General features: G+C 37.6%; 3 protein-coding genes and 1 non-coding gene across 4 annotated transcripts; 3 read left to right on the top strand and 1 right to left on the bottom strand.

Annotated features, from left to right (window-relative positions):
• The first annotated feature begins 5,453 nt into the window (after positions 1 to 5,453).
• On the top strand, positions 5,454 to 7,367 carry LOC110675671. The gene is made up of 5 exons (XM_021841296.1): positions 5,454 to 5,575; positions 5,639 to 5,905; positions 6,009 to 6,277; positions 6,651 to 6,766; positions 6,840 to 7,367. Exons 1-5 carry the CDS (start codon positions 5,573 to 5,575, stop codon positions 7,244 to 7,246), a joined length of 1,062 nt encoding a protein of 353 aa, XP_021696988.1. The 5' UTR covers positions 5,454 to 5,572; the 3' UTR covers positions 7,247 to 7,367.
• A 16,756-nt stretch (positions 7,368 to 24,123) lies between these two features.
• Positions 24,124 to 26,114, bottom strand: LOC110675670. Its single transcript, XM_021841295.1, has 4 exons — positions 26,013 to 26,114; positions 25,702 to 25,947; positions 24,529 to 24,904; positions 24,124 to 24,370 (listed from the first exon to the last, which is right to left on the bottom strand). The coding sequence occupies exons 1-4, from the start codon at positions 26,016 to 26,018 to the stop codon at positions 24,270 to 24,272; spliced, it is 729 nt and encodes a 242-aa protein (XP_021696987.1). The 5' UTR covers positions 26,019 to 26,114; the 3' UTR covers positions 24,124 to 24,269.
• A 61,972-nt stretch (positions 26,115 to 88,086) lies between these two features.
• On the top strand, positions 88,087 to 275,848 carry LOC5572657 (vesicular glutamate transporter 1). Its single transcript, XM_001654107.2, has 8 exons — positions 88,087 to 88,740; positions 100,288 to 100,542; positions 246,380 to 246,686; positions 262,895 to 263,128; positions 263,183 to 263,647; positions 263,713 to 263,898; positions 264,243 to 264,428; positions 274,851 to 275,848. Exons 2-8 carry the CDS (start codon positions 100,493 to 100,495, stop codon positions 275,241 to 275,243), a joined length of 1,821 nt encoding a protein of 606 aa, XP_001654157.2. The 5' UTR covers positions 88,087 to 88,740; positions 100,288 to 100,492; the 3' UTR covers positions 275,244 to 275,848.
• Positions 272,939 to 273,010, top strand: Trnaa-agc. The gene has a single exon. It is a non-coding gene; the product is annotated as a tRNA-Ala (tRNA).
• Positions 275,849 to 288,358: the final 12,510 nt, after the last annotated feature.

The raw sequence follows: 288,358 nt of genomic DNA, 5'->3' as shown, positions 1-288,358 counted from the left end.
CTTCCAATTTGGCATCGAAAAACACGTTATCAAAGGCACCCTTGAAGGCACCCTCTATATCTAAGAAAACGCCCAAGCAGGATTGGTTCTGAGCAAATGCCTTCTCGATATCGTATACAGTCGGGTCTCCTATTAAACGCATTCCTATAACGTGCACTCCTATTACGCTCACTCCTATAAGACACACCAGGACGTTATAGGAGACCCAGGGCTTATGGGATTTCATCAGTTTGGGGGTGTTGTTGAATATCTCATATGCCAAAAGAGATAGCACAGTACTGTCTTCGGCGAAGTTTCAGTGCTAAGTACGATCTACCTAAAGGAGTTGAGGATCATCCTTCTAATTGAGAACTTGGCCGGTAGGGGCGCTTTTTCTGATTTGCACTATGTGAACCATGAGGGATAAGAATGCAACATTTTGTAACACATATGTTATCTCTAGATCCTGATGTTTTGGAAGGTTGGTGTCTTTGGAAGAGTTGTTCAGTAGCTCAAGGGCTGACATGCGGTGGTCATGCTGATGCAGAATTACGTCACCAGGCGGCGCTAGTAGGCATGGAATTTTTGTTTTGCGCATAGCTCAGTTGCCTGACCACTTAGAAAGATGGCTTCTTCATCAAAGTTGCTCAGTATCACAAGGGCTAACATTATTTGAGCCGAAAGTTTCGAAATTTTGCCACTAGGTGGCGCTAGAGAGTATGGAATTTTTGTTTTGCGCATAGCTCAGTTGCCTGACCACTTAGAAATATGGCTTCTTCAGCAAAGTTGCACAGTATCACAAGGGCTAAGGCCGAAAGTTTCGAAATTTTGCCACTAGGCGGCGCTAGTGAGCAAAGAATTTGTGTTTCGCGGATAGCTCAATAGCCTAACTATTTAGAAAGATGGCATCTTCGGCAAAGTTGCTCAGTATCACAAAGGCTAACATTATTTGAGCTGAAAGTTTCGAAATTTTGCCACTAGGCCGGCGCTAGTGAGCAAATAATTTTTGTTTGCGCATAGCTCAGTAGCCTGACTACTTATAAAGATGGCGTCTTCGGCAAAAATTGCTCAATATCCACAATGGCCAACATTATATGAGCTAATGTTTCGAAATTTTGCCACTAGGCGGCAAAGATGGCGTCTTCGGTAAAGTTTGAACAAGGGCTAACATTATTAGAGCCGATAGTTTCTAGATTTTATATATACGTAGAAATCCTGAGAAAAAAGTTTTTTTATAGGATTGAATTATCGTTATGAAAAAGAAGGTTTATACAGTAAGGACCCGATTTTGTCAGCCCCTCGATGAAGTTTAGGCTGACCAAATCGGGTCCATTTTATTTTGTTTCCTGTTTTTCAAATTTTGATGTGTTACATGGTTACAATGGACTTTTAAGAGGGCGATGGACATGGGCGAAGCCAGTTTTTTTATCAGGGGTTCACCCCTTCCCTTATATTGGTAATATCGTTATTTGACACTTAATAAAAGGCATTACCATTGCTCCCTCTGGCTACGCCCATGAGTGCATGAAACATCATCAATTAAACGGTAACATGCATGCAAATGCAACAAATCATTTAATGTAAACGTGGTAAAACATGACGATAATAATTTTTTGACAAATTTAAAATAGGCTGACAAAATCGGGTCAAAAGCTGACAAAATCGGGGGTAGACAAAATTGGGGGCAGACAAAATCGAGTCAGTACTGTATTTTTAAAAATATTCAAACAAAAGTGTCGTGTAACTAAAGAGATAAGGCCAGTCCTAGTTATCTCATTAAGATTGTTAGCGAATGAATTTCCCAATTTATTAGTTATGACTGACATTTCAATTTTACTTCATTTCTATCCAATCCATATCTTGGAAAATGTGGAGTTCATGCAATGACGGAATAAAAATAAACATACATATTTTTTCCTATGGTTCTTATAAATAACTAACGATCACACAGTAGCGCAACCAGGATTTGGCTCTAGGGGGGGTTTTGTAAACTTGAAGATAATCTGTTTGTGGGAAAGTAAAACGAGTGCAGAAAAATTCGAAAAAAAAAATTCAAAAACATTGCTAGGTTCCAAAGAACAACATTTCATTCTCTTCAAGCAATATCTTAGATTCTAATTTACATGAATGGCTACATGGGAATACAATATTCTGACATCGTTTAAATCTACATTTTTTGTAGTTTGTCCAAAAGTTCATCCAAGCTACATTTAGATGCACACACATATATTAACGTGATAGCTTTCACACACCTCGTCTGTTCTGTTCGTTGCACACGTTTTCAATTCTTTCAATGAAATTTCTGTGCAATTTAAATTAAGAAGCATTGCGACTATAATTAACAGTTTGTCGAAGGCAAATCAGCATTACAGATATAGAAGCATTATCAGATTGGATACGAAAGTTTGTGATTTTTTATCTAAGCAATAGAACCACGATCTCCCTTAACCTTTTCTAAGATTTTATTTGTGAAGAACTAAAGAATTACATCTCCGAAAATTCACGAGCTCTCCGGATTAAAAAAAATGAATTTTGCATTTATCAGCTTTTAAAACAGTTTCGATATGCATACATATCTGCATGTTTGTTTGATAGACTTCTCTTCAAAAACCTGTAGCTCATTTAGCAGAAAAGCGAGGAAATTAAGTTTTTTAAATACCTTGAAGGTTTTCAAATAAAAAAGCCGAGTCTTAGAACAACATAACTGTTAATGTAACTTACTGCTTCGGTGTCTGTGGGTTTAAGTGTTTAATTTCAAACGTATATTTGATAATTATTTTCAAAAAATGGTGCCCTGGGGGGGAGGGGGGTTGCTAACCCCCAAACCCCTTCCTTGGTTGCACCACTGGATCACACATTTGAGTAGTAACCGGATCCTCACTTTTTCTCATATAAAAAAAATTATCGAAAATTCTCCCAATTCGTCGAAAATACTAGGATACTAGCCACACTTTTATCCGATTGTAAAATATAATGCATGTATTTTTATCTAAGCACTTTTACTAAAACGTGACAATGCGAGGAAAACCGATAGCCCTTGTCATACTGCACAACTTTGGTCAGCCAACTGAGCTATCTGCAAAACAAAATTTCTTTGCTTTGCGCCGCCTAGTGGCAAAATTTCGAAACTTTCGGCTCAAATAATGTTGGCCTTTGTGATACAGAGCAACTTTGCCGAAGATGCCATCTTTCTAAGTAGTCAGGCAACTGAGCTATGCGCAAAACAAAAATTCCATGCCCACTAGCACCGCCTGGTGGCGTAATTCAGTATCAGCATGTCCACCGCATGTCAGCCCTTGAACTACTGAACAACTCTTCCGAGACACCAACCTTCCAAAACATCAGGATCTAGAGATATCATATGTTACAAAATTTTGCATTCTTATCCCTATAGTGCAAATCAGAAAAAGCGCCCCTACCGGCCAAGTTCTCAACTAAAGGGTGATCCTCAACTCCTTTAGGTAGATCGTACTTAGCACTGAAACTTCGCCGAAGACAGTACTGTGCTTTTTCTTTAGGCATACGAGATATTCATGTGTCTAATAGGAGACCTGACTGTACAACTTTGCGTAAAAGAGTAACAGTGGATTTTCCAGATTGGTAAGCATATTGATTCACCTGAAAAGGCATGTAAGCCAAATAAACATCACGGATGTGATGATCGATTATGCTTTCTAGATATTTCAGAAGAAAAGAGGTGAGGCTGATTGGTCTAAAACTCTTCGCTTCTTAATACGACACACATCCTTCTTTCGCGACAAACACTTCACAGTAATGTCGCGCCAGGATCTAGGAGTATTCCCGGTAGCAAAACTACTGACAAGTAGCTTTTTCAAAATATGAGCATGAGCATGAGCATGAACATAGATGACCGTACAATTCGTAGTTGCTACTCCGTGATTGACCAGAACAATCGAAGTTACACAGGGAATTAATTAATGGGGCTTGAGATTAGCTTACCATTCTTCAATGTGCACAAATCGAGAGCTCAATTTTTAAAAGTCAATAACGGCGCCGGCCACGTCCTAACGGTCATCGGGGAAGGAAAGGAGACCGAGTATACCTCTGCATCTCCACATTTGTCATGGAAAGGATATTGGGTTAGTGGGATAAGGTAGAAATCTGGGAGTCACCAATGTTTGGTGATGCGATCCATGGTATAATCACGCCATATCGGATTCGCGATATAATTCGATAATCGCATTGTACGCCGAACAAGTGTTCGTCTCTCGCCCACGCAAGAGTAAGCGACGCGATCAATAGATCAAACACTACTAACGATCTGCGGCGCTTTTTCACTACGCGAACAACGCGCAACATGTTTGATCCTGCCCTCATCATCCGTCCCCGCAAGAGCAAGCGTTAAGGTCGAAGGATCAAACACAAATCAGTAGGTTTTTCAAAATATGTTTGATTAACTCAAATCCCTTCTGGAGCAGAATAGGATAAATCCCATTGGCCTCTGGGGATCGGTAAGGAGCAATGCAATAAAGTGCACATTTAATCAAATTTGTGATTACGATCCTGCGAGCCGAAGCCAGGGACTCGTAACTACTTGAAATTACATTTGGTTCATTCGAAGATGCTGTTGACCATTAATCCGGGGAAGTGCATATTGAATAAACATTCTAAAAATTCTTCAGCAGAAGAAGTAAAGGTAAGCGAATGTATTTCACTTGGAAATCCTTAGAATTTGCAAGGATTTTGTTCAGCCGACTGACTTCACTCAAACTGGAAAAAAATGTTCAAAGGGTTTTCCAGCCGGATCGTTCAGGTAGATCGAAGAGCCTTCTTGTAAGCCTGAAGGGCGTCGGTTCCAACTCTTTTTACATTGTGTCCTGAGTCTAGTCAGATCCACTATAGGATTCTTCCACAGATCGCAGAGATCGAGCTTCTTCATAAGCTTCCATAATGTAGGACAAGGGTCAGATAGTCGTAGCGGCTATTAACTATGATCGTGGGTTCGAATTCCACCAGTCGAGAATCTTTCCGGATTGGACAATTTTAAGAAAATTCTCAATGTATAACTGTGCAAGTGCTTATAAGAACACTAACCTGAGAAGCAAGTTCTGTTCCAGTGAAAACAGTGAATTCAGAAAGAAGAATAAGAAGAATAATGTGGGACATTTCAGTATCAACGGCATCAAACATCAAGAAACATTAAGATTCAGAGACGAACCAGCTCAGGGCTGAAAGTCTCTATAATAAAGCAAAAAAAAAAATGAAACATTAAGGTGAAGATGCATCGAAGCCAAACTTCAAATTTTCGAGACCACAAATTTAGAGAACCAGACAGCGTTCTAAGCTGAAAATTAGATCGATTGGTCACCACCAGCGAGAGACCAAACGATCAAGATTTCGTAAACGGTTGTTATCAAGATTAGCGTTTAGCGGTTGTTTTGTTCTCAAGTTTTGTGCTCTTGAAAGTTTAAGCTTTGATTCATCTTAAAGATATTTTTTTGTATCCAAGCAAGGCATCGAAGTATGCCAAAATGTACCTAAGTACTGTCAAACTTTATCTCGTTTTCAAATTCTTGTTAGGGGTTGTCTTTCTTTTTAGTGTAACATTGAGTTAGTCTAAATTGTAAAAGTGATGGTAAGATTTGCATATAATTCAATCAGATCTGATTTAGTTATCAACATTTTTGCCAATTCCAAGGATCAAATTAGCCTCACAGATTTGAGGCGCCAGTTTTTCGGACCCACACTAGACGAAAGTGTCCTCCATGGGGTCGACTGCTTGAGGGATTTATTTTGCGGAGAGCGCGATGATTTTCCACGATCCAGTAGAGAGCGTAGACATTCGAACCGGGTGGTTAGTGACTTGCATCTCTATCAATCTTGTAGGGATGTAAGCATTCGAAGTGGAGAGGATGCATCTGCTGACACCGTTCTTCCGAAGAAAGAACATGAATATGGGAGTAAGGTTAGTGTGTTGTAATAGATGTTCACTAAGCTTAAGCTCTCACTTATCTCCTTTATATACATTCATAAATACTTCATACCTTCGATCATAATACTTCTTCTAGGAGCTGACGCGAATCAAGAAACCTTCTCTGTTGAAATCTGATTCTTCGAAAAACAGTTCCAGATCCTTGGATTTGGAAACACGAAAGAGGAAATCATCCAAAGATTCTGATCAAGATCATATATTTGCCTTTAGCGGAAAATTGAAAGAAGAAAAGCAGAGCTCACAGATATGTTATGGAAACGTTCAAGAGAACGTGTCCAAAACATCAACGGAAGAGAAATTCTCAAAAGAGTCATCCAAGGAAGATGTGTTTTCTGGAAAGAAACGGTTAGTTGGTTCAATTATCTATTGTCAACTTGTTTAATATTTCTGGCAGTAGAGGTTGTAGTCTTAAAAGCAAAAGGACTAAAAAGTCATTAGTAGTTATTTTGATCTACAACCTTACTATCGATTAAATTGTAGAATTTGTTGATAATTAATTTCAAAATCTAACAAGTCAAAAAAACGTTTGATTTTGGAACGGTGTTAACCGTGCCACACTTGCTATGGAATGACCCACATTTATTATCTAATTAACTTATAAGCGGTTTCTTCACCACCGCTTAGGTCTTAAACCAGGTTTAATCGTATGGGTAAACGTGGTTTACGGCTTAAGCGAAGGTGAAGAAATCGGCCCTTATTATATTAATTTATTTCACAGCTCAATTGGATCATCATCAGTCTCGAAAGAGTACTTCAAACCTTCTCGCACCGGCAAACTTTCTTCATCATCCGAACAGAGCAGCAAAACCAAATCTTCCAGCGGAAGTAGCAAAAGTATCCCGATACACATCCGATTCGCATTCGTTGTGTACACTTCACCAAAAACTTTCCCTTTTGCACTCCGCAGATCTCGAGAAGCTAAAGAAAGATTTGGCCAACAGTTTCATATTCGAGACGAAAACCAGTCCTCCATCGCCAGCGACACGTGAACGCCACACCCCCAGAACTTCTCGTCACTCCACTCTGCGGTCCCTGTCCTCGCCACCGCCAAAAGCCTCGACGAATGCCCGGAGACCCAAGCAGATACGAACCAGATGGGCCTTCGTCAAAGTGAACGAGTTCGATGATGGTGCAAAAACGTATGAAGTTCTCCAGACGGACCTGCAAGTGGTGGACGTTGAGCGGTTGAAGGATTCTCTGGCTGGAACAATCTCCGCAACGGACCTGCCCCCAGAAGCGCCCACGGAGATCGTTTTTGCCGCCCTGCCTGACGGATCGTCACTCTGCTATCGGGGAAAGGATATCAAACGTTGACTCCATTTGAATATCTATATGCTAGGTTTCCATAATGCACCGAATAGCAGAAAAGAAGTCGTCATCCGCAACAGACGCGTCATCATCGACCGATTAAATAAACTGGTGGTCTGTTTTGACATGTTTGATTTATTGCTGCAATGGTAATCATTCTCTTGTCTATCTCGTGAAGCGCTGGCGGCGTGGCGTTGCCTCAATGCGTCAAGGCGATGAGTGGTTCTGATGTGGGAAACATATGATGAGTATCAAAGGCGCGACCACACTAAAAACCGTGGATAGGACAAACTGCAACAAAATAGTCATAGTTTTACCAAAGAGCCTAATATTAATTCTATATCAATCGGTTTGGTTACCTTACTAAGTACGACACAATGAGTAAGGCAGCAGCCGTTTATTACGTAACGCTAAAAATGAAAATTATTACTCCCTCCCTCTCCGTAACTCTTTGTATGTAACGTTTGAGCTTACTCCATCCTTCTTCCTTCGAGCGTTACGAAATATGTAGATGGCGCCCAACACCGCACAAAGGTCCAATTCTACATAATGCTGGCAAAAACATTCATGTACGTTGTACAATATCAGATACAGCCGACTCTCCACATCTCGATGTTCTACATCTCGATATCTCTCCCTATGTCGATGATTGCTTCGGTCCCTTCGTTCTGTGTATATTTTCACTCACCATATCTCGATATCCTCCTTATCTTGATATCTCTGTATCTCGATGTGATTTTCGTTCCCGATTAACCCTCCGTATGTCGATATGCCCGTTATCAAAGGTAACTAGACTGGATTTCAGGGACTCAAAACAATTAGCGAAGACAAAATGACGTCTGTTTGTATTTGATTTTCCTGATAACGGAGTGATTTACAATCTAGTATTCTATAAAAATGTGTTCTATGTCCCGATCTCGATGGTCCCTTCGATATCGATAGGTATGTGGAGAGGCGACTGTAGTTAAATAGTTGCATGAGCATGATTGACCGCCCGCAGTTGCTACTCCGTTATTGCAAGAACAGCTTTACTTACACAGGGAACCAACAGATGCTACTCCGGATCGGTAGTATCTTCAATGTGTAAGTACCAGTGCTGGGAATGGTAATAGTAGTAGGCTTGAATTTTCGCGAAAATCACGTGGTCCTCCCAGTACAGTAGTTTCAAAAACGTGAATCTCATCAAGTAGCCTCTGTTGGGTGCACGAATTTTCTAAATCATTAGTGTCATTGAAGGCTCTTAATGTGGGAAATGCAGCGGGAAATAGAACATTTTTCTACAGTAATTTTGGGTTGCCCTTAGCAACGGGTGTTTTGCCATTTTCAAGGCATTTTGCCTACGTGAGTTTCACTGGCTTCGCTGACTGTGATTGACTTTGTTTGGTTACTGTAGAGTGAATTTCAGATTTTTCCCAAACCTGGTAAGTACTGGTGCTCTCATTATTATATCAAACAATACCGGCGCCGGCTGCGTCCGAATGTAGCTCAATTTGGGGATGGGAGGGAAATGTTGACGTGTTACTTGCTTTACGGAAGCTGAGGAGTCCTCTGCACTTCCACAAGAAAACACTGGGGGTTTGGAAAGGATTCGTTTTGGTGAACTATAAAGATAAAGTTTGAAACGAATACGTGAGCGTATACACGGGTGACCGATACCGATAGTGCGCTTATTACGCGAACCGAACATTGATTCGGATTCCGTCGCTAGCCCATAAAGGAGCAAGCAACAGATTCAACGGGCCAAACACTATTCAGTTAAAAAGCTGCATTTGCCCACAAAAACCTCGACTTTTGCGAAAAAAATCGACTAATCTTTTTTCACCGAAACGCGTGAAAATCAAAGTTTCAGTTTATTTTTTCACGTCTTTAACTTATTTTTATATAGATTAAACACCCCCGGATGCAAATTAATATTTAAGTGTCGTTTACCTTATTAAATGATCACTAATGTTTGTAGATACTACAAATAATTAAGAAAAGTGGCACTTTCACCATACAAATCACTCATCGCGGTGATATCTCGCTAAAATGCGATAGTTTTTTGAAATCGTTGAGAGCCAAAACATTATAAATTACGACTATTTTATTTAAATTCTGTTCTATGAATTGATGGACCCCTCGTACGCAAGCTAGCTGAACAATTTGCTGAAAAGCCATTTATCTATCTTCTATCTATCTCTCTATCTTCTATCTATCTATCTATATATCAATCTATCTATCTATTTATCTATCTATCTTCTATATATCTATCTTCTATATATCTATCTATCTATGTATCTATCTATATATCTTTATACATAAAAATGGAGTGGTGTTTGTATGTCACGAAATGGCTTGAGAACGGGACAACCGATTTGACCAATTCTTTCACTATTGTTTTCTTGAAGAGTTCCGACGTGTTCGTGTGACGAAAAAGTTTAGGCAAGTTTTCGAAAAATTTGGTAAAACGGGAGAGTACTAATAAGTCATTTTGTATGGGAGGTTTTATGACATGATTCATCAGCCTACTTGATGGCAAGACGAAATTTGCCGGGACCACTAGTATATAAACAAAAATGGAGTGGTGTTTGTATAACATGAAATGGCTCACGAACGGGTCAACGTATTTGAATGATAATTGCTCCGTTTTGTTCCTCAAGGGTTCCGACGTGTTTGCATGTATAAAAATCCCAGGATATTCACCGGAAAAGTAGGGAAAACGAGAGTGCAGGGAACTGTCATTTTGTTTGGGACGATCCGAAGCGTTTTTCAACAGCCTACTTGATGGCAAGATGAAGTTTGTGGGTGTAGTGACCGGCCATTTCTTTCCACAAAACTCACAACACACGGATTATAATAAAACACGTTTTAATCCTTCAAACCAAACCAACGAACTGAGTCTCGAAATTTGAAATTTTCTTAACAGCCTACTTCGTTTCAAAAGCCCTTTACTTCGCCTGCCGCTCATTCAAATCTATTCTATGTGTCTATCTTTTTCTATTATATTTCCCTTTGCCCTTCTCATAATCCCTACAGTGGGGAAGCCACAAAATTCAACATGATGAATACTTTCAAAATCAAAAACTAAATTAAGGACTCAAAAACCAAGATAGTAACCAGATTTTTTTTTCACTCCAAATAATTATTTCACTCGACTGGTGAATGGAACCAGCGATTGAAAACTTGTTGCTTTGTTGTACAAAGATGTTACTAGCATTGATTGCCCTCGCTACATTCGTGAAAATCGTAGAATTCAAAACGAGCGATGCATAAAAGGTCAAAAATGAGTTTTCTGACAAAATTTTAAATCGCGACTGAATGCAAAACGGCCGCCATTTTGTAGTTCCAAATTAAAGCTACTTATTCTTCTATATGATGTCACTAAGTTTCTTATGTGTTCTGTGTGAAATATGAGGCATATCTCGTGAAGAAATGCCCAAGATTTATCGAAAACTCAATAGGCTCTTTCGCAAACTGTTTAGCTAGCTGGCGTATGAGAAGCTTATCAATTAGAGCAAACCGAAAGGACCGACTCAATTGGAATTATAACGATATGTGCCGTTTCAGCGTTTCAGATACTTTTATGCATTAAGTTAAAAGCATATGTCGGTATCAATTAATCATTACTGTGTTATGATAGTTTGTTTTCGTTTCGCTTTCATTTGAAAATTTTGTAAATGGTATAATTTTATATAATTATACAGTCATCTTTCCCTTACTCGATATTGAAGGGACCATCGAGTTGCAGAACACAAAAGCAGTGCGATTGCGTTCCAAGGGACTATCGAGTTAGCCATGAAAACCAACTTTTACTATGGTTCTCTAACTCGATATTGAGATAGGGAGAGTTAACTGCATTATATAACATTTTCAATTCGATTTCATGGGAACATTTTCATGCTCTCAGTTTTGATATTTTATCCGTTCAAACGACCGAAAGGACAACTAACTGAGTTATCAAAATCTTTGACTTCACATCATTAAAACGTTTTCAGCTAGATCTCAAGCTTTGCTCAGGTAGTATTTTTGAGAGAAAATGTAGTACTTTTTTAATTATGGTTCATAGTTTACGGCTAATCAGCTGAGTGGAAGTTTTAAAAACTACCGAAACTACTTGCGAAAAAGTTACACGTCTCCTCGGTGAGAATAGAACTGTCGACTTCCTGTTCACTAGATAGGGCGCGTTACCCCTACACCAAGGATGCAGAAGTTAACCTGAATTCAATTTCAACTCAATAATCACGTGGCCGCATTCGCATTTGGAAGAATTAGATGGTCATCCAAACAAAACGCTTTATATTTTATATGAAATGCCTAGCCGAGAGCAATGTGGTATTAAGGAGATGAGGACAAAGTCGATGTGTGCTTAAAATCAATATAAACATTGAGGGAAGATTGGTGACGTCACACCGTTTCAATGAGAGAATCAAATCTGCAACTAACACCTAGACGTTAGGGACCTTCCTTAGCCGAGCGATTTGAGTCCACGGCTACAAAGCAAAGCCATGCTGAAGGTGTCTGGGTTCGATTCCCGGTCGGTCCAAGATCTTTTCGTAAAGGAAATTTCCTTGCCTTCCCTGGGCATAGAGTATCAAGTCCGTCCCACTCGGGCTCAGTACCCAATACCACTTCTAGTACTGTATTTGGTCCCTCGGTAGTGCAAAAGGTACCCAAGTTTGACAGATCGCAGTACACTTTGCACGGCATTCTAGAATCTAGATTATCTTATGAGCCATAAAATTTTGGGCATCTGCAAGGGACATGGAGGTCTTTAATGTGTCTTTGGTATAATCGTACACGAAATACGAATGCGAAAATGACAAGTTTGACAAAGAAAACTCTCAGTTAATAACTCTGGAAGTGCTCATAGGAACACTACGCTGAGTAGCCGGCTCTTTCCCAGAAGGGACGTTAATGCCAAGAAGAAGAAACTAAACGATAAATTCGTTTAAGTAGATTCCAGGAATAATGTTTCTTGGGAATTAATTCAAAGGTTTAAGTAGGGTGACGGTGGTATATCAGGCCCTCTAAGGAAATGGTTTTGGGTTTTTATACCAATTATTAATTTACTCAGCGTAACCAAGAAAATGAACATGCCAAGAAGTAGAAAAAGCTTCCTCTGTGAAATAATATGCTCACATGGTCATATATAGTTATTATACATATTACGAAGCACTGTTGTTTTATACTATTTCGAACACGCTTTTACATTTTGGACCCCCGGCGTTTTCATTTTAATGGAAACTAAGTCAAAGAAACTCTTGGTATAATATGCTCGTACATAGTCTAATCAGTCGATTAACCTTCCAGTCGTCGCGCGGTTTGCCACCGTCAGAACCACCACGCTGCAGTTGTGAACGAAAAGCGAGGTTTTTTCAACAGTGTTGTACAAAATACAACAGCGTGACGACTGAAGTGTTAACAATGGGAAACGGAGAGAATTTTTGCTTTAGAGTCCAGAAATCTAAAAATTGTTACAAGTTTTTAATTATGAATCGTGGTTTACGGCTAACCAGCCGAGTGGAAGTTTAACAACTACCGAAAAGCTAAACATTACATATAATTGCGCATTGTTTTTTAGGTATAGGAATAGCACACTACACTAGCCAGCAACTGCGCTCTCGGGCTAGGCATTGGATATATATAGAAAGCGTTGTGTTTGGATGGGCATCTAATTCTTCCGAAAGAGGTGCACTTTGCGAAAAAGGACCACGTGATTATTGAGCTGAAATCGAATTCAGGTTAACTTCTGCGTTCATGAGTCCTCTCATGGCGTAGTGGTAACGCGCCCCAACTAGAGATCGGGGAGTCGTGAGTTCGATTCTCACTGAGAAGACGTGTAACTTTTTCGCAAATCTTCACATCAATTTGTCCATCTAATCCAATTGCAAATTATATGTAATGTTTAGCTTTTCGGTAGTTGTTAAAAATTGTTTTTTTTTGCAATTTCTCATCGTAATAGGCTGTTTTTCATCACGCCAATCTGTCATGAAACGGCCTACTTTCCTGCACTGAAGTATGCAGTGCGGGAATAGTCATTACGTAACTGAAACCAGTGCTGTAATGATTCATTACGCATCTGTCTTGAGTTGCGTAATGAATCATAACACAACCATTTTTCATAAATTGTAAAATAATGTTGAATGCATTCCGATATAATTTCTGATAACCTCAAATGGTCTTCTACAAAATTGCGAAAAAAGTTGTACGTAACACGTTGAAGAACTCGATTTTAACAGCACCCGTTATAATCATCCTACTCGGCAAGCCTTGTAGGATAAATTTACGACTCGTACTTTACAAATCATCATTCTGCAACTTATTCCGTAAACTACTATTGTTTACATTTGATAAATTTATGCGTGAATAGTGTTGTAACGATTAATTAATTAATTTTAGTCAAAATAAAGATTTGTTTCTATAATCTTTTTCTACTTCTTGGCTTTACGTCATCACTGGGACAGAGCCTGCTTTTCAGCTTAGTGTTCAATGAACACTTCCACAGTTTTTAACTGAGAGATCTCTTTGCCAAAGTTTTCCATTTTTACATTCGTATATCGTGTGGCAGGTACGATGATACTAAGGGTATGCGAAATACCGAATGATTCCGTCAAATACGCTTCGAAACGAAATTCCGCGAAATTTCACGAAACTCGCACAGGCGAAATTTGTATTTTGCTATTTCGTTTCGTTTCGCCAAATTGTTAAAATATTTCAACGGAAAATTAAAAACAAACGGAATAAAACGGAATTTCGCGAAATTCAAGTTTAATTTCGAACAAATAAAAGCAAAGCGTTCGCTTCTACTCCTAGCAGCTACAGTCAAAAATGGATCCGTATCATGAATCAAATCGACTCATATCATGGATCAGAACACTATAACAGCAAATTATCTGCGAGGCTAACGAATAGTATGCTAGTGAAAGCATACGTTTTGGCGTTTCTTTAGGAATCGACTTATCTTAGATTCATAACTGTGGTATGGGTTCTCGATTGGTTACTCGATGGCCAATCGATCAAGTGTTCAGCTTAAACCGCTGTCGGGTTCGTTAGATTTGTGCTCTTGAAATTCTGAGGTATGCCTTCGATTTATATCCACCTTAAACAAGGAAGATGCATACATTATTTTATATCAAAAAATGAATCTAGGTTTATTTACGCTGTACCACACCACCAACTCCTCTCTCCTCTTATCTAGTTTCGCCATCGTTCGATCGATTTAGATTATTTGTTTTAATAAAAATCACAAATTAGTTATAAATTTGATTCATGCATTGCATGCACCATTAAAATTGGTTCCGGATTTAGATTCAAGTTTGGTGGGGTACCTAGGGTATTTCACAATAGAAAAGCGCAATTTTTTTTATTTTTTCGATTTTCGCACATCTAAATCTCGAGAGAAAAAAAAAAGCCAAACATTAAATTTAGCTCATTGAAATACGGATTGTCTGAACGAACATGGGCGAACTTGTCAATCTTATTTGCGGTTCCTCTATGCTACATGTGTATGTAGTCCAGGTTCAAAACTTTTTTTTTCGAAATTTTCAAATATTTTTTAAAATACTCTCGAGGCTCAAAATTTAGTGAAAATGTGATTTTGTAGTCAGTTTTAAACAAAGAATATAAAAATAAGATAATATCAACAATTCTTAATTCTTCTAGAAATCGTAAAGAAATTTCTTCACAGATTTTGGAATAGGATCATTTCTACAGTATTTGCTCTACAAAATAATAGAAATACCTTCAGTATTTTCTACAAGGTTTACTTTAAAAGTTTGCATTCATCCAGATTTGATCCCTCCAAGAATTAATTCACAGTTTATGCAAGACTTTTCCAGAAAATTTATTAGGAACTTCTAAATTAACCCCAACAGGCAATCCTGGTTAAGTTGCTGTCGCAATATCTAATTTAGAGTTTATTACTTTTGCAGTTCTTTTAAATTTATCTTGATTGATTTTTTAGGTATGTGTTGATGGATTTTTTTTAAATTTAACTTAATTCAATACTCCAGTAAATACTGAATCAAATATTCCAGTGATTCCTCTGTTCTACTTATTTTTCTTCTTCTTTCTGGCGTTATGTTCCATCTGGGACAAAGTCTGCTTCTCAGTTTAGTGTTTTCATGATCACTTATCGACTTGTGTCCCCAATCACATTCATTCAAGCTACAAAGCATAAAGTACAGCAAAAAAAATGAATATCATTATTCCATGTTTTATGGTATATATTAGCATAACATCACATCCACATGATTAAAAAAATTGTAAGGCATTTCTAAAAATCAAAATAAATTTGGCCTCCTCTCAATATTTATGAGATTGTTTCAAATATTTGTAGCTGCTTTTCGACCCACTTTTTAGTTGTAACATTTAAATTAAACCCACTCATTGCCTTGTGTGGGTGTCAGATATGTTGAAATGATCCCTTATAATGTTATTAAGAAGATTTCAAACAAACAGAAAAGGGTCTTACCAAAACATGTAAGGATTCCGCTGAGCAACGCTAAGGTTTCCATATGGTAAAGGATTTAAAAAGACGTTTGTTATGCCTATTGTCAAATTTCCAGCTTTTGACAAGAAAAAAAAAACAACTTAAACGTGTATTCCGCGACACAAATTAAAAAATTTCGTTTCGTTTCGAAAAATTCCGTGAGATATTTGATTTCGTATCGAGTTACACGAAACATTTTTAAATTTCGTTTCGTTTCGTCATTATAAGCGCAAGATATTCCGCGTATCGTTTCGTTTCGTATCGACATGGAAAAAATCCATATCGCATACCCTTAGATGATACTCTATGCCCATGGAAGTAAAGGAAATTTCTATTACGAAAAGATCCTGGGTCGAACGGAACCTGACACCTTCAGCGTGGCATTGCTTTTTAGCCGTGTACTCTAACCACTCGGCTAAGGAAGCTCCCACTTTTTTTATGTACAAAAGGTTGATGCAAGTGTGAAACTGCCCTAATTTTCCAATTTACTTGCGAATTGAGTGGATATTTTGATTTGTGCGGGAAAATTTGATGGAAAATGTCCCAGGGGGTCTAAAATATATAGAGATCCAAAATTAATTTGAAATCCTATGAAAAATACGCATCGATTCATCTTGTCGTCTCCAACACATTTGTTCCTTACTACATAGTAGGGGAAGAGCACTAATTTTCGACTCACAAGAATTAAGTGTCAATTTTAGGAATTTTATACAGAGTAGGCCGAAATCGTATGGATAGGTCGAAAATTGGTGGTTTTACCCTATGCTTAGAACTGCCATGATAAAATCTGAAATTTTTGAAAAAAATAATAAAACATTTCAATTTTTTGCCATAATTCTCAGAAATTAGTATCAGCTGCACACAACTTGCTTCAGAACCATGGAGTTCTTATTCATGTTTGTGTAACATTGCCACCAGTAGTGTTTTCGTAGCCGCTACTGGCAGCAACAAACTTTTCTTCTTATATCCACAAGGTCGTCTTACCAGCATGTGATTGATTTAGACGAGATTCGCGCCCTCAGGACCGGCTAGTCATCATCAGACTGGCTCCAGACTGCTTCTTTCTTCGAACACAGTAAAGGATCTGAGACAAACAAGCAACAACAACATCAGTGACTGACTGACTGTAGGAGAGACTGGGGAAACATGATACACTTTTATAAATGCGGCTGTAGTACTGATGGTTAATCATAATTTGACAAGCTTTTTGTACAGGCTCTCAAGTAAATATGTTGTGCGAGATCGTGTTTAAGGTACGAAAAATTTAATTTTCCCATCCCAACTAGTGGAACAAAATACGGCAATCCCAATGTGCTATACTCAGCACTTGAAGGCTATCCATATTATATGGAAGGAGCGAAATTAAAAAACGAAATTCCTGGGAGACTGATTTGGAAGAAGTGAGAACTATTATAGAAAAATTCAAAAATATGAAAGTTGATGGAATTTTCAACATCACCATCAAGAAATTGAACAAATGTTTTCATTCAAGAAAATATTGACAAATGGAAAAATGCTAAGGTTGTACCATTTTTAAAATCGGACAAAACTCCTGCAGAAGCTTCCAAGGTCATTTTGAACAGAATGATGGTCCACATCAATGAACAGTTCGGGTTCCGCCATGGACATTCGACCACCTATCAATTTTTACGTGTAACAAATTTGATTCGTTCTAACAAATCTGAAGGCTATTTTACAGGTCTTGTTTTTCTAGACATAAAAAAGCATTCGACTGTGTTTGGCACGAAGGCTTTATTGCAAAACTAAAAACAAAAAATATTAGAATGATCCAAAGTTATTTGTCAAATCGTACAATTCTGAAAGACTTCCTGTAGAAGCTGATGTTCCTCTAGGCAGCATTTTGGGGTCAAAATTATGCAATATTTTCACATCTGACTTACCTTAGTTACTTAAGAGATGTCAAAAATCTTTGTTTGCAGATGACACAGGTTTCTCCGCCATAGGACGAAGCCTGCGTGTCATCTATAGTAGACTGCAAAAAAAAAATGAATATTTTTTTTCCATACCTGCAAAAATGGAAGATTTCTCATATTTTTTCCAAAACCTGATATAAAATATTCCCACATAAACCAAAAGCACTTTATTTGAAACCTTCAAATAGACATGTCACGATGAGACGGGTTCCAGTTAATTGGTCAGATGAAGTTAAGTACACAGGGCTCATGGCTGTTTTAAAATCCAAGAAAACAGAGTGGGACCAAGTCTACCCAGTCTCCCCTACTGGGATAGTCGCCTTTCTCATGTTGTTACGGAGCAGTCCCAACGATAAGTGAAGTATAAAGCGATGTAGTTTTTTTTTGGTTCTATTTTGCAAGGCGGGTAATATTTTTGTGCTGATGTTGAACGACTACTATTAGTACCATCCTCACTATGGTAGTTTACCGCACATCATCAGCCCTTGTATGAGGGGTCCCAGACGACATACGGTCTTCAACCAGACAGTCGGAACAAACAGGCTTGTTTGTTTAACAAATCTTCAATCAGCTGCTATGAATGCTGTCTAATCAATAATGAAGGAGGGTTAGAAAAAGCCATAAATCGAAAGCACTGAAGATGAATCGTTTGTTTGAGGCAACACATAAGAACATTTCAGATAAAAGCACAGAAATGGCTGTGTTTGAGCATGAATTTGTTTTGATGGATTTTCTAACAGTATTGAAATTATATTATTTTTTAGACTTTAGGTATTTCATTTACGTTTCTTGAAAATCAATAAGTGTCTATAATTGATGGACTGAAGGTTGAAAATTCAAATGATTCCCGAAAAAAATAATTACTTAAAACCAGGCATTCCTGAATTCGATCTCAATTGATTTCATAGCATGATCAAAGCAAGCGAAGAAAAACATCACATCTGTATCTGTCCATGATCGGCAAAGTTTTGCAAGTCGTTATAAGTTTGATAAACATCAGCAGCGAACGAAGGTCCTAAAAAGAGAGCGATAATAAAACCATTTTTTTCGCTCATTTACCATTGGGGATAGGTGTACTGACACGATGAACAACCCCTGAAAATCTGATAGCAATAGTGTCCCCCAGGTTTGTAGCTTGTTTATATGGGCTCTTGTATAAGCTCTATCATGCACTGTTATCCCCTTCGATATAATCAGAGCAGACTTTCATTAGGTGTTGTGGAAAATGATTGCTACAGAGTGTGGGAAGTGAGGAATGCTCTCAATTCTCTCAGAATTCAAACCCTGAACAAGTACCTATATGGTTCTATTTCGTAAATCGAGCAGATTCATGTGACTCGGCTGTAGTTACTAATGATCAAAGCATGCATGCATATCTCAGATATCACCCGTCGACTCCCATAGTAATCCATACAGAAAAAAAATATTTAAACTTCAATGTGATTTGAACTGAAGTCTTCTCTGCCCATAACTGCATATTTGTAACATTCGACAAAAGTAGGCATTGAGTAAATGGAATACCAAGTGTACATTTCATGGTAGTATGGGAGGAAACTAAAATATCTAAAAATTACCAGGAACTCAAAAGTGCTTATTTTAAGCTGATTGTTTGTACAACTCATATCGCATATAAGGTGAATAGTCAGAAAATAATTCTGATAGAAATTTCATTGCTGTTACATTACGAGGCTAATTTATAATCTCAATGATACTGTTATGCGATTATAATTACCAATGTGACAAAAAAACTTGTTTTTTTTTCTAATTTTCTAGATCAATCCCACAGATTTCAGTTAGTTGATCGAAAGTATTTATCATTTGATGACTTTCCATGGTATTAACTCCAATTTGTCAAAAATGTCCAATGGGCCCAAATAGCCGTAGCGGTAAACGCGCAGCTATTCAGCAAGACCAAGCTGAGGGTCGTGGGTTCGAATCCCACCGGTCGAGGATCTTTTCGGGTTGGAAATTTTCTCGACTTCCCAGGGCATAGAGTATCTTCGTACCTGCCACACGATATACGCATGCAAAAATGGTCATTGGCATAGTAAGCTCTCAGTTAATAACTGTGGAAGTGCTCATAAGAACACTAAGCTGAGAAGCAGGCTCTGTCCCAGTGGGGACGTAACGCCAGAAAAGAAGAAGAAGTCCAATGGGACTGTTATGCAGTTATGGGCAGTACTGTACAAATAAATGCTGTTACAGCATCATGTAAACTTAAATTTATATACATTCAATTTTCAACTGAAAATGCTTGAATATTAACTGATCGTGTAAATTTTAAGTGAATTCAATTGAAAAACAATGGATTAATCGTTGAAATTTAGGTTTATTTTGATGCTCCAAATATGTGCATGAAAATAAATTTAAATTTACAAAATTTGTTTAGCTGTGCAGTCACATGGAGTGACAACTGTCGATAAACTGTTGATTTTCTAGTATAATCAAATCTATCTGCAGATCTGCATAATATTATAATGATATTTGCATAACATGATTTTCTTAAATTTCAATAAACGACCTTTTTTTTAAATGATGTACTGGTAAGGTATTCATAACAGCAAACAACATAAGTGTATTACATGCTACTGCCCCAGTTTTCTCTACACTAAAATAAATTTGACTGACTTTTTGAGTTTCGAAACATATTAACTTGATTAATTAAATATGTTATTTTTGAAATTGTAAAAACAAATTTTAGAAATTTTGTGAAATATATGTTTGACATTGATAAATCAAAAAAACACCTTTCCATTGCCTTGCTATATTGCACTGCATTTTTTTTTATTAAAAAAAAAAAAAAAGAACGCAACGTTTTTCATTAAACAAAAGACCTTTTTTCTTGAAACCTGTAGGTTATTGTCCGATAATTGTTCAAATCCTTTATTAGTTGCAAGATTAACATAGAGTGACAACTGTCGAAAAACTCGAGTGTCAAAGCCGAGTCGAGCGAAAGTGACTTCAGTCGTGTCATTTTGCTCGACTCGACTTATAAAATAGGACCCTAAAAGAGAAAATGGCTGAAGGTTGGTAAAGTATATTTGATGTGATAAGAACACCAAATGTTTACTTTGAATATGAAAAATCGGCACGTTGAGTTTGCTATGAAATCAAACTTATGAAATACTAAGGGCCCTATTTTATAAGTTGAGTCGATCAAAAACGACTAGACTGGAGTCACTGTCGACCAAAAATTTCGCTCGACTTGGCTCTGTCACTCGAGTTCATCGACAGTTGTCACTCTATGTGACTGGATTACTATGGACCGATGCACGAGTTCACTCATTTGACGTTTGAGCGGTGCCGAATTCACTTGTTTCCATGGTCACAAAAATAACACGGCACCGCTCAAACGTCAAATAATGAACTCGTGCATTGATCCATGGGAGTCGACGGATGACATCTGAAATATGCATGCTTACTTTGATCTACAATGACTTCAGATGAGTCACGTGAATTCGCTCGAATTACAAAATAGACCCCTAACACGTAATTTTGATCATCGATTCAAAAAAAGTTTCTCCGAGTTCCACCCTAAATCACCCACAGACATGTTTCTTAGAGTGTCCTCTAAGAAGTGTGAAAGATACAGCTGCAACTCCCTGCAACTCTTAGAGAATCTTGACTATTTTTAAGTACACCCCAACCTCTTTTTACGACCGTTATCGGGGGGTCGTAAAAAAAAATCGGTCGTAAAAAAAATCAGGGTTATAATTATGTTATTGAAAAATGCAACGTCTAGATGCGGAAATACTGATTCGAGATCTTCGGCAAAGTTGAAGCATGGGTTGAGAACTTTCCAAAATGGCCGTTCAAGTTTTCATATTTTGGTAAAAGATGGCAACACTGCTCGATTGTTATCAAAAGAGCCAATTTTATGGGGGTGTGATTTGTAAATACCAAAAAAAATTAAAGATAACGATACCGAATGTTCACCAAAGTCGAAGGAAGTGTTGCGTGCCATACAATCGGCCGAATCACAAATGTTCATGTTGCTGGCAACACTGTTTAAGAAGAATAAAGTAAAGATCGAAACCATCAAACTTGAGCGGAACAGAAAAATATAATGCTTAGCAACATAGCAATACTCTTCAACTGTAATTCAATTTTTCATGAAGGGTTCAAATTTTTTTTCGTAGCTGGCAAAACTGCTTTAGTAAAATTGCGCCACCTGGCAGTACAAGTGTGCATGCAACTATTGTTTTGCGGATATCTCAGAATCCTGACCACTTAGAAAGATGGCGTCTTCGGCAAAGTTGTTCAGTAGCTCAAGGACTATCATTATAAACGCTATGAGGTTCAACATTTTGCCACCAGGCGGCGCTAGTGAGCATGAAACTTTTGTTTTGCGAATATCTCAGGATCCTGGCCATTTAGAAAGATGGCGCCTTCGGCAAAGTTGTTTAGTAGCTCAAGCTCTATCATAATTCTAACCAAGAGATTCGAGATTTTGCCACCAGGCGGCGCTAGTGAGCATAGAATTTTGTTTTCCGGATAGCTCAGGATCCTGACCACTTAGAAAGATGGCGTCTTCGGCAAAGTTGTTCAGTAACTCAAGGACTATAATCATGAACGCTATGAGGTTCAAAATTTTGCCACCAGGCGGTGCTAATGAGCATGATTTTTTTTTGTTTTGCGCATATCTCAGGATCCAGGCCATTTAGAAAGATGGCGTCTTCGGCAAAGTTGTTCAGTAGCTCAAGGACTATCGTTATAAACGCTATGAGGTTCAAAATTTCGCCACCAGGTGGCGCTAGTGAGCATGAATTTTTTACTTGTTTTTTATTATGAATCGAGGTACGGCTAACCAGTCGAGTGGAAGTTTAACAACTACCGAAAGCTAAACATGACATATATTTTGCAATTGGATTAAATGGACAAATTGATGTGAAGTTTTGTGAAAAAGTTACACGTCTTCTCAGTGAGAATCGAACTCACGACTCCCTGATCTCTAGTTGGGGCGCGTTACCACTACGCCATAAGAGGACCCATGAACGCAGTTAACCTGAATTCGATTTCAGCTCAATAATCACGTGGTCCTCTTTCGCAAAGTGCACCTCTTTCAGAAGAATTAGATGCCTATCCAAACACAACGCTTTTTATATATATCCAATGCCTAGCCCGAGAGCGCATTGTTTTTTATGTATGGAAATAGCACACTACACTAGCCAGCAACTGCGCTGGCTGAGGTTTCTATTGTGTGGGCTTCCAATGCGTCGCGACGTTCTCAAAAGACCGGTTACGGAACATGAGTCCATTGCTCGATAAATACTTGTTTTTATTTATTAAATCACAATGAAATGCAGTGTAGGTCAAGCGCTATCATTATAAAAGCCATGAGATTGAAAATGTTGCCACCAGGTGGCGCTAGTGAGTATGAAACTTTCGTTTTGCGGATATCTCAGGATCCTGGCCACTAAGAAAGATGGAGTCTTCGGTAAACTTGTTGAGTAGCTCAACTTTGTCCAAGACGCCATGTCTATGTAGTCAGGATCGTAAAATATCCGCAAAACAAAAATTCTATGCTCACTAGCGCCGCCTGGTGGCAAAATTTTGAATCTCATAACTTTTATAATGATAGCGCTTGAGCTACTGAACAACTTTGCCGAAGACGCCATCTTTTTAAATGGCCAGGATCCTGAGATATCCGCAAAACAAAAGTTCTATGCTCACTAGCGCCACCTGGGGGCGAAATTTTGAACCTCATAGCGTTTATAATGATAGTCCTTGAGCTACTGAACAACTTTGCCGAAGACGCCATCTTTCTAAGTGGCCAGGATCCTGAGATATCCGCAAAACAAAAGTTCTATGCTCACTAGCGCCGCCTAGTGGCGGAATTCCGCAATTCAATGACCACCATATGTTAGCCCTTGAACTACTGAAAAATTTTGCTGAACATCATGATCCTCTATTTTGAATACTTTTTAAGATAATGATCATCTATAAAAACGGTCGTTAATCTGAATTTCGGTCGTAAAAAAGTGGTCGGAAAGAGAACCGTCGGTAAAAAAACGGTTGTAAAAAGAGGTTGGAGTGTATACTCCTTAAACAGCACAATTATATCCAAAATACATTCATACTATGAAATTAGGATTATGTATGATCATTCTTTCGTGATCCAAAGTATGTTTTCATATTACAAAAAAATACTAAATTGGCTCAAAATTAAGGCAATACGTCATTTTTTTTTAAAGATTTTCAGACTATTTTACTTTCTTTAAAAAGGCATGCATATTTCGAGGATGTGTTATTCTACGCAAACATTAGTCTCCATAATAGCTTTCTTTTCTACTAGTACACCATCTTGAATGGATCATGATTTCTCAATTTTTCGACTTTGTCCGGTATTGGGTGCTGTCCGGTACTGGTAACTTTGAAACATACAATTTGTATCAACAGTTTTTAGGACAAGCTTCACGTCGCTAGTGTGAGCTACAGTTTTCGACTTGATTCGAAATTTGTATGAATTAAATGGAAAATTTAAAAGATAGAGAAACAAGTCTTTCGATATTCAATATACGAGATACACAGTAGAAGATGATTGGTGCATAAGTTGAACATGCATTTTAGATGATCTACCATGTCGTTTGGCTCATTGGGCTCAAATATGTTTCGGTTGTGAGATTCAACTTCTGTTTTCCAAGTTTTCGTTACATGGGACAAATTTTTCGGTTTCTCCAAAGCTCTCTACGACCTCATCAACTATGTTCATTCGACTTGAAAGACCTGAAATTCAAAAAGGCATGCTTGTAGTTCTATTCTTGGAACAGACACAATTTGTTATGCGATAAGTTATACGAATGTCTAATAGATTGTATAGATTTCACGATCATGTTGTTTCGTTGATTAAAATTAAAAAAACTAGTCAATTTTATTTAACTTACTTGACATCCTTCTACTCTTAACAGATTCTTCTGATCTGTTATTTCGATTTGATTTGGTAGATGCGTATTCTGATATTGATGCCTCTGTCAATTTATTATCTTTGGATTTGGTACTGCTAGCAGAACTTTCAATTGATACCCTCTTCTCCTCTTTCGGCAGCATTTGGTTTTCAGTTTGTTCACTACTTTTTGTTGATACATCAGATGATGCTCTTGTCTTTAAATCTGAATCCATAGATTTTCTTTGTGTACTGTTTTTCGAACCTTTACTTCCCGAAGAGCTTATTGAGGGTTTTCGATGATTATCCTCCAATATGGTAGAGTTTTGCTTCCTTGATTCAGAATCCATTTGATCTTTCGACTGATTTTGGTTAAGCTGTAGAATTATAGATACATACATTTATATATAGGCTTTTGGAGCAGTTTATTGTCCCAACCGCAATCCCAATTCGATTGCAATCGAATCCAAAATCGATAAAAATTACAGGAAGGCCCCAAAAAACTTTGGTTTTGAGTATGATGTTATAAAATTCTAGGTTAGAAACATATTCCATTCAGTTCAGTTAGAAAAAAGGAGGGAGAGAGAAATGTACGATATCAAGCTACAGTAGTTTAAATCTGAGACGAGACGCGCAAAGTCGGTCTTCTTTTTCTACGGTTGCTAAGATTTTCTTCTTCGATTCTGTGTTTACACAAATTTGTGAGCAAGATGTTCAAGCTTTTACATGAACTCAATGGCAAAGATGAATTGCGATTGCATCGTTCCAAGTTCAGAAAACCTTTTCAAGTTAAATTTCATATCCGCAAACGCAGTAAACATTGCAATAACAAATGTTTTGCTTGTTTCGATTTAGTTTCGTCAGCGCAAATCAAATAGAATATTTCGCTGAATCAATTTTTTTATGAATGATTCCAATACTCTCCACATATTCGCCCACAAAATCAACTGGCTGCATCTGACAGCGAAATCTGGGCTGCATATGACGTTGCTTTTTTTCCTCTTCGCGAGTCTCGTCTCAGGTTTAAATAAATGCTGCTCCGTAAACTAGCGTAGTGTTTCCTACAAAAAGAAAATCATCTATTGAAAGCATTAATGTGTTCATGTCTTAGAAAAAATGTTGTCTGTATGGATAGACCATCTAACATCGCCTCAGAAAGCAACGCATTACTAACATCGCTCCGTTTTTCTCTGCTTCCGACAGAATCCAGAGTATCAGCGGAAGTCACATCTTGCCGAAGGTCATCCAATCCGTTTGAATATTCCCTTCCATTTTTTGTTTGTTGATCTTCCCGCCCGGATCCGCCATCACGGTTCGATACTCCGATATGCTCCACCACAGCATCCACCCCATAAAGAACGCTTTCATCCAGCGTTGGACCAAAAAACTGTCTTCTCAGATCCGTGAGACTTAGCTTTTCCTATGGAATTGGAGATGAAGCTGAATAGTTTCAATACACGTTGGTTAGTGCAGCCTGTCACTTACCATCATTAAATTTAGATTTAATTCCTAGAATTGGAATTTGTTTCATCCGAAAACAACAAAAATTTACTAAAGTTGGATTGCACAGATTACTGGGATCAAACATTTAGGAAAACTCGATTGCATTGGAAGCTTATGGTTTAAAATATGGCAATGAATACCACGGTGCTCCTCAGGCCGGTATATTAAGAAAAAATCGGTGTCTACCAGTCGTTTTCTCGTCTCTGACTCTGGATTTATTCCATCTTGCGTCCGTATCAATTCGAATGAACAATTTGCAAAATTGCCCAAAAGCGTGGAATAAGGTTATGCGGTTAGTAACTAACTGTTATGCCTTCTACGGTAGTAAAGCCGTTAATATTTGGAATGAAAAACGAAATATTAAAATAGACATCGCGAGCATCAGGTATCAGAATGCCAGCTCCAGAGGCACGTTCCCCGCTATTTGAGAGATTTGTGACATCGCCATATTTGAGCCTATTTATCATCTACCCGATGGGAGAGGAAAGGGAAGGGAAAGATGGGAGGAAATAGGGGAGGGGGTCCCTTGAAGAGGGGATATCGCATAAGCGAAGTAGGAGCATGTAGCTCCATACCACAATGGGTTAGAAAAAAGAACAGAATGTCCTGAAAAATCCAGGTTTCTTAAATCAGTTTCACTTCATAAGTGTTTAGCAAGTAATTGGAATCGCAATTATACGAAAACTTGACAGTAACATATCAGGTTAAGAAGTTCCATAATCTGAATCGCAACTATCACACACAAATATATCAGCATGCTGAATATTTGCCATGTGATAGTTGAGTCGGCAGTGCTTAGTGAAGATTATGACCAAAAGACTGCAATTCTGCTTTGACAGATTTGTTGAACAATTTGTCACCTTTTGGGATGGTTCAGTAATGTACAATTTTGTTTGACGACATGACTCCAAATTATTCCAATATTGCTTGCGCTTAGTTGCCACTCAAGAATTTCTGAAGCTTCACACAGCACAATTGGAATAACTGGTTTAGGGCCATTAAAGTTATTCGATGCTCCATCACGAGATAGCTCATCAGCCAATTCATTTCCAGTGATGCAAGAATTGCCAGGTACCCATACAAGGTTACAGAGTTGACTGAATTTAGTTCCTCAATTTGAGTTTGACATGCGATAACAAGCTTAGACCTTGAGTTGGCCGAAGCAAGAGCTTTCATAGCAACCTGACTATCTGACATACTACTTTGCAAACAGCCAGACATCAAATCTTACCATGAAGGCAGTTATGTGGAAAATTTCCTATAAGGAAAGTGACAAGCAATTGTGAGATCACTCAGAGCAAGGACAATTGTGTCCCAATTCACCAGAAGTGGAAACAACTTCATCACTAGGATTTCCAATGGACGGAGAGAATCTATGAAATTTGGTCGCAACCAATTCCCAGTTTGTGGAATATAAAAAATGCAAAGTCTGCGAATTTACATTCAAATGTTCAAAGAAGATGTAGCGATGGTAAGATAATGATTAATTGTCTGAAACATACCAATTCGTCAACTAGTGACTGATTCTGTTCGAGCAGAACATTATGTCTAGTAATCCAAGATTTGTACTACTTAAGTATTCGATCAGACTAGAGCTTCTCAAATTGATATCTGAGCTGCTCCAGATGACAACCGATAAAAAATGAAATATTAAAATGGATATTGAGAGCAGCACTTGAAAGAGGAATATGTCTTCAGAATAAATTCGAAACATTTTCTAAATATTTAATATTTAGCTCTTTGGTAAAATTTTAAACAGATGGCTACCGTTTGTCCTTCCACGGATTCGAATGTGGTCGAGTCTCTTATTATTTTATGGTGAAAATTGACTAAATAAACGGTTCGTATTACATTTTCGACCACATGTGGCGCAGTAGTCGATGAATTTCTTTCATTATTGATTTGAAGATACTGCAATAAAAGGAGAAAAAGCTGCAACAAACGTGAAGTATTTTCGTTTAGAAACACAAAATAAATACTTTGGGAAAACGTTATTCAATTTTCCCTTGGGTAAGGGATTTGCACCGGATTTTGTTAAGACTTGACGACGATTGACATTTAAGACTCTAATCTTACGTAAAAGAGAAGAGTTATCAGAATAGCACTTAAATGACAAATTATTCAAATTTCGACTAGACGGTATTAGTAATGACACTAATACACTACTATTTCAAACAAATTCTGATGGAGCTCGGCCGTGGTAAGATGGTCTGAAAATGCTGGATTCGATATTGCGGCGGAGAAATGTGCTAGGATTCACATATGTGGCTCGAGTCATCGCCCTCCGGGGAAAATCTTCATAAGCGGAACACCGATGCCCACCAAGGACCAGATTAGAATTCTCGGTGTAACTTTTGATCGCAAACATTCTTTCCATGCCCACTTCAAAAGTGTGAGAGAGGCTTGCAAAAATCGAGTCAATATGATCAAAAGCATCTCTGGAAAACGCGTCGTAGTGATAGAAACTAGAGATGGTCGGGTCTCGGGTTTTCAAACCCGACGGGTTCGGGTCGGGTTCGGGTCTGAAAATATAAAATTTTTCGGGTTCGGGCTCGGGTCGGGTTTAAAGGCTACAAAATTATCGGGTACGGGTCGGGTTCGGACTTGAAAAATGTCGGGTTTGTGTCGGGTTTGGAGAGAATTGTGAACAGAGTGACAAACTAAAACCTTCCCTATGCATCAGAAACGATGAATTTATCATCTTTTAGAACTCGGATTTTATTCGGGTTTTTCCTTTGAAAACTTTTTCGGGTTTTGGGTTGGGTTCGGGTTTGAACAGCTAAAATTTTTCGGGTTCGGGTACGGATTTGTTGTTCAATTATTGTCTCAGGTTCGGGTCGGGTCCGGGGTTGAAGAAATAAAAAGTCGGGTACGGGTCGGGTTCGGGTTTGAAAAATGTGAAACCCGACCATCTCTAATGGTGGTAAGCTCCATCGAAGTTAATACGCCAATCGCGTATTAACTTCGATGGAGCTTACCACCATAATAGAAACATCCTGAAGCGCGTAACAGATGCCGTGGTTTGCAGTCGCCTACTGTATGGTATTGAAATCACCTGTAGAGCCCTAAACGAGCTTATAAAAAATCTCGCGCTTATCTACAACAACCGCACTATCGGCTTGCGCGGAATCCGGAGTTCTTCCGTTCCGTTACAAGGCGGTCCTAGCGCTATGCAAACGAACAATTAGTTATCTCGAGCAGATCGAAGATCAAGGGTCGATTTGCCTCCTGGAAGAGCAAGCAAACTTGGCCCTCGAAACCGTGGCCAGAATCCAGCTTCCACCGGTGGCCGAACACCACCGAATTATACCGCGAAGCTGGATGGCTACTCTCCCATGTATCGATGCGTCCATTAAAGTTCAATTCAAGAGGAAAGCCTCTCCGGAACTCGTCAGACCACACTTTTATGAAAGAATAGCCAATGAGTATAACAATCACGAGATCAGATACACAGACGGCTCGAAACTAGGGGATAAAGTTGGCTTAGGCGTGATCGGCTATCAAGATGAGAAGTGTTTCAGCCTGCCGGATGTTTGCTCCGTCTTCTTGGCAGAAGCGGCGGCCATTCTTCAAGCCATCATCACACCGAGTTAAAGGCCCATTCTGACGGTGACAGATTCAGCCAGTGTTCTGGCAGTTATAGTGTCCTTTAACGGAGGGCGCAACAACATATACAATTTTTCGCTTAGGCATGCTTTCTTGTATTGTATCACACCTCTAGTTAAAGAAAGTCTACTGTAGCTGGTATAATTTTCCAAAATACGCCTGTGGTGAATGAAAGAAGCTTCGTTATTACAAGATATTTTATTCGTTATAAAAATTAGCATAGATTTTACTTTTTAGACATGAATGTTTAAAAAAAGTTCATATGAAATTTAAACACTCTGATAATGATTTAAATCTTCTTTGCTTGAAAGTCCAAAACTGTACCTTCACTTAAGTTTTATTTGGATGCACATTCATTTGAGTGACAGCGTTAAATCACTCTTCGCCTATTTCATTCCTTATAAACGTTTTCAAGTTTTCCGAAGATGAGTCTTTGAATTCCCAGCTAGTGAACGAACATATCGACATTGATTTTTCATTACAACTTACCTGCATTCAGCGATTTCTCTTCATCCTTGCTCTCTTTGCATTATTTCCAAAAATCGATTCACTTTTCATAGCACGTTTTCGTGCTGTAAGATAAGGAATTGCTAAATTGTACTGCATGGACAAGAAATTTTGCATTTATTTTTTAGTTTTGTGGAGGTATAATCGAAAGACTGGATTGATGAAGAGAAATCGCAAATGTCAGTTAAGCCCTTAGGAAGTAACAGTATTGATTTGTGATTTTTAAGCTTCCGAACCGAATCGCCATCGCCTTTAGGCTTTTCTAGATCTAGGATTTTTTTCGTAATAAGTGAACACAAAAGAAATGCTTCTACAACAATTCACGTTCTGTGAAGGTCGTAAAATTTATCTAAATGCTGCATCAACTATAAGATTGTTGAAGCTTCGGAATCAAGTGTTGAGAATTCCAATATATCTATTAGTATGTTTGAAAAACATTTCGTCAAAAGCCTGCATTATATTTATCAGCAAGAGTGAGAAAATACGGTTTTTATGAAACTCTTTGGGGTCTTTTAACCTTCTTATACTCAACCCCGCCTTTAGACGGGGTACACTTGGGAATTTTGTGTATATTTTCTTAGCTCGGAAATCAATTTTTGGCTTATAGCTTGGGCCATAACACGCATATTAGGAAAGTTTTATACGACTTTCAAAACATTTTTGTATTTTTGAAAAATGTTTTAAAAATTGTGTTATTTTATAACTTACAAATGCCTGGGTCTAACTTAACGTGTAATACAAAAATTTGTACATCTTATATTTTTATACAAACAACATATCACAGAAGAAGAGCCTGGTGAAAATGAAATAATCTCAAATCGATTTTTCCGTTAGTAACATGGAAAATAAATATGTGCTTGAAAAAAAAAATAAGAAATTTTATATTCTCAAAAATGCTACAAAACTCAAACTTTTATTATTGTCAAAAATTGGTACTCAGAAGAGGCTCCAACAAAAATGAAAAAGGATAGGGATGCTCAAAAATAAAAATAAGAAAATCAAAAACGAAAATTGATACATTTGCGAATACAAATAAATCATTGTCCAAAACGGGTTTAGGTCGATTTTAGATAGCGAAAAATGATACTTAGATCGAAAAAGAAAATTGGGGTATTGGAGAGTTAATAATAAAGTCACAACTCAGAAAAATATAACCGTTAATACAACCTACTGTTGCAGTGCTTGTAGGTTGCACTATGGTCAGTCATATAAATATTTCTGCTCTGGGGGGGATTTGATCCCAAACACCCCCCACACCCCCCCCCCTTGGTTGCGCCAGTGTATAATATGCTTGCCAAGAGTCTAATCAACCGATTTACAATGGAAAACTGAAAAAATATACGCTATGTGTCCAGAAATTTGAAATTTCTGTGTGTAACGTGTTGCATTGGTTTCATGGATTAATCGATTGAATTAAATTAATTTCAGATGAAATAAATACATCTTTTTGTGCACAAATGGTTGATGCAAGCGTGGATTAGTCCTTTCTTTTCAAATAACTTGCGAATTTAGTTGGTCTTTTGATGTGAACGGTAGGAAAGTGGCTCAGAGGGTCTAATATAGATTGGTTACCCTATTTGTAACATTTGACAAAAGTAGGCGTTGAGCTAATGGAAGTGTGCTTTTTATGGCAGTATGTGAAGAAACTAAAATTTCTAAAAAATTACCAATAACTCAAAAGTGCTTACCATTTTGATTCGAAGTGTCCGGAGCACCAACATTTTTTTTCGACTATTTGGATGCATGGATAATGTCGAAGACATCTTAATTACGGATTCTAAGCGAAACAATATCGGAATTTGGTCCAAAAACACCGTGAAAATGACCAGTACTCGGCTTTCGAAGAGTCCGGCAATGCGATGCAGCACGGTATTTGAGGTTCAAATTTTGTACAGCTAATACTGCATATTGATTAAATAGTCAAAAAATAAATTGTGATAGAAATTTTATTGCTTCTACATTATGAGGCTCATGTATAATTGTTATGTGTCTGTTATGCGGTTACAATTACCAATGTGCCAGAATGTTTTTTTTTTTCAAAATTCCTGGAACAATTTCACAGATTTCAGTAATTATTTAAATATCATTCGATTAATGTCCACGGTATTATTACGGTTATTAAGAAAATTTTCCGGTTTGCGGTAGTCGCCGAGTTCTACCGCAGCTGTCAAAGTTCTACCGCAGGCTTCGAAATCATTCTATCATTGAAGCAAACAATTCAATCATAGTATGCTTGAAAGAGAAAACGGTGTGGAAAATAGCCACAAACAACAATCATCAAGACGGTATCCAAGGTATCATTGAAGCCTACTGATGATTTATCAGTACAAATCAGTGATGTGACATCTGCGGTAGCTTTTCGTTGGACTGCAAAACGGAAAGTTTTCTCTGAAATTGCAATAACTCAAAATTGTGAAAAACGTCGAATGTGACAAATATGCAGTTATGGGCAGTGCAGTTCAGCCATACAAAACAAGTAGTGTATACCTCAGATGTGTTTACAGAAAATATGAAGATATTTTTTGTGATAGTCATGGTCTAAGTAACACTGCGAACATAGCATTCAGGGGTGGAATGTATAAATAAAGCAAAGTTCAAATCGCTTGGAACAAATTCCGACGACGACAACGACATCGATGGCGTTGCACTTGAAAACTCCGAGATATGCAGGCAACATAAAACCATCCGGAAGCAAAAAACTTTTTGGCAAACAACATCATGGCAGCGGGAACTAGTCAGCCAAGATGGTTCTGGTTTGACGCTTTTGCAAATGGGGGGACAGGGATGCAAACATGAAACTTGAATGGCATTCCCTATGCGAGGCTGTGACCGCAGTTTTCAAGGACTATCACCGGATGCGGGTTATGAAGTATAGATTTCAATATTGAACGATTAGGTTTGATTGCGTGCCAAGCTCAATAAGTTTCAATTACATCTTCGTAGACGATGGACTCGAACACACTGGAATCTGGAGATTGGGGAAGGGCAGTAGAAAGAATTGTTATTTCAGAGGTTACTTCTATCATCCGAGATTTGAACGTGTGTTTGTATACTGATTCAAAGTTATCCAGCTTTTTTACGCTAGCTATAAATCAACAAGGGGTGATTCAATTTTGACATTTCTTGTCTTCAGATTTTATAGTTAAGTCATAGGCTAGCAGAAGTGGATGAACAAGGATGAATCTGTCATTCAAATACTTGTCAAATTTCATACAAAATCTACTTTTTCTCAGCGATAAGTTCATCCCTCATTCATGCTAGGTGAACCACTTCTCCTAGCCTATGGACCGATGCACGAGTTCACTGCTTGACGTTTGAGCGGTGCCGCGTTATTTACGTGACCATGGCAACTAGTGAATACGGCACCGCTCAAACGTCAAATTAGTGAATTCGTGCATCGGTCCATGGACCAGTGCACGAGTTCACTCCTTGACGTTTGAGCGGTGCCGTGTTATTCAAGTGACTATGGCAACGAGTGAATACGGCACCGCTCAAACGTCAAATTAGTGAACTCATGCATAGGTCCATGGACCGATGCACGAGTTCACTAACTTGACGTTTGAGCGGTGCCGAATTCACTCGTTGCCATGGTCACGTAAATAACACGGCACCGCTCAAACGTCAAATAGTGAACCCGTGCATAGGTCCATAGCAGGCACTGATTTTATGTTGTTGATTGAACTGTCATTAGTTTTCACTCGATGTGTTTTGCAGTTGCAATATCTTCATATGCAACTATTTATATTGGCATTAACCATTTTCTTATAATTTCAACTATTTTGTATGATTTTAGGCAATCAACAAGAAGGATACATTAGAAGTTTCCTGATGTGAACGAGTTATCATACAATTTTCGGATAGTCGGACTTTTAGGTGTGGATTGTGTAAACTTACGAATGTGCCAATTGAGCGCTTTTCTACAAAAGCAAGGCAAATTAATCAATTGGCTATCGAGAAATTAAAGTTCAAAATTTATGCTTGGCCCGCTACAAACTGGAAGCTTTGCAAGGAAACCAACAGGTTTCAATTTCTGAACAATGAAATTATTTGAATTTTTATGGTTCCTGGCAAGCAGCCGTGCGCTTATTCTCGCAATCTTAATCAACTTTAACGGGCGACTAAAACCCTCAGTGCCATCTCACTCGTATCTGTGATAGAATTGGCGAAGAAGTCTAATGTTACTTTTATTCCCACAAACCTCTATGAAGAATATTGAATTATAATATTATAAGTAACGATGATGGATCCACCAGTTCCCACACGAAGTTACAAAGAACAAATAACCTGCCTTTCGTTACTATTTTCATTATCAGTATCGACTGCTAATTAATGAAAAATTTAATCTGTTTTCTTGATAATTGATGAAAATTATCGGCCTACAACCAGGCTCAGTTGATCTTTTATGTTAATGAAGCAAAGTATTATGCACTCCGTCAATCATTGGTGACTCTATAAATCTTGCTGATATCGTTTATTGTTTCTGCAACAAATCCATAAGTCAGTTTTTCAATTTGAAAACTAGTAATCCTCTTCAATGCACCTAAAATAACAATAATTTGAGCAAAAAAAGAATGTATAAGATATGAAATTTCTTGAAACACACGGTTATTTTGGTCTCCTGGAAACACGGTCGTCAACATCAAAAGTTTTCTCCACCACAAAGGTCGCTGTGATCCAACTATAAAATAATTATAGTGTACGCAAGAAATGTCAGAAATGGGTGATTCAAATATTATGGCATGTTAGCAGGTCCGTCCCACTCGGGCTCAGATTGGGTACCACTTCTAGTACTGCATTTGGTCCCTCGGTAGTGCAAAAGGTACCCAAGTTTGACAGATCGCAGTACACTTTTCACGGCATTCTAGATCACCTTATGAGCCATAAAATTTTGGGCAACTGCAAGGAACATGGAGGTCTTTAATTTGTCCTTGTTCCAACGATTGAAATTTTTTCAAAATCTTAAATTTTGTAGGATGAATGAGCCAAAGATTTAGATTTTTTATTTGCTTTTTAGGCAGATTCAAATATTAAGTTTCTTTTATGGGTGTTTAGGGCACAAATTTTTGTTTCTTTTTCCTTTTAAACAGTTGCAAAAAATATTGGTATCAGCAATATCTCAAAATCAATCCTTTAAAGATAGTTATCTTCATCGTTTCTGCTATAAAGTATACCAATCATTTCATTAAATTGTTTTAGGAAGTACAGTTAACTCTCCCTTACTCGATATTCCGTATCTCGATATCGAGTTAGAGAACTGCTTTATGCGAAACGTCCATTATGCCAGACATCCGTATGTGAAACGTCTTTATGCAAAATGGGTCTCCCCCGAAATAATTATTTTTGAACTTTACAAATTGGGTAAAACTGAACGTCCCATCTTCCAATCCAAAAAACATCTGAAGAATGAAAACATTGACAAGAATAAATTATCCTATATAGACACTAGTACCGTAATCCGGGGTATCATTGATCAGCGGGGTAACATTGATCGAAATGAATCATCTCGTAAAAGGTTCGTATCATCATTTATTGATGAAACATTTCCAATTCACGAACGGTGCTTCTCTTTCTTATATTCATAAACTAATGTAAGTGAGGGTTTTTTGCGAAAATTGCGTTTATATTATGCGTAAATTTGACAACTTTTCGAAACAATGATTTCAATGGGTAAGGATGTTACTACCGAAGATTCATGTCTCACATAAGTTCTGCAAACGATATGAGCAAGGAAAATGCGGTTCTTACTAAAAATGGCATCGCCGAAATCGATTCCGTTGTCAAAACTTTCATAAGTATGCTCAATTAGGCAAAATTAACGAATTACTGTAAATAATATAGAATTCCCTTAGAAAATTGCCTACCTTTAGGCGTATTCCGTGGTTCGAGGTGTTTTTAATTTTAAAATAACTCAAAAAGTAAATGACTTGTAAGCGTTTGGCTTTCATATTCGGGTTCGGGGGCCATGATTTAAGTAAGTTACGATATTTTCAATATTACCAAACATTGTTTACACAGGTGATCAATGTTACCCCATATCAGCTGAATCAAAAAATCATTTAAAACATTTTTTTAAACATGCTTAAATCTTTCAAAAAACAAAATGCAGAATATAGTCACGAGCTATGGGTGGCAGTACTTGTTTTAAAAATATAAAATTTGCAACATTTGCATTTTCAAACGAAATATTGAAGAAATATTCAAAAAAAAATGATCAATGTTACCCCGGATTACGGTAAATATACTAATCACGATGTAAAGTGTAGGTAGATTCGTTATTGACCTCTGATAAAAACATTGGTTGCCCAAAATAACTTACGTGCATCGTTCTGGGAAAATTCTAGATTGGTTTTATATCTGTTGAACCAAACGATTTTTGAACCAACCATTACAAAATACTCTTTCGATTAAATGTCCTAAAGCCATTCGGCCAAATGTCGCTTCGACCAAATATTGTTCGACAAAATATTATTCGACCGAAAGTCATTGGACCAAATGTCATTCGACCCAAAGTCATTCGACCAAATATCCTAATGCCATTTGTGGGGCCCCAAAATCTACCTCCGCAAAGGGCGCCCAAAGCTCTAGCTACGCCACTTTTCGGATTTTACGAGGTCATGACCAAATCACATTTTTTGTCGCTTGTATTTTTGTGTGGTGTGAAAATTTATGGATGTTAATATTGTTTAATGAAACTAGAACTTATTGGAAAGTAAATGCCGGTGGACGCAACAAAATGTGTTAGAAATCTTCTGAAATATGACAAATTCCGTAAAACTGGTTCCGAAAAATATGGTCAGTCACGTTTATATTCAATTAATTAGTACTATTTTTTATATATTTGTTTACTTTGGTCCCTATTTTGTATTTTTTTTTTTTTTGTTATAGTAACTTTACTAACGATACATGTGTTATAAGAATTGGTGGCACAAAACAGCATATAAAGGAACCCATTCTGTTACAATCTTGGGTCTAATCTAATGTATGATCGATACTTTTCAAAAATAGAAGATGTATGCGACTGTTTTTTAATTGATTATCAGCAATAAATTCTAATTTTTTGGATTCCACCCTATATTTTGAACGAAACCAATAATTTTGTATGACAACTAACTAAAGATCGTCAAAAAGCATCTGAAATATGTACGCTTTCATAAGCTTTTGCCACAGTTGATTTGCTATAAAAGCGATGAATGTGTTGTGCGCTCACGCTCTCTGTGCTTTTGACAAAAAAGCTCGAAAGGTTCGATATGCTGGCGTTTGCGCAGTGTGAAATGAAAAGATGAAAAAGTACGGGTAGATATGTTGTCCCTAATTTTTCATTTTTGTTCTGGAATGTTACAAATTCAACATTGCAAAAGAATAGTTTTGATTCTAACATGAAAAACTTGGGATATCTTACCCTCAAACTGAGAGTCTGATGTACATACATACGCATTCTATTTGGAATCGATAATATCCCATTATTTTTGAGTTAAATAAATGAGTTTTCAAATATTTGACGTGGAGCTCACAACCTAATTCAATACATTTTCATTGTTTTCTATTGCATATAATATCTATAAAATAAAACATAATTTTTAACAACTACCGAAAAGCTAAACATTACATATAATTTGCAATTGGATTAGATGGACAAATTGATGTGAAGGTTTGCGAAAAAGTTACACGTCTTCTCAGTGAGAATCGAACTCACGACTCCCCGATCTCTAGTTGGGGCGCGTTAACCACTACGCCATGAGAGGACTCATGAACGCAGAAGTTAACCTGAATTCGATTTCAGCTCAATAATCACGTGGTCCTCTTTCGCAAAGTGCACCTCTTTCGGAAGAATTAGATGCCCATCCAAACACAACGCTTTCTATATATATCCAATGCCTAGCCCGAGAGCGCATTGTTTTTTAGATATAGGAATAGCACACTACACTAGCCAGCAACTGCGCTGGCTGAGGTTTCTATTGTGTGGGCTTCCAATGGGTCGCGACGTTCTCAAACGACCGGTTACGGAACATGAGTCCGTTGCTCGATAAATACTTGTTTTAATTATGAATCGTGGTTTACGGCCAACCAGCCGAGTGGAAGTTTAACAACTACCGAAAAGCTAAACATTACATATAACTAGAGATCGGGGAGTCGTGAGTTCGATTCTCACTGAGAAGACGTGTAACTTTTTCGCAAATCTTCACATCAATTTGTCCATCTAATCCAATTGCAAATTATATGTAATGTTTAGCTTTTCGGTAGTTGTTAAACTTCCACTCGGCTGGTTGGCCGTAAACCACGATTCATAATTAAAACAAGCATAATTTTTAAATATTTTACATAACACATTCGTACAATTATTGATATTACAGTTAACTCTCCCGTAATTAATTCCGTATCTCGATATCGAGTTAGAGAACCATAGTAAAAGTTGGTTTTCATTGCTAACTCGATGGTCCCTTGGATCGCAGTTGCATTGGTTTTGTGTTCTGTAACTCGATACCTCCCTAACTCGATGGTCCCTTCTATATCGAGTAAGGGAGAGTTGACTGTATAATAATTGTTCAATGTTAAAATATAAACTTTTATACACTAGGGTACTGAAAGAATTCATGACATTCAAATTTTCACTCACAAAGTGTTTTTTGTAGGTTCTATCGTATCTGTGTATTGAAAATCATTAGATATTGCAGTTTTGGGAAAAAAATCGTTCTACGGTTTAACGAAAAGCTACCGCAATGATACCGTCTTGATGGTTGTTGTTTGTTGCTATTTTTCATAGCACTTTCTTTTTGAAGCATACTATGATTGAATTGCTACCATAACCCGGGAAATTTTCTTAACAGCCTCAATATTTGATATCAATCTTCGTTTTTTTTTATAATGTGGGGAACTGAAAATGCGAGTAGCCTTTTTTCAATTTCCCATCGCACAATTTATCACGTCTATCTTTCATGAAACGGCCTGTTTTCTTGCACTTAACTATGAAGTGTCGTAAGAGGTATTACGCAACTGATTTCAATTGCGTAATGACTAATTACACAACACTTTTCGATTACTTTCGTAGCTTTCATGTTGTGCAATGAATCCTTGATCAACAATTTTAAGAAATTGCAAAATGATGGTGAACGCATCTCGATAAGGTTGTGTTGTACCCTGTAGTGACTTTTAACGAAAATACGAAAAAATGTTCGCATTTGGCGATTTACACCCGATTTTGTTTTTGCATGGAGTTTTTTTCCGTTTTTGACCGTTCAAAAAAAGTTTCCATACATTTTTTCCGCCAAATCATTTGCATGAAACGGTGTTACTTTTTTGCACGGAACGTATCTCCCGTGCAAAAACAGAATCAGGTGTATTGCCAAAATCGAATTTTTACAGCACTTCTTCTTCTTGGCATAACGCCCTCATTGGGACAGAGCTTGCTTCTAAGCTAAGTGTTTTTATGTACACTTCCACAGTTATTAACTTTCATTACGAAAAGATCCTGGACTGACTGGAAATCGAACCCCGACACCTTCAGCATGGCTAGCTACGGACTCTAGCCACTCGGGTAAGGAAGGCCCGTAACTTCACAACACTTGTTGTAATTATTCAATCCTCTTTGGAACAATGTACGACTTGTGCTGTAATGTTCATCATTCTGCAATTTGTTTCGTTTCGTGCTTTTATTATATTATTCAACATCCTCCAACCAGTAAAGCGAAACGAATACTGAAGTTAATATAAGTAGTATTACAACAGTTTGTTGACCGGGTGTTCCCAAAACGCAAAGTCTGCGAAGTTTTATTTGAATGTTCCAAGAAGATGTAGCGAATCGATATACTACTAGCGATGATCAGATAATGATTCCTCATCTGATACATGCTAATTTGTCCACTCGTGACTGATTATACTCGAGCAGAGTATTGTGTTCAACACTTTTTTTTTTCTAGTAGATACCATGAAGGATGGGTGATTTTCTCTAAAGTAATCCGTTTGATGCTTATCTTGACAGATAGGCCCATTTTGTCTGCGATTTACAGACTTCTTCAGTGCCGATTGGTCGACTAGTGATTTTTAGTATTTTATATTTTCTTTTGCGAAAAGTGAAGTGAAGTGTTAGGTTTTATTAAGACCCTCCTAACCTATCCTATCCTATCCTAATTCAAGGGCATATTTTCAATGTGACACGTCTGAAGTCACTTTCGACCTTGAATTTTACTAGAAACGATTGTATTAGTTATCGACTGTTATCACTCATTGTGACTAGATTTTGATGCAAAATGTATGCTCTACTCTGTTCGACAGTCTTATAAAGTAGAGTTGTTTTATCGACTTGACTCGACTTCCAAATAATATGAATCGAAAAATAAGCTAATGATAAACAAATAGGCATTGTTTAAAAAGAGGGAAAATCTTCGGTGAAAATGTTAGCGGTAATGATGCCAAAAGAAGAAAAAATCTTAGATGAAAATGAGAACAGTATAAGGCTAAGTAGCCCGTCATTAGTTTTGGCAACAATGATGACTTTTCAGCTTGCATTTTAAAGTGATAAAATATTGTATTGGTAATTTATATTGAATTTAAAAAAGTATCACTGTACGCGCTGACATGGATAAGGTATGCTGATACTTTTTTGCAATTTCTCATCGTAATAGGCTGTTTTTCATCATGCCAGTCTGTCATGAAACGGCCTACTTTCCTGCACTGAAGTATGGAGTGCGGGAATAGTCATTACCTAACTGAAACCAGTGCTGTAATGATTCATTACGCAACGCTTTCTCATTACGCAACTGTTTTGAGTTGCGTAATGAATCATTACACAACAATTTTTCAGAAATTGTAAAATAATGGTGAATGCATTCTGATATAATTTCTGATACTCTCAAGTGGTCTTCTACGAAATTGCAAAAAATGTTGTACGTTACTCGTTGCAGAACTCGGTTTTTACAGCACTCGTCGTAATTATCCGTAATTTACGACTCGTGCTGTAAAAATCATCATTCTGCAACTTGTTCCGTAAACTACTATTTCAGCTGTGTCAGTGCAAAACCAACTGATTTCTTTGATTCGAAATCGTGAGATGAATTAGCAACAATCATCAACGAAGCGTACAAATTTCAATGACGGCCTACTTTGCTTTATTCTCCCGTTCAGAGTTGACTTCTTAAGGTGAAGATGAATCGAAGCCAAATCTCAAATTTTCAAGAGCAAAAATCTGGACAAATATCCGTTTAAGCTGAAAACTTAATCGATTGGTCTCTAGCTGGCGGTGACCAATCGATTAAGTTTTCAGCTTAAACGGATGTTTGATTCTCCAGATATGTTCTCTTGAAAATTTAAGATTTGGCTTCGATTCATCTTCACCTTAATAATAATTGAATAAATGAAAACCGAAACAGAAGGTATTTGTCAAGTCCTGTTATTTCTGCTATTGTACCTACTTCCCGGAACAAGCGACGAGCCATGTTAACATTTGAGTTCCCACCTCCTGGAAGTGGTTCGTTCAGTCTCAGTCCCAACATTTCTTTGAGAGCTTTTCATTTGGAAACCTGGCGATCCTGTAGAATGCTGTTACTTTTACTGACACGCCACGTAGGCTACCTTTGCACGGAAGTCATGTTGTCCTTCGTGCCGCATTACCTTTAGCGAAGAAGTACAAGAAACGCGGAATAAATCCGTTAAAAGATTACGGGTAAATTATGCCAGCGAATTCAATGGGACTGTAAATTATGAAGGTATTTTTTATTTAAAAGGCTTATGTTGAATTCCGACCCGGTGATCTCGCCTACGAATAGACGAAGTTCTTTTTCTTCCTATATAAATACACCTGTGTGTAACATTCTTGATTGTTTCTGAACCAATCTTAATACTTGGCGCACCAATCGCTTCAAAATGTCATCTTCCATCTCCATGTGCAGTAAAATTTTTAAATTTTTACTGATTTCTTTGTTAAAAACACGTCAATATTTTACTGCATAAGACAAGCTTCCGGAAATCCGGATTATCACCGGTATCCGGTGGTTATAGATCATCTCCGTGGAACTAAGATCGGTCAATGTTTGACAAAGTTACAGCATTTAGAAGTTGGCCCAATTTTTGTCTGTCCCAATATGTGCTTTGCATTGTTCGACAGTCTAATAAAGTCGAGATGTTTTATCAACTTGACTTGTTTGATAGGCCTCCCAAATAATATAAATCGAAGAATAAGCTATAATACTCAATGATGATCGAATTGCCATTGATTAAAAAAAAGAGAAAATCTTCGGTGAAAATGTTAGAGTAACGATGCTAATAGAAGAAAAAATCTTCCAAGGTGCGAAAACATGATGTAGTAAATCAAAAAATGCATCACTGACTTTCTCGGAAGCGTGACAGTCGGAGAACTATTTTTTGGGAAAGTGTTAAATGATTTTTTTTGGTTTACTGACAAGGGTCCGTTAGTCCGTTCCATAGTGTGCTTCAACTTCTAATATATAAACACAGTTAAAAATAATGAAGATTACACGTCATGTAAACTGCATTTATGCGATGTAAACATGACGTCATGTAAATTTCAGTTTGAAATCATGTAAAAATGTGTTATATGTCATGTAATCACTCAGGATCCTGCTAGATTACATGACATATAATTGAAGTTTACATGACATATCATGTAAATATCTATGATATTCCACGCTCCAATTATGTGCATTGTATATCTCAGAAATTTTCACGTTTCGTTCGAACTGTGAACGGAGCTTCATCATTTGTGATTTATCTCTGGAACTACAACTGAAAGATGTCACTAAATCTATTTACGCCAAGGGTTCTTCTTCTTCTTGGCATTATGTTTTCACTGGGACAGAACCTGCTTCTCAGCTTGGTGTTCAATGAGCACTTCCTCAGTTATTAGCTGATAGCTTTCTTTGCCAAACTTGCCATTTTCGCATTCGTATATCGTATGGCAGGTACGATTATACTTCTTTGCCCAGGAAAGTCAAGGAAATTTATTTATTTTTGTAGTCCTGATTCGAAAACAAAACATCACAATCCAATATTTTTGGGTAGGTTTCGTTTCCTCTTTCGTCATATTTGGACAATGTTAGAATTGTGCTTTCCATGTGAGATTACTAGCTCCAAATGGTCGGCGTTAAGTCAGTGTGGACTAAGTACAAAACTTGGGAAAATTGGATTATATTTCCATTAGATGCGAAATTACCATTCCTTCAGTTCACTTTGATCAGATTTGATGAATGCTGTAAAGTGCGAGAGATATGTAACAAATTTACTTTGGGTGATCAATAAAAATCGATAAAAATATGCAGTAAGAGTGGACCAAGTGCTTACTACCATAACAGCGAAAATTATTAGAGCGCTAAGAAATGCGGCAAAATAAAATATATTTCAAATGATTTGTGAGATTTATGGACATTGAATGATTCTTTTCCTCTTCCATTAGCATTAGCATTAAGTATTTCGCACAAATTCATAGGTGGTACAGTCCTAGACCATTGTATGAGGGTTGCCTTCTTCCCGTCCGTTACCAAAGTCAGAAATTTGGGACCTCTCATAGGTGTTACGGGATGTTGTGGAATGTTGATGGAAAGGGTAGTGCCATAGGATACGTTCGGTAAATGTTCTGGCCGACAAATGGTTGATATTTTTGTATCGTGATCATGCGCTGCTGATCAGAACAAACTCACCAAATTCTTTTTCGAAACTGCAATCCGTCACTCCTCTAATAATGAACAATAACGTGAACCGTAAACTTTTGCTATCAAAATGCACGCAACGCACGAAAAATCGACAAAGAACTGTAGTTTATAATCAATTCAATTTTTATATCAACACGTTTAACACACACATGCATTCTTATGCATTCGGCTTTTCAATATCATGTGAGTTTTAAGAATGGTCCGTATTTGAGATTTTCACAAGGTCGGTCGGAGTGATAAGTCACAGATAACAATTAAAACACACAACATAATTTGGATGTACAAAACGGTGGTAGGTCATTTGGCATAAAGTCGTTTGGCATAAAGCCGTTTGGCATAAAGTCGTTTGGCATAATGGTCATTTAGCATAAAGTCACTTGGCATAATGGTCGTTTGGCATAATAGTCGTTTGGCATAAAGTCGTTTGGCATAATGGTCATTTGGCATAAAGTCACTTGGCATAATGGTCGTTTGGCATAATAGTCGTTTGGCATAAAGTCGTTTGGCATAATGGTCATTTGGCATAAAGTCACTTGGCATAAAGTCACTTGGCATAATGGTCGTTTGGCATAATAGTCGTTTGGCATAATGAGTCTGAAACCAAGATTTTTCTTAAAATGATGACATCAGGCTTGTTTTGGAGTCAATTGACACAAAATGACATTTTATTCAACAATCATATGCTCTTGAATAAACAAAAGCATATTAGGAAAGTTATTGCCATATATATATTTTATTATTTATCCAGAAATTACCCTTCTTTCAAATATTAATCCTTCTATTGAATTTCACTATTGGAACAAAATTTTGCACTGAAGATTTTGATATATTTAGCACAAATTTATCCTTCTTTCAAACGTTCTTTGTTTTTTTTTTCTAAATATGATGTAATCATAATTATAGGTATAAAACTGTGGATTTAAAATTTAAATTAATTTCACCTTCTTTTATACATAGGCTGTTCTTTGCAGCTATATTTTTTAAATATTTCATTCATTTCATTTCATTTCTAACTGACAAAAGGGCGGATTTGATCTGCTCTAGTTATCAGCGAAATGAGAAATCGATTACATCAGTTACTTCGATGGGTTCTGATACTTTACCCCGAATGTAGTTTCCCCGAACGTCAGTACCCCGAATGCCGGTTCCCCTAATATCCCGTTACACCAATTAGCCCATTTCTCCGAAAAGTTTTTAGCACTCATTCTTGTCGTAACTTTATACATTTCAGGGTGGTGAACGAACTGGCCATCTAATATGCACCCTTCTCTATTTAATTGGCGGTTCTTTCGAGTTTTGCCGTCTTCAGCATTTTTTCCAACATGTGTATAGCCGAGAATGACAGAATACCTCCTTCTTTTGATTGCTTATCGTTCTTTCTCGTTCACTATCCACCCACTGAAGACTACCCAGTCAACATTTTGGTTGGTATAACTTTTGTTATACATCATTCTATATGAATTAATTCAATCGTAAAGAATGCACGAAAAGGCTATATACCTACCAAAGTGGAGGCTATATGCGTACTTGGCACGACTTTTTCGGACTTTCTGCGATCAGATATACGATGCCACAAAATTTGGATGAAAATAGAAAAAAAAGTTTCCAACGAGTCTCGAACGCGGGACTTCTGGATCAGGAATCAGGCACTTAACCACTGTACCACCAAGGGTTGCATATCCGACGGGTGATTATTTGCCAATATTAATACATCAGCAGATCCATCGTCAGCAGATGCCAAATTTGGATGGCAATTTTTGCTAAGTTATTGCGATTTCATACGATGCTTTCTGGATTGATATATGATCTGCCAGTTTATATAACATAACGCGATTCTATGTTGCACTATTTACGACATGTTTTGTTGTCAACACAGATTGTCGTGTATGAATCGTATTGGGGATTTATATACAACTTGTATTGACATTGATAACGCTTAATATGGCATCTTGTGTGATTCTGATTTTGGACGCATGAATATGTGATTTTGGATGCACATTCTTATACGATACGTGGTTCACTGGGTATTATAGCACCTTTTTAAACTGCACCACTTTTCGGGGAAACCGATTATTTGGGGGAAATGGCATGTTCAGGCCAGCAGCAAGCCACCGGGGTACTTCATCCTGTACGGCACCAGTGGACGCAGCATTCCTCATGCTGCCGGCCACAAACACTACAAATCCACCATACTGGCAGCACTTTACTCACCTTCGATCATTCCTCAGTAGCATACCTGAAATACTATCAAAACATTCAAATTAATTGAATAAGATTGAAACCATCTTAACTTCTTACCATTATGATCATTCTCGATCGACATAACATTGTTATTGTTTATTTACATTTTCATTCTCTCTATTGTCTGACAGTTCCAGAATATTCAGTCCGTCAATAGTATAACAGTTTAGACACAGCACATTATTGTAGACAACAATGCACACCGAGAATATTCTATGCAAGTACAATAGGGTAGAGGACTATAAATACAACACCATGTAATGTTCCAAATCAGTCTGAAATAAACCGTGAATTCGAACGTATCTCTCTTCGTATTAATTATTCCCTACCGGATCGTATCCGCGGGAACATGGCATTCGGGGAAAAGTCATTGGAACCGACACTGGCATTCGGGGAACCGACATACGGAGAAACTACATTCAGGGAAAAGTAGCACAATCATTTCGATGATTCTGAACACAATTGTTGATGTCTTTTCGTTTTATTATGCCGTAATATTTTTTTGATTTTCATTATAAATTTTGTCTTCTTTTAAGAATAGGCGGTTCTTTATATTTATACTGTTTTAAATTTTTGTAAAGCTAAATGTTAAACATTTTTCTTTTTGTTGTTTTATCATTTCATGCAAGACGTGCTGTCATAATGATAAATTACTCTAGAACCTGCCAATGTCCAACATATGTTTTTTTTTTGCAAACGCATGATCTCCTTTCGAGATAAGCTGGAAAACATATTATCTCAATCACAACTTTTCCCATCTTTCGATAATTGACGGTGATTCTGATTATAAATTTCAAAATTAAAATTTATATTGAATCGTAGAAATGTTTTGCCACAAATATTTTATTTAAAAAATAAGTTGTTCATTTAAGTTATGCTGTGAGAAGATTTTTTTATGCGTTAGAGCCTCAAACATTTTAAACGAAAAATAATCTGCTCACGTATATAGGCTATTTTTGCATTATGCTGCAGTAATAGATCTTTGGATTAAAACTTTTAATATTTTGCAAATAATTTTTCCCTTCTTTTATCAAGTAATTTTCATCAATAGTTACGTCCTAACTGGGACTGAGCTTGATCTGCAGCGAAATATTCTATGAGCGTTCCGTTTATTAATAACTGCGACCTTTCTTTGCCAATTTATTATTTACAAATATGTAAATCGCACCAAGCTCAGAGATTCTCTATGTTCTGGGATGTAGTGAAATTTATTTTTCCGAAAAGATCTTCCACCAGACCTGTCACGAGTTTTATTTAGATATGTTCTCTAATGTCACAACAATTTTTGATATTCATAGCTTGGGAAATCTCTGAACGCTTGTTGCGAACCTACCAAAAAAGTTAGCTATAGGCTCGTTGGTGTTGATCTCGGTAAGAGCTTCAAAAATGCCGGTATTCATTCTGAGTAAATCATTATGCCAAACGACCATTATGCCAAATGACTTTATGCCAAACGGCTTTATGCCAAACGGCTTTATGCCAAACAACCTTATGCCAAACGACTTTATGCCAAACGGGGTACAATCGTACAAAACATATATCTGAGAATTTTTAGAAATGTTTGAAACTTAGGCGCACTGTTTTATATAAGGAACTTTTTTTTTGTATGAAAACTTTAAGGTTAGGAAGCTAATATTTCTTTAATTGGCATTCAGATTTTTTACGAAAACAAAAATCTACAGTACCTATTTGAAGTCTTAGTTGCACTTATTTTTATCATTTCTTACGGTACAAATCATATAAGAAACAAATTTAGAAAAACTTCACAGAAAAAAACAACGGATACCAACGATGAAACCGTTTGATGACGAAAAACACTCTATTTATAAACAGATTTGAAGAAATATTTGTTTTGGAGTGCATCCCCCCAACTTCGTCACAAGTTGGCGCCTACATTGAAATAGTTGAAACTGGTCCGAACTTGTATCAAAAACTGATTCATCAGCCTGTAATGCACGCAAGAAATAGTTCAAATTGCTATTATAAGTAACAGTCCTAGAGACAAATGCCCCTTCTGGGTAAAGTCTCTCTAAAAAAAAAAGTGACAGTCCAGTAAACCATTCTTAATTTTTGTGGGTTATCGATATTCAAGAAAATATTTTGAACGTAAACATATTAGTTATTGTATTATTATTATACGGATATGCGATTCGAATACATTTTTGGCGTACAGCGCTTAAATAAAATGTTTGAATCACATATCAGGGGGGCGATTCTAGATAAATATTGGCCTCAAGGGGGCGAAAGCTAAAAAAGTTTGAGAAGCACTAATATAGATTATTGAAAAAAAAAAAACGATTCTGATTTCGAAGGGTCTAGATAATCTGTTTACCTTAGAGATATGTACACAGCAAAAAATATTTAAATTTAAACTGTATGTAAATTGCCAAAGAGGTAAAGTTACAATACTTGAAAACGAAAATTGACTTAAAAATGGATTCAAATTGATGCACATGTTTGGAGCATGACAAAACACACAATTTTGCAGTTATGTTCACATGATTTTACTGCACCTTGAATGTTCAATGCTGAACTTAAAAATAAATTGATTTCAATGCGTTTTCCCATGGATAAACGTTTAATTTTCAATCGACGTGTAAAACTAAAGGATCACACATTAGCAGAAAATAAATATGGCCGGTTTGTTGTTGATTGCTATTTCGGTAATCGGATTTTTCACAATTATTTGACTAGTTTAGGAGTTCAATTAGTGATAAATGAAAACGTAACGTAAGTAAATTAGTTCTGAGGATCATGTGTAGTGCAGGTAAGATGAATCCGTGGAAGATCAGTCATTGTGGACTTATCGACATTATTTTTCAGAAAGCCATGGCAGTGAAAGTAGTGCACCACCGAATCACCAGCAATCAGCAAATTGGAATTAAGACAGATGGGCCTCAAACAAACATTGAACCGGATACCCACTTCGATTTGTATGTGTTCGAATTACGGCTCAAATATTTTGTGTATCAAAAAGTGAACATAACGATCAAAAATAAAAAACTTTCAGAATAATTCATCGCCAAAATGTTTTGTGTTTACTTTCTGCCCCAGAATCTGATAGCCGGAGAAGTGGGAACAAATGGAAAGGGAACAACAGACGATACACTGCTGTCCAGCAAAAAATCAATGACGTGTAAATTTACACGTATACCGCCTTCTTTTCAAGCCGTGTAAATTTAAAGCATGACATAATAAAATAACATTATTATTTTAACTGTGTAGTATTTTGTTCAATTAGAAGTACACATAGTTCATCAACAAAATCGTTCTATCAGAGGTTTGGATTATGGTTTTTCATGATTATCACTTCGCATTATCTATTATCTACTCTAAAAGTAACACAAAGATGTGTAGAAATATTGAACCAAAATTTTAACGAGCTTAAAAATTACAATACGTTATACTTCATGCCCATTTGTCTCAAAATATGACAAATGTTACTTGGTCCTCTCTGATTTAACGCCGACCAAGTAAGACATGGATTTTTGACTTAAGGGGATTTTTTTTTATTTCCGCACGGGTTAGGGCCGAAAGGTCTCACATTTTCATGAAACTTTTTCCACAGGCAGGGCTCATCAATATATGAATAAAAAAATGGAGAAAAATTCAGGGTCGCCTATTTACCCGGAAAACTCAGTTGGAAATTTTTTGTTTTGTTACTTTGAAAAATCATAACTCAAGAGAAACAAAGTTTTTTTTTATGAAAATGAAAGCAAATTTTTTCAGGAATAAAAAAAAAATAAATGGAAACAGTTTTCGACAAAATTTTCCGCCGTTGAGAAAATTTGTAGAGAAAAGCCAGAAAAACTATGTTCCAATAAGTGGAAAACTTTCAAAGATATATTTTTGAGAAGGTAATTTCATAAGCTTTAATCGCTGAAATTTTTGAAATGTACTTTATTTTTCGTTTTTGAGTTATGGCCAATTTTGTGGAAAATGACCATATAAGCCGTTTCTTTTAAAACCCATATTTCAATCGAAGCATCGGAAAAACAAAGATTTTTTATTAAAGCAATTGCAAATTTTCTAAAACATCTGAAAAAAAAAGATATGGGATTGGATTTAATGAAGTATAAGTCGGAATGGATGATATTTTTCATGAAAAATTACACCGCTAAGAAAAACTGAAAAAAAACTGTTTCTGCCTCAATTTTTCATTACACTGAAAAGGGATTCTTTCTTTTCTATGGAACAAATAAGATTATTATTATTTTTTTAATTTTGTTTATTCAATTATTCAGTATATAACTTACATTTTCATCTTAACACTATCTTAACCAAGAAAATACAGCATGCTTTGTTCTTAATAATACAAAAAAACGAAAATCTTTTGGTGTTAGCAGTCAAAGACAATCTTCCCGGTTGAAAAAATAGTTTCATAAAAATAGTTGTTTATACGATGCTTCTTTCTTGAGTTATGATTTTTCAGAGAAAAGGCTCAAAATGGCACATTTGTTCATTTTTTACAAAATTGGCCATAACTCAAAAACTTAAAAAAAAGTACATTTCAAAAATTTCAGCGATTAAATTTTCCACGAGTTGGAGCATAGTTTTCCGGCGTTTCTTTACGAATTTTCTCAACGGTGGAAAATTTTGTGGAAAACTTTTTCCAATTAATATTTTTTTTATTCTTGGTTTTTTAAAGTAAATAGTGTCAGAGGAAAACAAAAAAATTCCAACTGAGTTTTCCGGGAAAATAAGCGACCTTGAATTTTTCTGAATTTTTTTTATTCATATTTTGATGAGCCCTGCCTGTGGAAAAAGTTTCATGAAAATCTGAGACCCTTCGGCCCACTTTGTACGAAAATAAAAAAATCCCCTTAAGTATACCTTACAATTTAGATGCTTTGTAAATAGAGTTTCTAACCTTCAAAAATTTGATGCCATTTTAGAAGATTGCTGTTCTGCAATAATCTACTTTCTTAGTTTTTTTAACGATCATTTGGCATGTGTACCAATTTTCGTCCAGTTTACGTGGTTTGTCCTTGTAACATTGTGTTTTAATGAAGTAGATTTGTTTTTAAGAGAATATACAGAGTAAAGTTAAATCTAAAGCGGTTAGTGCACTATTGAGTTTTTGAATGTAATGCATATACAGATATCGCAAAAAAAGGCAAAAAGCTTTTTTCATTGTCCTATAATTGCGGTACTGTAAAACGTGGTAACTTTGATAGTTTTTTGGAAGAAGATCTGGAAATATATGCATCCAGTTTGAAAGATTTTTATTCTATATTTCTAAAACAATTTCTGGTATCTCAGTTATTGATTGCAGTAGACAGATTGCATAATGATTCATTTGTAATGGACAGATATTTTTCAAATAATTGAAAGCTCTATTTTCGGTTTTAGGGTTACTTCGATATCGAACACACATGAAAATCGACAACCAAACTACTGTTTAGCATCGTTGCAGTTGGAACTTAATAGGGAATTATGAAAAGAGATCGTGGATTCGATTTTGTTCACAAAATAACAGAATTTATTGAAAAGTTCACCAACAAAAGTGTATTAAGTTCAAATTTGCAACACTAGTCCATATGAGTTGCTATAAAAAATATTTCTGAAAATATTTCGACTGATGTTAACTTTTCGACATTGATTTGAGCAATTTCTGGGATCCATTACAAAAATGGCCCAATTTGTGAAAATGATTTTCACCAAGAGATTTGAGACCGGATTCATATTCTTCTATAACTGAGGTGTAAGGGATGAGCGACAAACTCTTTAAAATTTTATCAAATAATGATCGTATATTTTCCTCGATTCCAACGAAAATAGTTGTAACATGAAGTGTCATACAAATACTCTTTACGTTTACATTCGCTTTGCTTAACTGATTAACAGAAATAACGTTATTTCGTTCTGTATGTTGTGAATCCTCCACTATCAAAGTTACCCAAGATACAATATCACTTTAAACTAACCTTATTTCTTTGGGGTATATTGAAAGTACTATCAGTTGCGGATGCATAATGAATATTTATTTTACCGGTAATAAATAAATACAGGAATCCTAGGAAGGCGTGTATTTGCTATCATTTTCATGAAACTAAAAATATGTTATTGTCACCAACATAGCCATAACACGATTGCCCATGATGAAAATATCGATTTCTCGCTGCGTAACATCATTTCGTGCTCAAAATATTCAGTCTGTTGGCCAAATGAGGTTTTCAAAAATAGAATTCCTACGTCCGTAATGGAGGAAAAAGCCTTCCACGAGTGTTATGTAATCGCAAATGGCTACCAAATAGAGACACCATGCCGTCTGAGCAATGCAGCAAACGAAATGAAAAATCAATAAATGTCTTACTTATTGCTGTTGGGTGAACCAATCTTTTTTTCGGAAGCTTTCGTCCATGGCGTATACATTTTTATGTTAGATAGCAGGGCGGAACTAAGGGGATGTTTTGTTGCCTCGTTTTATATGTGTGATATCAACCATACTACAGCCAGGTTTCCTATTAGAAGCACTTTTTTTACACCCAGTGCAACTTCTTAGTTGTCGTTTAATCTTTTCTAGAGTATTTATGTAGGTAATTATTTCATATTATGACTTAGTTCCTTTGGGAAAGTCAATTTTAAAACTGTTATAATTTAAAATGGGTATGACACAAGTTTATTCATCAAAATTGCAGGCAATATTGTGAAAGTGTTCTATACTTGAGTAACTGTCACTGTCCTGGATAGGATGTGACTACGTAACGCCAGAAAGAAGAGAAATATCTCCAGAACTTTGTATTGCATATAAATCTATGCATTTAATACATTTTTTTATGCTGCCAATGTCAGTTTGTTGATCCGACCCTGTTTATAGGAAAACTTTTTGTCTGCTCCACCAAGGATCCAATGGATGCTCCCCAGTAGTAATAAAGCTCCCATGTCCGCTTCGAAACATGGTCCACACCATGCGAACACAGCAGAACTGAATACAGTGGCCTGTGTAAATATAGCTCTACAACACACTAAACCAGAGTTGCCACTGTTGCTGCGAGCGTGGGTGTCTGGGCGGGGCCACAAAAATGGTTTTCCCCGTCTGAGGACTGAGTTGGTGGGTGGATGGGTGGTACATAACCCAGGCGAAACGAGTTTCTTTCTACCGTGCTTCGTAGTCCTGGGTGGGAGTATAAATTGTGTCTGCGCGCCGTTAATTGCTACTGCGATATCACAGGATTTACGCTAATTTGAGCTTTATAAACGTTTGTGTTCGTAGGCTTGCGAAAAGGAATGCCTTTGATTTTGAACGAGTATACTTTGGAATATCGATCCGAGAGTTTAAAGTTTGAGGAGCACTCCCGTGTTCGTGCAAGAAAATGAATAATGAGAGAGTGGTAATGAATTTTATGGGTACAATTTGACTTTTTAGCGAGAATACTATTGGAAAATAGTGCTGATTTATTGTATCGTAAGGATATCATTGGTCAACGGAATAAAGTAGATCGGTTTGACCTTTCTCAAGTGAAATTGAAACACACTTCTGTTAACTAAAGTTGGATCCCTGAAGACGATTTCATTATTAAAAATTTGATATGCTTGTTCAATTTAGAGAAGTTTACGAGTACCTGTACAAATTGTCCGGATCTTATTAAAATCGTGCCTCGATTGTTAAGTCCGGCTCTTCGCATAACACCTTCAATATTGAACAGCAGGCACAAAAGAAAATCACCTTGTCGTAGTCTTTAGCGGGATTCGAACGAACTGTGGTGTTCGCCCGAGATATTCACGTAGTTTTGCACACGTTGCTCTAATCAACATTGTAAGCTTTCTGGGAAAGCTGTTCTCATCACACGGTCAATACTATCGTACGCAGCTTTGAAATCGATGAACAGATGGCGCGTAGGGACGTGGTACTCACGGCATTTCTGTGGGATTTGCCGTATAGAAAAGATCTGGTCCTTTATCGAGTGGCCGTCGATGAAACCTGCTTGATAATTTCCTACGAACTCGTTTGCTATAGGTGATAGACGACGGAAGTTAATCTGGGATAGCACTTTGTAGGCGGCGTTTGTGATAGTGATTGTATGATAGTTTCCACACTCCTGTTTGTCATCCTTTTTGTAGATGGTGCTTATAATTCCACTCCTCCGGTAGCTGTTCCTTCTCCCAGTTTCTGACGATCAGCCGATATAGACAAGCGGCCAACCTCTCCGGGCGCATCTTGATGGATTCGACTCCGATACCATACCTGCCAGCGACTTTGTTATTCTTGAGCTGTTGAATGGTTTCCTTAACTTCCCCTTTAGTGGGAGCTGGTTGGCTTCCACTGTCCGCTGTGCTGACGTAGCCATCACCCTCGCTGTCCTGACCTCATATGCCTGTGTACTCTGCGCCATTCAGGTGTTCATCGTAGTGCTGCTTCCACCTTTCGATCACCTCGCGTCCGTCCGTCAAGATGCTTCCATCTTTATCCCTGCACATATTGGATCGCGGCATGAAGCCTTTGCGGGATGCGTTGAGCTTCTGATAGAACTTCCGCGTTTCTTGAGAACGGTAAGGCAACTCCATCTCTTGGCATTCCACCTCTTCGAGGCGATGCTTTTTGTCACGGAATAGGCGGATTTGCTGTTTCCGCTTCAGTCTGTATCGTTCCACGTACCGTAAACTTGATCGATTTATGATTTTGTCTGCTGAGGTGATCTCCAGGTGTACCGATACGGGTGGCTGTTCTGGAAATAGGTGATATGAATGGCCATATTTTTGGAGGCGGCGAAATCTATCAGTCGTAGGCCATTCTTGTTCGTTAGCCAGTGGGCGCTAAACTTTTCAGTCGTCGGTCTAAATTCCTCCACTTGGCCAACCTGAGCGTTCAAATCTTTATTTTCAGTTATACTGTTAAAATTATTATTGGCGCTTAGCTGTTGATATTCAAATCATATTTTTTCATATTTAGCTTTTGTTTCCAGTAACATAGCATTATTTGGTTAAGACACCTTATTTGGTCAAGCATCCATTTAACCAAACGCACATTTAGCATTATGAAAATTGCTTTTTATCCAATTTTGTTAGAAGCCCGCCACCAAAAAGTTCTGATTTAAGCATAGTGGACATCTAAGGTTGTAATAATTACTTTTAAATTTTGTTTTCTAACACAAAACACCTAGATATAAGAAATGAATGTACTGTTTGGAACGATACAAATGAAAGTATAAAAAACCTTTGAGATTGGTCTGTGAACGAAAGTGATGAATAATACAAGATTTCTTTTTAACCTTATGGACCGCGAGGCAGGCACGCGTAGATGGACAGGTGTTGAGTCGACTATAATTCACAGTATCGCTTTTTTTTCAAAACTAGTTGGCCGCCATAAGCCAATTTGATGTGAAAGATTGCTAGTATATGCTGAAACTAGAGGGTGGTCATTTCAGTTTACTTAGATTGTTGGACCCCTCGTAAGCTACCCGAGCAAAGTCCAACATCAAAAAGTATGTAAGTTGAAAACATATCTTGTTCTTCAGCATCAAGTTGAAATCATCAATTTGTCATTGAAATATTCGATATCTTATTTTGTTTTCGTTCTGCAATCATTATAAATATTTGCGAATGTTTTAATTTTATATAATTATAAATTTATTCGTGCTACATGTACAAACACTATGAGAGTATACATATAAAGCATTTATTTTGTTGCAAACTTGTTTCAATATCATTCGAGAATATGCATATCTCAATGAGTTCTCAATTTGCTCTCCATGATAGCAGAAACAGTTTTCAATTTGATGTAATTGATAGTAAACAAGTTTTCAATTTGATTCCATGGGAGCATTCTCCTGCTCTCAGCTTTGATATTTTAACCGTTGAAACGATCAAATGACAACAAACTGAGTTGTCAAATTTCGCGACATCACAACATCAAAAATTAGTTTTCAATATGATCTCAAACTTTGCTCGGGTAGCTTAACAGTTATGGAAAAAAGCCCAATTTTTATATATCCTTGGTATTTCGTCACAAACTAATGCTGACCATTTTGAAATTGTACGCCATCTTGAATTTCGTCAGAAAAACCGTTTTTTTATCATAACGGCACCACTTGTTTCAAATTCTGACATCATCGTTAGAAAGCTGAAAAAACATGAGTAAGATAGGCTACAAAAACTAGGTGAACAATGGTATTCACCCAATGAAATGAGCGATTTTCTAAATCGTGTTCTACGATTTTGACGAATATGGTGAGTACAATCAATGCAAACATATTTTTTGTGAACAACTTTTTGGGGTCGAAGCTGGTGTAATGGTTAGAATACATGCCTCTCTCGCCGAGGACCTGGGATCGAATACCATTCCTGAGATAGATATTTATGATCTTAACGTTATATTGATGACTTCATTCGGAAGGGATCTAAAGCTGTTGGTCCCGAGATAAACTAGCCTAGGGTTAAAAATTTCGTTAATGAAGATAAAAAATAAACTCGTTTTCAATCGTTCTTCGTGTCAAATAAAAAATAATAGTATTATTATGAGTGTTGAGTGAAAAAATCGTGCGCCATCATCTTGGATTTTGACGCCATCTTGGTTTTCAGTAGTAGAATGAGATTTTCACCTTCTCCTCAACATGTTGAATTTTGAGGCTATCGCTGAAATCTGGTTACGCTTATTATTCTTCTTCTCTTTCCTGACGTTACGTCTTTACTGGAACAGAGCCTGCATTTCAGCTTAGTTTTAAAAGTACGTTATTAAATAGAAATTTTCTTGTTTTGCTTATGTGGTACCAGAATGATTCTTCGGTTATCTTAGAGTTCAGAAATAGCATTTATTATTTAAAAATAAAAAGAAAACCACCTTAATCGTCGATTTAAAGAAATAAACAAGAACGCTAGTTTCAGAATTGCTCAGATGCAGGTTTCACCAAATGGAATTATCATTTTCAATTTCCAAGAAGTAGCTTGGTATTACTCGTTTTGTAAAATTTTTGAAAAAAGTTTATCTGAACAGGATGATGGTTCACACAAAATGGAATTCAATTTTTGTCCTATGATCATTTTGAATTCCTACATAGAAAATCTGGCACTCACCACTTTTACACATTTATTGATCTAGTAAAAGCTGCATGTTTTGAAGTAAAAAATTAGATAATCATTAGAGTAAAAAGTATTTGAAAATTTACTTAGGGTTACATAGGCAACTAAGCATCACGACTTTTCAACAAAGTTGCATTGATGAGACCAGTTGGTAAACTATCAGTGGCTCTGAATTCCCGTCATAAACATGAGCTTGCCTCAAAAAGTATTGATAATTTAAATATCCTGGCTTAAAACACTTGGATACATAACCGGACAGCCTCTTCACGGAGATGTTTTCACTGTTTCGAACACGTGTTTACTCCATATTTATGTAATGCTGCATCACTCAACTAAGTAACCACTTCGTGCACAATTATGTTAGAATCGCTAGATGAGGTTTCTTCAACTAGCAAATAAATTTAGCTTTTGAACTCATTTAAGTGAATGTGATTAGTGGTGTAAAAGGAAAATGTGTGACATTGTGCCTTCCGTGCTGTAATCAAAGATGAGTTTCGGCCGTTGGGATAAGGACGACGAGAAGATTGCGGATGTTGCAGGCAATTTGGTGAGTTTGTTCCATTTTACCATGGCAAAAGTTCCGCGGGCGGTTTTTTCGCGTTTTTTTTTTATTACGGAATGCATTTGCATGGTCGGAATTCATTTTTATTCAGTGTTTCGGCCGGACGGTTGGAAAAAAAATCTGCTGAGAGTCATTCGATTGTGTTGCTTGCTGCTACGGGAGGGCAAGAGCTGGAATCGTGATCAATCGTGTTCGTTTTTTTTGCGTTGTACGGATACGGAAAAGTATCGCGAGGTGTAGTGTTTGTCATTCGATTGTGTTGCTTGCTCCTACGGGGGCGAGAAACGTAATCAATGATGAATCAGTCGCTTGTCCCATGTGTAGTAACTTTTTTTTTTGACAGCTGCTCGTTTCTTGTGATTTAGATACAATTTTTTTTGCATGCTTCCGATGACCCTGGAGGGATCGGTTCTGCTTTTTACCGAGCAGAATGTCGCAACTGTCGAGCGCGATCATTCCTTTTTTTTCACGGGAAAGAAAATTGTTCATCCTGTAAATAAAGAATTGTTTCTCTCTTTTGATTGCCGGCATTCAAAAGATTAAATTTAAAACAATTAAACATCAAATACTCTGTGTCTATCGCCAGCTTTTCAGGCGAATCCTGACCAAATACCTTTCCCAATCCCCAACTCCGTAGCACTTATGAGGGTGTCGCTGAGTCGGTGGCCTCTCATTAAGTAAGTGCTACATCAACATTTCCTCCCCCTATCCCAAGTTACGGTAAAGATGGGCGTGGCCGGGAATAGCAGTATTCATGGTTTTGGTATTCTTGTTTAAGATTAGATCAAGGAATACTCCCCATCCTTGTTCTTGAAAGCAGTCTGAATGAGATTATCAAAAAAATATGAATGCTACTAGTATCCAATCTACGAAGTATACCGTAACTACGCTAACGCTAACGCTAACGCTAACGCTAACGCTAACGCTAACGCTAATTATGTTAGAATCGCTAGATGAAAACTAAAATTTCAAAACCAAATGTTGTGAGTGCGTTCATCGACGCTATCAACAAAATCACTTGCGCCGCAAAGAAGTGTTGATCGATTGGAAATTATAACTAGATTATAAATTAATCTAAAGCTATAAAATAAACTTGCTAAAATATTAGTTTTGTCTTCAATTATTATAGACTTCATCAGTGTTTGGGGCCTTCCTTAGCCGAGTGGTTAGAGTCCGCGGCTACAGAGCAAAGCCTTGCTGAAGGTTTCAGGGATGGATTACCGATCGATCCGAGTTCTTTTCGTAATGGAAATTTCTTTGACTTCCATGGGCATAGAGTATTATCGTACCTGCCACACGATAAATGAATGCGAAAATGGCAACTAAGACAAATAAGGTCTCAGTTCATAACTGTTGAAGTGCTCATAAGAACACTAAGCTGAGCAACATGCTCTGTTCCAGTGGGGACGTAATGCCAAGAAGAAGAAGACATCATCAGTATTGGTTCAGTATTGATTCACCAAGATAGTTTATCAACTACCGATTTGTCTCAAATTCTGAACAGACTCATATTCCGAACACTCGGTTTTTGTATGGCGATTTGGCTGAAATATTTCGCTGAAATATGCCATTGAATTACCAGGAAATGGCAGTCAATTGCAATGCAATTTTAACGTCTTTAAATCTATTTTATGCCTCGGGAGTAGTGATGATTATCTAGTTCGAGACCAGTAGCACAGGCTCAGATAATTTCATTTGCGAAATTATTTATTTGAATATGATTTATTCATGCTGTTCGGAATTTGAATCAAGGTGTTCGGAATATGAGACAGAATAAACCCAGTGCTCGGCATTTGAATCAAAATGTTGTTCCAAACTTTTACGTAAAAACAATACTTAACAAGTTTAAATTAACAGTTTTATCAGCAAACCCAACAGCTAACAGTTAGGCTTTGTAAAGCAATTAAAATTTTCACCAAAATTAGTTAATTTATGCCTATCAGATGCATTTGAAGTCACTGTTGGACTTAAGTGTTCGGAATATGAATCAAAACGGTAATATTAAACTTTTAAATTCATGTTCAAACATCAAAAAGTAATTGCAACACAGGCTGCAGTAGTCTGATATTGGCGATGACAAAGTACAAATAGTTAATAGATGAAAATAATCGTTACCTGTAAAAATGGCATTGTAACACTTAACAATAATTATATCTTAAGTTTGATGAATTGGCCAACCAATTGATAAATAAATAAATAATAGAGTAAAGTGGGGCAAAAGTTCGAGTGGGGTAAGAGTTTCTTTTTAAGATTTCTAGCTCAATTAAAAACAAATCTTATAAATGTCATAGTGGTTCAAATGCTATTCAAGTAAGAGACTTTCAATCCAAAAATCATAAAAATCGATTGAGATTTGGAAAAGTTATGGCTCTTTGTTGTTTTTCGACGTGAATATTGTAATTTTTGGTCAAACATTCGTTACATTGAACCAATTGAAGATAAAATCTTTTTCAATATTTTATGTAAGGGCGTTTCTTGGCCTATCATAAGGTTGCTTTGAGGTGTATTAGTTTTGGCATAAATGCTTGAAAACAATTTTTGGCCCATAGTGGGGCAAAAGTTTGAATCAGCGGGGCAAAAGTTCGACCCATGTACGAAATCACGGAAAAATTTGCAAATTGCCTAAAATCTACATATTATCTTCAAATTTAGTTAAATTTGTCTGATCGTGTGAAAATTGTCACCAAAATTTTACATTTTCACTTAGTTTTGCGAAAAACTGCTATTTTTGAGTATATTACAATTAACCCGGTTTTGTGCAATTTTTTGATGAAAATTTAGTGTGTATTTTTTGACAAACTTAAGTTTACGGCTGGTGTAAAGTATGCCTGTCATAAAAGGATCGATATTTTGTGTTTTAGCCAGCGAACTTTTGCCCCACACTAGATTCGAACTCTTGCCCCACCGGTGGGGCAAAAGTTCGAATAAGACAATCAATTTTGAAACTGTTATAACTAAAAATGAGTAAATATTTTGACACAAGTTTGTTCAGCAAAATTATAGCCAATGTGTTGAAGGTTCACTGTATGGTATTTGTTTTGTTTTAACTGCTATTGTTTTCCTGGAAACTTTGATTATACCACTAAGGTCGAACTTTTGCCCCACCTTACTCTATGGGAATATCGCAATAGCGCCCTTGTACAAAATATATCCTCATAGTGTAAAAATGTTTTAATTGGTTTCCAAAATATACAACACGCAGGTAACCACAAATTGTGATTGTAGAAGCCAACAAGGTGTTTTTTTTTCCAGAAACTCAATGAATAGTAATATACCAACCTTTCCCCACAACTTTGATCGACTTTTTCTTTACGAGCAGTGTTTTGCAATAAATAATTATTGTTCACCAACAGTTTTTTTTTTTCTGTTCGGAACATAAACCACTGCGACCAATATTTGATCTATTGTAGTATATCCCGTGTCCTTTGTGTAGTGCATGTCGTTTTACTTTGTCACTATCGAGAAGTGATAAAGCATTCGGTTTTATTACAGTTGTAATTCCTAACTTGATCACAGGAAAGGATTCTAACTGAAAGGTTCCTACCCTTCGAAGAGTGTGGAGCATGCACTCTCCACAGGCGCGCCCCTTTATCAGGCAAAATCGGATCCCTCGATAAAGACAAGAAATTACACCGATATTGTCCATGCATCAGAATCCTAGTCCTTACTTCTTCAAACTAGAGAACGAAATAAATAAAAGATTAGAAAACAAATTGTTGAATTCGACTCATTTTTTTCCTTGTCTCAAGATCATTCTCGGCAACTGGAAAAACCGAGACTTGTCACTTTCAACAAGGTTTAAAATGTAACAAGGACTGAAAGTGTTCCTTTGATTACTATAACATCCTGTTCTCTTCGTTTGAAGCAGTCAGGACTAGGGTTCACTGGTAGATCTTTACCCCATAACGCACCACGAAAAGGTGATTTACCCGCGTTATGGGTCAACACCAACAGTTTAACTATTGTAACAGTTAGTTGACTATTGGATTAATCTTACGAGTATTAAGTCCTATTATAGTAACCATCGTATGTCATTCAACTGATTAGGTTTGTCTCAAGTTCGTCGGAAACTAATGGAGCTCATGGAAAACAGCAGGCTGAACAAAGTAGTACAATTTCTCCTAGCATTCTAAGTTGTCCCATTTCGTACTGTGTTTTACCCTATTCTACATTTGACAGTTCCACAGCCGCCTAAATTTGTTGGAAAAATTGGTCGATTGTTGCACCGACGCTTACGGAAGATTGATACAGGGATGAACCGAATATCACCCGATTTAATAAGGTTGGCCGACGCAATCCTACTAAATAGCTTAGCTTGCTTAGCTTAGACTGACTACACATATCAATGGTTGCTATTCCGTGATTGACCGAAGTCAGTAAAAATGCACAAAAAACCAACTAGAAGTTCGGCTGGGATTGACCATATTCTTCTTCAGTGTACATAATTCAGTGCCTCTATTTATACATGGTCAATAACGGCGCCGGCCACGTCCTTGCAGTCAGGTGGGATTGGGGGAAGGAATGTTAGTGTGTAACCTTTGCTATTTGGAGACCGTGTTTGCCTCTGTATCTCCACAAAGGTTACTGGGAGGGATGTTTGTTAATGGGGAGGATCGTTGGGTCACAGGATTCACTTTGATAAGCGATTAGACCATGATAAATAATTTGATGCGAGCAAAGGATCAAACACTACTCTGGCCGACGCAATCCTACTAAATAGGTGAATAAATCGGAATTTTAAGTAAAATCCAAGCAAGTCAACCTACTAAACATAAGATTTCCTTGGTCACCCGATTTAATCCTACGATTAGTCAGTCAATCGCTGTGGTAAACTTCCATAAGCGTCGGTGCAACAATCGGCCGATTTTTCAACCAATTTAGTCGGCTGTTGAACTGTCAAAATGTTTAATGGGGTAGTTCTTACGGGGTAAAGCGTTCATCTATTCTTGTTCCACGGAGGCGCGGGGCCCAGATGGCCGTAGCGGTAAACGCGCAGCTATTCAGCATGACCATGCTGAGGGTCGTGGGTTCGAATCCCGCTGGTCGAGGATCTTTTCGTAAAGGAAATTTTCTCGATTCCCAGGGCATAGAGTAGCTTCGTACCTGCCACACGATATACACATGCAAAAATGGTCAATCGGCAAAGAAAGCTCTCAGTTAATAACTGTGGAAGTGCTCATAAGAACACTAATCTGAGAAGCAGGCTTTGTCCCAGTTGGGACGTAACGCCAGAAAGAAGAAGAAGAAGAAGGCGCGGTTCCACCCAACTTTGGGTTAATTCAACGCAATTCCGTAGTTGAGCCCAATTACCCAATTTTGACTAAATTTCTAAGGCCTCCATTTGGTAGTTTGCCTTTGATTACATTAGAAAAGTATAATTAATTCAAGCGTGTGCTTGTATAAGGGCGTAAGTCGCAAGATTGATTTCTCTTCATCGATCCTCTCTTCTGTGAATAAAGGTGACAAGAAGCGGGTTTGTAATCATATTTTCACTTCAGGACTGTAGGCAGCGATGTAATCTTGCGTCCTGAGGTGGAAAAATACTGACAAATCAGCTTCTTGTCACCTTAATTCAGAGAAGAGAAGATCGATGAAGAGAAATCGATCATGCAACTTACGCCCTTATTGTAGCACACGCTTGAATTTTTGGTTGAGTCCTTCGAACCCAACCATAAGAAAAGTTACATTTACCCAAATTTGACTTATTGAGCCAAAGTACTCCCCTTGGGGAGATGCAGTTCAATCTATGTTTGGCAAAATTCGTGAGGAAGAAAGAGACTACCGAGAGATTTTGGGTTGAAAGAACAATCGATATACTTATTCTGGGTGTAGTTAACTCAAAATTTAGGTATAAACTTTTCTTCGTGTATTTCATTAACATGTCCAAAATACATGATTTCCTCTATGTGGTAATTAGTAAAACTGTACCGAAATTTTGATTAATGAATTTCGTTACTTTGTTAAAACGAAGCCATTGAATTTTGTCTGTGCCAAGATTACCGAGATTTGGTACATCACTGTGGCGCGGGAAGTGGATAGGACAGGTAGGACATGTACTAAGCACGCAAATACCTGGGTAGGACAGCCAAAGGATTGTCCTACCCACGATTCAACAAAACAAAAACACTAGATCAGCAGAATCTCGATCAACGTCGTACTTTTTCTTAGAATGGAAGGCATGATAAGGGTTTTCATTGTTTTTTTCATGCCTAGTAAAGTATGACATGGTTTGTATATGACATCAAAAGTTCTGTCTCGTGAAAAGAACGGTTGAGAATATCAGTAATGAAAATCCTGGGAACTTACTGTAATAATTGCTACAATAAACTTCTTTAACCATTAGAAAAACAAATAGAGTAATCTTCTATGGCATTTCTAAATTATTCGATAGATGGTTTCTTAAATATATCTACGGCCAACCCTGTATATGTTCTGGGACAAATTGTCGTGCGCATTCCTGGAAGTAATTCTTGAGAAGTTTCTGGAACATCCATAGAAAATTATCAGAGGCTTATTGAAGAATCGTTGTATGAAGCAATAGGTTAATCTAATACCAGTCGCATCGTATTATAAGCAGAACGGGTATGATGGTGCTAGCGATTTATGAACGTACGAACACTCTTGATATAATCTATCAAAGCATTGCCGAATCTCTTGACGATTTTCAGAGCAATTTCTATAGAACTCCAACAGCACACTGTCTAGAAATACTTGGTTGATTCAGAACTGCCGTAGAAATTTCTGGAAGTAATTTCTTGTTAATTCCTTAAACATTATTTGATCGAACTCCTACTGATATTTTGTGACACAATTCATAAAAATATTTAGAGCAGATTATGACAATTTTTCGAAAAAAATTTTTGGCAGAATTGTTCAAGAAATTTCAGCGAAATATTGGATGGAGTATCTCTGTACGATGAAACTTTTTTCGAGCATCTTTAGTTTTTCCTGAAAATTTTTACGATTAGCCGGGTAACTTCGGAGCAAAGAAAAAAAAACTACACAGATTCACAGAATTTTTGCTGTTCATCCATTTATTGTCTAGATATAAATGCGAGAATTAAAACAACCTCATCGGTAGTAAAGGCAAGACGTTTGGTCTATTTGTTCAAATTTGTTTGATACAATTGGTTTAAAAAGGATACAAATACAAAGGATACAAATATATTCAATTTTTTAATATGAATGCTAGCAGAAGTGGATCCAATAAACGATCCTAAAGACAACTAATTTTAGATTCTTTTTGGACACTTGGTCTCTAGTTTTATGCATTCTTCAAAAAGTCTACTTTCAATGAAAAGTCTTTAGAGTAACCACAAAGTCTATCCTTTTCCTTATTCAGCTTGCATTCAATCCTGATGCAAAATTATACATGCTCCAAAGAAAGTTTCCCGAAGAAAAACTTTAAGCATTATTATAGTGTTTTTATTTAGAATTCTTTCAGAGTCTTCCAAAGAGTTCTCTTCGGAAATTCTTTTAGAGATTTATCTACCATTTTCCCAGAAATTCTTTCAGCAATTTTTCAAAGGATGTTTAGTAGAATTCGCTCCAGGCAATCCATGAGAACTTCAAAGGTACTAGCTTATTTCCTTAGTTATTACTTTGATTTTTTTTTCTCACAACTATCCTAGAACTTTCTCCAGATATTTTTTACTAATCCTTCAACCGAATTATTCACTTGTTACTCTTCAAGAAACCCTGCAAAAATGTCTCTACCTGTTTATGTGAGTTTCTTCAAACATTCATACACGTTTCTTTTCTAAAATTCAAAATTCCTTGAGGGGTTCGTCGAACAAATCTTTTTTTTACCCAAGTATTACTCTTGCAGTTTTACCAAACCATTTCTCAGAAAATTTCTCAAAAAATCCCATGCAATCTGAAAAGGTGTATTAAAGTTTTCACACCACTTTCTATTACAGAATTTCAACAATAATGCCTCCGATTACTCCGCAAATTTCTATAGAGTTACTCTGCCGTGAATCGCAAGTCAGTCCCATCTGCTTTTTCGTCAAAATTGAGTTGAGTTCAGTTTTCAACATCTCTTCCAATGCTCTATCAGTAGCACTAATGAAATGATATGATTTGTTCAGAAAAAATAAGAAAAAAACAGCAAGTCAAATTGTCCCAATTTTCATCAGAGATTTCCACAGTTTTTTTTTGAAATACTTCATAGATTTATTTTTCAGAGAAATTTCCTTCGCATTTCTCGGCATAATATATTGGAGAAGTTATGACTTTCTTGAAAACTTTGTCGAAGAAATTTTCGGGAAATTCAAATGATTTCTGAAATATTTTTAGAGTAATTACATCTGTTCTAAAAGTGTGGGACGGGATTGGTGGTGTAATGACTACCGCTTCTGCTTCATAAGCAGAAGGTCATGGGTTCAATCCCAGGCCCGTCCCTTTCCTCGTACTTTGTTGTTGTATCTCTCACTTGCTTTTATATTCTATTCTTAAAAACTATCACACTCAAACTGTTTGTTCATAGCAAACGCTAAAATTAGAAATGGATAAGAAACCGTTTCTCTAACGCTTCCATTTTTATACTATTATAACCAGTTTAGCCAGTTTAGTGCAAAATCAATTCTGTATTCTGACGTGTCAGTGACAAAAACCTAGTTTTGTGGTAATCTACCCGGAACTTTGTTCAGCAATTGTTCATTTCATGCTGAATTATATTGGAATCAAAAAACAAACCAGTATTCCAAGATTTATGTTATTTTTTATTTGAGCAGAAAAAATCACCTAAAAATATTGTTCTAACGAAAAAAAAAACAAAAAAAATAGAATTTCCTCAACTCAACTCAAAATTACCAAAATGGCACTTACACCGCTTTGTGTTTGAGCCCCTTACATATAGTAACTTTCAATTTTCAGCCCAGGGTTAGTTATTTTTTCTTAGATTTTTTCTTAGATTCACTGTGCACAAAAAACAATAGGGTCCTAAAATGTAGAATGAAATCTTATTTTTATTTGATAACACGAAAGAGCATGTTACTGTAACTACTTCAGCAATTTTTCCCGCTCAAATAACGGCTGTATCATATTTTACCTTTAATTTAAAAATTGGGTCCATAAATGAACCTTGACACTTTTGATCATGTTTGACGTTCGCTTAGTCGACAAAACACCACAGGGGTTATAGTTTTATCACTGGGGTTGTTCCTATCTGACATTTCGGAAGGGACACGGAAAACAAAATACACCCAAAATTTGAGTTTCAGCCAAGGGGTGTAACAAAATCTAAAAAAAACTTAAAAATATTTTTTGGAGTTAAACAAACGGAAAACATGTATTTTTGGCCTAAACTTAAGTGTTTGGCACTCAAATTGGGACAGGCCTTTAGGACCCTGTCCTACCCATGGTATTCAACGAGGACGCGCCTCTGACATCAACCCTAACAAATACGGGTGGAATTTTTGACCCCACTACATTCTTTTGCTTGGCATATGAAACAAATTGTTGAAGTGCATATTTGCGTACATTCTTGCTCATAAGAAGCATGTAATGTATCAACACACATCAAGCAAATGTAATCATTCACACGCGTATAAATTACAAACTGTACAAAATTTACTATGGTATGGTAAAAATAAGCATTCTGTGGACTAGGTGTGTTTCCGTAAACAAAAACAATAAGCCGTCGGAGTCACGTAAAATAGGTCTTCGATCACTGTTCCTAGAAGTTATTAAAGCCTCCAAAAACAAAGCACGTGGTTTAGTCTAGATTCATTCCGGTTTGTACGATGAAAGGCGTCATAAGTCCACCATCACTTACAGCTATCATATTTTTTTTTCTGGCGTCGGATCTTCACGTGCTCTGCAATGATGCTTTCGAATCGGATTCGTTTTTCCAATTTGATGACGAACCTCGAACCATACTTTACACTGCCAAACCCGAGGAAGTGACCACTACCCTACCGGAAACAACAACATCTGTTACGGAAGCGGTTTTGGAACCAGGAAGCTTGGATAACCGGCCACTCGCACCAAAAACTGAGCCGGAACCAACCACGGTGTGCACTCCTCTACAAGTGCTTTGCCAGCGAATCCAGGAAACGCTGGAAACCATCTCCAACGAAATTAAGCAGTTCCAGACCAAAGCCATGCTGGAGATTGTCGAAAGCGAAAGAGGGCAGTCGACGAAAAGCTGCGGATTAGTTCAGTTGATGCAAACGATCGAACAATTGCAACGACAGCAGGACGTTGCTAAAACTCAGCAAGACGCGAGTTAAACCAGAGTATGTGAAACCTTGTGGAAGTGTCTGGAGAGGGAACTGTGGGGTACAACTCTTTTAACGTTATGAAACGCATGAACTGTGAATAAATTGTAATATTACGCAATGTTGGCATAGTGGCAAATGGAAGCAAATATAATAATCAGACTGCTGCAGAATGGAAATGGTGCTCTCGGTTCAGCAGTGTGAAAAGAGAGCAAACGTGTCTATCAATGTGGAATGAAATAAGCTCGGCTGGCATTTATCAGGATTTTTTTTCTGGTTGAGGGTGAGGAGGTGCAAATAGTATAAATGTTTTACGAGCAATGCGTGATTTGAGGGATCTATGTGAGACTAGTAGGGTAAGGTGAGGCAAAAGTTCAACATTAGTGGAATAATCAATATTTCCAGAAAAAAATATAACAGTCGAATAGAAATAAATACAACACAGTGAACCTTCAACATATTACCTTCCTTCTTTGCACAAAAAAAGGTGTATCAAAAATTACTCTTTCTAAGTTATAACGGTTTTGAAATTGGTTGTCCTAAATGTATGGGACAAAAGTTCGCTTGTTGAAATACAGTATATCGGTACTTTTATGACAGGAAAGCTTTAAGCAAGCCATAGGCTTATGTTTGCAGAAAAATGCACACTATTTTTCTACAAAAAAAAACGAATATAGCAGTTGTTTTTAAATCTTAGTAGAAAACGTTAAATTTTGGTCAGTATTTTGTACGACCAGGCATATTTTGCTGAATATTAAAATAATATATTCATTAGCGCGGTTCAATATAAAAAAGTTTGAAAACCCAATCTCCCATACATATTCTTACCATCCTTACCATAAAAATAGTGTTATGTGAAATTTTCAGATTTTATGTGATATTTTCAGCTTTTTCATAAAGGTGGCCCAATGACGATGTAAGTTTATATGGAAATTACCATCGAAAAAAATTGAAAAATGTTCCAATCACGTTTGTACTGGAATGTAAGAACAAACGTTTGGTAGTTTGTTCTTACATTGCAGTACAAACGTGATTGGAACATTTTTCAATTTTTTTCGATAATAATTTCATCCCATCATCCCATAATAAAAACTCATGCTTCTAGCTACAATAAAGAAATTTGCTGAAAAGAGAATTTAGTCTGACGGATAGCAGAAGAGATATTCATGAGTTTGTTTGATTTTATTTGGCATAATATGGGATTATAGCCCTGAAAACATCTACAAAAAACCCAAACAAAATTAGCTCGGATGGGATTTGTTTCTTCAGCAACATTCTTCATAAGGGTTTGAATAAAGAGTTTTCACTATGGGATGATAAGTTTGTACTTGCCTTACAATACTAGCGTTTTTGGAATATTTATTAAACTTTCTCCACAGTAATTTCCATATAAACCTACATTGTCTTTGAGCTACCTTTAAATAACTACAGAAAAAGTTCAAAATTTCACAGAACTCTATGGTTAAATGGTATGGGAATTAGATTTTCAAACAATTTTTTAATTTTGAATTGCCCTAATGTGCATTTAACCCAATTGAACACAAGACTGGTCGTATTGTGTAATGAGTACACGAGCTTTGGAAAAAGCTCACTTTTAATACACAGCCACTCTTGAGTTTTCCACGATATAATATATGGGTTGAATTTTTGCCAAAAATGGTCTCCATAAATTTATGCGAAAACGGTGCAAACCATCCTTACGATATGCCTAGAAACGCCCTCATATAAAAAATCGAATAGAATTTTAATTTCATTTTGTTCCATGCAATGAAACTACAACCGAAAATTACAATTTTCACGTCTAAAACCAACAGATAGCAATAATTTTTCCAAATCTTTATCGATTTCTATGACATCTGGAGTGAAAGGTTTTGACCTGAACAGAATTCGAACCACCATGGCATTCGTATTATTTGTTTTGAATTTAGCTAGAAATCTTAAAAGGAATCACTTGCTTCGCTCGAAATTTTGATTCAATTCACTCTATTGTGCTCGACATGCTTCCAGATAAATTTAAGACGGTAGATCTCTCCATGCTGCTGTTTATTACTCGAAGCAGAGATATTAATTATCACTGTGATTACAAATGACTAAAGCCTTAAGAATTTAACTGATAAAAGTAATACTTAAAAGCTCGAGACGAACCTTGAATTTTGAATGAACTCTAACCACTAAGGAAGGTCCTTGAAGACCAGTAGATTCATCACTTAAAATAAATTATGAAGTAAATGCGGTTAGTTGGTCTTACAATTCTTAGGTGAGACATCTCCCCTGAACCCTCTCGCTTTTCTAAGTAACGGAAAAAGCGTGGACACGAGGGCTTTAAAATTGACCTCATACACGGATAAAAATCTGATCCCCACACCAACTGTGTCCTGGAAAAAATCCGGGACGCTTGTCAGATCTCATCTCCAATGAAACGCTGCCTATATTTGATGTGCAATATACATTCAAATTGAATCGTAGACATGTTCTATATACTAGGTTAATTGAAATATAAATTATTGACACTGTACTGTCAAGTTAAAAATTGTTCTGTCCCGGATAATCCGGGACGTCTGGTCACTTTATTTATAAGTCATGAAATTCATAAATTGGTTAGCTCGTGATATCAGGACGACAAATCATGGTTTCTGGAGTCATAATAATGATTCTTCATAAACGTAACATCCAGAGCGACAACACAAAGCGGTGCACTTTGCTTCAAGTCATTCGCATCGATCATCCATTATTCATCACGATAGTAAAGTACGTGGCTCTCAATCTGAAGGTTCTTGGTTCGAATCTTGCTCGGATACTAGAAATACACAGTACATAGATTCAATTTGCGCTTCCCTTTCATAGAAAAGCAGTACAGGTAGAAAGGAAAGAGCAAAGCGCACGGTAGCTTGCTCACCTTGCCTATCGCTGCTCTGGGCCTTTTGCTACACGAGTAACATTCAATTGAATGGCAATAGGCTGATACTGGGTAGAGCGCTACTGCGCTGCTATGGGAGAAGCCTTTGAGAAGAAGTTTGACTGTGCACACGCCATTTGAAATTTGTATGGAGATTACTATGGAAAACGCCAACCTTTTGTGTTCAGCCCTCTATCTCTTCACCTTAATATTTTAAGGGAAAGTGAACGAACTCTGCTCATGTGAAATCTTCCCAGCTACAACTTTGCCGAAGACCACATTTTGATTGGACGTAAGGAAAAATTGCTATTCATAATTATAAAGTGGGTTCGCATTTTGCATGCTTTACCAACTGCTCGGCAGGCAACAATGGAGCTCCTGGCGGGAAGAATGGATCAAAGTAATCCAGGCTACTATGTTCGATAGCAAAAAGCAGTGTTGCTCAGAAAGTAATTGAATGATCATCTCAGCATGATCTACTCTTTGGAATCAATAATAACAAATTATCCTTACGTCCCATCAAATGAGGTCTTCGGCAATGTTGTAGCTGGAAACATTTCGCATAAGCAGAGTTTGTTCACTTTTCTATAGATTATTACGACGAGGACTGAAAACAAAAGGTTTGTCTTTTCCATAGTAATCCCCATATATACTTCAAATGGCGTGTGCACAACCGGCTTTAGGACATTTCGTCGAATGACATTTGGTTGAATGACGTTTGGTTGAATGACATTTGGTCGAAAGGACATTTGGTCGAATGGACATTTGGTCGAATGGACATTTGGTCGAATTGCTTTGGTACATTTATATTGTTGGAATGACGTTTAGTTGAACAGAAATTTGGTTGAAAGCTTTTTTCCAAACACAAGAACATTTGGTAAATTTTTTTTTCTACGTTTTGAAAAGTTGGCAAGATAACGTATTCTTTTGAATAATCTGAATCATCAACTGTTGTTGAATAAAAAACGAGACGTACTCCTAATTTATAATTTCATACAACCTTTTATTTGTAATCTGAAGTTATGCCAAAATCTAGGATTTCAAGGGTTATTCAAATGAACTTTTTAGATGTAGTTTTTTTGAACATCGACTGAAATATTTAGCTCTAGTGAATTTATTATTCTTGCAAAATAACATCATTCTTTGAAAAACTGCTCGACAAGTTATTTTGCTACTCAACGATGTGAACATAATGTTTTTAAAATTTATTATTCTTTTGAAATGTCATCGTTCTTCGTAATAAACTGCTGATCTTCATCTGATGGAAGCATGCTCGGGATCTTTCTTTGAATTCCAGGTCTTACAGCTTACGGACGTTGGCAAGATTTTTGAATGCGGAAATCAGAATTAAAACGGCAGGAAACAAATACTTGAAGGAAAACATTTATGGTGAAGTGAATGCTAGGTAACGGTAACTTAAGGCCAATTGTCTTATTGTGACTTCTATGTACCGTTTTGATTCGAATCCCGGACAGCTTCAAATTCCGGACACTCTACTTTGTATGGGAAAGATTTCACTCGAAATGTTTCAAAATGTGCCGCCAAAAAGTTCCCAATTTGAATGATGATTTTTATAAGCATTTTACATAGCAATCCATGAAAATTTACAGTGTTCGACTAGTTTTGACGTTTTTCTAACGGCATAGTGTGTTTAATTGATGATTCGAATAATCTTATTATGTTTTTCAAAAGCTGTCCGGAATTCAAATCAAAGTGTCCGGAATATGAAGCAAAAGTGTGGTTGTGTCCGGAATAAAAATCTTGTAGAGTCCGAACATTTTTATTGATTAAAGTGAATTGAAGATGTGGAATCTGAATCTTCACCAAACATTCGAAATTTAAGTGTTTGCAAGGCCTGATTACGCTAAAGTTTTGTTCAGAACGATCCAATTTATATGTGTAGTGATTAGTTGTACTTCACTGAAGCCTTAAGTGTCCGTAATATGAATCAAAACGGTATGTAAGGGAAGACTGAGGCAACAGAAGTTGGATTGCTTCCATGTATGACCAGCTTATCTCAAATCGCAGAAAATGCTTGAATGAAAAGTAGCATGAAACGTCAAAATTGCAAGATTTTTATCAATATGTTGGGAGAGGGTCCATCAAATTGAAAAACAAAATTTTGCTAATAGCATAATAGATTGTTGGTAAAAAAGCTGATTTTTTTGAACAATTCTTTGACTGTTGTGTTAGAGATACAATACTATTGTCGAAGGTGTACCCTATGTTTTTGGCCGTGTATTAGGATTAGCGACCGGTATCCAGGTATTTGTGGATGCAGGTGCAACTAATTCCCTGCAAAAAACTGTTCAAGTTTGAGTCACAAGAAATAAGCAAAAGAGTGCAAAAAAGTCGTCCACGCCTTTTAAGAGTCAAATATTGTTTTTCACATATTGAAAATCCTCATTTTTGTGAACAAATGGTATGTTGGTATACTTTCTATTCTACTAAGCTAGAGCTTCAAAACCACCGATGATATTCCACCAATCTCTGTCTCTAGGGCACTGTAGTAATTTATCCATTTATGACCGAATTTGCTAAAATACCATCATTTAACTCCCAGTAAAAGTAAAATAAAGTAAATAGCGTGTTCAAAATTGGTTCAGTTTACTAGTGCCTTTTGTAAAATAGAGAGAAAAATCGTGAGCTTTCTCCGCATTCTAAGGTATTAAGTTTGAAAACTCTCATACTTTTTAAAACATGTACCGTACTCCGGGGTAACATTGATCGGAATGACCCTCCTCGTAAAAAATGCGAATCAACATTTTTCGAAGGCACATTTACAATGCAGGTGGTTGTTTGTCTTATATTCATGAGCTTATGAGAAGTAAGGTTTTTGTAAAAAAAATTGTTTTGTTTATGCGCAAATTTATGAACTTTTCGAAACAATGATTTCTATGATTATGTATGACGCTACTGAAGATTCATGCCTCACATGAGTACTGCAAATTATATAAGCAACGAAAATGTTTTCATTACTAAAAATAATATCGCTGAAAACGAATTCATTGCCAAATTTTTTATAAGTTTGTTCAATTTAGCAAAATGAACGATTTACTCTAAAGAACCCTAAACCATCATAGGAATATGTCTACATTTAGGCGTATTCAGCGGTCCAGATTGTTTTCAATTTTAAAATATCTTAAGAAGTACATGATTTGTAAGAGTTTGATTATCATATTCGGTTTCAGGGGCTATGAATTTAGTAAGTACAGACATTTTCAACATTACCGAACATTGTTTGCATGGGTGATTAATGCTACCCCATATCAGCCAAATCAGAAAATCGTTTTAAGCATTTTTTGAAACATGCTTAACACTTTAAGAAAATAAAAAGCAGTATACAGACACAAGCCATGGGTACCGTAAAATGGGGTGTCAAGGACTCGTGGGGTTTTTAGGGATTGAACTTCTCCATCAAGTTTGACAAGTCACAAAAACGTCGAAAGTTGATATATCAGTCATCTGAAATGTTTGATTTGTTCGGAAGATTGTGAGCTGCATTATGTGACAGGGGATGTCTATTAAAATAAAGTATTGTGGAGTCTAGACATTGAAAACGATTCAAAACAGTTTTGCTCGAATTTTATAGGCAAAATACATTTAACAACAAAACTATGAAACAATATTAAGAAAAATATGTGACTAACTTAGAACATAAGTATATTTAATTAAGATCACAACGCAGACAAAAACTTTTGAAAATTTTATCTAGATTCCGATTTTTAATATTTCTTAGGGGTCATGCACAAATTACGTCACGCTCCGAGGGGGGGGGAGGTGGTCAAGCCAAGCGTGACAAGCCTTACAAAAATTAAGGAGGACTCATACAAAAAATGTGACAAAGGGGGGGGGGGGGGAGGGGGTAAAAAAAGTCGAAATTTAGCGTGACATAATTTGTGTACCATCCCTATGGAAAAAAACGCTTTTTTGAAAATAAGTGGGGTGTTAGGGGATTATCTTTTTTACTTATTCCAAGTTACAAAACTCATTCGATTTATGCCGTAATATATTCCAATATACTTTTGTTGATACTATTTCCAAAACTTGTTCGATCACACTAGTAAAATGTTTGAAAAGTTTGAATGATTCTTTTAATTGGAAATGGTTTTGAAGCCATTGATTCTTTTAGTGGTAATCCTATAAAGTGGTAAACAATAATAATATTTTGTCATTACACCGAGTCTATAAATAAAGAATTGCGAAAAGACTGACACCAAATCTACCTTTCGAACTGTTAAACCGCCTACCTATCCAGCAGACCAGCAAAACAAACAGGGGCTATTTTCGAAGACAAAGGAGAACAATCATTCAAAGAAGCCTCTTCGCGCCACTCTCTGTATATAGACTCTGTCATTTCTGAGCTCTTTTTAAGAAACTTCGCTGCCTCTTCGGGCACTTAACGCATTGTGTTATAGAGTGAGAATTATATTTCCGCTCCATACTGGAACATTTTTTTTTTATTCAGTATTTTTTCGACCATGCTACTTGCATTTAAATACTCTGTTTAGTGTAGTGTTTTACTTACAGGGCAAATTGGCCATTTACCCTATTAAAACTAAAAGCTTGTTGAAATCATCCTTATAATATAGATTATTTATACAGTTGCTCTGCGTAGCTTATAGGATTCGTAAACTGTACATATATAGTAGACTGGCCCTTAAACAAAAAAGTTGTAAAACTCAACGGGGCACCCCCTAGATATGAGCCTTAGGGTAAGAAAAACGCTCTCTCAAAATTTCAACTCAATTGGTTGCTCCACCAGCTGGCGCATTCGATTTGAAGTTTGTATGGGCTATTCGTCTCAAATATATTGAAAATTGATCCTATGTCACTGTTTCGTTCCGTATACGAATTGTTCGCGTTCAAATAAGCCCAGAGTGACTAATACACTAGTTGATACCCTAATGAACATAATTGCAGAAGGTTGTATCTGGATTTAATCTTATTTTCATTACTCTTTCAGTTGTTGAAAGTTAGGCTTAGATCAGCATCTCGTACAGTCACTTATATGCATGCGACATGTGCCTCAGCTCGCCTAGCGTCATAGGTGGCTATGATGCGCTTAGTGGCTACCTCCAAGCTATGTTGAAGAAATACAAGCAGTATTGCATGATATACTTCAGATGGTTAAAACACCAACTATATTAATTTTGATCATGGTACAATCTTCTACAATATTCTTCGCCATTATATCAAGTAGTGTTTTTGACATTCTGGGTCCAATTGAACGCGATCATCAATTTTCCTGAACCAAACAGTAGATGATGTGCGTTTGCTCATATGTTTGAGCTGAAAATCGCATATTAACTTCAATTCAAATGCGCCAGCTCATGGAACGACCAAATGAACTGAATTTTTCAGAAAGGCTTCCTCTAACCCCAAGAAATAATCCTGGAGGGTGCCCCGTGGAATCATACAACTTTATTTTTCTCCCATACTGAGTTGGGCCAGTCTAATATATAGGTTGTGATCTTGTTGCATTTAAATATCAACATCATTTCAAGACAATTTTACGATGTATTGATAGTTTCCAAATAGCATTAATAACTATGAAATATTTAGCCGTTAAAATAAAAAGGGTTGCCTTTACATGAGTTCCAAGTTCGATAATATTGATGTATTATCTGATTTAGATTGAACATAACTTATGAAATTGAATGAAAGTATCAAAGTTATTGACCAAAAAGATAATGTTTGCTGTTGGCTAAATATGGTTTTATTTACTAATCTCAAGTTCCTTAACACCCCATTTTGCATTTCTGTCAAAAAACACACATTTTCATGATTATCTCAGAAATCTGTCATAGGATCCTCTTAATTGTATTTGGCTTTTGATATACACGACGAGAGAATGGTAAAGCTGTCCTTTGTTCAATTATTGACATACTGGAAGTTGCTTGAAATTCGAGCCGAAATTTATTATCATCCCTTAACACCCCATTTTACGGTACCAGTACTTTTATAAAACATATAAAATTAGCAACATTTGCATTTTCAAACGAAACTTCAACGAAACTTACGCATATTTACCTATCCGTTGTTTACGTTTTTCTCCAAATAATTCAATCTATAATCTCAGATTATAAAGAAAATAATGCATGGAAAATAAATTCGGGTTTAAAGGGTGTCCCGTAAAGTATGGGCACGATTTTACCATAATGCCATTTCAAGACTAGTGCAGATAAAAATCTGAATTTTACACTTTTCATTCTTACACTTATCATGAGCAGAATTTTGCAATCTATTTGTTAATAATGTGATATTTCTAGACCTCTGCATCAATCTCCCATTACCCTGAATGTACCATTACCATGAATTCCATCACCCCGAATGCTATTTCCCCAAATTTACAATTATCTTGACATGATGACATTCCCCTATATTGGAATTCGGGGTAATGTCATGCGGAGTTATGGGTTGTTCAGGGATATGGAATTCGGAGTAACGGCATTCAGGTTTATCACATTCGTGGTAATGGCATTGGGGTAGAGTCTGTTATATCTGAGCAACACTACATCAACGTACAATAAAACTCTTTAGAAATTCATATTTTTCATTGTCAATACGATAAATGACCAGACTATCACTTAGTTTAATAGAAGTTGAGATTATTAAATTTGAATTAAATAAAAAAAAATATGTTAAAATATTATATTCGTTACGCGGTTGAAGCAATGCGCTGATGCTGTGTACGAAAAGCAAAGTTTTCCACACGTGTTTTATAAAAACAACAGCGTGGCTATTTGGAGTGTTCATGATTTTTTTTCCATTGGTAAAAATCTCGGTTGAAAATTTCGGAAATATCCGCAGAGCACTAGGCCGAGAAGCTTAGGTCGGTGGCTGTGAAGACGTGAATTCAAGTAGAAGTTAACTCGTTCTGATTTCTATCGCACAATTTCCATCACTTTGGCATGTACAAGTCATTATGGTACCCATCTTGGCATTGTAGTATCGTTCGTGGATATAACGCAAAGTAAAATATGCTGAATATGTCCGGATTTGAGCAAGACCCAAAAACTTTTCAGATTAAACATTTTTTTACTTCCCTTAGCATAAAATGATTGAGCTTTCCAGACTATAAACGAATGCAAAATTGACAACTCTTTTGCAAAACTGTCGAATAATCACTTATTAATTGTGGAATTGCTCTCAGAACACTAAGCTGAGTAGCCGACTAGTTGGAACTGACACTAAAGACGATATTGTACTGCCGTGAATCGCAAGTCAGTCCCATATGCATTTTTATCAAAATTCAATTGAGTTCAGTTTTCAAGATATCTTCCGATGCTATTTCAGCTGCACAGATGAGATAATATGATTTGTTTAAGTAAAACAGGAAAAAATAGCAATTCAAAATCAACCGCATATTAGTCCCATTACAGATTTCTGCACCGTGTAACCGTGTTTTGATCATTTCTATAATTTTCTCGGAAAGACATCGTAGTGAAAAGCAAAATGTGAAAGTTGCATTAGGATTTGATCATGTTTCAATATGCTTATGGAAAACGGGATTGAAAACTTCACTACCCATTTTACCAATGCCAAAAAATCTGTAGTGTTTATTTTTCATCCACAGTTCTAAATTCAATAGAAAATTCTTGGATTGAAAATGTGTTTACGAACAAAGCAAATTGTTTTTTCAGCGTTGCGTAAAAAAACTGCTTAAAAGTAAAACGTGTTCTTAATAGTTTGATGTGAATAGAATAGAAACCACATCAAAAACCGGTCGCAAATATTTGAAATAATTATTAACAGCAGCAGCTTTGTGTTCAAACTAATATAGACACATAAACGTTGTACTTGCACACAGAGTATTACATTTATGTGACATTTAAAAGTTTCCGGATGCGTAGTAAAGTAAAACGTAAAAAATATACACTTTCCCGTTTCGCTACGTCGTCACATGTGATCCGAAAATTCCAGACAAAAAATGGAAATGAACACATCCGTCGTCGTCGCTTATGGTAATCTATCACATTCCCCAGTCCATGGCCAATATTACTCAGCCACTGGCAGCCACACTGGATACAGTATGAAACACATTTCTCACCTGCATTCACTCACTTTGGTAGACACAGCCCCATCCTTCGCGACGAGCTGTGCACCACCAGTGGTTTGGGTTACATAAGGCTGCCTTGGATACCCGGGCTTCGGGAGCTCCACCTTCACGGGCTACCGATTGGGCGACAGCACTGTAAATATGTAGGGCAAATTTATAAACAGTAATACTTGTGTTGCGACCCGATCGGCAACACTCTCACATGCTGAGATTTCGGAATGAATCCCCTCGGAAGCCGTCCATCGGGCGCAGTTGGGGAAATTGTATAATACAGTCATACTAGCTGTTGGAACAAACGAAGCGGAGCAGTAGAAATTCTGTGGGATCCTGAATGCGCATGTCCTTTTGGGCACCAATACACCTGAAGTGTTGGGATTGCGCCACGTGAGAGAGGCGAGAGAAAAATAATGAAATTCCGATACTTGTTTGATGGAAGTGCATCCCGAGCAAATAGCTTTATCAACAATTTTGGTGTTATCGGGACAGAGTATATTTATGAATTTAAAGAAATGTTACTTGCCTCTACCATTTGAATCAATGGCGATGGAATTTAATTAATTTGAAGTGTATAGCAAGTTGTGGGCTTTTAGATAAACTTTCTAAAAACCTAATCATAGTGCTTCATATACCTTTATTATAGGAAAAAGTCATCAAACTTTTATCACCAGTTGGCTATTGATGGCGTAAACAATAAACTCGTTCATTTTTGATCCATCAACGCTGTATTTCAATACCCAAAATTGCATATAAATGTTCTCAATTACATACTAAAATTAAATGTCGTAAGGGCTTACTATAATTTTTGCCAATTTGTGTAGGATCAAGTGCTATGAGATATTACGGAGCCACTTGAAGTGTGTATCCCGGATTATTCCGGAACGAAAAAATTGAAATATTTTTGAGTTTCTCATTTTCCGGGACAACATGTGTAAAATATGCGTATATCACAACCTCTTTTGTACTAATTTCTATTGAGTTAATTCATTAGAGTAAAAAAGTCATATGTGATGTGTAATATATATAATTTTCCGTATAAATACTTTATATAAATTACACTTCTTGTCTTGAAACTTAACCTTCTTTTTGACTACTATTCTAATAGATTGTATATAATTTTTATCGTGAATAAATCAGAATTACCTAAAAATGGACACTCTAGAGGCTAAATTTAAATGTGTTATTATATATTTATTAGCTCTCCTGTGAGCTTCCCGGTTTAAGAAAGATGGGAAAAACTGATATCTGGAAGCATAGTTAATGTTAATTTGAAGTGCAGAAATTTTTGTCTCTTTTGATAATCAAATCCAAGGTTCCAAGTATGATATCGTTCTGATTGAAATTCAGGACAGCTTCAAATTCCGGACACTCAACTTTGTAAGAGAAAGGGTTCAATTGAAATGTTTCAGAATTTGCCGTTGGATAGGAAAGTTAATTTATCTGTTTTAGCTTTGCTCTTCGTGAGCTGTCCGGAATTCGAAACAAAGTGTCCGTAATATTAAAGAAAAGTGCGGTTGCGTCCAAAATAGAAATCAAGAAAAGATTATTAGTTCTATTAATTTTAATTCATTGCATATTACAAAGACTTGCTATCCTATGCAAAAGTTACTCTCTATAATAGAATCCTTTTCGTCTTATACACCTTTTTTATTGAATTATGCATTCTCCGTTTTTGGATGAAATCCGGTATATGAGGGATTAACCTCTACCATGGAAAAGACATATGGGGTTTGTTTTTCAAAGGTTCTTCTTCTTATTGGCATTACCTTCTTTAGGGACAGAGCCTGCTTCTCAGCTTTATGAGCAATTCCACAGCTATTACCTGAGAGCTTTCTTTGCCAAAGTTGCCATTTTCCTATTCGTGTGGCAGGTACGATGATACTCTATGCCCAGGGAAATCAAGGAAATTTACATTACGAAAAGATCCTGGACCGATCGGAAATCGAACCCAGATACCTTCAGCATGGCTTTGCTTTGTAGCCGCGGATTCTAACCACTCGGCTAAGGAAGGCCCCTTTTTTTCTTTCTTAACAATGAGCTAAATAAAATTCCAAAAAAGGCCTTTACGACGCGTACTCTTTTCCATTAATTCTTGATTACTTAGAGTGAGGTATAGGGCTGTCCATTAATTACGTAAGGGTATATGGGGGGAGGGGGGGTCTAAGAATTCTTACGCGCCATACAATTTATTTTTGATTTTCATACAAAAAATCTTACCATGGGGGGAGGGGGGTTGAAAAACCCCGAAATTTGTCTTACGTAATTAATGGATCGCCCCTATATCCAAGGGGACTACTGGAGTAACCTCCATTTCCATGAAGATTGCAACTTCTAGATCGCATCTAAAATCCCACTTCTGACGCATCAAACTACATGATTCTGCTAAATATGTACATTGAACTCTAACCTAACTTGTGACACTTTTTGACTTTTTGACCATATTGGCCGTTACTATGGAAATTCTGGGAACCGTCGGGAAAATGGGCTTTCGCAAAAAGAAGACATTTTTGGAGATTTTTGCCACATTGCTCACGGCCGTTCAAGTTTTGGTTTTGATACTTTTTCACTAGAATTTCTGAAAGAATTTTTGAAGGAATTCCTGTAGGATTCCTGAAAGAACTTTTGGAGGTGTTACTGAAGTAACTCCTGGATGAATTCCTGGGGATACTCCGGGAGGAACTCCTGAAAAAACTCCTGGAAGAAGTCCTGAAGGAACTCCTGGAATAAGTCCTGAAGCAACTCCTGGAGGAATTCCTGAACAAACTTCTGGAAGAATTCCTGAAGATACTACTGGAGGAATTCATGAAGAAACACCCAATGGAGTTCCTAAGGGAACTTCTGAAGGAATTCTTAAAGGAATTCTAGGAGGGAGTTCTGAAGGTATTCCAGAAGGAACTACTGTAGATACTCCTGGTGGAAGTCCTGAAGGTACTCCGAGAGGAATTCCTAAAGGAACTCGTGGAGCAATTTCTGGGATAATTCCTGAAAGAACTTCTTCTTTCTAGCGTTACGTCCGCACAGGGACAGAGCCTGCTTCTCAGCTTTGTGTTCTTATGAGCACTTCCACAGTTATTAACTGAACTGGGCCCAATTCCTGAAGGAACTCCTGGAGGAATTGCTAATGAAAGTCTTCTGGAGGAATTCCTGAACTAACTTCTGGAGGAATTCTTGAAGATACTCCTGGAGGAATTCCTAAAGAAACTTCTAATGGAGTTCATAAAGAAACTTCTGAAGGAGTTCCTAAAGGAATTCTTGGAGGAATTCCTGGAGGTATTCCAGAAGGAACTCCTGGAGATACTTCTGGTGGAAGTCCTGAAGGAACTGCTGGAGGAAATCCTAAAGAAACTCGTGGCGTAACTCCTGGAGGAATTCCCAATAGAAATCTCCTGGAGAAATACCTGGAGGACATCCTGAAGGAACTCCTGGAGGAAGTCCTGAAGGAACTCCTGGAGGAATTCTTGAACAAACTTCTGGAGGAATTCCTGAAGATACACCTGGAGGATTTCCTGAAGATACATCTAATGGAGTTCCTAAAGAAATTTCTGAAGGAGTTCTTAAAGGAATTCTTGGGGTAAATCCTGGAGGTATTCCAGAAGGAACTCCTGGAGATACTTCTGGTAGAAGTCCTGAAGGAACTCATGGAGGGTGTTCCTCAAGGAGCTCTTGAAAGAATTCCTGAATGAACTCTTGAAAGAATTCCTAAAGTAATTCCTGGAGCAACTCCTGGAGAATATCCTGGAGCAACTTTTGGAGAATTTCCTGAAGGAACTCCAGGAAGAATTTCTGAAGGTTTTCTGAAGCAATTCTTGAAGGTACTCCTGGAGGAATATTTGGAGGAATTTCTGGAGAAAATTCTGAAGAAATTCCTGGAGTAATCCCAGGAGGATACTCCTAGAGAATTTACCTGAAGGAACTCCTGAAGGAATTCTTGGACGAAATTCTGGGGTAATTCCTCTCCCGAAAGAATTCCTGAAGGATTTTCTGTAGAAGTCTGTGGAGGAACTTCTGAAAGAGTTCCTGAAAGAATTTTTGGAGGTATGCCAGAAGGCACTCCCGAATATACTCCTGGTGGAAGTTCTGAAAGAACTCCTGAAGGGTATTCCTGAAGGAACTCTTGGAAGAATTCCTGAAGGGGCTCTTAGAAAATGAATGAGCTCCTGGTGTGATTTCTAAAGGAACTCCGGAGCGATATTTGGAGGAATTCCTGAAGACATACCTGTAGAAACTCATGGTGTAATCTCAGGAGATTCTCTTAGAGAAATTCGTGGTGAAACTCCTGGAGGTATTACTGAAAGAACTCCTGGAAAAAATCCTCAACTCCTGGAAGAATTCCTAGAGGAACTTCTGAAGGAATTCCTCAAGGAACTCCTGGAGGTATTACTGAAGGAGCATCTGGAGGAATTTCTGAAGGAACTTCTGGTGGAATTCCTTAAGGAACCCCTGTAGCAATTCCTGAAAGAACTCCCGGAGAAATCCCTTAGAAAATCCTGGAGGAATTTTTAAAGGAACGCCTGAGCCAATTTCTGAAGGAATTCCTGATGGAACTCCTGTAGAAATTTCTGAAGAAATTCCTGGAGAAAACCCGGAAGCACAGACAGACAGACACAAAACTGCCGAAGTTTTCATCGACCGCTCATTTAACGATCATTCCAAATTCGCTATTTTACAAATCTCATAACATGAGGCACGTGCATGGTTTTTCTTCGCGTTTGACGATTCCAACTACCGCCCCCTACCAGTCTTGTTCCACGAAACACCTTTTCGTGCAACATGCTCTCCAGACGATGATGGTGTAAACTGGGCGATGGATTTTGAAGAAATTTGTTCCAAGTGTTACGTCTGTGCCTGAAGTAACCCCTGAAGGAACTCCTGAAGGAATCCGTAGAAGAATTCCAGAAGTAAATCGTCGAAGATTTTCTGAAAGATTTTGTAGAGTAATTCCTGAAGGATCTTCTGGAAGAATTCATGGAAAAATTCCCTGGAGGATTTCTTGAAAGATTTCTTAGAAGAATTTGTGAAGGAAATCTTGGAGGAATTCCTGAAGATATTTCTAGAGAATCTTCCTGAAGGAACTTATGGAGGAATTCATGAAGAAATTTCTGGAAGAATTTCTGAAAGAGCTCCTGGAGGAATTCCTGGAAAAAACTCCTTGAGGAATCCCTGAACGAACTTCTTGTTTCGAACTCCTGGAGGAATTTCAGAAGGATTTCCTAGAGAAACTCCTAGAGAAATTCTTAAAGGAACTTCTGGAAATTAGCATATTTTTTGGAAATTTTCCATATGGTGACATAAGCGACACACATTTTAGAGCAGTGGCAGTAGAAGTTTTATGAAAACTTTCAAAAGATTTAATCATGAAACAGTTGATATCATTGGCAGTCACGCTCAAATGAAGAATTCTTCCGAGATCGTCTGGTGTTCACTAAACCGACTAAGAATATTTACCATTTATGTCATGTTACTTTATCAGCAAGAAGTTTCAAATTCACTAAAAATAAGCTAGTTGAGAAGATTTCTCAGCAAACACAGTCATCATAATTTTATGAAAAGAGAGTACGATGAAGATTTCTTCACGAACCACCCCAAATGATTCTCACGGATATTAAAACACAATTTATGTACAATTAAAAGTTCCACCAGGATCCGCGAAGTTCTCACCAAGAAATTTTCCTTAGATACGTAAGGAATCTACCAAGCTTTCCCGCTGCAAGCTGCTTTTATTATTTCAAGACACTTTCTAATAGGATTCTAAAGAGCTTGTAACCAGAGGTTGGAATAGTTTTGCAAGGAACTCCCAACAATTTTTTTCAAAGATCGCGTATAAATTCAAATTTCTTCAATCCCGTCAATAGTTCTTCGAATATATTTTTCTTAAATCTTATCTGTAAACTAGATAAATCAACCAAAGATTAAGTCTAAAATATTCCAGAAATTTGCTATTGTTATAAAATCACCAGGAAAATACTTTCAAAAATTCTGTAACAATGCTGGCACTACTTTACATGGAAAAGGATAAATATATGGTAGGAGTCAAGGAGGTATCGTAGACAAAATTACAAAAAAGTGTAGACGATTACTTGAACTTTTTTTTCAGAAATCCCTGAAGAAATGTTTGTTAGTATCCGTAAAGAAACTTCTGGAAGAATCTTTTGCGAAATTTCCTAAGATTCCTATAAATTCTTTGCATAAATTCAAGTATCAAACATTAAAGTAAACATTGAATAAATATTTCGATAAATTGTTAAAAGGGAATTTTTTTCACATAATCACCGACGAAATCTCTGAAAGAATCTCAAGTTGAATTCTCGGAATGATATCTAGATGAACTTCTAGAGGCATTTATAGAATAATACCTGGAGCAATTCTCGGAGTGGTTCTTGGTAAATTGCATACAAGAAATGCTAAAGATATTTCTGAAGAAATCCCTGGTGAGTTTATGGAAAAAAACGTATGCATGTTTTTTTTTTCTTTTTTAGGGCTGCATGAGTATATTCCTGGAATAATTTTTGGACTGTTTCGTTTGAAACTGTCGTTATAATTCACGATATTCCATGGATGAAGATTCCAAAAAATAAACATGCATTGATACTGGTAAAAAAACTGAAGCAATACTACAAGAAATTCCTTGAACAATTCTCAGTGAAATACTTAAAAATCCTTGAATTTCTGGAAAAACGCTCTGAGGAATTCTTCAAAATATTTTTGAAGCGATTCACGAAGAAACTCTTGAAGGAATCAACACAAAACATATCGGAACAAGGATTTTTTGGGAAAAGTTCCTTGGAGCAATTAATAGAAAAAAGTCTGGTATAGTTTCTGCAGAAATTCCTTTACAAATACTTGTACTTTTTCCGAACTCAAGGAATTCTTAGATGAACCGCCGGAAAAAGAACTTTACGAAATTTTCAGAGGAATCTTAGAAGAACTAAATCTTTGGCAAAAAATCTTGGTGGAATTCCTGGAATCATTTCCAAATAAATCCACATGTAAAGAATAATAATTCCTAAAGAAACTCCAGAAAGTATCCTTATAAGAATCTTTGAAATGATTATCGATGAAATCCCTTGGCGCATTTATGTATAATTTTCCGTTAAAATGCCTAATTATTTCCTAGGGCAATTCTAAAATATTTTTAATTATTTTTAGCTGGAATATTTATCGGCGGAGAAAATACAAAATCGGTGGCGTAACGTTGATCGGCGAATGGCGCGCCGCCGATGCCTCAATCGGCGACGGCGTGACGTAAAAAGAGCCAGCGGCGGCGGCGTGGCGCGACGGCACACAGGTCTAACGATACTCGCAGCAGGTTTTGTTCTTGTAGGGTCGTTAAGTGAAGAAAAAAGTTATTGCAAAGTAGCAAAACTCTTTTCGGATGCGTTTAATCTTTTTCACGAACTATGATAAATTACATAAATAAAATCAAATCTATCACCTCTCTCCATATTGGTAATGCACAGCGAACTCACAACTACACACACATGACAAAACATATGCTGACAGCCGTGCATCCACCGGAGAGTACCAAATATCGTTGTCGATGATATTTTCTGACAGCCCGGTTATACCTCGGGCCCGGTACGGTACACTCACATATAAAACACATGAAATTTATTCAAAACATAACCCGATCGGATCCCGGACGAGTCCCGGCCCGGCCCGGCACGGTGCAATCAGAATGGCCCTTTATATGGATAATTGGGTCCTAAAATTTGTAATGAAATCTTGTTTTTATATAATAACACGAAAAAGCATGTTACTGTAATTACTTTAGCAATTTTTCTCGCTCAAATAATGGCTATATCATGTTTACACTTTAATTTCAAAATTTGGTCCATTAATGAACCTTGACACTTTTGATCATGTTTGACGTTCGCTTAGTCGACAAAAAAACCACAGGGCTTTGTTGTTCGACCACTGGGGTTGTTCCTATCTGACATTTCGTAAGGGACACGGAAAACAAAATACACCCAAAATTTGAGTTTAAGCCAAAGGATGTGACAAAATCTAATAAAAATTTGTTTGGGCTTATACCAACGGAAAACATTAGAAAATTGAGTAAACATGTGTTTTTGGCCTAAACTTAAGCGTTTGGCACTAAAATTGGGACAGGGCTTTAGGACCCAATTGGGATGAATGAGCCATTTTACGAAGCTGGGGAAATGACAGGAGACCTGGGATTAAAATTTACCTTTTCGATCATCGTCATCAGTTTTTGCGAAAATGATGGGATGAATATGCGCATTTCTAGCGTAACTTTTCACACTGGCGAAAACTTAAATGGAAAATAATTGTTGAAATATTTCTGATCATAAAAGTGCCTTTTTATTTGTAATATGGGTAACAAACGGGTAGCTGATACAATATTTAGGTGTAATGTTGAAATAACGAACATTTTATGATCTCTTTTTTGTCATTTTCTCCATGACCCCGTTTGGTAAGATGAGGCGTTGTTGAAAATCACACTGAATTTTATCAAAACAAAATCCCAGGTCTCCTGTCAATTGACGTCGAAGCGACGATGAACTGTTCCGAAACGTCTCGTAAAATTGCTATGAAATTATGAAATTCGTTCCATCGATGGACCCTCTATTTAAAATTTAAAATAAAGACTCTTCTTGATGCACCATTTAAACCTGTTCGATGAGCAATAAAAACTGTCCAATTATTACAGTATTTTTTGTGGTTCAGCATGGTAATATTGTATGATTTCGTCATTATCATTCATATCTAAAATTAATATAATTTTCTAATCTTTTTTTTTAATTACACCACGACGACCCACTCCAGCCCAGTACGTAAGCAATTCTCGCAGAATAGCTCAAGTGGTATATATAATGCACAGTAATTATCCATGGCCATCTTACGGTATTTCGTCGGGGAGGGGCCAGTGCATATAGCACTTAACACATGTAGCAGAAGTAGCCTATGGAAACTGCTTCTCCTAGCCGAAACAAGGGAATTTATTCTTATACCACAATAATGGACAAATAAATCTATAGTAAGTACTAACTTTTTTTTTACTGACAATTAACATCTCATCTCTGTACAGAGGATGGTCCATAGTAACTTGATTTTTTTCATAGTCATAATACGAAACACTGAAAATCCAAGGAACTTAGATCACATTGTTAACGGGTTATGCTCCTAAACACCTATCTTCAAATTCCCAAACCAACATAACATATCATAATTTTGTTGTCTTCCTACACACGGGATAATGCCATCCTTACCATCGTAACATAGAATCCATAGCACAAGCAAGAACGACGGCAACGACGAGAGAGAATGCGCGCCCATGTGCCACTGGCAAGGACTGAATCTGACTGGAGCCCAGCACGCTGTCAGCAGACGAAAGTCGACCGTCGTCCTGCTCGGTGTAGCGACCGCGCGAAATTATTTGCAGCTTCCGCAGCAGTGTGGGCAGCAAAATCGGTATCCAGAGAAAGCTTTTGGGGCAGTGAAAGAAAACTTGTTCCGTGAGCTCAAAAGGGCAAAAACACTTACGTCAGTGCTGGGCTGATGAAGGGCTGCTAACAGTGCTGGGACCTCTTTGCGATTGAAGCGAGGCTGCTACATCGATCGAGTGGTCATGTGGGGTGGGTGTGATTTCTGGGTTCATGGTTCCATGGCAGTGTCAGCTCAGAATTAATCGGATTGCAGTGAATGGTTATTGGAAAAGTTATATTGAGGAAAATTGTTTGAAGTGCTTTGGTGAATTGTGCTGAAAGAAACCTACAATTTGTATGATGGAGCAGGGGGAAATTTTTTGACGACAAGGAAATGGGTCATAGAATATTCACAGTGAATTTGTGGTTATCCGATTATAGTGGAAATTCAGAGTGACCTGAGTGTTGACAAAGTGGAAAGTGTGCACAAATTTTGAAGATAAGGCTGGAAAATACTCAACATTCTTAGGATAATTAAAAACCGTAGTCAAAAGTAAGTGTAGCGATGACCACATTCGTTATGTAACGAACATTTCGTACTGATAGAGGTTTCATTGCGCATGACCATTGGTTTTTGCCTAACGAAAAAAAAAAAAAACAATTATGAAAAGTATTACTTCAAAGGGTTTGAAGTTTACTTTTGAGAATCATTTAGAAAATTTACACACAACTTCTCGGTCAAAAGTATTAACATAATCGTACTATTAAATATACACAATGAAACGAAGAAATTTATATTGTGACTCCTGAACAAGCTCAAATCGAACGATAAATAATTTTTCAAAAGACAGCGCTATGCAAAATTTTGAATTCTACCATGTGATGCGCAGTTTTCCTGCCGATGAAATAAATCAGGCAGACATTTTAAATTCCGATGTCAGCTAGAACCTTTCTTATGCATGCTCGACACCAATGACCTTCGGATTGTAATATCGGGCATATTTCAGCAAGGTGATCCTATATTGTGTATCAATTGGATATTCAATTGTTTATGAACAAGTGTAGAATCACATACATTGTTTTAAATGTTTTGTACAAAAAAGATTTCGTATCAGCTTTTGGGGCATAAGACAAAGAAAATGGTCTACATAGAAATATGTTTTATATAAAAAAAAATGATGAGCGAAAAAAATCCCTAAAAGCAGATACGTAGCGTGGTCTAATGGCGAAATGTCATTCGAGCGCCCCTTATTCAAATCTCAACTGTTTTTTTTTATTTGTTAAAATGTTTAGCTTCATTGAAAAATGGACTGAAATTCCTCATACAAAACGACAGTTTAGTTCTCTCGACGACTATACCGCAAACTTTCCTAAATTCTTCATACGCACGAATACACTAAAGTGTTGGTCGAATACAACTGTCTGATAACACGAAGGATTACTTGAAGATTTTTTAAGGTGTAGTAGATGAATCGAAGCCACACCTCATATTTTCAAAGGCACAAATCTAAAGAACTGGACAACTGTTTTAGCTGGTAATGTCCAATCGATCAAGCTATCAGTTTGATACGCTGTCTAGTTTTCAAAATTGTACGATAAAAGTTTTGAGGTATGGCTTGTAAATAAATAAATTGCTGTCAATATGGCCAGAGATGAATCCACAGATGTTACTGGATTTACTGACAAGAATCATCGTTGAAATTCATATTCCAAAATACATTGTTGTCGACAACTTATAGTAAATCTTTTAATTAAATTCTTTATCCACATTTTATTGACATTAACGCAGGAAACAGCAGACTATTCACAATTAATTTCTAAAGCAGTCCATAATTATATATTTTTGAATTGTTTTTATAATGAATCTTAAATAAATTCCAAGATTTTTCGTCGGAATATTTCAAAGCATTTGTTGAAGAGTGATAATTATCCAAGCTAATAATGTTTTTCGGTGATCAATAAATAGTTACCATACATACACAGCCCAATTAAAAAATATCGTACTAATAAGTTGCCGTTTTATTAGCTTAATTAAAGTCTCAACTGAAAGGTTAAGTGATATCCATATCATATCACCATCAGTGCACTAGTAATGGAATAACCAACATGATGTTGATGGTGCACAGAATGATCTGAGTTGTATCGCGGTCGGCCAGTCGAAATTGACAGCGAGCAACTCTGGTTAAAATGCCACAATAAGTAACTTACACGTTTGAATAGTTTGACGATGTACAGTGCCTTAGGAAAATCTGGTAATAATTTATCTTTTAACATGCTATTAAGAAACAACGAAATGTTATAAAAATCCACTAAAATTTGGTTGTTTTTGCAAAAGTCGATGTAAATAAGTGAAAAATAAAGCAGTTTTCATCATATTTTGATCGTTGTATTGTGAACTATACGGCAACATATTCTTAAGCTCAAAGAGAAATATATATTTTGTAGTTTTATAGTTTTAAGAAGCAGGGGTGGCACACTTTCCTCAAAGTCCGCTATACCGTGATTTTCACATTAAGCACCATTGGTTGGCTGCAATGACATTTTTTTAAATCACGCTGATGACTGTTGTTTTCTATTGTTTTTAATGGCGTCATGTACTACCAGCATACTTTAATTAGAAGGTTGTATTCAATGATATAATGAGTCTTAAGCCTACATTCGAACTTTGACAGCTGCGGTAGAACTCTGCCGCTACCGTAGAACGGAAAAATTTCAAAATATCAGCAATATGATAGTCCTTACGACTTGGCTTATTAGGAAATGTTTCAGATGATTGACTTATTTGTTATCTGCTTAGTTCTCTATAGAATTCTGTTAGATGTGATGTGTATGATGACTTTGTTCTGTAAAATATATAAAAATTGAACGCATTTTTATTTACATTCGTTCCACGTGTTCCAAATCGGTAACAATTTTTCAAAAGGGCTCATAAGCTCTGGAAACAACATCTTGCATAAAAGCTTGCGATTGCATTTGATAGGAGCAGTCTTGTGGTCAGGGCCGCATTTATGGGAAAGGACAAGAATTTTTGTAATAGAATACGTATACTAATCCGTAAGTACAACTATTGGAATATAATTGAGTAAATAACATAAAGAACCAACGAGAAGAGGATCATCGAATGAATATCACCGGTAATAGAAGGGCCCAAAAAATACCTTAAAGTCTCAAACATTTGAATATTCTTCTTCGCATTAACGTCCCCACTGGGACAGAGCCGGCTACTCAGCGTAGTGTTCAATGAGCACTTCCACAGTTATTATCTGAATGCATTCTTTGCCTAAATTGCCATTTTTGCATTCGTATATCGTGTGACAGGTACGATGATACTCTATGCCCAGGGAAGTCAAGAAAATTTCCATTACGAAAAGATCCTGGACCGACCGGGAATCGAACACAGACACCTTCAGCATGGCTTTGCTTTGTAGCCGTGGACTCTTACATCTCGGCTCTCAATTTAACAGGATTGACACTTTGAAGGACGCAGATTTCCCTTAAGAAATATGGCGTGTTCGCGATTTAAGGTTCTTTCAAATTTAAAATACATCAAAAAGTAGATGACTCATAAGAATTTGGCTTTCATATTTGGATTTAGCGACCATGGGAGTGCTTCATGAAGCCCAAGCAGGACAGTTCGGTTTTGCGTCGTCCGATAGGTTTTGCTCACGGTTTCGCGCGTGTTTTCGTCGCCGGAGAATTTTTTTCCTATTTTGGAGCGTCTTGCTGGGTAGGTATTTGGGAAGGTCCAAGCAAGACGGTTTGTTTTCGGGACGCCAAGAAGTTTTGCTGTCAGTGTCAGTTTTGTGTTCAGTCGAGAATGGATTACCAACTGGTGAGTTCGTTTCATGCTTATGATAGGGGGAGGGACGTTTCGCATAAGGACGTTTCGCATAATTTTATTGGTGGACGTTTCGCATAATGGACGTTTGGCATAAAGAGAATAATATGCCTTCTTTAAAATGCTACCTGTTCTTATATGAAACTACTTTATGCGAAACGTCCGTATGCGAAACGTCCTTATGGGAAACGTCTTTATTCGAAATGGGTCACCCCCTTATGATAACACATTTTTTCTTGAAAGCGTAACTTTTATGTAATATTAAAACAAACTTTGTATGGTTCGTCACTATAAGTGTCGGCATTATGTTTTTTTTCTTCTACAATTTCAATATACATATATTTTTCTCTTTTTGACATTATTAAAAATTATCTTTTGAATTGTTCGACATTGTGAATGTTGACGTATTTTTTAAAGCTTCTACCATATCGAGACAAAATGCACAGTAATACTCATATGTAATTTTCAAACAAACTATGTATGGTTCGTCACTACAAGTGTCGGCATTATTCCTGTTTCATATAATTTAAAATATATACCGTAATTCGGGGTGTAGTTGATCAGCGGGGTGAAGTTGATCATTCCCGTACCCACATGAATAAAGTGCCAAGAAAGCTATGATCCGTTTTCAATTGTCACAATTTCTGTGATATCGCATTTTCTGATAATTGCGCTACATGTTTCTAAATTAGGTTCGCCATTCAAGATAATAATAGCATGGAAAAAACAGTTATTTAGGAAATGTTCGAAAAACTGTTGAAGGGTTCTACTACAAACATTCGACTATTGCCTATAGGCTATTTAAAGACACCATTAAAATGAACTGTTTTATACATTCCAGATATGTTCTGTAAACCCAGTTTCAAATTTGCGTTGATGAATAAAATAAATTTTTAAGGAAAAAAATGTACTTTTTATAAACGTGTTACCCATTTCGAGGAAAATTGCATACCTTTAGGCGTTTAATGTGGTGTATTCTGTAATTAACAACATTCAATTCTAAAATTGACCGATTTATCAACAAGTTGTAAGATTTTCAAGACTTGATTCAGAATCAGTGACCCCGAATTTAGTAAATAGCATATATCTTTGTTTTAGGACACATGTCTCAGTAATTGATCAACTTCACCCCGGAATCAAAAATTGCACTTTTTGATTTTTAAAAAATGTTTCTGTTATTATGTTAAAATTTCGTAAAAATTTCATTTGTATAATTCGATAAACATCCAACCAGTACAGGTTTTAAAAATATTTGGATAACAATACATGCATCCTACTAGGGATTACAGTGCAGAATCGCTCAAAAGTGATCAACTTCACCCCATTTTACGGTACATGTAATTTTCTGTTTTCGTCATTAATGAAAACGTCTTTTGAATTGTTCGACATTATAGATGTTGACGTATTTTTTAAAGCTTCTACCAAAAACTTCTCGAGACAAAAATACAAAACTAACTAGCTTTAAATATAAGTCGTATATTTCCCCCTTGTCCATGGATCGCATCACCGACCAGAGGTGACTCCCAGATCTTTTCCTCCCTCACTAATAAACACCCTTCCCGTGGTGATTGTGGAGATGCAGAGGTATTCTCGGTCTCTAGAAGCAACAATCATCACACCCCTAACATTCCTTCCCCATCCCAACTGACTGTAAGGACTTGGCCGGCGCCGTTATTGGTCAATAATATTAGATCTGCTAAAATTGAACTTCGAGAGTAAGCGGAAACTCCCATCCCTTATTCATTTGGATCGTAATGCAATTCTTACCAGTTCCGATCAATCACGGAGTAGCAACCATTGACATGTACAGTCAGTCTATGCTATGCTATGCTATGCATATTTCGATTTAGCGACCATGGTTTCAGTAAGTGACGACATATTTAATATTAACGATCACTGTTTTCTTGGGTGTTTAATGTTACCCCATATTGCATGTGATTTTTTTTAAACATGCTTGAAATTTCCAGAAAACAAAGTACAACTATGGGTGTTGGTACTTTTTTTTAATTAAAACTTTGTATTTCACATGAAATAATTTAACCCTCACTTACCCATAGTAGCTTCAAAGCTCCATTGATTTTCAACGAACTAAAGCCAAGCCAAACTAGATGAATACTATGTAATAGTTATTAGAATGTAAAACTATACTAATATGATTAATCTAAAACTACACTTAATACATTTCTAACCGATTTATAAAAACTTAGACCTTTTGCAATATTGTTTTCTCAAGTAATTTTCGTATTTTTTTTCGTTAGGAAATAGTCGATTAAATTCATGGAAAAGGGGAGGAAGGGCTTAAAAACATCTAAAAACTGATCAATATTACCCCTGAATATAATACCTTAAACTTCAAAAAAAAAAAAAAAATATTTATATTGAGGAACCACTAAGTGGCCAATGTTACACAAGATAACTGAAGATATTTAAAAAAAAAAATCTAAATGAAAGTTCGCACGGCTCAGCTGTCAAAGCATTTATTGATTTTGGATTGATTGATTGCTTTTTCTTCGGAAATCCCGGAAACTGTATGAAACCATTAGTTGAAATTTTAAGCTTTCATTCCATACAAAAATATTGAAAATCGGTTAAGCTGTTCAAAAGTTATAATTTTTTTTGAACATTACAAATCTAATGCGCTGAGACCTACAGTGTGTGCCGATAAAAAATGACTGATTTTTTTTTTTTCAAAAAAATATATCTCAAAAACTAAAAAACATACATCGCTGAAAATTTGACAGTATACGTAAAATTTTCTGAACTTTCAAGAAAAAATGAGAACAGCGATAGCCTTTTTGGTCCCGAGGCCTTCAAAACACGAAAAAACGGAAACTATTGAGTTTTTTCATGTAAAAACACAATTTTTGTGAAATTTTATATTTTTCCTGAAAAGTCAAAATCTTTAGCCTTCATTTCGTGCAAAAAGATTGAAAATCGGTCGAACAGTTCAAAAGTTATATTTTTTTTTAAATAAAAACTTTGCAAAATCGCGATTTTTCTGGTCACCCTATTTCGGAAATGGTCACCCTAATCAAAAAATCAAAAAATAAGTGTATCCTTATTTCGGATAAGGAACAAAATAGCAAATTTTCACGGAATTTGGAGACCCAATTTCAATCAATCTTAGATTTTCTGCTATTTTGGGAAGCAAATTCAATTCAGTTTAACTAAAAACATAAGAAGTTTGGTTTATGGCGGGGAGAAGTTATCGTGAAAAAAAAAGATTTTTATCTTTTTTTATCTGAAAACACGAGAAATTTGGAAACTTTGGACGCTTATATCTCAGAAACAGTTTTACGAAAAAAAAACTATTCTTTCTACGGCAAAGATTTGCAAGAGTAGAAGGTATCCCGAGCAGAAGAAAATAACTACTGAATACCATACTGAGGTATTTCATACCAGATTTATGATGAATTTTCATATTAAAGTGAAATATTTCAATACTAGTTCAATACCTTCAGCAGTCAAATACCTCAATGAAGTATTTTTGATTGTTTTCAACATTTTTTTTATGATAATTATAATACCAAAATGAGGTATTGACTACTGAACAACACCTAATTATGATCCTGTAACACTTCCCTGAATACCATTACTCCGAAAACCATCACCCCGAATGGTGAAGTACCCCGGAAACCAATATTCCGAAATTTATTACCCCGAATACCATTTCCCCGAATGGACCATAGCCCCGAATTTTCTTGCCCCGAAAAATTCAAAATGGTGATTCGACAAATGAGCACCATACATTTTATAAAATAATTAGTTGAGGTTAAGCACATCTTGTTCGTTGGAGGTCATTGTCTATCAAATTGTCGCCAATATATATGACAAAAAGAATCTAATGATACGGAAGCAGAAAACTCCTCCTTAATATGACGAAATGTTCCCTGCTTCAAAATATACTTCACTCTATGATACTACAGTAATGGCCCGATTTTGTCAGCCCCCGATTTTGTATACCCCCGAACATGGGACTGACAAAATCGGGATATTACTGTATTTAAATAACGGTACTAGCCGGGAAGCCGCTAATGGAATATAATTTACTACTTGATTTTTATTTGAATGCGTGTTCTTGTTATAAAAGATTTATTCTTCTTTGAATCAACAGCTTTACTTTAACGGTCAAGTGAGAAGCAAAATCTCACTGTGTTCACAGATTCATTGCTACATTTTTCGAACTGCTGATAATGCTGATACTGATTTCGTTTTCACATGTTACTGTTAGAGAGCTCTACCAGCCTCTTTCAAAAGTGTTATATTATTTGATGGTAATGATAATTGATGCTCAACATGGCACTAGACCATGGTTCGAAAAATCTCAGATGAAAATGTTTACTGATATTATTCTGACAACTATTTAAAAAGTGCATCGATAAAGAACAGCCGATGATAAAAGAAGAAAAAATCATTGATGATAACGTTAAAATTATGATGTCAATAATCACTTTACAAATGCAACTTTTGAAAGAATAGCTGAATAGGTGCTCCGATTACCGTTATTATCAAATAAAATATACCATCTAAACGGCAGTCGGCAGTTGATCATTGACTTTGTTCTGGTATCTCTGGGCCGAATTTGAAAAAAATCCATAGTCAGAATTTTGAGTTACGTCCTTTTGAAGTTTAAACGATAGAAACACATGATGATTGCCACTTTAATTTGATTAAACGGATTATATGATTGCCACTTTAATTTGATTAAACGGATTATAATAAAATTTTATAGTTTTAATTTTAGGTTTTGCTAGTGAATTTAATTTCTGATTATTGTAGTATATTTTAACATAACTTCGCTATCTAGGACAATTTTTGTCATATTTTTCTTACTGTCCTAAATAATGTAATAAAGCAAAGAAGTTCAAAGGTTTTGTCCGCCCAAAGCTAGAAACAGCGTCTGATTGTCGTATGCTCTAGTGATAATCTTTGCACCTTCAAAAATCACACTTTATTGTTGTAAATTTTAGTTTGCTTGGTATCAGAGGATGGAGGAGTTCTTAGAAAACGTGTTTTTCATGGTCACAATAAAATATTTTGCCAGGGTCATAGTTTTGAGGGCATTTGCGTCTTATAGGTTTGATATGCCTTTATTTTTTGTTGAAGTTTAGTAAAAAATAAATACGGAGGCCTATAACAGATTTTTGAGGATAATTTTTTTTACTTCGGTTAGAGACAACTTACATCAATACTAGCTCATAGGTTTTGAGCAAAACGGAGCCGCTTATCACACTTATATGAAGGATCGATCAAAGCTCTCCAAAATGAGCCGTTTTTTCGAAAATATGTTTAAGTCTCCAATGACCCAGGTTTGAACTAATTCTATCATTTGATATGGGCGTATGCTGGAGACATGGCCTGTGAAGAACATCATGCCATCGTTGATGTTTTAGAAGCTTTCATCACACAGATATTGAACTCGACGTCCGCATGATAAAATTTGAAGGTATGCTTCCAATTCCTCTCTTGTAAGGTGATATTAACAGATAAAAATCATACCCAAAGCGATAAACTGAGTCTAAATAGATTAACCAATACTAGTAATTAATAATATTTTTGTTTCATTCACATTTTCTATGTTAAAACTACCATTAAACATGATATTATGATTTTCGCATTTTTTTTTATGGGCCATACTGTACAAATAAATATAGCTGAACAATTACTTTTTCAAAGTTGATCGAATCTCTAGAACGTCACATATCTGTATCTATATTATATATCTGTATTCTATTCAAATCTATTAAATTCTTTTCTATTCCAGTCTGTTCTATTCTATTCAATTCTACTCTACTTAAATTTATTTTATTCTGATCCACCCTACTTCTTCTTATACATGTATTTACAAATGGCAACTGTTGTTATCAAAAATTGCGCGCAAATAATTTGAATGGTATGCACAGACTTCGAGTCCTGATCATTATGTTCGCCTAGCTCTCGACCAGTCGCATTGCAGAAGTCTTTTACATGAAACTTGGTGTTATGATATTTCAAAGATTTCGGCAAGCTCAGTTCTTCACAGCTCTCGACAAACTTGTTCAAGTTACCTTCAAAACTGGGATCCAGTTCGAATGAAAAACATTTTTTACAAAATGCTTCAATTCCTTAGAATACATAAAATAATTAAAATTAAAAAAAACTTATAGTGAAATAACCATTTAAAACTTCATTTTCTTGGAGCATATGAGAAGCACGGATTAGGAGTCAGGGTCTGTGCATAGAGATTTTACACAGACTTGGGTGCGCTATAACGCCGTACAAACATCAAATCTTTTGCGCGCAGTTGTTGATTAGTACAGTATCCATTTGTAAAAATGTGTATAAGAACAAGTAGGGTAGATCAGAATAGAATGAATTTAAGTAGAGTAGAATTGAATAGAAAAGAACTGACCAGAATAGAAAATAATTAAATAGAATTGATAAGCATATAGATACAGATAAATGATGTTCGGCTCAGTCATTGTTCAGCTAAATTGATTTGGTGCATTTTATTACACTTTGGCCCTTTTCTAACGTTAGTCTAGACAATATGTATACGTGTAAATTTTATGCAATTTGCTAAATTGAATGAAATAGGAACAACCACAAATGTGTTGTGTAATGATGCATCTAACCGTTGAGTATTTACCATACAAATTTCATTCCATACACTTTAAAAGGGCGTATCTAAATATCCTGTCCAAGAGTTATTCATACATATATTAATGCTTTTGGCAATTTCCTAAAATCACTCTCAGGCGTTAGATTGGTAAATATCATTGTTCGTGTATTGGCCGATTAGTAATAACTAAAATTAGCATTGGCCCTTTACAAATGTCGGTCTTGATAAATTTTAGAAAAAGAAGTTTTTTTTAAAACAAGATAAAAAATTAAAACTACCAAATTTTATAATAATTTGTTTATTCAAACAAGTTAAAGCGGCATACATCATGTGATTTCTATCGTATAAACTTCAAAAGGGCGTAACTCAAAATTCTGACTAAGGACTTTTTTTCCAAATTCGGCCCAGAGGTAGAGAAGAACGTCAGGGACAAACTGCCGAGTGCCGTTTGTATGGTATATATTTTTTTTTAAATAACGGTAATTGGAGCACCGTGGATAATAGAAAGAAGGACAAATATCTTGTAGGAAGTTGTAATACCTACAGGAAGTAATACAGACAAGTAATGCAGTCGCTTGTCTGAAGTTACTGTCAACTTTGAATTTTGCTCAAGACAATTGTGTCAGTCGAATTTTTTGAGAGCTATCGCTCAAACTTTAACTCAAACAGTACAACTCGAAAGAACATCCTATAACTTAAAGAACGGAAAATCATTGGTTAATACGTATACACTGGCATTATATAACTTCGAAAGAGCAGCCGATGGTTGAATGAATAAAAAATCGCTGATAGAAATATTAGTAGTTATTACGCCGACGATTATTTTAACACTGCCAGTAATATTCATGTGACTGGTGTTATTCTGGTGGGACACGGGGTCAGTTCAGGTGAAAAGGGTTCAGTGTTTCTGTGCTCCTGGAGGTAGGCATATTTTTAATCGCAGATAATTTTCGGCATCTGATATAATGTGTCTACTATATCAAGGAGATTTGAGAAAAACACATCAGCGTAAACCTTTGGAGAAACGATTGAATTGGATAAACATGTGTCCTGCATTTGATAAATCCAACAAATGGCCAGTTTCCTAAAATTTATGATAAAGTTGCCAATCTGTATCTTTTCACCTGTGTCAAGCTTATGGGAATGCATTTTAGAGAACTATTATGTTTGCTCTCTACATTTAGAAAATTGAAACGGTTTAGTATGCAACAAATCTATAGCGAATTATTCAGGATTAGGATTCATCAAATACGTTCTGAACGGTTTAAATCTATTTATTCATAATGTTGAGTATCAGATCTTAATGATTTATGCAAATTGAAATGATTGTCATTTGAAATAAATCAAGATAACTTTGCATGTCCCAAAAAACCGTCCTTTTTACCCGACTTGACCCAGTGACCCACCGGAATAACTTCCGCCACAGGAGTATTCCCGAGTTCCTCTGGCTTCTTCAAGAAATTAGATATGTGTACCACAATACTATATATATTTATTCCAATTCCGACGAATAAGAAGTGAATTTGTTTTTTTAATTCGAACACCGTTTTGTAATCAAACAAAAAATCTGTAAAAAGATTCTTGAGACTAGATTTGACACCCCAAAAAGGTAATAATTAGAACACAAATATTTAACTCCAATTTTTTCTATAAACTTTCAGATCACATTCCTAAAGGGATTCTACCAACATGGCATGATGCAATGGACTCTAATTAGCTGGTATGTTTGTCTATCTAGCCATCTAGCCCTATAGGTTGAACGTCATCCAGCAGTTATACCAAGAAGACGCCCTTTTTGGTCTAGTCTATTCCATCTAGCCATCGTTGTGTGTAATACCTGAATTCGAAAGCACTCCTCCTCGCAAAATGGCTGCCTTCGCTGGACTCAAAGATCGCGCTGCCAACGTTTTTGGCGGGTAAGTACACAAGGTTGACTCTTTCCTCCAAGCAAAGCTCAATTTTTGCCTCATTTTTAAACATTCATGTTAACGTTTTGCTGAATTGCGCTTCCTCGCCGCTATCAAAGAATCTCGGTCTTTTGGTGCGTCAACAAAACGGAATTTTCGACGTAATCCGGATTTGGATCCCGGCATTCAGTGCTTGCACTCGAGTGGCATTAGGCGTAAGGGGGAGCCACTGCAGGAGTTGCCATGGGACCTATACGAGTTACGTTTGTGTGCGCTTTTGCTTCGACATGCGAGTAAGATTTTCGGGGAACGTTTGCTTGTTGGATGAGATTGTGCGTATCTCGTACGTTAAATATTGCAGAATGTTATGCACAGCAAAAAGTTGGGAATCAATTTTTCTCTTGATGTTGTACCATGCAATTAAGGTTGATAATTGTCTACCAATCTCGTGTATTTATGAATCTTTTGAAGAAATATCACAATTGTCAGATAAGTTCAACCATATGTGAGGGGGTTCAAGGCAAAGGAGTGTATGCGTTGTTTTTTTCAGTTGGGCAGAAAAATAACCTCAAATACAAATGAATAGCTTGAAGAAAAAAAAAAGAATTATTTAAATATATTAAATTTAATACCAACCAAAATGTCACTCACACCCGTTAACGTTTGGGTCCCTCATGTATCAAAAATGAGATAAAAGATTTTGTCTATAATATTTTTACAGTGCTGAATTGCACATAGGTGCCTACCAATATAATCGGATTAAACAATATCATATATTTGTACGACACGGCAACGTGGAATGGAATTTCGCTTGGTTTTTTCTTATCAGTGAATGCACGCTTCATTAATTTTCTTAGATTGACATTCATATTCATATAGGGAGCCAGATACAAAGAGTGGAAAATGTGTTTTTGAATCCCTGCCAATCTTACTTCGCTAAAAAGTATCATTCTAGATTTTCTGTTTACTTTTTTTATAATATAGGGATCTGACCTCTTCTAAAGATATGATTATACCAAAGCGGCTGTCCATAAGCCACGTGATTATATATTGTGAACGAGGGGGTCTTAAAATACAAAAAAAAAAAAGACTACATGGTTTTTGGACAGCCAAAAGTTAAAGTTTTATATTTAAGGTCTGATTTGTACCTATGGCTAATTTTACAACGAATATGTAAACCGTATTTGAATGTAATTTTCAGTGAAAACAATTTCCAACGTCATGACATATAAATCAATGACGGATGTGTTTTGTCACTCCTAAGGATTGTACATCACTATTCGTGTACGTATTGATGCGTTCTTTCTTGTTTTGAACTTAGAACTATCCCAAGCTCACCATTATATCAGTAAATTTGAACCTTAAACCATACATAATCAACACAAATATTATCACGGCAAAAGTTTGCGAAAATGATTCTATATTATACCACGCTCGCTAAATCGAGATGCACTTGATTCACCCACCTTGCTCGCTGTGCTCCACGAGTTCTTGTACCAACCGGATCCGAAGCGAACACCATCTTTGCAGGGTTACTGTCCGGCATTTTTGCAATATGTCCTGCCCATCGTATCCTTCCAGCTTAGACCTCCTTCTGGATAGGGGACCTGGGGGTAATATGCCCATAGGGGGCAAAACGCGCCACCATCGATTTGGCCGAACGATGTGTTTAAGAATGCTTTTTTTCACCCTAGATCATAGAAAATGGATATAAATGCTTTTCCCAATATGTTTTTATGTGGTTTTCTCAACCAAATCGATAAAATCGTATAAAAACGTTTTACGCTGTTTTCGTTGCAATTTTGTGTGATTTTCAATGTCATTTTTTAGGTCGATAAACAACCAAATTTCTGAAACTATTGCCGAGATCCAACTTTTGCACTGTCATAGTTTGTGTTACGTGCAAAACATATGTTAAATTTGCCCTCAAAAAGCTTATTGAAGGACCTAAACTTTAATCAACTCTGGGGGCAAAACGCCCACCCATATTTCATAACACCAAAACAGCCGTTTGAATTCAAATTCTACCAAACGTAATGGCACGTTGAAGTTACGCAAAAATTGAAACCTTACAAATGTACATTTTTCGCATCAGCATGTATACTATTATTGAACAATAACATCTGAACAAACGCCCGGATGTATGCAACTCATATACAAGCATGATTGTGTGCGTTCGTTTACAGCATGGCTCACGCCGAACTCAAGCGGGGCGTTTTACCCCGCAAAACAATACATATGCAGTTAAGGAAGCATTTTTTAAAAATTAATTTATAAACCCCAGAAAAGTTAAAATGGATAGCTGTTTCTACTATTTGGTAGAAAACATGTTTGTCAATCCGACCATAATTTAAAAATATCATAAAATAATGTTTTTCACATCTAAAATCGCTGTTCTCCTTAACGTGGGCAAACTACCCCCAGTCCCCCTACTGGGTTCGCCGTAGATTTGGGTGAGAACCTGCACACCGCCTAAGATCGTCCTAAGCACATGACGTTCGACGACTTCAAGTGCTTGCAGGTCCTCCTCGAGCATCGTCCCCGTTTCATGCCTTTTGCCCAAGTAACATTTTTAGTTTTTTCATTTACTACAAGCTGTTGTTACCACCACAACGTTAAAACTCACTTTAGAGCTTATTAGACTTAGCAACCTTAATGAACCTTTGATAAAACTCTGTTAAACCCGAAGAGGCCCACACTACAGGAGGTTGTTAAGACTATACCTTAAAACCGCATCTAAACTTTTTAGTTTTGCATCGTATGCATACATCTACTCTTGTAGTGTACCATAAAACATACATAAGAGCTATTGTATAGCCTTATTGAGCTCAACTAGTGGTATTAGATCTTTTGCGATATTCTAAAATACGGAATAAAACCAACGTTTAGAGCTTATGATTTAACAAACATCAACCAACAAGTTGTTTGTAAATCATAACCTTTTTTATAATATTGAAATCATCATGATGTCCGCCGAAGCATAATAATAAATAAATATCATAATTTTTTGCGTGGCAGTAAATTTCTTTAAATTCATGCCAAAGAAAATTTACTGGTGGAACGACAGAAAATTTTTCGATTTACAACAACGCGCCACAATTACGACATCATAATTGACTATCTAATATTTTATTTCATTCCATTTTCAGAATTATGGCATGCTCATTACAATCACACATTGAAATTTCCCACGTATGAACCCGAATTTAAATCTTGCAGGTTTTGCCTGGGATGGTTTAAGGTCATTTGGTGATTATTCCGTACAATATAATCATTCATGAGTGCTTTTGATCTTACGAATCCTTTCGCAAAACCCTCCACTGGCTAAAATATTCCTAAATCAGATTATCAGTTCTGCGCTAAGTTAAATAGGTTTTTTGGGACCTTTGGCTTAAACTTAATGCGCTCAGGAAAGCTAGTGCTGTCAAAAAGGTAAAAACAATCGGAAGATATGATTTTGTGATGTAATTTAATGAACTAAATTTGCTTTGTTACGTATCTAATTATGGTTTTATTTGAATGAATTGTTGTGATAAGGCCCGTGGTTCATCGGTTGTACTGATGCAGAAAACGGTAAGTGATAGATGCCTGAGAAGTGAAAGTTTGTTCGTGTAGCTCAACTGTTGTATCTAACTAGAACGGGAAGTTCAGGCGAGCATGGGAAAAATAGCTACATACGGTAATCAGAAAATTATACGAAATGAATATTTGCCATTTCTATTTTCGTGTTCTGATTAACTCATATTCCATGTAAAGAATTATCATTATCGGCATAATGATATTGGTAATCACACGCAGACTGCATTCCAATAACATCAGACAGTTGAGATTTAAGAAGGTTTTAACATGACTTAGTGCAGTCTTGTCAGTTTTATCGATGTCTTTGAAAGACACTTATGATGAGGTTTTAAGTACCGTAATCTGGGGGCAAATTGATTACTGGGGTGAATTTGATCAGGTCGGTACCGAATAGCATTTCCTTTCAAGGATGCTCAATGCTTCGTTGCCATCAAATACTTTCCATGTTTTCTAGTTTATAGATGTCTAATGATGATTTAAAGCTATTTCATTTTTATTAAGGTTAGTTTTGCATAGAAATATTTACAGTTTTTGAAGGTGTTAGCAATACTGTTGGAAATGTCGGTACTAAACAATCTGTTGGTGCTAAGCCAGCATGTAAACTTTGAGTGTTAAAAATGTTGCAAAGCTTCAATGTGAACTGCTGAACTCATTTTTGAAGTCGTACAGCATTACAAAAATAGTTGTTTGCTCATAAAACCGTTTTATTGTTGACTAACGTGCTAATTTCAAGGAAAATTGCATACATTTAGGCGTTTTATGCAGATTTTCAAAGTTTAATTTTGCAATAAAATGATGATATACACGAGTTGTAAGAACTTTGACATCAATTTCAGATTCACGAGACCCAAATTTAGTAGATAGGAAAATTTCATATTCTAAAATATGCTTTATTATATATTATATTATATTCGCCCCAAAGTGTCATTTTCAATTTTTGATATTAAAAATAATTTTGTGAAATGTTGATTTTTTTCATAAAAAATTGATAACATAAACTGATAGAGATCAGTGAAGTACTGATTTTACCGAAATTTATTTGACATTTTTTGAATTCCAAGGGAAAATATGACAAAAAGTTGTGGAATAGTGATCAATTTGCCCCCGGATTACGGTATAGGTTTTAATAGACACTACACAGCTCCTTCAAAATACAATTTGATATCAACAAATTTGGCCGATAAATAAGTTTTAACGGAGGCACTTATAGGTACTCATAGGCACTTATGCAGAGCATCTTAAAGTGTTTTTTGCTGAAAAGACCGTTTAGCACTTTTCAATGCTGTATAAAATCTGTCAGGATTGAATGCATCTCTAATAAAACCTCAAAAAATAACATCTAAGATCAAAGAGCATTGAAATTGTTACTTGGGTGAGAACTACCGGCCTTATGAGCGTTTTGTACATGGTACATTTGGTGCGGGCGTGAATCTGATTTGACCGCAGCTTCTTGTGGAGGCCACAGTAGGTCCGATACCACTGATGATGCGCCTTCGTATTTCACGGCTAACGTTATTGTCAGCTGTCAGCAAGGATCCAAGGTAGACGAACTAGTCGACCACCTCGAACGTATTCAACACTGCTCCACGCTCGCCTAGGCGAGCCCTGTCGCGTTCGGCCCCACCAGCTAGCATGTACTTTGTCTTAGTCGCATTCACCATCAGTGCAACTTTTGCTGCCACGCGTTTCAGGCGGGTTTACAGGTCTGTCACCTTTTCAAATGTTCGGCCGACGATGTCCATATCATCCGCGAAGCAAACAAATTGACTGGATCTCGTAAAAATCGTACCCCGGCTATTGAACCCGGCTCTCCGCACATTCTAGCGCAATATTGAACAACAGGCACGAAAGTCCATCACCTTGTCGTAGTCCCCGGTGGGATCCAAAAGAATTGGAGTGTTCGCCTGATACCTTCACTCAATTTTGCACACCTTCTATCGTCGCTCTTATCAGTCTCGTGAGCTTCCCGGGAAAGCTGTTCTCGTCCATGATTTTCCATAGCTCTACGCGGTCGATACTGTCGTATGCCGTCTTGAAATCGATGAAAAGGTGATGCGTTGGGACGATATTTTTTTTATTCACGATATTTTTGGAGGATTTGCCGTACAGGAAAGATCTGGTTCGTTGTCGATCGGTCGTCAACGAAGCCGGCTTTATAACTTCCCATGAACTCGTTTACTACAGGTGACAGACGACGGAAGATGATCTGGGATAATACATTGTAGGCCGCATTTAGAATGGTGATTGCTCGAAAGTTCTCACAATCTAACTTGTCGCCTTTCTTGTAAATGAGGCATTAGAGTGATGCAAATTTTGAAATTTTTGCTCCCCTATGCTTAAACGATTTATATTATGGTAAATAGCATTCTCCCAAAGTTTAAAATGATTCGGAAGAAATTTGACTGTGCACAAGCCATTTGAAGTTTATATGGAGATTACTATGAAAAACGCCAAATTTTTGTGTGTAGGCCACTATCTCTACGACATCATATTTTATGGAAAAGTGAACAACCTCTGCTCATGTGAAATCCTTTCAGCTACAACTTTGCTGAAGACCACATTATGATATAACTTAAGGATAAATTGCTATTCTTAATCATAAACTGGGTTTGCATTTTGCATGCTTAACCAACTGCTCGACAGGCAACAGTGGTGCTCCTGGCGGGTAGAATAGATCAAAGTAATCCAGGCTACTATGTTCTACAGCAAAACAGCAGTGTTGCTCTGAAAGTAATTAAATGATCATCTCAGCATGATTTAGACTTTGTTATCACTAATAACAAATTATCCTTACGTTCCATCAAAGAGTGGTCTTCGCCAAAGTTGTAGCTGAGAAGATTTGAAATGAGTAGAGTTTGATCACTTTTCCATAGATTTTTATTACGAGCAGTTAAAAGACTGAACACAAAAGGTTTGTCTTTCATGAAAACTTCAAATGCACAGGCCCACAACCAAATTTCTTCCAAATCACTTCAAATTATAAGAGAATGATTTCCATCATAATTGACACCGTTCAAGCATAGGGGAGCAAAAACTTCAAAATTTGCATCAGTCTAATGAGGCATATTACCACTTCCTTCCACTCCTCCGGTAGCTGTTCTGTTTCCCAGATTGTGCCTATCAGCCGGTGCAAACAAATGGCCAGCCTCTCCGGGCCCATCTTTATGAGTTCAGCTCCGATACCATCCTTACCAACTTTATTGTTTTTGAGCTGGTGAATGGCATCCTTAATCTCCCTTAATGCTCCCATCCTCATCCCTGCACATCTCGACCCGCGGCACGAAGCCGTTGCGGGATGCGTTTAGATTATGATAGAACTTATGCGTTTCTTGAAAGCGGCATAGCTGCTCCATCTCCTCACACTCCGTCTTCTCCAGGCGGCGTTTTTTCTCTCGAAAGAGGCGGGTCTGCTGTTGCCGTTTCCGTCTATAACGTTCCGCGTTCTGCCGGGTCCCTTGCTGCAGCATGACCGCCCGCGCTGCATTCTTCTCTTCTAAAACCTCCTGGCACTCTTTGTCAAACCAATCGTTCCCTCGACTCCATCCCACGTACCCGACGTTGCTCTCAGCTGAATTGCTGATGGCTGCCTTCACTCCAGCAGTCATCAAGAGGGGCTTCATCCAGCTCAGCCTCTTCCGGTGATGCAGCATCGAGGTGCTGCGCGTATGCCGCTGTGTCATCCGGTTGCTTGAGCCGCTCTTGGTCGTATCGGGGCGGCCGTCGGTACCGTACGTTGTTAACGACGGAGAGTTTTAGGCGCAGTTTGACCATCAAAAAATAGTGGTCAGAGTCGATGTTAGCGCCATGATAGGTCCTGACGTCGATAATGTCGGAGAAGTGCCGTCCATCAATCAGAACGTGGTCGATTTGTGATTCTGTCTTCTGTGGTGATCTCCAGGTGTACCGGTATGGAAGGCTGTGCTGGAAGTAGGTGCTACGAATGGCCATTTTCTTGGAGGTTGCGAAATCGATTAGTCGTAAGCCGTTTTTGTACGTTAGTCGGTGGACGCTATACCTTCCAATAGTCGGTCTGAACTCCTCCTCCTGGCCAACCTGAGCGTTTAGATTTTCTATGATGATTTCGATGTCGTGGCTTGGGCAGCTGTCGTACTCGCGTTCGAGCTGCGCGTAAAAAGCGTCTCTATCATCATCAGTGCTTCCGAAGTGAGGGCTGTGCACGTTTATTATGCTGAAGTTGAAGAACCGGCCTTTGAACCTCAACATGCACATTCTCTCATTGATCGGCCACCATCCGATCACGCGCCTCTGCATATCACCCATCACTATAAAAGCTGTTGCACACTTCCTGCAACGCTACGATGCCGAATCCGCGGTCCTTCAGCACGTTGGCGAGTATGCATGTGCTCCCGATGAAGATGAAAGATTTACAGTTCCACGTACCGAGCTTCGAATCGCTAGTCCCTTTACGTCGCTGTGGTCTTCGCCGATTGTCCCGGTTCGTATTCTCTCGTTGATTATTCGTTGCTTGACTTTTTTTACGGCTGGCTTGCAGGGCCTAACACAGATTCCCGGAGGGCTATTCCCGCTAAATGTGAGGAGGGCCATAGCGCGCAGTTTAGCTTAGAGCCCTGCTCTGATACTCGGATGATGATTAGTCGCCCCTGACATGGGGAACAGACGCTGTTGTGAGCCGCTCCTAACATGGAGTACAGACGCTCCATGTTTGCAAAAGCAAAAGCAAACCCCCCTTCCATGTCAGCATACGACCAAAGTTCCCACTGGGGTTGGTTACCCGATCTTCCCTAAGGTTACTCATACCCCGGCCAGTACCATGAAGAGGTAGGAATAGGACTTGCTAGGTAAGAGGCTAAGGACCACACAGAGGGGTCTATTTTATTCCTGCAGGTATCCTAGGCACCATTGGTACGCCATGCCCAGCCATTTATCAACCAATACTGGTTTATTTAGCCCTACTATGCAAAGCTACTGATAAAATGAAGTGACGAAGCAAAATGATGTCATTGTTTGATTTCCTATTCTCGCTGTACTGGTTGTCCACATAGCCCCCTTTTTGGTTTCGTTTGTCCACCTTGTCCCCTCGGAATACGTTTGTTTGTACCGTTACAGGTTGCCGTCATGTCCACACTACGGTTGACCAGCAGCAACAACGATACTCACTACCAGTGTTGATAGACTAACACTCAAAATCTTAATCAAAACGCTCTCCCGTGAGAGCAAACTCATTAGAGATCTGCTTCGCAAATCTCACGCTTGAGATTTTGATGCAAAATCAACTTAATCAACTCAAACCGTAAAAAATGATTCAGTCGCAAAACCCGGCAAAAACTCGTGAAACCCGAATGTTGTTGTTTACGTTAGAAAGGATTAACATAATTTTACCAGACTAACAAGAAATTATTGCCGTGTGTGAGTAAACTGTGGAAATACGAGACAATGAGTTAAAAAGGTGAGCCAACTCATCCATGAATTTTTGACTGCTGAGATGCATGATTGACAACTCACGCATGAAAAATCTCAAGCGTGAGTTGTGAGAAATTGAGTTTTTCACAACACTGCTCACTACTACGCTGAACGTCAACATATAAACCTTAACCCTATCCTCTCCTTCATTTTTTGTTATCCTTAACCTCGGCCAAACCACGAATTATGAATTTGTAAAAAAATCAGTTGAATTCGGCTCCGTCATTCCTAGTGGCGCTTGAGCCTGTTAAATAAACGTTTAAGTAAAAAAAAAAAATGAAATGAAGTGTTAAGAAATCTATTACTGTTCGTAATTGATTCTATCTAAACCATAGAAATTTCTGAAAATTTAGATTCAAACATTTTTTTCTTGAAAAACTTTGTGTATTCATATTGCTATGCATTTTCCACTTATTTCAACTGAGTGGGCACAAGACTCCTCGCAAACTTTCTAAAAGTCCGCCTAAATTCAAGAGGAAACGTACCCCGTAATTAAATTGAAGAAGTTTTCCCGCAGCCCTTTTACCTCCTCCTATCGCTGCGCACCAGACCGTTGTTTGTGAATTCTAAAATTTTCATAATCTCCCATTAGTCTCTATTAAGAGGCATTATTATAAATAAATTCTATTAGAAGGCAGAACACCAGTCGTTGTTGGGTGGATGGGAAGCAGGAAAAGGAAACCCACGCAACCAAAGCCACCAACAGAACTGACGTGAAATGGATGCTTCCAGCAATTGAATGAACCGGTGGGCGGATCCCAAAACAGATTCACCATCAACAAGGACACTGAAACATGTTATTTTAGTAGGTATCTACAGCTACACCCTCTGCAGCACTGACAGTCCAATTCGACGGGGAAGTTTCAAATGTATATACAGTATTGGACAATATATTTGAAACTTTTTTTTTGACTTTCCATACAAAATGTTCACCTTAGAGGGTTAGATCTGAGATACTTATGAATGTTTTTGCAGCACGTCAGACAGCGTTTGTCTTCTTCGCTAGTTTTTTTTTTAATTTTAGGTTTGGCTTCGATGCATCAACACGTTGAACAAGGTTGCTAAAAACAGTTTTTGTGTAGGGCTTTAAAATTTTGATTGAGAAAATATAGGGTAGGTGTACCAGTTATGGCCATAGTGATTCCCTATTTCGCCATACGTGATAACTTAAATGTCTCCACATTTTGAAAAGTTTTGTGTGTTTTAGCAGTAAGATATAGGATATATCTTGATGTTAAAACATTCAAAAAGATTAAAAATGTGAAAGTCATCGAAATTTCACATATGGCCAAATAGGGAACCACTATGGCCATAACTGGTACACTTTCCCTACTTCAAAATTCAAGCTCATTACGTTACGCTGTGAGAATTTAATTTATTTAATTAATTAATATAAAAAGTGGCAATTGTATTGACCAATACTGTACATAGGAATTGTGCAACAATAGACGCACCGTAAAGAGGATTAGACCGAAGCTGCCGGCGGAAAATCCCGTCGATGGGCAGATCTGACCGTTTTGATAACGATTTAATTAAATGCGATAATTGAAGATCCCACTTTTCAGAAGGAGGATGGAAATAAATTCAACTAAGCTGCTTAGTATTCAATTTTGCTCAACGGAAAACTTCCAAAATGCCTCTGGCAGCGTCTGGCCACCATCAAAATTCAATTGATACACCATCTAAAGTCACATCGAAAACCAATTTCGCGAAGAAATCGAAGAATCGTGCCGGAATGCAATATCCACCGGTCGCATTTCTTTTTCTTGCCTCAAAGTACGTACCTACATTATTGTTTTCGAGAACCACTTTTCAGAAGACTCACTTAGATGCCGGGCGATGAGGAGAAGTGAGTACCCACCTACATATTTACTCGCAGAATGTAATAGGGGGTTCATTTTCCGGCGGCATTCGTGCCAACACAGGACGTGACCAAAATTGTCAATATATTCGTTGTGGAGGAACAGATGTACTTCAAGTTGTGGTGACTATAATGTGTGAGAGATATTCTTGTTTCTGTTGTTTTCAATAATGGATTAGAAAATATAAATTTTATCGAGAATATTATAATTCTTGTTACCAATGTTACCTGGGAAGACTCAGGGTAGGAAGTTTTGAAAGAAATGTCGATAGGAACTTCAGACATTTTCTAGTTTTGAATGTTTAAAGTAATTAAAATATGCAGTCTCGATATATTTTAAATGATATAGGGCTCATATACTATTCATGAATTGATAAAGCAGCACAGTTTACGAATACTTCACAAAAAGTGTTGCATGATCTTAAGATCATGAACTTGCTAATACATGGTATGACCCTATAAAACTAATAAGTTTGACAAATGCTTACTTGTCATAGATGATGGTTGCTAATAAATGTCACAGTTTTCAAATGATGGGAATCAGTTGGTTTTAAAATGTCCTCAAAGACGAAATAAAGACCTCTATGTTCCTTGCAGTTGCCCAAAATTGTGTGGCACGGTGCTCCCCTGACCGTTATTATCAGAAAAAAAATCACCATCAAATCTGTATGCACCAGTCGTTTTCTATAGTTAAGCTGCATGTCTGGGCAAAATTTCAAAATAATCGTAGGGCCCGTTTTGAAGTTACGCCCTTTTGATTGTATGAATCCACAAATTCAAAGGGAATCTGAGATTTTCAAACGGATTTTTATTGGCTGTGAGTGTCAAAAGAAATAAACCATCAAAGTTAGTTTCAAAGTAGGATGTTTTTAGTTATTTGTAACCTCTGAGTGAAGTTTTGAGTGAGATGGTCGTCGAAATTTTCGAAGTGTAACTACTAAAATCACTAACTTAAAATAGATTTATAAGGCTTTATAATACCGGTGATCATGTTCAATTGTTTTCAATGATACATTGCACTTACATGCCACCAAAGTCTTTCATAATCGACTGTTTTTCCAAATAAAAATCAAATGGTCAAACGCATCAAATGGTATATTGTATCTCTCGAAGATATTGGAGGATTTACAGTATAATTTTGATGTAAAAACGAACATATTTTACTAAAAAATCATATTTTAGATTAAAAATGCGCGTTTTAACTAGTTCTAAAACTTTGTAGAAGACTTCGAATTTGTAGAAATTGAAATAAAAAAGTTGTGGGCAAAATATAAATTTTTCGTGGGCCACCTTACCCTGCATCCTTGAAAACGCCATATCAAGGGTTACAGTAGACTTACAAGGTAGACGTCTTCGGCAAAGTTGTTCAAAATTGAACAAAGAACAACTTTCCAGAAGACTTCAAAGCGCTAACATAAAAAGAATTTATTTGGCAAAAAATTTTCCGTATTTGTTGGACCACCATAATATTACTTAATGTCCTCATTATATGTAACACCGAAGACACTTTTGCTCTAAAAACCATCTCCATAGTCAAAATATTTTTTTCCTCCCAATTTTGCGATCTGGCCCAATGTACATTCTCAACTCGTGAAGAGTAAGCCTCAATACTTGAAATACGTTTAAGAGGAAAATAACCATCATCGTTTTACAAATTTTCAAAACCAGTTTTTTTGCTCAAAATTGCAGCAATTCTCAAGAAAATTTATCATTGCATTACACTTGCTATCCGGAATACGATGACAGATTTTAAAAAGAATTGAATGAAGATTGAACGAAAAAACTGGTTTTTAATTTTTGATGATTGCTGGTGATTGAATGATGGATTCTTGAGCCTTGAGAAAAGTAGTCAATATTCGGTATTGTTTGGATATTAAATCCAAAATCGTTATACTTGCAGAGCTTAATTTTACATGTCCTCTTCAAAAATCAGAACTCAAATCAAACCTCTCTTGAAAAGATACTACCCCTTAGCCCCGAATTTCATTTCCCCGAATGTCATTAGCCCGAGAATCATCACACTCAACGCATCATTATGCTGAATGCTATTGTCCCAAATTTATAATTACCTTGAATGACATAGCCTCGTGATAATGGAGTTCGAAGTAATGTCATTCTATTGACTTGAACATGAGGTTATGGTCTTCAGGTTCATGGTGTTTGGGGTAATGGAATTCAGAGGGGTAATTTGAAAAAGACTTAGCTTCCAGTTTTTTTAACCGGAAAATTTTAAATTGTTCTGCGACCGTGTTGGACCTGCTAATCTATGTATCATATCAGGTTTTGAATCCTACGCAAACTAATCATCTATCTGTAAACTTTAAGGCTATTTAGCCCGTCATTCGTTAAGACAGCCATGTTGATTCTGCAGCTCGCAATTTTGAAGTGATAAAACTCAATCAACATAAGTAATATTGATTCAAAAAAGTATCACTACTTTCACTTACATGTTTAAAGTATGCTGATTCTTTTTCAGTTATATCAGTGCAAAACCAAGTGATTTTCTTTAATTTGCAATCGTCAGACGAACAAGTCACAATCATCGATGCCCAGTACAAATTATAATGACGGCTTACTTCGCCTTAATTTGTTTTTATTGCAAACTGTGCCTGTGAAGTAAGAACTCACCCGCTGCTGTAGTCAGTAAAGACAAGCGAAAAGGTGACGAAGGCAAACCTTTAAAATTAAGCTCTACGATTTAAAATTTAATTTAACAAAATATTAACGGATGTTCTAAACTTTTCATTATTTTTCTTCCATTTTGTCTCGCTGCTTCCTACATCGTTAATTTAATTTTATTCCATACCCTGCTATCCATAACCGAAAACAATACAACAATCCATAATATACAACAAGAATTGCATGTTCAATAATCTGAATCGTGAGTTCATTGCTTCACCAATCTATCCAGGATATTGTTGTATAAAAACTAATTTAGTTACATGATGAAATTGGCTCCGTTATGCCTTATAGCACAAATCAGATAATTGTGAAAGATTTTTGCGGCATGTAAAGATAAATGTGTCATTGAAAACATATGAACATGCTTAACGGTATTACAATGCCTAATTAGTATATTAAAAATTAATGTATTCAATGGCTACACCTCCAAAATGGCGTAACTCCATATTTTGTTCATCTTCTCCTCTTTAAAAAATCCACCTAGAAGTTATAAATAATTAAAAACACCAAATTTGGAACAAAAATTAATGGTATATTTCTTCTGATAATCACGACCAGTTAAAATCCGTTCAAATATCTTAGATTTTCTTTAAATTTGTGGACTTATCTAATCAAAAGGGCGTAGCTGCAAAACGTGCTCTACGATTTTTTTTTTAAATTTTGCCCAGACATGCAGCTTAACTATAGAAAAAGACAGGTGAGCACAGATTTGATGGAGACTTTTTTCTGATAATAACGTTCAGGGCAGCACCGTAAAGGTAATAGAGCCAAATCTAGAATGTCGTGAAAAGTGTACTGCGATCTGCCAAACCGTTTTTTTTTGCAGTACCATGTATGGTCCCATAAGGCTGTGCTAGAATTAGGAGCTACGAATGGCCTGAGGGTATACATGGAGGTGGTGGAATTAATGGGTCTTAGACAGTGCGCATCGTACCTTCGTGCTGTGCGTACACGAAATCTCTCTGCTCTTGGAAGTTTTCTTAAAAACTACCTAAAGCAATAAAACAGTACTTTTCAGTACTACAAAAACAGAATTTTTCAGTGCTAAAATTAACAACGGTACTTTTCAGTGCTTCTAAAACAGTACGTTTCAGTACTATTTTTTCTACTATTGATCCCTTTACGATCCTTGTTTGGACCCGTGCCAGTGACTGTAAGTCGCCTCAAGAGATAAAAAATGGAATAAATGATTTACTTGGATTTTCCCCAGTACAAGTAATCATTATGAAAAAGAGAACCCAATCTGGCATTGTTCGGAAAGGGCTTTCTCAAGAATATTGTTTAGTTCACTTTAACAAAAAAGAACTAAATAATATTAATGCTTTAGAAAAAGTTTGACTTATGTTCGATGTCCGTTTGACATGGAAACATTTCCAGAAACCTGGAGAAAATTACCAGAACCCCACTCAGTGCCATCGGTGCCAAAAGTGGGGTCATGGTTCAAAAAATTGTCGCATTGATGCTAAATGCATGATTTGCGGAGGTTTTTCTCACGCTAAGGACGTCTGTCCAGTGAAGGAAGATACCGATAAGTTCATATGCAGTGCACGAATTGCGGGGGCAATCATAAGTTCAATTTTTGGGAATGCCCTTCGCGTAGGCGAGTCGTTGAGGCTCGTGCCAGGCAGATGAAAGATAATATCCGTTACGATAACGGTCGTTTCCGGAGTTTGCCTTGTAGAGTATCGAACAATGCTCATTTTTCAGTTAACGATCGCTTGATTAGGAATCATCTATATAAATAAAAATGGAGTGGTGTTCGTATGTCACGAAATGGCTTGAGAGCGGGTTAACGGATTGACGCCAGTTTTTCACTGTTGCCCTCCACAAGGGATGCGACGTGTTCGTACGAGGAATAAGTTCGGGAAAGCCTCCGGAATAATCGGGAAAACGGAAGAAGACTAAGGTGTTATTTTGTATGGGGAATTTTTGACGTTTTCCAACAGCCTACTTGATGGCAATACGAAGTTTGCCGGGACCACTAGTACCATAATAATATCATAATCATGCTTATCACAAACTAATTTTAATCCGTCGGATATTCGTTCGAATCTTTCAATTTCAAATGCATCTACCCACGGAAAATCCTTAGCCGATATCGTTGTAGGTAATTTTAACTTCGCCCCTATTCGTACTATGAGTATCCATTCTACTTGTTTCAAATCAAATGGAAATACCCCCGAAAAATCTAACGGAAAATCATCAAATGTACCCACTTCAAATGATATGTCTACCTCTGATTTTAATTTTCTTACTGAACAATTGAATCTAATGATTGATGCAATATTCAAAGCCACCACTAAAACTGAAGCAGTCCAAATTGGTGTAAAATATACAAATCAAATTGTTATTGGATTACGTTTTTCTAATGGATCCAAAAAATAATAATTTAAATATTTGAAATTGCAATGCTCGTTCCTTGAATGGTAAAGAGGACGAGTTGTTATAAAGGTCTTGCAGCTAATAACGTGCATATAGCAGTTATTACTAAAAAATAAATAAAAAACTTGGATCCAAACTTAAAAAAGATTCTAACTTTTTTATCGTAATGATCGACTTGATGGGGCATGTGGGGGAGTTGCAATCATCATTCATAGGCGTATAAAACATCAACTGTTTTCGTCATTTGAAACTAAAGTTTTTGAAACTTTAGGTGTTTCTGTTGAAACACAGTTTGGTAAATATACTTTCAATGCTCTGGACAGCAAGTTAATTTGCTCCAAACTGACTTGCGAAAATTGACTCGCAATAAGTCAAAAAATTTTGTCATTGGTGACTTTAATGCCAAACATCGGTCATGGAAGAACTCTCGAAATAATTCCAATGGCAGAATTTTATTTGATGAGTGCTCTTCAGGACATTTCTCAATTCAATACCTTGATGTAGGGCTATGTTTTTTCTCTTCTAGAAACCCATCTATGATTGATTTGGTCTTAACCGACTCTAGTCATCTTTGTAGCCAATTAGTTACTCATGCTGATTTTGATTCTGATCATGTACCTGTTACGTTTCAAATATCATGTCAAACGATTCTCAATCCTATCAGCTCCACTTTCAATTATTTACGAGTCAACTGGAATATACATGAAACATATATTGACTCTAATCTTGATGTTAACATTCTTCATAAACAAAACTTGATATTGACAATGCTCTTGAAACTTTAACAAATTCCATTGTTGAAGCCAGGAGCATTGCATTTACAAAATGTGAAGTAAAATTTGAATCAGTGATTATAGACGATGATTTTAAACTCTTGATCCGTCTCAAAAACGTGAGGAGAAGGCAATTTCAACGCACTCGCGATCCTGCTATGGAAATTATATGGCAGGATTTGCAGAAAGAAATCAAGAAACGTTTTTCACAAATAAGAAACAAAAAATTTCTCAATTGGACCCTGGCTCTAAACCATTTTGAAAATTATCTAAAATTTTGAAAAAACCTCAGGATCCAATACCGGCATTGAAAGAGGAAAACAAATTATTACTAACTAATTGCGAAAAAGGACAAAATTTTGTTACGCAGTTTGAAAGTGCGCACAATTTTAATTTAGAACTTACTAGTCCAATTGAAAATGAAGTTACTCAGGACATCGAAAATATTCTCAATCAAGAGAATGTTTTCGAAAATTCCTGGGAGACTGATTTGGAAGAAGTGAGAACTATTATTAAACAATTTAAAAATATGAAAGACCCTGGCCATGATGGAATTTTGCACATCCTTATCGAGAAACTTCCAGAAAGCAGCTAATCATTCTTAGTTGATAAATTTAACAAATGTTTTTAATTAGCATATGTCCCTGACAAATGGAAAAATGCTAAGGTTGTACCAAATTTAAAACCAGACAAAAATCCTGCAGAAGCTTCAATTTTTGCCAATGAACAGTTTGGATTCCGCTATGGACATTCGACCACTTAACAACTTTTACGTGTAACAAATTTGATCCGTTCCAACAAATCTGAAGGCTATTCTACTGGTCTTGCTCTTCTAGACATAGAAAAAGCATTCGACAGTGTTTGGCATGAAGGCTTGATTGTGAAGTTGAAAAACTACAATTTTCCAACATACATTGTTGGAATCATTCAAAGTTATCTGTCAAATCGTACACTTAAGGTTAATTATCAGATCTCCAGATCTGAAAGACTTCTCTGTAAGAGTTGGTGTCCCCTTAGGCAGCATTTTGGGAGCAATATTATACAATATTTTCATATCTGACTTACCTGAGTTACCTCAGGGATGTCAAAAATCCTTGTTTGCGGATGACACAGGCCTCTCCGCCAAAGGACGAAGCCTGCGTGTCATCTGTAGTCGATTTCAAAAAAGTTTGGATATTTTTTCTTCATACTTGCAAAAATGGAAGATTTCTCCTAATATTTCCAAAACTCAAATAAACAAGCTTTTTATTTTAAACCTTCAAGTAGACATATTGTCACGATGAGAAGGATTCCAATAAATTGTTCTGATGAAGTTAAGTATCTAGGGCTCATGCTAGATAAGAATTTAATTTTCAAAAATCACATTGAAGGCATTCAAGCCAAATGTAACAAATATGTAAAATGTCTCTATCCCCTTAATAATAGAAAATCAAAACTTTGTCCTAAGAACAAGCTTTTGATATTCAAAAAAATTTTCAGGCCAGCCATGTTGTATGCTGTACCAATATGAACTAGCTGTTGTAATACCAGGAAGAAAGCTCTGCAGCGAATTCAAAATAAAATTTTGAAAATGATTCTGAGACTTTCTCCGTGGTATAGTACCAATGAGTTACATAGAATATCCAATGTTGTAACATTGGAACAAATGTCAAATAAACAAATCAATAATTTCAGGCAAAAATCGTTACAATCTTCTATTGCCACGATTAATGCGTTATATGTTCAGGTCAAGTTAGGGTTAAGTATATTCAAAACGTTTTTTTTCTCTTATAAGCAGGTGAAATCAACTCACCTGTAAAATATCTGAACTGCTACGGCATATGAAATGTAATATGTTGTTAACTAAAAGTTAATAAAATCTTAAATTGTTTTACCAAATCAGGATGAAAGTGTTGTCTTACACAGAACACCTAGATATAAGAAATGAATGTAATGTTTGGAATGATACTTATAAAGAAATTCAGAAAAAAAGATAGTCTTTTAAATTTGGGAATCGAAAGGTTCAGACATTGACCACAATTGACGAATTCCATTCAGAATGAGTCGAAAAAAATAAAAATCGTGCTCGATAGTCTTCGATTGGACTAAATTTTGCACATGTTTTTGGTATGATACAATAAGTGTTTTCCATGGAGAAATTTATCATTTTGACTCAAGAATAACTTTTAAAAATGGCCTATAAGTGTTTGCATGCAACTTATTAGAAAAATTCTAACTTCGAAACTGTTGATTCTAGAGAAAAATGTTCTATGAAGAAGTTGTAGTGAACCGTTTTGACTATGAGAAAAAAATATACACTGAAAAATATTTTATGCTTTTTTCATGAAAAATTCAAAAATAAAACTTTAATTTTAAATTACACAAAACCCGTTGGGGGGACGGACCTGGTGTAGTGGTTAGAACACACGCCTCTCACGCCGAGGACCTGGGATCGAATCCCATCCCCGAGATAGTCACTAAAAATTTCAGTGACGACTTCCTTCGGAAGGGAAGTAAAGCCGTTGGTCATGAGATGTACTAGCCAGGGCTAAAAATCTCGATAATAAAGATAGAAAAAAAAAAACCAAGCCCCATTTTTAATATTTTTTAAATTTTCACCATTGGATCTTGATAGTATACATATGTTTGGGACAAAATTTCATGATGGAGAAATTCTAAAGATTGTATGGTGAAAATTTAAAAAATATTAAAAATGGGGTTTTTTAAATTAAAATTTAAGTTTTATTTTTGAATTTATCATGAAAAAACATAAAATATTTTTTCAGTGTATATATTTTTCTTGTAGGCCAAACGGTTCACTACAACTTCTTGATAGAACATTTTCAGAGTTAGAATTTTTCAAATAAGTTGCATGCCAAAATGTATAGGCCATTTTCGTAAGTTATTCTCGAGTCAAAATGATTGATTTTTCTATGGAAAACACTTATTGTATCATACCAAAAACATGTGCAAAATTTACTGCAAATCGAAGATGGTTGAGTTCTGTGATTGACCGATTTGACATGGAATTCGTCAATTGGAAAAATATAGTTGTCTACTAGAGCATGACTTTTTGATTGAAAATATAACAATTTTGATGCACTTAGGCTTTCTTTGTTGTCAAAGTAGATTCTGCTGAAGGCCACTGTTCTGACTTCAATGAAGATCATTAGTCTTTATTCTATTCCGTTGGTAGTAGCTTTTTACACCAACGATTGGGGTTTTCTCCGACCTTGCTATGGACGCTTTCTGAAGGTCTTATCGAAACAACATTCCTCCATGCCCACAAATGAATAAAAATCCTCGAGTATTTTATTTTACTTCAAATGCTTTTTGAACAGCTAAGTTTTTAAAAACATGTGCAAGGACAAGTATAAGGATTTCATATTTCAGTCACATTATACGCAAGAATGCCTCATTCCATCAAAATACCATAGAGTAGAGTGAAAGACAGTTCTACTTAATTAGTTTCCTAAAACCCATTGACGTAACCGCTGCTGGGCATCATTAAACGATGATGCCCAAGAATGGCACCCGTCACTCATCTTCAACATGTGCTATTTAATATTATTTCCTCTCCTTCGACGACTCAATTTGCCTGCAGTCACAAAGCCAGCCCGACATGCAAGTACTTCGCTCCTAATAAACTTCATCCGGCTCCACTTCATTTGGCGCAAATATCATCAACGATCCGACGGCCGACGTTCCCTTCATCAGCCCAGACAGGACAATAATTGTATCTCTCTGCCCAGATCTACCCTCGGCAAACTGATGAAATTTCGTGATTTATAAAATCAAAGAGTTTCCTTCCGCTATCCACCCCGCTCTTACCGCCGATAGAACTTCTCTCTTCAAAAAATCCCCCACGTTGCGTTGGTTCTAAAAAAAAGTCACCCTTCTTCCATGTTTTCACCCCGTGAGCAAAATATAAATATTAAATGCGATATGGTTTTACATCAAATTGAACGCTCTGTTACGCTTCGCCCTCCCTCGACTGGATATCGCTTTTTTACCGAAGAGGGGCGCAGGAGAGTCGAGGAATAGCAACTGTATTTATGCTGATATGCGATTTATGGTGCGGAATGGAAAACAGTAGTCGCACTCGTCGCCACTGACTTCGTGTAAGTAACACATCAAGCAATTTGTAACAAGGCACTATGGTCGGAAAAAAGATAAAATTTGGCCAAAACTAGGTTTATCGTCTAAATCGCAGAAATATTTGTGCTTAATGATCAGTGCGCTTCGTGCAATGCGTACACAATTTCTCTCTGCGCTTGGAAGTTTTTTTTAACTACCTAAAGTCATAAAACAGTACTTCTCAGCGCTACTATAACAGTACTTTTCAGAACTATTTTTTCTACTATTGATCCCTTTACGATCCTTGTTTGGACCCGTTAGCGAAAGCTAGCGGTGGTAATCCTTCTTGAATACCGTCTTGGGAAAGAACCTCTTAGAAGGTCACGTCTTCTTTCTTTTATTCACTGAACATGATTGCAACCATGAACAAAAGGAAGGAATCTCTAAATTCACAGCTTCTTCCCAAAAAAGTGGAAATTTAAAACTGTCACTAAACGTGGCAAACATGAAAAAAGGACGTTTCTCCAGAGGGTGAAATGGTTAATATCTAGGGGGTTCGAACTGGATATCAACAAGCAGCTAAGCTCAATTTTTATCAAAATGATCCGAGTATGCCTAGAAGTGTCGGTCATTATTTCGTCACGCTAAAAAAATGTTATACGTTTTATGTGACACAGAAACAATCAACTGTTGAAGAAACGTTTCACATGGTCTTATTGATGCATAATATTTTCAGAACTTTTGTGAAATATATTTATACTGACATATGGTCAGAAACTACCTGTTTCAACTGATTCATTGGACTTATTGTCCTCATCAAATTGCAGAAACTTAGTGTGAAGCATTTGAAGTGTGTACCGTTTTGTCCCAAATTCCGAACACTTGAGCACTTTTGCATATTAAGTGTTACTGTATTAATTATTCTCACAATTTTGTGTGGATGTTATTCACTTCATTGATGACTTTTTGTGTATTTTCAACGTTACCATCGAAAAAAATATTTAAAAACAAACAATTAAGGCTCCAAATTGAAAACTATATCAGTCAGTATTGATTCAAATTCCGAACACCAATTATGCTACTGACTCAAATTCCGAACACTTGTGTCTCAAATTCCGAACATGGTGAATTGAATGAATTTGTTTCATTATTTTTGTTTAAATTGTGATCGAATGACGCATAATTTTGCTCATTTAAGCTACAAACTACATAATGTATGAAATAATATAATACTTTGTACTATTGATTCTATGCTGTACAATTTAAATCATTGATGCGATTAAGGACTGTTCATTTTATAAAGTGGACACCTTGTGCATGCTGTATCTTTTTAATTTATCAATGAAATTTCAATCGGTTTTCTGCACATCGTTTGACTAGTATTGTACAATGTTGTGATAATAAAAATTCTCCAAAATTTATTAAATTTCACACGAATATGGAACAACGATTAGAACGGTCGGTTTTTGGAGGTTATCAAAATCAATGATTGTTAGAAATTGGCTGGAAAATTCGACAATTTATATTTTTTATTTTCAAAAAGGACTTGTTCTTCGAAAGCATCATCAACTAGAAGCCTGATAGAAAAAATCAAGTTATTTTTGGAACAACAATTTTACAGATATAATAACATCATTTTCCCCCTATATTTTTAGAGAAAACTATTTTAAAATTGAAGGGGATCGGTATGAGTAGAATTTTTTGGTTAAAAGTACGTCCTGACGGAAGTCCTAATATAGTATTAATATGAAAAATGACTTACGCCTTCATAGAGTTACTTATTAAGTCCCCAGGTGACATTTAAAGCACAATAGATACACAATTGCTTTATTCTTAGAAGACCTTTCAAAGTACATTGACAATCATCAAAATTGGCAACACTGCTGTAATAAAATCGACTTCATTTTGCACCTATTATTTTTGTAATATGTTATTCTGAGATTACCAATTGAAATTTTCGGAAAAAAACCATTTACAATTTGCTGCAGATCGATAAATATGCGTACACGATTTTAAAAGTATGAGACTTTTTAGTAAAACCACCATAAACAGTAAAATTTGTGCTTAGGACTGTGGTTTAAACGCACGATTTGGCTCTCGTTTGCACAAATATAGTTTATTTAGTAAACCAGACCAGTTTTGAACACGCTTTTTACTTTCCTCTTTTGCTGGAAGTGAAAGGATGGTGTATCAGCAAATTTGGCCATAAATGGTGCATCACTAAAGTTACCTAATGTCAGAGAATGGTGGAATATAGTTGATTTTTTTTAAGCTATACCTTTTGTAGAATAGTAAAGGATACAAACATACAATATGTTCATAAAAATTAGGATTTTTGTTTTGCGAAAAATAATGTTAAACTTTGACGAACAGCTTTTCCTAGGAGTTTTTGGAAAAATTATTTGGCTCTTCAACCAAAAGCATTTTCTAAGATCTTATATTTTAATAGTATTGTAGAATAATAGTTGAACGATGCACAGAAAACCGATTACGATTTTATCAATAAATAAAAAAGATATAGCAAAAACAAAGTGTCCACTTTATAAAATGAACAGTCCTTAACATTTGAAAAATACCTTATTTAAACAAGTCGTTGAAAATCAATCGAATATTATAGGCGTGTTCTTGGAAAAATCCTTTTGCTTCTTTCAATATGGCTGATTCTCACTCACATATTTTCAAATGGAAAAGGAAAAGTTTGTTTGAGTGTTCCAGGTTGTTGAACAGGAAATCAATAAGATTTAATTTTTAATTATGTTACAGACTAAATTTGATTATGCCGGGATTCTAACAACCAGACGCACCATTATTCAGAAAAAATGGCTCGACTATTTGGAGATCCAATAAGATGACACATGCTAAAATATGTAGCAAAGGACCGTGCTACAATCACCGACAATTTTTTGTTGCTCTACTATCGAGGTGACCAACAATACAACAATTGAAATCAAACCCTTCACTCAAAAATGGTTTTAAAAATGTTTAACATGGAGAGTGCATTGAAGGAAAATATGTTGTGCATTATACATATATTTATTAAGTCGAATTATAACTACAATAGTAAATGAAATAATAATGAAACAATTATCGTGGAGATTAAATTATAGTAAAGTTTAAATTGTCTATAGTTTTAGTATTGTCTTAATTTATAGTTTTTGCTTGTTTCTTCATTTTCTCCAGGCGTTCTTTAGCTTTCTTGATTCTTACTGCATCTCTTTCTTTCTTCTTCTGTTCTTTCAGTTCATCTCTTTCATGCTGCTTCAGTACCCTCAACGCGGCTTTTATTGTCTTCTGTTCTTCCTTTTCCAATGATTTTTGTTTCCGTTCTTCGTTTTTGTTTTGCAAGTTGAATTTGTTTTTTTATTACTAGTTCTTCTTTATAAAACTCTTCCCAAGCCTCACTTGTCGCAACTGCTGGTGTGCATCGTTTCCTTTTCTTGATAGAAGAATGAGCTTCTGAGTTACGCTCTTCAGCTATGTCTTTTTCTGCGGAACAGCCCAGTAATAGAAAAATGTTCTCTACCGTATCATAGCGATCACCTTTAATTAAAGTATTGTTTACATTAAAAACAAAAACATTTAATTTTAATTTCTTTCAATTACGCTCAAAATCTAACTCTTTAAACATATGTTCGTAATTCTCCAATTGTATAACTTCACAGGTCTGGCGTTCATGCTCAAAAAAGTTCGCATCTTCATTATGATCTGAAAATATCAATTTGATTTCCTTTCTACAAAAATGAACAGATAACCACTCCCGTCTTTCTCACAATCAACATCAAAAGGAACACATTCATTCAAAACAGCGCTTCCTTCTCCATCAAGGGTAATATCGAGGCCAACTAATGCTGGATCTATTTCAAAGTACTCCGGTGGCCTGTCTACTTCATCTTTGATGGTTCTCCATAAATTAAAGAGATGCGTTACTTCAAGCTCCCCAGTCCGCATGAGATTACGCCGCTCGTCTTTAAAAGTTTTCAAAACTTCAGGTGACAGATGACGATTTAGTTCACGAAGGAAAATTGTTGAAGGGATGCTCTAGTTCAATGGTTCCGTAGAGGTCGTAGATACAATATTGTTTGGCTGTTTGCTTTGATGAACTGCAGATGGATCAGGAAAAGATGAATAATCTATGGCCTCGGAGTTCCACGGATGCAGGCCACATTTTCTGAATCCATTGGTCAATGTTTGTTCAATGCCGTTCATCGAATCAATAGCTTGTTTCAAAAGAGGAGCAAAGTCCGGCTTTGAAATCATTGCTCCTCCGTTATCGAATCGCCACTTGACCAGTGCAGTGTCCCAAGCAGCTTTCATTGGTTTAAAAAATGAAACATCAAGTGGTTGGATGAAATGGGTAGAATTCGGAGGCAAACAGACCAAAACGATACCATGACTTTTACAAAAATTAACTGTATCGTAGGTCGCATGTGAACGGTGACCATCGACAAATACAATGACGGGAAGCTTCACATTATTTCTGAGCAACCAAGGATGGAAAACGTTCCTCAAGCAGTCTAGAAACGCTTCCGACTTCATCCAACCACTCTCAGTGCGCCCGACACCCCATCCTTTTGGGATACTCTAGGAAACATCTCGCGGCAGCCTTTCCTTGTACGGAAATAGAACTAAAGGGGCCACAAGTACTCCTGAAGCAGATCCAGTCATCAGTACCGTGTATGACTCACGGTTGGAATTTCCTTGAATGGACTGTACGTTTTTCGTACCTGCAAGAAAGAGAAAGAGATGTTAAATAGCCGGTGAATAATATACTATATAATAATACGTATACCTCGCTTAGCATAAACTTTCTTCTTGCGAGGATTTGGGGCCATTTCGAAAGCACTTGCATCCATATTGAAAATGCGGTCAGGATGGTTCAGTATGTCCAGGTAATCGTGCTTTGCGAGATACCGTTCAACTTCCTGGAACCATAAACGAACTTCATCCGGCGTGACAATCCACCTTTTCGAAATGGGATTTGCAGTTCGCTTTGAAAACGTTGGATGTCTTTTTAGAAAGCGCAAAACCCAGCCACGTGAGGGTATTCCAGATCGGAATGATTCCGATTTTCCCAACTGCTTAGCGTACTGGGCCACATTGATTTTGAGGATCTCTTCGCATATCGGATGACCTGCTGCGGCCATGTCCTCCAACCAACCAACAATCTCCCACTCCTCACTTGGTGATAATACAGTGGGTTTTCCAGCGACATCTCTACGAATGACTGCTTTTTTCCGATCATACAGCGTTGTTACACGGATGTTAAACATATTAGCTGCCGCTCGGAGAGATGTACCGCCAGCTACAGATTCCAACGTTCGTTGAATGTTTTCTTTTTTAGTTTCCATTTCAAACGATGCAAGCACCTGAAATAAAGTTTCTTACACTATGTTCGACATTTGAATCAAGCTTCAGAACATGATTCATATTACGATCACTACTTATTTTATTGCTTTTTGTAGGATTTTTGCCCAAAATTGGCATTAAGTTGTTCAACAATCAATTATTCTTACCTTTAATTATCTTGTAGTACGAAACAAATCAAACAAAACACGAAACAACACTCTAATAACTGAAATAGTAACGAAGCCGGTTTGAGAATAAATTGCTAGCAGGTGCACTTTTTCATAACTTGTGCGCTGTCACTTTTTTACAAATGCTTACTATTTTAAAAGTAGGCGCTGTAAATGCATAAAAATTACGTTACAATCATTCTTACTGTATGGAAATTACCCCCATGCAAAATATCCTAATATTATTATACTATATCCATTATAAATATAACAATTACGACAAGGTGTTCGGAATTTGAGTCTGTTCGGTTTCCTGAAATACAAGCAAACAAACAACGGTTAGCATTTCAGCGAAATGAGCAATCAGTAGCGATACTTTAGACACATTTTCCGAACACCAAATCAAAGCAGCTCATCCCAGGCTCTTCGATTCAAGTTATAAAACAAAGAGTGCCGCCAAATCGAGGTAACGTAACGCAAAAATCGGTGAGAGGGTGTGTGTGTTACATCGCATTAAATTTTTTGAAATTAAAAAAACATAATAATTATTTATTTGCAATTTTGGCCGCTTCTTTGTCCGGAACTCGACCATTGTGCAAGGATGGGACGAGCAAGTGGTGCTGTGGTGTGGTGCGGTGGCAGGGCGATCAGTGAATAAAAAGCATATAACCGAACAATATGACCACGTGGATGCATTAGCTCGGACGCGTGCCATCTTCCCCACTTCCTTTCCCAGGCAGAAGAGCAGATCCAACACCGTGCTATGACTAATGGTGACGATCTGAGACGAGACTCGCGAAGACGGTCTTCTTTTTCTGTGATTGCTGAGTTTTTTTCTTATTCCACTTTGTGTTTATACCAATTATGCGCATGCTGTTCCAATCCTCACATGAACCTCTCAGCAAAAAATGATTGAGTTTGCATCACATCGAATCATAAATAGCCGTATGAGTGAAATTTCATGCCAGCAAACGTAGCAGACATTAGAAATAATTAATCTTCTGCTTAGATTTATCAGCAACTTTGGAAAAAACTGCTCCGCCGACTGAGGTTTTTAATAACAGTTTACTTTGAACACAATACTTTTCACTTTTTCAGCCATTAAAACGGTGGGCTGCATTTGACGTTTCGTGAGAGGGGAATCTGGGCTGCATATGACGTTGATATTTTTCCTCTTCGCGAGTCTCTCTCAGGTGACGATTATGAGTTTTGGCGCCCATCAAGCGTGACAGGTTTGATCGAATCCTTCAGCCTAGTGGAAATTGGAAATTGTGACTAAAGAAACAGTCACCAAAATATCATCAGTTTTATGATGTTATTTTTCTAGCATCTCTATTATTTTCAATCGAGTCGACTATCTAGAAAAACGTATAACAGATAGCTGGATATCATGTTTCAATTTTCCTGCCGCCTTATCCCTCCAGCAAATTTAATTCGACCCCTGGGGAGCGGTTTGTTTTCATGTTGTTTTAGTATGCCCTTAGAAGTTCCCCGCAGGGGCTCTTGTCTCTGACCTGAAATCTGTGGTGAGGTTTTTACACCTCTTCTGCGTTACAACTGGATGGAAAGAGCGAGGTTTTTCCTTGCAAGTTTTCTCAAATATTCTACAGTGTGCCTCTTGTGATAACTTTGTTATAACAATTGTGATATTGATTGTTTCCATTTAAAGTGCAAGTAGGAATATATTGTATCAGAGATTTATTGATTTTTGTTTCGGATACATGTTCGTTTGTCTAATTGTAACGTCCATAAAATCGACCACTATCATTGAGCCTGCTGCATGATACCTTGATCTTTGATGGCTACAGCGTAGCGTCACGCCATTGCCGGGCGTATTGTAGAGCTCCATCTTCGTCGGTCTTGGGTGAAATTTCGCCAGTTGCCCCGAACGTTTAGGGTCGCCAGGTCCTCTTCCACTGCGTACAGCCAGCGTATTCGTGGTTTTCCCCGAAGCCGCCGACCTCTACCTGGTTCCCTGCTGAATATTATTTTCGCAATTCTTTCTTCCGACATTCGTGACCAGCCCACTGAAGTCTGCCGTATTTTACACGCTTGATAATATTCGCATCTTTGAATACTTGATACAACTCGTGATTCATGCGTCTGCGCCACATACCATTTTCGAGTTTCCCACCGAGTATTGTCCGCAGCACTTTACGCTCGAAAAAACCGAGAGCTTTCCAGTCTGACTCTTTCAACGTCCACGCTTCGTGCCCGTAGAGAGCCACCGGAAGAAACAATGTTTTATACAGGGCGAATTTTGTTTCCGTTTGCAAGGTATTAGAGGTAGCGTTTGATAAACATTGCTCTTTTCAAACGCGACAAATTAACATAAATCCACAATTGATCCCAGCGCTACTCTACCTTCCTGCTTTCCTTAGTCTATGGCTCCGTCCGCCGGCACATAAATTAAAACAATAAATCCTCATTTTGGATGTTTCAATTTCAACGAGTGCATTTTAAACAGGTTCCACCCTCCATTCGATTGGATTCCGGACAGCTGCTGTGTACAATGAATGTGGAAGGTTCACAGGTTGCAGACCACTACTTCGGTCCAGCTCAGTTGGACTCCAAAGCGAAAACAATTCCCTCTCGGAATCCGGCCGAATGTTTGAACAGAGTGAGAGTGTCGTCGCCTAATTGAAATTAAAAGCCAGAACATAGATGTTAATGCCTGGCTCGATTTTCTTCTCTTCGGGCACCGAAGTTGAACCGAGACCGGGTTTCGAATGGGAAGCAAAGTGGAAAGTGCCGGGAAACGTTTCGCAGAACAATACAGAATGCTTATTCAGCACAACAATAAAATCCATTAACATGATTAAATTGCTTCGGTTGTTGAGATTTTTTTGCGCTGTCCTGGTTGCCTACTATCAGGCGCGTGTAATGATGGTGTAAGGATGACGACGACTCTTGAGGATTCGAATGTGTGCACTCTGGGATGCCACAGACTGTATGTCTGTAACTGGAGTGCTCCAGCATGATGACTGGAGGCTCCATCTGTTGTATGAATTTTACAATGCATCAGACGGCCTCGTTGTTGGCGACGGTGTGTGGTGTTTAGATAATAGCTGCGAAAAGGGTTCTCCGGTGGTAATGGCGACAATTATTGTTATGGTTACGGGTAGTTTAGTTCGGCTCAAATGGGTGTTAAATTTGATTGTTGCTCGATGTGGAATGGAATGAAATACATTTGACTTTTAATGTGTATTACTATTGAACCTTGTTAGGATCCCTTGTTTGCCTTCTATTTTTTGTTGAACCCGTTAGCGAAAGCTAGCGATGATAGTCCTTTTGGACACCGTCTTGGTAAAAAAAACCTCTCGAAGGCCACGTCTTCTTTCGTTTATTCACTAAACATGGTTGCAACTACCAACAAAAGGAAGTGTGAATCTCTGAATTCACAACTTCCTTCCAAAAAAGTGGGATTTAAAACTGTCACTACACGTGGCAAGCATGGAAGAAAGAATGTTTCTCCGGAATGCGAACTTTCTTCCAATGGTGAATTGAATAATGCTGATATTTGCATCGAAATGAGCAATCAGTTCGATGCTCTAGACAAATTTTCCAGAATTTACAAAATCGAAGCAGTCTATAGCCCAGGCTCTCTGATTCAAGTGAGGAAGCAAAGAGTGCCGCCTATCGAGATCAGTTGTTCCGAATTTGGGGGATTTAGGCAGGAGATCTTGAACACCTTTAGAGGAATCAAGGTTTCCTTCCAAATCGCAAAGAAAGGAGACTGTCGCGTTTTGCCGGAAACTCCTAAAAATCGCGAACTTCTTCTCAATCATCTTAAAGAGAAGGAGCACTATTTTTTACTTATGATGACAAAACTGAGCGTTTGTTTAAAGTCGTCTTGAAAGGTCTCTCAAGTGACTATAAGTCAGCTGAAGAGATCAAAAATGAAATAAATGATTTACTTGGATTTTCCCCACTTCAAGTAATCACTATGATAAAGAGAACCCATTCTGGCATTCTTCGAAAAGGGCTTTCTCAAGAGTATTATTTAGTTCACTTAAACCAAAAAGCTCTAAATAATATTAAAGCTTTAGAAAAGGAAAGACTTATGTTCGATGTCCGTGTGACATGGGATCATTTCCAGAAACTTGGAGGACATTTTCAGAACCCCACTCAGTGCCGTCGGTGCCAAAAGTGGAGACATGGTACAAAATATTGTCGCATGGATGATAAATGCATGATTTGTATGATTTCTGTCCTGTGAAGGAAGATTAGAATGAAGCTCAAGTGCGCCAATTGCGGGGGTATTCGAAAGCCTAACTTTTGGGAATGCCCTTCGCGTAGGCTAGTCGATGAGGCTCGTGCCAGGCATATAAACGGTAATGTCCGTTACGATAACTTTACTTTACTTGGTAGAGTATCGAACAATGCTCATTTTTCAGTTAACGATCGCTTGATTAAGAATCATACACAGTTCGAACGAAACGTGTAAATTTCTGAGACATATAATGCACATAATTGGAGCGTGGAGTATCATGGATATTTACATGATATGTCATGTAAACTTCAATTATATATGATGTAATCCAGCAGGATCCTCTGTGGTTACATGACATATAACACATTTTTACATGATTTTAGACTTAAATTTACATTACGTCATATTTACATCGCATAAATGAAGTTTACATGACGTGTAATCTTCATAATTTTTAACTGTGTACCCATCAGGAAGATTATAATTATGCTCATTCACAAACTAATTTTAATCCGTTGGTAGCCTTTCGAATCATTTTATTTTGAATGGATCTACCCAAGGTAAATCCTTTGCCGATATCGTAGCAGGTCGTTTGAACTCCTTCCCTTTTCATACTACGAGTACCCGTTCTAGTTGTTTCAAATCCAGTGGAAAAAACCCTGCCACCACAGGAAGCTTCTATTCCGACTCTTCGTCTACCAAAAATTCTCACTGAAAATCATCAGATAATAAACCTACTACAAGTAATATGTCTCCCTCTGATATTCATTTTCTATCTGAACAATTGAATCAAATGATTGATGCAATGTTCAAAACCACAACTATGACTGAAGCAGTCCAAGTTTATGTAAAATTTACTAATCAAATTGTTATTGGATTACGTTTATCTAATGGATCTAAAAAATAAATATTTCAAATTGGAATGCTCGTTCTATGAGTGGTAAAGAGGACGAGCTGTTTAATTTTCTAACAGCTAAAACATACATACACTACCCGTCATAAATACGGACTCACTAAAATAAGTATTGCAACACTCAGCTGAATATTGAATCACCCCCGAAAAGTTTAGCATCACCTCAAAACAGGTAATTTCACATTGCTATATCTCGAGATCCTTACGACTTGCAAAGAAGCGATCTTCAGCAAAGTTGTTCAGGGGATCAGGGACATCAGGAAAGCGAACAGTTTAGTTCGCGATTTTGCCGCTAGGTGGCGCTAGTGAGAATGTAAAATTGAGCATTTTGAACTAGTTCTAGCTTGTGATCCATACGAGATAGAAAATTCGGGTCTTCGGCAAAGTTGCTCAGGGGTTCAAGGACATCCGCCATTCAAACGTGAGGAGAAGGCAATTTCAACGCACTCGCGATCCTGCTATGAAAATTATATGGCAGGATTTGCAGAAAGACATCAATAAACGTTTTTCACAATTAAGAAACACAAAGTTTGAAAATAAGATTTCTCAATTGAACCCTGGCTCTAAGCTCTTTTGGAAATTATCTAAAATAATTATTCTAAACACATTATTACTTATTGCGAAAAAATACCAACTTATTTCGAAAAAACTTGGTATGCAGTTTGAAAGCGCGCACAATTTTACCTTAGGACTTATTATTTCAATTGTAAATCAAGTGATTCAGGATTTCGAAAGCATTCTCAATCAAGCGAACGTCCTGGGGACTGATAAGTATAAGCATAAGCATTGGGACCGTAAAATTCGTAGTTGCTACTCTGTGATTGACCAGAATATTAATTGAGAACTCCAATCATTAAGAAGTTAATAATGGTGCCGGCCACGTCCGTACGATCATCGGGGAAGGGAAGTAATGTTGGGGTGAGATCAATTGTTTCTAGAGACCGAGATCACCACTGCATCTTCATGGTTGTCACAGGAAGGAGTTAGTGGGGAAGAATCATAGCTATATGATCAGGATTCACTTTGGTGATGGGATCAGTTAAAAAAATCACCTATCAGTACTCTAAAGACAACATGAACATACGGTAAGTCGACGCTTTTAGAGTGGAATCATTCAAAGGTTATTTTATATAATGATGCAAATCAGATACCGTAAAACGGGGTTACTTTGAAAGTTTTTTCAAAGAAATCTTGAATATTTATACATGCTGTTTCAATTTTTTTTTTGTTTTTGTTTTTAAAACAAGTACTGGCATCCTAGCTATCGATTGCAGTTGATAGATTGCCGAAAGATTTATTTTGAATGGATATATAATTTTTCATATAAGGTACCGCGGGGCAAGTGGGAACGAAAAAAACGATAGTTCAAACAAATTGTTCAATCAAATTTTCAAATGTCAATATTTTTCAAATCCAACAACACAATCACGTTTTGGCAACATATTTGCTGGTGTGTGCATGAAACTAATCGAATAATTTCCAAATTGTGAAAACCTTGGAAAAAAGTTTTAGAATGAGCCAATGGTCCCACTTGCCTCGCTAAGCGGGGCAAGTGGGACACATCCAGTTTCATGCGTCAATCCACATCAGTAAGTCAACCATTACAATAATAGGATTGATAATTCATAGATTTTTAATTTTAAGTACATATTTGATGTACATAAGGAATCAACCATAAAATACGTTACGTTTTAGGAAGAAACCCTTTATTTAATAGTATGTCAACTCACATTTAATATTAACTGAAAATTCCTCAATAAAAGCGTAAAAAGGTATTAAACATGTTCAAAATATATCATTTATAAGTTGTTAATTAAAATGTAGAACATAAACAATCAATAATTGACGAAATTATAAATATGTTTTGTTATTATTTATATGCATGGCAGAAAACCACCTTATGGGGTGGAATTGTTTTCTCTCTCTACTTAATTTGGTAGAAATAACAAATAAAGTTCAAATAAAATAGAAAAGTAATCGTTCTCATGATGTATTTCAAATTTCAGCTGTGTGTTTGTTCAATTTTGAAGTCGTATTTCATAAATAAAAAATAAATTTAAAAATAAAGAATAATAACACTTTTCTTCTCCCTCCTATGCAATTACGTAATTTGTTGTTGATCTTTTTTGATAAAAATCATTTGTTTGAATGTTTTAGTGCTACTCTCTAGGAGAATGTATGAAACGTGTACGAAAAGTTTTGATTCTGGGTTTTGTTTTGATAGGTCCCACTTACCCCAGGTACAAATATATTCTGGGGTAAGATAGACCATCGAAAATTTCATATGAAATGAAAACAAAATACTGGTTTATCGTTAGCAGCTTGTAATAATACTCAAAATTATAGCATACTGATGGAAATTCGATTTAAAACACATTTATTTTTTGCGAGTCAATGCAAGACGTGGAACGTGTCACAATTTGTCATGCAAGTTGAAAATGGCGCTGAACTGACAACTGTTACATGAACCACATGGTAATAAAAATAACAATATGTTTAGTACTAAATACATTCCTTGTCATTGTATCTTCAACTTTCTAGAAGAATACCCCCATGAAAAACTTTTCCTAGTTGAGCTATGACGAAACGCCCCACTTACCCCGTATTCTCACTTGCCCCGCGGTACCTTAATCGAAAGTCGGTTTTCTGTTTTGGGGTAACTTTGATAATGGAGCATAAATTAAACATAATTAAATGAATTCTCGCATAACTTCTGATCTCGCCCTAAAAGCCATTGGTAACCATGAGTGTAGCTCGTTGTTTCTGAGGATTTGAATGGATTTTCATGCTATTTAACAACGCTATGGGGAAGAAAGGATCATTATCTACCTGCCCGTGATGTTGGTTTGGATGCTTATTCCTTCTTCTGCTCAGAAACAACGAGCTATACAGGTGGCTACCAATGGCTTTTAGGGCGTTATCTCAGAGTATGCGAGAATTACGAACATTTATAGGGCATTGCATACCTCTAGGCGTTTTTCGTTATATGGAAATTTCAGACTCAGGTTACAAAAATGGTCCCAGTTTGTAAAAATGATTCTCGCTAAGAGATTTGAGACTATATTAAAGTTCTATTATAACTAGGCTGTAGAATATAAGTGACAAACTATTCAAAACTACATCAAATAGTGATTGTAGAACAGGTTGTTCGTAAACGTTTCGAAATTGCTAAGGTTGCATCAATTTTTAATATACGTATATGAAGTCTCAAATGTTCTCGATTCAAATGAAAATAGCTCTGACATGAAGTGTCACACTATTATTCTTTACTTTTGCATTCGTTATGCTTAACTGATTAACAGATATTATCTTATTTCGTTTTATATGTGGTGGGTCCCGCACTATCAAAGTTACCCGCATTATCAAAGTTAACCCCGTTTTACGGTACAAGGAAAGGTATTTGGCTTTTGAAGTTAATGTTCAAGATATCGACACTAACAATGACGAGCTGATCATATATTGTTAAAATCCATTCATTTAAGTAACATTACCACCGTTGTCATGATAAAAATACGTTACATTCGAAATAAAAGCATGAAACGAGCTCACCGAATTGATCACCTATCCTTCATTTGAGCAGCTGTTAGCTACTTCAATCAGCATGCTCATTTCACAAAAGCAAAATCTCACTCCGGCGACGCGAAAACCTTAACTCGATTGCATTTAGAACGCGTGCAGACTAAAATGAGAAAAAAAAAAAAGATTTTTCTTGTGAAGATAAAACGAAGCCAAAATTCAAACCCTCAAGAGCACAAATCAAGAGATCCAGACAGCGGCTCATGCTGAAAACTTGATCGATTGGTCACCAGCCAAATCTAATAATTCGCGGAGAAAATCGAAACGTGACAGATCAATTTTCAACACATCCCTTTGCTCACGCTGCCTACTGCAATCTATTAAAGAATTTTGTGTGAATTCTAATGAAAAATGTTCTACATGATTTACAGAATAAATTCAGATTGAACTCCAAAAGAATAGAATGGACCTATGCACGGGTTCAATTATTGACGATTTAGCGGTGCCGTGTTATTTACGTGACCATGGCAACGAGTGAATTTGGCAACGCTCAAACGTCAGATTAGTGAGCTCGTGCATCGGTCCATATAAAATTATGGAAAACCAATCTGCGCTAATTGTGGAGGAAAGCATGCTCGAAAACGTTTTTCCCTCCTTTTCTGAATGGAATGGAACGGAGATTCTTGGTGTGTTCAAGCTATTTATTTTCTTGTTTTATCGTCTTCTTGTATATTCTTAGGTCGTCTAGTATCTACAAGAACCTATCATGTGTCTTCTTGTGTATTCTTGGATTTGTTTGTGTATCATGTGTCTACCTAATTTGATCAATATTTCGAAGTTGAAACGAGTTGACTCCGGGAGAAAATGCTCAGTCCCAGAAGAGGACTGGCCTAAGCCTCAAGCAGCTGGTCTTGAGCCAACAGCCGCTTCCGGGTTGGGAATCAAAGGCCGTCTTCTGTCTCCCGGGTCCCAGGGCGTGTTCAGTAGGGGAGAGCTTCGGATATGGGAGTCCTAAAAGTAAAATTTGAATTCAACTAACGTATATATATATTGATCGTAGCAGATGGTGGGTGGTGAGGGGCAGAGCATGCAGAGGTTGATGGTGCCGGAGAGATCTTGAGGTTGGCAGCGGGGTGTCCAATTACTACGGGTGGTTGATGCGAGGGAGCCGCGGGGCGGCCGACAAGAGTACACCGAGTAACTGCCGACGTCAAGGCCAGCTTGTTGTTGTTTCCGATGCGCCCAGTAGTATTGCCGGTTGAAGAACTGGTAGTTGCGGGAGCGAATCACTAAATTCGCGAGCGAAATCCAGCGGTCGTTGTTGAAATCTTGAGACCCGTGCTAGACCGGCGGTAGCTATGCTCACCGGGCCTCTTCGTGGTAGCTAGGTTGGATGTGTCACCGATCGGATAGCTTGATGGCTGGTGAGTACTCAAATTGATGAGATGGTTCCAGCGGTCGCAGAAGGAATTGATCTAGATCAGGGAGTCGTCCAGCAGCTACGCCCACTGTACCTTGACAGGGCACCCGTCTCCACGTGGATGCCAGGCCGGATCTGGCGATGGCGAAGAAAACAATATGCTCCGCTCTCGGTACTTCTGGAGCCGCATCCATGAGCAATGAATGTGGTCTTCAGAAGAGTTGCAGAGGAAGTAAAGATACACATTTTTGCTGAACATCGCAAGTTTGTAATTCTTGTGATTTAGAAGTTACAGTCAAACCTCCATGAGTCGATATCTGAAGAGACCATCGACTCATGGAAATATCGAATCGTGGAAACAAAATCCTTGGAAAGCTGTTTGAGGGGACCATCATAGTAACCATGAAATGTTGTTTTCAGTATGGTTCCATGAGTCGATATCGTGTCCCGTGACTTTCGGGAGGAATTTTTCTTCGAGTTCTTTTTCGAGGGCCTTCTTCTTGCGCACGTTCAGGCTGGGAAGTTCCAACGCCACTGGGTGGACGATTGCAATCGGGCAGGGGGCATCATAGTGCTCGAGAAGATCATCCTCAACAGACTGTCGAGGTACACCGAGGGTGTAAATGGTCTCTCAGGCAACCAGTTCGGCTTCCGGAAAGGGAGGTCCACTGTAGACGCTATTCTGACGGTTAAGAAAACCGCCGAGATAGCACTCCAGCGTAAGAGGAGGGGTATTCGCTACTGCGCAGTAGTGACTCTGGATGTAAGGAATGCATTTAATAGTGCCAGTTGGGCGGCTATTGCTGATGCGCTCCTGCGTCTGGGGATACCCGAGTACCTGTACAAGATTCTCGGAAGTTACTTCCAGAATCGGGTATTAGTCTATGACACAGAGGTGGGTCGGAAGTGCTTTCACATAACCTCAGGAGTCCCGCAAGGTTCCATCCTGGGTCCGGTGTTATGGAATGTCATGTACGACGAGGTGTTGAGATTAAAATTCCCGGCGGGTGTGGTCATCGTTGGCTTTGCCGACGATATTACGCTGGAGGTCTACGGTGAATCGATCGAAGAAGTGGAATTGACTGCAGCCCACTCGATCGCAATTGTGGAGGAGTGGATGAGCTCCAGGAAACTGGAATTGGCTCATCACAAAACGGAGGCTGTTGTTGTCAACAACCGAAAGTCGGTGCAGCAAGCGGTGATCAGTGTAGGCGACTGCACAATCACTTCGAAGCGCTCCGTCAAACACTTGGGGGTGATGATCGACGACAAGCTTACCTTCGGTAGCCATGTCGATTATGCCTGCAAGAGAGCCTCCACAGCTATTGTGGCACTGTCCCGGATGATGTCCAATAGCTCTGCGGTGTACGCCAGCAAGCGTAAGCTTCTGGCCAGTGTCGCCTCGTCCATACTGAGGTATGGTGGCCCGGCTTGGGGCACGGCTTTGAGTACCGATAGCTACCGTAGCAAGCTAGAGAGTACTTATAGGCTAATGTGCCTGAGGGTTGCGAGCGCGTACCGTACCGTGTCACACGATGCACTTTGTGTCATCACCGGTATGATGCCTATTGGTATCCTTATCATGGAAGACATAGAGTGTTTCGAAAGGCGCGGCACAAGAGGCATACGCAGGACTGCCAGAACGACCTCAATGGTCAAATGGCAGCGTGCGTGGGACAGTTCCACCAAGGGAGTGTGGACTCATAGGTTGATTCCGAGGTTAGATATCTGGGTCAATAGGCGCCATGGGGAACTAACATTCCACCTAACACAGGTCCTTTCGGGTCATGGATGCTTTAGACAATATCTACACCGTTTCGGTCATGCGGGTTCTCCCGAATGTCCAGTTTGTGCAGGTTTGGAGGAAACGGCGGAACACGTTTTGTTCGTGTGCCCGCGTTTCCGCACAATGCGTGACCGCATGTTTGCCACATGCGGTCGGGACACGACTCCGGAAAATTTGGTCCAGAGGATGTGTGCAGACGAGTTTGGCTGGAATGCCGTTTCATCGGCTATCACCCACATCGTCTCGGAACTCCAAAGGAGGTGGCGTGTGGACTCGAGGAGTGACTAGTGCAGACGCTAATCAACAGGTGGTCCAAGGGTTCGCAGTCGGCTACGTAGGTCATACCGGTGCCCTACGGTCGAGATCGACCCTTACAGCGATTAAGTGGCCGCGGGGAGAACATCCTGGTAGCGCTGCTGTCGTGGCGCCGGCTTACTGGGTGGATACGAGCCTCTGGTTGTTCGGGGCAGGTGGAGGCCCCTTCGTCAGCAATCCCAGCTGGTGCTAGCTGATAGGGCCTGAGCCTTCAGTAGGTCAAATTGCGAAGCCCGCAGTATCAGTTCTTGATACCTGCGGTGCAGCTGGGCGCGGGCTTAGTGGTCGACCCTGCCCGCCTTCAGCGGACAACGGGAGGTGAGGACCACCCGGGAAGCTGGCAATGCGCCAGCATGTTACCTTGGTGGACCCCCATAAGCGTGTCATCGATGTTCGTTGCTGCATGGCTACGCAGCTAACCTGGAGGATGCGATGTGCAATAGCCCCTCTCCGAAGCAATGCCTTCTTGGTGGTCCCGGAGAGACGAAGGGTTTGGCGGCAATGGAAATGGTTTAGTGGGTCGGGGGTGTAGTCCTGTTTACTGCTTGTACGTAGTAAATGGTCCCCAACCCCACACTCCCGGACCTCGGTCCGGAGTCTGTTGAGCAGATTATCCCCCCATTGCTTAGAAGGAAAAAAAAAAAAAAAAGGGGGCATCATAGAGTTGGCCGAGGGTTTCAGGAGGTTCTTTAACGCCATGCTGCTCCCGTTGGAGATCATATTGTGTTCGCTTTAAATGAGCGATCGCAGCATTGAAATGACACCATTTTCCCGGAGGAACTTCTGGTCTTCGTAGTTGTCGCCGGAAAGGTTTCCCAGCATTACACAGGCGTTGTTAATGACCGTCATATTCGGACTCTTGAGCTGTTCGATGCTTGATGAAATAAATAAACAAATACATTGAGGCTCACAAGATTGATCAGAGCAACGATGGACGGTGTGCAAAATTGCGTGAAGATCTTGGGCGAACACTCCAGTTGTTCGAGTCTCGGCGGGGACTACGACAGGGCAACGACCTTTCGTCGCCTGTTGTTCAATATTGCGCTTGAAAATGTCATGCGGAGAGCCGGATTTAACAGTCGAGGCACGATTTTCACGAGATCCGGACAATTTGTTTGCTTCGCGGACGACATGGATATTATTGGGAGAAAATTTGAAAATGTGGCAGATTTGTTCACCCGCCTAAAACGCGAAGCAACAGGAGTCAGGCTAATGGTGAATTCGTCGAAAACAAAGTACATGCTGGTTGGTGGAACTGAGTGCGACAGGGCCCGCCTAGGAAGCAGTGTTACGATAGATGGGGATACATTCAAGGTGGTGAACCACGAGCTTGCTCAACTCTACGGCGAACCCAGTATCGTAAAGGTAGCTAAAGCTGGAAGGATATGCTGGACAGGGCATGTTGCAGGAATGTTGGACAACAACGTGGATCACAGTCGAGGATGGAGAGAAGCAGCCATGAACCGAGTCAATTGGCGAAATATTGTTGGCGAGGCTTTATCAAGATAATTGATGTAAAGCCAAATAAGTAAGTACCTTGAGGCAGTTCCTCTTGCGGAGAATTTGCCGACACTCTTTCGTAGGGCAATGTGCGAGGAATTGTTCCAGAAGATTCCTCCGGCGTTTCCAATGACGTTCATGATTTTGCTGGGCGTTTCGTTGGTAAGTATATCGATAAGGAACTCCAGAGCACCCTCAACTTCACAGAACTCCTACCGATTGGGAGGACAGTGGTTCGAGAGGTTCCACAGGGTGGACAGAATGGTCTTACGGCGTGTTCTCGATCGTGCAAACCATTGCTGCCCGGATAAGGATTTTCACCGTCCCGATCTCGATGAGAGTCTGCTTAATGACGCTGTCCGCTCGTCAGGACAGATTCCTCAGCACTGAAGCCATGACCTAGATCAGTTCGTCGCTGTTCGACTGGATTTGGGCCACCAACGCCCGCATGAAGTTCTTGTTCGTGTAGAGCAGGGATTTATTGTTCCCATCACCGAACGTAAGATTGGTGAGGATCATTCCGGCATAATGCCGCATAGTGATGCATTTGGGTGCGCTGGGTTTGGCTCCGTGGATGGCGTGGCTCATCTGTATCAGCGTGGAGATCGTTTGGAGGGCGCCAAGCATGACGTACCAGTGCTCTTCGTCAAAACTGATCTTCATGGAAGTCGTGATCGATTGAATCGGATGCTTCTCCGGATCTTCGATCACATCTCAAACGTCCGGAGGACTCTCCTTCGTGTAGTCCCTCAACAGATACGAGTATTTAATCAGCAGTTTGATCAATTTCAGCAGCGACCGGCCTTATCATCCGGATGGCAGCAGATCACGTTGTTCAACACCTGTCTGGCATTTGCACAGTGCACTACAAGTGTCCCGATTCTTGGACAGTTCCATGAAATTTTTCGACATATCCAGAAAATTAGTCCATCCCAACATTGAAGAAACTGATTTGAAAAAAGTGAGAATTATTATAAAAAAAAATCAAATATATGAAAGCACCTGGCGATGATGGATTTTTTGCACCCTTATAAAGAAACATGCAGAGTGTAGCTTATCATTCTGGGTTGATATATTCAACAAATGTTTTCAGTAGGCATATTTTCCTGATAATTGGGAAAATGCCAAGGTTGTACCAATTGAAAAACCAGATAAAAATCCTGCAGAAGCTTCTAGCTATTGTCCAATCAGTTTGCCTTCCTCCATCAGTAAACTTTTTGAAAAGGGCATTTTGAACAGAATGATGGTCCACATCAACGAAAATTCAATTTTTGCCAATGAACAGTTCGGATTCCACCATGAACATTCGGCCACTCATCAACTTTTACGTGTAACAAATTTGATTCGTTCCAACAAATCTGAAGGCTATTCTAATGGTATTGCCCTTCTAAACATAGAAGAAGCATTTGACAATGTTTGGCATGAAGGCTTGATTGTAAAATTTAAAAGCTTTAATTTTCCAACATACATTGTTAGAATAATTCAAAGTTATCTGTTAAATTGTACTCTTCAGGGTAATTATCAGAACTCCAGGTATTCCTGTAGGTTTATTTTTACATCTGACTTACATGAGTTACCTCAGGGATGACTAAAATCCTTGTTTGCGGATGACACATTGACACAGGCCTCTCTGCCAAAGGAAGAAGCCTGCGTGTCATCTGTAGTAGAATGCAAAGAAGTTTGGACATATGTATTTTCTTCACATTTGCAAAAATGAAAGATTTCCCTAGTGCATCCAAAACTTAACTAATAATATTCCCACATAAAACAAAACCTCTCTTTTGAAACCTGCAAGTAGACATGCTGTTACGATGAGAAGGGTTCCAATAAATTGGTCAGATGAAGTTAAGTGTCTAGGGCTCATGCTAGATAAGAATTTAACTTTCAAAAGTCACATTGAGGGCATTCAAGCCAAATGTAACAAATATGTAAAATGTCTGTATCCACATATTAACAGAAAATCGAAACTTTGTCCTAAGAACAAGCTTTTGATCTTCAAACAAATTTTCAGGCCAGCCATGTTGTATGCTGTACCAATATGGACTAGCTGTTATACCAGAAAGAAAGCTCTGCAAAGAATTCAAAATAAACTTTTGAAATTGATTCTGAGGCTTCCTCCTTGTTAGAGCACTAATGAGTTACATAGAGTATCCAGTGTTGAAACATTGGAACAAATGTCAAATACAATTATCAACATTTTTAGAAAAAAAATCTTTGTAATCTTCTTTTGCGATGATACATAGGTTAAAAAAATGATAACGTTTTTTTTATTTATAAGCAGGTGAAATCAACTTACTTGTAAAAATTCTGAGCTACTACGTGAACTGAAATTTGATATGTTAAGTAGATGAAAAAACCGAATTTAGTACTATACCATTTAATTCTACTAGAGTTTGTATTCTTTGACAAATACGCGTATTTCGACCTCAACTGTAAGGCCGTCTTCAGTGTCGTGTACTAGACTCGACAGTAGACTGATGCAAATTTTGGAGTTTTTGCTCCCCTATGCTTAAACGGTGTCAATTATGATGAAAATGATCCTCTCAAAATTTGAAGTGATTCGGAAGAAATTTGGTTGCGCACACGCTATTTGAAGTTTATATGGAAATTACTATGGAAAAGGCAAACCTTTTGTGTTCAGTCCTCTAACCGCTCGACATAAAAATCTATGGAAAAGAAAACACACTCATCTCATGTGAAAACTTCCCAGCTACAACATGTCGATGTCGGATTGAAAATAATGTACTTTGTGTTCATACTGTACATGAACACAAAGTACATTATAAAAAAATGCCCATAAAAAATGCGAAGATCGTCATATCACGTTCGATGGCAGTTTTCATATGAAGAATGAACACTAAACAAAATTAATATTTATTATTTGTATTGTTAAATCTGTTTAACCTCATATTTTTAACGATTAAGTGTGATTTGTGAATGTGGAAAGTTCATTAACAGAGTATACGACGGTCAAACACTTTCTGACTTTTTTAGAACAAAACCTTCCAACTTTTTTGCTTTAGTACGTTATTTAAGTTAGTAAAATAATATAACATAAAAGTTCTTGTATAGCAATGTAACCTTGGAATATAATACATTAATCAGATGTTACATTCACTAAGGCAAACAATAAAAATAATGCTTGTCTATAAGTAATTCTAGCAGAGACCGACCCACTATTTACACTTGGTCTTTCAAAATGTTTAAAATTATGCCCATGCGAAATTTCAATTAAGTGTCTTGCCTGAAAAATGAAACCAAAATGTTATTAAATTGGAATCTAATTTCGATAGGAATTTCTCAAGTAATCCAACCAGTCAACTCTCGAAGCGCCTTTCTAAACATTTTTGTGGGATTCAATTATATTTTTCTTTTCAGAAATTTCAGATGTTTACTGAAAGTTTGCTTCAACTGCTTTGAATATTCGAACGAAACCTTCACAGACTTCCCATGAAATTAATCCAGAATTTTCATTCGAGGTATCTTGAAAAACCCAACCGGAATGATACCCACAGAATTTTTTTTCCTATGATTTCCTCAGAAAATTTCCCAAAGATTTGTCTAAGATTTCTCTTAGAATTTGTCCGAAAAGACGCAAAGGAAATTTTGCGGATTTTATTGGAATTCTAAAAAAAAACTATATATAGGGAAAGTGTACCAGTTATGGCCATAGTGGTTTCCTATTTGGCCATATGTGAAATTTTGATAACTTCCACATTTTAATTATTTTTGAATGTTTTAACATCTAGATATATCTTTAATCTAACTACTACAATACACAAAATTTTTCAAAATTTGAAGACATGAAAGTAATCACGTATGGCGAAATAGGGAACCAATATGTCCATAACTGGTACACCTACCCTATTTCTAAAAGAATTCGTAAAGACTGATGAAATACACGATAAATACTAACAAAAGAGAAGTCTTTCAAAGACCTCTTCTGGACCCTTGAGATAGTCTTGGATGAGTTTTCAGAGAAACTAATAATGAAATGATTGGAAAATTACCCAACCAAAATTTGCAATAGTAAACTCCTGGTAAATCTCGAGTGGAACTCTTTGAGGAATTACAGAAATAATTGCTGTAGGATTTTGTGTTTTTCTTTGTGAATTTTAAAATTGACAAATCCAAGTAGAATTTACTTCAAAAATAATTCCATAAATGTTTGAAAGAAACCCTTAATTATGGAGAAATCAATGAGGAATCCTTGGTTGAATTTATTGTGAAATTCTTGGAAAAATCCCAGGAGAAGTCTTTGATCTATGAAGCTATGGAGTAGTCGCGTTGTAATCAGGAATCATTGCAATGCGTAAAAAGGATTTTTCGTCAGGATAAGGCTCATGATCAGAGCTGTTAACTGTCATGAATATCACGTAACTTTGACAATTGAATATTGCTAATATCATCCTTCGCCGTGGAACAAGTCATCGGAAAACATTTTTCCCGGTGACCTTTTCCGAATCACCGATAGGTAACCGATAGGTAATATTTGCTGATGCTATATTTCGCATAAAAGAGTGCTACTAGCATCAGTTCCTGGCTTCCTCAAGCTCAAGTTATAGAGGCCCCCCTGATATTCGATGATTAACAGAACAATGTATTTATGAATCCAAATCCACGACGTTCTGTTAAAAAGTGAAATAAACGCTACCTTTGTGAATGTACTAGATTATTTAGGGGCCCCTATTCGTTACCAATTCAGGCACCCTGCAAACCCGATTTTCCCTGTCCCGATACATTTCATTTTGTCAAGTCAATTTCTAATGCTATGAGAAACTTTCACCATGATTTCGGGGCCCCTAAGAATCCGGGGCCCGGTGCGGACCGCACCCACCGCACCCCCCTAGCTACGCTACTGTTTGGGAGGATGCTAATTACCATAAATAAAATCGTTTAAGCATAGGGGAGCAAACATTTCAAAATTTGCATCACTCTACTCGACAGTCTCGACGACACTGAAGGCCGTCTTGAGGCCAGTTGAGGTCGAAATACGCGTATCTGTCAAAGGATACAAACTCTAGTGGAATTAAATGGTATAGTACTAAATTCGGTTTTTTCATCTACTTATAGGTATTCTACTAAACAGCTCGAAGATTTATTATCATTTGATATGTTGTTAAGAAAATGTTAATAAAATCCTATTTTATATTGCCCAATTAGGATGATAGTGTTGTCCACCACAGAACCTAGAAGTGAGAAATGAATGTAATGTTTGAAATGATACTAATAAAGGTATTGAAAAGAAGTTATGGATGCAAATCAGTTCTTATATCACCCTACCCCTCCCTGTATCAACCAGTAACCATGGTGAGAATACCATTCTCCATCCTAATCAACCATAATCGTTGGACCGTAGCACGTCATTCATTCAGTCATCCATCGAGCCAGTCAGTCATCGATACCTACGCCCGTCCCACCGAACTCCACGTGCTGAGCCAAGGAGATGGCTCGTTGAGTTCTCAACGCTCGGTTTACATCACCAACCGCTTCATCACTCGTCCTATCTTCGCCACCGTCACGACACCACGTTGCCTTTTTAATGCTTTTCCACTCGAATGCTCGCCATCCTCCCCCTACTTGGCGCTGCTAAAGGACACTTCTGGCGCTGATAGAAGTAGCGCTGAATATTTTTCTTCACTTTGTGATACGGATCTCCGGGAGCTGATGCCTCTGGTATGGGACGGTGCTTAATTCATCCCTGCATTTTTCTGCTCTCATTCAAAACGACCACATGCTGCTCCATTCATCGGACGAAACCAAAGCAGCAGCTTCAGCAATCTTTGATATGATAATCATTCGGCGATAAAACGAGAATGGGGAACGTTTCGACGGGAAACTGAAATGCTACCAGGAATCCTTCCCCTTGTCGATGAGGAAGATTGGAAAAGTCTGAAATGAGGAGGTTTATCGTAAAGGTGGGAGTTCTTTTGATGTGGCCTTGTGGCTTTAATCAGTGGTTGCGAACGGTTTTCGACGGTAAATTAGTAGCATTTTGAGCGAAAAGGATGGTTGCATTGATTTCTTTCTTCTAGATTTTGATGTCTTTTCTAATATGGTTTGATATAGGGAGTGATGATCCACTAATGACGAATTCCATCCAGAATGAGTCGAAAAAATAAAAATCGTGTTCGATAGTCTTCGATTTGGATTAAATGAATTTTGTCCCAAACATCTGTATACCATCAAGATTCTATGGTGAAAATTTAAAAAATAATAAAAATGGGGTTTTTGAGTAATTAAAAATTTAAGTTTTATTTTTGAATTTTTCATGAAAAAACATAAAATATTTTTTCAGTGTATATTTTTTTCTTGTAGGCCAAACGGTTCACTACAATTTCTTCATAGAATATTTTTCTCTAAAATCATCAGTTTCAGAGTTAGAATTTTTCAAATAAGTTGCATGCCAAAATATATAGGCCATTTTCATAAGTTATTCTCGAGTCAAAATGATTGATTTTTCTATGGAAAACACTTATTGTATCATACAAAGAACATGTGCAAAATTTACTGCAAATCGAAGATGGTCGAGTTCTTTGACTGACCGATTTGACATGGAATTCGTCTTATCGCTCTATCATGGAATGATCAGAATCAATCATTGATCTCTTTAAGCTGCTTCAGTACAGTAAAACTTAGTTTTGATAAATTTTCAAAACTTTGCTCAAGACCCAAATAGGTACTACTGGACCCAGCCACGCATTTTGTAAAGGGTCTGCAGATTGCCCTACACTTAATCAATCAATCTTGCTCGCTGCACACTATAGTGATGCAAAATTTGAAGTTTTTGCTCCCCTATGCTGTTCCCACTGGCTGACACAATAATTGTTATCCATAGTTCATTCACCTATTCCACGTTCCATCTGCTATCTGCATTTCGCCGTAGATGATCCGGAACATTATCAAGGGTTCATTCGTACTCAGTACGCAAAGTCGATGTAGGTATCAGGTATTCGAATCAGGGCTCCGAAGGCGCGTTCCCCGCCAATTTGGAAACTTGGCCACATTTGGAGATGGGTCAGTAAAGTACAACTTTGTTTGGCGACACGACTCTAAACTATTCCAATATTGCTTTTGTTTGAGTGGCAAGATTTATCCTGAGGTTCACCCAGCACGTCGAAATCGGAACAGCTGGTTCAAGGCCAACGAAGTCATGCGATGCTCCATTGCGAGCCAGCTCATCAGCCCATTCATTTCCAACGATGGAAAAATGGTCAGGTACCCATACAAAGTTTACAGGGTTGACTAAATGAAGTTCCTCAATTTGAGTTTGACATTCGATAACTAGCATCGACCTTGATTTGGTTGAAGCAAGAGCTTTTAAAGCAGCCTGATTATCTGAACAGAAGTATATGACTACCCATTACGCGCTGTTGGATTGCACTCCACACATAAGAGCAAATATTTCCGCCTGAAAAACGGTGCAGCGTCAACCAACTGAGTAAAACTGATTCAACTTTAGATCACTAGAATATACACCAGCACCAGCACTATCTTCAAGAAGAAAGCCATTAGTGTAACATACTATATTGTTTGATATACTTCTTTCCAAATAGCCAGACGTCCACTCTTCCCGTGAAGGGGATTGTGTGGTAAATATCCTATAAGGAAAGTGACAAGCAATTGTGAGATCACTTGGAGCAAGGATGAAATTGTCCCTATTCATCAAGAGTGGAAACATGTAGATCGATGATTCACTGGATTTTTCTCCAGTAGTTTCAGTACCCATATATAGGAAAGTGCTTCTTGATTAAGCTGTATGTGTAGTGGAGCAACGTGAAAAAGAGACTCGAGTGCTACCGTGAGAATCGTAGAGAACTCACCAGACATCGCCATCAAGCACATCCTTTGGAGATGGACCAATTTTGGTTGTATTGTTCTAGTTTTGCATTTTTGCTACAACACAAGACATCCATATGCCAGTGTTGGTCGAACATCAGTTGTGTGAATTCCAAAGATTCGTAGGTGTAAGGCTATATAGGCGACACCAATTCTCGACCACCTGAAGAGCACTTCAGATCGAATAGGGTGCTTATGTACATACCAATGATCAAAGCTAGATATTCCTTTTCGGCGTATAAACCCAACTGTCTACTAGATACGACAGAAAAGTTGTTGGAGACGTTGATCCTGAACAGGCTAGTATTGTATATTGATTGTGCGTTTCCCATTCTTTGCGAGTTAACTCAAAGCAAGGTGCAGGAGACAATTTGTTTTTGTTTTGGACAAGCTTAATAAGTGCTTTTCAAATACTTATCCAGCTTTTTACGCTAGCTTGCTATACATTTTTAATCACCCCCTTCGACATTTATTGTCCACACTATAATTTTTTATAGCTTCATCGAAGCAAGCCTTGTGTTTGAGTTTTATTTTGACGACGATTTATTTATTGTTACAATCTAGGTCACAATTTCTCAATTTTTAGATATAAGGTGAACCACATAGAAAAATAATTTTAATTTTTAATAATGTTTTGCCTTTTTTCAGGTTTATGGTAATGGGTTCACCTTGTGAAGACAAATTATGCCTTACTTCATGCTGAACAATGTTTTCGATAACAGTTTTCTTGGAAAGATGCCAGTGGACTATTGACCAACGCTCAACAATACAAAGATTTTGAAAAGAATTGTGCCAAAATTCAATAAAAGGTTGAAGTGTTGTTAGTTTAAAATGTTAGTCGTAATTGTAATCGTAACAGTTCAATTACGATTTACCTATACTCAAGTGTTAAATCATTATAGCCGCCCCTTTTGATGTGGCAAGTAACGACATATTGTTTACGTCTGGAAATCGTTTCAATAGGGCGCTTTCAGCCTTTGTTAAATGTGCCCAACGGACCCATTTGATTTTTATGGGAAACGTTTTGTAGCGTATTTTCAGTTTTAGACCGGTATCCAGCACAATCAAAAGGGCCGTTGGGCATTCCTTTGTTTGCTGCAAGCACCCTATGAAGGGAAAACTTTTCCAAAATGGTAGATAATGGTATTTTTAATTGAACCTTTGTTTGCCCTAGTTTAAATAGTTCGATAGTACAAACTATCGATGCCACATTACCAAGATTCAGACTTCCTCTACTTAGGTTTATTTATATTTTTAACACTACTTTAGCTTCAAATCATCTCAAATTAAAATGCCGATAGAAAACATCTCCAATATTTTGCAACAATGGCTACGCAGTGAGGGGATGTACCATAAAAACCTGTAGATTTCAATTTCTAGGATAAGCAGCAGCAGTGATTCGTCATAGGTTTATAATTTCAGTGAATAGCATCAATCAATTCATTCAGTTGATTACCTGCAATGAAAATAGAAATGAATTCAAAATTAAATCAAGTTATTTGATGAGAAATTGGATAAATGCAAGGTTTTTATAATGACAGGTTTACTGATCTAGGCAGTCAGTGGGTGCGTGGTGTGATTGGCTGCGGGAAAGGTGGAAGTGACAGCTGGCGAGTTGGCTAGCTGGCGGGTTTATGTACACTGTTTTCCACTCTACCGTTTCTATGGGAATGTTAGGGACTGTTTACGCCAACAAACATAAATACAGTGAGTGAAAATTTTCTCCAACACTGATGAGCTGTTTTGTCGCGAGTCAAATTTTCGTCGTTAATGTAGTATTCCGCGGTGTTTCGGTGTTTTGAGTCGCAGAAAAATTGACTAACAACTTGAAAAGTTGGTTAAAAATTGCATGTGATGCATGTAAATGTGGAATTTTCGAATAGTTTTCCGGATGAGAGCCACCCACCACCGACGATCCACCGATGAAAGGGAGGATGTGCCACGGTGTTGCCGTCTGGCGGTGACGGTTGTATTCTTGGAACTTTAGCTCGTAAGTTCATAGTCATTCTACTATCAGTACATTACACAGTAAAAGAAATTCAGATACTTTACCCCCGAGATGAACTAGCCCAGGGCTAAAAATCTCGTTAATAAAGATAGAAAAAAAAAAGATACTTTACCGCGTATACCACACAGACATGGGTGTAAAAGAAACATTCTATACCCACTTTGTCACGCCATGCACCTTTTATCCAAATAACCAAAACAAACTCGCCAGCTATCACTAGTAGAGTGTTCATTTCCCGGCCATTTTGCTCGTCCCGGGATTCGGGACAAAAATCTATGCTCGTCCCGGGAAATCCCGGGATCCCGGGATTTATCAATTTTTCAATAAAACTAGCATTTCAGTTGAAATGGAAGTTCAAATTTAACAATACAATGTTTTTTTTTTTTAATGAAATAAACAGATAATTTAACTTTTCAAAATAGTATGTTAATTATAGCAAATCACATATCAGATATTCTGATGAAGTTACCTAACAAAAATTAAAACTTAGCTTGATTAATTACGGGTTTGTTATGGATTTTTTCGAATTCTCTATAACACTTATAAATGGAAGTATTATAAAAACTTAAGTCATAATATTAAAGCAATTTGTTTCAAACATTTGAAAAGCCATAAAAACTTTAGAACAAAAGAAACGATCAAAGATCATTGAAGGTATTGTAGATCATGCTAAAAGTTAATTACAGAAAATTATTGACTGAAGTTCACTGCCGTGAATCGCAAGTCAAAGCCATTTGCATTTTGTTCAAAATTAAATTTATATCAGTTTTCATTATATCTTCTAATGAGCTTTCAGCAGCACTGATGAGAAATCATTTTTTGTTCAATAAAATTAGGAAAGAACATTAAGTCGAATTGTCCCATAATGAAAAACGCATGTCAGTCCCACTGCAGATTCTCGCATCGTGTAACACAAAAATAAATCGTTATTTGGTCATCTTTATATTTTTCTTGGAAAGGTAACGGAGTGAAAAGCAAATTATGAAACTTTGATTGGAATCGAAACATGTTCCAATCCTGGAAAACGAGATTAGAAACTTCTCAGTCAATATTTTCAATGCCTACTTTTACAGATGGTACCGACTTGCGATTTGCGGAAGTTTAGGTGTACTTTCAAATTTTTTATCTGTTAAAATGGCTACTGTTGAAAAGAAAAGCATTAAAAGTTTGCAACTAGACAAATAAAAATATGTGTTTCTCACTTGGTAAATTGATCTTTTCATGAAAATAATTACTCTTTCATTTTTTTTCATTATGCTTTCCTACTTATCAAATAAGATTGATAGTGAGGAAAAATGTCATTGCGATTCATTGAAATTTAGTGGTTTTCATCAAATTCTACGTACATTTCGGGAATCCTGGGATTCCCGGGATATCAGAAATAAAATCTCGGGAAACGGGAAATCCCGAAATATGTCAAATCCCGGGAATTTTTGTCCCTCTAGTCACTAGGCATTTCAAAATGGCGGAATGGGAAATCTGGCACATTGGACTACCTCCCTTCTAGATACCTTGGGATAAATGCACAACAAGTGAAGTGAAAATTATTCGCTCCCAATACTACAATTCGTCCGGTGGGGTGTGCTGCTGTCGTCATGATGATGGTTGACGAGAGCAATGTCAAACTCATTCATGGTTTCAAAACATTCGGAACAAAATATTTATTTTCACCGCTTACTTCACTTATGTATGAAATTGAATGAGATCCAATGGTAGAGAATTCATTTATCTACCCAATGGTATTTTTAGGGGCAGCGGATAATGTCCCGAAGCGTGTTTTATTCAAGCGCAAAAATCGCTCAGGCGAAAGTTTCAGTGAAACTAACCTCACATATCCTGGTTTTCCAACCTCAAACTAGTGCTCCTACCAGCCGGATCTCAATTTTTATGAAAGTAGTGCAATAATACAAAAAACAAATGTATGTAGAACATAGAGAATGGATATTCCTACCTTTTCCGCCTAACTGTTTCACTGTGAACCGTCTTATATCAGGAAAATAAAACATTTTTCCCCACAGCGGCATGTGATGGATGCGTGAAAAATCAAATCTCTCATTATCTGACTAGTTGCGCTACCAAAGTATAGATGGCTAACAGTATGTTGCGTTTTGCGATTGGAAGCGTATTGACAGTTGAATCAACAAACGCAAATCCCTGCCTACCAAGACCTTACTATAAAATCTGTAGGCAAAACATATCAAAATTGAATCACCCCTTGATGTTTTATAGCTAGCTAGCTTAGGTATATAGGACCAATAAGGTCAAAAGCGCTTAAAACGGGCAGAAACCTAAAGCGGTTGGAAACCACGTATAGGATCATATGCTTAAGAGTAGCAAATGCATACCGAACTGTTTCTAAAGAGGCCGTGTGCATCATAGCCAGAATGATTGCAGCGCCTTTGGCGCGCCGACCGAGACTTGGTTGCAGAGGATTAACCATGCTGTTAAGAGCTGTCGGTCTTGGAGCATTTGATAAATATAATTGGTTATTATTATAGGTTGTAAATTATTTGATGCAGAGTGCAAAATTTTCCGTCTATTAGAATGTGGTCGACTTGGTTTTTTTTCTGGATTAACATTCCACAGGCTGTTAAGTTCATGCATCGTTGATCGTAGTTGTTTATATTTGAGACATGCCTTTAATCTTCATCTTTTACATGCTTCCGTTGATCGGTTGCCCCCGATAACTCGTTGCAGTATCTTGAAAAACACTATGAAGTCTTTTTTCAGCTCATTGGTGATACCAACAGCTGTAGTAGAAAGTAGTTGCTCGATGCCTGCTCTTCTTAAACTTCTATCCTGTCCAACAAAGATTCTGCAGTACTACAATACCAAAGACACGGAAACATAGTTCGTCGTACCTGTCGTGTTCCGAGCCAACTTCTCGCGCTGGAGATCCACCGGACTCGGAGCACACGCTGTCCGAGTCCATTTTTTTTTTCACGCACTAAACTTTTGTACAACTGTACTCTAGCACATTAGTCGAAAGAATGTGCTAGAGTACAGTTGTACAAAAGTTTAGTGCGTGAAAAAAAAAAAATGGACTCGGACAGCGTGTGCTCCGAGTCCGGTGGCTCTCCAGCGCGAGAAGTTGGCTCGGAACACGACAGTACCTATATTAAACTGTGGCAATCTGCGGAACCATATAAGGGAACTTACATATTTTCGGCAGTCTGAACCGATACTGCGCTTCTTTTGTAATTTTCCCGTGCAGCTGCAGCTAATTACGTCGGTTTACATTTGTTCGCTGCTCAATCCTTTTTCAATTCACACCGAGATACTTGTTCAAAGCTTTTTGGAAACGTTTTTACAACGTTTCGAATATGTCTTGTCAGAGTCACTATTGTCGGTAGCCTCATTATCCTCGGCATCTTTCCCATAAGAACTGCAGGCAAATCTGTTCGGCAGCTTCAAAACACTCGCATTTTGAGGCGTATGATGTCTCCGGCGGGGCCCAAGTAAATGCATAGCTATTCAGAAAGACCAAGCGTGATGTATTGATGACGCTGGAATTAGTGGCGTAGGCAAGGACAAGAAAAACTCCTTGAACATCTCGTACCACCCCATTCGGTACAGACAATTTGCATGGATTACAAAATTTTGGCGGCCCGCCTTTTCTGGTCGTAATCGAAAATTCAGAACAGCCGATCTTATTTCTTTCAATTTTGTTCCAATTTCTATTGGTTTGGTGTAGCAAATTTTCCCATTTATAGATTTTTGGTCCTACGGTGCCTAAAACGATAAAATAAAAATTATTTACTGATAAGTTTTTAATAAGCTGCCAGCTGGTAGAAATGGTGGCCGATAATAAATACAGTGAAAATTTTTGACATTTCAATAAACAATCTGAGATCACTGCCTACTAAGATCAAACCAAAAAATCTGTAGACAATAAGTGCCAAAATCAAATCACCCCCTGCAGTTTTATAGCTAGCATAAAAAGCTGGATAGGTTCGAATCCCACTGGTCGAGGATCTTTTTGGGTTGGAAATTTTCTCGACTTCCCAGGGCATAGACTATCTTCGTACCTGCCATACGATAAACACATGCAAGAATGGTCATTGGCATAGTAAGCTCTCAGTTAATAACTGTGGAAGTGCTCATAAGAACACTAAGCTGAGATGCAGGCTCTGTCCCACTGGGGACGTAATGCCAGAAAAAAGAAGATGTCTCTGGCGAAATTGTGGTTCAGTCTCGGAAATCACGTCAGCGGGAAGCTGACAAAACAAAGAATCATCTGAATGTTTTCATTGGTGTGTTTTGATAGAAAAATGCTGTGTATTTGGCTTTTGAAATTTTGTTGCCGATGATAGTTGAATGGTGCCAAAACCATTAATTATCCCAATTTGCAATTCCATGTTCCTAGTTTCTGGTGTTGCTACCATCTTGGGTTAAGCTATGTGCGATACAGCATTTCTAACTCAGCTACTGGATTCCAGAACAGACGCTGCTCGAGCTACACCTGCTTAGTGAACAGATGCTCGGGACATACCTCCTCAATATAGCTGCTGTCAGAAAAAAAACAGTGCTCAGGCTGAGGTTACAGAGCTTTTCGACCATGCACATTCGACAAAATGTTATTCGTCAAATTTCCTGCTATCGAGTGTAGTAATGCCTAGAAAAATGGTATGCAATAGGATAACTTCGACGAAAATGCAATATCCCAGCACAGTTGCACTACGTGTACGTAATCAGTTACTGAACACCAGACCAAGCTATTTATAGTCCTATCTAATTTCCGGTGGCGCCAGGAAAACTAGAACACTCTTCTTCCCAACCCAAAGTCTTCTATCGATTGATATCGCAAATTGTGTGCGTCATCTTTAGCCCGAGCCAAAAATAGCGAACTTTTTCGCCCAATGTCGTGGAAATCAACAAGACAGTTAATAAAATTCATTCTTCGTCGAGCGCCGTCGGTCGAAGGGGAGATCATCGGCGTCTGATAGTCTCAACTGGATGGAGGAAGGAATTGAATTATAGTAATACTTTTACAGCATCCATACCGTGGTGGCTGGGTTTCGACGACTGTAGTGTGGTTGCCAACTAGAACATCCGCTAGGAAGAAGCGAGACACAATATTTGGCGTCAGAACTCTCGAAGACGAATGCTGGCTCGTACAAAAAATATAGCGCCAGACTTTTTGACTAGACAAATCGTGAGCGCCTTGATGGCGACACCATAAAAGTGCGTTTTGTCCGATTCGCTTTGCTTCTTCAGCAGTTTTGTTGGTGGTTTCATAAGCGACAATTGTAATTCCAGAAAAAGATGATAGAACTGATTTAGTTATGTAGAGTTTTTCTAATTTTTCTTCTATTTTCACGTCACAAAAATTTAACCCAAATTTACATAATTTTGCCATGATAATAAACTAGGGGCATCCGCAAATTCTTTGAAGAGGCGGTGATAATGAACCACAATAAGTATCTTTCTTTATTGCATTTTCTTTTGCCTCTTAAAAAAAAGTATGGCACAGAAAAAAAACAGATCCCGCATGAAAGGACACCATCCAGTGCAACCCGTAAAACTGCAAAGACAAGGCATCCATCCCAGAGAAAGAAAGTTATAATCGGATTTGTCGCAATGATAACTTGCTGGTGCCGCACATTCTAGATCTAACGAGTCACCCACGAACCCATCCAAGCCACGGCCACAAACTTTTTGGATCGCATGATGTTCATAAATTTAAATTTGCATCCCACCACTACCGGTTGCTTGGTGGTTCTGTGTGGGTGGTTTCAACAATCTTGCAAAATTGAGAGACGATGAAAAAAAAAATGAATGCGATTATGTTTGAGAAGACCCGAAGGGAGGGTGAAAATCTGCGAAACAAAAACTTATGAAGCGTAACAAGCAATACAGGGCGGAGAAAGAGCCACTCAAAGGGCGGTTGGCTATGCCCTGACTTATATTCTGTTGGTCATAAATTGTATGACGAGGATAAAGAATGAGAAGTGCTTTGTTTCATTACGCGTTCTGAGTTGTGGTTTGGGAAACTGACGGTTGCTTGATTGGAGAAGCTGCTCAAGTGTGAAATTGGATCCGGGTCTAGGATAGCGATATTGAGCTAGAATACTCTCGGACTTGTTGGGAATAATTTTGAAGAAAATCTCTTCCGGACATAGTAATCGATATTTTTTATGATTTGAAGTTCATGAAGCTAACAGATGTATCAGGTTCGGTATTGGTTTGCCGGATCTAGAAGCACAACTTACCTAATACTTGATAGACCTCGTTACGTAGAATCTTCGCCAAATAGAACATTTGTCTTCATTGGACTTTGTGCTAAGAAAATAAGTCCCAGCCAGCCCTAACATAACCTAAATATATAACGCATTAATCGTGGCACTAGAATATTGCAACAATTTTTGTCTTCAATGTTCCAACATTGGATATTCTATGCAACTCATTAGTACTATACTAGGGAGGAAGCTTCAGAATCATTTTTAAATATTTTAATAATCCTCTGCAGCAAGTCCATTTTTGTACAGCATACAACATGGCTGGCCTGAAAATTTGTTTGAAGATCAAAAGCTAGTTCTTAAAACATTCGATTTTCTATTACTAAGTGGATAACCACATTTAACATATTTGTTACATTTTGTATTCAATGCCCTCAATGTGATTTTTGAAAGTTAATTTTTTATCTAGCATGAGCCCAATTAAGATACCTAACTTCATCTGACCAACTTATTGGAACCCCTCTCATCGTGACAACATGTCTACTTTGGTTTATGTGGGAATATTGTTAGTTGAGTCTTGGAAGCATTATGAGAAATCTTCCATTTTTACAATAATGAAAATAAAATACCAAACTTTTTAAAATCTACTACAGATGGCACGCAGGCTTCGTCCTTTGGCGGAGAAGCCTGTGTCATCAGCAAACAAAGATTTTTGACATCCCTAAGGTAATTTAGGTAAGTCAGATGTGAGAACGTTGTATAATATTGCTCTCAAAATGCTGCGTCGAGGAACACCAGCTCTTACAGGATGTTTTTCAGACTTGGAGTGCTGATAATAAACCTGAAGTGTACGATTTGACAGATAACTTTGGATTATTCTAACAATGTACGTTGGGAAATTAAAGTTTTTTTTTATATAAGTCTAGTACACGACTCTGAAGACGGCCTTACAGTTGAGGTCGAAATACGCGTATCTGTCAAAGGATACAAACTCTAGTGGAATTAAATGGTATAGTAATAAATTCGGTTTTTTCATCTACTTTTTTTTAATTTTACAATCAAACCTTCATGCCATTCACTATCGATGTGTACAAGTGTAAGATAAGTAGAACAGCCTTCATATTTGTTGGCACGTTTTAAATTTGTTACACGTTAAAGTGTGTGAGTGGTCAAATTTCCATGTCGGAATCCAAACTGTTCATTGGCAAAATTAAATTCTGTTTCATTCATACTTTCTGTTCAAAATGACCTTTTCAAAAAGTTTACTGATGGAAAGCGAGCTTCTGAAGGATTTTTGTCTGGTTTTAAAATTGCTATAAGTTTGCCATTTTTTTCATTTATCAGGATTCATTTGTTAAATATATCAACTAAAAATGATAAGCTACTTTCTGGAAGTTTCTTGATGAGGATTAAGAAAATCCTCGAGTCCATATTTGGTCTATATTTTTACAATAGGAAGGTTTTAAAATATTCTATCGGTGAAACTTTTTCCATACATTTTCTTTGGGCTGATATGCGTCGAAAACTTGATTTTCATGGGATTTAGTATGAAAAATGGCTAAAAAGTGAAAAAAAAAACAAAATTTCACCAATGGAATATTTTAAAACTTTCCGATTATGAAAATATAACCCAAATACTAAACTCTAGCGAGAAAAAATCTGATGTACATTCGATTTTTATAATCGTCTGGTTCTGACATAGCGTGCAGTAGTTTTCATATTTTGATTTTTTTTTAAATAATAGTTCTCACTTCTTCCAATTCATTCTTCCAGGAATCTTCGATAACGTTCTCTGGATTGAGAATGTTTTGGAAATCCGGAGTAACTTGATTTTCAATTGGACTAGTAAGTCCTAGATTAAAATTGTTAGTTAGTTATTAGTTAGTAATAAATTGTTTTCCTCATTCAATGCCGGTATTGGCTTCTGAGGTTTTTTTTTTAAATTTTAGATAAATTCCCAAGGGGCTTACAAGGGAAGGTAACGATGGTGTTACACGGGGTTTTCAACCGGACTATTTTTGTTAGATTCTACATGTCGAATTATGAAAAACCCCAAAGCCTTTCGGGTGATGAGCCAGTGGTGTAGCCAGGAGGAGCTCTAAAAGGGACAATTTTATACGTATATCATATTATTGAGTCAATTGAAAATTTGCCAAAAATATTTTTTCAGTATTTATTGTGATGGTAGTGAACAGAATTGACATTAATGTATGTTTAAGATGTATTTTTTCCATGCCATAGGCACAATCGGGATGGGTTTCTTCTTGGTATACTATTCTAATAAAACCCTATTTGTTTTGATGTCCATATTCCATGCTAGTTACGCCAGGAACCATGATTTGTGGTCCTGGTATCATAACCTAACCAAATTATGATTTTCATGACTTGTAAATAATGATTGGGGACACATTTATAATCTTATTTAGTCATATCGTGTGTCGGCTCAAAATGCATGATTTTTCATCCTGAACATCATAGCTATGATGCCATAGACCAATATGAGGTTCACATCCGGATACCCATAAATCGGTTCCGATAGGGCCTCGTAGAGACACTTTTGTAAGCATATTCACTCATATCGGGCGACAGTTCTAAATTCATGATATTTTATATCTTGAACATCATAGCTATGCCATGAACCAATATGAGGTTTTGGTCACTTCCAGATACCCCGGAATCGTTTCCGGTAGGGCCTCAGAAGAACATTTTTGTAAACTTATTCACTCATATCGTGTGGTAGCTCAAAATTTATGATTTTTTAACCTGAACATCATAGCCATAATGCTATGAACCAAAATGAGGTTCTAGCCACATCCGCATACCCCTCAAATGAATACTTTTGTAATCTCATTTACTCATATTGTGCGACGGCTCAATATTCACTAATTGTTTTTATCCTGAACACAACAGTTTTAAGAAAAAAACATCTAGAAAAACATTTGTTTCTTTGTGTACAGTAAATGCTCCATCTAATTCAAGATTATAATTTTGCGCAAAATTTCTCTGCCATCATTGGTGATTACGTTCAACTGTTTTACTTCAGATATTGTTTTGGAGTTGTTTACTTAAATTCCTTTATTATCATCCATAGAAAAATTTCGTTTGCCTTTTTAAAAACGTGTGATGACAAAATTAAATTTCTCAAAAATGTTTTTAATTGCTTTGTTTGCATGTTGCCAATATCGAACTTTGTCAAAATCGAACAATTATTTTTATTTAAACTTTTATCAGCGTAGTAATGAGCGTAAATTGAATTTACCTATTTTAAACATAGTAAACCTCAAAAATACTCCATAAAACATTGAGATTAACATGATTGGAGGCTGACCTATGATACATTTATTTGTGTATACATTTCAGTAGTATCAAAAGATAATTTAGTTGCATTGAGTAATGAATAATGAGCTAAACTATTCATAATATACCTTTAGATTCGTAAACAATTAGAACGGGTACTCATAGTATGTAAGTGGAGGGAGTTCAAATTACCTGCTACGATATCGGCGAAGGATTTTCCCAGGGTAGTTTCATTCGAAATAAAAGCTTCGAACGGCTACCCGACGAATTCAAGTTAGCTTTTGAATGAGCATAATGATGATCTTCCTGATGCGTATGATTCTTAATCAAGCGATCGTTAACTGAAAAATGAGCATTGTTCGAAACTATACCAAGGAAATTCCGGAAACGACCGTTATTGTAACGGACATTATTGTTCATCTGCCTGACACGAGCCTCGACGACTCGCCTACGCGAAGGGCAAGCCCAAAAATTTGACTTATGATTGCCCCCGCAATTCGAGCATATAAATCTGGTGGTATCTTCCTTCACTGGAAAGACGTCCTTAGGGTGAGAAGAACCTTCGCAAATCATGCATTTAGCATCCATGCGGCAATTTTTTGTATCATGACCCCACGGCACTGAGTGGGGTTCTGGTAGTTTCCTCCATGTTTTTGGAAATATTCCCATGTCAGAGAAGAAGTTCGCGATCTTTAAGAGTTTCCGCCGGAACGCGACAGTCTCCTTTCTTTGCGATTTGGTAGGAGACCCTGATTCCCCTAATGGAGTTCAAGATCTCCTGCCCAAACTCTCTAAATTCGGAACAACTGACCACGATAGGCGGCACTATCTGCTTCCTCCCTTGAATCAAAGAGCCTGGGCTAGAGACTGCTTCGATTTGGTGTTCGGAAAATTTGTGTAGAGCATTGAACTGACTGCTCATTTTGATGCAATTATCAATATTATTCATTTCACCCTTGGAAGAAAGTTCGCATTCCGGGAAAACGTCCTTTCTTCCATTTTTGCCACGTTTAGTGACAGTTATAAATCCCACTTTTTTGGATGGAAGTTGTAAATTCAGAGAAGGAAGGGTAATTTTGTTTGCAGTTGCAACCATGTTTGGTGAATCAACGAAAAGAGACGAGATCTTCTAAGGTGTTTTTTTTCCAAGACGGTGTCCAAGAAAGATTACCACCGGTAGCTTTCGCCAACGAGTCTAACAAAAATTCGAAGACACGGGTCCAAACAAGGATCGTAAAGGGATCAATAGTAGAAAAAATAGTACTGAAAAGTACTGTTTTAGTAGCACTGAAAAGGACCGTTTGGTTTGGTTTGGTATTAGTAATCTTCTCCTGCTCGGGTGACACATGAACTTCTTTTTTACATTAGTTACGCCAACGGCAACAATAGCCGCCCATCCTCCGGTCATTTATTTGATCTGTCACTTATGTCAAAGGGTCATCAAAGATCAACGTAGCATGTCCCACGGCACCAATTTAGATCAAACCGGCAGATAGTCGGCCGAGTGTCATCCCTGGTTGGTGATTGTCTCCCTCCTGAAACCGGCAAATATCTCAATCCACTCTAGTTTTACTGGTGGCAAAGGCTCATGACGCATGACCAATGCTTTCGGCGAATTCGTCTGTCGGCAGTTGATAAATAAACAAAAGTGCTGAAATCACAGGAAATTGCTTCCTTCTGGTCCTGCAGTATCAGAGGGGAAAAAGACTGAATATGCATTAACGGTAGCAAGGAAGCGTATAGCAATAAAAAGGTGACAATGAAACTCGAACGGTCGCTCCGAGATAAGCAGCATAAAATTGAAATAATGACTAAATTATTCTGAATGCTCCTTGCGTTGACGATAAACGATCTTAATTTTCTCGTTGGAAGATGGGTATGGACTTTTCTGTTAGTTCCTCACAAAGATGGATGGAAAAAAGTTTCACCTTGCTGATGTACTTTTCACGTAATTTTCATGGATTAACCCACTCCTCAAATCTACCATAATGTAATTGAAGCGACTTTGCTTTTACCCTTTTTTGCGACTTTCAGACAAAAACTGTCAAATCTAAGCCACAATGCGGAGGAAATTGCTGGTGAAAAAATGTGATTACACTTGATATGGGAAAATCTGACTGCTTGAACCCTGACGGGAGACTCAATCACCGTGCCATGATTGATGATAGCTCATCGATGGAGGGTGATGAAGCCGATTTTTTTTTCTTGTGTTCGAGAAAGGAAAGCTTATGGGTCAAATGATTTTGCCAACCTTCGAGGCGGAGAACAACCGGGAGTAAAACAACAAATGTGTTTTCTTTAACGAAAGAAACTAGATTATCTGAGGAATGACGAACGATTGTGGGTTTGCGTTGCTTTCAAGATGACGAGGAAAATTTATCATGGTGAAATTGGGAGGATGGGAAAAGTGCGACAGGAAATCGGTTTTCCATCAATTGAAGAGGTGTGACTAGCCGTGCGTGATGTCATCAATATGGGGACACATTATGGGGAAATGGTAGACATGTATGGAAAGGATCATAATTCACTTTTGACGGTTAACTGGTAAGTTCTATCATGGGCTCATGAAACTTTCATAATAAAACTGAGAGGCGCAAACGCAAAGGGGCGTAAGTAACATTTTAGTCGATTTTGAGTTAAGCATGTTAAAAAATCAAAGATTTTCAACGTTATTCAAGGTGATTGTTTCGTCCAACAGAAATAAATATCATTATTTGTAGAAGATTGGCTTGATTTCTGGCTCCTATACAATTTATACGAAAAAAAAAAATGCTGGAAATACTTCAATTACGGTTTCCTCAAAACAAATTTTTGGGCACTTACACCCTGAAGCGATTAAACTTTATAACTGCTTCGGTTATAGCACTCCCACCACTAGAACTCGACCGATTAATTAAGGAAACTACTGATAACTATCGAATTATAACCCGCCGTAAGCAAAAGCTTCCGATCACTTACCCAATAAGGTGTAAACTGCCTCTCTTTCCACTCTGCTCATCAAACTCAGCTCCATCTGCTAGGGTGGTCCGTTACAACCCCTTTACCTCTAATCCCCTCAATACTTATTGTTGATACTTCCCATTTCTACCATTGCTTCAGCCAAATCTTGAGCAAAGTTAAAGTATGCATTGGACATTTTATTTTAGATTCTCAGACCCCTCCCTCCTGCTCATTTGTCCATACGAAAATATTAAAATTTGTATTGGTCAAACCCCTCCTTCCCCACCACAAATGACTACGTGGCTTACGGACAACCCCTGTATCATGATCATTATATATTCAAATCATGCTCACTAGCGCCGCCTGATGTGGAGCCTCCCAAAATGGTTACATTTCTCGCATAGCTTATGATCTCGCCCTAAAAGCCATTGGTAACCATGTGCGTAGCTTATTGTTTCTGAGCATTTGAATGGATTTACACGTTGCTTAACGACTTTACGGTAAAGAAAGGATCATTCTCTACATGGCAGTGGTGTTGGTTTGGATGCTTATTCATTCATTTGCTCAGAAACAACGAGCTACACACATGGTTACCAATGGCTTTTAGGGCGTTATCTCAGATTATGCGAGATTTGTTTTTGTAAATATTACCTGTTAATAGTTTCTTGTTATTAGTATTCTTATCATTCTTCTTATTATTATCCTTATCATATTTTTTTTATTATTGCTACCTTCATTACGATTAACTGAAGTATAAAAATAAAGAATACATACTGAAATTGAAATAAAAGAATTTATATCGAATTTATCCCACCTGAACATCCCCATCCCGATTTCCATAATGCCAACTACGCACCGCCGCTACCAACGGCAAATGTCATAGACGTTGGTAGCCGTTCGACATCAGCGATGATATAAAACTGCTTGTCACCCTACAGACAGTCTCTAATAGGTGAACCACCGTCATCACCGCTAGTCAGTGCGATAATTTTTATCCGGTATTTTTTTAAAGTAGTGAACCGAACTTGTGCACGGAATCAGCCATTGTACTGTGAAAGACCGCGTAGTGAAGCATCATTCGGGGAAATCGTTCCAGGAGCTAGATTCTGCCGGTCAACCGGCGTTCAAGGGTTGTGTAGTTCGTGGAAGACCCAGTCACCCGTCCGGGCGAGTGTGCTGGTCATTTGGATAGATTTGCGGTCGGTCTACAGAAAGCCACCTACGCCTGAAGAACTCCACCCAGTCCGGGCCTTCAAAGTTTCCACAAAATGGTCGTCGGAACCGTCCTCCAAAAGGAACGAATTTGGAGTCCGTCCAAGCAGCATCGAGCGTCGGTTGAAGCAACGCCCCGACGATGATCCTGTAACAGGTGTGTCCTACCCAAAATAACCCCCTTTTCCTAATATTTCGATACGAAAAGTAATAGAAAAATGATATTATAACGTCCAAGTTTTTAAGGGAAGTTTTTCCACCTTCACCCAATTTCCTCACCGGAGTAATTTTGAACGACCATGATTCTTCAAGAAGGCCACATTAGGCTGGCTCAAAAAAAGTAATTTTAACAGATGGCAGAATCTCAAGTATCTTGTGTAAACTTTTGATAGTCCTTGATCTACTGAACAATTCTGCCGACATTTTTCTAAGTGGTCAGGATCCTGAGATATTTGCAAAACTCATGTTTGCTAGCACCGCCTGATGACAGAATCTCGAATCTCTTGGCTCAAATAATGATAGCCCTTAAACTACTGATTTTAACGAAGACGCAGTTTTTCTAAGTGGTCAGGCTCTTGCGATATCCGTAAAACAAAAGTTTAATGTTCACTAGCGCCACCTGATAGCTTAATTCTCAATCTCATGGATTTTAAAATGATAGCGCTAGTGCTGTTGTATAGCTTTGCAGAAGAAATAATATTTCTAGTAGCCAGGATCCTGAGATATCAGAGAAACAAAATTTCGATCCCCACTCATCATCTCAGGCTACTTTCAGTTAGATTTTTATCTACTAAACAATTTTGCTCAACACCATGAACCTCTATTTTGATTACTTTTCAAGATATTTATCATATATAGACACGGTCGTTAATCTGAATTACGGTCGTAAAAATAAGTTGGAGCGTAGTTTGAAAATAAAATATTGAGAGCGCGACTGTTGTAATATTATATACTTAAAGAAAAATTCATCTTTCTTCAAAATGAGCTCTTCAACCTTCAACCTCAACCTTCCGACCTTCTGCCCTTTTGCAGTTATTGGTATGTTGTCGTATCGTATATTTAAATCGAATTTTCGTTGGATGAGTAGTTTTCGATTAAAAAAAATCAATTCTATCTTGATTATCAGACATTTTCTAGTCGAAAACACCTGACTCTTGAAGGTGTTTTGAGTCAAAATGATGTTTTTAGGTTTGAAAGTCAGAATTTTCCGCATACAATCCCAATCAACATTTCAATTTGAGAATGGATGGCTTAAAACAAAGTTCACGTATTCTGGCCTTGAGAACAGCAAAAAATTGGAAAGGCAACATTGTCGGATAGATGCTACTCCATTACCTAAATTCCATTCCACCGAATGCTATTTCGCCGAATGTACAATAATCTTGACATGATGACATTTCTCCATGACATTGGAATTCGTGGTTTTGGAATTCGGTGTGATCGCATTCGTGGTAATGGAATTCGAGGTAATGAGAATCCAGGTAGATTTTACCACATTGCTTCGAATGCCATCATCCCGACTGCCATTACCCCGATTGTATCATTTCCCTGAACTCCATCACCAATGAATACCCCCATGATAACAATAATGACTTTTCTCCATGATATTGGAATTCGGGGTAATGTCATTCGGTGATTTGCGTCATAAATATTTCAACAAAACTCGTTATAGGATGACATTTCATGTGAAAAAAGCGGACTTTTGAACTTCTAAACGTCATTTCTCAATATTGACTCAAAACACCAGGATGAATCAAGTCTTTTCGATTGTAAAATAAACAGGATTGAATTATTTTTTGTGAAAAAAAAAACAATAATGAAAATTTGATTAGAAAATTAAAATTTTAAAATAGGTTATCTTGGCAAACTGTATCCAAAAGGTATATGCTTTTTAGATTTTTAAAGTTTTTTTCTCCAAAAGTTTTAAGTTTTATTTTTCTGTACGTTCAAATTTAATTTTGTACTTTTTGGTAATCTTCTACTTTATAATTGCTTTTTTAATTTATGATAAGACAACAACGAGAAAAAGACGATTTAATTAAGAAACGAAGGACAGGACGTGAATGTCAAACAAACCTGGACATCAACACAATAATAAAGATTTAATTCTTATATTTCATATCAGGACCCACCGAAGGTGGTTTGACACTAGTACACTTGTCCTCTTCGTACGTAGCTTAGCCAAAGAAACCGCTATCTCTGTACCCGGAATGGGGCAATGAGAAGGGACCCAGCTAGTCTATGAGCGATTTGACAAAGCAATCAATATTAGGCGTATTCTAATCAAAATGTATGCTGAGGGTTTTACCGATTTCATTGACCAAACAGTTCTCTGAAGACTTAGACCGTCGGTAAAAATAAAGAAATGCTCGGGTGGAAGAGAACAAATGTTATGTAAGGTCCATTGCACAGCTAATGATTTGGCTTTAGGACATTTGGTCGGAAGATTATTTTTCGGAAGATATCATTCTTTGGAGAAATGCTTCTTAATTATTTTTGTTTTACTTGTTTTGTTATTTTCAGTTATAAGAATATCAAGTTTTGATGAACTTATTGTTCCTTCAAAATTTAATCGTTCTTCATATATAGGTAACTGCTGATCTTTTCCAATGGCATATAAGTATGAGTACCCTGAAACTTCTCTGATTTTAAGATCTTAAAGCGAACGAACTTGGTTGAGAATTTGAAATAGGGAGACCAGATCTGAAATGGTTTGGTATAGAACTATTTCGTAATCTCGTATTGTTTGCATAAAATGCACTTTTCTACGGGGCCAATTTTGATAGTCAACGCTTATGACGAAGTCCATCAATATATCCAACAATATATCGCCAATTCACTCTGTTCATGGCCGCCTCTTTTTATCTTCGACTTCAACTCAAGCACTCCAGGTCCTGGTGCACCTGCTTAATCCACCTAGCTCGCTGCACCCCACGTCTTCTTCTTTCGACCGGATTCGAAACAAACTCCATCTTTACAGGGCTGTTGTCCGGCGTTCTTGCAACATGCCTTGCCCAGCGTATCCTTCCAGCTTAAGTCACCTTCTGGATACTGGGTTCGCCGTAGAGCTGGGCGAGTTCGTAGGTAAGTTCTTCTGGGAAGTTAACACGATTGGAGTTGACAGAAGATGGGATGACCTCCAGGGTCATGTATCAGTAGAACACACTCATAAAACAAGTTTGAGAACAATGTTTGAGCAATTTTTCGAAGTTTTCAATGACCAACGTATTGAGACCCACACAACGGACGACGGACCTGTATACGAACTCCATGAAACGATCTGTTATAGGCTGTACTCCTGCAAATATCTCTGAGTTCATGTAGAAGACTAACGCAATACAAAGACCACAGAACCAAATTCGGTCAATCTTCAGAAATTGTGTTTTCATCGTGGAATTAAAACAAAACATGAGAAAATGGTTGTTCGGCACAGCTTAATCTGATCTTCCGGATGGGCTCTCTATTATTTATTAAATAGGGTTCGCATGAAATTAGTTAGTGACTTAGTGACAGGAACAATCATTACTCCTGCTCCAATTCTTCTCTGGCAGCTTTAAATTTTGCAAATTCATAATCAATAATTTCTGAGACCTTTCTGCTTCACTTTAACTAATTCTGTTCCACAAAACTACGCAACCCCGCACCACAGTATCGCTTAAAATGTTTAATGCGTCTAAACCAAACTGAACCACTCTAATCGCCTTGAAAGCTTTTGAATGAAAAAAAAAGACTGTAAGTCACATGTATCAATCTGATCTGGATCGAAACGTGTGTTCGTCACGGTTGCAAACTCTTCATCCCATGTCACGGCTTTCATCGTTTCTTCTCGGTAACTTATATTTCTCCTGTTGTTATCGAGCCGAAGCCCTGTTTTTTCTCCTGTTTGTTGCGGTATCACATACCACAAAGGACCGAAGGGATTTTAGAGAGTTCTACAGTCTGATCCCCCCTTCGTAAACTCCCCGATGGTAGACCAACCGACCCATCAATGTGGATGATGAAAGCTGATGAGGTGGTCCACTTGCGCTCTCGTTCCCGATATGGTTTGTAGGTACTTACTTATATGAGTTTTATAACATTTTTCTGTCGTTGTCTATGTGCTTTGGAGCAGTAGGGGAGACTGGGGAGACTTGATCCCTTTTCATAATGCGACTGTAACTCATCATAATTAGACGAGATTTTTGCACATGATCTGCAAGATCAAAAATTATGAAATGATCCTGAACCGAGTGGTTAGAGTCCGCGGTTACAAAGCAAAGCCATGCTGAAGGTGTCTGGATTTGATTTTCTGGGCAGAGTATCTTCGTACCTGCTACACGATACACGAATGCTAAAAAGGCAACTTTGGCAAAGTAATCTTTCAGTTAATTACTGTGAAAGTGCTCATTGAATACTAAGCTGAGAAGCAGGATTTGTCCCAGTGAGGGCAGAATTCCAAGAAGAAGAAGAAGAAGAAGAAGAAGAAGAAGAAGAAGAAACATAGTCACAGACTAAAGATGTGATGATTTAGCCATGAAATCGGTAGTAAAACATTTTCGTATAATGATTCCTCTCACGGAAATTTGTATGATCAATGTTTCATCGGATGGGTTTTCAGCTCTCACATTATCTTCCGTATAAACAAAGTATCGAAGAAAAATACTTTGAATAGAACTATTTAAGACTACGAAGAAATTGGGTGGAATCAAATCTCCCCAGTTTCCCCTAACTGATCCGTCCATTTGAAGTGGAAGCTGTGCTCATAAAATCACTCACTCACTAATACCCGTATCAAATCGGTATCAGCAGGCAAGCAGCAGCAGGATATGATGGTCTTTTCACAGACTTGGAGACTGCTGCTGGAGAGTATTGTCAACAGTTGCGAGCTGTGAAGTACATCCGAGTTGGGGAAGGTGTGACACGGGAAAAGGTATTATTCATATGCCCCGGGGGAAATCATTTAAGCCGCATATAATGATGGCAGCGAAAATCACCTCCTAACGAGGATGACACACGGCCCATAATGTGAGTGAATGCTGAGGTGAGAGGACGAGTCATTGGATAAAGTGATTTGATTGAATTGTGACTTTTGGCGATATTGTGGTTTTACTTGAATTTGAAGTTGAAATTGTAATGCTGCCATTTAGACTAGCCAAATAAATTATGTTTAAGGGCAAAACAAAATGTCTCGAAGTTTCATCTCATTCGGTTGATTCACGAGCTGACGCATTCGATTTAAAATTTGTATGCTATATTCTTTTCAAATATATTAAGCTCTCTACTGGTAGCTTCATATATTCCCCACAATAAAATATTCAAATCGCGATAAGTTTTTTCGAATCTGTATCAATTTTGATCATTACCCTAGTAACACACATGTTATAATTGAGGCAGAATAGCTCTTATATAGCCAAATCTGGTCATATTAGAGTTATTCTGCCTCAATTATAACATGTGTGTTACTCGGGTAGTCATCTGGATCAGGATATATTGCAAAATTCCTTGAGACACTGGCGCGTAGCCATAATCCTCGTAATAATCTCAGGCTGCAGATGTTCTCTCATATTCGATCATTCGATGAAACTATGCTTTAGTAAAATAAAAGTCTATTGTGAAAAAAAATGAAACAAATAGTTGCAACCGTTTTTGAGAAATGAGCTTCCTTGGTTTCGGTCCAAATCGGCCGTTACAAGATTTTGAAAACTTTAAAAAAACATCATATTTTAATTTTTAGATTTCTCTGAGACATTTTTTAAGAAAAACTCCGTTTGGCCTGATATTGTATAGCCCACTTTTTATTTCCTGATAAACTGAGTTAAAATAAAATGGCAACAGAAAAAACTTTATATGGGATATATCGGTCTCCTAAGAAATACTGAAATACTTTCAAAACCAGATGACCTATGGTCAATACCGATACAAATTACAAAAATAAAAGAGTTTTTTTTTTTTGAGAACACCTGAAAAAAGGTGCAAAAATATTGAGAAAAAAAAAGTTATCGTGATTCGAGTAATTTTTCTTTAGTGTTAACATGAAGCTGCCGGTAGAGATGTTAAACTAGCTGTTCCAACGAACTTTGCACTTGCTTTGCTGTGTTTTATATCCACAAATCTTTTAAATGTATAAATTTGATGAGTCGCGCCAACATTATTTGTAGCAAATAATTCAATGGGTAACTTATATGTCCTTAATCGAACTTCTATAGAACCGGTTCCAGATAAGACCATTTTTATTTTCATCTGAACTGGCTAATTTGAATATTTAATTTCATCATTCTTAAACTAACTCAGTCCAGATCGAGTGAAATCATTCAAAGGGTATTTGCCATCTATTAATCGAAGGATGATAGTCAACTCAGGGATAGTTTATAATCTGGCCATTTTGTTAGAAAAATCCCAGTCCATAGCGATGTCACCGAACCTGTCATCAAGGTGGCCATTATCATTGAAAGAGTTCTAAATGGGTATATTCGAGATTCATGATAACAATTAAACAATGTTTTTAAAATAAAATAAAAACACATAAGACGGAAAATTTTGGTTTAAATTTATATACTAAATTTCACCAGCATTGTAGAAAATCGTGAATTGACAAGGCTTCTTCCCATGTTTTATCAAAATGCAGTATTTGTGGTATGTTGAAAGAGTTTGTCTACTGAATTCCTTAAAAATCAGAGTACTAAGTAGTGTTTGGTCCATCAATAATTGATTATTGTGTCGCTTGTCCTCACGAGGGAGAGCGATACAATAAAGATCAAGCATGTCCGGTTCACGCAATGCGAAGAAAAAAGTGGAGTAGTGTTCGATACATCGATTGTATTGTTTGCTCCAGCGGGAGCGAACGATGGGACCGGAAGCACACTCGCTTGACATGCAATGGGTAAACGAGTAATACCGGGAATCCGGTTAGGCTTGATTATTTTGAATCTATGACATTTGGTCGAATGGACATTTAGTCGAATAAAGAATTTTCAGATTATCGTATAGAATGACATTTTGATGTTAATACTCAGTGCTTGGGTCTTTGGAAAAGGGGAGTGCATATATGTTACGTGCTATTACTGAAGGTTGCATACGCTAGAACAACATAGTAGAATACTGTACTGATGAAATTTTTTGAACAAACTTCAAGCTTTCCATATGCGACGAGTAATATTTTAGGACTTCAGTTGATCATTCCGACTTCCAAACAAAATTGCTTGACTCCTTACTTTTTTATGTGATTTTTCTCATTGGTCTTTATTCTGATAATCGGATTAATTGCGACGAGCTGATTTCAAATGGAAGCAAGTTATCTTTCATGATTCGTTATTCGTAATTCTAGTTAACCAAGTTGTTTTATGCCCAACCATATAGAATCTGGTTCCCACATTCTTATTCACGGTTGTACGCTTTAAAATATGATACTTTTTTAAGGTTCCAAGCACTCATACTAAAAGTTGTCCTTAAATAAGTCTAGCTACAACTGCGGAAGAACGATGACATTTTGAAAGAATAATTATTTCAATTATTTCAACCTTTTTTTTTTAAAACTGAGCAAAGTATTTAGGAGGCATTTTACCAAAGAATAATGATCTTTTGAAAGAACAATAAACTTAACAGATCATTATGAGTTCATTCAAATATAACGAAACAAAAAAAATGCCAATTTTAGACCCCCTCCCTCCCCCCACAAAACAGCTCCTGTATGAGAAATTTAAAAAAATTGTTTGTAGCGTTACACTTTGTAAGACCCTCCCTCCCCCCGTTGCGATGCGCAATATTTGAACAATTCCTAAGCAATTAATATAGTTCGAGTTCGAAGAAAATTAAGAAAACATGGTAAGAATAATTCTATAGCATTTGGTACAATTCTCTTTGGGATCATCCAAAAATGACGTCCATCGTTAGGGGGAGTGGGGGTCTACAAAAGTGTGACAGTACGTGTAGAAGCTATTGGAAAAAGCGTGACAGAGGGGAGAGGGAGGGTCTAGAAATCTCAAAAAACGATAGACGTCATATTTGAATCGTCCCTTCGAACTTCTTCAAAATTTCCAATCTTCCAATCTAAAAATAGCTGATGTATAAAAAAAATTACAAGAATAATTTATCCTGCACAGACACTAGTACATACACAAACCACGTTGTAATAATTATCATAAATAAATATTTGTCATTGGCGTCTGATAAAAAGTTTTTCTGCCCGAAATTAGCCTTAAATCCAAGATTCACTCTAATTGTAGCTAGGTTTTATATCTGTTGATTTTTAATCAACCATTCCATTCGACCAAATGTCCCATATGTATTTTCGACCAAATGTCATTCAACCAAATGTCCTAAAGCCGATTATTCTACGGATCGCATCATCATTATCACCACTTTATCCCACTAATCCAATATCCGCTCATGACCACTGTGGATATGTAGAAGTATATTCGGTATCTAGTAACAGGGAGTTGGACAACCTCTGTCCTTCCCTTTCTCGATGATCGCATTGGGCGTGGCCGGAACCGTTATTGATTTTTTAATTTTGAACTCTCGATTTGTGCACATTGTTTTGGTCAATCACGGAGTGTAACTAAGAAGCGGTCGTCCATGATCATGCTCTCAAGCTCATGCTCATGAGTTTTTTTTAATCAGAGTACTTTAACTTTGAAATCCCCGGGATAGACTTTTTATGTTCAATCGACTGGTGCTCAGAAACAAATAAGTTTAATGAAATGCGATTTTCACTATAATCGATGGGATGAGTTAGACTTCCTGTGAGTGGGGTCACTTCTGGTGAACCAAAAGACGAACATGGATGAAGCTCAAAACTAGGCATGCGACTGCTTAAACTTCATAAAGGGCGAGCACTAAATTATTGCGACACATTTAACAGGGCCTAACTTTTCTACCATAGGGTAAAAATCAATCAAATTTTGCACACTATTTCATTGATGTGTATTGTTTACATACTGTCTAACTCTGCTGTTGAAGCGGTTCCAGAAGCGGTTGTCATTGGACCACGGCAAAGGAGCTGGAAGAAAACCGGGACCGGAGAACAAAAAGTCGGAGGGAAAGGTGAAGCGGATGATTAAAGCAAATCCCAACGTCTCAAGCTGTGATATGGCTAAAAAGATCGGCATGTCGCAGAGCTACGTCCAGAATGCAAAGAAGAGAGCTGGATTACACACATACAAGGAACAGAACTTCCCAAACCGCGATGAGCGGCAGCAATCGCCGGCTAAAACTCGGGCACGGAAGCTCTACGAGAAGGTGCTGACAAAATATGGCTGCTGTGTGATGGACGATGAAACGTATATGAAAGCCGATTTTAAGCAAATTCTGGGGTTGGAAATTTTCACCGACAAGGGCAAGTTCTATGTGGACGACAAATTTAAGAAGAAGAAAATGTCGAAGCTTGCTTCCAAAAATCTCATTTGGCAGGCCATCTGCTCTTGTGAGCCTTTCGTGACAAAGGGCACAGTAAATGGCGAGATCTACAAATCTGAGTGCCTCTAGAAGCGCCTTTTGCCGTTCTTGCAGCAGCACGACAAACCTCCGCTATTTTGACCAGATTTGGCATCATGCCACTATTCTAAAAGTGTCCTGGAGTGGAATGAGGCCAATTCTGTCCATTTTGTTCCAAAGGACATGAATCCGCCAAACTGTCCGGAGCTGTGCCCGGTGGAGCAGTACTGGGCAATAATGAAGCGGAAACTTCGGAAGAGCAAGAATACAGTCGAAGACGAGAAGGTCATGTTAAGAAAATGGAAAAAAAACTGAGAAACTGGTACCGGATGACACTGTAAAGACTTTGATGGAGGGTATCAAGCAAAAATGCCTTCAATTTTACACTCAAGGCTCCATCGTTTAACTTTTATTTTCATTTTTGAAGTAAATATATGTATAAAACTACCATAAAATTTTAGTTTGATTCTAAACATTATAAGAAAATTGGCATGACATTTTCGGTGTCGCAATAATTTCGTGTTTGCCCTCAGCCCTCAGTGTTCGGCCAAATCACCAAACAATGAGCAAACTCTCAGGTCACTTCCGATTAACTAGCTGTAACTAACTGTACATAATAGCCCATGGAGGAACAAATAACTCGCAATAATCTATGCATACTATATTTTAATATCATACCTCAATTAGGTATTGTTCATGTGTCAATACCACATTTTGGTATTATAATGGTATTAGGAATAAATTGTTTAAAACAATTAAAAATACTTCAATTTGGTATTCGATAGCTATTGAGGTCTGGAGTTATTGAACGAATATTAAAAAAAAAAGTCACTTTTGGGTGAAAATTCATCATATATTATTTATGTATTACAAAACCTGATCTAATTATTGATTCGGTGTTTGTAGAATATGCATGACATATTATTTGAGGTATTTTGCCTCTTATGCAGGGCACATTCATACCTCATCCAGGTTGTAAGTATTGAAAATTATCTGGTATGGAACTAAGGTATTCCGTAGAACGTTTCTTCTGGTCGGGAGGTAAGTCAGACATGCGACTGCTCAAATTTTATGAAGTAACCTCAGCGTACCATGTAGATTTAAAAAAAAATGTGAATAGGGAGCACTCATTTCAGTTGAAAAACGTGTCCAGCCTGAACTTCCGGTTTGAAAGCCCACTCATAGGAAGTGTAACCGCATTTCATTAAACTTATTCGTTTCTTAGCATCAGTTGATTGAAAATAAAAGGTTTGGCCTGGGATTTTAAGGGTTAACCACCTACGGAGACTTCGAAAGCTAACGATGAGTAGAATTTTTTTCGCAGTTGTTTCTTCGCTGTTGTTATACAAAAACTACCAACTGAGAGCTGTATGGCAGTTAACCCAAATTTATGTTATCTCACAGAAGAGCCGGCGTGAATGTAAACAAGTAGATAAGTGGCTCAGTCTAGACATTATAATGAAATAAATAATATTTTCGTAGAGACAGGGTTAGATCTGAGATGTTTATGGACCGATTTAAATGAAATTTCCACAGTTTTTTTGTACTGCACTTGAATTTCAACATATATTTTTGAGTGATTTTTTAAATCAAGCTTTCAAAATCAATGAAGTTTGAACATTGAGAATATTTTGACAAATTTAAGTAATTGTTTTTTTTTTGCAATTAGAGGAATTATTTCATAACATTTTAGTCTAAGTTTCATGATTATTTTAAGCAAAGTAGATTTAGAAGAGATGAAAAAATTGCCTATGACAGTTTTTGTGTATTTTTCAACAACAATTTCACTTTAGCCTAAAGCATAAATCGAGCACAAATCGAGAGCTCAAATTTAAAAGTCAATAACGGCGCCGGCCACGTCCTTACGGTCATCGGGGAAGGGAAGGAATGTTAGTGTGACTATCGTTGTTACTAGAGACCGAGATCACCTCTGCATCTCCACGGTTGTCGTGGAGAGGATATTGGGTTAGTGGGATAAGGTAAAGATCTGGGAGTCACCAATGTTTGGTGATGCGATCCATGATATAATCACACCTAACCGGATTCGCGAAATAATTCGATAATCGCATTAAACGCCGAACAAGTGTTCGTCACTCGCTCACGCAAGAGCAAGCGACGCGATCAATAGATCAAACACTACTAGCGATCCGCGGCGCTTTTTCATTTCTCTGAGCGAACGACGCGCGACAAGTTTGATCCTGCCCCCATCACCCGCTCCCACAGGAGCAAGTGTCAAGGTCGAAGGATCAAACACTACTCCTTTAGCCTAAATGTTCTTAATTTAAAGTCGTGATTGGAAAAATAACCCAAAGATATTTGTTTAAATTCAAGTCATACCTGACGTGCTGTGAAAATTTCATTTAAATTGGTCAACAAATAACTGAGCTCTAACCTGTCCAATTTGCACATTTTGCTGAGCTTGAGCTTGATTGGCTGCCCGTGGTTACTACTTCAGAATCGCCATATCAGCTGCACTTATACAAGAAACCATCCAGTTGGCTGCTTGCGACTAAAAGACACCCTCAATGGCAACAATGGCGTCTGCCACGTCAGACTTCAAACCAATGAGGGGAAGGGGAAGGAATTAATTATGCATTTAAAACTGGCCCACAGTGGACCGTATATACCCCTGCATCTACGCCAGTTCATGCGGGAAGATGTGGGGTTGATAATTTTATGGCAGAGAGGCTTGCTGCTTGGTTAGCAGACCGCCTATGCATCAGGCGTAAGGAAAGGCGTGCTATAATTATGAAATAATTGAAACATAGCAAAACGTTTTTTTTGTCCGTCTCTGGTTCTAGCAAATGCTATGAACTTAATTAATCAACTGTGATAGATTATGAGTAGAAGCAAGTGAATAATACAACAACAAAGATTGACCCCATGACCTTCTGCTTATGAAGCAGCAGCGGTAGTAATATTTGCATATTTTGTATGAAACATTGAAAAAGTTACAAATGTATTTGCCAATGCTGTATATCCCAATTATAAGTCCAGCACAAGAATCTTTTGAAAACAAAAGTCCATAATACTTGAATATGGCCAAACATATGTCAAATATATAATTTAAACCATTTAAAAAAGAGTTTGAGGTTTTGGTCGGCATTTGTTGTAGATCGTACCACTGTAGATTGGTTCGCCAAATACCGTTGCCAGGATTTCTTTTTTCAATTCTCATCGATGCCAACCAAATTTCTGACAACATAGAGATTATATAAGAGGAGAAGAATAATTATTAGAAACCAGTTGTAAGTTATTTTATTTTGCTATAATAAATATGCACGAGTATATATAGATAGCATTCGTTATTGAAACAAGTAATGATAAGCTATACAAAGCACTAAAACTACTACACACATTATTTCTAAGTATACTCCTTAACCAGCACATGTATGAAAATAAATTGCTTGTGATAAAAAATCCGAAAATTTTGCCACACTATGCGCACGTTCAGCCAGACGCTATACCAGAGGACATTTATGCTTAAAATAATTTAAATGAAGTTTCCAAGATTTTATTCAAATATTATATTAAAAACCGAAAAATAAAAAGAAACGCGATTTTTTTAGTATAGCCGTATAAGTCACTTTTACAGCTACGAATGTGAAAAGACATATTTGAAAATAAATTCAAATATCATTATGAGCAATAAAAGTACAAATTGAAAGGTTCATCTTGGAAAATAATGAAATTGGTGCATGGGACAGTTTTGCGATTATGCGTATATTAAGTGTCATTTATTCAAATTGTAACTTTTTTGCCAGACACAACTTTCCCTTCCATACCAAGGTGCTCAAATGGCTCGATCTTCCAGTTTTTATTTTTGTCCCGCATCCCTATACATGCAACGCACTACGGATCGCTCTGAAATACTGCTAGATATGGGTCATGCACAAATTACGTCACGCTCCAAGGGGGGGGGAGAGGGTTGAGTTAAGCGTGACAAGCCTTACAAAAATTTCGGAGGACTCATACAAAAAACGTGACAAAGGGGGGGGAGTGGGTCAAAAAAGTTGAAATTTAGCGTGACATAATTTGTGTACCATCCCATATCTGCAAGATTTTTCAGGGATCCCTTATTAAATTCCCCCGAAGTCATTCTGAAATTCTTTAGCAAATCAATTTGAAATTCGTCCGGAAATCCCGTTTGGATCCATCCCAAAAAACATCTGAAATTATTCCGGCAATCCCACGGAGATTTTTCCGTAAATCTTTCTTTTATTATTCAGGAAATCCTTCTGAAACTATTCACTCTGTTTTTCTTCCGGAGTTCTTCCGAAAATATTTATTTTATTACTCTTGGAATTTTGGAGGAAATATCTTTCGGATAATTTTTCTCCGAAAATGCCTCTTGGATTTTTCCAGAATTTCTCTGGCATTCCTTCGAAATCTGGAATCATCTGGAAACATCTGGAATTATTCCTGATGCTTTTCGATCATTTTCCCAAAAAATTTGCAGAGATTTTTCCAGAAAGCATCTCAGAGAGATTCTTGGAAGTTTTTTCATTCCAAAGAGATTTTCAAATAAAAAACCGTAGCTGGACATCCGGGAGATTCTTATAGGCGTTTTGCAGAAAAATAGATATTTGTTTTCGGAAAATTCCCAGGGATATTCTCGGGAGAGTTCAAATGGATTTTTGTCATTCCTACTGAGGTATTTTTTGCATAATCCCAGATGGGTTGCTGGAGGAACTCAGAGAAATTTTCATAAAAATTCCCGGGGGGTTTCAGAAAGAATTTCAGAGAGATTCTCGAGAGAATCCCAGAAAGATTTGTGGAAAAATCACATCTTTTTCTAAAATCCAAAAAGATTCACAGGAGTATTTTTGGAATTTTTTATCGTTTAACGTAATTATTGATTCCTTGGATTAAATCAGTTGATAATGCATAGTATCCCATGAGTTTGTACTGAAAATTCTATACAAATCTTATTCCATTATTGCCTGCTGATGAAACAATGCGCTGAAACTTTCAAAGAACAATCTTCTAAACCTTAAGAATAATCCTGAATGGTTCTCTGTAGAATACTCCAAAATCATCCAATACTGAATGTCCAAGTATACTAGGTATGAAGTTTTATGTATTCAAAGATTTGAACATCTAAAACTAATATTTCAATTTTACCTAACCACAAAACGATGGAAGAAAATCGATTATGTTTCCATTCCTAGCACTTTTCCTTAATACAATCTTTTTCCAGTCCAAGCACGCTCCAGACAAGTGGCTTAGTACTCCTGTCGGTCGCCACGCGGTTTCTCCATTCATAAAGTCGCGACCTCACGATGTCTCACTTTCGACAAAGTGACCCTTCCTCACAGCCAACCAGGAAATGCACGTGCCTCTTCTGGACTACGCTAGGATTCTCCCTCAGCCTGGATGCTGTGGAAGGAGAAAGTGTAACAACATTCTTTTCCTCCAGTTCGGTATTTTGGGTGTGAAGGACAACCGGCGAGAACCCGGTCTGCTCTTCAAGGCTGCTAGCCTTGCTGGTACGCGAGAAATGACCGAACGATGGGATTTACCTAAATTAGAGTGTATTTACAAACATTCCAGACTGAAGCTCTTCGGTGGTTGTGGCTCGTTTTTTTTTCGAGCTCAGTTTCCCTGACTGGAGGGAAAGTGGCTCAGGGTGAAGAAATTTTTACAAAGTGAGTAAAACTGTCCTGCATACCAACGACTACGGGTGACGCCGGTTGTTGTCATCTTCCCCGATGGAAATGAGGCCAAACCTAGCAGGGGTTCAAATATTTTCTGCTAACTTCCTCGACAATGCTAGTCTGGGGAAGCTGAGAACTCGGTCGCACAAGTGCTTTGACGCAACAAGGGCAGACTAGCTGGGTTCTATGACTGAGAGAATGGTGTACGATATCACTCGTGTGGTGAGACGTCCTTTCGCAGACTACGGTGGCACAAGACAGTAAGCACAATTTAAGGTTGCCCATCATGACTGCTATTGATTTCCTCATTAGCGGGTGGATCAAGTCATATTTATGGGAAATCAGGTCATCGATCGGAGAGTGATGCTTGTCTCAGTGGCTATTCGGTGATAGCTATGTGGAAACTTTATTTTAACAAACTATATTCAATTCACAGATGACCATTCCTTCAATTTTTCATTTCAGACAATAAATGCATTTAATATATCTAGGCGTTCTGTGTTAGGAAATCCTATTAACCAAAACAGTGAAACTATATTCAGAATTGACGAAAACTTTGATTGAGAATGCGTTCGAAATCCTTAGTACCTTGATATTTAATTGGACTAGCCAGTCCTCAATTAAAAAAAATGCGCGCTTTCAAACTGCAAGTTTTCTAACTTTTTTTTTTTAATATTTATATAACTTTCATAGCAGTATCGCGAGTGCATTGAAATTACCTTCTCCTGACGTTTTTAAGATGGATTAAAGGTTAAGATTGTACATAATCACGGATTCGAATTTTACTTTACAATTAGGTATTGCAATGTCTCTAGCTTCAACAATGAAATTTGTTACAGTTTCAAGAGCATTGTCAATTTAAGTTTTTTTTTTGCAAAGAAATGTTATCATTCAGATTATTATCGATGTATGTTTCATATGGAGCTGATAGGATTGAGAATCGCTTCATGGGATATATGAAATGTAACAGGGACATGATCAGAATCAAAAGCAGCATGGGTAACCAGTTGGCTAAAAAGGTGACCTGAGACGGTTAAGCCCAAAACAATCGTAAATTATATTGTAGAAGAAAAAACAAAAGTAGTGCTGTTAGGGTATCAATTACCCTGAAGAGCACTCATCATTCTGCCATTAGGATTGCTTTGCGAATTGTTTCATGAAATATGTTTGACATTAAAGTCGTCAGTGACTTATTTCGAGTCAAATTCCACTGAACAGTTTCAAGTAGATGAACTTGCTGCGCAGCGCATTGAACAGGTAAATGTGCAGCTATGAGAGACAATTTGCCTAGCTGTGTTTCAACAAGAAAAAACAAAATGTTTCGAAACCTTATTATCATGTTGATGTTTCATACGCGTATGAATATTGTTGAAAAAAAAACTTTTATTTCCATGATCTTATTTTGTTACTAATATTCTGCCTTAATACTCACCCATTGAAGCACCGTTTATTTCAGATCACAGTTCCAATAGCCCAAGGGCACCACACATCAACTATATCACGTTCCCCATCAAGTGTAATTTACCAGGCACTTTTCACTTGCCAACCGTCCAACCTTCCGTCTCCCCCATCACCTCAACAAAATAAGATATCTCCTTTATCCCTGGCATCACGCTCAGCGTTAATGAGTGGAAATATTTGCTGATGTGTACGGAAAATCGAGTCCCTTGCTCATCCATCCCTCAGCCTTGGTCGGTTACGCACTTCAAGTCCTTTAAAATTTAACGTCATTCATCTGGCAGTGGTGACGATTTGACAATGACAAGTTTTCCCCTCAGCCACCACGCCACGATTAAGATAAAAGTATTTGTTTTCAGCTTGCTGTACCATAAGAGGGTTGGTGGATTTTTAGAGAAGGCTTTGCCATTGCGCTACCTATTGTTTGATTGACGACGTTGGCGACGGAGCGAACTTTGGAAGTGACGACACAATCTTTACGGTATTTAAGCAGGGATGTTTTGTTTTAATGTTGACGGGTTTTCCGGACGGCGACTTGTGAGGAAATGAGCGAGTGCTAACGATATTAATTATCATTAGAGTCAAAACTGTGTTGCGATGAACAAGTACGGCACCGACGGAAGGGTATTTTCAGGACTGAATTAGATTTAAATCCATTTTCGGAATTGGAAAGATGAGATTTTGATCTAATTAGTGGAAAACTTTTTGTCTTTCTTGTGAACATCAATCATGGTTTGTTGTGGGAAGAGTTTGAATCGAAAATTCAGCCATTCCATGAAAAACCGATCTAGTGGGTCATCGAATTCCGTGAAAATTTGCTATTTTGTTAATTATCCAAAATAAGGATAAACGTGTTTTTGGATTTTTTGATTAGGGTGACCATTTCCGAAATAGGGTGACCAGAAAAACCGCGATTTCGCAAAATTTTTATTTAAAAAAAAATTATAACTGTTGAACCATTCGACCGATTTTCAATCTTTTTGGATAAAATGAAAGCTAAAGATTTTGACTTTTCAGGAAAAATATAAAATTTTACAAAAATTGTTTTTTTTTACATGAAAAAAAATCAATCAATTTTTTTTGTGTTTTGCTCGGGACCAAAGAGGCTATTGCTGTTCTAATTTTTTCTTGAAAGTAGATTTTTACGTCTACTGACAAATTTTCAGCGATGTATGTTTTTTAGTCTTTGAAATATATTTATTTTTGAAAATAAAAAGTCAGTCATTGTTTTCGGTACACACTGTAGGTCTCAGCGCATTAGATTTTTTATTTAAAAAAAAATCATAATTTTTGAACAGCTCAATCGATTTCTAATCTTATTTTTATGGAATGAAAGCTTAAGATGTCAAAAATGAGAACAGCAATAGCGCCTCTGGTCCCGAGGCCTTCAAAACACGAAAAAACGGAAATTATTGTTTTTTTTTCATGTAAAAAACATTTTTTGTGAAATTTTATATCTTTCCTGAAAAGACAAAAACTTAACAAGCTTTTATTTTGTCCAAAAAGATTAAAAATCGTTCAAAAGTTATATAGTTTTAGAAATAAAAATTTTGCGATATCGCAATTTTTCTGGTCACTCTATTTCAGACATGGTCATCCTACTCAAAAATCCAAAAACACGTGTATCATTATTTCCTTAGGAATAAAATAGCAAATTTTCACGGAATTCGGTGACCGACTAGATCGGTTATTCATGGAATGGCTGAATTAATATCAAGGTTTCAATACGGTGGTGATACTTTGTCCATAAATATCAATGAGAACTAAAGTTCGAAATCGAGGATTGCTCCTGAAATCCAATCCAAAAACTTTGGGTCAGTAGTTTCTCAAGCTCTTATTTAAGCTTTTATTGAAGAAATATTTTCAAATAAGTTCCTTCTAAACAGAGTTGCTTGCTGTCACTATCAACGCTTGAAATGTGCTGATTTCTACAGGCCGACTGCGATACAATTCGGATCATTTCATATCACATCAACATCATGCTGTCTACTCCATCACCAGTGCATTGATGGCGATAGACTTTGTATATCACTGATGGGTCAAGTTTAGCCTTAAATTAAGCAAATAAAATGGCAATTTATCAGAACGATATTCTTGATAGTGCTACAGACGGATTGAAAGTGTGTGTTGGTCACTGAAAAACATTAATAGCGTGGATAATTACCACGTAATCATTCATTCTCCAGTGATTGTGATCTAGAGTGCGATGTCGCATCACCGCTGTTGGTTGTCAGATCAAAGTGATATTGATAGTTCGCAACTGATATTGATAGTTTTAGTCCATCAGCCATCAGCTGATATAACTGATATTGTGCAACTTTGCTTCTTAACAACGACTGTAAAATATCTCAATTTAATTACCTTAGGCAATGATCCACAAATTCTCACGGGTATACATACATCATTTACATATTTGATTATCTACAGGGATTCATCAATTTTTCATGTCATTGCTTAAAAAAATTCTAGGAGATCTGCAGGAGATCATCCTGAGATTCCTACGGGAAATCTCTTTCTTCCAAAGTTTCCTACAGGAATCCTCCCTAGTGGTTTATCCAGAGAATTCTTCAAATTTACCATTAACCTATTAATATACTGCCTTTCTACATCTACTTGTCCCATGTTCTATGTTAACCTTATGGACCGCGGGACAAATATGCGTAGAACGGCAATATAGTTTAAATCACACACAGTTTGAAAATCCAATCTCAATGGTTTTTATTTGAAGAGTCCTTTCAATTTTTAACTATTTTGGTGGAACCTTCTTAATGCATCAAGAAAAAGTTACACATTATGCATTATGGATAAAAAATGACCCATGACTTTAAAATGCTCTCAAAAATCAATTTTTTAGCCGATTCTCGTTCTTTTAGATGTATATGAAAGACATAAAACCAGAGAATAGGACGCGATTTGATGCTAAAATAAAATTCCATGCTTGTCGAAAATTGATTGAAATGTGCCCGATGAGACCCGATCATTCTATTGCCATTGGGCTTTAACTGATATAATAAGGCATCAAAGAATACTAAGTATGGCTGCCAAAAAGTGCCGATTCAGGTGAAACATGCCAAGAAAAATGATCAAAAATATATAAATCTTACCATATTTTCATTATATCTTTCGATGTGATGATTTCACAGAGCTTTGGTATGATGGGCAGAGTTGTGTATTTTTGTAACACATAAAATGGTAGGTCATGTCATGTTCACTAATTGCACATTGAGCATTGAAATGGTAAAAAAAATGATATTTATGGTAAAACAGGTTTAATTTAAAAATTTAACTAAACGAAGTCAAAAGTATCAAGTACATGTAGCAAAGTTGTTGAAAATAAATATATATAAAACTTTGCTGAAATAATGAACGCCCCAATTTTTTTTTCAAAATAGAATTTTTGCTCGGCTGTTCAGTCTTATTTAAGAAATATTTTATACTTGTTTTTAATTATGGATCGCGGTTTACGGCTAACCAGCCGAGTGGAAGTTTAAAAACTACCGAAAAGCTAAACACATTACATATAATTTGCAATTGGATTAGATGGACAAATTGATGTGAAGATTTGCGAAAAAGTTACACGTCTTCTCAGTGAGAATCGAACTCACGACTCCCTGATCTCTAGTTAGGGCGCGTTACCCCTACGCCATGAGAGGACTCATGAACGCAGAAGTTAACCTGAATTCGATTTCAGCTCAATAATCACGTGGTAATTTTTCGCAAAGCGCACCTCTTTCGGAAGAATAAGATGCCCATCCAAACACAACGCTTTCTATTTATATCCAATGCCTAGCCCGAGAGCGCATTATATTTTAGGTAATGAAATAGCACACAACACTAGCCAGCAACTGTACTGGCTGAGGATTATATTGTGTGGGCTTCCAATGGGTCGCGACGTTCTCAAACGACCGATTACTTCTGCGTTCATGAGTCCTCTCATGGCGTAGGGGTATCGCGCCTTAACTAGAGATCAGGGAGTCGTGACTTCGATTCTCACGGAGAAGATGTGTAACTTTTTCGCAAATCTTCACATCAATTTGTCCATCTAATCCAATTGCAAATTATATGTAATGTGTTTAGCTTTTCGGTAGTTGTTAAATATTTTATATTAATACTCGGGATGCTAATTCAAAACAATGTCTCCAAGACACCTATGGGCAGGGTTCTGAATTATCGTATCAATGATGCGAAATCTACGATTTTTCGCACGTAAGGAGAATGCTTTTTCGCTTCCTCACGTGAATATCTTTTTTCGCTCACACTTATTTTCCCTAGAGTTACGATGGAGGATAACCGAAAATCATTTCACTCCGGGGATAATTTCTTTTTCACCCCATCATATTTTCGCTCACCAACTTCTCCCGAGAATTATCACTATGTGGATAAACAAAAACTGGTGCCGCCGACGGGATTCGAACCTACAACATTGCTAAAAACAGTCGCGATGCGTGCACGCTATCCATGCACATCAACTTGACGAAAGTAGCGGTTAGTTTGATGCATAAAAGCAACTGCTGCTTGTGGCGATGGACACATGAAAAGTTCTCCATGGAGAGGAGAATCTATCTATATAAATAAAAATGGAGTGGTGTTTGTATGTCACGAAATGGCTTGAGAACGGGTCAACGTATTCGAATGATAATTGCTCCGTTTTTTTCCACAAGGGTTCCGACGTGTTTGCATGTATAAAAATCCCAGGATATTCACCGGAAAAGTAGGAAAAAGGGGGTGAACGGAACTGCCATTTTGTATGGGACGATCCATAGCGTTTTTCAACAGCCTACTTGATGGCAAGACGAAGTTTGCCGGGACCACTAGTGATAAAATAAAATTCTCACAGCTGTGGAGTTGTGCCATTATCTATTTTCGCTTTGTTTTGTAGACGGATAATTTCGCAAGGCAGCTTTTCGCTGAAAATTGTGGTGATGGAGAAATCCATTATCGTGAGAGTGATTGAGAATTCGGAAGCTTGCCTATGGGTTTAAACGCATTCAAGAGGTTTTGACCGTCAAGTTTCAGTTTCGTCCCACAGTGCGGGTTAAGGAATACGTTGTGGAAAATCCCTGTGTGAATTATTCCAAGGAATGTTCTGAGTAATCTTCCATGGATTACCTCAGAAATTTCTTCAGATTTTCGTTTTTGTTTTTTAAAAATTCCACCGGGGATTCCTTAAAGAATTTCTCCAGAATTTTTTCAAAGATTAATAAAGGTTTTTTTTCAGAAAATACTCTAAGAATTTCTCCTGGGATAGCATTAGGAAAATCTCTATTAAGATTCCTCTAGGAAAGTCCCTTCTCCAGAAATATCGCCATGTTTCTTCCAAGGATTATCCAGGCAGCATTTTCTCCCGCATAATCTTCACAGTGGTTCTTCCAGGAGTCCTTCAAGGATTACTTCAAGAATTTCTCCAGGGATCCCTCCTAAGATGCTTCCAGGGATTGCTTCAGCATCTTACCCAGGTAATCTTTCGAAGGTCCCTGGGTCATCAATTAACCCAAGTATACTTTCATTGATTCATTCAGTAATTTCCCCAAATAATCCTTCGGAGATAGAGGAATCCGGAGATTACTTCCAAAAAATCTCTATATAAATTACTCTAAAAATTGTTCCAGTCATTTTTTTCAGGAATTCCTCCAGAGACTTCCCCGGGTATTCAAGTTATCACCTGAGGGGCCTGTTCGGCTTTTTTTTTAAATAACGAGGACTCGTTGACGGTCGAAACAGAAGTGAAAAATAATTTTATTTCAATTATAATGAAAGTAGGGTCACATGGTCCAAAATGCCACTTCAAGCATTTGAGTCATTTTCTCCTAATGCGATCCACATTTTAACGGCATTCGAAGTCCTAACAAAATGCTTATTCTTAAATAAAGTCATCGGAAAACCTTAATATTTAAGCAAAAAAAAAATGAAAAACGTGGAATTTCACTGGGAAATCAAGGAAATATCTTTGATTTCATGTCCAAGGGTTGTAGCGGCAACTCTTGGGTAATCATATTTTAACATCGTTTAGCAAAGAATACAAATTGAAACGTTCTAGATATGATTCAATGAGGTGGACCATTTTACCTCATCAGTGCGTATTAGACCATGTTCCCCTATTAAATGCAAATCAAGCAGCAGCTCTGCGTTGACGATAGCCTAGATTCTAAAGATTCCTAGATTTTTTTTTTTAAAAGAGATCATCCAGGGATCTCTAGGGATTACTATAAGCATTTCTTCATGAATTTTTTCTAGAAGCTCCTCAAATAATTTCACCAGTAATTTCTCCTCCTTCAGCTTTTCAAAAACTTTCCGAAACATTAAACGAATTCCTCGGGCAATTCCTGGAAAAATTCTTGGTGGAATCCCTGGAGGGACTAAATCCTTGGAGGAATTCATGAGGAAATTTCTAGAGGAATTTGTACAGGTATTCAAGGAGCTCAATAATGAATCTCTGGATAAATGTTTCGGGGAGTTTCTGGAGGATTACTTGGAAAAATCTTTGAAGTGACATGCAGCAATTTTTTGGAGATATCCCTGGAAGAATTCTTGAACGAGAATCTTGAAGTAATTTCTTGTAGAATCTTTGGTGGAATTCCTGGCGGATCCTCTGAAGAGATACCTGGAGGAATCCCTGGAGGAATCCTTGAAGAAATCTTCGAAATGATTCTAGGAGGAATCTCGAGAGATCTACCTGGGGAAGGTTTGGCATGTATGGTTGGAGGAATTTCTGTAGAAATCACAGGAGGAGTTGCTGGATAAATCCAAGAACTTTTGTAGAGTTTATCGTGGTGGAACCCTTGAAGGAGTCTATGGTAAGATTTCGAATGATTTCTATGGTTCAATCGCCGCGAACTTGATTCTTCATTGGTTCATCGATAGGTTTTCGGCGAGAAATAAACACAAATTTTATTTGCCAGACTGTCCGGACGTTTCGGTCGATTTACTGGCTTTTGACCATCTTCTGCGGACTCTAAAATATACTTTTTATTTAAAAAATACATAAAACACATCAAAACTAAAAAAAACTCACAACCTTCCAGCCGTGTGCTTACATTCGACGGCTATTACTCGAATCAAAAGTAATAACGGTTTGACTAAAGTGTAATTTTTGACGAAAAATTCAAAACTATTTATTTCAAAATTTGATACCCTTACACAAGAACTGTCTTCAGCAAACTTGTTCATCTAGTTAAAATCTACAACTTTACTGAAGAAACCAAGAAGCTGTTCCTTCAAAATGTTTAGTTATGTCATTTATAAAATATCATCAAAAACTCACTTTAGTCAAACCGTTACTGTACTTGTGTTTGTAAAAATCATTCAAAAATATATGTTAATATTCAAGTTATGTCTGATGTTCTACCAAAATTTCATTTAAATCGGTTCACAAATAACTGAGATTAAGCTTACCAAAGTTGGTCATTTTGTATGGAAAATCGAAAAAGTTGCAAATGTTTTGTCCAATTCATTTCATTTATTTAGTTAACATCTAAACAGATAACACTGAATTAACAATTTTTCGTTGATTATTCGTTGCTTTGTCTGTGTCGTTTAGTCCAATACTGTATATGAATGAATTTCGTAAGGAATGTCAGGACAAAAATATGAATTTTACGAAAAATCTGGATTATCCTCGAAAATATCTTAGAAAACTGTTTGAACATTCTTAAAGAAATTCCTGCAGTATTATAAAACAAAACTCTATATGAGTTGTTGAAAGAATCCTGTCATCAGAGGATTGATTGAAAAAAAAAAAATGTTAATTCGTTATGAAATATTTATAGTATGGTCCCTGCACCAATGGTTGTTATGTATCAGTAGATTGGACTATGCAATAAAATGTATCGATTACAATTACATGCGCTATTTTTAATGGATATATCGCCTCTAGTTTAGTCGATTTTTCAAATTTCAGAATTTTATTTTATCAAAATGTCATACAAATAATAAGGTTTTCGCCAAAAAAATGCTGTCCTTGCACCAGTAGTGGTCATCGTGTTCCAGTAGTGGTTCAACTGATGGAAGCAGTTTTTCAAAAAGATGTATAAAAATGAGGAAATGTCCCAGAGATACCTTCATGTTTTATTCGAAAGATTGTAGTTGCTGCTCTGAGGGAAAAATGCTAAACCTGTGTAAAAATAAATTATCTTGTTTAAAATTCCTTGTACCATTCCCGAACGTCTACTACTGCACACTAGTGCAACTACTGGAACACGTGTACCAATAGAGGTTCAAGCGATTTTATGCTCAAAAAATAATGTTATCACTCAATTTATATTTTTCCCATATAGTACAGGTTGGATTCTTTCTGTTGACGCCAAGAGATCTCTGTTAAGGCTTTTCGTAATTATTTTATGATTTTTTATTGCTCAAGTAGTCCACTAATGGCACCAGCACCCTAGTTCCTAGAAAGATCACTGCAAAGATTCGTGAAGTGAAGTAATCCGTCGTGTTTCTCAAGAAATGCCTTCGTAAATGGTAGGATCAATTGATAAAATTGTGTTAAGGGGTCTCTCAAATTATTCTGAAGAAATTTATAAAGCGTTAAGGACATTTTTTTTTTTTCGAAAAATGGTGAAGCAAATTTTTCAACTATTTTTGGAAAGCTTAGAGCTTTTTTGAAAAAATCTCATGAGAAACTGCTGAAAAATATGTAAACATATCTTGAGTGAGTTTTTGAATATACTACTGATTGAAAACGTCAAGAAATTCTAGGATATATTTATGTTGATTAAACTAGTCATTTTCCTAAAAAAAAAAAATTCGCAGAGATTTCTTCTCTACAGTTTTTTTACAGATGTTTTTGTGTAATGTCTCTAGTGTTTACTCAAGTAAATATGTTCTTACAGCCATTCCATGAAAAACCGATCTAGTGGGTCACCGAATTACGTGAAAGTTTGCTATTTTGTTCCTCAAGGCCTTCAAAACACGAAAAAACGGAAATTTTTAAATATTTTTTTCATATTAAAAACAACTTTTGTGAAATTTTATATTTTTTCTTGAAAAGTCAAAATCTTTAGCTTTCATTTCGTTCAAGAAAATTGAAAATCGGTCATGCGGTCATGCGGTTCAAAGTCGCGATTTTGCTGGTCACCCTTATTTAAAAAAAAAATCAAAATAACGTGTATCTTCAATTCGGATAAGGAACAAAATAGCAAATTTTCACGGAATTCATTGATCCACTAGATCGGTTTTTCATGGAATGGCTGCTTAACACTTCAGTCGTCGCGCTGTTGTATTTTGTACAACACAGCTGAAAAAACCTCGCTTTTCGTTCACAACAGCAGCGTAGTGGTTCTGATGGTGGCAAACCGCGCGACGACTGGAAGGTTAAGTGTTGATCTGTATAGAGAGAATTAGTAAGATTCAACGAGTGGAAGATGGATGAAAGCAAATGCAGTTGCATATTAGTGGAGCAGATTTCTGCCGAAGTATTGAACCTCGTTTGCTACGTACTCAACACCATTCAGGTGTTCATCGAATTACTGTTTCCATCTTTCAATCACCTTATGGAGTATTTGTTAGTATTTGAAGTAGTATTTCGACGAACACCTGAACGGCGCTGAGAGCGCAGGCAATGAAGGTCAAGACAACGGAGGAAATGCCCTCGTCAGTACTGTGGACGATGAAAACCAACCAGCCCCCACTTTGACGGAAGTTAAGGTTCCCATTTACCAGCTCACCAACAATAAACCTGCTGGTAAGGATGGTATTGGAGCTGAACTTATAAAGATGATTCCAGAGAGGTTGACCTTTTGTCTGCACCGGCTGATAGACACAATCTGGGAAACATAACAGCCATCGGAGGTGTGGAACTAAGGGATTATATGCCCTATCTTCAAAAAGGGCGACAGGGCTAGAATGTGAGAAATATCGAGCGACCACTATTCTAAATGACGCCTACAAAGTGTTATCCCAGATCATATTTAGTCGTCTGTCACCTGTTGTAAACGAGTACGTGGAAAGTTATCAAGCCAGCTTTGTTGACGGCTGATCGACAACGGACCAGATCTTTACTGTACGACAAATTCTCCAAAAATGTCGTGAATACCAGGTCCCATCGCTTCACCTTTTCATCGATTTCATGGCGACATTCGGTAGTATCGACCGCGTAGAGCTATGGAAAACATGGACGAGAACAGCTTTCCCGTGAAGCTTACGAGACTGATAAGAGCGACGAAGGTGCGCAAAATTGTGTAAATGGTTCTGGCGAAAATTCCAGTTCGTTGGTATCCTGCCAGGGACTACAACAAGGTGATAGACTTTCGTGCCAACTGTTCAACATCGCGCTAGAAAGTGTTATGCGGAGAGCCATGCTTAACTGAAAATATATTCCATATTTGGACATATTTTTGAGTCAAAACATAAACGAAGCAGTCTGATTTCAATGGGAACATTTTCATTGAACACCATTTGTTACAAACAGTGCAAACCATTAAATGCATTCCGCAACACGAACTGCTTGCATTACTCTCAACCTCCTTCCGCAAGAGTGGCAAACACCGGATTCAACTCTCCGAATGTTTGCTCACCAACCCCTCGCAGTACAAAACTGGTTCCCTAGCCCAAAAACCACCCTTCATCCCTAGGTAGATATATTCTAATAACAATTTTAATTTCAAAGTCGAACTCCTCTCGTCGGCATATTTTGTTTGCTTAATCTTGCTTTTAGTCGGTGTATGCAAACATCCTCCTCGCAGCACCAGTCAGCCTTCGTCGAAGTTTCTGTCCGGGCGGGGGTGTGTAATCTTTGTGGTACTCCGGTGCTGATCGGATCGCTGAAAATTGCGGGGGAATATTATCGGAAAGTTAATATTTGAACGTGGATGGGTCGTCGAGTGTATGAATTCGGTTCAAGGAAGGAGGAACTTACTCAGACGGTTGTCAATAAAGAGATAATTAATTTCTCTGAAGGATGAATCCCTTCCAATCATTTAGGGAAAAGTGGTTCAACAAGAATCCGGAATGCCTCAGAAAAATGGACTCACTAATGCAGCACTTGTGTTGTCATGGAGCTTTTTCGTTGAGGTGAATTAACGAGAACATTGTTCTCGGCAATTACTGTTCCGTATATGGATTCGTTAGATGAGCAGTAAAACCAAAGACAAATTAAAGACCCCGATGTCCCTTGCAGTTGCCCAAAATTTTATGGCTCATAAGGTAATCTAGAATGCCGTTCAAAGTGTACTGCGATCTGTCAAACTTGGGTACCTTTTGCACTACCGAGGGACCAAATGCAGTACTAGAAGTGGTACCCAATCTGAGCCCGAGTGCGACGGACCTGGTAAAACATAATCATCGGTGTAAGCATCGTGTTAAACACCCACAATTCGAGCAATTGCTTCCAATAAAATCCACCTACGTGCTGAGCATGGCAAAACAACAGCTTATCAATCGACCTGCACAAGTCCTTTATTACCCTGGATTAAATCCCTCTGCGTGCGACTCAAAGGATCAGCTCAAAGCTGTTTACGGCAAAGCTTCCCTTCCAGTTCGATGTATTCTCTGGAGGATGATTTTAAATTTACACAATCATCATCATCCAAGACTTTGCGTTTTTCCTCGTCTCAACAGAAGGAGAAGATGCCGTCAGTGAAATCCACTGAATTAACAGATAATTCTCCGAAGAGTTGTAAATGATATTTACGGGAATTAGATTTCAATAAAACCTCGATCGGTATCATTTCGAAATCGTGCCGACCCACCCTCTTTTGGGAGCAGCAGAAGAAGAAGCGAGAATTTTCACGTTCCTAATCGAACTCGATGACAACATGGAATACGCTGCTGATAGGGCTATAGGCGTAGGCAGGATATCCGTCCAAGGGGACTGATAAGCGACCTCAAAATGAAATTCACATTCTTGATACGAAAACGATCATTTATGATGTTCTCAGCACACTTTTTTGCTCGGAACATAAAGCACTGCGACCAATATTTAATTTATTGCAGTATATCCCGTGCCCATTGGTTAGTGCAGATATTCAAATTTCTTCCATGAAAGGATTCTAATTCAAAAGTTCCGCTATTTATACCCTTCGAAGGCACGCCCCTTCATAAAGTGAAGAAATGACACCGATATTGTCCATGCATCAGAATCATAGTCCTTTTTTCGTCAAAGTAGAGAACTAAATACATAAATTAATAGTAAACAAATAGTTGAGTTTAACTAATTTTTTTCCTCGTCTCAAGACTATTCTAGGTAACTGGAAAACCGATACTTGTCACTTTTAACAAGGTTCCAAATGTTCACGAAAAGGTGATCTACCCGTGTTATGGAAACACACCGCACTTTCGTATGATAATTCTGAACATCAGCGCGAAGCAAAATGGAGCGGAAAACGTCTGAAATCCAATTAACAAAGCTGGACATTGGATATATGTGCCTTATGGTACATGACTGTTGAATAATAAGAATTTCAATTCAAGATACAGTTCCTGTGAGAACCCTCAAGGATTGATTCCTTCACTGTTTTTTTAGAAGGTAATCCAGCATTTTAACAGGCATTCTTTGAATAGTGTTACAATATAAGGACTTTTTTTTTGAAGTGGACGCCTTGTGCAAGCTTTATCTTTTTAATTAAAAAATGAAATCTCCAGAGTTTTGAAATTGATCAGAATGAGTCGAATGACCAAGCTCTTTGAATGGTGATATTCATTCTCTCGCATGGTATGTGTCTAGAGAGCATTCAACAGTATTAGGGGAATTCGGGGCATAATGGACACATCAAGCAAATGCTTGTTTTAAGACCATGCAATGGCATTTTCCAAAATTACTCCCGGCTAGTTTTCAAGTTTTGTCAATGATCGTTAAATTTTCCGAAGCCTGGAAATCGCAATAGGTTTTCTGTATAAAAAATAATTACAGTCGACTCTCCACATCTCGATGTTCTACATCTCAATATCTCTACCTATGTCGATGATTTCATAAGTCCCTTCAGTCTGCATACATTTTCACCCTCTATATCTCGATATCCTCCTTATCTCGATATCTCCATATCTCGATGTGTTTCTGTTGATTTTTCGTTCTCAATTTTCTCTCTGTATGTCGATAAGACCATTATCGAAGGTTACTAGACCAATGTTTTGGGATTCAAAACAAATAAGGAGCGCGAGATGACGTTTGTTTGTGTATTACTTTCTTAGCGACGGAGTGTTTTCAATCTAGTATTCATCAAAAATTTGTTCTTTGTCTCGATCTCTCCCTATCTCGATGGTCCCTCCGATATCGAAATGTGGAGAAGCGACTTTATTTATAGGGATAAGCAAAAATATTCATAACAGTCAATTTTTGAAGGCTTTTCAGAATAGCGAATATTAAAGATTGGCTGAGAAATCGGCAATCAAATGATTAATTTAGAAAAAGGGCTAGTACTTCAAAACCATAATCGGTAGACAGCCTCTAAACATTTTTTCAAGTACATATGGTCGGTGCTCAGACATTCCGAACGAGATGATATTTAAGTGATCTAAGATAAGTTAACCCCTCTACCGGCAGCTTCATTTTTTACCGCAGGAAAAAAATTCAAATCGCGATAACTTTTTTGTTTCTCGGCATTTTTGCACCATTTTTTCACAAGTTCTCAAAAAACTCTTCTAGTTTGAGGATCCGTGTCGATATTGATCATTGGTCTTCTGGATCCAGAGATATTCCGAAATTCCTTGGGGGACCGACGCTTAATCATAACCCACGTATATACCTTACGCTACAGATTTTTTTAACGTATTCAGATGTTCATTCCTTGGAACAATACATTAATGAGAGTATATTGTGAAAAAATGAAGCAATTTGGAGCAGCCGAGTAATGAGCATTTATGTTGCTGGTACCAAGCTGACCAAATAAAGATCTTTAAAACTTCAAAAAACCTCATATCGTAATTTTCAGATATCTCTAAGAATTCTTAATCAATTTGTATGATTTTTTCAGAGTAGCTCCTTGTTACATGGTATTGTATAGCCCACATTTTACTTTTTCGATAAGTTGACGTAAAACAAAATTGCCGCCTAAGACATTTTGTATGAAAAATGTCGGTCCCCCAAGGAACATTGAAATATCTTTAAAACCAGATCACCAATCATCAATATCGACACGGATCCTCAAACTAGAAGAGTTTTTTGAGAATTTGTGAAAAAATGGTGCAAAAATACCGAGAAACAAAAAAGTTATCGTGATTTGAATTTTTTTCTTGCGGTAAAAAATGAAGCTGCCGGTAGAGGGGTTAAGGACTCCATTAAACCTGATTTTTCCGGCGCTATTTTTATACAGATGTATTATCAAATAGATAGGTTCCATTATTACAACGAACAACGCAAATATTTTGATATTTCAAATGCCTAGGGAACGCTTTCCTGGAAGCATAAAAAAAACACATAGTCCAGTCTGTCTGAACACCGACCATATGTTGCAGCAATAGTTTTTAAAGTGTCATAAAAACAACGAGAATCATTTTTTTTTAAGAAAAAAAATATTTTTAATATTATATTATGAAATAAGCCGAGTTTTTAAGTTTAAAGCACATCCTGACGGAAGTAATACTATAGGCCTTAAATGAGAAATAACCTACGCTTTCATAGTGTTGCTGGTTTAGTCCCTACTCTATATTGAAAGCGAAACAGAGAAATAATGCGTAGTTTCAAAAATTCTACTCAAAATACAAAACAAAATCTTGAAAATTGCCAACACTTAAGCAATAAACTTTCTCAGGGATACGACTGTGATGATTATGTTGTAGGTTATGGCCTTCAGTCTATTATGCTCAAAAACGGATGTTAAGTTTTCATCCGACGTTTCGGACACATTTATTGTTAACTCCTTGAAAAAGGCACAATAAATGTGTCCGAAACGTCGGATGAAAACTTAAAATCCGTTTTTGAGCATAATAGACTGAAAGCCATAACCTACAACTTAAGCAATAAAATCACATTTTTCGCCACTTATAATTTTCGTAACTAGTCATTTGAGGAAACTCATTTTTTTCGTACTGTTACCTTCAAAAACCACTTAAAAAAAATCAAGATTTGCTCAAGTATTTATCTATTTATCCCCCGTATGACAGCTTCAGAAATTTCTCAAAAATTTTCTCAAGATATATCGTCTTATTTTTCTATCAAGGATTTCTCCGCAAGCCGAATTTCTGTTGCGATTATACTAGACATTCTGTTATAATTTTTTTAAATCATATTCTACATTTTTTAAGAACAAAACAAATGGGATTTTTGAAAACAGGTCTAGTTACTCTCCTAAAAAATGTTTAATGTTCAAAAATGTTTGAAATGTTTCATGTGTTCCCAATGGATTTATTTTCTTTGGATCCAGTTGTTTCTTCAGGTTTCTTTTTTATGCAACAAGGCTTGAAATTATTTCAGAAATCGTTTTAATTGAGTACCCGTTTAGCGGACTATAACTCATTTGAAAGGAAGGCAAATGTAACCGTTTGACAGAAAGTTCTGTTGACGTTATTCCAAAAGTAATAAAGCCAATAACAGCACCGGTAACGTCCAATGATCATCGGGGAAGGGAAGGAATGTTAGTGTGACATCCATTGTTACTAAAGACCGAGTATACCTCTGCATCTTCATAGTTGTCACATGATGGAGTTTTTGTTGGTGGGAAGGATTCAGAAGCTACACAATCTGAATTCACCTTGGTAAGTGATGCAATTTGTGTAACCTCAATTTTAAAAGTTATCCATTTACATATTCTACTTATATTTTACTCTTCTGCACAAAACTTTGTCGACGCATTCAGTGACGAACCATCCACAGAGTTTGTTGCGTTTGGTAAGTGAATCGATTTATGGAACATGAACCGAAATATTCTACACACTCAGTTGAGCTCCGCTAATTTTCATTCTTTTGCCGAGATCCGCACAGCCGAGCGGTCAGCAACTCAGATTTAGCTGGTATGTCAGCAAAAAATCAAGTTTGTTTATAGCAGCACCTTTGGGTGCCGCTGACACCAAACGTCACTTTTGCTGAGATGTCAGCAAACGAGCTTTAACCGAGATATGCACAGCTGAGATTGGCATTCTGATTTAAGTGTGTACTATAAACCTATGAAAAACAAAACATCGGCATTTCGTATGTTGAACTATGCAAAGTTCCTTTTTGTAATAACACTTGAAGTGTCAAACCAGTTATTATTTAATGAACAAATAAATTAATGCAACATACATGCCGTTTTAACGATAAAGATGTGAAATAGAAGCATGAAACGAGCCAGTGGCGTAGCTAGGGTTTTTGGGGCCCGGTGCGGTGTTCCATTTAGGGGCCCTCAAGAAAGTAATGTGAACGCCGTTCAAATGCGAACGCTAATGTGAAATCAACTGTTGAAATAAACGATGACCAAATAGCTTTTATAGAATTATGACTAAAATGATGGAACTTATGTTGATATGTTGATAATGTTGCTGTAGTCGTCAAACTACACAAATGTCAGTTAATGAGCCTACAGTTCTTCTTTTTTAATTCTTGTTCAAAAATACATTAGTTTACTTAAACTTATCGAGAGGACTGCCAGTGGACTAGTGAATTGCCATGTAAGTTGATATATTAGCTGGCGGAGTAGCTCTGGAAAGCAATGATCCATACACAGCTTAAATTGGGAATTCTAGCGTTCTTCTTCTTTCTGGCGTTACGTCCCCACTGGGACAAAGCCTGCTTCTCAGCTTAGTGTTCTTATGAGCACTTCCACAGTTATTAACCGAGAGCTTACTATGCCAATGACCATTTTTGCATGCGTATATCGTGTGGCAGGTACGAAGATACTCTATGCCCTGGGAAGTCGAGAAAATTTCCAACCCGAAAAGATCCTCGACTGGTGGGATTCGAACCCACGACCCTCAGCTTGGTCTTGCTGAATAGCTGCGCGTTTACCGCTACGGCTATCTGGGCCCCACAATTCTAGCGTAATGTTGACATTACCCGAATTTTGTGTTTTGTTTGATTTTGAAATTCTTGATGGCAGAAAAGCCTTAAATTATGCTAACTAATTACAAAATGAACACCGAGGATTTTCTTAAGAGTTCATTTTGTGATTTTCGCGAACTTCCTAAAAATTAATAAACCCTAAAAAATCCAAGTAGAATTCTCCTTAGGATAACCATAAAAGTTACCTTTCTGAAATTTTTCAAGAAAAAAAGTAGGGTAGAAACACCGGTTTTGGCCATACGCCAGTTGTAGCCATAGTGGATTATACACCGTTTTACATAGCCAATCAGCATAAAACCTTTTGTGTGCAGTAGATCACATTCATATAATAGATCTACATTCATTTACTTGTCCAAATTGATTCAAAACATAAGAAAAACAATTAATTGTCCTTATAATTTTAACTCGCATACACCTAATTTGACCAGGGCACTCATAATTTGGCCACTCTCATGAGAAATCAATGCAATTGGCCAATTTAGGAACCGAAGTTAAATCTCTGGCCGAAACTGGTTCCGTTGGCCTATATTGACCAACGGGATTTTCAAAGCGAAAAAATGGTTTTGGCTCAGTTTTGATATTTTACACATATAATATGGATTGAAAGCTTGCACTTTACATATTTGTTGTATAAATACGGCTTCCCATTCAGTTTTTATTGACATTTTCTCTTAGGCTGGCCAAAACCGGTGCTTTTACCCTACTCTAGGAATGTTTACAATGATTTTACGTTTTCTCATAACTTCCACCAAGATTCCCGTTTACAATATCTTTATGATTTCAAATAATATTTTCTCAAAGGATTTTATAGAATTTAGAATTATCGTTCAGATTTTAACCAGTGAATTCCTTCAGGAATTACTCCAGAGATTGTCCCTAAGATTACTTCGGGAATAAAAGAATATAGAGTTCTTAGAGATTTTTTTAATTGCGACAGTGATCTTGCAGGAATTCCACTAGTTAATCCTTATGATATTCATGCATAAAAACTTCTGAGATTTTCCTTGAAAATAATTCCAGGGATTTCACCAGATTTTTTTTTAAAGCGATTTCAGAGATTGCTCCAAGAGTTTCTAGAAACATTTGATCAGTATTGACTTAACGGATTCCCGTCCCAAGGATTTCTTGAGAAATTTCATAAGAAAATTGTAATTAAATTCCTCCAGTATTTTATCAAGAATATGTCCAAGAACTGTTTCCAAAGAATTCCGGATTCTAGGGATTTTAAATTCAAGGATTTTGAATTTCTCCAATAGTTTCTTTTTCCAATATAACTATGAATTCTTCTATGCCTTTGATCAAGAATTTCACCAAGTGATTTCTCCAGGATATAAAGAAGATTCAACTATAAATTCTTCAAACCATTCTGCCTACGATACTTTAATTTTTCCGGAGTATAGAAATTCATAAATTATTCCAGCAGTTTATCATGAATTCTTCCAGAAACTCTTTCGAAGAACTATCCAGTAATGATTCTTGAAATGCCCTAGCAATTATTCTAAAAACTCGTACAGGCATTCGTCCAAAAACCTAAAAAGCAATCTTCTCAAAATATCGTCAGTAAATTAATTACGAAATCCTTCCATTTGATTCCATCAGGAATTTCTTAAGAAAGTTCTTTAGGATTTGATTCAGTAGGTTCTCCAAGTAATCTTTAAAGTTTTCGTCTATAGAATATCCTACTGAGATTTTGTATTACAAAATATATTCGGGAATTCGTCCAAAAACTTATCAAGATCTCCAGATTCCCCAGAAAACTCTCCTGGAATAATGCCGATACTCTCACAACGTATTCGTTATGAAACTTTTCCATGGAAAATCTCTCAACGTTAGTTCTTCTTTGAATGGAGTTTTCTAGTGATTCCTGCATCAATTTACTGATACGTTTTTTAAAGAATTCTTGGGGAATTTATTCTAAAATTCTGTCAAGAAATAACAAAAGGATTTATTTCAAGAGTTCCTCATAACAAAATTCTTCAAGTTAATTGCCTAGGGTTGGTGTTCTCTTAGTAGACAGTCCCCTATAGTCGCACTAGTGGCTTTTTACGGCCATTTTGATATAAATCTTTTCAAAACATTTTTTGACATAAAGGTCAGGAGCTATTTATCTAAGTACCATTGATACACAGATTGGATTTGTTCAAAACTGATCGAATTAATTAGTTTTGCTTAAAATTTGAGCTCCCTTGCGTCTATAGTAAACCTATTGCTCCTAAAGTAGCACTACTGAGAGAAACTATTTTTTTTTATTTTACGAATTAATTGAAATTTTTTACATCAAACAATAGCTTTTGATCCACATTTTGTAGGAAAAATATAGAAGTTTTGTAAAAATACTGTTTTGATAAGTATTTTGCCAACGACGTCATCCTAGTGCTACTATAGAAACAGAAATTAGAAACAGTGCTACTGTAGCCACATGTATTTCTATAGTGGCACACGCGATAATAAATACAAACATTTGAGTTTTCGTAGTTTTCATATTTTTCCCATAAAACCAAGATAAAAAGCTTTCAAATGATGTAAAAATAATGACGCTAGCGTTATTTTTCGATTTTATATTATATATTAGTACATCGACCCTGCTAGAACTGTTAATGGACGGCTCAACATTAACTTTTTAAGGGTTTCTGAAAGATCTCGTTTATGAATTTCTTTCAGAGTTTTTCTGAATGTTCAAGGATTCCTCCAAAGATATTTCTGGAATACATTCCTTCAAAGATTGCAGCAATAGAGACGTAACAAAAAAAAACATAAAATTAAAAGAAATAGGTATAAAAAAATAAACACGCAAAAATATGTAAGAAAGACTGAAAATGATTGCTAGGTAAATAACATCAATTCATGATCCATTTTCCAATAAAAATATACATGTTGAACGAATTTCAGATACGAAAAAAACTTGCTTCGATATAACGTAACCTCTATGTAACGTAACGAATATAAAAATCGAGTTCTGTTATATCGAAGTATTGCTGTAAAAAGTCTCGTATGGCAAACTGGAGAAACTGGCATAGGAATTCTCTTGGGAATTCTTTGAAAAATCCTCAAATGCAAATGAACAGCATAGTATTTTATAAAGAGCTCCTTTATGAAGCTAGGGAAGATCTCCTACATATACCGTTCTGATTCATATTACGGACACTTAAGGCCTCAGTGAAGTATAACTCATCAGAAAGCATATAAAATAAATCATTATGTATAATTCTTCTGCGTTATCGAGCCTTCAAAACACTTAACTTTCGAATGTTGGGTGAAGATTTTGATTCCGCACCAGGAATAATTTTAAATAAATGGAAATGTGTGGCCTTTTCATGATTCTTATTCCGGACGTCTCTTTGCTTTTGCCTCGTATTCCGGACAGCTCATGAAAATCGTAGTTAGCAAGGTCAAATCATCAATTTAAATCGACAAACGATTGAATAGACGTCTGAGACAATTGGGTATTGTAAATTTGTATAGAATCTATGGAAAAAAATCACTATCAAAATTTATGAAGTTTTTTTCTCGAGGAATCTGAAAAGAAATTCCTTAAGAACCAGTTAAAACATTTTCCTAAAAAAAGTCTCTATTTTTAAGATCTCTTAAAAATAGAGCCTTTAAAAATAAAGCCTTGCATTAAAATAGAGGCTAAGCCTCTAAAAAGAGATCTTCTACCAGCCTTGAATATGTACAAACCATGTCTCGAAGATGGTTACTGATTTCTATTCTAAATTATAATTGAAATGATATACGGTGAGGTCTGTAACATATCTCCAAATCAGTTTCAGATACGGTTATGGGCCCCGCACATTTAGGTAGATCCGTATGAATTTCAAAATTAAACCGAGTTATCGAGAATGAATTTTGAGGTATTTAAGCTTTTCTAATCACTAATACCATTGATTATGGGACCCTATACATTGCCGATCAAGGTCATCGTCAAACTGAGTTTTCATCTGCTTGTAACCTGTTTGTTTTCTAGAAATCAAATTCTTTATAGTAAATGAAACACTTACCACGATTTGGGGGCCCCTACGAACTCGGGGCCCGGTGCGGACCGCACCCACCGCACCCCCCTAGCTACGCTACTGAAACGAGCTCACCAATTGATGATCCATCGTTGACAGGGGAGCTCTAAAGCACTTCAGTTTGGTCACCATCATGGCTAAAGCATACGGATTTAATAAGTAACGTGTAAGCTTGCTTCACGAAGCACTGCCCAGCATGACGCACGGAAATAGAAAAAAAACTACTCAGCTGACGCAAAAACGAACCGTCCTGCTAGGGCTTCATAAAGCACTCCATATTGAAATGAATAATTTGAAAGCTTAAAACTATGATGGAAGGCAACTCTATTTTAACAAACAAAAGATTAATGTATTTACAGAAATAGAAGAAATGATTGTTTGATAAATTTCCTTGGGATTTCTCAGAAAAAAATTGGGGAACACTCTATGTCTGCACAAAGCGATTATGAAAATCTAATGTACATAGGTTTTTTTCTTGCTAGAGATCAGTATTTGGTCTATATTTTCATAATAGTCGAGCTGAAATGCGTCAAAAAACTTCCTTTCGATGGGTTTTAGTATGAAATGTAGCTAAAAACAAAAGAAAAAATATTTAAATAACCTTTATCGAATAAATATGTTGAAAACTTCTGGTTTAGAAAATATATCCCATACAATGAACTCTAGCAGGTAGTCGTGAGTTCAATTTTCACCGAGAAGTCGTGAAACTTTTTCACAAATTTCACATCAATTTGTCTATGTAATCCACTTGCAAAATATATGTTAAGTTTATTTTTTTCTGTAGTTGTTAAAAAGATAAAGACACCTACTCGTTATTGATGCTAAACTTCCACTCGGCTGGTTAGCCGCAAACCACGAATCATAATTATTTTTTTTTTTGTAATCGTCTGGTCCTACGCTACAGGGTGTTTTTTTGTAGATATTTTTGGATGAATCGCACCAATAAAAGGTGAAGCAATCACTGGATGAAACCTTTAAAAAATCTCGGTTTCTAGTACACGTTCCAATTGCCCTGGAAATATATTCCCAGGTTAGCTAGAGCATAGCATAGCATAGCATAGACTGACTGTACATGGCAATGGTTGCTACTCCGTGATTGATCGGAACTGGTAAGAATTGCACTACGATCCAAATGAATAAAGGATGGGAGTTTCCGCTTACTCTCGAAGTGCAATTTTAGCAGATCTAATATTATTGGTCAATAACGGCGCCGGTCAGGTCCTTACAGTCAGTTGGGATGGCGAAGGAATGTTAGGGTGTAATAATTGTTGCTTCTAGAGACCGAGAATACCGCTGCATCTCCACAATCACCACGGGAAGGGTGTTTATTAGTGAGAAAGGAAAAGATCTGGGAGTCACCTCTGGTCGGTGATGCGATCCATGGACAAGGGGGAAATATACGACTTGTATATAAAGCTAGTTTTGTATTTTTGTCTCGAGAAGTTTTTGGTAGAAGCTTTAAAAAATACGTCAACATCTATAATGTCGAACAATTCAAAGGACGTTTTTGTTAATGACGAAACCTGAAAATTACATGTTTATATTTTAAATTATATGAAACAGGAATAATGCCGACACTTGTAGTGACGAACCATAGATAGTTTGTTTGAAAATTACATATGAGTGTTACTGTGCATTTTGTCTCGATATGGTAGAAGTTTTAGAAAATACGTCAATATTCACAATGTCGAACAATTCAAAAGATAATTTTTATTAATGTCAAAAAGAGAAAAATATATGTTTATTGAAATTGTTTAAGAAAAAAGCATAATGCCGATACTTATAGCGAGGAACCATACAAAGTTTGTTTTAATATTACATAAAAGTTTCGCTTTCAAGAAAAAATGTGTTGTCATAAGCATGAAACGAACTCACCAGTGGGTAATCCATTCTCGACTGAACACAAAACTGACACTGACAGCAAAACTTCTTAGCGTCCCGAAAACAAACCGTCTTGCTTGGGCCTTCCCAAATACTTACCCAGCAAGACGCTCCAAAACAGGAAAAAAAAAAATTCTCCGGCGACGAAAACACGCGCAAAACCGTGAGCAAAATCTATCGGACGACGCAAAACCGAACTGTCCTGCTTGAGCTTCATGAAGCACTCTGGAAATATATTCCCAGGATAGCTGGAGGAGAGGTACTTCTTGGTAAAATCTATATAAATTAAAATGGAGTGGTGTTTGTATGTCACGAATTGGCTTGCGAAGGAGTTACCAGGTTTTGAAATTTACGACTTGTTTGTGTGCACAAAAAGTAGTAGATATTCATCGGAAAAGTCAACAGAACGAGAGAAAACGATAGTGTCAGTTTGTATGGAAATTCTGCCAAGCAATGTAAAACAACCTACACGCTTAGGAAAAAATCATGTAAATTTACGTCATATCTGGCAGACATATCAAAGCAAGTGATATGACGTAATGTTAAGTTACATATAACGTAATTTTCTGTAAGATTGATCTTAATATTGTTCAGATCACAACAATATTCAGTCACATTGGACGTAATTTAACAAGAGTGACGTATTTTTAAATACGGTCAAATTTGATACATTATTTTTTTTACATCGAGTATTTTGCTTCGCATGAAATTTAAGTCATTTGTAATATTAGTTTTTTTCCCTAGTGTGTACTATAAGACAAAACAACGTTTGCCTGGACCACTAGTACATGAGAAAATTAACGATACGGATGGACTTTTGGAAATTTTTGCAATCTCCGTATCATAATTCTTTTAAAAAAAATGGTGAACTCAGTGGAGAATTATAAGCATTTTTTTCTTGAGGGGCCTTGCAAATACTTGTTGACATAAGGAATATCCGTCGCAATAATCACGATTTTCATAGATTTCGAAATTTTAACAGATTCGTATTGATTTAATTTATTTGTTCTTTTGTCTAATTTTGAGACACATCAGCGATATTTGCAAATTTCAATTTTCGCTACGGAAAAGATTCATTCTTTTTATAATCCAGTCATAAAATCTTCAAGAATTCTAGCAAATAAACTCACAAGGAATGTCCTTTGTGCTTCTTCCACGAACTTTTCAGGTGTTCAACCATGTGCTTTGAAGAGATTCCTCTGAGAATTCCTACGGGAATTTCGTCATGAATCATTCTCGTACTTTTCAGTGCTTTTTCCAAGAATTTCTTTACCATTTCTCTTTGAGTTCGTCCTGGGATTCCCACGGAAAATCATTCCCAGATTTTCTGATCTCTCCAGTAAATTTATAGCAGAATCTCCATCGAATCACAAAAAAATCTCTTGAAGAATTCCGTAAGAGAATGCATTAGAAATTTTTTTCTCATGGAAGGTCCTCTACGTACAAATAAATTCCAAATGTTGATTTAAAGGTTATTAGTTTCAAATGTTTATTAAAAATTTGGAATAACTAAGGATTTATAAAAAAATGCAACAAATTATATAAATCTCACCAAAGATGTCCTCAAGATCACCAAGCAAAGATTCATTTAAAGAATTCTTCAGAGAGTTCACCAACAGTTTTTCCACCTTTAAAGCTTGTTTTAAAAAAACGCAGCAAAAATTATCCAGACTGCAAAACAATTAAATGATTCTTCCAGGTGCTACTCTACGAATTCCTCGTAATATTTCACAAGAGTTTCTTGAGCATTTAAAAATAATTCAATTGGGAAAAAGATATTCATGATTTCTCAGATGTATCTGTATGTTTTTTCGCTGAAAGTTAATGTTTAGATTTCTCTAAAATCAAGGAGCAACATCCAGCATTCCCTCAAAACTCTCTCTATTTTTCAGAAATATCTAACTAAGAAATGTTTAAAGAATTCTTACATTCCTTTAAAGTTCCTATCGAAATACGTTCAACTGTGCTTTGAAAAACTCTTTCGCGAAAGTACTCAAAGATTACCCGAGTTTATTCAGGGGTTAGAGAATCATATTATTGTTACCCTAAGATTCTTCCGAAAAAATTACCAGAGATTCATCTGAGAATTATCCAGCTATTTTTTTCTTCAAACCACACTAACAATTCTTTTTTTTTTTTTTTTGAAGAAATTCATCCGATTTTAATTTGAACTTCTCAAAAAATTTCTCCAGAAGTTCCATCAAATATTCTTTTATGTTCTAGAAATAACTCCAATATTCTTCCGAATGGTAATCTCAGGATTCTCACATAAATAACATTTAAAAAACTACCCACTCCACCCTTTTTTTGGTTCAAAAACTACTCCAGGAATTCCTCAATATTTATTAGGGATTGCTTTACAAATTCCTCAACGAATCACTCCACACCAGATTTCTCGAGAAACACGTAGAAAAAAAAAGGTTTGAAAGAACCAATTCTACATTTTAATTTATTTTTTTAAATAATTAAGAATAACTAAATAATGCAGCTTAAACATAATTTGAAAAAAAAACTGAATTCAAGAATTATGCCGTATAGTTTCTGAAACTTGTTGACAATGTACCTCACAGAAAATCTCAAGTAGTCCTTGTAAAATTTACTTCAAAAACTTATTTTTTTCATCGTCTCTTATAATAGGAAATAATTGGTGCTTAAACGAATGGAATTTTTACTGAAAGTATTTGTGATAAAATGAAAGTATTTTAAAAGCGAATACCTCCTTGCGGACATCCATTCCTTGTATGTCTACTTTTTATTAGCCTATATCCCTTGAGGAATTTGATTATACTAAAATTTTTAATGTATAGATTGTGTTAATGTATGGATTTCTTTTTTTTTTTTTATTAGTATCATTCCAAACATTACATTCATTATTTCTTATATCTAGGTGTTCTGTGTTGATTTGATTAGGGTAATAATTTCTTGATAATTCATTTCGAATACATCCAGTTGTGACGATAGCCAAGTTTTCGCTTTGTTCCGAAGGTGCTTGAAAATCATCAGTTTCATTACGCCGAACGTTGTCCGAGTCTGCTCTACAATATTGATGAATAGTTGAACATCTTCGTCAGGTGCTCCAGAAAAAAAACGGCAATTCGTCTAGCTTGATCGACCGTTTCGCAATACTACATCTCTGATCCACTATTAGGGCATCTCCACTTCCACTGATATTGTTCATTGCTCCTGCTTGAATGTTGTTGGCTAATCTTGAATTCAGCGCATCGGACTGGTTATTGACGTCTTGGGAAGGAAGACCACTTCCGACATTCTCCAAAACTTCTCCTTCCGATCGCGATTGGCTCCTCAGGAACATGTTCATATCCCACTTCTGATGTTTTAGTAAAATACGTGTTTTCAGTTTAAGCGTTTATTGAGTTATGGTTCAGTCTTATGTCAGGTCTTATTTAAGTCATGGCCTACTTCAGATTGGGAGTAGCTTAGTGTAACGTAATTACTTAATATCATACTAAAGGGGGGGGGGGGGCTGGTTGATTCTGGAGGGGGCCAGACCACCAACCCCCCCCCCCACCCTTGTTCCTACGCCAATGATTAAAAGTTAAAAATGCATTTTTATTTCCAATAAACAAACTGAAAGACCATATGAGTAATGATTTGTGGTATTCTTAAAGTTGGGATAAGCTTATTAAAAGGTTCGAAGATTCAGTTAAATTCAGCAGGTTCAGTTAAGTTCAGCAGGTTAATTCAATTCAACAGTCTAAATCTACTATGGCAAATAATATGTAATATGTTATTATCAGAATATTGATTAGAACTTGATTAACTTGATTTGGTACCATTCGAATGGTAGTATATATATATTAGAAGGATCTTAAATGCTCTTAAAAATTAATTCAAATAAAATTCGGAATCTCTGCTCAGAGCATTGTCAGAAAACATCTTTCGTGAAATTTCAAAATCTTTCAAAGCGTTGCTAGAGAATTTATCAACTGACTTTTGACATTCTGAAAAATCTGCTCGTCAAACGCTTTGACAAATTTAAGAACTGTCCTTAGAAGGTCAGGTTGGAATATTAAAAAGGAAACATTTCAAGTGGATATAAACATAATAAATTTAGTCAGTATAGGCGGCTTTCTTGACTCTTGAGGATTTTCTTGTATTATGGATTGTGCATCTAATAAGACTGTCAGATCTAAAACTTTAGTAAATTTTCACATTTATGTATGAGTAATTCTCGCTGAGAACGGCCCCTGCCACTATTTACACTTGGTCTTTCAAAATGTTCAAATTTATGCTCATTCAAAAGCTCCGGTCGAAAAAGTAAAGAAACTGCATTCGGTTGGTCAAAATGATGGACCCCTCGGTAGTTATAATAGAAACAGTTTTTGCGGACCCCTTGATTTTTTTACAATTCTTGCCTCACTCAAACTGCCATAACTCAAAAATTTCTTCAACAACCCCCTCACAATAACATGGTTTTGGGAAGAGAAAACATAGGAGCTTCATTTGCAAAAATAAAAATATTTTGCGGACATATAGAATTTTCCCGCCTTATTGGATGTTATAGGAAAAACTGAATTTTCATGGTGTTCACAACCACCGATTTAAAAAGTTTTTGCGTCGTTTGAAAGCTGAGCTAGTTTTACACAAAAATATGAAACAATCAGAGGTGTATGTTTTTTGATCAAACATTATGTGCGGTTTTGTAAAACATTTCTTATTGCGCTGGTCCAATTTGCGGTCAAATAATGGTGCTATTGCGATTTACTTTCGCTGTGATGTATTTGAATTGTAACAAATTATCTCTACGATGTTTTACATAAGAAAGCATCACTTGAAGGAAAAATTAGTCTTCACGGTAGATTCTATAAACTTTATAAATACAAAATCTTCTGTAACTTGAATTTTTTTGAACAAACTGCCACTTTTTGTCCTACCCATGTCATGGAGAAATTTTTGAAGAACTCCGGAAGCAAGTGTAATTTTAAGACCAATTTGCAAGACGGATGTTTGGGAAATTTTCGCTGTAAACTCTAACAAAATATTCATAATAGTATTCAGAGGTTTCTGATGATGTATTTTTCGTTGAGTTCCAGGATGCGTTTAATTATGAATGTCCAGAGAATCTCTGTGCAAATTATTCATTTATTGAAGAAAACTCTTGAAGCTTTATAAGGATTAAAAAATAATGGAATATTCAGGAAGAATACTGAAGATAGAAGTTAATTAACATTTGCTTCATGTTGCAAATCGTAAAAAGCGTCTAAATAATCAGGAGATATTTTGCGTGTTATTCCTGAACAACTGTGGCACCAAATATTTGAACATATGTATCAAAGCATATTTGGGAAACATACTGAAAATTCAGTTAGGAGAATTCTCACATAAATATTTGGAGTCCTCAAAAAGTAGGTGTTCAATAAAGTATCAAGCATCAAAACAGTTAATAAAAAAAAATTATCTTCGTCAATGAGGGGCAATGGAACACTCCCAACCCCGTGGTCCTCTTTGTATACGCCCATGAGAACGACCGAGCCAGAGACGATACCAAGGAGATTATGTTCCGTCTGCCTTCCTCTTCGGCCTTCGGTTGTTTGCTAGAACCTGGAAGGTATGCAAAACGAACGGAAAATATCCACCGATAGACTGATGATAAAGAGACAGAGAGGAGAAAAGCATCGATCCAATCGTTTGAAGTGCTGACAAATTTAAATTAAAAACGCTTGAAAACGATTTCATTAATTTTGCACTTGAAGCGAGGGGATGATCAGGGGGAAACGGTGAGAGAGCCCCTATGCAGTAGCTAGGTAACGGTCCTTTGTCTCTCACCTCACAGGGTGGATACCACCTAAAACGGCACACGCGAGCAGACACGTGCTCTCGAGGGCTAAATTGATATTTATGCGCTTGGAAACTTCATGGTTTCGGAACTTCGGTGTGGTGACGCTCCGGTGGCTGTTGACAAACACCTTTTTCATTAGCATTCTGGACAGCACACTGCCAGGAAGCACATGTTCCAGCGGAAGGTTGTTGCGCTCGAAAATGTCACCCGACTGGGATGTGGCTGAGTGTCATAAATATTGATTAGGCGGGATTCGAGTGGAAAAATGTTGAAATGAATTTTTCTATTTGAATATTGGTTGGCAATGGAATAATACATTTTGACACTACGTTAATTGTTTTTACTTCTGTATTCGTTTTCTTTTTTCCTCCATTTTTTATCCTTCTTCCTTATATCTTTTTTTCTTTCTCTTATCTTCCTTCTGATTTGTTTTTTCTTCTTTCTTCCTTCTTGTTTTTTTTTCTCTCCTTACAGGCGATACGTTTTAACTGGGACAGCACCCGCTTCTCAGTTTATTGTTTTATGAGCACTTCATTATTATTACCAATCATCGCTCTCTACAAATCGATTTGAAAATTTAGCACTACATTTGTATTTATTAACTTCTCAGCATAATTGAGATTTGGTTTTTCAAAGTTTTGATGATGAAAGACAAAATATAGGGAAATAATATGAAACGTAGAAATAGTAAGCTGAATCCTCAACCTCCACAAATGTACTATTGTGACCAACATTACATTCCCCATCCATTTTCTAAACAGAACGCATCCCAGCATTCGTATAAACACTCGTTGAATAACTTCCAAAACAAGCAAATAAACCGAATTGAACCGAGTAAGCATCCCAAAACGGTCGTTATCTCCCGACAAACAACAGAAAAACAATATCCTTGATAGGGCTTCACCCTCATCCGAGTCCATTCAGACGAAGACGAAGACGAAGCACCCCAACTTCTGAGACTGAGTGGCTTAGAAATTGCACAGAAGTGATTCTTTCCCTGGACAACGCTGCTTGTCTTCTCAGGCTCGTGCGGCCGTAATCTGGAGGATTCAATCTTTTAACAGCTATTTTTAATGATTGCTTTTGCTCGTCTATGGTCTATCTTCTGGATTTTTTTTCTCCTCACTCATGCCACTCACTCCCATTCAGCATCAAACCTAGTTGACTCGGAATTCAATTTTCCTATTTTTGTGTTTTCCGCTTGGACTTTTCCCGTTTCGTTTTCTGATTCCTTATCTTTGAGATTGTTCCAGATGGGATTCCTTCTATTCTGGATTTTGTGTGCACATGGGGATGGTAGAGGAAGAGGGGACCCTTTGACGATGACGATTGGGCTGGTAATGAGGGGCATCTGAAACCATTTAACGCCGGTTACCACGGATTCACACGTTGATTGATGTTGAAGAAAGGTTTGGAAGTGATTTAGGAAGTAGAAGGATGACAGAAAATGTTTTTTCGGCAGGATACAGATATCTGACCGTATGAAAATTCATCATACCGATTATAAATTTAAAAAATATTTTATATATACTGCTGTTTGTACTAATATGAGCAGTGACCACCCATATTTTTTAGTAAACGGTAAAACATATAACAAATGATTATTGAGGGTCACGAGTGTAAAATAATTGGTAGAGAATTATTCCGTCAAAATTTGTGTAATGGATATTATGAACAAATGTAACAACTCGAGCTTTTCAAAGTACAAAGTTTTCCCCTACACTTTTTACGACATTCTAGGTTTTGCTCTATTACCATAAAAATTTGGTAGACTGCAAGGAACATGGAGCTTTATATTTCGTCTTTGATTAAACAGCTTTAATCTTTTCATAACTTTCAGTGCAAACTCTAGAATGGGAACTTTTGATCGGTTAATATTGAACCATTCCACGTAAAATGTTTCTTATACTAAGTAGAGTGTACGGTACATATTTTTTGAAAATTTTAAATTGGAATGCTTGTTCTTTGAAATGGGACGAGAAGTTTATTTTTAACAGCTAACGGTGCTCGCCTGACCGTTATTTTCAGAATCAACAAAATATGGAGTTACATTCTTTTGGAGATGTAATACCTAAAAACACTAATTTTAAATAAATCTCGCATAACTTGAGATCTCGCTTTAAAAGCCATTGGTAACCGAGTTGGTAGCTCCTCGTTTCTAAGCAAATGAATGACCCTGGGTGAAAACTAAAACCACTGGGAGATAGAAGAGAACCTTCTCTTCATCATAGCATTGTTAAATAACGTGTAAATCCCTTTGTTTGATCGATAACAACAAGCTACACACTCAGTTACCAATGCACATTGGGCCAGACCGCAAAATTAGGAGGAAAAAATTATTTTGACTATGAAGATGATTTTTAGAACAAAAGCGTCTTTGGAAAACTTGTTTTATATAGTGCTGAAATACATTCAGTTGAACAGTTTTCTAACAAATTATGTTTAGAATTTCGCCGTAATATTCAATATTTCAACTAAAATCATGAATTTTCAGTAAAAAATGTTCGTTTTCACATCAAAATTATACTGTAAACCCTCCAATATCTTCCAGAGATACAATATACCATTTGATCCTTTTAATTTATAGCTTTCAGATCCTGCGCAAATTCCATCCCCGTTTTTCCTCCTATATGAGATATTGACGTTTGAAAAATGTATTTTTTTTTTAATGAAAATGGTCATATCTTATGAACCGATGAACAGAATCACTTAATTCTTTCATCAAAATGCCCGAATCACTTAATTCTTTCACCTTTGTAGAAGATGTAATTTTGATAGAATTTGAAATAAAAAAGTTATGGGTAAAATATAATTTTTTCATGGATTACCCTACCCTGCATCATTGAAGAAGCCATAGCAAGGGCTACAGTAGATTTACAAGGTTGGCGTCTTCAGCAAAATTGTTTAAAATTGAACAAAGAATAACTTTCTAGAATACTTCAAAATTTGAAAAGCATAAGAGTTGGCAAAAATATTTTCGTACTTTTTGGACCACCCTAATATCACTTAATGTCAAAATGTAGTCCTCACTTCATGAAACAATTTTGCCAAAAACCCTTTTGTTCTAAACAATCATCTTCATGGCAAAATAACTTTTCCTCACAATTTTGCGGTCTGGCCCAATGTGCAATGGCGAGATCACAGGTTATGCGAGAAATCAATTAGGCATTTCAATACCGTTAAGCATGTTCAAATGTTCTCAATTACACATTGTACCAATATGCCACAAAAGCCTCCCATGTTCAACTCGTTTTTCAATGGCTCAAGTGCCGTAACGCATTACGGAGCCGATTCAATCAAGAAACCTAATTAGTTGTGCGTAGCACAATGTTCTAGATAGTTTGATGAATCGATTCAGATTATTTTACATGCAATTCATATTGTTTATCGAAGCGCATAGATAGTTTATCGATGCAATAGAAAGCAGCGATACAAAATGGAAGAAAATAATGCAAAGTGTAGAACATCCTTTATTGTTTTGTTTAATGGAATCCAAAATCGTAGGATTTACAGAGCTTAATTTTAAACGTTTGTCCTTGACACTTCGGAAACAATATTTTAAGTCACAAAGAATGATTTTTTTTCATTGGTCATAGCAGCTGGCGAGTCTTAACTTCTTTAAAGTTTACAGAGAAATCTTCAGTTTGTGTAGGATTCAAACCATGTTATGGTGGATAGATTAACAGGTGACTAACATAGCCACAGAACATTTTACAATTTTCTGGTAATATTAACTGGAAGTTACGCAGAATCCGTGAGAAACTCTGTTTTTACCATATTTTACATATCTTTTTGAAACTTTTCCCCTCAACTCTGAATTGCATTACTTCGAATACCATAAAACTGAAGAGTTCCAGATCCTAGAATGGAATTATTTCGAATTCCCTTATTACGGAGCAATGATATTCTGCTAACAATCGGGGAAATTAAGACATATAAGATTAAGCTCTGCAAGTGATATGATTTTAAAATCAATGAAACCAAATAATAACGAATAGTTCTTACTTTCTAAAACGTATTTTAAGTATTGGGTTTAATCTTTACTAGGTGGTTTGAATTATAGATTTTATTCACGTATGTATTTACCCCGGACCTTTACATATTTGTGAGCTCAATAAGACCGGGAAACTCACAGGTAAAATTGTAGATTTGTGAAATAACTATATGTTGTAATGTATGCTACAAATAATCACAAAAGTATTGATAGTGGTCTAGAGTGCCATAGTTTGGCCAATAGTGCTGTTACGGCGAAATGAGGTTCTGTGAGGCTCAAAGCCGAATTCTCCTGAGCAGATCGCAACCTTCGATTAACGAGTGCGAAACAGCTAAAAGCTGGAATTTATTATCGTGATTATTCTAATACATGTTCTACACTTAGATTTAGCAATACTTACATAAATCGGTCTTAGCCAATATTTAAAATCTCATCCACAAATAACCGTAACAATTTGCTGATTCATCTGTGATAATAGTTTTTTTAAGGTTAGAATTACTAATTCAAATAAATTTAGGTTACTTACTGTGATAGATTCAGTGATTTGTAGGATAGTTTAGCTTTTCTCAAATTGTGCTAAGCAAATTTAGCATTTAATCAAATTATATCAATTATAGAATTCAATTTAAACGGAATTACAATCTCATTAGCTTCAATTCACTCAACTAGTTTAATTTGACATCTCTCTTCTCATTCGTTCTCTTGAATGACAATGGCAATCTTATGCTACGGCCTAGCACAGCAGTGTTGGCAGCAACAAGAGCATTACTAAGCAATCAAAATTTAAGCTCTGGGGCAGAACAATGTTAGCCGGAACAGCGAATATTTTTTATGAATAATAATATTTATGCAAAATTGGCTCCTTGACGCTTAATTTTGCTTAAGCCTATGAAATATCAGTTAATTGTGAAAGATTTTGATGGTATGTAAGTTTAACGGGCATTGCAAACATTTGATCATGCTTAACGGTATTATAATGCCTAATTGATTTATTGGAAATTATTGATTTTAATGGTTACACTTCAAAAAAGACGTAACTCCAAATTTTGACGATCTTCTCGTTCAGAACTCCGGCCAGAGGTTACAATTAATTTAAATAACAAATTTGAATCAAATCTTGATGGTATATTTCCTCTGATAATCACGGCCAATAAAAATTCCTTTTAATATTTCAGATTTCCTTTGTATTTGTGGACATATACAATCAAAGGACGTTTCTTTTTAATTTTAGACAGACATACGGTTTAACTTATAAAACGACTGGTGAGTACAGATTTTTTGGTGATTTTTCTGGTAATAACGGTCAGAAGGGCACCGTGACAATACATGTAGCAGTTATTACTGAATCTTATTAAAAACCTGGATTCAAATTCAAAAGAGATCAATTTTTTGTATTGTTTTCAATCTACTGGAAGAAGCATGTGGTTGAGTTGGTATTATTATTCATAGGAATATCACGAGTGAATTTTCACTGCATAATACTGGATTAAGGATATGCGAAATACCGAATGATTCCGTCAAATACGCTTCGAAACGAAATTCCGCGGAATTCCACGGAATTTATACAGGCGAAATTTGTAATTTGCTATTTCATTTCGTTTCGCCAAATTGTTAATTTTTTTCCACGGAAATTTGAAACCAAACGGAATAAAACGGAATTTCGCGAAATTTCGAGTTCAATTTTGAACAAAAACGCCAAAGCGCACGCTTCTACTCTTAGGTACAGTCACCCCACAGTTCAGTTATGGATCAACTAAGGCTTATTTCTTAGAACAAAAAATGATTAAAATGAAATCATGGTGACGCTGTACAAAATAAAATTCTCTCTCGGGCACTGTACAATATAGTTGTTTTTAGGAATACACCTCGAAATTTGCTATTATTTACCAAGAAGTGTCGACTTTTATAGAAATTTCAAACGTTGTCCATCACACAGATGTGGATCACTGAGAGAGGAGAGTCCGTATTATGGATCAAATCCACTCATATCATGAAACAGAACACTATAACAGCAAATTATCTGCGAAGCAAACAAATGATGTGGTAGTGAAAGCATACGTATTGGCGTTTCTTTAGGAATCGTCTTATCTTTGATTCATAACAGTGGTATGGGTTTCAATAGATATGAATCAACGCTTCTAGGCATATGTATGACATTTTATATCCTACGATCGGAACAAATGTGTTTAAGCATGTTATTGTTGATTGCGATGCTGTGTAGATTTATGGTTCACGTAGGTAAAATGGGTTGCGTAATTGCAACTCTATTAAATGAGATATTCACCGTTCCAACTTTGATCCATATCTGTGTACTTTCCATAAAGGCCCAAACGCAATGATAGCGGAACGGCAACGGAAAGCGGAACGTACATTATTTTCGAAAAATGAATCTAGTCTAGATCTGGGTTATCTAGGTTTATTCACACTGTGCTACACCATCAACTCCTCTTTCCTCTTAAAACGTGACATAATTTTCTCACGACCCCCAATTAAGAAAAAAAAAATCGGATTGTTGAATATTGATAATTTATCATCACAAGTATTAGAAGCCAAATGCCGCAAGGCAAAGGTCTTAACCCTCTAATACCCAAATTTTTATTTTCGATTAAAATATTATTTTTCGTTATCTAAAATCGTTCTAAACACGTTCTGGGCAATTATTTATTTTTTATCGCAACTTTTTGAATTTTGGTTTTTGATTTTTATAATTTTTATTTTTGAACATCCCTAACTTTTTTCATTTTTTCTTGAAGCCTTTTCTGGTTGTTGATTTTTGGCAATAATAAAAATTTTAATTTTTGTGGTACTTTTAAAAATATTACATTTTTATTTTTTTTTTTCGGAGCGTATTTTATTTTCCGTGTAACTAACGGAAAAACAGGTTTGAAATTATTTTGATACCACCTGGCTCTTCTTTTGTGATAGGTCGATCGTATAAAAATATAAAAGGTACGATTTTTTATATTACACGTTAAATTAACCCCGGGCATTTATAGGTTATATAAGAATACAATTTTTCAAACAATTTTTAAAAATACAAAAAAGTTTCAAAAGTCATAAAATCTTTTCTTATATGCGTGCTATGAGTCAAGGTTTAAGCCAAAAATAAAATAATTTTGATTTCCGAGCTACAAAAAAATACACAAAATTCCAAAGTGTGCCCCGTCTAAAGGCGGGGTTGGGTATTAGAGGGTTAACCTTTTCAATACCGAGAAGTTTCAAAATTCTCTAGTTACGCCATCTTCCGATCGATTTTGATGATTTTTTTTTTAGGAAAAATCTCAAATCAGTTATAAATTTGATTCATGCATTGTATGCACCATCGAAATAGGTTCCGGATTTAGATCCAAGTTTGGTGGGGTACCTAGGGTAATTCAAATGGAAAAGCGCAACATTTTTTTTCGATTTTCGCACATCTAAATCTCGAGAAACCATAAAACTATAAATAAGCGAAACATTAAATTTAGCTATTTGATAGACGGATTGGCTGAATGAACATAGGTGAACTTGTCAATATTATTTGCGGTTTCTCTATGCTATATTGCCAAATTCAAAACTTTTTTTTTCGAAATTTACAAATATTTTATAAGATATTCTCGAGGCTCAAAATTTAGTGAAAATGTGATTTTGTGGTCAGTTTTAAACAAAGAATCTGAAAATGAAATAATATCAACAATCCTCAAAAACTCAATTCTTCCAGAAATCGTCCAGAAATTCCTTCACAGATTTTGGAATAGAATCATTTCTCCAGTATTTGCTCTACAATATAATAGAAATATCTTCAGTATTTTCTACAAGGTTTACTCTAAAAGTTTGCATTCATCGAGATTTGATCCTCTATAGTGATCCCTCCAAGAATTAATTCACAGTTTATGCAAAGCTTTTCCATTAGGAACTTCTAAATAAACTCCAACAGGCTATCCTGGTTAAGTTGCAGCCGCAATATCTTTTGGAATTTATTATTCTTGCAGTTCTTTTAAATTTATCTTGATTGATTTCTTAGGTATGTGTTGATGAATTCTTTAAAATTTAATTTAATTCAATACTCCAGCAAATACTAAAGTAAATATTCCAGTGATTCCTCCGTTCTACTTATTTTTCTTCTTCTCTCTGGCGTTATGTTCCAATTGGGACAGAGTCTGCTTCTCAGTTAAGTGTTTTAATGGTTTCTTATCAACTTGTGACCCCAATCGTACAGTACAGCAAAAAAAAATGAAAATCATTATTCTATGTTTATGGTAGATATTGACATAAGGTAACCCGGGGCAAGTGAGAATCCGGGGTAAGTGGGGCGTTTCGTCATAACTCAACTAGGAAAAGTTTTTCATGGGGGTATTCTTCTAGAAAGTTGAAGATACAATGACAAGGAATGTATTTAGTACTAAACATATTGTTATTTTTATTACCATGTGGTTCATGTAACAGTTGTCAGTTCAGCGCCATTTTCAACTTGCATGACAAATTGTGACACGTTTCACGTCTTCCACTGACTCGCAAAAAATAAATGTGTTTCAAATCGAATTTCCATCAGTAAGCTATAATTTTTAGTATTATTACAAGCTGCTAACGATAAACCAGCATTTTGTTTTCATTTCATATGAAATTTTCGATGGTCTATCTTACCCCAAAATATATTTGTACCTGGGGTAAGTGGGACCTATCAAAACAAAAACCAGAATCAAAACTTTTCGTACACGTTTCATACATTTTGCTAGAGAGTGTAACCCGCCATTTTAAGGTTACAATTAAACCCCTTGGTTTTTGGGCCAGTTTAGTTCAGACCACGCAAAATATTGTAAATATTTGTATGTGCTCGTCTACTAACAAAAAAAAATAAATGTCTATACACTAAATGAATATTCGTGTTCCATGTTTCTATGTTTGAAGTATGTTTATTTAGTGTATAGTAGCTTTAGGGTGTAAATAAACAAGCGTGTAAATGAAAAGATGACGTTTGAGTCCATATTTGTCATTATATTAAAACACTTGTTTGTTTACCTCCTGGTTGGTGTTCATGTGAAATTTATAGGAAATATTTATTTACAAAGATTATTTATTTACATTATTTATTTATATTATTTATTTACATTATTTATTTACATTATTTATTTACATTATTTATTTACATTATTTATTTACATGATTTTTCATTATAATTATTTATTTCACTACTGCTTCCAATTAAAAGTTCAAAATATACAGTTTTTTATACAATTTATTAATAAATATACGGAAAACAAGCATTTAGGTTATAAAAATGTACAGATTTTGCATGCAATCTAGTAAAAAAAATATTAAAATAAAATTTTTAAATTTTGAATTTAAAATTGAGAGCGAACGCCAACCAAAACCCCTCCATTGCACTAAAAACTTTACACCGAGAAACGCAACGTCTATCCACCGGAATAATGAAGTTGGAGGCAATGGGCAATCGGATTGGAGCTAGCAGGAATGGTATAATAGCCTTACAATAATAGGGTCGCTCTCTTAGTTTTCCTGGTCCAGAGGAGTGAAAGAATAGTGACACCCGCGAATTTGCCCGTCCATATGCGATTCGTAGTTCCGTGAGTTTGTAAAAGTTTGTACAAAAGTTAAAACCTACAAACTAAATTTAAAACCAGAAGTTGAAGTGATCTCTATAAATACAACAGCTAAAACACCACAATATATTAAAATCACTTAAAACTAAAATAGTGTACGGACCTATGCTTGGCTGCACCACGAACAATCAGAAGAAAAGGTACCCCAAAAATGTGAAGAATACTGAACGTTAGATTCTGATTGAGTTAAGCCAGCTAGGTCAAATATCGTACAAAATAAAAATCCGAGCGAGCGTGGTGCGAACAATAGACGGTAACTGTGAAGAGTGGTCCGAGCTGGCGACGATGATTGTGCTAATGGTGAACGTTGAAAAAAAGCACATGGTGTAATGTGGTGTTCCGAAAAGTCTGTTATCGCCAGCTCTGGGGTTTCTCGCTCGGATTAGACCACAGTGAAAAGTGCGCGCGCGAAATAGTACCGCTCCCTGGACATACGGAACATTGGCCACTCGCTACATTTCGGCTTTAGTGTCACATGTGGTTCCCTTACCCTATAAGTGGGAACGAAGAAATCGATCAAGTGAAGACAAGACCCCGTTGCCCAGCAGAACAAGCCCCTCGCCGCCGTTGCCACTATTGCCGCCGCCGCCGCCCAATGATCACCCCTGCAGCCAGTAGCCGAATGTCGACCAACGTGTGTTCATCGAACGGCCGCAACGAAGATGTGTATAGGGTGGTCCTAAATGTATGCCAGGTACCTAAAATTAAGCTCTTGCACTCTTAATAAATGCCACCCAAAAATAGAAATTTATATCCTCTTTAAAAATATACCTTTGTTTATTTTGTCTGAGCTAAATTGACTAGAATTATTTAATTAAAATATTACACTCCGTTCTTAAAATTCGCTTGTTTTCCACCCAAAGATCCAATGTAAATCATTTTGCCCAACCAACCAAGCGGGAAGTAGTTTACAGAAATTAACCAATCTCTTCCAGGATCCAGACAGCATCATAACGACCCTATAAAAACTCGACTATCGCTCTAAAGAGGCTCATGTTATGCCCACCCTAGGTGGACACCGTTGGTTTGACCAGTGTCCTGGGGCTTAGCGAAGGGTCCTTCAGACCCCGAGGAATTCAGATAGTCACAAGAGTAGCACTAAAACATTCAAACAAATGATTTTTATCAAAAAAGATCAACCTCAAATTGCATAATTGCAGAAGAGGGAGAAGAAAAGTGTAATTATTCTTTATTTTTTTATTTATTTTTTATTTTTTAAATACGACTTCAAAATTGAACAAACACACAGCTGAAATTTGAAATGCATCATGAGAACAATTACTTTTCTAAGTTATTTGAACTTTATTTGTTATTTCTACCAAATTAAGTAGTGGAGGAAAACAATTCCATCCAATAAGGTGGTTTTCTGCCATGCATATAAATAATAACAAAACATATTTAAAATTTCAATTATATTTTTTTCAATTATTGATTGTTTATGTGCTACATTTTGATTAACAACTTATAAATGATATATTTTGAACATGTTTAATTCCTCTTTACGCTTTTATTGAGGAATTTTCAGTTAATATTAAATGTGAGGTGACATACTATTAAATAAAGGGTTTCTTCCTAAAACGTAACGTATTTTATGGTTGATCCCTTATGTACATCAAATATCTACTTAAAATTAAAAATCTATGACTTATCAATCCTATTATTGCAATGGTTGACTTACTGATGTGGATTGACGCATGAAACTGGATGTGTCCCACTTGCCCCACTTAGCGAGGTGACTGCGTCCATTGGCTCATTCTAAAACTTTCTTCCAAGGTTTTCACAATTTCGAAATTATTCGATTAGTTTCATGCACACACCAGCAAATTTGTTTCCAAAACGTGATTGTGTTGTTGGATTTGAAAAATATTGATATTTGAAAATTTTATTGAACAATTTGTTTGAACTATCGTTTTTTTAGTTCCCACTTGCCCCGCGGTACCTTAACATCACAACTACATGATTAAAAAAATGGGCTCCACTCAATATTTTTGAGATTGTTTTAAATGTTTGTGACAGCTTTTCGATCCACTTCTTAGTTGTAACATTTTAATTTAACCCACTCATTCCCTCGTGTGAATGTCAAATATGTTGAAATGAAATCTTATTAAGTTATTAAGAAGATTTCAAACAAACAAAAAAGAGTCTTAGCAAAACATGTAAGGATTCCACAGAGCAACACTAAGGTTTCATTTTATAAAACAAGCCATATGGTAGAGAATTGAGGAGGACGTTTTTCATGCCTTTCGTCAACTTTCCGGCTTTTGATAAGAAAAAAAAAATAAACGTGTATTCCGCGGAACAAACTCAAAAATTTCGTTTCGTTTCGAAAAATTCCGTGTGATATTTGATTTCGTATCGAGTTACACGAAAAAATTTTAAATTTTGTTTCGTTTCATCATTATCAGCGCAAGATATTCCGCGTATCGTTTCGTTTCGTAGCGACAAGGAAAAAATCCGTATCGCATACCCTTATACTGGATAATCTCTACTTTTCATAGAAATCTTTCAGATATTGCCAACGTCCTTTAATTCAGTTTCAATCGTTCAAACATGCCTTACTCTGCAATTACATTAGCAAAGAAGGACGGACAGCAACACACAATAGTAAGCTGTAGTGCTTGAAGCAAAGTGAAGATAAACAAATTTGAATGAAAGTGCTGAAGTTCACCTAGCTATCCAAATTATTCTGCTATCAAAATATTTCACTATTCATAATAACATGAAATTGGCTCCGTAATGTCTTATTACATTTGGGCCCATAAAAAAAAAGTTTATTGAAAAACATCTGCGACATGCATTTTGTCTTTCACAACATTTGAACATGATTTACGGAATAAGAATGCCTATTTAATCTTTTGGAATCAATGCTTCTGGTTCTCATTTAAAAATAGGTGTAATCGCAAAATTGGTCAACCTTGTATTTCAAAATCCTTTCCAGAGGTCGTAAATCAATAGATAATCCAACTTTGAAGCTAGTTTTCAAGGTATATTTCTTCTGATAATCGCGATACACGAAAAACCGTTTACCGTTTTGAATCATATTACGGACGCTTAAGGAAAGTATGACTCAGCATATGGCATGCAAAATTAATCATTACACAGCGTAACAAAAATGACACTTTCGCGTGTCTCAAGGATCAAATTATGTATCTCTAGTAGATTTTGGGTCGCTGAATCTGATGCCGTTCTCAAGAATGTTCCAGCACGTCACAATTTTTAGCTACAGCTTGCCAAAGTTGTATAAAACACTGGTTTTATTGATGTTTACATGAAATTAAAAGTATGATTTATCAAACTTTTTTGTGATATAATCTACCAAACATGCTAAATAGGACTTGAACTTTCAATTTAGATACAAATCAGTTGAAATTTTACGATAAAATTTAGGGTAAATCTATTTTTTTCAACATGTTTGCAGTCTTCATATAAAATTCTTCGTTTCTTTTATATGGCATAATACAATACTTTTCTGAACCACCAAAAAATAACATTTTACCATCAAAAATATTATGAACTTCATTGATAATTATTGTTCTATGCATAAAGTTTGAATTCTGTGACAAATTGAGCAAACAAATTGCCGTAAAAGTTGGAAAACTTGCATGCAAGTTGGCTGAAACAGTCAAATTTAGCATTTTCAACCGTCAATATCTCAAAAACTAGACGTGCCATGATATTTCTGAAAACGTCAATGGACTCAGCAACCCTTAATTTAGTAAATAGCGGTATTTTGGTTCTTGAGACAAAAGCGTGTTCCGCAGTGTTATGTATGATTCCTCACCGTTATCGAGCGTCGGAAACCCTTAACTTTCGAATGGTGGGTGAAGAATACGCTTCCGCAACTTGAATAATTTTAAATAAATCGAAATGTGTGTCCTTTTGATGATTCTTATTCCGGACGCTCCCTCGCTTTTGCCTCATATTCCGGACACTTTGATTCGAATTCCGGACATGGAAATCATTGATAGTAAAGTCAAATCATCAAGTGAAATCGTTAAACCACTAAAAAGACGTCTTAGGAAGTTGGGCATTATAAATTTGCATAGATATTTATGGATAAAGCTTATTAAAACGAGTCTCAAAAGTATGAAGTTTTGAACGGCAAAAATTGAAACATTTCGTGTGAAATGTTTCCCATACAAAGAAGAGTGTCCGGAATTTGAAGCTGTCCGTAATATGAATCAACACGGTATATATCATTGATTTCCTATGAAATTTTTTATTTTTATACTCTTCGCGGTCGATGCTATCAAAAGCCGCTATAAAATCGATGAACAGGCGATGCGTTGGGACTTGGTATTCATGGTATTTCTGGAGGATTTGACGTACAGTGAAGATTTGATCCGTCGTCGAGCGGCCGTTGATGAAACCAGCTTGATAACTTCCCACAAACTCATTTGCTATTGGTGATAGACGACGGAAGATAATCTGGGATAGCACTTTGTAGGCGGCATTCAGGATAGTGATCGCACGATAGTTTTCACATTTCAGTTTGTCGCCCTTCTTGTAGATGGGACATAAGTATGACCCCTTGCTTCCACTTCTCTGGCAGCTGTTCTGTTTCCCAGATTCTGACAACCAGCCGGTGCAGACAGGCGGCCAACCTCTCCGGGCCCATTTTGATGAGTTCAGCTCCAATGCCATCCTTACCAGCGGCCTTGTTATTCTTGAGCTGGTTGATGGCATCCTTAACTTCCCTCAATGTGGGGGCAGGTTGGTTTCCTTCATCCGCCGTGCTGACGTAGTCACTTCCTCTGCTGTCGTGACCCTCTGCGTCTGTGTTCTCCGTGCCATTTAGGTGTTCATCGTAGTGCTGCTTCCACCATTCAATTACCTCCGTCCTTATCCCTACACATTTCGGCTCACGGCACGAAGCCTTTTTGGGATGCGTTAAGCTTCTCGTATAACTTTCACGGTTCTTGTTAACGATATATCGCTCCACGTTTTGTCGCGTTCCTTGCTGTAGCATTGCAGCCCGCGCTGCATCCTTCTCCTCCAAAGTCTGCCTGCATTCCTCTTCAAACCAATCGTTACATGTCCTCCTTTCCACGTACCCGACGATGCTCTCGGCTGCGTTGTTGATGGCGGCTTTTCTCCAGCAGTCCTCAAGAGGGGCTTCGTCAAGCTCGCTCTCTTCCGGCAATGCTACCTCGAGATGCTGCGCGTATGCAGCGGCGACGTTCGGTTGGGCCAGTCACGATAGAATATACCAAGGTGGGCGTCAATACCGTACATTGTTGATGACGGATAGTTTTGGCGCAGTTTCACCATCACCAGGTAGTGATCGGAGTCAATGTTGGCGCCACGATAGAAACGTGGCAATGCGTCCGTGTCATCATCAGTGCTTCCGGAGTGAGGGCTATGCACGTTTATGATGCTGAAGTTGAAGAACCGGCCTTTGAGCCTCAACTTGCACATTCTTTCGTTGATCGGCCACCACCCGATCACGTGCCTCTGCATATCATCCATCACTATAAAAGCTGTTCCCAGCTCACGGCGCAACGATGTCGAAACCGCGGATCTTCAGTACATCGGAGAGTATGCGTGTGCTTCCGATGAAGTTGAGAGATTTGCAGTTCCACGTACCGAGTTTCCAATCGCTAGTCCATTTTCGTCGCTGTGGTCTTTGCCGATTGTTCCGGTCCGTATTCTCACGTTGACGTTCCTGTGCTGGTGTATTTTTTCGGCTGGCTTGCAGGGCCTGACACCAACCCCCTAGATTTCCGGAGGACCATTCCCCCTAAATGTTCGGAGGGCCATAGTGCGCAGTTTAGCTTAGAGTCCTTCTCTGGCACTCGGACGATGATCAGCCGCCCCTGACATGGGAAACAGACGCTGTTGTGAGCTGCTCCTAATATGGAGTACAGACGGTCTAGGTTTGCAGAAGGATATAGCAGTTATTAATGAAAATTGTTTGAAACCTGGACCCAAACTGAAAAAAAATTCAAACTATATGTTTATCGTAATACTCCACTAGATATAGCATGTGATGGAGATGCTATCATTATTCATACGCGTATGAAATTGGTTCCGGGTCATTCGGCCAAATGTCATTTGGACAAACGCCATTTGACCGAAAGGGTCTTTTGGGCGAATGCCGTTTGACCAAAATTGAAAACAATACAGAACTACAGTTAGCATACATTTGTAATGTATTTCAAAGCTGAATTCCAAAGAAACAGTTTATTCTTAAAGATGGATAAATCATTATTGATATACAGCTCTTAAGTGTTAGTTCATGGAACAGTCAATGCTGAAAGAAGAATATTCTAAATGTAAGCAATTATTCACTTCTCTGCTAGCAGTTATAGCTGTGGAGCGACACTTCCTGTAAGAGCTGGTGTTTATCAAGGCAGCATTTAGGGACTAATATTATACAATATTTTCACATCTGACGTACCTAAGTTACCTCAGGGGTGTCAAAAATCTTTGTTTGCGGTGACACAGGCCTATCCCCCAAAGGACGAAGTCTGCGTGTCATCTGTAGTAGATTGCAAAAAAGCTGGGATGTTTTGTCTTCATACATGTAAAAATGGAAGGTTTCTCTTAATTTGGAAGCAACTAATAATATTCCTATATAAACCAAGAGCTCTTTATTAGAACCTGTAGGCTGACAAGTTGTTACGATGAAAGGGATTCCATTGAATTGGTCAGATCAAGTTAAGTATCTAGGGCTCAGGCTAGATTAAAATTTAACTTTTTAAAATCACATTGAAGGCATTCAAGCCAAATGTAACAAATATGTAAAATGTCTCTATCACCTCATTATTTGAAAATGAAAACTTTGCCTTAAGAACAAGCTTTTGATATTCAAACACATTATTAGGCCATCCATGCTGTATGCTATACCAATATGGACCATCTTTTGTAATACCAGGAAGAAAGCTCTGCAGAGGATTCAAAATCCAATGATTCTGAAGCTCCCTCTCTGGTATAGTAGTAATGAGTTACACAGAATATCCTATAGTGAAACATGTGGATTTTTTTTTTATAATGTTTGTCGAGAAGCGTTGCAGATTTATAATTATGAAAAGGCATAAATAACCACATCCATATAAGAGAAACACAGCAAGCCACTTCTGGATCAACAGGTTGCTTTCCAACACGAACGATTACGATGAAACGCGACCACCACATAGCTACCACCTGGGAATCGTTTATTCGTTTGATGTTGAATCAAATTAGGGGAGGAAAATTACCCTCCTCAAACGGGTACGACCAACGACTGCCAATGATCAACAGCGTCGGTTAGCAGTGACGATGCCTACGGACACCAACCCTCCTCGTTTTTCACGGCGAGCGCACGAATTACCACGCCAAGGTGAATATTTGATGAATTCGATACAACGATAACGACGACTTCTTCGTCCCAATGGGGAATTGCGGTGCAACTTTTATGATTATTTTATGCTTCTATGCCGAAAGGAGACGAAGGAAAACTGTTACCACCCGCTTGAAGCACCTTCCGGCAGTGCGGTTGGGGTGGAAGACTACCTGCCTATTAGCTTTGATTTGTTTTGATGCGAGGTTGGAGTTGGATGTGGGTGAAACGGGAAACCTACACGGTTCGGCAAATGGCGTGGGAAAGATTTGCATTATTTATGTTGTTAACTGGGAGCGTTCTGACTTTATTGCCTTGGGTTTGATTCAATTAAGATCTTCGGTGAAGAAGTAATGACTTTCCTTTCTTCTTTTTGCGTTACTTCCCAACTAGAACAGAGCCTGCTTCTCAGCTTAGTGTACTTATGAGCACTTCCACGGTTATTAACTGAGAGCTTATTATGCATACTGACCATTTTTGCATCCGTATATTGTGTGTCAGGAACGCTTAATAGTTACGCGTTGATCGCTACGGCTATCGAGCCTTTTGAGGGCTCCTTATAATAATGTGCATGTTGCAGTAGACTGATGCAAATTTTGAAGTTTTTCCTTCCGTATGCTACCCTATGCTCTCCTATGATGTCAATTATGATGAAAATCATTCTCCCAAAATTTGAAGTGATTTGGAAGAAAATTGGTTGTGTACACACCATTTAAAGTTTACATGGAAATTACTATGAAAAGGCAAAGCTAAAGCTAAGCTAAAGCTAAGCTAAAGCTAAGCTAAAGCTAAGCTAAAGCTAAGCTAAAGCTAAGCTAAAGCTAAGCTAAAGCTAAGCTAAAGCTAAGCTAAAGCTAAGCTAAAGCTAAGCTAAAGCTAAGCTAAAGCTAAGCTAAAGCTAAGCTAAAGCTAAGCTAAAGCTAAGCTAAAGCTAAGCTAAAGCTAAGCTAAAGCTAAAGCTAAGCTAAAGCTAAGCTAAAGCTAAGCTAAAGCTAAGCTAAAGCTAAGCTAAAGCTAAGCTAAAGCTAAGCTAAAGCTAAGCTAAAGCTAAGCTAAAGCTAAGCTAAAGCTAAGCTAAAGCTAAGCTAAAGCTAAGCTAAAGCTAAGCTAAAGCTAAGCTAAAGCTAAGCTAAAGCTAAGCTAAAGCTAAGCTAAAGCTAAGCTAAAGCTAAGCTAAAGCTAAGCTAAAGATAAATTTGAATTTCACAGATGAAAATCGTTTTGAGGGCACATCAACATCGGAAGTTTCATTTCAGATAAAATGTAATAAAACCATCATGTGAACCGTAGAAAAGAAATCAATAGTAGGAGGAAAGAAAAACAGCAATCAAATGAATTGGCAGGATGGATTTCCATTCGACCTTTTCTCGATCCCCTCTCAGCGGTAGGAACACTTATCGAATCCCTCACCATCCGAATGTTACAGATTTTTTCCCTCAACCATGTCAAGGTGCCTGTCAGCGGCTGGAGATTTGGCTACATCTCGTTCCTCCTAATCCTACCCCTTCCCCAGGGCGAATCTTCAAGAGCACTCGTACAAACATGTTGCACCTCTTCCGCAATCCTCACAGAATAAACACAATATCCTTCTAATGCCAGGGGATTTAAAAGGGCCGAAGGGATTCCCTTCGACTGCTTTCGTTCTCCCCTCACAATCGGAAGCATTCACGTTTCTCGGTTTATGGATTGCGATTTTATTTCGATGATGCTTCTTTACCATTCTACAAAGCACTAGTCGTTGTTCGCTGATGACATCATTTAAAGTCATTTTTTAAAGTAACTCCGAATCCACGCCACAACATGGAAAGGGTTGGCTAGAAGCATGTGATTTATGGTTTTCAATAGAAAAAAGCGACTGAGATCGTCGTCGTCGTCGACATCGCGGATGGAAATTGGAACAAATCCTTGGCGCGTTGAAATTCAATTCGCACTCGAGTTGCACGCTTTTCTTCAAGAGGGGAAGAGAAGACGCGGATTTCAAATTACGGCAATTTTTCAACAGAAATCTTAGAAAACGTTTTCGCGTTGGTGATAGACATTGTTGAAGGGAATAAAGAGAAAAAAACATGAATATCATAAGAAGCGGTATTGGATTTCGATCCATTGGCATTTTTTATTTGTCGGCTCGGTTATGACGGCTCCGGTTGAAAGTGGAGCGAAATTGAATTCTAAGACATTGAGTTTGATTGAACAGAGAGCACGGAACGTGACTGTTTTGCAGTTTGACGTATTTACATACAATATGATATTTATTTGTGTAGCGTTTGAGAAAGGGACGGGGGAAATATTGATGGGAGGCACATACAATCAGGGGCCCAGATAGCCGTAGCGGTTAACGCACAGCTATTCAGCAAGATCAAGCCAAAGGTTCGATTTCGATCGGTCGAAGATCTTTTCTTAGAGGAAACTTTCTTGAGAAAGTTCTCAGTTGGGGATTCTTTTTATATCCGTACAAAGTGGGCCGAAGGGTCTCAGATTTTCATGAAACTTTTTTCCACAGGCATGGCTCATCAATATATGAATAAAAAAACTTGAGAAAAATTCAGGGTCGCTAATTTTCCCGGAAAACTCAGATGGAAATTTTTTGTTTTCCTCTGACACTACTTACTTTGAAAAATCATAACTCAAGAACGAAGCATCGTAGGAACAAAGTTTTTTTTTATGAAAATGAAAGCAAATTTTCTCAGGAATAAAAAAAATATTAACTGTGTTGAAGATTAATCAAGTAGGCTAGACTGGAGGAGCACTATCGAGTAGGCGAGAAACCATCGCAGAGCTGTCATCAATTTAGTATAAATATAGGCATAGCAAATAAATGTATTCATTCGTTATTTGACCACCAAGCTGGTAACAAGTCTTATTACTTGTTTGCGATCTACGACAACTCTCCCTTTCAAGAAACTGGAAAAGTTTTCCACAAAATTTTCCACCGTTGAGAAAATTCGTAGAGAAAAAAAAATATTTTTGAGAAGATAATTTCATAAATGTACTTTTTTTCTTTTTTGAGTTATGGCCAATTTTGTAAAAAATGTGCAAATGTGCCATTTTGAGCCTTTTCTTTGAAAAATCATAACTCAAGAAAGTAGAAACAAAGTTTTTTTTTTATGAAAATGAAAGCAAATTTTCTCAAAAAAAAATATTAACTGGAAACAGTTTTCCACAAAATTTTCCACCGTTGAGAAAATTCGTAAAGAAAAGCCGGAAAACTATGTTCCAATTAGTGGAAAACTTTCAAAAATATATTTTTGAGAAGGTAATTTCATAAGCTTTAATCGCTGAAATTTTTGAAATGGACTTTTTTTTTCGTTTTTGAGTTAGAGTAAGGTGGGGCAAAAGTTCGACCTTAGTGATATAATCAATGTTTCCAGGAAAACAATAGCAGTTAAAACAAAACAAATACCATACAGTGAACCTTCAACATATTGGCTATAATTTTGCTGAACAAACTTGTGTCAAAATATTTACCCATTTTTAGTAATAACAGTTTCAAAATTAATTGTCTTATTCGAACTTTTGCGGTGGGGCAAAAGTTCGAATCTAGTGTGGGGCAAAAGTTCGCTGGCTAAAACACAAAATATCGATCCTTTTATGATAGGCATACTTTACACCAGCCGTAATCTTAAGTTTGACGAAAAATACACACTAAATTTTCATCAAAAAATTGCCCAAAACCGGGTTAATTGTAATATACTCAAAAATAGCAGTTTTTCACAAAACTATGTGGAAATGTAAAATTTTGGTGACAATTTTCACACGATCAGACAAATTTAACTAAATATGAAAATAATATGTGGATTTTAGGCAATTTGTAAATTTTTCCGCGATTTTATACATGGGTCGAACTTTTGCCCCACTATGGGCCAAAAATTGTTTTCAAGCATTTATGCAAAAGCTAATGCACCTCAAAGCAACCTTATGATAGGCCTAGAAACGCCCTAACATAAAATATTGAAAAATATTTTATCTTCAATTGGTTCCATGCAACGAAAGTTTGACCAAAAATTACAATATTCACGTCGAAAAACAACAAATAGCCATAACTTTTCCAAATCTCAATCGATTTTTATGATATTTGGATTGAAAGTCTCTTACTTGAATAGCATTCGATTTGTTTGAATTGAACTGGAAATCTTAAAAAGAAACTCTTACCCCACTCGAACTTTTGCCCCACTTTACTCTATGGCCAATTATGTGAAAAATGACCATATAAGCCTTTTCTTTGAAAACCCATACTTCAATCGAAGCATCGGAAAAACAAAGATTTTTTATCAAAGCAATTGCAAATTTTCTAAAACATTCGAAAAAAAGATATGGGATTGGTTTTAATGAAGTAAAAGTCGGAATGGATGATATTTTTCATGAAAAATTACACCGCTAAGAAAAACTGAAAAAAAAATGTTTCTGCCTCAATTTTTCATTACACTGAAAAGGAACAAATAATATTATTATTATTATTTTTTTAATTTTATTTATTCAATTATTAAGTAAATAACTTACATTGTCATCTTAATACTACCTATTTTTTCAACCGAGAAGATTGTCTTTGGTTGCTAACACCAGAAGATTTTCGTTTCTTTGTATTATTAAGAACAAAGCATGCTGTATTTTCTTGATTTTCATGTGCATCTAAGAATTCACTAGCAAAAATGCTTCGTTCGTCTTTTGGTATAAATGAATGATATTTTTTTTGTTCCAGGAATTGGAACAAGGTTAGAAAATCTTTCCCGAAGAAATTTTTCAGCCTCTGAATAGTCATTTTCAGTTGCATAGATAAATTTCCAATCTTTTTTAAATTGGTCTTTCACCTTTTGCGACACAGCCCAGTCGAAAAAATGTTTGGCGTTATTAATTTCTGCTGACTTTCTAATACTAGCATCTCTAGCCATTCGCTGTAGCTTATTTGTTAGCTTTTGCTAGAATTATGGCTTAAATGTGCAGTTTGATGTATTCATATATCAATAATTTTCCAAATCTTTAGTATTCATTTAGCATCTCGCTCAAATAAATTTGAACTTTGTATAATGTTAACATACTAGCTTTTGGCTTCAAATTTGTTATACATTTTAACATTGCCAGTATCATTAAACAGTCTGCTTGATTTCATATGCCTTGTAGTTTGAATTTAACCGAACCATTCTCTATTACAGATGAACGTCCAGAATAGTTTTCAGCAGCCGGTAGAGATAGATCAAACATTTACAGAGCGTCACAAACACTTGCATGATTGTCGTTTATAGTCAGTGTACTTAGAATCAAACTAGATTGCCGAAATGTATCAGTAAGTTTTTTTTTGTATATAATTTCATCAATTTGATTCTGTTCAATACGTTTTTCGATAATGTAAAATAAGTAAATACATTCTTTGCTACAAAAGTTGTAAAAACTTGATGTAAGCATGATGATGATGATTTCAAAGATATGCATACCCGCTTAAAAGCTTCTACATTAAAACGTTTATTGAATAACAGGTTCGTCCTCCCTTTGTACATTTCATATATTTTTAGGCACACGCGATGTTTTTATTCTACTTCTGTTCATACGATGAAATTAGTCTGTCTTGGTCTTAAAACTAATATCACGGTATATGTAAACGTAATAAAACCAAACTTATTGACTTCATTGTTATTTAAACTCAATGGATTACTTCAAGTTTCCACTTTCCAGAAATCGTATGGACAGTAATGTTCAGTACCGTAATTCGGGGTGTAGTTGATCAGTGCGGAGAAGTCGATCAATTCCGTACCCACAGGTAAAAACTGTCAAGAGAGCTATGATCTGATTTCTTTTATCACAATTTTCATGATGTTGCATTACCTGATAGCTAATCTTGATATTCCTCAAATTGGTTTCACATTTGAAATAATTATACCATGGAAAAACTGATTTTTTTGGAAATGTTTGATGAACTGTTGAAAGCTTCTCCTCCAAACAATCGAATATTGCCATATATCCTTGGCAGACACTATTCAAATGAACTGTTACATAAATTGCATATATGTTCTGTGAACTCAGTTCTGAATTTGCATTGAGTGTAAAAAATAATTTTCAGAGAAAATAATTAAGGTACCGTGGGGCAAGTGGGAACGAAAAAAACGATAGTTCAAACAAATTGTTCAATAAAATTTTCAAATGCCAATATTTTAAATCCAATAACACAATCACATTTTGGCAACATATTTGCTGGTGTGTGCATGAAACTGATCGAATAATTTCGAAATTGTGAAAACCTGGGAAGAAAGTTTTGAAATCAGCCATTGGACGCGGTTACCTCGCTAAATGGCTGATTACCATTTCATCGGTTACCATTTCAAATTTCATCTTTGTGTTTGTTCAATTTTAAAGTCGTATTTCATAAATAAAAAATAAATAAAAAATTAAGAATAATTACACTTTTCTTCTTCCTCTTATGCAATTACGTAATTTGAGATTATCTTTTTTGATAAAAATCATTTGTTTGAATGTTTTAGTGCTTCTCTCTAGAAAAATGTATGAAACGTAACGAAAACTTTTGATTCTGGTTTTTGTTTTGATAGGTCTCACTTACCCCGGGTACAAAGATATGTTGGGGTAAGACAGACCATCGAAAATTTCATATGAAATGGAAACAAAATATTGGTTTATCGTTGGAAGTTTGTAATAATACTTAAAATTGTAGCTTACTGATGGAATTTCGATTTATAACACTTTTATTTTTTGCGAGTCAATGCAAGACGTGAAACGTGTCACAATGTATCATGCAAGTTGAAAATGGCGCTGAACTGACAACTGTTACATGAACCACATGGTAATAAAAATAACAATATGTTTAGTACTCAGTTTATTCTTGTCATTGTATCTTCAACTTTCTAGAAGAATACCCCCATGAAAAACTTTTCCTAAGTGAGCTATGACGAAACGCCCCACTTACCCCAGATTCTCACTTGCCCCGGGGTACCTTATGGTTTTGTGACCGGGTTACTGATTTCATAGAAAATTGCATACTTTTAGGCGTTCAATGTGGTGCATTCTTGAATTCTCAACTTTAAATTCTAAAATTGACCGATTTATCAACAAGTTGTAAGATTGTTGAGACTTGATTCAGATTCAGTGACCCTAAATGTAGTGAATAACATTTTTTTTTCAAATTTTGGAAACCTATCGCAGTGATTGATCAACTTCACCCTGGAATCAAAAACTCCACTTTTTTATTTAAAAAATATGTTTTTGTTAATATGGTAATATTTCGTCAAAATTTCGTTGATATATTTCGATAAAAATCCACCCAGTACAGGTTTTAAAAATATTTTGATGATAGAACATGCATCCTACTATAAATTATACAACAAAATCACTCATAAGTGATCAACTTCACCCCATATTACGGAACTATAGATAATAACTAAAATTTACTGCAAAGCTTATTTTAAACACCTATCGACATATAAATCTTAGTTCGTCTTTAGCAAAACCTGCCAGCTGCCTAATAAAGGAAATATATTCTCCCATTTCGGCAACGCAAGACGTCAGAGCCCAAAGGTTTCCTCTAAGAACCCGCAAAGACGTAGGAGCAAACAGAAGAAAAATGAAATTAAACGAAAAAGCCCACTTCATGTCATTTCCGTGCACGCAAATTGCTTTGCATTTCCATTCCCATTTACGGGGGGGGGGGGGAAGGACTAGAGTTGGAAGTTCATTCAGCGATAGAAAAGCGAAAGTGTTTTGCTCAAGTGCTAGCTCCAAGAATTTTCGCGCGTCTCAGCCTTTATGGAGTAGGATTCACAATTTCTCCGGAAGGAAGTTGAAGTAAGGTGCTTTCGTTTGATGCTACGGGCACAGTGGATGTTCTCCATCCAAATATTGTCTAAAAGTACAAATCTTGTTCAAACTGTTCAAAAATCATGATTCAAAATTCTATTCTTTTTGTGGTAATAAAATTTTGAAAAAAAAAATGCTGTTTAGCGCTAAAGATCGCCAGAACAAATATCAGTAAAATACTTTGCAAACTATTTTTTTTACTTTTGACTGCCTTTCACTTTGAGCCACTGTGCAGGGGTAGGAACCGTGAAGAGGAAGGAAATATGAATACACGTCATGATCCACGTCTTTGGTCGACGCGACACGGACTGCCGGGACAAATGAATTCGATTCGCGGCTCCCACCCGCCGAGATGATGAATCGTTCCGTTTTGTGTCCTGCTGGGGATGGTTTTGCAAAACAAGGCCTTTTCCGTTGTCAGCAAAACCGTTTGGTGGTCTGACTGTGTTAAGACTGAGGAGATGCGTTGGAAAATAGGGTACATCCTGTCCGTACGCCACGCTGGAGCCTGGCGGAGATGGAAATGAACGAACACTCGACAAGACAATGTAATGTAATTGATAATTTGTCTACCGGAATCGGCTCCATGAGGGGGCTTTTTGTTCTTCGAGGAAGTCACATTTAGTCTGGCTTTTAGTGTATCCTGACAACGATATGATGTTGTAAAGGGAGAACGATTTGATGCCTCATCATAAAAAATAACGATTGCAAGCCCACTGAAAGACGCAATTGATTTGATGAATGTCATCCAATAATAGGCTGAACAGAACGTTATACATTTTCATCAGGCCAAATAGGGTGCTTATGCACATACCAACTATCAAAGGAGCTAGATAGTCATCAGCAAATCCATACCTAAGTTGAAAAACCGCTATTATTGAGTTGCCTCAATAACGTATCTGCTACGAGATTCCACAAAAATGGTGATAAGACTCCTTCTTGGGGGCATCCGCAAACACTCAATTTTCGAATCGCAACTTGACGCAACGTCGAGAAGAGATGTCGGTTTTTTAGCATTTGATGAATCCAATTGGTAATCAGGTAAGGCAGCCCATAGTTTCGTGCAGCTTCCAATATGGAATCGAAAGACACGTTAACAAAAGCACCCTCAATATCCAAGAAGATTCCCAATCAGGATTGCTTCTGAGCTTTCTGTACATCATACACAACTTTGAGTAAAAGAGTCACTGTGGACTTTTCAGATTGATAAGCATGTTGATTCTCATGAAGAGGCATGTTTGTTAAATACTCATCATGGAAGTTTTATTTAAATAATTCTCGCGCTTCTGGCAAAGCTCGAAACTTTCACCAACCTCGGTTATTGCTAATGGGGTTTATGCTCTGTGGTTCTCACTCAACAGTCTTTTACGGATGCACGGCTATAAAAAAAAAGAGGAAAACGACTCTGTACCACGCCACCTTCATTTGGATTAGGCTACAAGTCCGATGCTCCCCCGGAACTACCTCATGGTATTACTTCAGGGGGCTGAGGGCTTGTTGAGGCCCCTACGCCATTCGTCACCTGTGGTTATATTTGCTCTGGCTCCAACGGAGAAAGATCTCCCAAACCGATGCTATCCGGGCAGATGCCGAAGCCGGTCCTGCGTTTCCCGTGGAGAAAAGCTTCCGATTCTACTCCATTACCCCGAATGCCATTTCCCCGAATCCCATTACCCCGAAAGTAGAATTACCCCGAATTCAATGGATCTAGCCCACTCCGACTCGATTATGGTCTACCGGTGGTGCCGAGGTCAGTCCTGCGATTCCGGCGGAGGAAGGCTTCCGGTTCGCAAGGTGTCCCGACTACCCATGCGGTGATATGATACCACGTGACGCTCGGCCAAACAAATTATCTTCACCTTCCTGTGTAGCCGCAGTGTCAAGACTCCGTCGTACATCCCGTTCCAAAGAGATGGACTGATAATAGAACCTTGAGGGACGCCCGCTGTCACTTGCATTGACTTCTTCATTTGTTCCGTATACCATGATTCTGCTTTGAGAGTAGCTCTTCATGATCTTGCACTGATAGTCGGGAACCTGCATTATGTGCAGTGCTGAGGCGATGGCCTCCCAGCTGGCGCTGTTGAATGCGTTTTTCACATCTGTCGTGACCACGGCGCAGTACCGATCTCCTCTTCGTTTCTGCTTCGACGCCTTTTCAGCACACTCGAGTACTGCTTGAATTGCGTCTACACCAAACTGCGTCGAATCCAAACTGCATTTGTGACAATCCGCATTCTCCGTACACTACGTCAGCCCGTTAAGGATGACTCTTTCCAGGAGTTTTTCGAGCGTATCCAGCAGAGCAAATGGCCCTTAACGAAGCAGGATCTCCCAGTGGCTTCCTTGGCTTTGGCAGCAGTACCAGTTTCTGGATCTTCCATATTCCTGGAAAGTTACCTTCATCAAGGCACTTCTGCAACACCTTTCTGAACATGTCCGGATATGCCAGAAAGGCAGCTTTTAGTGCCATGTTCGGTATTCCATCAGGATAATGGGCTTTCTTCGATTACAGTCATTTCGCTGCTTCTACAAGCTCGTCGTTAGACACTAGCCGATCTCAGCGATTGCTTCTGCATCTTCACCGTACGGCGTTGGTGGCCAGGACGAGTATCATGCATCGGAAAGAGACCCTCCACGATCAACTTCAGCTTGTCTGGGTACATTCCAGCTGGTATCGAAGGGCCCTTGATCTTTGCCATAACGACTCGATACGCATTACCCCAGGGGTAGGTGTCTGCATCTCGGTACAGCTCCTTGTAGCAATTAGATTTACTAAGCTTGATTTCCCGTTTGAGTGCAGTCCTGTTATATGAGATGGTTACCCCCCCCCCCCCCCCTCCCTTCTGGCTCGATTAGTTTTTTTTTTTTTGAAGGCTTTCGTCTTCCCCTTTCGCTCGCAAGTTATTCTTCCCATTGTTGGCGCAGGGTTCCGTTAACCGATGCGGTAGCGAATCGCTAGATGGTTGTTTTGGGTGTACCTCTCGCAAACTCTCCAGTTTATATTCGCCGACAGTTCAGGATTGCAAAACGTAACGACAATAATGGATTCCCTTATGTTTCTCCGAAATGTGCTAACGGAGCCTCCATTGCACAATCGTACATCTACCTTCGTTAAAGCTCCAGTCATTTAAGTCTCCTGCAATGAGTATCGGTTTCCTTCCGATCAACTAGTCAGTTAGCTGATCCACCATCTACGTTTTCGCCCAGATCCTTTACCATCGGGTCTTCTCTGACGCTTTTGAGATGCGGCGCGTACGTCGTAGCATCGTTAACCTTAACGAGTACGGCGTCCCTCTTCAGCGGCATCTGCCGAGCTGGAGGCTTTCCTTTTTTCTGCTGCTCCATTTTTTGTACTTCCGTCCGCTTTTGCTGATTTTTCTCCCTTCTGCTAACGATTTTTCTCCACTCATTCTCTCGTGGAGTGGCGTTCGTACTGCGCATCTCTCTTGTAGCGGCGTCCCTAGTATCCTGTCGCGTCGCCTTCTTGGATCCACCTGGTCGAGAGACTCTGCTTCTCTTTGTAGACATGGGGACTGGTGTGGTTTCCAACCCCACTGACCTCTCTTTCGTCCACTTATTCGAAGTAACAACGAGAGCCGCTTTAGCCGTGAACAATGCGTACTCCGCTGTTTCTGCTCTCACCTCTGCCGTATCGTACTCTTTCACCGCCGATGAGAGGGCTTTTCAGATCCGTACGATTATGAGCTTTATCTCCTTGTGGACGTTGTTCTTATTGTTTACGTAATTGTGAAGTCTCTCCACAAGACACTTCGCCACTACTACCTTCGGTTTTTGTGGAGCTACGATCATCCCACTGCCCCCTGGATTTTGTAGTACTGCGTCTTCTGTCGTTGCTGTAACAGCTCTTACTGTATTTGAGCGGTTCTACGCCGTTTCGCAAACCCGATTATTTTTGTATTTTTTGAATCGCCTGAAAATTTGCATACAGATTCTTTATGACCAAAAATGCCATTATGCACTTTCAGACCGCCATTTTGAACCTCGCCTTATTTTTGAGAAGGGCGTATCGGAAAATGCATGGCAAATCTTTAAAAAACTGTAACTCGAAAACGGTTTGTCCGATCGATTTGAGATCTTCTACAAAGTTGTAGGTATTGCTTTGAACTATATGGAGAAAAATATGCACGGTAAAAAAAGTTACAGATTATTTTTTATTTCAAAAACAAAATTTTAAAATCGATTTTCTCCAGAAACGCAGTTTTGATTTTTTTTATTTTTGGATATGTTTTAGGGGACAACTTATGTGATTTATTGCACAATGTTTCAAAATGGAGGAATTATGGACAAAAAAGTTATGATTTTTTTAAAATTACAGATTTTGGAAAAAAAAAATCGAAATAGAGGAAACCAATAACTTTTTATGTGATTATTTGAAAGTACAGAAAAATTGCAATCGAAAAGTACTGAAGTAAATTTTTTCTAGGTTGCATGAATTTCGAGATATACTCATATTTATATAACATTTTTAAATAAAAAAAGAAAAATAGGCCCTTTTCAAGCATATTTCGTGTTTCTCCATTCCAGAAAAAAAATATTTTGATTGAGCGAATCGTAGCTAAATCGTTTATCGTTTGATCAAAACATTTATGCTTAAGTATTGGAAAAAAAGGGTGCACGGTAAAAAATATAAACGATATTTTCAAATGAAAATTTGAAGCTAATAGTTCTTAAAAACCGCAACATTGATGCTTTTAATTTTTGGATATATTTTGCGGTTAATGTAGGTATGTTTAGGACTTTTTGGAAAAAAATATGCACGGTAAAAAATAATGACAGACTTTTTTAATAAAAAAAATAAAATCGATTTTCTATGAAAATGCATCCGTGATTTTTATTATTTTTGGACATGTTTTAGGGGACAACTTATGTGATTTATTGCACAATGTTTCTTAATGGAAGAATTATGGACAAAAAAGTTATAATTTTATAAAATATAACAAATTTTGAAAAAAATCGAAATAGAGGAAAACAATATTTTTTTAGGTATTTATTTGATAGTACAGAAAATGCATTGGAAGAGTACTTAAGTAAAATTTTCTAGGTTGCATCAATTTCGAGATATACTCATACTTATATATGATTTTCAAATAAAAAAAAAGAAAAATAGGCCCTTTTCAAACCTATTTCGTGTTTCTCCATTCCGGAAAATTTTATTTTGATTTCAACAACACAAACCAAGTCAAGTCAAGTACAAGATTTTATCAAAAAAGAGCAAGCTCAATTTGTAAATAACCCAAAAAACAGTTTGATAGAAGGTGAATTTGTTGTAATTTGTGATTTTTCGGAATACTACACATTTATTCTTCAAGATGAAGTTCAAAGCCATCATTGGAATGCTCAGCAAGCTACTTTGCATCCGTTTGTAATATATTATCGTCAAGATGGCAAAGTCAATCATTTAAGTTTTGTTGTAATTTCAGAAGATTTGCGCCACGATTCTGTATCTGTCAACTTATTCATATCTAAAATGATAGATTTTTTGCGATTGGATCACAAATTAACTGTCAACAAGATATATTTTATGTCTGACGGAGCTGCATCACAGTATAAAAATAGGAAGAACTTGTCAACTCTTTGGCAATTTAAAATCAAATATGATATAAAAGTTGAATGGCATTTTTTTGCAACATCACATGGAAAAGGGCCATGCGATGCCATAGGAGCGACACTAAAACGTATGGCTACCAGAGCCAGTCTTGCCAAAGAACGTGAACATCCGATAAAAAATGCTAAGGAACTATATGATTGGGCTCAAAATCGGAAAGAAGAGCAGCTTACACAAATCATCTTTTGTGATTCAACTACTGAGGAATATGATATCATTGCACAAGAACTTTACCAACTACTTACAAGTGTAAAAACAGTTCAAGGCACTCAGAAATATCACTCGTTTATCCCTATCTCTGAAACACAAATTGAAGTTTGACAATTTTCGAGCTGTGACGATAACAAGAAAGTAGTTGATATAATTAAGAAATAAAATTGCAGTATACAGTGACCCCACGCAGTTGAATCACCCACAATTTATGAATCAGCTGATTTCAAAAGACAAAATTATTATCAAACTTGTCACAAAACATCACAGAATTATTTTTACACATAGTTTCTTATCAGTAAAAATAATTCTGTGATGTTTTGTGACAAGTTTGATAATAATTTTGTCTTTTGAAGTCAGCTGATTCATAAATTGTGGGTGATTCAACTGCGTGGAGCGACTGTAAATATAAAAAAAAAAACAAACAAAAAAAACATAACAAACAAAAAAACAAACTCCTTCTCCATGGTTGTACGATCTTGCCGCGATGAGAGGGCTTTACCCATAAGCCGGGCTTAGCCATGGGGACCAAAGGTACACCGTTGTGATAGAATCACATTTTTAATGCCACGTTTAGATTTACCGTGTATATCTCGGAAGTGACGCATCTCAGCTAAATTTTACTTGAGTATTTTTCGATAAAAATTTTTCATATTTAAAATATATACAGTTAACTCTCCCTTACTCGATATTCCGTATCTCGATATCGAGTTAGAGAACCATAGTTAAAGTTGGTTTTCATGGCTAACTCGATGGTCCCTTGGAACGCAGTTGCACTGCTTTTGTGTTCTGTAACTCGATACCTCTCTAACTCGATGGTCCCTTCAATATCGAGTAAGGAAGAGATGACTGTAGTTATTTTTCTGTACTCAAAAAAACGCACCAAAAATATCGTTTTACATAAATTCGTTTTATTTATTTTTTTAAATAATTTATTTTTTATCCAAAAATTTTCCGTTTTGAGGCATTGTGCAAGAAATTACAAACAATATGCTGCATAACATATCCAAAAATTAAAAACATCAATTTTGCGGTTTTTAAGAACAATGAACTTCAAATTTTCATTTGAAAATTTCGTTTATATTTTTTACTGTGCATACTTTTTTAATTTTTAATATTTTTTTTTTATATAGGTTTTGATCAAACAATAAACAATTCAGCTACGATTCACTCAATCAAAATAAAATATTTCTGGAATGGAGAAACACGAAATATGTTTGAAAAGGGCCTATTTTACTTTTTTTATTTGAAAATTTTATATAAATACGAGTATCTCGAAATTGATGCACCCTAGAAAAAAATTACTTCAGTAATTTTCGATTGCAATTTTTCTGTACTTTCAAATTATCACATTAAAAAATATTGTTTTCCTCTATTTCGCTTTTTTTTTTCAAAATCTGTAATTTTTAAAAAATATCACAACTTCTTTGTCCATAATTCCTCCATTTTGAAACATTGTGCAATAAATCACATAAGTTGTCCCCTAAAACATATCCAAAAATAAAAAAAATCAAAACTGCATTTCTGGAGAAAATCGATTTTAAAATTTTGTTTTTGAAATAAAAAATAATCTGTAACTTTTTTTTACCGTGCATATTTTTCTCCATATAGTCCTGAGCAATACCTACAACTTTGTAGAAGATCTCAAATCGACCGGACAAACCGTTTTCGAGTTACAGTTTTTTAAAGATTTGCTATGCATTTTCCGATACGCCCTTCTCAAAAATAAGGCGAGGTTCAAAATGGCGGTCTGAAGGTGCAAAATGGCATTTTTGGTCATAAAGAATCTGTATGCAAACTTTCAGGCGATTCAAAAAATACAAAAATCAAATTTAAAAAAAAATCGTTATGTTCGGAGGAATTGCTCATTTATTCCTGTTGTTACTGTTCTTCTACTGCTGTCATAGTTGGAGTTATCTTCTGTCATGCTATAAGGTCCCCCCTTCAAACCGCTATCTCTACCCGTGATAAGTAGTCGCCCCCGTGATCCCTCATGCGGTACCATGATCAGAGCCAGATCGGCGCTAATCAGGAATTTGCATCTGAGCCTACTTTCATCGTCTAAAGTGGCGAGTTTTGAACGAGTTTGGAGGCACGCCAAGATTTTATCGGAACGGAGGCAACCGTCACATTACCCCACTCGCCGTTTCGGAGTGGTGTCATCCATTCTTACTAGAGTAGTGGAATAGCATGGCTGTCAGCTCTGTTGCACCAAGTTACAATATAGTATTCCGAGATCAGGTCCGAGAAGTAGTAATGTCTCCATTAGGTAAGCGAATTTCGTTCAGGGGTCATCAAAAAATGACGTCCATTATTTTGGTGGGGGGAGGAGGTCTATGAAAGTGTGACAGTGCATGTAATAGGTATTGGAAAAAGCGAGACAAAGGGGGAAGAGGGTTTAGAAATTCCGAGATACGATGGACGTCATTTTTGAATCGTTCCTCACTTGGAAATTCTTAGATTTTGCAAGAATTTTATGCAGCCTACCCATTTTATTCAAAATCGAAACATTTGTGTAAAAATTTTTCCAGCAGGATCGTTCAGCTGCCTTAGAAATACGACAAGTGCCGACTCAACGAACGGCGATGCCAATCACATTTGCGAGGGAAACCAACGCAAAGAAGGACAAATACTGGAGGACGGAGAGCGTGCCTTTCACGCCGAAGCAACCATCAAGGAAGGCAGCAATACCCCATGGGAAATTGTCAAGCCAAAAAATCGGTAGAAGAAAACAAAGAGCAGGTCCGAAAAACAAAACCTCTTCAAGGGCCGGAAGAGAGGCGGGCGCTTTTAGTCAAGGCAAGCGATGACTCGTACGAGAAGGTTCTCCGTGCAATGCGGACAAACCCGTAGCTCGAACAGCTAGGTGCAGACGTGCGGAAAGTCAAGCACACCCGCACCGGAGATATGATCCTGGAGCTAAAAGAGACCCGATGGCCAGCAGCTCTTCCTACAAAGAGCTAGCCGAGACATCCATGGGTATTACGACAGAAGTGAGAGCCGTGTTTTCAGAGGCAGTTCTTGAATGCAAGAACCAATCTCTACGGACGAAGATATAAGGGTTGCCATGAAAGAGCAGTGTGAGCCAGGGGAAGTGCAGATGCTGATCCGCATAAGGAAGGGGCCATCTAGAATGCTAATAGCATCAACCAGGCTTCCAATTGAAGCGGCCGTCAAGTGCCGACACTAAAAACGGAGAAGATTAAAGTAGGCTGGTCGGTGTGTCCATTGAGTGTCTCTCAGAAACCGGAAGCATGCTATAGATGCTACTAGTACGGTCATCTTGCTAGATTCAGAAAAGGAGCCTGACAGAGTTAATTTATGCAGAAGGTGCGGAGAAGTAGGCCACAAGGCGGAAGCTTGCCGGAAGCCTCCAAAGTGCATGATCTGCGCTAACGGAGAGAACAACTACGTTACAGGAGGTCTGCGATGCCCAGCCTTCATAAAGGCGACTGCTACCAAACCACAGTGGAGGTAATTCAAATTAACCTCAACCAACCACTATGACAGCATAACACTTGTTGGCGGAGCACAAGTGCAATGTGGTTATCACATCGGAGCCATACCGTGCCCGGCCGTCGATGGGAACTGGATAGCAAACAACGCAAAATCAGTGGCGATATGGACGGTGGGGCCCAGATAGCCGTAGCGGTAAACGCACAGCTATTCAGCAAGACCAAGCTGTGAGGGTCGTGGGTTCGAATCCCACCGGTCGAGGATCTTTTCGGGTTGGAAATTTTCTCGACTTCCCAGGGCATAAAGTATCATCGTACCTGCCACACGATATACACATGCAAAAATGGTCAATTGGCATAGAAAGCTCTCAGTTAATAACTGTGGAAGTGCTCATAAGAACACTAAGCTGAGAAGCAGGCTTTGTCCCAGTTGGGACGTAACGCCAGAAAGAAGAAGATGGACGGTGGGAAGATATCCTTTCCAAGAAGTGGTACACCGTGCAGATAAAGACTTTTTTATAGCCAACATTAACGGAGTCTTCTCTGTAGCTGCTACGCACCCCCGCGATGGTCTATTGACCAGTTCAACGAGTTGCTCGACAAGCTGACTGAAGAGCTCACAGACCGCAGACCAGTCGTCATAGCCACTGATTTCAACGCGTGGGGCAGGCGCTTCACCAACCCAAGAGGGAGAAGTCTTTTGGAGGACTTAGCAAAGCTAAACGTAGATGTTGCCAACGATGGTACCACCAGCACATACCGTCGAGATAGCCCTGGGCTGTTAGGAAGTTTGAACTGGCAAGTGAGTGAAGAGTATACGCACAGTGACCACTGAGCGCTCCGGTACAATATTGATAGCGGACAGCAGTTGGAAGCGTGCGATTCCATCAAAGGAGTGGAGGTGGAAAACTTCGCAGTTTAACAAGGAGTTGTTTGTTGAGGCATTGAGGTTGGAGCGCAATGCTCAACACTTTACTGCGAATGAGTTGACAGCGGCATTAGCACGAGCGTGCGATGCAACTATGCGGAGGTAAGGTAAACTGCGACATGGTCGCCGCCCAGTTTACTGGTGGAACTTGACGATTGACGAGAGCCCGCAACGACACTGAAAGAGCAGATCGAAGACCAGCGTACCGCTCTCAATAGGGAAATCAGGCTCAGCAAGAAAGCCTGTCTGAAACATGGCCCTGGCGCGATGCCAGCCTCAAATGCAGTACGTAGAGAGCAAGGGAAGTATAGGAGCGCAAGATGCACGTGAGTCACACGCAGAAAGCGAAGCAAGGAGCAGTGCAGCGGTTAGCACAATAGCCTCCTCATGAAGTAATGCCAAGAGGCAGTTCCGGGGGGAATGGCTCGTGGGCGATGGTGGATTTAGTCGGTATGGATTCGAGTTCGACACTCTGGCGCACGATGGACGAATTCGATATGACTAGCCTCCATTGGGGCCTTCCTTAGCCGAGTGGTTAGAGTCAGCGGCTTCAAAGCAAAGCCATGCTGAAGGTGTCTGGGTTCAATCATCGGTCAGTCCAGGATCTTTTCGTAATGGACATTTCCTTGACATCCCTGGGCATAGAGTATCATCGTACCTGCCACACGATATACGAATGCGAAATGGCAACTTTGGCAAAGAAAGCTCTCAGTTAATAACTGTGGAAGTGCTCATAAGAACACTAAGCTTAGAAGCAGGCTCTGTCCCAGTGAGGACGTTAATGCCAGGAAGAAGAAGAAGAAGAAGCCTCCATATCGAACATGAAACGTTGGGTTAGTTCGTAAAGGTAATTTACCACCTTCCAAAACTAAAAAAAGAAACAAATAAATAACCCTTATTCAGCCTCCGGATTTAGACTACAGAAGGGCAGACGACTATCTCGGAGAAACACAAAGTCGCCTGTACCATTGCTCCGAGAAGCACAGGAAGGGCACAATACTGTGAAGGGCGCCCTGGTACTTCACAGGCTCCATTTGCGGTAATATTTTTTTTAGACCCCAGAAACCATTTATTCTTAGGGACGGTAAGCATGAAGCCGCATCACACCATAAATTAGGAGTCACCTGTGAGGTGAACTTTTTCCACAGGAACAGACAGTCCGTAGTGTTAATTCTCAGCCAATTGAAACAATCGCTACCGACAATACGCAGCTTTCTGGGCTGATCGGGAAAAGGAGATTAATATTGATTATTAACTACTGTTCAACCTAGCCAGAAAAAAATAAGGTCCATTTGTCTTAAAATCACACTCATGACACTCACATAATCCGGAGAAGGAAATCCGTAAAATCTGTGACACAATACAGGAATGAATATTCAAATAATGCAAAGCATTTTAGAGCATAGGATTCTAATATGACCTTGACCTTCCTTAGTCGAGTGGTTTGAGTCCGTGGCTACAAAGCAAAGCCATGCTGAAGGTGTCTGGTTTCGATCCCCGGTCGGCCCAGAATCTTTTGCCCTAAGATAAAGTTACCCAAAAACGGACTTTTCTTGACCGTGTTATATACAGTGTATTCTGAAAAATGTGTATAATTTAATAAATTTGATTAATTCAGTTACCTAATGAGAAATGGTGAATTTGTCATAACAACACAGGGCATAAAATTCAAGACTTACTCTCATTCCATCACCACTCATCCAAACTGTGATGCGTCATAACTTGTTTTTCTGATCTCCCCTCTTCAACGGCAGGCCATAATTCACTCCTTGTGCAATAAATTCTCGGATCCTTCCTATCGGCTGTGTCGACCGCCTCAAACAAATCGCAGACCGAAGTTATCATCGGCAAACATAATTAAGTTACTTTTTTCGGTATTAATAATATTGTTTGCCAATATCCGCTTTCGAGAGTTCCATTTCTTTTCCCGCCCCTTCCTGAGAGTGGCCGCCTTACGAACTTTTCCCGGCGCGTGGGAGATCAAATCTCGCTTGTTTGTTCTGGCGAATAGTTTTTCCTTCGTCTTACAGGCGACATTTAGCCTCTTAATCCTCTGCAAGACGGCTACAGCAGAAAGTCATTTGGTGATTTTCTCAAGCTGTGGGACAAATAGGACGTGCGTTAATCCATAATAACTCGGAGCTGTTTCGGGTGATATGATTGATTACGAGCGTTAGTGGTTGGGACTTGTGGAATACGTATTGGTTAGGATATACAGATTAAAGACAGATATGATTTTCACAACCTCTTATTCTGATTATGTCTTGAATATAACTTGCAATGATTATATTATATTATAATTATCATCGACCTTCAATCTTTCCAACAATAATCTTTGAAAATCTTCCATTTCTCCATTCCAGAATGCGCTTCGAGAAGTTCGAAATGCCAAAGCATGGCTACGACCAGGTGGACGGCAGTGGAATGGCCACAGGAGCAGGCGACGGAACCAAAGGATACGGGGCGGACGACGGCGGGGGCGATTCACCGATGTCGTTTGAGGAAATCGAACGGCCACCGCTGCGGCACATCGACAAATATGTTCGGGCGGAGTGTCCCTGCATTAAAACGACCCGCTTCACGATCGCCCTGATGACCTGCCTGGGGTTCATCATTTCGTTCGGAATGCGCTGCAATATGGGCATGGCCAAGCTCCAGTTCGAGAATGCGGTGAGTTAATGAGTCGCGGGGTAAGGTGGAAAAAAGCGTTGATGTGCCATCAGTCGTTTCCTTTGTCAAACGTGATTTCCGTCGGGACACGTGCCGATGAACGGAATTAGCGAAAAAGGGTTCAGCCGGGGTTATCTGACTTAATGAATGATATCTTTCCACACGGCTGGGTAGACTGATTGGTAGTCACGCTAAATCAAAATGGACATCTAATAGGAATTTGCTCGTAATGATGTCTCATGAAATGAAAAAATGAGATTTAAATTCTAGCATGCGCCAATCTGGAATTGGACAACTGAAGGCTAAAATGAGAAATTTATAGTCTAGACAACATCGAACGAAAATTCAACTTCAAATAAAGCTCAATACTTTGTACAGTGTTCAAAGAATTCAATTCAGGTTCAAAATTTGGCCCCGATAGCCGTAGCGGTAAACGCGCAGCTATTCAGCATGACCAAGCTGAGGGTCGTGGGTTCGAATCCCACCGGTCGAGGATCTTTTCGGATAAGAAATTTTCTCGACTTCCCAGGGTATAGAGTATCTTCGTACCTGCCACACGATATACACATGCAAAAAATGGTCATTGGCATAGTAAGCTCTCAGTTAATAACTGTGGAAGTGCTCATAAGAACACTAAGCTGAGTAGTAGGCTCTGTCTCTGGGGACGTAACGCCAGAAAGAAGAAAAAGAAGGTTCAAAATATTCCATATTTTTTCGCAACTCAAACAACAAGAGCACATCCATTTCCCGTCATAACACCGCACCGGAAGCGACCGGAAGTATATCTCACTTGATCGAATCCACCCCTCGGCTAGGACAGACGAGCGACGACGAGCATTTCGTTCCATTTAACACTTGATTCGCTGCTGATATGGTTTTCTTTTATATAGATTCAGAAGCGAAGGATAAATATTCCGTCGTCAGAACAGAACCGTGCCGGTCGCCATGGCGCCATCGATATGAAGAACCTTCTACACTGTACATCCGGCTTGCCTTTCCGCGTTCAAGATGCTTGTTTGGGGGTGGAAATTTGGTCGTCATCGTCGTGCCGGAATCGAAATCCAACTCCAAGGAAATGGATCATCTTCACGCAGTAAGGCACCAGATAGTCTCAGTCGGGTTGCCGTCGGTCGGTCTCCGTCGGTTATATGAATAAAAAATTATCATCTTTTGTGTCGCCCGTATTACGAGGAACGAACGGCATAAATGCTTCCATTATGTTCGACTTCATAAAATTTCATATTCCAGGGGGCTGTAATGCTCACGGATTTCCCTTTTGTGATGCGCTCCCCTTCCACTATGACTAGCCATTTCTTTTGCGCCCATTACCATCGGCTTTTGATCGGGGATTTCCCCATTATGTTTTGACGGCGACGGCGTTCCCGGACCCCCATTCAGTCAAGGCGAGCTCATTATCGTCATCGGTTTCATGCGACAGCATATTCATTAGTCTTTTTGCAATCGACAGCAAAAATCGAACGATAGGGCTTTATGATTAAAATGACGGTGTGTTATGAGCTGTTATTATTTATTGAAAATTGAGGCAAAAAGATCCCTAAACCTCGAATGAATTAAACTCAAATAATTCAATGGTATAATATAACTTTCATCTCATTTAATGTAAGATTATTTCGTGCAATAATATACAAATTCATAAATCTCCTGAATGTGTGTCATAAAGCATGGTGATCTATTTCCAATATTTTCAAAGGAAACGTATTCGTGGCATTCCATTAAGTCGCTAAACTATAACTGAATATTATTTTCACAATTATTTCTTACGATATTCGCACTAACTGACCAGCCTACTGAAGTATGCCGTACTCCTTATCATATTCCAAAGTAACCACTAGCTCTCTAATTCACCTTTTTGGGCTTATAGGACTAATATACAACTAAAATAAAGCATATCAGCTCTATAATTACTCTATATCAGCACGCGAGGCGAATTAAAGTAGTAAAGGTACTATTTTGGGGGGTGACCCTTTTCGCATAAAGCAGTTTCATATAAGAACAGGTAGCATTTTGAAGAAGGCATATAATTCTGATTATGCCAAACGTCCGTATTCGAAACGTCTTTGTAAAGATGATAAATTCATCATTGCTAATTTATAGGGAAGCTTTCAGGTTGTTACTCTGTTCACAAATGTCACCAAACCCGACCCAAAACCGACTAAACCCGACTTTTTTCAAGCCCGAACCCGACCCGTACCCGATAATTTTGTAGCCTTCAAACCCGACTCGTGGCATTCCATTAAGTCGCTAAACTATAACTGAATATTATTTTCACAATTATTTCTTACGATATTCGCACTAACTGACCAGCCTACTGAAGTATGCCGTACTCCTTATCATATTCCAAAGTAACCACTAGCTCTCTAATTCACCTTTTTGGGCTTATAGGACTAATATACAACTAAAATAAAGCATATCAGCTCTATAATTACTCTATATCAGCACGCGAGGCGAATTAAAGTAGTAAAGGTACTATTTTGGGGGGTGACCCTTTTCGCATAAAGCAGTTTCATATAAGAACAGGTAGCATTTTGAAGAAGGCATATAATTCTGATTATGCCAAACGTCCGTATTCGAAACGTCTTTGTAAAGATGATAAATTCATCATTGCTAATTTATAGGGAAGCTTTCAGGTTGTTACTCTGTTCACAAATGTCACCAAACCCGACCCAAAACCGACTAAACCCGACTTTTTTCAAGCCCGAACCCGACCCGTACCCGATAATTTTGTAGCCTTCAAACCCGACTCGAACCCGAATCCGAAAACAAAATTAAATCTCCACTGGGGCAGATCCGGCTACACAGCTTAGTGTTCTTATGAGCACTTACAGCCGTCAACCGGAAAATTCGGTAGCTTTCTTCCCCAGAGACACTGATTGACGCCGAAATTGCTAAGCTATTGAATCTTGAAGGAGAATCTCAGTCGCTGTCGCTGACATGGACAGCGAATGTTTCTCGACACGAATCGAATTCTCGGCTGGTCAATCTGATGATCTCTGGGGAAGAAAGCGACCGAATTAGTCCGTTGACGGCTGTGAGTACCGTGAGCAGTTTAGATCTTCCTATACAGACGGTGGACTATGGTGAATTGTCCAAGCTATACCCGTATTTAGCTGGCCTACCTGTGAAGAGCTACAAAGAAGCAATTCCTAGAATCCTGATTGGACTGGACAATTTGAAACTCGCGGTACCTCTCAAGGTACTAGAAGGCCGACTGAATGGGCTGGTAGCAGCCAAAACAAGACTGGGATGGGCTGGTTTTGGCAGCATCGATAACTCAACAGGAAATGCGAGTTTGTCGTCAGTTTTTCACATCAACAAGAGCGTGGAGGATAACAACCTGCAGGAACTCGTCAAAAGTTACTTTGCGACGGAAAATCTGGGCGTTTCTGCGACGAGTGAACTGGAATCCAAAGATGATCGACGAGCGAAAGAAATATTGCGACAAACGACTATCAAGCGTAGTGACGGGCACTATGAGACAGGACTGTTGTGGCGGTACGATTTGGTGGAACTACCATCAAGCAACGGTATTCGTCATCAAACGTCAATATCCCACCGCAAAATCGCTAGTGTTTGGAGGGGATTTTAACCTCCAAATTGCCAAATAACCTCCAAAGCATCACCTCCAAGTTAGTTCTAATAACCTCCGTTATATGAAATATGGTGGCGCGTCGATCGTCGCAAGTTTATCGTTAAACAGTCAATGGCGGAACGTCGTTTGATTTGTCTCGAGCGGAAGCTACGCAACCACACAGCATTGTGCGAACGTTTGGACAAACAAATAGCGGAGTACCAGGCCCATAGGATTACATTGCAGGAACTTGAAGAAAGTCGAAACTGGTACCTCCCTTTTGGGGTCGTAACAAATCCGCGCAAAATATTAGGAAAGAAGATCGTCAGGTACAACGTTTTCTCTACAGAACTGACCCGTCTAAAAAGCCGGACATATTTGTGATGAACGTGGCCATTTTTTTGGTCCACATTGTTCGGAAAACTACGAAAAAAAAACGAACGCGATGAAGTGGCAAAAGGAACTACCAGAAGCGGCAGCAGCAATAGAAAATCTTTATGTAGATGACTTTTTGGACAATCGAGATACGGAAGAAGTATTAGCAATACTGGTGTCTGACGTGCGGAAGATTCAGCAGAATGCAGGCTTTGAGCTAGTACGTAACTGACGTTCAAACTCGTTGAAGGTGCTGCAGATCATCGGAGAAAGCGCAACAGAAACGAAGAAGGAGTTCAACGCTGATAAAGCAAATCAAGTTGAGCGTGTTCTTGGCATGGCCTGGGTGCCAGAGGAAGACTTCTTCATGTACTCCGTCAAGTTACCGGACAACCAGGAACATGCAGGATCATCAAAGTTCTTTGCAACGAAGCGAAACGTCCTGAGGTTCGTGATGAGCGTTTTAGATCCGCTCGGGTTGATAGCGCATTCACTGGTACACGGTTAAATGGTCATACAAGACCTGTGGAGGGCTCAAGTTGGTTGGGGCGATGCGATTTCAACGAACATTTTCGTGAACTGGGAACGGTAGATCAAGCTGCTTTCCAAACTGAGTGAAATACGTATTCTACGGTGTTATTTTCCCGGATACGATCAGGACAGCTTCAAATCACTGAAACCGCACATATTTGTAGCCGCAAGTGAGTTTGCATTCGCTTGTGTTGGCTATTTCTGGATAATTGATCGTGGTCAACCACGATGTGCATTGATAGCCTCAAAGGCCAAAGTGGCTCCACTGAAGCCGCTGTCACAAAAGTTCAGAAGTAAATCCGGCATTGAAACTCGAGCAGTCCGATCAGGCAACTATCACCGTTCATAAACCACTTTGGTGTTCTTCGTATAGCAGGTCGAACAGTAATCCTGCCGAAAGATCATCGTGTCACCGAGCTGGTATCACAGACGGTTCGGTTATCAGAGCAATGAGACTGTAGTCAATGAAATCCGTCAGCGATATCACATTTCCACTCTTCAGACGGTGGTGCACCAAGTAGCAAAACGGTGTCAATAGTGCATCGTGTACAAGGCGAGTCTTGAAGTGCCTAGGATGGCGCCTCTACCGGAAGCACGAGTAACCCCGTTTGTCCGACCATTTTCGCTGGTTGGAATCGATTATTTCGGCCCGTATTTGATAAAGATTGGGCGCAGTCAAGTGAAGCGTTGGGTAGCGCTCATTACTTGCTTGGTCGTGAAAGCGGTTCATTTGAAAGTTATCGCATCACTTTCTACGGAATCCTGTAAATTAGCTCTACGTCGGTTCATCGCGCGCCGAGATGCCCCAACGCAAATTTACTCCGATCATGGAACGAATTTTGTAGGGGCTAGTAGAGAGTTGGTTGCTCAAATCGCTACAATGAATCGAGAGTTGTCGGAGAGCTTCACCGACGTCAAAACACGTGGTACCTCATCCCGCCATCCTTCCCGCATATGGGAGGTGCCTGGGAAAGAATGGTAAGATCTGTAAAAGCAGCTCTGGAAGCAGTTAAGTGTTCTCGAACACCGTCAGAAGAAGTTTTTCAAACTATTCTGTGTGACGCAGAGTCAATGGTCAACTCCAAACCGTTGACATACGTGCCACTGGAGACGTCGGATCAGGAGGCCTTGACTCCGAATCATTTTATCCTCCTCAGTTCGAACGGAACTAAACAACCAGAGAAAATACCAACCACGGAAGGTGAGGCCCTGCGAAACGGATGGAATCTGTTCCGATATGTTCTGGTTCAGTTCTGGATAAGGTGGATTCGGGAATATCTGCCCGTCCTGACTCGGAGAACCAAAACAGCCCATTCAAGAAGGAAATATTGTTTTTATCGTGGGTGAGACAACAAGGAATCCATGGCCTCGAAATAAGGTCATAAAGGTAATTCCTGGAAAGGATGGTCGGCAGGCAGATGTTCAGACTGGAACTGGTGAGAGGGAGATGTACCGGGCGGTGTTACACCCGTTGGAGATGTGGCCGAAATACCCACAGGGAATCTGCAAATCTGACGGCTAGCCTGTCAACTGTTAGTTCTGCTAGTATGAGTAAAGTAGAAGATTGTTGATGAACTATACGTGTGATCTGAAAGGCATGCAGTTGCAGTCATTAAAATCTCTGATTTTATTAGTTTAAATATAAAAAGCTTCCAAATGAAAAAATCAAGCAATCTATGTATTACAGTTATATAATTCTTTTAGCTTTCAAGCTTTTCCATAAAAAAAATGAATTGCTATAAGAACCGTGGTTTCTTGGTCTATGTAACGAGCCGTGCCTACATCTGTCTTTGTTTATTAAGGCGAAGTAGGCCGTCATTGAAATTTGTACGCGTCGTTGATGGTTGTTGCTAATTCATCTCATGATTTCGAATCAAAGAAAACACTGCGGAACACGTTTTTGTCTCAAGCACCAAAATACCGGTATTTACTTAATTAATGGTTGCTGAATACATTGTCGTTTTCAGAAACATCATAGCACGTCTAGTTTTTGAGATATTGGATGTTGAAAATACTAAATTTGACTATTTCAGCCAACTTGCATGCAAGTTTACCAGCTTGTAAGGTAATTTATTTGCTTAATTTGCCTCAGAACTCATACTTCACGTGTATAACAATACTTATAAACCAAGTTCATACTATTTTTGATTATCAAAAGTTATTTTTTGATGATTTAGAAAAGTATTGTATTTTGCTATATAAAAGAAACGAAGAGTTTTGTATGGAAACTGTTAGTATGTTGAAAAAAGCGATTTAATCAAAATATAATCGCGTGATTTCAACCAAATTATATCTAAAATGAAAGCTAAATACCTATTTTGCAGTTTTGATAAAACATACTTTAAATTTCATGTAAACATCAATAAAACCAGTGTTTTAAACAACTTTAGCGACCTGTAGCTAAAAATCCTGACGTGCTGGAACATTTCTGAGAACGGCATTAGAATCAGCAACCCCAAATCTACTAGAGACACATAATTCGATTCTTGGGACACGCAAAAATGTCATTTTTGTTGCGCTGTGAAATCAGTTGGTTTTGTACTGACACAGCTTAAAAAGTATCAGCATACTTTATGCATGTTAGCGCGTACAGTGATACTTTTTCAAGTCAATATAAACTATCATGACAAAGCAAAGCCATGCTGAAGGTGTCTGATGAAAAGTCGATTCCCGGTCGGTCCAGGATCTTTTCGTAATGGAAATTTCCTTGACTTCCTATGCATAGAGTATGATCGTACCTGCCACACGATATACGAATGCGAAAATGGCAACTTTGGCAAAGAAAGCTCTCAGTTATTAACAGTGGAAGTGCTCGTAAGAACACTAAGCTGAGAAGCTGGCTCTGTCCCAGTGAGGACGTTAATGCCCTGAAGAAGAAGAAGAAGAAGATAAACTATCAAGACTGAGTTTTATCACTTTGAAATGCAAGCTGAAAAGTCATCATTGTTGCCAAAACGAATGACGGGCTACTTAGCCTTAACATATAAACATAACAATTTCAACTGGTGCTGTTTGAATCATCTTCAAATGGCTTTGATCCGCGCTTGTTGAAATTGTAATATATATATGTTAATAAGCATTAAATAATTCTTTAAAGGATATACATATTTATTTATTGTAGTTGTAATGTATTTGACATTTGAAAAATACATAAAAATCTGGCTCAAGGACAGTGTATGGATAAAACTAATCAAAGGCAAATTCAAATCGAAACCCATAAAGGCCTCGTTGAACGCATCAGCAAATGTCTTCATGCCATACAATCGATTGCGAGGCTCGACCTGAAGAAAATTACATTGTCTTATTACCCGTCATGTGCACAGATATTCAATTACATAAGTAGAGGGAGAGTCAATATATCCAAAAATCAATTTAGCCGCAAAAACTGCTTACGCTCCAACGTTTAGAATCCCAGCAACCGACAGCGATACTCGTACGCAGGATGGTTGAGAAGATCTCGCCAGAGAAGTGTCGAAGAAATACATGTTGTACATACTGACTCCAGTCTTGCGAATTAGCAACTGTGATACGGACGCCAAACAATAACGCTAAATTCCATAATGAAAGGCACTAACGAGCAATACGAGCAAATCCTCCAGAAATGCCGTGAATACCAAGTCCCAACGTATCACCTGTTCAACGATTATAAAGCGGCTTATGATAGCATCGACCGCGAAGAGCTATGGAAAATCGTGGACGAATACAGCTTTCCCGGGAAGCTCACAAGACTAATAAGAGCAACGATGTGTAGAATAGCGTGAAGATTTCGGGCGAACATTCCAGTTCGTTCGAATCCCGCCGGGTTCAATAACCGAGGTACGATTTTTACAAGATCCAGCCAATTTGTTTGCTTCGCGGATGATATGGATATTGTCGGCAGAATATTTGGAACGGTGGCAGACCTGTACACCCGCTTGAAACGTGAAGCGACAAAAGTCGACCTGATGGTGAATGCGTCAAAAACAAAGTACATGCTGGTTGGTAGAACCGAGCGCAACAGAGCCCGCCTGGGAAGCAGTGTTACGATAGACGGGATACTTTTGAGGTGGTTGATGAGTTCATCTACCTCGGATCCTTGTTGCCGGCTGATAACAACGTTAGTCGTGAAATACGGAGACGCATCATCAGTACCTACTATAGGCTCCAGAAGAAACTGCGGTCAAGATAGATTCATCCCCGCACCAAATGTACCATGTACAAAACGCTTAGAAGACCGGTGGTCCTCTATGGACATGAAGCATGGACCATGCTGGAAGAGGACTTGCAAGCACTTGGAGTGTTCGAACGAAGGGTGCTTAGGACGATCTTTGGCGGAGTGCAGGAGAACGGTGTGTGGCAGTGGAGAATGAACCACGAGCTCGCTAGGCTCTACGGCGAACCCAGTATCCAGAAGGTTGCGAAAGCCGAAAGGGTGTGCTGGGCAGAGCATGTTGCAAGAATACTGGACAACAATTCTGCAAAGATGGTGTTCGCGTCGAATACGGTTGGCACAAGAAGGCGGGGAGCACAGCGAGCGAGGTGGCTTGATCAGGTGCAACAAGATCTGGAGAACGTGGGCCAAAATTGAACTTGGAGAGACACAGCCATGGACCGAGTAAATTGGCGTAACATCGTTAACGAGGTTTTATCAAATTAATTGATGTAACACCAACTAAAGACAGCCAAGGGCTGAAAGTCTCTTTAATAAAGACAATAATAATAATAACCAACTAAATAAATAAATAAATAACGAGCAATACAGTGATTTTAAATATAAAGGGTCTCGGGAATCATCAGAAAGCTTCGCAATGATGTCATTGTAGTGTGGCTTGCATTTCATCTCCTGGTCAAGAGTGATGTACTTATCTATAATTTGACCCACTCTGTTGAAAACTGTACCACAAATCTGGTTGTTGAAATTGATTGGCTTCTGTCTGCGGTGGAATGAAATAACACTGCAATTGTTGACGCTGAGGGTCAGAATCGAGAAGCACCAATTGGCCATTATGTCCATCCGTGATTGCAGCAATTGGCAGTCCGCAGTGCCGTCGTTGATCATGTAGATTTAAACATCATCCGCATAGAATAATCGACATCCTGGTAGCAGCTGTGAGAGTTCGTTGATGAAGAGCAAGAACAGAAGCGGTCCAAGATAACTGCCTTGGAGTACCTTAAGATTCATTTGCAAAGCTCTCAGATTGCAATGTTCCAATTTTCACGTGTATCAAGCGGTTTGTTAGATATTGCTCAAACCATCGCACTAAAGAGTGAGATTTTATCAATTTACCCATCAGAGTCGGGAGACCAATATTTCTATTTCGACCTTCCAGCAAATGCTGAAAGTACTCCTTTTGACTGCCACAAACGTTTGGAGATGGTAGATAGGCTTCCGCCTAACCTGAAGCTACAGTGGGCATCCTACAAGCGCAACTACAATCCAGTGAACATGGCGACGTTCAACGATTTCATGAAGAAACTAGTTACGATGGCCAGCGACGTCACTCTACTGACCAGTGTAGGGCAGCAGCCAGCAGAAAAACACGATAGGGGAATACGAGAAAAATCCTCTAAGGAAAAGCTTTTCGTCCATCAACAATCCCCTGCATCAACCGACATGCCTGGGGCCGAATCAAGCGGTTCCATCTCTAAACCCTGCGTGAACTGCTCCAAAATAGATCATCGTATTGCCGAGTGTCCAGTATTCAAACGACTGACTGTGGATGAAAGATGGAAGGTTTATATGCTTAGTTCCACATCGATCATGGCCTTGCCGGTCAAAACAAGAATGCGGAGTTGGAGATTGTCGTATGCGCCATCATGCTCTACTGCACTTAAGGAAAGCGGCATCTGGAGTATCCTCATCGACAACAGCAGCGGAAAGGAACGTCGTCCACCAGAATCACCATTCAGTAACTTCTTGTGCTCTGCTGCGCTATTTGCCTGTGACATTGCACTACAATGGAAAGAGTGTGGAAATATTCGCGTTCTTAAATGATGGATCTTCGTCAACAATGATGGATGCGGAGGTAGCGGAACAGCTAGGTGCAGTGGGACTTGTTGAAAAGGCTGGAAAGGCGATATATCGAGAACGGAAAAAGACTCCCAGCATTTAAGAGTCGCAATATCCGGATTCAAATTGGCCAAGGAGTTTCCGCTGAAAGCCAGGACTGTAGGACAATTAAAACTTCCGAGCCAAACTGTGAACTACGAGAAAATTTGTTTGGATCATCCATACCTTAGAAAGTTACCTCTGACCAGCTACACCAATGCCATACCTCGACTTATTATTGGCGTAGACAACGCTAAGCTAACCAGTGCTCTTAAAAGGATGGTGTCTCTATGGACGACCTGCCACCACTGACAGCAGCCTTGTGGACTACGTGAACACGCATGTGAAGTTGCACGAAGCAGGTACAGATTTGCACAATCTGTTTAGGCAATTTATGACGGTCGATGAAGCAAGCGTCAAACGGAGTCCACTTTCAAATGAGGATAAGAGAACTTTGGAGATTCCACAGAGAACCATCAGAAGAGTAGACAGAAAACTGGAAACTGGACTATTGTGGCGGAGCGATGAGCCTTCTCTTCCAGATAGCTACGATATGGCTGTCTGTAGAATGGAAGCCTTTGAGCGTAAATTGTCGAAGGATGACTGCGGGAAAAAGTCAGAGGGTTGATTGAGGAGTACCTTGCAAGAGGATATGCTCATCGGATTACAACGGCAGGGCTGGATACTACGGAACCAGGACGTGTCCGGAAGGAATCCATGCAAACCAGAAAAGGTCCGTCTGATTTGGGATGCTGCAGCCCGAGCCAAAGGAATTTCGTTTATCGATATGGTGTTGAAAGGACCGGATCTGTTGACTGCTCTTCCAGTCGTTCTATTACGTTTCCGTCAGAAAAGCGTAGCATACTGTGGAGACTTAAAACTAATGTTTCATCAGTTTCGGATAGACAATCGCAAAGATTCCTATATCGGGAAAACCCTGGAGAACCACCACAGATCTTCGTGATGGATGTTGCCACGTTTGGCGCTGCGTGCTCACTGTGCATTGCGCAGTATTAAAAAAACAAAAATGCTAAGAAATACAAAGAGCAGTATCCGCAAGCAGCTCGTGCCATCATCGATGACACTGCGGAACACTTTTTTGTCTCAAGCACCAAAATACCGCTATTTGCTCAATTAAGGGTTGCTGAATCCATTGCCGTTTTCAAAAATATCATTGAACGTCTAGTTTTTGAGATATTGGCTGTTGAAAATGCAAAAATTGACTATTTTGACCAACTTGCATGCAAGTTCACCTGCTTGTAAGGCAATTTATTTGCTTAATTTGGCAAAGAATTCAAACTTTATGTGTATAACAATACTTACCAATAATGTTCATAATACTTTCGATGAGGAAAAGTAATTTTTTGATGGTTTTAGAGTTCTGTCTGATCTTTCGACCTTGACGCTTGCTCCTACGGGGGCCAGCGACTAGGGCAGGATCAAACATGTCGCGCGTCGGTCTAGTAAGTGAAAAAGTGGCGTGATCGGTTAGTTCTTTGTGATCCTTTGACCTTGACGCTTGCTGCTGGGCAGTGCGTCAAGAAAGCCAAGTTTTTTTTTTCCTTTTCGGGTCGCGCGCCTATTTTTTTTCTGAGTGCTTTTATATAGCCGAGCAAACGAGTGAGGCTGAGAGTGGATTGTGGCTGCACAGTGAAGGATAAAGGATCAATTGGTGAGCTCGTTTCAGAACAGAACACCCCTTTTTACCTTTATTTTTGTAATTAAAAAAAAAACTTTGAATGGCTCGACACTACAAGTTTAGACTTGCGAAAGGTTCACTTTATTCAACGAACTTTGGATGGTTCGCCACTGTAAGTGTCGGCATAAGAATAAGAGTGTTCTATGATGTTCCAACCAATCGATTTTTTTGTTTCTTTTCAAATAAGTAAAATATAATAACACATGCTTTCGTCCTGACAGCTGTAGGAATGTTACATTTAGATATTTGTTCAACAAACTTTGAATGGTTCGTCACCTCAAGTGTCGGCATAATTTTCCTTTAGATAGAAATTGTTCATATCAAATGAAAATATTATATTTTCATAAAAGCATATTTATATTTGACAAAAAACTATTTATCATGGTCTAATCACTTATCAAAGTGAATCCTTTGACCCAACGATCCTTCCCATTAACAAACATCCTTCCCAGTAACCTTTGTGGAGATGCAGAGGCAAACACGGTCTCCAAATAGCAAAGGTTACACACTAACATTCCTTCCCCCAATCCCACCTGACTGCAAGGACGTGGCCGGCGCCGTTATTGACCCTGTATAAATAGAGGCACTGAATAATGCACATTGAAGAAGATTATGGTCAATCCCAGCCGAACTTCTAGTTGATTCTTTGTGCATTTTCACTGACTTTGGTCAATCACGGAATAGCAACCATTGATATGTGTAGTCAGTCTAAGCTAAGCTAAGCTAAGCTAAGGAAAAGTTATTTTTTGATGGTTTAAAAAAGTATTGTATTTTCCCATATAAGAGAAACGAAGAATTCTGTGTGGAGACAGCAAACATGTTGGAAAAACCGGTTTAATCTAAATTTAATCGTGCAATTTCAACCTAATTATACCTAAAATGAAAGTTTAACTGCAAAATCCATGCTTGGTGGATTAAATTACAAAAAAGTTAGATAAATTTTACTTTAAATTTTATGTAAACATCAATGAATCTCGTGTTTTATATAACTTTGACGACCTGTAGCTAAAAATTGTGACGTGCTGGAACATTTATGAAAATAGCATTAGATTCAGAAACCCCAAATCTACACGAGACACATAATTTTATCCTTGAGACACGCCAAAATGTCATTTTTGTTACGCTGTGTGATTTTCTGGATAGTGTTGAGACGATGGATGAAGCAGTGGAACTCATCGAAGATGTGAGGCATGGTCACGCCCAAGCAGGGATGGAAATTCGGAACTTTGCATCCAACTCTTCCGAAGTTCTTGAGCGTATTGGAGAAGCCAGCAGAACTCAACCGAAGTCGATCAACCTTGAAGTAGAGTTACTGTGCACGTTCTGTAGCCTTAGGTGCAGGAGCCTCATTGCTTGTAAGCGCACGGGAGCGCTGTACATCGTGAGACCTTTTTTGGTGCGCCTCATTTTTCTTGAGATGTGTCTCACTGCGGTCTCATGCGCTCCGTCACATGTGCTGTTTAAAATTCAGCGCAATAATTGAAGTGATTACAAAAGTTTTCAACGAGAACGAAATTGTAACTTTTGAATCGCGAGTCTTCGATCATATCATGTAGGCCATCTAGACACCTGCATGATGAGGCTAAAATAGCTGTAGAGGCTTTTCGTTACTAAGCAGTTGTTTCACAACTTGGATACCGATGGCGAGCCATAGCGCCGAGCAGCGCATGTGACGAGTCTCCTCGAGAGCACATCACCTAGCGCGCGCTTTTAGAATTTTCGTGAGCCTCCATCTAGCGCAGCACACTAGGATTCCGATAAGCTGAGAGACGGTTTGGTTGGAGGCTCGTCAGTACATTTATGTGCTCCTGAGAAATATGTAACTCTACCTTGAAGCGAATGTGTAAAAGGTTCTTGGCATGGTATGGAATCCGTCCGAAAATACGTTCACGTTCGAGTTGAATCTGAAGGAAGAGGTGCAGAACATCATAGTGAACAAAATATCACAAACGAAGTGACAAGTTTTGCGAACAGTGATGTCCCTATTTGACCCGTTGGATCTGGTGGCGCATTTTGTTGTGCACGGAAAGCTTATCATGCTGCGAATCTGGAGCGAAAGATTAGACTGGGATGAACAAATAAGCAACGAAATACTGGGAGACTGGTGTAAATGGAGCAGATTGTTGATGAAACTTAACGAAGTCGCTGTTCCAAGATGCTTCTTTTCTGGAAACGGTCGAGCTCAGAAGTTACGACAACGGGGCTCCACAATGTACGCTGAACTTATCGGGAGCCATTTACTAGAGACAATTTGCAAGGCTTTAACCATCCCAATCACCACGCGATATCTCTGGACAGACTCTATAAGTGTTTTAGCATGTCTAAGATCCGAAACACGTCGATATCACCAGTTTGTCGGATTTCGAGTTGGAGAGATTCTTACCACGACTACAATCGACGAATGGAGGAAGGTTCAGACCAAAATAAATGTACTAGCTGATCAGGCGACAAAGTGGAAGGACGGACCTAGTTTTGATCCGGACGATTGGTGATATTCCAGGCCAAGATTTCATTCCGACCCTGCAGAGAGATGGATTACTGATTCGTCTCTGGATTCGTCTCAGGAACTTGCGACAACGGTGGATCTTCGTTCATCATTTGTGCACCATAGATCTCCACATCAACAGCCTCTCATAGCTGAAGAAATATTTTCCAGCTGGCAAAGGTTGCTGCGAGCTACTGCAAACGTTATCAGAGTGGTCAAACTATTCCTTGGACTCTGAACAACGGGCCCGTTGATGCCGGAAGTGCTGGCAAGTGCGGAAATACTGCTGTGGCAACAGGTGTAGATGCAGGTTTACCCGGATGAATATGTAATGCTAGTGTATAACAAGGAACGTCCAAAGGAAAAACCTAGACGGTTAGAGAAAACAAGCCCAATGTACAAGATGTCACCGATACTTGACGACAATGGAGTACTGCCGATGAACAGCCGAATAACCAGAGCACCAATAGTATCCAGAGATTTAAAGTATCCTGTTTTTCTTCCTAAATAACACCGGGTAACTGCGTTACTTGTGGAAAGCTACCATATACGTTTCCTGCATAGAAACAACGAGACGGTGCTCAACGAATTGAGGCAGCGTTTCTTCGTCCCTCAGCTTCGTTCGGTTGTGTCCAAGATTGCTAAACTGTGTCAGCATTGTCGTGTGTGGAAGACGACTCCTCAAGTGCCAATGATGGCACCTCTACTCACGATTCGGCTAATGCCCTTCATCCAGCCGTTCACGCACACTGGAGTGGACTACTTCGGTCCAGTTTTCGTAAAACAAGGACGCAGTATGGTCAAACGATGGTAGTTCATAGTTTATCAACACAGTCATGTATTTTTCCCATTCGGAGGTTCGTTGCACTCGCTCAACTCTACGGCGAACCCAGCATCGTGAAGGTAGCTAAAGCTGGAAGGATACGCTGGACAGGGCATGTTGCAAGAATGCCGGACAACAACCCTGTAAAGATGGTGTTCGCTACAAATCCGGTCGGAACAAGAAGGCGTGGGGCGCAGCGAGCTAGAAAGATTGACCAGGTACAACAGGACCTGGAGAGCGTGGGTCACAGTCGAGGATGGAGAGAAGCGGCCGAGTGAATTGGCGAAATATTGTTGGCGAGGCTTTATCAAGATAATTGATGTAAAGCCAAATAAGTAAGTAAGTAAGAGTGCAAAAATCTTGTCGAGGAGTTATTAGGGGAACGGGATATTTGGAGTCGGGGAACTTATGTTCGGGGAGAAGTTGTTTGGTGAAAAGTAGCACTACCGGTTGGCGTACACGGTTCAAAAATCATCAACAGTAATTTGCAATGTCGGAAATGTCTAGCTCGTCTGAAAAATAAAATACCTTTAACCTTACTTCTGGGTGCCCCTTGAAAATTTTTCAAAGGCGATTTTGCACAAAATTCTTTGCATGACTAAACAATGAATCATGAAGATCTACAATTTATTTCACTATCTATCTGATCAAAACCAAATTCAAACCTTTTTATTTCAGACCGTCAAATACAACTGGACCGTCGCCATGGAGAGTGCGGTCGACTCGTCCTTCTTCTGGGGTTATCTGGTGACCCAGGTGCCGGGTGGTTTTCTCGCTTCCATGTTCCCAGCGAATCGAATCTTCGGAACCGCCATCGCGTGCTCGTCGTTTCTCAATCTGCTCGTTCCCGGAGCGATGGCCCTTGATCCGGTGGTGCTCATCATGGTTCGAGTACTGCAGGGTCTTGTAGAGGTAAGTTGGGAAGAAGTTGAAGGGTTTCGAAAGTAACATTCTTATTCTGAATAGGGTGTAACGTATCCGGCTTGTCACGGTATCTGGCGCTTCTGGGCTCCTCCACTGGAACGCTCCCGACTGGCAACGATGGCCTTCAGCGGTTCGTACGCCGGAGTTGTGATAGGTATGCCAATGTCCGGTATTCTAACGGGGTGGATCAGTTGGCACGCACCGTTCTTCTTCTACGGGCTGTGTGGGATCACCTGGTACTGCTTCTGGTTGTGGCTGTCGTTCGAGAAACCTCGGCAGCATCCAACCATCTCGCTCAAAGAGCTGAAATACATCGAAAAATCACTGGGAGATTCGGTGTCGCTGCCGATGCCGAAAATATCCACAACTCCGTGGCGAGCAATGGCCACGTCCATGCCGGTGTACGCCATCATCGTGGCCAACTTTTGCCGCTCGTGGAACTTTTATCTACTCGTACTGTATCAAAGTGCATATCTTAAGCATTCGTTTGATTTCAAAATCGAAGAGGTGAAAGAGTTTTCTATTATATGTTTCAATATACGATGATACGAATCAGTACTTATGATTTTCAGACTGGTATTTTAGGAGCACTGCCACATCTACTGATGACAATTATTGTACCATTTGGAGGAATGTTAGCGGATTATTTGCGGAAGTCCGGACTGATGACGACAACCAACGTGCGGAAGCTGTTCAACTGCGGTGGTTTCGGCTTGGAGGGATTTTTCTTCCTAGTAGTGGCCCACACAAATAGCGCTGTAAGTTTCTGCGTAGGGTTACCTACGTAAGGATAAACTCACTAAAGGCTGAAATGGCTTAATGGCAAGAGAACAGGGAGTCGTGAGTTCGATTCTCACCGAGAAGATGTGTTACTTTTCGCAAATTTTACATCTATTTGTCCATTTAATCCAATTGCGCTGCTCCAAATACAGTTGCTCACACTGTAAATTTTGATTCCGAAATCCGACTGGGATGCCAAAAGCTTCCCAGAAGCCTTTTGTAATAATTTCCGCGTTTCAGCCTTTCGTGTTTCAGCCTTATGTTTCAAATCCCGCTAAAAGAATCCCAATCATTGTAATTCTCATAATTCGTTCTTCCCCAGATGGGAGCAGTGACGGCCCTCACGCTAGGAGTTGCCTTCAGTGGGTTCGCCATTTCCGGCTACAACGTGAACCATCTGGACATCGCACCCCGGTATGCCAGTATCCTGATGGGAATGTCCAACGGCATCGGTACCATAGCCGGTCTGATATGTCCCATTGCAATCGATCATCTCACGAGGGGACAGGTAAGTGATGGGAAGTGAAGGGTGGCTTTCACCAACGACGTGGAATTAACTCAATTCAGCTCAAGTCAGTTGAAACTCATAAACGTCAAATTACATTGCTTGGAAACGCGTTTTCCCCCCTTCGGAAAGAACACGGCGAGCAAAACTCCGCCTTTTATGATTCTGTTTTCTGCCGCCGTCGGGCTCTTTATTTCCCCGTCCCGATGCATCCCATTTCAGATAAATTAAATTTGTTATGATGTTTTACGCTTGATGATTTTCAACAATAAATCACGTGAGCTTGAAAATGCGAACAACAGTGCTAGAACTCCCTCCCATAAACGGCTTCTAAATGGAGAATCACAGACTTTTGCAACAAAACGGTAGTCTGCCACCTCCACAACCGTCGGCTCGCCAACGTCAATTCATGGGATTTTATGCGAGGTTCCGGAGATGCCAGAGAAATGGAAACCCTAACACATTTCATCATTCGTGTAAGAGATTTTCCATTTCTTGATTCTGGAAGAACGTCAGAGGACTAGAATATTTTCTCATATGTGAAGGTTTCAATGCATGTGGTTGTGAGCTGGATGTATTTTCTTTCGCAGTATTTGAAGAATAGAATGATGTAAAATGCTTGTTCAAGCAATGTTTCAGGCGATATTTGGTGAGCACTTTCATTGCGATAAAACTACCTTCAAACAGAAACCTGCATGGTTGAAGCTGAGAGAACAATCACTGCCACTTCTTAGAGGTCTGGGATAGTGAATAATATACCATCTCATTCAGTGCCGTGGAAAGTAGGTATGGCAGCTAGGACATGTACTACGCACAAAAACACCTGGATAGGACAGTCAAAGGATTGTCTTACCCATTTAAACTATTTGCACGAATTATTACAAAAACTTCTTTAACTGTTAGAAAACTCTATGGCATATCTGAATGAATCAAGAGATGGTTTCTAAAAAAAGTAAGAAGTTTTTTTCCGAGATACAACCGCCAAGTAGACGTTGGATAACGTTAGCTTCTTCTATTTCCTGGCTTGAAACCTTCACGAACTTATGAAAGATTTCTACCGATAAAAATCCAATCAATTTTCATACTTTTTCTTGCATGTCAAATCTGACCTATTATGGACATTATGTGTTATTATTTAGTTTGTTCAGTTAACATTTCAACACCGATAGAATCAATCGATGGAAGAAGAAGCGTGAGCGGTAACTCTTGCTCCCTAAACAAATATGGCGGTTGAACGTTAGGTCGACGCATAATCCACTAAGATTGGTTGCTTTAGTGGGTTCCAAAGCCAGTTTGAGGTAAGAGGTACTTCTCCATAAAGTCTGCGAACTCCATGTTTTCCTCTTTGATCTAATCGATGTTAAAGTTGCCAGTCACGATGATTGGCATGATCTTCTTTTGATACTCGAAGAAGTTCCGCACCATGAAGAACTTCTACTGCTTCGTCGTGGTATCCGGGGAAATTTAAAGGCAAATCTGCGATTCCAGAGCTCGGCCGTCATGGAAGCGAGTGACCTAACTGATCAGTTTGTTTGAGGATACCAACCCGATCGACAATCGACCAAACCAAAACATCAACACAGCTGTTGCTGATAAGTTTTAGCTCTTTGTTTGACAAGTTGATACTCTGATCGCTGTAGCATGCATTTACATGTAGGTAGCGACGACGACAACGGCATTATTCAAAGTAAGTAAAGTTTGTAAGGATACTTAAAATATATCCCCAAGCCCGATTTCATCTTCTAAACTCGTACCAATTAGTCCATACCTACGGTTGAAATAATTTTATTTCTGTTTGATTTCTTCTTCTTTATTAAGAATTTAGCAAGCATATTCGGATTCATAGAGCTCATATTCATTTATAGAGTCGTTTCAAAAAATAACAATAATCGCATTGACAAGTGATCAATTTCATTCCGAAATGGGATTTCCCGATTTTTTTATTTAAAGGGTGAGTTTTAGCACTAAAAACACATTTGTTCGAAAATTTTGGCACATGAGTCAAAGAGGCTGACCGTCGTACTTGTTTTCCTGCATTCAGTGGTTTGGCATTTTCAACATTATTGAAAACAGACAAGAAAAACCACGAAAAATGATCAATTTCACCCGAAATTACGGTGCATGTAAATTTCGAAACGTCAAAACCTTATAACAGCAAGAAAAATGTGCCTTTCTATGGTAAATAAGACATGCCTCGATATTTACCAATTTTTCAATAGTTCAGTCATGAAAATAAATAGTTTTCATTATTGAAGTCGATTCGTAGAAAGTTTCCAATCGATTGGTGCAATAATTTTGAAAATCTATCCTGGCGTTATATAACGCCTTAGAATGTTATTAACAGTCAAAATCTAACCACTTTTCGTGACGCAAGCGATTTTTCGTTTTTCGAAATTGTACCTCAGTATGTTGCCGTAAGACGTTATTCAACGTCAAAAAAAATCTGAAATTTGTTTGGCGGTTGGCTCTCCTAAGCAAATCTGCGGTTTATTCAAATTTTGCTAGTTGGGAACGCCAAGGTTAGTAAATGTTTGTAAAATCTGACCAAAATCTGATCACTACTTCGTGATCAATCTAGTTGCCGTGTGTGTAGGTCCATCCCGTCTCGATAGTGCGAAAGCTACTCAAGTTTGACAGATCACAGTACACTTTTCACGCTATTCTAGATTACCTTATGAGCCATAAAATGGTAGGCAAGTGCAAGGGACATGGAGGTCTTTAATTTGTCGTGTGTGTGTGTGTTCGAAAAGCTGAACATGAACACGAGAGCATTAAAATGAACATTGGTGAACGCTCACAGCTCATGAGCCTTCAAAATGCATCCCTGTCTTTGGCATGAGTGAAACAATATAAATCGAATTATTTCAAGCAATTTTTTCAAATTGATAAGATATATAGAAGTTTGAAGCTGAAATAGTAGTTTATGAAACAAGTTGCAGAATGCTGCTTTTTACAGTACGATTCGTCCATTTATCCATCGAGGCTTGGCGAGTTTTATAAATACGATGAGTCTATTACGATGAGAAATTGCAATAAAATCTTTATTTCATATGTTCTGAAACCTATCGTTTCATACCCTTGTTAATTTTTGTTTATAATTTTATGTGTTAGTGACGAAAATTCATTATTAAAAATGCATCAAAAGCAATATTTTCGTTTCTCTTTTCAATTTCATGGAATGAGTTTGAAAACCTGATAAAATATCGTCCCCTTAATGCTTCAACTAGATAACTGCAAATTTCGATTTTTAGAGTTCAATTTGTCGAAACATAAATCCTAATTATATCCCAGACAACCAGAATGTACGTATAGCGAAATCACCTTTTGCGTTATGCGATGCTTACATGCGCAAAGTTTCACGTATAAGATGTTGCAAAAAAGCTTTATACGTACAAAAGTGGAGGCGATATATGTGCATATTTTATATGATGAAAAACATCATGTAATGCGAGTGCGTAAATTTTAATTCGAACTAGTCGAACTGATCCGACTTACTTTGTACGAGTATACGGGACGAAACGAAATGTACATGTAAACTCATAAAATAGCGTTTTATGCGAGGAAACTAATCAATCAAACGATATCATCCACCATGTATTGCGGGAGTGATGATTTTTTTTTTTAATAAACGACTTTGTGCGTAAACTGTTATGCGACTTCTGGTTGTCTGGGATCTGTCTGATATTCACAGATCATAAGCATGTGATTTAAAATAAACAAGTCATAGAATAATTTTCAATCATGTTCTCTATGATTAACCTTGTAAAACGGTCAAACCTTTAATGTAGAATAGTTCGAAATTTGGGTTTTCAAGTTGTCTTGTTGTAGTAGCAAGGGGACGATATATGAAAATCCAGAGCAATTATCAACATTTTTTGCACCTTGATATCACCTTAAGAGCGAGTTTTTATTTTTCAATTTAGCGATATATTCAAACTTTCTAGATATCCTGTTAAGGCGAAGTAGGCCGCCATTGAAATTCGTACGCGTCGTTGATGATTGTTGCTAATTCATCTCTCGATTTCTAATCAAAGAAAATCAGTTGGTTTGGCACTGACACAACTGAAAAAGTATCAGCATACTTTATGCATGTTAGCGCGTACAGTGATACTTTTTCAAGTCAATGTAAACTGTCAAGACTTAGTTTTATCACTTAGAAATGCAAGATGAAAAGTCATCATGGTTACCAAAACGAATGACTGGCTACTTCCCAACTAACAATTCAGTGCCACAAATAAGCATGCATGTTTAATTATTGTTTAATAATGGTAATGACAGTTGAATAAAAATGTTGTCCTATAGCAAGCTGAGAAGATGCTTTTCAAATACAAACTTAGGTCATTGTTCAGCGTTATCCATTGAAAGGAACAAAAGTTGAATCACCACTTATTAAACGTTTCCAAAAATTCTCATTCGACTAGTCAAGATTGTTTTACTAATGAGCTGAACAAGACATCTTTCCCCCAATTAAAAAGCCAGTATTCCACCAAACAAATGTATATGTATAAAGGGATATTCAGAAGACGAACTAACGTTTTATTTGCTTCGCACTTCAGCTATTTCCACATGTTGAACATAAACATGATTAAGAGCTGAATAAGTATTTTATAAAACCCTAATTTAGCTTCAGTATATTATAAGAGCAGTTGATCCAATTGAGGCCAAAATAACGACTAACAAACACATTGTTCAGCAATAAATAAGCCTTGCAAAAGAGATCACACTATAGCTAAATTTCATAAAATGGACAAATATCCGAATTTCGCGTTGAGTTCCGTATGCATTCCAAAGCTCATAACTTATGCTTTCTCAAAACTTTTTAAATAGCTGTTCAGGAAATAAACATAGTCAGCCTTCAGAAATATAGGATTATTTTGAGAAAAAAAAAAATCAGCCAAGTATTCGGAGTAGGAGCGAAAAACTTACAAACAAAGCGTGTTATTGACTTGATTGGCATAAGAGATAAAAGATCTGAATACAATATCAAAATTTTGTTCCTGGAACTTCTGGACCTATGAAAAATTTGATGTTCGCAGATCTAATAAATAGCTCGCAGCTATTGCTCATATCTTATATATGGCATGACAATTTTGTTAATTTTAGATATCATTTCCAGATCTTTTATATCTTATATCTGTCAAGTTAATATCACTTTTTGCTATCCATATTATAGTTTGCTATTGCAAAGCTTTTCTGGCCTGCTCGGGATGTTGTTCCGTACAAGAAAAGTGGAAATTTCTTTGACAGAATTGATTAAATAAATTTCTACAGCGAGTTACTTTTGAAATTACATTTCTTCACAACTGAATAAATATTGAGATCTAAAAAAAAGATTCACTTGGCCGCGCATCATGATATTCGAATATTTTTCTATTCAGGTGCATAGTTCTCAGAACCCTACAAATGATTTAAACATATTCATACAGAGAATTATTTCTTTAATGCTTGATTGCTTGATAGGTTTAAAATAATTAATTATTAAATATATAATTTATGAAACAATTTTTTTTTCAATTTAAGTTAATGAATCATTCAAATTGAAGTTTTGAACAAACTGAAACTTATTATGAAATAAGATCAATAATTTCGGATTGATTTTAATTTGTGTAAATAAACATTATTTTCGACCATTATTGACATCAATTGTCTCAATGTGCGCTAAAAATAGCCGACTGAACTCAGCTTGGGTCAGCACTAAACAGCAACTGAATAATATTCTTGTTCAGCTGTTAATTAGCGTACCATGTTTTGTCGAATAGAAGCTCAAACATGATCAATATTCAGCTATGAGAGGTTTATATTTTGCATTTTGCACTGGACGATTTATTCATCAGTTCTAGGATGGCGCAGATGGCAAGGCATACCGCTGATGATTGGAAGGTCTCGAGTTCGAATCCAGTATCCAGGCGATTTTTAAATATGGTTGTTGATTATGATACTTGTGTACACTACATTAAAATGCCTAGAAAAACAAAATTTTGTTTTTTATTCGTTTTTAATTATTTTTGGACCAGCCCTATAAAAGCTGAACTATATGCTTGTAAAACGTTTTTAAAGCGGAAAAATAAAGTTGGTATTCAACGACATGCTTTAAAGTTTCTCCATATTTGTGTGAACAACGCCTGAACAAAGGTTGGCTATGAAAATTATTAAAATGTTATAAAACATGATGCTGAATAAAACTGCCATAATGGTGTTTGTTGAATGAGTGAATGTTAGTTGGGTTAGCCTTAAACATTTGTTCGTATACTATTTTTTTCAACTCATTTTTTCACATGAAATCATATATTTCTCCAAATATGTTTCATTATGGTATTGGTCTCAAATTCCGAACATGATCAATTTTTCTATGATTCAAGTTCAGAGACAAAAGGGTATTTCACGTTGAAACACAACCAAATATTCTGAACATCAAATCCCAGAAAAACTTCAAAAAGATTTTTTTATACATATTACATGCTACATAACTTTTATCGCACTAGGGTGCGGCTTATTTTTTGAAAGTTTTCAAAACCGAAATCTCGTATACTCTTAAGAATTCAAATCACATTAATAGAGAAACCTCGAAGTTTGAGTTTAAGATTTAGAGGTGGCGCAAGCACCTTGAAGGTGAATTTTCAAGTTATAAAAAAGTCAGAGAAGTCACAATAACTTCGGAAATTTCTGACCAATTTTGAAACTTTTAGCACTATTAAATTTAAAATTAAATTAATGAAAACTTTGTAGAACACCTAATTTGTCTAAAATCAAAACTAGTTTCAATTAGAAGTAGTTTACTCCAAATTTATTCTCTTTTTACTGAACAAATCATCTCTGTTTGACCATAACTTCATGCATACTTAACCAATTCCAAATCGTTTTGCATGAGTTTAAAGCTTATTGTTCTCAAACTTCTCATACATTACATTTTACTAAAAAATTGTGTTTGATCAAGTTATTCTACAAAAACTTCACAAAAACATGATTTTTTAACGAAAAACGTCTTCTTTCTGGCGTTACGTCCCCACTGGAACAGAGCCTGCTTCTCAGCTTAGTGTTCTTAAGAGCACTTCCACAGTCATTAACTGAGAGTTTATTGTGCCAATGACAATTTTTGCATGCGTATATCGTGTGGCAGGTACGAAGATACTTTATGCCCTGGGAAGTCGAGAAAATTTCCAACCCGAAAAGATCATCGACCGGTGGGATTCGTACCCACGACCCTCAGCATGGTCTTGCTGATTAGCTTCGCGTTTACCCCTACGGCTCACTGGGCCCCGCAACGAAAAACGTCAGTATTTTCAAATATTTGTCAGTTTAACAATATTTTTAGAGCTGAAGCTGGTTTTTCTCATTTGTAATACCTTTGAATAGGAATTTGCAACATTTTTTAAATAATTTTGGAACAAAATTGGGCATATTATGCACTATTCAACTCGTAATTGAAACAAGATGCTTTATAAACGTAAGTTTTATAGGAAAAATGTAATTTTCGGCAAAAAACTCAAATAATCCAAAAAAATTGGATTTTTTCATTAGAAAATCGTGTTTTCGGGTGGTTTTTGTTACGTTAAAACCATTGTTCAGAAAAATGTGTTGTACAAACAGTTTGGGAACAAATAAATTTGCTTCAACAACATGTAAAAATATTTGAAATCGGTTGAGTATTTAACATACATACATACGGTCAAACATACCGAATTTTTGAGTAAAATGAAGAAAAATTATAAGAAAACTACTTTCAACTTAGACTTGTTTTAATTTTAGACAAATTTGATGTTATACTAAGTTTTCATAAATTTAACTTTGAAGATAATGGTGCTAAAAGTTTCAAAATTGGTCAGAAATTACCGAAGTTGTGGTGACTTCACTGACGCCATAATTTATAACTTAAAAAAAATCACCTTCAAGACGCCTCTATATCTTAATATTTTTGGCTCAAACTTTGAGGTTTCTCTACTAATGCAATTTGAATTCTTCAGAGCACACAAATTTTTGGATTTGAGATCTTTTGAAAAATAAGCCGCACCCTAATCTGCACCTAATTTCGTAAAAAAATGTTTCGTTTATTGTGGTGGAGTAATTCTCGCTGAAAATAAACCACATATCGTTATAATTCCAACTGTTGTCGTACTTTATTTGACAAAACTAGAGGAGATGTGTATTGGTGGACCCCTCGTACGCTAGCTTGCTAAACAGTTTGAAGAAAAGCTAAACTTTTATAAATTTCAGCTATTTCTTCACGTATTATTGTTCTCATAAACGCAAAGCAAATTTAATGGCATCGTATGAAGAAAGGATGTAGCTTTCGTGTGAAACAAGATATCTACCCAAGTAACATTGATTATTAAAGGAATCATACCAGAAAGTACTTTATCAATTATTCCAAATATTGCTTTGAAAGACAGGCTCTGTCCCAGTGAGGACGTAACGCCAGAAAGAAGAAGAAGATGTGGGTTATGAAAAGGGTCCGCGTGATCTGTGGATATTTGAATTCAAAACTTGTAATCAACTGAGTTATTGAGTCACCACGTGGCTCGGTAGCTTAGTTGGTAAAGCGCTCGTCTAGCATACAAGAGTCCTGGGTTCAAATCCCAGCCGAGCAAGTGGATTTTTTTCCATAATTTCACCCATAATTTATCCATCTTTACCACGCGTAATGAGTTGATGAATTTAATTACCATGCGGATTGGATTACTGAAAAGCTCAATATATGTGTTACTAGACCAATGCATAAATTGCATAAATGAATTTCTGTAACATTCCGCACCTTAGATGAAGCTAGTGTCGATTGAATAAGGCAGATATATGTGAAATGCTTCCACTTAGAAATGGGGCTACCAACCGTATTGTTAATCTCCTAGAAATATCTTTAAAGAAATGTCTGGTTGGATTCTAAAATAGTGTTATAACTCCTTATCTCCTCCTTTTTGTTTAGTCTTCCGGTTCTTTTTTTTCAAGGGAGAGGTCTCTTAAGTTCCTATTTTCAAAACTAACAGTTGCTACCAGCCCTGTGAACGGCTTGGGATGTAAAATTTGTGTATTCAGCCTCAATTTTATTGATTTAAAACTACACTCACACAGAAATTTGTACGGTTGAAGTTGATATATCAATCAATGCCACTCTTTAGAGCTCTGGAACAGTAAACAGTATACCATCTCAGTACTTAAGTTGACCAAAATTCATCAATATTCTATGTTTGCCACTTTTTGATGAAACAAAACAAATTGTGTCTAGTAAGGGTATTTTAACATCTAACATATCTCCAGTTAGATTAAACAAGTTAAATAGTTTGAACTGTCCATAGAAGTTGATGATGACGTTGGCATCCCTTTGAAAGACATTGCAAAGAATAAACTTTTGAATGGAAATTTAGTTTTTGATAGTAACTATTTTTAGAAGCTAGGAGACTTTGCAGGAGTTTTGACCCAGCTTGGATACCTAGGAACACTTATACGTGGCAGGCACGAAGATACACAATGCCCTGGAAATTCGATAAAATTTCTTTTACGAGATGATCCTTGACAGACGGGATTTGATCCCACGAGTCACAATAGTCTTGCTGAATCGTTATCCGCTATGGTTAGATAACTATCGCCTATTTCTTGTAAAGTTTAAATTTATTGTCAAGCAATAATTTTTTAACTTTCAATAAATGATGAAATGAAAGTTTATAAATAAATCATCGAATATACTCCTAAACTGGATTTTTACTTTCTTTCTGGAACTGCTATGTAGCCGTAAATTAGTACATACTGTGTTTAATAAATTACTTTATCTAATGGAAAAATATGTATCACATAATTATGGCATCGCATACTATTTAGAAGAAAAAAACAGTGGCCACAATAGAAATTCTACAAGTTATACAAATGAAGACAAATTTTATTCATTCTTCTGATTGATCTCCTTCACTTTAACAGCTTCACATTCCTTTACTATGAAACCATCTGCCTTCTACAATTCCACAGTGAACCGATAAAACCCCCTTCTCTTACTGGGCTGGTTGCCTTGGTTAGAACATTCCACATTGTTACCATGTTTCACATTCTTTTCATCGTGCTCTATTACGAAACGTTGCATCGGGCAAGGGAGTCGCACTTGGATACAGCATCGCTCCAGAAGTAGCATTCATTGGGAATCCTTACGGAAATGTTTTCCGAGTAAGGATGAACGTCACCCTTCATTCGTGCTTCTAGCTCTCGTGAATTGCTGGATGAAATATTTGAGATCGTTTATTGGCTTCACAATTCTACCCATCACGTCGTCGGTTGGCATGAAGCCATGTGAATGAAGTACCACTCTTTTAACAAGTAACAGATTTATGAGTTATGTGAGGAATCCGCAGTGGGGAATGGATAGGGCTTTCATTAGATAAGGGGTGTATCATGTGGAATTTCGTTGATTGAGAAGTTAATCGATGGATGTATTTTCTGTTCTTCCAGCCAAAATCCTGTTGGTCAACGGTGTTCATGATAGCTGCAACGGTCCATCTGGTGGGTATCACCTTCTACGGTATTTTCGCGTCCGGAGAGTTGCAACCGTGGGCTGAACCGACCATCGAAGAGCAGAAAGCGTGGGATCCCATGGCCACTGGGTACGAGAAGGAAACGACTTTCAACGACGCCAATGGAGCAGGTGGAGCAGCAATGGCCCCCGGAGCTCCCTACATGGATCCTTCGGCGCAAATCAACACCACTAAAACCGTAAGCTATGGAGCGGTTTCTCACGTGGCGGGCAATCCATTTGCCTATCCGAATGTGATCAATGAAGAACCGGTACAACCGGAGGCGAAGGACTCCTACTTACACGGCAATCCGGACGAGCGTTCGTATTGACCTGCGCGACTCAAGAAAACCGTAACCTTTAGTTGTAACTAGATAGTGTCGTTAGGATTCAGACATTTTTGCTTTGTTCATTGTGATCATAGGTAGAAAACTGTATCCGTTCTCCGTACAAGTTTCTCTCTGGAACAAATTATCTGTGTTAGACTACATGGAATGGTGAGGTAAACGACGAACTGCAATAGCAACCAAGTGAACAGTTCAGTATTTTGTGGATAAAATATACAATAACTTAGACTATTTCAGTTAATAATTCGACTAATAACGTGGAATAGAATGAAAAATTAACCCTGCTTAAGCAATTACAATTTAGATAGTACTTAACAAATACTTGAGCAACTGACGGTGTAAGATCAGATTCATTTAAGAGAAAGTTATGATAATTATAGAAAAAAAAACAATATTCGCTGTATCACATAAATAGTGACGGAAATATCAGTTACCCAAATGAAAAATGTAAATATTGCTGTGAGATGACAATAATGAAGCATATAATATATCTAGAGCAGAGCATTTGTTAACCTAAAGCACGAATAATGCTTCAAGTAGTCAACGTTAGGTGAAGAAAAAATCTAAAAAATACGAAAAACTCTCAATAACTGTACATTAATCTAAACAGAATAGTTCTAAGAACGATTGCAATTGACCTACTATCCACCCCTTCTTAATCAGGTAATCGATCTATAACATCCACCAAGAAAGAAAAACCCTTATATATTTAGGATATTGATGGGATGTTCAGTTAACTGACGGGAGGTATGCTTTCGGTTTTGTAAAATACGCGCATTTCTTTCAACTAAAAGAGTCAATTTACAAACTTGTACACTGTAGACCTATACATATGCATAGACAGATGAATAATAAGACAGCGGAATAGCGCAGAGCTGCCCGACGACGGTAGCTTGTGCTGCACAATTTAGGACAAATATTATCGTAGTGCTGCGGGTGCGAGAGATAGCGTAGACCCAAATTGCGTTGAAATTCTACTCGAACCGGGGAGAAGTGTGTGAATGTGGTGTGGTTGAAGCATTTGTTACTTTATATATTCTAGGTTTTTTTTTTTGTTCAATGTTGCTTTTCAATCTTATCCATGGTGTTAACGCCTTTAGCTTCAAGATGACTCGACTAAGGGAGCCGGGTTTGAATCCCGGTGCTGTTGAGGATATTTTAAGGTTATACAACTTCTCGATTTCCTTCAGAACTCTACAGAAACTTCTGAGGAAGCCTTTTCAAAGGCTCCTGTTGAGAGTTATGTGAAGACTTCCATGAAGACATCTGAAGAAACTCTTGACATTTCTGTGAGGATATCTGTATATGCTTCTGTGATGGCCTATGTGGAGACCTCTGATGAAACATTATTGGGAACCTCTTGACAGATTTCTGATGAGACGTTTATGAAAACCCATTTTAAGACCAATTTGGGCCCAGTGCTTGCTGTAGAGACCTCTGTGGAAACCCCACATCTTTACGAGACTGAAAATCCCCGTAGCCAATGCTGTATCAGGGGGCCCAGATAGCCGTAGCGGTAAACGCGCAGCTATTCAGCAAGACCAAGCAGAGGGTCGTGGGTTCGAATCCCACCGTCGAGGATCTTTTCGGGTTGGAAATTTTCTCGACTTCCCAGGGCATAGAGTATCTTCGTACCTGCCACAAGATATACACATGCAAAAGAGGTCATTGGCATAGTAAGCTCTCAGTTAATAACTGTGGAAGTGCTCATTAGAACACTAAGCTGAGATGCAGGCTCTGTCCCAGTGGGGACGTAACGCCAGAAAGAAGACAATGCTGTATCATTGCATGTAGGAGGCAGCGCCTATATCGTGATATCGTAACCCTTGTAAGATAATCAAAGATCTTGAAACGTGTGTTCGGTACCGACGCTTGCCACGGTACAGTCTGGAACGACTCAAGCCACTCGAAGTCACAACTGATTATGCGCAAATTCCAGGCAGCGTTACCGGATAAGGGAGAGCTCACCGAAACCTCTCTTGAGGACTTCTGGAGTAGAGTCAAAGCAGCCATTAACAACGGGTTCATGGAAGGATATTGGCAGAACGATTTGTTCGACAGAAAGTGCCAGTCGGTGTTACGATCGGTGAATAAAAGAATGCAACGCGGGCGATGACGCTGCAGCAAGGTATCCGTCAAACCCTGCTACCGGAGGAATGGAAGGAGGGAGTATTATACCTAATATACAAAAAGGGGGACTAGTTGGAATGTTTGAACTATCAAGCGATCACTTTTTCTAACGCAGCTTCTAAAGCGCTTTCTCAGCTCATCTTCCCAGCTCGTCAATAGCGAGCAGATTTGTGGGAAGTTATCAAGCCGGCTTCGACAATGGATCATTGAAGGTAGTTTTTGCAAGTGCTCACCGCATCAAAACAAAGGCGCCACGGTATATGGGATTTCATATTGTGACAGCATTGCTGTTCTGTCAAACACACAAAGTTACGGTGGCGCTATCTATGCTTTCCATAGCGGCCGTTTTGGTTATTTTCATGATCCATACACAAAATCTTTATGTTGTGGCAAATCCTCGATTTCAAAGCGGCCTATGATACCATCGATTGCGAAAAGCTATGAAATATTATGGACGAGAATGGTTTTCTTGGGAAACTGACGAGACTGATCAAATCATAGATGGATATTTAAAACAAGTAAAGGACTTCGACAAGGCGATGGTCTTTCCCCAGTAAACACAAACTCGTATACGATGGCGCAAAAGAGTGCAAATGTGGAGGCGATATACGTACATGTGCCATAAGGCTGCATAAAAAGTGTACGTATATCGCCTCCTCTTTTGTACTTTTATATCATACCATATACGATCATGTGTTTGCTGGGTCGTGCCTCCTGTCCAATTTTGCGTTAGAAGGTGTTATAGAACGGGCGGGTTTCAACATGTGAGGGACGATTTAATAAATCCAGTCAGCTCATCTGTTTCGCTGACGACGAAGATAAAGTCGGAAGAATGTTCCAGATGGTTGCTGAGATTTATTACCAGGCTGAAACATGAAGCAGAAAAGGTTGGATTGCAGATAAATGCGACGAAGACGAAGATAGGTTAGGAGAACCGAGCGCGATATGCCTCGCATTGGCAGACGTGTGACGATTGACGGAGAAGAGTTCAAGGTGGTGAACGAATTTGTGTATCTCGAATCATTGGTGACGTGTGATAACAACTGCAGCAGTGAAATTCAAAGACGTATCATTGCCAGAAGTTGTAGTCCTTTCCGGGCATAAAACGTGGACAATACTCGAAAAGGACCTGCAAGCGCTAGGAGGTTTTGAACGACGTGTGCTTAGGACGATCTTTGGCGGAATATGTATGACGTATGGAGGAGAAGAATAAACCACAAGCTTGCGCAACTCTACCGTGTACCCAGTTTCCAGAAAGTCGTCAAAGCTGGATGGGTACGAAGAGTGGGGTACGTTTTGAGAATTCTGTACAATGATCTCGCAAAAAAAAAAAAAAATAGTTCGTCCTGTTGGAACCCGACCGGTACATGGCGAAGAGGGGAGCAACGAGCTAGGCGCCAACAAAAGTACCGTAAAATGGGGTGTTAAGGACTCGTGGGGTTTTAAGGGATTGAACTTCTCAATCAAGTTCGACAAATCACAGAAACCTCGAAAATCGATATATAAGTCATCTGAAATGCTCGATTTGTTCAGAGGATTGTGAACTGCATTTTGTAATAGGAGCTGTCTATTAATATGAAGTATTGTGGTTTCTAGAATTTGAAAACCTTTCAAAACATTTTTGTTCGAATTTTATGGGCTAAATACATTTATCTACAAAACCATGAAATATATTTGAGAAAAAATCGCGAGTAAGGTAGAAGATAAGAAAATTTAATTGAGATCATAGTACAGACAAAAACTTCATAAAATTATGTCTGGGTTTCGATTTTCAGAAACTTTTATGAAAAAAGTCTCGTTTTGAAAATAAGTGGGGTGTTAAGGAATTATCTATTCTAACTTTTCTAAGTAACTAAACTCATTAAATTTATGCCGTAATATATTTCAATATAGTTTTGAGTTGTTCCGTCAAATTGAACTACAATGTAAAGTTAAGGGATCCATTTAGTGAGTCACTAAATATCTCCAAAAATGACTTTCATAATGACTGGTAGGAAAATATAAATAAAAACTGAATAATGTGAATATGGTTTTTTTATTATAATATTTTCATAAGTTGTTCCATCACATTGGAGAAAAGTTTGCATATAGGAATGATTATCTTATTTGAAATGGTTTTGGAGCTATTAATTCTTTTAAGTTTTGAGATTTATTGGCGTTATTTCGGTCCACGGGTTACATTAATAAACAATCGTTTTGATTAAAGCCGACGTTTAGAGCATTTATTTGCTCATTTTCAGGGCAAACTATAATTTACAAAAATATATACTATTTGTCTGGTCAAGTCATAAACATTAATTAATACTACTTACATCATTGATTTGTTTTTAAGTCAAGTGGGTTTGGACAAACATTGATTGAACGGCTAACAACATTACACTGCAATTACAAATAAATTTTGGACATAATAACTTAACTCACATAATTTTAATTTGAACGGAGCACAAACTTACACAGCTTTCACCCGAGCACATCTAAACAGGTTTGACCTAAATAACGCCAATAAATCTCAAAATCAGTCTAGACGGTCGATATTCCATCAAATTCTTTTAAGTATTATCTAGGTCCTAGATAAACAATTATAGTATAAGGTTATTTCCGAGCTTTTTTTTTTGGAAAATATATAGTGTGCGGTATAGTGTGAGCGATTCCGCTCTGTATTGGAAACTTTTCGTTAGGATTTTTCCCGATCATGCCACTGGGTGTTACATGCAAATCCGTTATTTGGTGTGGTGCTTTATTTAAAAGGCAAATTGGACACTTACCATATTCACACTTAAAGCTTGTTGAAATTATCCATCTTTTGACAAGTCATGACAAGATTGCTCTGCACTATTCTACAATACGAATACTGCATCTAAGTATAAAAATCTTTTCAAGACAATTGTGCGATGCACTGATAGCTTGCTTGAAAATAGAATCAATAGGTATGAGAGATTTAGCAGTTATAATAAAATGATTAGCGTTTTCAGGAGTTCAAACTTGAATTATATTGAAGTTATATCATCTTTAGATTTAACAAGACCTTTAGAGTTAAAGGAACACATCAACGATGTTGACCAAAATAATATTTATTTGCTGTTGGCAAAATATAGTTTTATATACAAAGCTCAAATTCCTTAACACCCCATTTTGCATTTTCGTCAAAAATCACACAGTTTTATGATTATCTCAGAAATCTGCCATAGGATCGTCTTCATTGTAATTGGCTTTTGATATACACGCCGGGAGAATGGTAGGACTGTATTTTGTTCAATTATTGGCATACTAGAAGTTGCTCGAATTTTAAATGGAATTTTTTTTTTCATCCCTTAACACCCCATTTTACGGTAAATTAGAATCTTGAAACGTTTGAACCCGCACATGTGTTGCTTCTGGCTTGTGAATTGCGTGGAACGTGGAGTTGACTTGGAAGTAATGAATGAATGACTAGTTCTTCAACGATAGTCTGAACGGCATCTATGCGCCAACAAGTGATAATTCCGGTTAATTACGTGCCTACGGAGAGTAGCTTTAAAAGATGTCAAGATATTCATCAAAGATACAAATGCGCAGATTGGGGAACAAAACTACGGTTTTAAACTTCGCAATCATTAGTACCTACTTTGAACGACTGCACCGCAGCTGTAGTGATTGCTATCTGTGAGCCCTATTTGATAGAAATAAGAGCCTGGAGAGTAGTGGTAGGACATAAGTCGACACATTACCTAATAAACTCACGACTTAAGTCCAACCCCTTGAACCAAAGCTTCTTCGATACCTGCGGGAGAACGGAATGTAACACCCTGCCCAATTCTCCGGCATCCCATTTTTGTTGCCAGCTGACCAACAGCTGACTGTTGACGAGCAATTGAGGAAAAAAATCATTGAAGGCGATTTGTCGGTCAAAAATATCACCTTCTATAGCGCCCACCTTGGCGAGCGAGTCTGCTTTCTCATTGCCCGGGATAGAGCAATGTGAATGTGACCCATACCAGGGTGATAGTATATAAATCATTCGATAGAGCTCTCAATTTAGATCGTATTTTACTACGGAGCTAAGGCCATCCGTAAAAATGAAATATTTATCAGAGGGAAGAGCGGAAATTCACTCTTATGCGTAATGTACAGCCGTGAATTTAGCGAATCCAGTGGAATCATTTGTTTTTGACCCGTCGGTGTAAAACCTTCTATCGCAGCTGATGTGACCGAACTCGCTGACAGAAATGTTTGGTATTTGCTCTGAACAAATCTGGAATTCCTCGCATGTCTTGCCTCATGGTCAGATAAAAAACTACAGCAGAACTTGAGAAGTCAGGGAAGCTATCGTAATTGATTCAAAGAGGGGTTCATCTCCAGAGTCATGTACGCGTAGTACAGTTTCATAAATCTTGTTTGAGAATTTCGTTCGTCTTCTTCTTCTTTCTGGCATTACGTCCTCACTGGGACAGAGCCTGCTTCTCAGCTTAGTGTTCAATGAGCATTCCCACAGTTATTAACTGAGAGCTTTCTTTGCCAAAGTTGCCATTTTCGCATTCGTATATCGTGTGGCAGGTACGATGATACTCTATGCCCAGGGAAGCCAAGGAAATTTCCATTACGAAAAGATCCTGGACCGACCGGGAATCGAACCCAGACACCTCCAGCATGGCTTTGCTTTGTAGCCGCGGATTCTAACCACTCGGCTAAGGAAGGCCCGTTTAACTTCTCAAAATTACCAACGGGTTCAACACTTCACAACGGATGAAGATGCTTAACCTTCCATGAACCGATCTGATAAAGGCAGTATGCCTGCTAATACCTCTAAACTCAGTCAAGTTCATGCAGCCTAACGCGATCCGAAGACAGCGATAAGTACTGAATACTGGAGCTGGAGCTTCAGAATGAGTGTTTTCGCGGCGGATTGGAACCAAAAACCACCGTATTCAAGAACCGATCATCCGGGTGTGCTCCTCACCTTGTTCCTGTGAGTGTACGCATGAAGTAAATTTGTTGCTGGCACTTCTAATACAAATCTTTAATTCCATAAAAAACAAGTGTTATCACAACTCCGCAAGGCCTGTTTTGTTCGAACTTAAAAGTTCTTTCAAAGTGTGAATTAGGGTGAGCATCTCACTTGAAACGTTTAAGGACTCGTTTTGTGAATTTTTACTCCTCAGAAAACCTCGAAATCACTTCGTTCAGTGTCAGCGAATGCGAATATGAGCTTAATGCTGCCAATATCTGAATGCCTACCACGAATGATGAAAAAGAGAAATTGGTGATTGATAAAACAGTGATTGCTGTCAGACAGAAGGAGCATTGCAAACAATTTTTGATGAGCTAAGGTTTTTTTTTTCAAGAAATAGAGTGAACACAGAGAGTGTGGATAAATAAAAGTAATACTGCCGGGAAACAGCTTTACAAATCGAACACATCTGAAGGAATGGGAGGACGGTTGGTTGGTTTAGCTCAAACTCCAAATCTTCAAGAAGTGTCATAGGATAAGGTTCGTCATATACAGAAGAATTATTCTTCTGGATTCGGCGTACGAAATACTATCGCAAGTTTCGTAAAAATTACTAAGATCACTTGAGGAGTCTTTCGTAGACGAATATAGGGTTAGTTTTTTTGTGAAGGCCGATAACAATGTATCAGATGTTCACCTAGCCAATGACCATAGACGCATTCCTAGAGTAAAATAAGCAGACTCACCAACTGTTTATTGATTTTGAGACACCGTAAATGAAATGATATGCGGCAGTCAGGTATGGTTAGGGCATGGTTTTCCAGCGAGACCTATTAGGCTGATATTAGCGACACTAGCAGGTTTGTCATCAAGTGTTCGGATTGTAGACGAGGTGTCAGCTTCATTTGTGTCATTGAAATTGTTGTGTACCTCCGAATTTACTGTTTGACATTGTATGCTCTGTCGTATATTCAAGAGTTCGTTACGAGTTCTTCTTTTTTCCTATTTATAGCATTATATCCGAACTGGAATAGAGCCAGTTTCTCAACTTAGTGTTGTTATGAGCATTTTCACAGTTATTAACTGAGAACTTTCTTTGACGATTCACCATTTTTGCATATGTCGCAGTTACGAAGATACTCAATGCCCTAGGAAGTCGAGAAAATTTCCTTTACGAAAAGATCATCGACCAGTGGAATTTAAACCCACGAACCTCAGCTCAGGTCTTTCTAAAAAGTTACGCATTTACCACTAGTAAATCAACGTTGACGGTTACCCAGCAATAAAAGAACTCATTTCCACTGTACCACATTTCCTACAAAAATTGTGAATACCGTAAAACGGGGTAACTTTGATAGTTTTTTCGAAGAAAACTTGAATATTTATGCTTGCTGTTTCAAAGAATTATTTTTAAAACAAGTACTGGCATCCTAGCTATCGATTGCTGCCGATAGATTTCCAAAAGATTTATTATGAATGGATATATAATTTTTCATATAATCGAAAGTTGGATGTCTGTTTTGGGGTAACTTTGATAATGGAGTATGAATCGAACAAAATTGAATGAATAACGAACATTTGTAGGGCATTGCATACCTCTAGGCGTTTAACGTTATATGGAAATTTCTGACTTAGATTACAAAAAAAGGTCCCAGTTTGTGAAAATGCTATCCGCTAAGAGATTTGAGACCGTATTCAAGTTCTATGATAACTAGGCTGTCAAAGATAAGTGGCCAACTATTCAAAACTACATCAAATACTGATCGTAGAACAGATTGTTTGTAAGCGTTTCGAAAATGCTAAAATTGTGTCAATTTTTAATATTCGTATAAAAAGCCTCAAATGCACTTGATTAGAATGAAAATAGCTTTGACATGAAGTGTCATACTAATACTCTTTACTTTTGCATTCGTTTTGCTTAACTGATTAACAGAAACTTCGTTATTTCGTTTAATATGTTGTGGGTCTCGCACTATCAAAGTTACCCGCATTATCAAAGTTACCCCGTTTTACGGTACCAGGATTCCAAAGCGTACAATATAACTGGCCCCGAAAGAACTATGGATAAAAAAACAGCTTTCTCGGGAAGCTTAAAATACTAAAAAGAGTGAAGATGAATGATGTGCAAAACTGTATGAAATTACTGTTCCCTACGCAGACCCAGCAGTAACAACACGTCCAGTCAATTTGATTGCTTCGCGGATGATATGGACATTTAAGGAAGTGTTACTAGAGCCGACGATACTTCTCCATTTAGTGGATGAGTTTGTGTGCTTCTGGTCCTTTCTTATTGCTGTTATAAGCTACTAAGGGTATCGTAAGTGAATGTCTTGCCTATTCTAGACTTAGACTTCATAAGAAACTGCGGTCCAAAAACCATTTACCAAGACTTCAGTGTCTCATCTGTATACAGTAAGCATTAACAAACAAACTAAGAAGTTTGAAAACTCGTAGTTTTGGAAACTTGTAATCAGAAGACACAGTGTGTTTGTTTGACAAATTGAGACATGGATTTGCGAAAAAAATACGCGTTCTAGTGAGACTCGAACTTACGACTCCGTGTACGCTAGACCGGCACTTTAACCAACTAAGCTACAGAACACCTTATGATTCTGCGGAATAGAAAGCCAAACTGAATCCGAGTACTAACTATGGACACTTCTTTTTTCGCAAACCCATGTCTCTTTCGGACTTAGATGCCAAGTGCCAAGTGAGAGAAAATTGTGCATGGATGCTGAGTTCTTACGCTCTACAGCCGCATAAATGTTCCACTACGGCGGATATTCAAACTTACCTGCAACATAGATTCATTATCCAAGTGTTATTTTGTGAAAACTGTTATGGTTTGTACACTTACAGTGGCCCAATTTCATATTCGTACAGGATACTGATTCCACATCAAGTTAGTAAAAAACTATTAAATGAAGTATTGAGCTACAAATACTTTATCCACATTGAAGGTAATAGGTGTCATCTATTGTTTGCCAATCACAAAATGTTTCCATTTACATTCATCTTTGGATTAATAGAAAAGTATTGAGTTGATGTCTAAAATTCACCCAATTCCATATTCGTACACCTACCAAAATTCAAACGCACAACGTTCAAAACTAAATTTAGAAGCTTTATTTGATTACTGAAGTGCTTTATTATGATGTTCACATGTAGTGAAATAAATTTGGACAATTTATTAGTTGACATATATAAAATTTAGGTAAAATTATGAGAAATGCCAGTTTCCCAATGAGTTTTGCTATAAAATCCAATAATTCGAATAATTACGTTTATTTTTGTCATTGGATCCAATCTATAGATTATACTCGTAAGCTCTGATAGAAATTTAGTTGAAATATATACACTTTACAGAAATCATAAACAGTTTTTATCCCTTTTGAGTTCAGAAAATTGTTGTGCCATAAGTTCAAAACTCTTCTAAAATGATATTTTTAATCAATGTAAACCAATTTTTCATTCTAAACAACAGGTAAATGTTAATTTCGAATTTGTCTGTAAAAATAATTTGAACTACGAACTTCGTTTTACAATAAAGTACCCTAAACTACCTTGTACATACCTCCACATAATTGATGTCATCGTAATATTCAATTATCTTTGAAATAATATTTAAATTATATTCAAAATAGCACCCTATTTTGCAATTTATTGATTTTATATGAAAAATACAAAATAAATTGAATGAGCAGAAAGCATTGATACTCTATTTAATAGAATATATCCTGTTGTTTTCATCATTTTAAAAACACGTTTGTGTTGCGGTTATGGCAATAATATTTATTCTATAAATCTCTATAATCATGTTTGGTAGTAAAATGTGAATTAAAAATGATAATTACGCAATGTTCTGATAGGAACATTAACTATGGATTATGTATATACATTTAGAAGCCAAACATACAGAAATTGACTAAAATTTTTGGTTTTGGGTTTGTTTATAAATATTATATTACCTAAGATTCAAAAGTATAAGTTGTCGATATCCACTCTTAGCTACTCTAAAACTGATTATAATTTTTTGAAACTTGTGCAATATTCGCAATTATCATTCTTAAGGAAGTGATGATGAAAAAAATGCAATTTATTGTTCGACTTACAGAATATTTTAGCAAAAAACATGGGAAAACTGGTATTTTTCTTAAATTTACTTAAGTTTCAAATATATCCGTTTATAAATTTTCCAAATGTATTCTACTGCATCTGAACAACACAACGAAGAGCTTAAGTAGTCATCTAGTCCATTAAAAATTAGTTTTGAATGCTGTATATTTCTTTTTTGTTAGGTGTACGAATATGGAATTGGGTCAATTGTAGACACAATCTCAATACTTTTCCATTATTCCAAAGATTTAAGCAAATGAATACAGCTTGTCATTGCCAAACAATAGATGACACCTATAACCTTCATTATTGATAAAGTATATCGAAGTCCATGCACCATTTAATAGTTTTATACCAACTTGATATGAAAACACTGCCCCGTACGAAAATGAAATTGAGCCACTGTATACACCAAAAATGCAATAAAACTACTGTATTTCGGTAAATAACTTCAGTTCAATTATCCACTTTGCACTTTTTCACCGAAATCGCATGGACGAACACGATTTGAGAGAAATGCTTAGCGATCGACTGAGCCGCATCACTTTCCAACACAAGTTTCTTCCTGCCCCCGTGGGTGACTTACTTCGCCGGGCACTTATTTTCACTATGGAAAACCTTCGTACTTCTTCACTGAAGGATTTCATTCCAATCACACGCCGTAAAACTTCAATAAAATATCAAATTTTACGAAATTTCCTCAACCGCCGCGTATAATTGAGAATGTAAACAAAGTTCAATCCGTCGTACTGAGAAAAAAAGCTTGTGCGCATCAATGTGTGCGCGACGCTCAACGTAAAAATACGGTTCCTTTGATTGTGTTGTTTTCGCTGTACTGTGAGCAAATGCCATAATTGTACGGTCAAAAGGAATTGTGTTCAAATGTTTGGGCTGAATTTTGATGACGAACAATTAATTTTAAAGGAAATTAGTATATTCCATCATGCTGAAAGAATGGAGGGAGATGCCCGTAGATCTATATATTCGAGTAAAACATTTTATTATAGCGTTGATATGTTGTGTTTTAACCATTCAATACACACAGTGAGCCGTAAGTTGTGAGACGAATCTGGAAACTGATTGCGACGGAGTTGAAAACGATACGACGGATTGAGAATACGGTAAGATGCATTTTCTTTGCATTATTTCCAAAAAGAGATCAAGATTTATCAAAATGTTATTGTACAATGCTAAAGCCGTTTTGAGAATTAATTGTTTGGCATCGGTTTGTATCAGCATCATTCACTGCAATACTGGGAAAATTGCAGATCTCACTGATCAATGCTTAATACGATGGATACTAGCACATCACCCACATAGCACATCAGGGGCTCAGATAGCCGTAGCGATAAACGCGCAGATATTCAGCATGACTATGCTGAGGGTCGTGGGTTCGAATCCCGCTGGTCGAGGATCTTTTCGTAAAGGAAATTTTCTCGATTCCCAGGGCATAGAGTATCTTCGTACTTGCCACACGATATACACATGCAACAATGGTCAATCGGCAAAGAAAGCTCTCAGTTAATAACTGTGGAAGTGCTCATAAGAACACTAATCTGAGAAGCAGGCTTTGTCCCAGTTGGGACGTAACGCCAGAAAGAAGAAGAACTAGCACATCACCCTAAGCCGAACATTTGCCGGCATTAAATTCAGTATGCGTTGAGCTCTCAGTGCGGTCGCACACTCTACGACCAACTGCGCCAGGAGGACGCAACTCGGTAAGGGTATGCGATATGGATTTTTTCCATGTCGATACGAAACGAAACGATACGCGGAATATCTTGCGCTGATAATGACGAAACGAAACGAAATTCAAAAATGTTTCGTGTAACTCGATACGAAATCAAATATCTCACGGAATTTTTCGAAACGAAACGAAATTTTTGAATTTGTTTCGCGGAATACACGTTTAAGTTTTTTTTCTTGT

Source organism: Aedes aegypti, chromosome 2 (assembly GCF_002204515.2).
Source record: "Aedes aegypti strain LVP_AGWG chromosome 2, AaegL5.0 Primary Assembly, whole genome shotgun sequence".
NCBI lineage: Eukaryota > Metazoa > Arthropoda > Insecta > Diptera > Culicidae > Aedes > Aedes aegypti.
Note: the sequence above shows the minus strand (reverse complement) of the source record. Positions and strands in the feature narration are given on the sequence as shown.

What these genes read in the sequence shown, in the direction of transcription:
- LOC110675670 (XM_021841295.1), bottom strand. An exon ending in GCAGAGAAAAACGGAGCGAT is followed by an intron (nt 24,905 to 25,701) that starts GTTAGTAATGCG and finishes ATAATTCTACAG; the next exon opens with CTTAACCAAAATCAGTCGAA. An exon ending in TAAGAGTAGAAGGATGTCAA is followed by an intron (nt 24,371 to 24,528) that starts GTAAGTTAAATA and finishes TTTGAATTTCAG; the next exon opens with GTCTTTCAAGTCGAATGAAC.
- LOC110675671 (XM_021841296.1), top strand. An exon ending in AACATGAATATGGGAGTAAG is followed by an intron (nt 5,906 to 6,008) that starts GTTAGTGTGTTG and finishes TACTTCTTCTAG; the next exon opens with GAGCTGACGCGAATCAAGAA. An exon ending in TTCCAGCGGAAGTAGCAAAA is followed by an intron (nt 6,767 to 6,839) that starts GTATCCCGATAC and finishes TGCACTCCGCAG; the next exon opens with ATCTCGAGAAGCTAAAGAAA.
- LOC5572657 (XM_001654107.2), top strand. Translation starts at nt 100,493, where the DNA reads ATGGCTGCCTTCGCTGGACTCAAAGATCGCGCTGCCAACGTTTTTGGC. An exon ending in AGCTCCAGTTCGAGAATGCG is followed by an intron (nt 246,687 to 262,894) that starts GTGAGTTAATGA and finishes TTTTTATTTCAG; the next exon opens with ACCGTCAAATACAACTGGAC. An exon ending in ATCATCTCACGAGGGGACAG is followed by an intron (nt 264,429 to 274,850) that starts GTAAGTGATGGG and finishes CTGTTCTTCCAG; the next exon opens with CCAAAATCCTGTTGGTCAAC.